Source organism: Pseudomassariella vexata (assembly GCF_002105095.1).
Source record: "Pseudomassariella vexata strain CBS 129021 chromosome Unknown BCR38scaffold_11, whole genome shotgun sequence".
NCBI lineage: Eukaryota > Fungi > Ascomycota > Sordariomycetes > Amphisphaeriales > Pseudomassariaceae > Pseudomassariella > Pseudomassariella vexata.
In genome coordinates this window covers 819674-1071041 of record NW_024467966.1, presented here as the reverse complement: position 1 = coordinate 1071041, position 251368 = coordinate 819674, and the positions used below count along the sequence as shown (strand labels likewise).

Genomic DNA, 251368 nt, shown 5'->3' with positions numbered 1-251368 from the left:
GGCAAATATGGCAGTCTGGGCTGAAGCTCGTGAGAGTGAGGGTAGGGATACATAGCACCAATGATTTATCCGTACCGTGAACTGGCCGGATCTCGCTGCTGTATGGTACTTTTTAGGGAGCCAGTCTTTTTCAGCCTTTTTGGGAGTCTGGTATTTAGGTGGCTTGAGTTCTGCGGTGTCCCAATGGAGCGCTTTGGGGAAAGGTATTTGAAGGGGGATGGAGATGGGGTGCTTGGAGGCTTGAGGGTGCTGCTTATGCCGTGGTGATGGATCCTCGGCAGGCCGGTTTTCTGGGTCGGGATGTGGTAGCTCGGGCCGACACGGGAGCCTGACTGTCGTGGAGGTTCTTGGGTTGTCAACACCTCTCCAGGTAGGCAGATCATGAGCTTATTACAACCCCCATAATACTTGGTCTTCATCCACTGCTGTTAAAGGCAATGACACCCTCGTCCAAGTAAGCCGGTACTTGACCTCTCACACAATTTATATGCGTTGATCAATCACTTAGAACGAGATATTTCATCCGCTAGCAATCTGCAAGCCCAGAGAGGTGAGATATGTGGATTAGCCACCCGTTCCCATTTTATTAGTAAGCTTACACACGCAGCAGTTATGACGGTGAACATTCCCTCGACACTTCAGCTCTTCGTAGTCCCTGACCACCTCGACCATGGTTCTTGTCCAACTCGCATTTTTGCTTTTCGGTAATATCTGCAATCGCATGGCACGACGTATGCAGCTTCTCAAAGGAGAAGCATCTCCGGTTGAGACCAGCGACCGTAAGTGGGACCCATGATCCGAAGGAGCCACGTATCCGAGGGCCGAGTCAAGTCGCATCGGTGCGAGCCGGTACTGCGAGAGCAAGTATTTGTGTCGTAAGATTGGACGAAAAAAATGCGAGCTCGTGCAGAGTCCAGATGATGGTTCCAGGGGTTGTTGACACCGGACGCTCAGGATACTTTCCGGCGCCTCCGCTGCTCCGCTCAAAGTGCAATCAAAGGTGAAAATCAGACTCCCCGGATTGTATCGATTGTCGTGATAGTTTGTGGCGGTGACTGCCCTGTACGGTCAAGATTTGCTACGTCGCTAGAGCTTGTTGTCTATTTTAAGCTTTATCAATCATCAGCTGTAACTAACATCGCAACGTGAGCTCTTCGCGTATGCGTATCATTGACATCGCGTATTGCGACGAATGAATACGCCAGATTCCACCACCGTTGCTCAAATATCATGATGCCAGACACTCGGTGTTCCGCTCCGGCCCACCTAACTATTGAATTCTATTACCTCGCCTGGCTTGTACATTTACTTCCTTGAGACTAAGCCGACTCGAGCCGTTGGAGACCTGTGGGCCTTATCACAAAAGGCAGCGAGTTGAGTTACGTGCCCAATATCTAAAAACCCATCGGGTATCGCGCCTGTCGTGGAGCTTCGTGGCAGGCTCGGCCCACATACAATGTGACAAAGCGTTGTGAGCGTCATCTTACCCGCATCAGATCAAGATCAGGCGTTTCTACGAAGGGCTCGTGCTCATTTCGTCTCTACGTACACAACACCCGATAATCAATTTCCTGACATTAGTTGGCGTTCTGTGACTCCCATGAAATAATATATGTTCGCATGGCCAGGATGCGTTGTTGCACCGCTTGCGGCTCCGGCTGTCACTACGGAGTATCACAACTTCACTAGGAATATAGCGCCATGTGGGTCGGTTGACTATATTCAAACTGCCCATGTTCAGTCTTGGAGGCCAGCAGCTATCCTTGTCTTGCGTCGAATGGCATTTCTCGTCAATTAGTAAGTAAGGGCTTCCTTCAAGAGTGCACGACAATAATCATGATGAGGGCATTTCGTAGACGCTCTACTTCATGGATTGAATGGTAAGTCCTTGATCTTTTTTAGACCAGACATTTTTGTACTTCATATCATTCGTCTAATCGTTCCACAAGTTACTTTTCCAGAGTAGACCAGCGTGCATGTCGCTAAAGACGGGTCCTGGCACGAGTCTCAGCACCCCATGCCAGGATAGTGCTGCATCTCGATTGCTTGCTAGACGAGGTGGCTAGCCCAGTGGCTTTCTTAGCTTAGGCTCTGGCTCCACGACACGACGTCACTTCCCTATGTTGTTGCTCAGATTAATGATAATAAAGTACGAATACACTTCACTCTATGCGAACAGCTCACATATGATGATGATGATGGTTGACGACATCGCCAATTTCGATGATTGTTTAAAATAGATATTTGGCGTTTAGTTGACAAGTACTTATTTAGTCGTAACGGTTGCCTCATTTTGCACGCCTCGTGACAGCCTCCAACAATACTCTAGCACTCTCAGGTTGCATGTACTTACTACCATAGTAGACGTTTAACTCGAATGAATGCACGCTTGCTTGCTGCAAACTATTCTTTCGCTAGCCCGCCGCGACCGCATTCCAACTCCGGTGACAGTTGCATATGACGGACGCCACTTTACCCGGCTGATTGGATAAGGAGAGTCGCATTAGCTTATTTTGCCGTGAGTCTGCAGCAGTCCAGCATGGCTTTTATGGGGTCCGAACGATGTCATGTTTTGTCCATGCCTGCTCGAGGGCGAGTCCCTTGGACCGCAGTCCGCGGATCATATCCCGAGTCATATCCCGGCCCCCTTCACTTAAACGGTTCCATGGGTAGTCTGTGTCAGAGATGGTTGAGGCAAAGTGTCACTCCATGCGTTGGCTGGTCTTCCTGGGTCCTAGTAACGTCCAGAGCGGCGTCTACAGCCTCAACATAGTCATGACGCCTTGGCCGGTGCAAGTAACACCAACTCATCTTCTCGGTGATGCAATTCGCCTTGTCCTAGCAAAGCAAAAGCATTGCCCTGGGTCAGCGCTCCGAGACATGCGGCGGGCCGGCTGCTCTCTCCCACGCCATCTGTAACATATTGCGCGCCCCGTCCTGTAATACTCGGCCGCCTTCCCCATCATCACGGGAGATTATTTTGTCGATCGGTATCAGGGATAGTTGGACGGGGCGATCAAGAGAGATCGAACCTTTTCGGGGTCTCTCTGGATGGAACGTGGGACATGGGCCGGGAGTAGGACTCCGAAATTATTCGAGTTCGAAGCCAGCCTGTCCTTCCCGGACCAGTCGTTGGTTCGGACCGTTTAAGCCTAAATGCACCTATCATTTGATGAGGGACTGTCGATAATTACTCCCTCACTGGTTGAACATATGCGCATCATTTGAAAGACTCGCAGGATCGGTTGACTTGTAGACGGGTTCGACTGGCATAACTTGGCGAGGCGGTGGTGGTTCGATCCGTCCACGTAATGTGCCGTCAACTTGACAGATAATTTCATCATCTGCATGTCTCACCTCGCAAGATTCGACTCTCTTCTCCATCGGTGCTCGACGGGAGGTGGCGGCCCTGGCACCGCCCCCGTCCCGAGAGGTGGATTTTCTGTGTATTGGCGAGCAAGTGCGGACGCTTAGGCGGCGCGGTCGACGACAAGGTAGAAAAGCTGATGCACTGGTACGGCCGAGCCTGCGTAATCGGTGTGCTTGCCAAGGCCCGCAGCCTTTTTTTATTTGGTCTGGCATAGTGATCTGTCAGTTTCTGCATGTCTTTGGTCCATCGTTAAAGGGGGACGGTTGACTACGCGATCAGAGTAGTACCAGCTGTTGGCTGCATGCATGTGCGCCGCGTTTGGTGTTCCATCTCTGGCACTTCGGGGGAAGCGGTGAAGTAACTACATTGAGACAAGAGGATACTGCCATCCGATCTCGGTTGTATAATCTTGCGGCATCGTCGAGGTCCCTGCTTCGATTTGCCTGGTTGTCAACGGATCGAGTGCCAACTGTAAAACTTGCGGGCGCTGCCTTTCAGGGCTAGTCAGGGGCTCAAAGTCTCATGTAGGAAGCCTAGCATAAGTACATCGAATGATGCTGTGTGACATGGAGGGGTGTAGTTACACAGAGCGTGCGATAGACAGCGAGATGGTTGTTATCGGGTACGTAAAAGACTAGACGATAGTGGCGTGATATAGCCTGGAATTATATTCGATTTGAACAAGTTCTCATTGTCAGCGAAATTTTCAGATTGACTGGCGCTGCAATGCGAAGTGACCTGATACAAAACATGCTGGTCTCAGCCACACTCAGCACCCTTTTACGTGTAGCATGCCCGCGTCATTACCACACATGACGGAGCTGATAACAACACGTAACGAGCAGTCTAGGGCATTGACCTACGCAACCCTTGGTGAATATCCGTGGGCAGATGTCAATCAGCAATGCTTGTCCAAGTGCCGCGGAAGGGGCCACTTATTGGTCCTCGATATTACTTCTTGCGGGTGCCGAAGCGAGAGTTCGTTAATAAGTGCCATGCATTTGGGGTACATCTCGATTACTGGGTTGCAATAAATAAGAAGTCTGGCGCCTGGGCCTGCAGTTCGGGTATTTCGTGATTGGTCTTGGAACATGGCAGACCGAAAGAAGTTTCCCTAACGCCTCTGCGACGTTCTAATTCTCAAAATTCAACAACACCAGATACATAGTACACACTAAACCCCCACGCACCTATAAGTCACTCCATTTTGTTGTTAAATCCATGAGATGAGAGTCTCAGGCCATTGCAGGGCGACAATCGCATTGAGGTTTGATGACACGTTTATTGTCTGCAATTCGGCTATCATCACCTTACTATGTAGTAGTCTACAGTTTTTAGCGCTCGGACACGCTGGGGCTGGACCAACCGCGCTAAAAATCAGATACAGCTAGTGATGATAGCATAGGGGTATCCTTGCAAGTCGTGGGCTAACTTGATTCGAAGACAACTTTAGCAGAATCGCCCATAGCCGTGCTTGTATGTAACATTGGTTACACGTCAGCTATGTCATGCTCCTGATAGTTGGGCACCATTCTTCGCTAACGATATCTTGACCCACTGGATTCTGAAGTAGCTTGATGGTCAAGTGGAACATGTTTCACCGCGGTTACCTATATATTTGCTAAATCTAGATCAATTTTCATCTCGATACGCGTCAAGGTTGTTTGCAATAATGCAGTATTGTCAGTGACGGAGACTACTGGCACTATGATCCCCTGAGGGCTTCATGTGTAACATCCAACAAAAATAAACAAAGATTCCTTAATGCAAGCCCACAGGACTGATGATGATATTAAGAGCAAAAGGAACTGCCTTTGAAATTGGCCGCCAAAGCATTTTCCTCGCCATCCAATCACGAAAAGACTTAAATCTCAAACGCCCCCAAACCGAATCAAAATCAAAAGAAGGAATGACCAAAAGCCCCGACGACTTAAACTGGCATCGCCGTTGAAAAAATGAATCCCCCCCCAAAAAAAAATAAAGAATTTGCGGGCAGATCCGCCCCGGTCGATCTCACGTGTCGAAATATCCGTGCATCAACGAGTTCCGGCTACCGGCTAAACCCAATCAGCTGGTGAGCATGGAGATCCCGTATCGGGGGTCTGGGCGGCTCAGAACGCTCTGTATCTCGGACAGGTCGAAGACGGCTCTGAAGATATCGAAGTCACTAGGGGTGGACTGGCTGCCACTTGCGCTGGAGCTGGACGACGATGAGCTGTGAGACTTGGACTTGCTCTTCGAGCTGGAACTGCCTCCCTTGCTCTTCTTCGCGATGTCATCGAGGATAAGTTTGGTCGTGCTTTGATACATATCCTCGAAAACGAAGGCGACGTAGTCAAACTTGCCACGCAAATCTGGATCATAGAGGAACACTTCACGCCATAGCTCAGCTAATTCGCGCGGCGGATTCCGGGTTCCGTTGCCGAGCCCGAAGTCCCCTATCACAACCTCGCGATACTTATAGTAGGCACAGATCGTGAGAGCCGCGCGGATCTTGCCTCTCACCATCTCTCGCTCGAGTGGAAAAGCAAACTTAGTCCCCATGTTGCTCAATTTGGGCCAGCGGGCGGCTGGAATAGAGACGACGGGTAGATCGCACCACTGGTCGAGGTCGAGCCTCTTATACTGATCGTGGGGGCCTCTGAATACGACCACGAACTCGGAGAACACCCCACCCTCGGAAGGAATAGGGTAGTTGCACTCCTCTAGCGATTCAGGTCCGGGAGTACTTAAGGTAGCAGAAAGGTTGCTTCGACGACAGAAACGCTCTTCATAGCCTATGGATATGTTAGATGCATAGTTGCACCTCAAGAGGATCATGCTTACCAACCACTCCGGTTTCCCAATCACCACCTGGGCGTTTGTCGTTGGCAGCGCAGATAAACGGTATACGTCGCTCTCTAAGTCGTTCCCACTCGATTGTGAAATCCACCGGGTCGTTGTTGTAGACCGCTGTTGTGATAGTTAATATGTGGATTCAAGCGATATCATAATTTGCCATGTTTAGTCTAACTTACAAAAGTGGGGCGGGGAAGGTGCCAAATCATGAGGAATATTGCTCAAGAGGTTCTGCTCAAGAGGATTGCGGAAAAGGTACGAGTGAGTAGGCCAGACGCTTGCGTAGTCATTCTTGATGAGGGGGATGTAGTTTCGTTTCGTTTCACTGGCAACCTCGGCGGCCTTGGGCTTGTGAGAAGGCATCGTGAGTAGAGGCAACCTGGGCAGATTGGGGAAGACCCGGTTGGGATAAGGCGTAGAATAGACGGGGAATGTGTTAATGCAAATGCGGGCCCGATGTGACTACTCTGCAGGTGCTTGGGAGATGAAAAGATGCATCTAGGCTGCCGGGCCATTGCCGTTACTTATAGCAAGGCGTATGATCTACTGGCGCAGCCAATGACGAAGCCAGGCATAGTCGACCAAGCGCAGGTTGGTATGCCGGTGCTTGACTGCAAGTGAGCAGAATAGAGCAGGGTAAGTGGGGGGTGGTGTGGTGTAACATTTATATATTGGTTGACCCGGTTGAATCCAATGGCTGTCTAACACATTGAGATGACAAGACCAGACAAATAGTTGAGGGACTGAGGCTCGTAAATAAGAATGAATATGAATTTGGTGTCTTTGTTATGAGGGTATTGCGTCAAAGTCGAGAGAATATTCAGACATCATCTCGTCCGTGTGCAACGTCTTGTTTCCCGGAATCCTGGAAAGCCCCAGAGCACTAAGATCAGGTGAGACTGCCAGGATATCGAGGTAGGACAGATCTATGTGTGACCCTGCAATCCAAGACATAGAAGACGAGGTGGAGGACAGCTCCGGAACAATGAAAATGTTTGTTGGACACTTACGAACTTCAAGGCAGGGCAAGTGGTATCCGGTACATACACCGCCGCGAAGATGCTTGCCATGTCTATCATGCCTCCATGGATCATGGCCAACAAGTGACTGATCAGAACGGTACAGCAACTTGTGAAGAGACTCACTCCCGAGGTCGGCAGACTGTCTCGAGAAAGAATGTGTGAGATTAGATGGGCCATCTACGGACGTAGGGCGCGTAGCCGTCGCGTCTAGGTTCCAGCAGGGCTATCTGCGCATCAGCCGCAACAATTGATCAGGGTCACTGCTCAAGGACCATGGCAGACAGGTAGGTAGGCATGAGACCTTGTGGCCGCAGGTGATGAGCGAGCATATTGATCGCGGGCAGACGCCCCATCCATTGCTTGAAAGGATTCAACGAATAGTAAATGGCCAAAAAGGGCACAGGCGAATTAAGTGAGCAGGCAGTTTTACGAAGTGCCAAAAATATTTGTGCTTGAATGAGCTATGTAGCTGCTCAATTGAAGAGCACCAACTACGGAGCGCTTGCCGACCGGTGAAAGTGTAGCCCAAGCTTCGGCAGTACATAGTACTCTGTACGGAGGACCACGGGCAGTCCATGTATTCTGGGGGACGGTTTAACTATTCCCCTTGGCTTTGCCAGGGTGGGTGGGGTTAGTTAATTGGTCCAAGCCCACCCTGAATGTTATGTCCAACGTCAAGCTTCGGATTTTACGGGCTATGCAATTTGGTGGTTTGGTACACTGCATATGTCTTCCCAGCTCTGTCGGGTTTCTCCATGTCGCCATAAATAAGATGCATTCATGACACCATCGCAGCTAGCTGCCTTCACATCACCATCAAACGCTACTTCTGCCATCGTGTCCACTCGGGGTGGAGGGCAGTCTGTCATGTTTGCCGCACCGCCACGGCCGTTGGCCCGCTTCGTCTTCCGGCGCGGCTCGTGGCAACCACCCTCGCCTCGAGCCTTGCTGTCTACTATCCCGACTTCCATTGCCGGCTTCCTTGAATGGCAGAATTCCGATGCTGCCGATGTGGTGCGGGTCAATGGCTTTGTTCGATCTGTTCGCGCCCAGAAAAAGCACCATTTTGTCTCATTGGGTGACGGTAGTTCTCTCAAATCTTTACAGGCCGTCGTGCCTGCTGACCAGGCTGAAGGGTGGGGCATTTGAGACTGACACAATTATCGTTATGTCTCCCATCGCTAATTCTGCGTAACATAGTCTGACCATCGGAGCAGCCGTCCGACTACACGGGTGTTGGGTCCCGTCCCAAGGCTCTGGGCAGAGCCATGAGCTGCAAGTCCTGCGCGCAGACGTCTTAGGACCCTCAGATGCGAAGGTATGTCATAAATTCTTGTCGCCACCATTGAGTTCTTCACACGGTCTTGTCAGCAGACTTATGCCACTTCAGACATTTCCATTACAGAAGAAATATCAAACACCCGAGTACTTGAGAACAATGCCTCACATGAGGGCTAGGATACCGCACAACTCTGCCCTGCTACGCTTTCGCTCAGAGACCATCTCCACCCTTACACAGTTCTTCAATGATCGCCAGTTCATTCAAACCCATACGCCCATACTTACATCATCCGACTGTGAGGGGGCAGGCGAGGTCTTCCACGTAACCGCCGGTGACGAAAGGCAGCAAGAGGCTGGTGATACTGCCAAAACCTTCTTTCGCCGTGCAGTTTATACGACTGTGTCAGCCCAACTTCACTTGGAAGCTTTAGCCCAGGGTCTTGGCAATGTGTGGACACTCTCTCCAACTTTCAGAGCCGAACAGAGCGATACCCCCCGGCATCTGAGCGAGTTCTACATGCTAGAAGCAGAAATGAGTTTTACCGACAACCTTTCGGCTGTCATGGATCTCGTGGAAGACATGTTGAGACACTTGGGCAACAAATTGGCTGAATCTAGAGTCGTCAGCGAGCTTTCCTTTCGCACGCCTGGAGGACTAGCAGACATGGCCCCGGTGGACCAAGTCGAACGTCGTTGGAGTGGCCTCACGCGGGAAGCATGGCCACGCATTACCTATTCCGAAGCGATCGACATACTGGACAATGCGGATGAGTCTTTCGCCCATAAACCGCAATGGGGCAAGGACTTACATACCGAGCATGAGCGCTACATCGCATCCAGGGTCAGCAATGGAGACACTCCTGTCTTCGTTACTAATTACCCTCGAGACATCAAAGCTTTCTATATGAAGCCCAATACCGAAGAAAGTCTCGGCAGGTCGACACCAGGCGAGACGGTAGAGTGCTTCGATCTTCTGGTTCCCGACTTTTGCGAGATTGCTGGCGGGTCCATGCGTGAGCATCGTCTCGGCCCTTTGCTCGCATCGATGAAACGGCATGGCCTGGAGACTTCGTTTGAAGAAGTTACCGCCGCGGATGGGTCTGCGCAATCACCCGGCAATAATCTGGATTGGTATCTGAATCTACGCCGTTGGGGCTGCCCTCCACACGGTGGCTTTGGCCTCGGCTTTGACCGACTCATCTGCTATCTCTCTGGGGTCCAGACGATCCGCGACACAACTGTTTTTCCCCGTTGGTACGGGCGGTGCGATGGCTAGGTTTACGCTAGCCATCCGAAATCATACCATGCTCGTTAACGCTTACTTCTCTTGGATGTGGGGTTGTCTTGTACGACGCTCACACAACCTTGACTCACCTGAGGCAGTCTTAGACGGTGTCTGCCGAAGGGAGTTTTTGGTGCTGCCTACGCGAATAATGCAGGCTGCCACGAGGACAAAGACAAGGTGTGGCTTGCTTTGACAGGTTCGAGATGCTGCAGCTTGTGCTTGCGAAACCACCTCGAAAAGGGGGCATGCGGCCCAGAAACAGGTTCAGTTCGTGGACCAAACAACTACATTGGGCGACGTCTAGCACTTCAGGAAGGTCAATCGTGTCCAAGTGAACCCAAAATGGACATGCGGGATGTGTTTGTCTTGACCACCACCGACGAGGGACAGCAGGTGACGAGCACCGCAGGTGGATTTGGCTATGTGTATGTACGATACGGGTTGTGCCATGTAGCATTAACTTTGTGCGATATTTACAATATGTTAATAGGCTCGAAGCCAATCGAATCCCCATTTCTCTTTGCTCATCACCGTATGACGCCCGTCGAGCGTCTGGTTTAGAGCCTCTCGTGTCTCGCAGTCCATCGGGCCGGCTCGAGGTCACGTTTGGAGTCCGTTGATCATCCCGTTGATGAAACGCGATGCTATGCCACCTATCACAGCCCGAAGTTAGGTGCCTTCTCGGCAAATGGTCCCATGGGTCTATCCAGATTCATGGTAGTCGGGGTTCAGGCACTGGTACCACTTCGGTGTTGCCAGAAAGCTGTTCACAGGTATGACCCGTCCAGAGCAGGCTTCCCGATACCAGGGAATGCCTCGCTTGAGGTTCGTATACGTCACGGCAACGCGCGAATTCGAAGGATTCGATGCGCTTTGTGCGATCTCAAGCCTGCCTGCTGGCTCCGGAAAATACACGCCACCGGCGACGCATGTACTTGGTCGGCTCAGCAGGCAATCGAACAGGATCAGGTAATTACCATAGAGCAGCAGTTTTTATGGTCACTGAAACATCTACGCAGGCTGCTGAAGTATCGATACTGTCCACTCCTGCTGGTTGAATTGGCGTGGGGGTCGACTGGAGATGCGCCCAGGGAGGTTCCCACGTTGCGCCTCATGCCAGAGACCACTGATGATTTAAGAGACTGTGCTTACAGCAAGTTATATGCAACTTGAGAGAAGATGGCCCCGGGATGTTCTGGCGCCTCCTGCTCATTCATCTATGAGACCAATCGGTCGATTGCGACAGGACATTCAACTGTCCTGCTCTAAGCCTGCAACATCATACAATTAACGAAAAGGGAAATGCTGATAGGGACGCGCTGAACTGTTATACAAATCAACTATGGTATCCTGATCAACCCATCGTAGCTCAAGCTGTTGAGCCGCCTCATGTGGCGTGAGCCAGCCGCCCCCTGTCTCAAGATTGCAGCCAGCCAGCATATAGACTATGCGAACAACGCTAGCCAAGGCCATTATTACACAAGCCCAGGGCATACCACCCAATCTCATTGTCTTATTACGATCGGTACATACGAGTATGGCAGGAAAAGCCTCGCCGCCGCGGAGAGATGCCCAATGGCTTACCGTCGAGTATGGCTGAAACTGAAAGGAGTGTAGACATTCGGTGGCTTCGCATTCATGTATTCCCCGTCAAACTCATACGCAGTCGGATCCGTCTGAAAGGAAATACCTCATTTCAAAAACTTCGTGTGCATTTATTAAACATCCTTGGTAAGACTGACCCTAGTTTCGCGATCCGCGGTCTTGATCAGGCACGAAACCTCTCCCGATCATCCCATCGACATTCTCCGAATCACCTCCGTATGTTCGGTGAACAAGCGGCATGCGTCTGTGATATTAATGTCAAGCACTACCATTTCACATTACTTGCATCGCAATATTGGAAGGTGTGTCCGTGTTGGTGTGCAAGTAGAACACTTGCTTGGCGTAGAGGCGCGACTCTTGGCTGCGATTGGTTTGCCAATCAACCTCGACACGAGAATGTACCAGGATCTTGCAACCTGCCATCTCGGCTTCTTTCGTCCCAACCTCGCATTAGAGTAGGAAAAACTGGTAGGGCCTTGTCGTTGCTCCTTGTACAGCGGGGCTGCTGCTTACTTTTTCGTTCCAACTTCCGAAGGTGTCATCATCATCATCATCATAATCATTGACGAACATGGCCTTAATTCAGAAACCCGACAGACAACACCAACATCAATGTTGAAAAGTCGAAGGTGCTTAAGGCAATAAACCCGCGAGTCGATAAGTATGGGGGTTGCTCTCTCGACATGTGGGCGTGGCATTACATTAATAACTCAGGTCGCGATTCGTCTCATGCATGGCGGTTTGTTGGAATAACCAGGGAAACATTTCAAGGTTGAAGCTCGCTTAGCCAGATCTAGGCAAACGTCGGCTACCGAAAAGCTTGGTTCGAAGTCCTTGTAGTTTGCTGGTTCGCAACTGAAAATTCATCATCGAAAGTTCCGAGAGGCCCGCGCAAACCATCAGCATCATCCATCCAGGCCGTTTATTTGTCACCGAAAGCTGGGACCAGGCAACCATTGCAGATTGCGTAGCGAGTTGCCAACTTAAGCAGACAAGAAACTTGCTCTCACTCCGTCAAGGCGAGTTTCTCGGTCGCATTTTTATGTCCACTTTCATGTCCACCAAGAATAGCACCCCCAATACTTCGTACCTCCACTCGGCGATACATAGCCGTTGCAAAGGGGGTTGACAACCCTGACAGTTCCAATAGACTTCATACCCAGGTGGTGTCGATCCCACCTTATTTTTCTGCTTCCCAAGGGAAATCCTCGAAAAAGCTTGGTATTCTATTTATCGAGAGGACGATTATTCACCCTAAAATCGTTTATGGAGACCAACGAAAGGCCGCGTCAGCTCTGACGATGATCCGCAGGCGTGTGTGGTCTGGTTAAGGTAGTGAGTGTATGGTGGGGCCGAAGGGGAAGGGGGAGGGGGCTCACTCCGCCTGGTTGCGCCAGTTTCCTCGGCTCTTTTATAGTTTTACGAATGGGACGGCGGATCAAAGTACAGGGGGCAGGAGGAGGACTACCCCTGCAATACAAAACAAAAAATGTCCACCCACGATGCCAAGCCCTCACCAAGCAGCCTGCCAAGGGCAGACCCGCAAGACGCAAGACGCAAGACGCAAACATCGTGCTGGACATGGATGCTGCAGCAAGGTGGCGCACCGTCGAGGCTTCTGATTTGATCACCCGTCATGCCCATGGAAAGGCTCGAATTAAGCTTAACCTTGTCCAATGTCACATTTGCTTCGCTTGGGAGGGGTTACCATAGTAGAAGTTTGGGGCAGAAGATCAACATCTCGAGGCACCAGAGTCCGCACCCAAGCGGGATTCAGGACACACGGCCTGCTTCGCTGTCACATTGCAATCGCCGTTTGTTCGCATCGCAACACCCAATCAAAGCAAACAGTCAATTGACGGTCGGCAATTGGAGGGAGCTCAATAGCCAGATGCTGGGCTGACTCAACTTAATGAACGTTCGATTATCGTGAGGCAACCTCCGCAGTGCAACCCGTAGTGGTCGCGTGGTCGCGGGTATGCTGCTTCAATACGCAAGGTATCTCCCGGGAAAGGATGAGGCAATGGGATGCAGTGACTTAATGAGGTGACTGTCCGGCAGGACTTGTTGGTCGCCATTGCATCGGTTAAATTGTAGGATCAGGTGCTGTGTAGCAAAAGCATCGAGATACCTCGATAAGATTGCAGAAACAGTATGAAGTATTGATTCCAATCGGCCCCGAGTATATTCTTGCCCATTGGCTAGTAAGATCTGCGGTGAGTTAGCGCATCTGCATTTCCTACACACTGATTATGATGAGGCTTGAGCATCACAGTAATCCCGCTTAGATTTACTCGTTGTCGACACGCCCTGTACTGCAACGTGCAATGTTCAAGGTATTCGGAGTCTATAAAAGGACCGGAAAGGCTTATCGACTGCAGATCAATGAATTTCTCGTAAAAAATGTAGCCATTCATGATCACACAGATGCGGGGATTTAGAACTGAGAAGAGCCGCGCCGTAGACTTGCGTCTGTCTGGCTGACAGTGAGCCTCGATATCCAAACCCCACCACTCCTACTCTACAGCACAGCGTATGAGTAGAGCAGCCGTAATGCAACGGTGCAAAATCCGACTACACTGCAGAGCTTGCAAAAAAAGAAGGGAAAAAAAGACCCCATTCGGACGCATGTGCACGGCAGGTAGTATTTGAACAAAATTCTTCACATGTGCACATGTTGCCAGACAGATGCATGGCATGTTATTTGAAATGTCCACAGCCCCTCGCAACTTGCCATTGGGGAACCCTACCGGGGATCGGCAACGCCACGGCCGACATCCCGATGTCACACGACTTCACCAACTTACCTCAGATTCTACTTCCGATCTACATATGCTCAGGGAAGCCGCGGCGGTTGAAGAAAATAGAAACATAAGCCAAGGAAGCGTCATATGCAGAGTAGCGGTGAAACTATCTCCTCGTACTGATCTGTTCAACTCTAGGGTAAGGACCAAGCCATTGTAGATGCCCGTTAAATGATCTTTAGCAAGCCACTTTGGCAAAGGGCGGCATTGCTACCAGACAAATAAACGCGCCTTGCAGCAAGAGGCGAGTTGAACGGGCAAGTTTGCTGCAAATCCTCACGTCCAAAGTTGCAACAAGCGATAAGGCTATACAGTCAGCGAACTTTATATCCTGGTATCCCGAAAGCAGGCGGAATAGAATTCCCGGTGGATATGAAGGGGGTGCGAACTAACCCAGTCCGGCGTATGGTTGTTATTTTCAGCCCCTAAGAATGTCATGGTCGTCGTGTTAGCCTCTGTACGACTGACCATTTTGGACTCTGTTTCCGAGATTCGTGAGACGCCCCCGAAAGAAGTAGATATTAGCGGCCTACACACCATGAAGGTAAGACCGGATGGCAAAATGGCGGCCAAGCAAGTGTGCTGCAGCTCGTCAATAACGTGACAGGTTGGGGGCCTAAAAATCCGAACGCCAACCCGAGGATCAGGTACTGCCTGAAGCAAAGGAACTACCCGTCTATCCGGCTAAAATACGGTGATTTCGTGGCGCATTTAAGCTCCAGGACGTTCTATGCAGTGCCCGCTAATTGCCTGTTGGTGCGACCTGGTCATTTGAGGAGTACGAGCACCGCAATTAACTCGATGGGGGCCAGCCAGGTAGGACAGGGTTTGTTTTGTGCTGTAGTGTGCGTAGGATGACTCGTTGGATTTTGAACATCGTCACAAACTTGCTGCCGAGCAGGCCCAAGGAAAACCACCTCTTGGCGCCGACTCGGCGAGTCGAGTGGCACAAGGCGTGCTGATACCCTTCCTTCGGTTTTCTCGTTTTCGCTATCAGGCTGACGCCCCACCTTCAGCACAGGGTTCCGCTGTGAAGTCGTAACTTGGTCCCATCCAAATGTACAAGGTGCGCTGGATGTCTCGGAAACCTAGATGTGCTTGGCGAGCGTCTCTCTATAGGTCACGGAGACGTTGAGAGACTGGGAGTTCCAGGCTGAAATCCCTAGATCGAGAACTAGCGCCATTTTAAGCTTCGTGTGAAGGTGGGTGTCGAGAATGCGCCCCATGCCATTGGGTTCCAATTCGGCGATCCGACGAACATGCTGTATGAGTATCAACACCAAGCCTTTTAGAGGAACAGATGGCCTAGGCCAAGCCGAATTGGCGTGATTAAAAGCATTTAGGAAGCAGCGTCGTGCCAGGTGACCCGGTGACCCCGCCACCACCAGCGACTTGACTGAAAGTGCACGTTCCGCGCGGCCAAGAAGTGTATTTTTTTCCCTATGAAAGACGTTGCACAAAAAGCAGTGGTTTACGAGATATCCGGGCCCGTAAGCAATATGCCCACCCAGGGGCGTGATCATCAGTCAGCGCCTGGAAATCATGATCCTCAGGACGACGATCAAAACAGTCAAATGACTGTGCTACATCGAAATATGCTCCTGACTCCCTTCATTGCCAAATCTTGATGGACGGCTTTTGACATCATGATGAGCAAACAACTCCACTTCGAGGTTTTGGAACAACACGAGGCTCCCCTCTCACCTCAGACTTTTGTCCACCAGGGGTGAGTGAAGGAAGGGTAATGGCTATTTTCAGATGCTCACGGCAGATTCCTAAAGGCAGGCTGACGGTCAGCAGACAGACGGGAATTCAAATCAGGATTGCCCAGCCGGGCAATCTCTTTAGGGTTCTCTTGATTGATTGGAGAAACCTCGCCATTGGTCGGCCTTCCATCACTCCAAGGTTGGATGGCTTGAGAGCCAAGCCCATCCCAACTTTTGTCGAAGCAGGCATGACATTTGAATTTGAATTCGGGGGCGACGTGGCCAATCCGTCTGATTCGAGACGGTCTGAATCCAACAGGCTAAGGCCGGTGGCTGAAAACGCTAAATCTATGCTTAAAATGATCCCTAGATCAGGAATGGAGCGAGAACCTCGTGGCGCCAAGACGCCAACCCTCGCCAATGGTCGCACGCCCAATCTACGTACCTCAAATTTGCCAAGGTAAGCGGCATCTGAACTTCGCGACTTTTCTCTCCAAGCATGTTTTCAATGCCGTATGAGGCGCCGGCATATTCAGAATAGGTAAAGGACGATCATGTATAATGAAAACAAGCTTGAATCTTGTGACGCGAAAACACTCCTTAGGTTCATATCCTAAAGCTCGCGTCAGCCTCAGAGGATGCCCGCTCATTTCCCTAATGATCCGATCTTCTGTCAAGTGCGGCTGCTAGCTCGAAGAATGAGAAGCTTCTTCTAAATCAGCATGCAAGCACGTAATCTTTCATTCAGCTGCCATGGAGCTGTAATTTTTGCGCCCCGTCTTAGCGTTTTTTGGGTTTGAAATATGCACGAAGCATTCAAGCCTTTTCATCTGACTTCGTCCGACGAAGACGGGCGTTTCGTCACCTGCAAAGCAGAGCTAAACTATATTCGTGAGGTGACCGCGAACGCTTTTACCAACGTTCGCTCCCGTAGTTCGTTTTATAGTTTAGCGACACATGTCGGCTGAGTCATTGGTTTGGCAGAACGGAATGAGTTAAGCTTGGAGGACTGATCAGTTGGCCGAAGTCTCAAGATCGGCCGGATTGGCCGCTTACACATGTAATGTACCCGAGCCAAGTTAGCAGCGAAGCCAACATCGTCCAATGCTATTTTCGGGCAGTCGACACAAGGAGCCTCGATGAAACTGGGGGGTTGGATACAACATCAGTAACAGCAGCTTTTTCTGGTGAGAAGCAAGCACAATACAGTAGGTCAGGGAGGCAGCCGGCATCCGACTTGCTGGGTCTTGGTTATGGCCGCATTCCAGGTCACACCACCAGACTTTCGCATCTTGAGACCGCTCGAGGGCATCGAGGGTTAAGCAATCCAACACTGTGGAACCAAGAGGAAGTAACGAGTTGACAAGTGAGACATGACAATTCTAAATGACAGGAGACGAGAAATAGGTTGTGCGACGATGGTAACTCGAAGCCGTGACACTCGGAGATGATGGCGGTCGAGCTCCAATGCGGGTAGTGGAGGGGGTCGAGAGATGTTGTGACCAAGTCGGCGTCGACCAAACGGGTAAGAACTCAACGAAAGTGGACGCGCGATGGCGACACGGGTCCCCAAAAGGAAAGGGAAGAGACGACTTGTCGTACAAACGGCTCTGGGGCATATCACGACATGCACCCATCAACACTGTCCACCAACCACCTGCCCATACCAATAGGACACACAACTAACTAACTACCTGTCCGCCATTCCGTGAGTTGGTTTTACACGCGCAACGTTTGAAAAGTGAAGTCAGTCCGACGTTGAGTTTGAGCATGCTTCCAGCTGACGTCTGACAACAGACATAGGTGGAATGGTGCTTCTCTCTGTCTGTGTCGCCAAACTTTGGCTTGTGGTATAACCATGCCGAAATGTGCAAGTGGCTAGTACTGACTGCGAACGCTGACAACGGGAAATGGCCAAGGCTACTTAATTATGAGACGGGTTCAGATGGCCTCGACGCTCGAGCTGGAACGCCCCAGCAAAGTCATCGATAGTTCATCGGGGAACGAGAGCCTCGCCGTTAAAGAAATGTTCAGAGTACAGATGTGGACTTTTGCTCGCCCTGGTCAGCTGCTCGCTACGACGTGGCGCGCGGTAGGCTGCGCCGATCTAAAAAAGAGGGTTGGCCGAATGCCTTGCACCACCCACTGTACTGGTACTGGCATTGGTACTCAGTACTTAGTACTTGGCATGCCTTGGCAGACGACGTGACTCGACTCCCTTTTCACGCACCAGACAGCGAATAGCGTTAGAGGGAAAACACATAATAGGGTTTGCTTGAGAGGGGGGGTGGCGTAGGTTTCTTACCCACCCATGGACCACAGATACACGGAACGGGTGTCAAAACATGATATGAATGAAAGCTTGAGACACGCGATCCATTTCAAAGCATCGAGAGACCACATTTGCCATTGCCTTGTATTATTGTTGTTCCAGAGTACTCCCTAGAAGATGATCAGCTCGAATCCTGGTTCCCTGCCAGATATAGGACAGGACAAGGCGAAATAACCCTCGCATTAATTGGCATTGAAGGATACAGTACATTCGTAGATGGCAGGGGTCAGACGGCGGGCCAAGGATTGCTCGACTTTCATATTTCGCGGGTCAGAGTGGGGTGAGTGTGACAGCTGGATAAGGCCTGGTCAGGCCTGGTGGTACAACCCCTGCCAACCTGCCCGCCGTCGCGAAATAAGCTTGAAAATATTGTGGAAAGTTTATATCCGTATCTTCCCATGGGCCATCATCATTCAATGTCCCGATCACTCACGTCAAACCAACCGTCTTGGAGGAACATCCGTATTTTCCGTTCCTCCTAGCCACGTATTGACAGATTGAAGTTTTGTCATGTAAAGGCTCCGCTTCGACCACCTCGCACCTGCCCTCTGAATTTTGATTTGGCTCATTCTCCACTCCATTACTACTTACGACTACCGCGCATTTGTCGTCAGTAATATATCTCTGCAACGAGGACGAGCAAGGACAACGATATCCGATCGATCACATCACACAGCACACGCTTGGAGCCGAGGCCGAACCAGGACCACACTCAACGCACAATTCTGCAAGCACATTCATTGATACGAGTCTGCCTGCGACTTCTACCGCAGTGCATCATCACTAGGCCGCCCGGGCAGTTCGTTCAGCCTCATCCTGCATAACCGACAAAACAAGCCCCTCGCGATCTATCAAGCGCAACTATCTGGCCTGCCCGCTCCTGCCTTAAACATTTGGTAAGACCAAGCTGGACTGGCGCCATTACGGGAACTATCCGTCAAACCCAAGATCTCATCCCGAATTTTAGCTCGGCGCAGTCAAGTCAGCTGCTGCGCCCACCACAATCAGGTCCGACGCAGTGAGAGGACTCCACGACGATCGGGACCAAATAAAAAAAAAGAAAAAAAAAAGAAAAAGCTTAAGCGTCGTGATTCAGATACAGTCCACACCCGCACCGTCCATCAACGGATCTCCTTAATCAGCCAAACAGAACCGACTTGGACGTTGCGGTGCTTCATTTCACGTTACTTTGGGCATTCGTCATTGCCCAATACAGCAGTGGAGTGGCCTCCATCTTCGCAACTGGGTCTTACTCAAAACTCCAGTGCCTCCCACATTCCGACATTGCCCCAGTATTCAGGTTGGCTTGACCCTGCCTTGTAAGGTAGTGGCTAAACACAAAACCATCTTTGCCACGGTATTTCACATATTACGACTCTCCAGACTCAGCCACGCCATCGACTATATTGCATCACGACGAGTATTCTCACAATCGCAACCCAACCCATCCACGGTTTGCCCGGCTGTTAGTGTCGTGCCACTGGTATGTTCTAAAAACAATTCTCCTCGTACTCGAGATCACCCATTGCGAGCCTGCTATCGGGTGTATACATGCTTGTTTTGTTTCCTGGCTTGCCCCATCTGGCCGCAACCCTATTACTGCTACCAATATCGCTGGTGTCAAGCATGATGACCATTATGAAATCGGCCAAGTAGGCAGGGCGAAAGTTGTTTTCGCGTGGAGTGATCCATCCGCTTTTGGCGGCAGGGAAGGGCTGTTTCGAGGGCCCCCTAACATCGCTGATTCCTCATCCCAAGTGCGATGTTGAGTCACCAGATCTCATCAAAGTCTCCTCTGGACCCAGCTCCCAGGATTGGCTGCAGCGGCTTCCTCGAGTGAGGACCCAAGTGACTATCGGCTCAGGCCCGCTTATTACCTTTCAAAGACGGCTGAGTGCCGGAAGCCCAGACATTGTTCTCTGCACAGTTGACGTGGCGGGCCTGCGCGTAACGGTCAGGATTTATATATGGTATCAAGCAGGCGGCTCCATTCGAAGCAGACTCGAAATTCATACCCTGCATGTCTCGCACGCCTGCTAAAACCTACCCTGAACCTGCCCCACACGATTGACACTCACTTCATGCGCACATCATATGAGGGTACTTGTCTTGGGATTTAAGCTTCTGTCAATTGAAGCAAAAACCTGTCTCCAATCGTTCATTTTGGCGGGCTAACACGAAGATTTGAAAGGGAACCCGCGAATCAGCATACATCTGTCGCGCAACGCCTCAACAGCGGGGACATTTAATCTAGACGGTGCTGTCTCGACTCGAGTTGCCTCAGGGTTAAGAAACGCCAAGCTTTCCTATCCTATCCATCGAGCTTGCGGGGCCATCGTTTTTGCCGCGCAAGCTTGTTCGGCCACCACCGTATCGGGTCTTACTATCGGGACTTAATATCAAGCGCCGGGCCTTTGGACGATCCACCTACTTTGAGTTCGAATGTGGACCTGACACGGCGGAAAGGGTTTGGATCGTAGAAGGAACATCGGTTGAAAAGGGTTAAGAGCGACCATATCACCGAGCTTATTTGTAGTGCATCGCCAGACACTCTTTTCGACCTTTCTACAACAATCTTCTCTCTCAACACTTCGTCCACACCATGGAAACCTACAACGGCTACGTGCGGACTCCCGCAGATGCTATCAAGTTATTCGAAGCTTGCAGACTAGGGCTACTGCCCCGAGTACAGAGGCGACTTTCGGAGAAAGAAAGACAGTCCATCAGATCCGGATCCGTCTTTGTATGGGATGAGCGGGAAGCCGGCATGCGCAGATGGACCGATGGGAAATCATGGAGTGCCAGCAGAGTTTCTGGTAGCTTCCTGACATACCGAGAGATGGAAGGCAAGCGAGGCAGTGGATTTGGAAACACACGTCGCAGCAACGGAAGGACGCCAGACAGCGGTCGCATGAGCGATGATGACCCGGACGGCGAGCCTGAGGGTTACAGATACAAGGCCGACGGGCTGATGAAGCAGTCGTTCAGCATCACAACATCACAAGGACAACATCTACACCTGATATCCTACTACTCGCGACCGCATCCAGGCTCCCCAGACTTGCCGCAACCAAGCAGCGATCCTCAGCTCCGACACATAATTCCAGCAAAGGGCATGTACCCAGAATCAAGTCTGCACGATGCCAACCCGCCCGCCCTCACACGAACCCCCATGCAGCCGTACACCACGCAAAGTCCGCCCGAACAACCAGCATATGGATACACGTGGGGCCCGCCGGCCTGGATGGGTCCATGGCCGCCGTCACCGAACGGCACTCCGCCGTGGGCGCAAGCGCAAGCCAGACATTCTCCGGATGCCCAATCACTGCACCAGGCCCGACCGCCATCGCGGCCGCTACCTCAGATTCGCGGTCCGACTCACCAAGGCGCACCACAACTTCCTCCGCCGCCTCCTACCTCTGCTCCAGGTGGTCCACCCCCGATCTATCCCAAGGCCATCCATATGTACGAACCAGACCGGATTCCTCACGAGCGACTACTTCCACATGAGCGACCATCTCTGCCGCAAGACAGGTCTTACCACACTCAACCCGTTGCTCAGGCTATGTCCCCATCTCCTCGCTTGCAACAGCTTCAGGTACAAGCCGCACAAGCAGCTGCGGCTGCCCATGCTGTTATGATCGATCCTCGCTTAAACGCTACAAGCGCTCGCAACCCGCAAGGTCCCCTGCCAGCAATGGCTCCTGCATCTAACGGATTGACGCCCCCTCGCACACATTCCGTGTCTCCTTCGCACAATGGAAGTCCCGATGGGATGAATGCAAGTCACAGAGCAAGCCTGTCGGCGCTGTTGCACCACCCTACGCCTTCGAACTCGGAGCCGAACAGCGCGAACCCGGCAAGCAGCAACAGCGCAAACAGCTCACCAAGGACGTTGACAGCAGGGGTTTCTGGTCCGCAGGCCGCCGACTCTATGTTCAGGGAAGACCAGAGAGCAATCAGCTCTTTGAACCGGAAATTCTGCATCTAGGAGAGCGAAGACGGTCGGTCTACTGAAGGTGTCGGCGAGCCTCGTCCTCAATCCCCATCATCGGGAGAGGCAAACCCCAGGAATCCTTTTCAGAAGGAGTGACTTCCATTCACCGCACAAAGATCCCCTCGCCAAGCTATTTTCTTGCCCATGGCCCAGCACCCTCAGCCGCGGGTCAATGCGGGTAAGGGATGGGGTTGCATTCCACTGGCGTTTCACTGCTAGCAATGGTTTAGGCAGTGCTTTTCCTACGGTCATCATTGTTCATAGCGCGCATTTACGTATGGTGGTCACTGTTGACCTCGGCATGGAGTTTCCGGTCGCTCAAGCAATGGGGTCTGCCTTGCGAGAGTTTGCTTACGGAAACATTTTGGGTTCCTGTACATACTAGATTACACAGCTACTACATATACAGCAGGTCGGTCTCCGTGGGAGCGAGAACGGATATTTGCGCCTGCGGGCGAATCCAGATAGCAAGTGGAAAGAGCATCATATTGCTTGAGCTCATTTTGATACCAATCATATTCATCCACGTTGCACCAGACTTAATCGCGCAACTCATGGGCGTTTCCCATCTGCCTCTTCCCCAGGTATTATGACAGCAATGCCGTTTCAAAACTCGGTTGAATCACGACAAACGTATATTGCTGGGTTACCTGAAACGCTACGATTTAGCTCGGTGCTTTGGTCGACCCGGTAATACCTGCTCTCGATCCACCATTAAGCTTTTCCTCTCTGCTTTTTCAGGATCCCCAATCTAGGGGGGAGAGAGCCCCGCAACGCCATTGAATGATTGATGGAATGTACCTTGGTACCCCCGTTCTGCCGCGCGTCAGGTACAAGGGGCCCCTACGACGTGACGATCCCTCACTGGGAAGGATGGAGACAGTGCTGGTCGGTTTTGTTACTTTTCATTCTCCAAGAACGGATCGGGGCGCAGTAACTCCCCTACCACCTCGCCCCCTCCCCTGTCCCCCCAGCTGCATTGGAGCGGCCATCGTGACATGCGGCCAGCATCGTACGAATTGTATGTGGTCTGCAGACGATTCTGGTGTCATGATGGTCCCATTGTCGGCGAAGCGCTTGTCTTTGGCCTTGGCCTCCCTTGCAGAAATAGGTTCCCGGAGGCTGGGGACTACTCTAAAGTAACAACACCCCTTGCTTTGCTTGGCGAAGAGACGATAATCAATCAGACGAAGATTTATTGGAGGAGGAAAGTGGCATGAGTCAGATTGATTAATTGGTAGTTTATTTACACTACACTTTAGGACTATTAATCGCCGAGGGATTGAACACAGAGAATACATTGAAAAAAATTTAGAAAAAAAACATTTAAAAAACGATACAAGGTATAAGTAGTGAACAGTGGAAACCCTCGCAGAGTGGCAACTGGCAGCCAGTCGGTCTACGACATGGCGGCGATCCCATCATCATGGTATGGCACATTTCCTAAAGTAGCACTCAGGACGCAACGGAACTCTTCCGTTTTAATTAAACTTGTGGGGGCCCATATTGCCAAGCAATGCCAAGCGATTCGCTTAGCTTTATTTCGGCCGTCATGGCCATGTTTGGGTGGGTGGGCATCTCTTTTCTTCTCTTGTACCGTCTGCAGTCTGTTTCATGGTGCCGGTGATTGGACGATGTTGCTTCGATGTTCGGCCTTCGGCACACGCAAGAGAGTCACTTTTTCCTGCTCGCTCCAATGGGGGAGGAGACCGTGGGCCGTCCTCGTATGGAACAAGCGGACAATGTGTCGTCGGAATGTTATGTATTAGACACATATGGGAGGGGAAGCCATAGCTAATCTATGCCAAGAAGTGACAAGACTTTCGGAAGTTGCGCGCGTGCTCCACTTTACAACACGCCTGGCAGCTTGAGGAAGAACAATAAAAAGGGGGCGCGGACTTTCCTGACCACGACTAAGAGCACAAAGACCAAGCAAGCGATGGGCGGACAGTTGCAGCTGAAGCCCTCGGTAGACGCCGGAGGAGGCTTTGTTCAATCTGCAACGGTGGAGGTCATCTCATCTAGAACGTATTGGAAGATGTGCTCAAAGGGGCCGAACGACATGGTGTGAATGCTTGTTTCACTAGCTTAAAGTTGTTACCGCGGTTTTTAAACGGAGACTTGCCACCGTATTCAGTGGAGCCAGCCGGCAGGCTTCGATGTGGGGAATCGTCAGACGATAACGAAGCCCGCCCGAGCTAAGAAGCATATTGGGGACGACAACCACGCTGGCTGGTCTTCCGAGCAGTGTTTCAACTTCCGAGTGCGGGATGGCCGGCGGTCCGACAAAACCGAGGCACCACCTCTTGAGCAGGTTTCAGGGCCCCTGGCTCGGCTACGAAGTCCATTGGACGATCTGCCTGTCAATCCCTCGTTCGGTGGTCCACCGAAGTTCCGAGGAACATACTAAATTGATCTTCCTGATGGAGCCACATTTTCGAGTCATTTCATGGTGATCGTATTGTATCCATGGAGGAATGACCGTACAGAGTACCGTGCCTGGTAAATGATGTTTCGTCCATAGTTAGCCGGTGGCTTCGATTTTGGCCCGTATTCATGAGAGCAACGCGGTCAATAATACATGCCCGATCATGTCCATATCAACAATACGGCCTGATCACATAGAGCATGTAGTGGCCGAGATTTGTGGTGCTTACTGAACCCGCACGGGCCTTCATGTGAATGGTACTCCGTATATCGAAGCTGACACCGGTCATATCCTGTTTTTCAGTCTCAAGGTAATTTCATGAGAAATCAATAGCGGAGCAAGCGGGTTACAATCAAACCGGACACAGGTGTGATAACCGTGTTTGTGTCAATTTACTGGACTGGAATGTCGGGTTAATCCACACTATGCGACCCTCGGCTGTGCTGTTAGTTTGGGCATTGTGTTGCGGAATCTCATTTCCTTTGCAGTCTTGGTTTTGGTATAAGCATATTCATGATACATATTAGAAACATCCTTACCTGGTGATCACCCGTGGCTACTAACCCTAGTAGTCAGGCGCCGGTAAAAGGGCAGATCATATTCGGTAGTTTTGATGACGTGAATGAGCATATTTACCAAATGCGTAGTGATATTCCACAGGTATGCCATCAGTCCACAATGGACAGTATTCACCTAGCGACCCTGTATCCACTGAGTTTGTTCAAATTTCTCCGCCAATCTTTTGCACAAGATGGCCTGTTCACCGTGCATTTCTGGTTACCGTAAACCCGGACACAGGTAGAAGCCAACGTCTAGTAATAATTAGGAAACTATAGACGTCGTCAACGGCGTCTTTATATTGGCTCGTGGACCCTTGGTGCAAATATCACTTGTAAATATCTTAAGGCTTGCTTGCCACTTTGGGGTTGTTGGATATGCCAAGGAAATTAAAGAAGAGACTAGCTAGAAGTTGACGTGCATAGGAATAGATCAACATCTAAGTGCTCGGCGTGGGCACGGGGTAAGAGGCATGATTCCCCGGATACCATATTCTGGGCCAACTAGTCGCGTGTGTCGTGTCCTGCGATAGACAGATCCAGCCAGGCAAGGGCTATTAGAACTTATAGGGCGCGTCTCGGGCACATTCTAAGTAAGTGTCTCTTTGGGCAGTGGGAGAAGAGAAGTGGGGGGATGGGCCATGTCGAGCTTGATAAGAAAGCAAATGCGTGTTATCAAACTTAAAATCGCCAATAAGATTAGACGTATACCAGGTGCATGGTTCCAGGAGACGACCAGATACTATTATTATTATTATTATTAAATACGCCGTAGGCTCGAAGCCCCCGGTACCTCTACCAGTACTCCCGTATGTCAAACCGTGCCCTAATGGCTGGACTAAATACATACGCTGCGTCGTCGGTTCGCCCTATTGGCGACTGCGTTGCGTTCACTACCATACTACGTTGGTTCTCAACCTACCAACTAAGTCCCCCCTGAGAAGATCGATACTATCTGGGCCTTGAAGCTGTCCGACCCGTCCCTAGCAGCCACCTTACAATAGTCCCACTAACTACTGGTTCTCCTGTTGCCGTTGCGAGGTCTCTGCGAGAGTATAGTGGCCGTGGTGCGATAGCGGCCCGTAATCGTTCCCTCGGTCCTTCCAACAGCCCGCAAAAGAGGATTACGTGCTCTGCCGTCTCAGGGGCATCGCCACAGCGTCATAGCGGCGAGTACACGCCAAAATCCCCTGTCTTGAATAAGAAGGCTGCTAGTCCTATTTTTTCTGTTCTGATCTGGCACAGCGTAGACGCCTCCAGTCGGTTCAGGCCGAAATACTTGCCCCCTTTCGGTATCTGCATCGAAGGGCCCTCCGGTTCCTCAGCGATAGCGCGTCGCTGGCGATCGTGATGCTCTGCTCCGGTGAGCCATCTCTTCCTCCAGTGGCCGAGGAGGGCAGCCGGGACCTCCTTTTCCTCACTCATCCACTCGGAGCTCCGGGCCTCCTTCTCCATAGTGTACCCTGCCGGTCGGAGTAGCTGCGACGCCTGCTTCCTCTTCGCCGGCCTATTCTGCCGGAGTATATGTGACGCTTTAGCGCTCGCGCTGCGAAGCAGATTTCTCTTCCCGCTAAGCCGTAGCCGTTCTTCAAACTTAGCAGCCCGGGCACTAAGATAGAGGTCTAGTGGCGGGGTTGCTGCTTCTGCTTCCAGGTGGCGAACCGGCGTCGCTTTGTGGGCGCCACAGACTACCCGGAGGCACTCGTTCTGTATCCCCATCAGGCTCTTAGCTGGCCCTGCCGGTTCCTCACTTATAGTATGCCACGCAGTCGCCCCGAAGGCGATCGCGCTACGGATAACCACCGTATATAACAGCCTCGCCCGTATAAGATCGCAGCCCCACGACATATTGACTAGCTTTTTCAGGGCTAGCTTTTGAGTTACCATTTTTGTTTTAACACGCTCAACATGGGCGTGCCACGTCAGTTTGCGGTCGAACCAGACTCCTAGGAACCTCGCTGAGACTACCGGCGACACTGTGGCGTCCCCAAGGCGAATACTTTGCGGCAAGGGCTCTCGGGCCCTAGTAAAGTGCATTAGCTCACTCTTGTCAGGGGCGAACTCCATCCCGTGCCTCACTGACAAGATACTAAATCAATATGTGTGTGTGGTAGAGTCAGGGATATTATACATTGGTACTTATGATAAGCGACACACTTGAATCATGTGTACCACAATCATAAGTCCTTTTGATTGGGCTCCAACCTGGCAACGTTGGTTATTGCTCCATACTGTTTTACCGTCGGTGCAAGGACAAGAACACCTAGGATATTCGCTTGATAAGGCAGGTGGGTGTTTGATAACTTACAGAGGTTTCCAGAGGTTCTAGGTTGAGTGATTACGATACCAATACGACGTCATAATGTCAGTCCAGGATACTACTTCCTAGATTCCAACGAGTCATCTTTTCACAGCAGACACCATGAATGCAAGTTGCCTCGAAAGCGCGTACGGTTGAGGATTTGAAGTTGTTGCAGAAAAGGTGTGAATTCATGTAGAAGAGTGCAGATTGAAGATGACTTGTATTCTCTGTTGAAGGAAAGTCCTCACATGCTCCTATTTATAGGTAAGCGAGAATTATAGCCCTAGAATAGACTTTCCTGTCTTGTTGGTAGCGATACCTTCGGTACCATGACCAGTGAAAGCTTATAGCTTTAGATTACGTAGTTTCCTTCTCATGCAACAGAAGTCGACGTCCGGATCGATGACCACTAATGACTCACAGCGGTAACCTCACAGCTAAATCGTGGACACTCTGTATTCATGTATCTTCTAAATTCGAACATCTGAGTAGGTCCCTTCACTAAATATTAGATCCTACTAGATTTTCTGGGAGTGTTGCCAGGCCGTTTAGGAGACGAAGTACTCCCTGCGAAACAGGCCAACCAGAAACATCAACCCAATATAAGAGTGAGATCGAGATTGCATTTATTCTCAATCCGACGTTTCCTAGTGCTAGAGCTGCCATATCTAATTCTAAGTAGGGGTCTCCCCATTAGAGTGATTAGACGTTGATTAGGTCTTGACCTGATAGAAGCTGCATTCCTTCTGGTTTGTCCCTGTTCTCGCACTTGGGAGTTTCGTCATGAAAGTTTCAGTATGCTAAGAGTTGTGACCTGCTGCTTGAGCTTGACCCAGTCTCCTACAGTCTACAGCCGACGATTTTGAAAACATTTTCTCGACATCGAGAAAGTAAAGATAAAAGCATACATAAAAATAAAATAAGGAGTCGATAGCATGTTAGCATGTCTAGAGTCACAGTGATGATTCGCCGGTATGGTTGTATCGTTCTCAAACCGGTATATCTGAAGTCATCACAGATACTCAAACGAGCAAAATGTGACACCCGTTGTAATTTGACACCATCTAATTACGTTTTCAAACTGAACGAAGCGCAACCTGGACTAAAAGGAGTTTTTAGTATTGAATCTTCCCGCCGCTAGACCTTTATCTCAGTGCCCGGGCAGCTAAGTTTGAAGAACGGCTAAGGCGTAGCGGGGAAAGGGAATCTGCTTCGTAGCGTGAGCACTAAACCGTCTTATATACTCCGGCAGGATGGGCCGGCGAGGAGGAAGCGGGCGTCGCAGCTACTCCGACCGGCGGGATACACTATGGAGAAGGAGGCCCGAGGCTCGGAGTGGATGGGCGAGGACAAGGAGGTCCCGGCACTGGAGGAAGAGGTGGCTCTCCGGAGTAGCGCAGCATGATCGCCAGCGCCGCGCTATCGCTGAGGCCCCGGAGGGCCCTTCGATACGGATACCGAAAAGGGACAACTATTTCGACCTGAACTGTCACGACCTGGGTTGCATCGCATGGGTATAGACCTCGATTAGGTGCTATCGACCAAGATTCTACTCTAAGGAGCGAAGGAAAGAAGATGACAACTTAGGTTTGAGGGAGCGCGACTAAGTCATCCACGCTTGGCGGGGCTCCTACAAGGGTTATGATTGGCTTCCCATCTCACACTGCCACGGCAGGTGTTCCAGCTGTAAGTCACCTGGTTGTAGTGAGTCTGCGAGGGTTGACCGTCACATGAACCAACTGGAGGCGTCTACCCTGTGCCAGATCAGGATCGGAAAAATAGGACTAACCGCCTTCTCATTCAAGACAGGGGCTTTTGGCGTGTACTTGCCGCTATGCCGCTGTGGCAACGCCCTGAGATGGGCAGAGAACGTAATCCTCTTTCGCGGATTGTTGGAAGGACCGAGGGAACGGCTACGGGCCGCTATCGCACTGCGGCCGCTATACTCTCGCACAGACCTCACAACAGCAACAGGAGAACCAGTAGTTAGTGGGACTATTGTAAGGTGGCTGCTAGGGACGTGTCGGACAGCTTCAGGGCCCAGATAGTATTGATCTTCTCAGGGGGACTTGATTGGTAGGTTGAGGCAGCGAACGCAACGCAGTCGCCAATAAGGCGAGCCGACCAAGCAGCGTATGTATTTAGTCAGCCATTAGGGCACGGTTTGACATACGAGAGTACTAGTAGAGTTACCGGGGGCCTCGAGCTTACGGCGTATAAAATAATAATAATAATAATAATATTATTATTAAGTTAATCCACAACACATTACTGGCATCCTATACATGTTAAGTCAACATAACGTACCCCACAAGCAAGTTGGCCACTTTTTCTTGGCACCGTACGAACAACCTTTTAATTAACATCTTTACACATACCAAGATGGGATCGAATTGGAAAGAAAGCGACATGATTCTAGCGTGTCAGGGTCTTCAATCGAAACCCGAATTAAGCATCCGACGCGCTGCCCAACTCTACAATATCCCTCGTACAACTCTAGCTAACCGAAAACGCGGACTACTATCTCGACGCGATACTTGTCACGACCTGGGTTGCATCGCATTGGTAGAGACCTCGATTAGGTGCTATCGACGAAGATTCTACTCTAAGGAGCGAAGGAAAGAAGATGACAACTTAGGTTTGAGGGAGCGCGACTAAGTCATCCACGCTTGGCGGGGCTCCTACAAGGGTTATGATTGGCTTCCCATCTGACACTGCCACGGCAGGTGTTCCAGCTGTAAGTCACCTGGTTGTAGTGAGTCTGCGAGGGTTGACCTTCACAATACTCGACAATCTAGTCAAGAAATTGAAGACCTAATACGGGCGCATATAACCCATATCTCGAAGGAGGATTTCTTTTCGGCATTCTATAGGGCGTATCGTACGACTATAACTAAGTCGAATATCCAGGCAGGTTTCAGGGGGACAGGACTTATTCCGTACGACCCGGAATATGTGATTTCACAGCTGGATATTAAGCTACATACGCCTACACCTCCTGGGAGCTCGTCTGGAGTGTATAAGATATAAAACGTACTTGTGAGAATGATAAAGATACGTACGAGGAAGAGGATTCCGATTAGTTTGAATTATTATTTTTTAGTTTAGTTAAGTTATTGAAGTTATTCATACGGTGCCAAGAAAAAGTGGCCAACTTGCTTGTGGGGTACGTTACTCTAACATCGTTATTGCTTCCAAGTATGGAGCAAATGGAACAACCAGATGTCCTCGGCTCCAGTACTGCTTCAGCCTCCGTAGCAATGATTTGCGTCTTAACGTGCCGGTTCAAGTTCAATATCTTGAACACGGTTAACTACAATTGACTCGACCTATTTTTAGTTCTTATTTAGTATCGCCAAGGTCTATTCTGCGTTTTTCCGCATACGCCAAAGGCCGACCTTAAATACTCCACTCTCGGGATCTAATTATCGCATTCTATTTTGCAATGAAAGCATTCAATAGCATCCGAAGCCAACGAACTTCTCCACACTGAACCAAAGACCACTAGATAGCCGCAACCTGGGAGACTTTCCTCCAGGTCACTGCCGAAGCACAGGTTGAATCAGGCCATGTAGTTCATTGAGGTTGCGCTAGACACGCTCAAGAGCATGCATCCACCCCCATGGCCACTTTTAATCATATAACTGCTAGCGTAAAGGACTAAAAGTCGCGATGCGAGCTACCTTGGGGCAGCATGGAATGTCAGCCCAGTGAACATGGTCGGAGGTGGTTGCTGTGCATCCGTCACCAAATGATAACAAGGCTCTCAACTATGGGCTTCGCGTGAGAGGCGGTAGTGGAATGACCAGGCGGGCGCCCGAAAGCATTGTTGAGACCCAGCCGGGTATCTCTTGGGAACGGAAGAGGCTTATAGCGAAAACCTAAGAAGACGCAAGCTCAAAATGCTGTCCGCCGCTTGGTACGTGCTTGATGCCCTAAAATCATGCAGATGTGCAATCAGCCATTGTCCCATTCGAGCATCCAGGGCTGGCTGGTCACTTAGTGATGAATGGGAGTGCGGCAAGGCGACCAGTCTGAGACCTAGAATTCCATTATGGAACAAGTCTGCCGGCTGCGTGGTCGCTGCTTAGAGAGAAGTAACCGTCGAAGTGGCACAACTACCTTCGCCCACCAAGAGAATTGCCTGTTCATCGATATCGAAGCTCGCGTTCTAGTTCTTGTCTGAATTCTGGGCCAACATGCACATCAGTGGTTGCAGCGCCCTCGCCAGTCTGGGCGCAATTTTGGGAATGAAACACGGTCAAGCCCTGAGTATGATGCCAAAACGTCGACTGTTGCTGATAAAGTGCAAAGTATCAAGAGAAACCAGTCACATGAGAGAAAGCAATAGAAAACAGAGAAACCTCGCATATGGGAGTGGTTGTGCTTTCATTTTGCGGACATGGGCATCGTGGATGCGTTGCTTGCCGTAGACCCTGCCTGGTCGCGTTGCGTGCTTGTCGCTTGAAACCGACTGCTGCCCAGCTCACAGATGCCTCTGAAAGCCGTCAAATGAGTGCAATATCGATCGAGCAGTGCCTCTCCCAATTGAGGCCATCCTAGTCCCTGCTTCAATGATTCGAAAGGTTCCCACCTTGGTAGGAAATGTGGGTGATGTCAGGTGCCGATTGTCGTGACCCCTCACCACTGGGCGAGATCCCGGAGTCGCGGTTACGACACAATTCCAGAAGACGTGCCATGCACTTTTCCAGAATCGAACACCGTCGAGACCTGAATAAGCACAAGGTTCTCGAGTACTGCGCTGTATGTCTCGAAGACACAATGCTTGAAGCCGGTCGTTCCCGCATTCCTCGATTGCAACAAGTGGCGCCTCCTGAGACGCGACGGCCTCGCCAGGGCGTAGCACTTGCCCTTCACGCGGTTGAGTCGTAGTTGCTGGTAAGAAACTTGGATAATTCCAAAAACACCGAGACGGTATCCCATAGCTCACTCGAGCCATCTTGGGAGTATTTTGGTAACCTCATTGTCGCGTGGAGCCAAAACTCGATCCGACGGGCAGAGTACGACGGACGCGACACATCGTCAAAACAAAGCGAGTCGATCATCTGGACTCCCAGGGCCGAGTTGCTGCTGCAAAAAATTGCAAAAAAATATCAGCATGATCCCGCGGAAGCCAGATGAGCTTTTAGGCAGAATGCATTTACAGGAAAATGAAATGGCAAGGTGCAAGACAGAAGTGGTCCAAATGTGCGGATAGCTTCATGTCGTGAATGGAAGCGAAAGTGGCAACAACGAAGAACGACCCATCGAGATATGTTCTAATTTGCGGGGCTTAGGGGGCAGTTGAGAAGACATGAAAAGAAGAAAAGAAATGGAAAGAATGGAAGAATTAGATCAATTAAGTCTCGTCATGGAGTGCATGGGTTGAGGCCACCATTTCAGACGCGACCGACAGTATTGATCGATCAAATGCTCGAAATCTGGCGATACCACGAATGTGACTCCAGATCGGCCTCGGGATTGATATTAGACTAGTACGACGCACGGGAGCACCCCTCCATTCCCAAAGGCAACATCAGGCAAACTAGTCCAAAATCCAATGACTCAACGCATCACACAATCCAATGGGTGTGGGAGGCAAGAGAGGAAGAAACGCGAGACAGCGAGGACGAAGATGGCGGCTGATCCGGGGGCGGATGGTAGAGTTGGGTGAGGGAGACCTCGAGGGAGGAGTAGACGGTGCTCGGAAGCTTGGGCGCATGATTTGAGTTGGAAGTTCGATAATACTAGAAGCAGAGCTCAACCAAGAGCTTTGGCCAATCAAAAAATCGCTGCTCATGACCAAGTCTGGCATTTTTCGAGAGATGTGAGAGGCCCGGATCACGGAGAATCAGCATGCGAGAGCATTTCACTGGCTCGAGATCAATGCAAGTGATGCACTAGGCCGGATGTGGGAAGAAAGTGGTGTTTCAAGTCGGAAAATGGGATTTTTGGAGCGCTGGGGGAATTGGAGCTTTTTTTTTGATGGAGGGGCAGATGGGCAAGAGTACCTGGGGCAAGCACGCGCCCGTCCAGGTTTACTGATTGTAATCCAGAACCCCCGCCAGTATATAAACACGACTCCCCATCTGCCGTCGCGACCCGACCGATAATGCTCCCCCTTCTTGTTTCTTTAACTCACCTCACAACCACCCACACCACTCGACAACTCAAACTCATCCACTCCAAGATCTTTGGCCATTGCTCGATCAATTGATCCACATCATTCAATACCCTTCACAGCCACCACAACAGTTATCTAACACCAAAACCAAACCGTCGCAATGGGTCCCAAGAAGGCTGATAGCGCCGCTGCCCCCAAGGCTAAGCCCACTCATGCTTCCTACCAGGTGTGTACATTCCCAAGAGCCGGCCGGCTCTTTTCAAGAGACATTGCATGCTAACGTGCTGTAGGACATGATCACTGATGCCATTGTTTCTGTAATTACCCCGATTCCTTTGTTTCCGGCGCATCGCGCCCTGGTTCTTTGGGTTGCGCAGACGCCGTTGGATTGTCATGCGCCCAACCCAACCCAACCCCAACCACTCTTCTCATTCGCATCAACTTGAGAGCACTTACTGACGCGTCACTCAAATGTACAGCTCAAGGACCGCAATGGATCTAGGTATGTCTAACCAAGCTGCACCCGCCACACGGACATTGTCGTCGCATGCTGGGGCTTCCATATGACCACGTGGCTAACCCATCTCACAGCCGTCAATCTTTGAAGAAGTACGTTAAGGCCAACAACAAGATCAACGTCCCCTCAGATGCCATGTTCGACTTTCTGTTCAACAAGGCCTTGAAGTCAGGTGTTGAGAAGGGTGTATTCGAGCAGCCCAAGGGTACGTCGCATCTCATCCAGCCTGGGAATGACATTCGATCCCCGAGGTTTCCAATGGTGCTCTGTTTACTGACGATCCATAGGTCCCTCCGGAGGTACCAAGCTCTCCAAAAAGTCCAAGCCTGCCGCCAAGCCTGCTGCAAAGAAGGAGGCTACTAGTGAAAAGAAGCCTGCTGCCAAGAAGGTCGTGGCCCCCAAGAAGGAGGCTGGTGAGAAGAAGGCACCCGCAAAGAAGACCGCTGCTGCTCCTAAGAAGGCTGTCGCACCAAAGAAGACTGCTGCTGCCCCCAAGAAAGCTGCTGCACCAAAGAAGGCTGCTGTCAAGAAGGACGCTCCGGCTGTTGTTGACAAGCCCACCACCCTGACCAAGACCAAGTCTGGCCGAGTCGCCAAGACGACCAAGGCGCCCGCTGCAAAGAAGGCAGCACCCAAGAAGGCAGCGCCAAAGAAGGCTGCCGCGCCAAAGGCCGAGGCATGAGCGTTCTCCTGATTTGGATGTTTGTTATCGATATATCTGGATTGGCGGGTCTACTGGCGTTCAAGGGCAGGATACAAAGAACGCGTATGTACTTTACTGCGCGAGGGTTCAGGGCACCATTTGATTTTTGGCAAGGCAGGGTTGGTGGGATTTGTTTGAGGGATCAATAACGCGCCCTAGGTGTTGGGACTGTCGAAGTGTCTCGTGGCACAATTGGGTCTGGTCACTATTGTGTGCACTGGACTGGGGTATTCGGTCGGATATTCTGCATATTCAGAGTCACGGTATCTACTACAGAGGCGTGGCAAGGAATTGTGACGATGTGATGAGAATACATTGTAATTATACCATCTGCATTTGCCATGGTGTGGTTTTGGGGCGGAGAGCTGCCTAGGACGATGAAAGTGAAATATTGGATGTTGCCAGTTATGGCAAATGACGCATGTCAATTACTTTGAAGTGACCAGGGTTGTTTACATTCATCCGAAATTGGCAATATCTGAACTCGCCAGTGTTACAGCCTGCTCGGTGCAGGTGTCAAATGTAGGCAGCACGTGAAGGGGGGCCGCCTTGCTGACTAGTTGGAGAAGCGTGACCTGTACTCTACGGTCACATCTAACTGACTGGCTGGTATGATGAAGTATTGAATGTATCCAGTTCTGTCGTGTTTAGATTGAGGGAGAGAGAAGAGAAGTTACTTCCTTTGTCAATATCTATGTCTCGGTGTGTTCGTGCCATCTGCCCGATGCCCCGATGTCCTGCACGCCGTCCCTGGCGGCTCACCCCTGACTGATACAGTGGATTCTATCGACATATACACCATGCCAGGTGAGCTGCACTTTTCCATGATACAAACTACAATGACTTCTGCCTTGTCTCTTCTGTACAGCGCTGCAATTGTCTAGCCTGCTAAAGGGATACATGATGGTGTCAAGCAAGCTGTGTGTCCCATACCTTATTCAAGCGCATTATGAGAATGTCAAAAGTGGAGAATATGCCGACCTTAAACGGCTCGGCCGTTATCACTTACATGGATTCCCTGTCTTGTATCAACTCAACCCTCACAGACTACATAATAGCAACCCCCAGTGTTCTACTCATAGCGGCTTGATAGCTGCTTGTGAGCTCTACGAAACCTAGGTAGATCGAACCGACACGCGCGCACTGCCACCTATATCACATATGCAATAGAGTATTGCTCTCTAGATTGAATCAAGTGCCTCATACAACCCCTGGCCATTGAAACTGCTTGAATAACTCTCCAGATCTTGAGCAAAGCAACGTGAAGGTAGATAGCGTCAGAGACAACATACAGCAGTGACATGGACCAGAAGTGTACAGGATAAGTCAAGATGACTGTTAGTTTCGTGGGCTTTCTAATTAGACGCAGTTTGTCTGTATCTTCCACTCGCCACATGCACGCACTTGCGTCAACCAACCACGAAATGCATCTAATTGGAAGGCTGCTGACCCCTGTTAACCATCGGCGAATATAAGCAGCTGGCCCGTGCGCTATCCATGCAGCTGACGTCCCTCGATAAGAAGTGCAGTTTTGGATGGTCGCAGGCTCAGGTCGAATACGCAGATTGTGCAGTCTACCGCGGCCTGGCAAATGCAAGCGATAAACTCAAACGGCAACCGTTATGAGGTAAGCTGCACACTTGGGTCGAGAGCTCTGGGTCCAAAGAGGACTAGATCAGATCACCAGACACCACGCCGGTTCTTCCGACTGGATTAGAGTGTGTAGGCACCATTGGGATTTTCGATCGAGGGGCTTGTCGGCCCTCACCAACAACCTCTTCTGGCAGTTTCATCCCATCCAACTACCTCGCACTGAATTCCGAATCGTATGATGGCCTGCATATAGTGGCATTGCGCATCCATCAAACAGCGTGCTCGGTCTCTCGAACCCCTCCCATCATGCCGTCGACCGACCCGTCTTTCGGGTCCAACAACCCTTTCCGCCGCAAGACAAGCAACCCCTCTCCGGCCTCCACAATATCGACAAGCTCCATAGCTGCTAACTCTAACGCCGATGGGGCCTTCAATGCGCCGCCCAGTACCTTCCGACCGCCACTCACTACATTCAAGACTGCTGCGTCGGAGGAAGATGGACGAGAGAAGGACACACCGCAACTGGCGCCCAAGAAGATTGTGAAGAAGGTGCGGGTGCAATCACCTCCTCCGTCCTCTCCGGATGATGTGGTTCCGGTCAGGAGCTATGTGGACGATGACGACGACGACGACAACGACGAGAGCAGCAGCGTTGATTCACGGCGCGACGACGACAGGGCGGACCCTTTTAGTGCAGGGGATGCAACGGACGAACCTCCGTTGCCTCGAGCCCCGCCGAATCCCTTCTCAAAGACGCTACAGGACATGGAACAGAAAACACAGGGTCCGGATGTTCATGCCGTCGTTGGTGCAGGTGGAAGGGGATCTCTGGACGTGGACTCATTCAGAAGGCTGTTATTGACAGGCTATTCGAACGTCCCAGCGCTCACGCCCACGATAGGATTAGCGGGCTCCATTCCGGCCCACGACGGAGCCAGCAACACCGATGCGAGCTCCGTGTCTCGCCAGTCCACATTTGATGCTATGCAAGACACGCCGAGGACTTCCCACGAGATATCCGATTTGGAAGAGCCCGAAGAGCGGCGGGGAATCCTGCCTTCCTCCCCATTAGCAACTGTGCAATCCGCGTCTGGTCGAAAAAAGCCTCCGCCTCCCAGCTCGCGTCATGGCAAGCTCATCAAGATGGACCTCGGAGCCAGCAACACCAGCAAATCTTCACCAGCAATTTCAGTGGACACCACATTACCTGCCAGCCTTTCACGCAAATCCTCCCAGAATCAGTCACCCCCGTCAAGCTCTGATGTCAATAAGCCTCTTCCGCTTCCGCCAACCCGTACTCTGAGCCAGGATGAGATTGATTCGCCCTTTGACCGAGAAGCAGCCGGCAAGCTCCCCGAGGCATTATCTCCCGTCACCAATCAGCCCTGGCCACTGTCGCCCCCCGTCGGCTCAACACGTCCTCGCTCAGATTCGCGCAGCAGCACACGTACCACCAATAGTGTTCGTAAGCCTGCAGCTCCTCCGCCGCGTCGTCACGGGCGGTCCGACAGCAGAGTGCCATCCATCACTGGCAACACAACTGAAGAGGACCCGCCGCGTAGTTCTCTCGAATCGAATCGTTCTCGCTCCGACAGCCTGCGCGTGAATTCCTCTTCCAACGCTGGATATCTGGCAGCACCACCAGCTCCACCACCCCCTCGACGGCCAAGCCACGCTCGCCAGAGCAGTTCCTACTCTAGCCTCCAAGCAGCCAGTTTCACACCTATCACCAAACCCGATGCGAGCGACGAAGCGGGGTCACCGGGACCAATGGATTTCGCTCCCATGGAGCACCAAAACTCAAGCACCATGGCTACAGTTACGACGACCAACGATGGCCTGGCAAAGCTATCGCCACCTCCTCCACCACCGGCACGGCATTCGAGCACGAGGCGGCCAGCCAGTCTGCGTAGCATGGAAGCAACCAGCAGGAAGGTCAGCCGCGAGAAGGAGGGCGGAATGGCACCGCCTCCCCCGCCGCCGCCGAGAGCGAGGGGAAGTAGCAGAGGCAGCATCGATGGTCCCGCAACCGGCGGAGTTGCGAGGAGACCCAGTGCCGAAGTTAAGAGGGTGGAGGAAGAGCACTCCGTGCCAGCAGGGGAAGCTGGTGGTACGGAATTACTCAAGGGCATAGAAGATCTGGAAGCCTTAAAGAGGGAGGTTGAAGCTCTTATGGGCAAGTCTACGAACCACGAAGGGTGAATTTCCGAGACGAGGAATACAACATCTCACAGGCGCTGGGCCGGATTAGATGGATAACTTGGCTGGACGACACGGGACAACGACTTTTGAAACCCCATCGAAGGAAACAGGAAGCGTTCTGATCCAAAACTAACTATGCATACAGGCGACGCATTGACTTGGACAGTTGTTTTGGTGCATTAGTTAGGCACCTTACGAGCTATGCGGTTATGACATGGCTGGAGGCTCGGGCTGACACGGCGTTACATGTACATGGTCTGATATGAATATAGGCAAGCTAGCTAGCACTCGGGCAGTATGGAAGGAAAGGGCGTGACTTTCTGTACAGTAATTGATAATGCTGCTAGATATTGGTTTTCCAGTATATTGATTGCAATACTTTGTCTAATCTTCGCCTGGGTGAAAGAAAAGTCGAAGCGCGTGTAGGTGACGGGATGTTCTGCGGTTGGACACTCTGAACCCACATGTGTTCTGACCCATTCCGTACCTTTTCGCCTTATGATGTGAGGTTCAACAAAATGCCTTCCTTCGTGCCTCTCCCCTTCACCTCTAGATGTTAAATGTCCACTTCCCATCGACCACTCATCTCCAGACTCTTTGTATTGACCTCGTACTATCTGCGTCCCGTCTTTTGCCGCTTGCCTACCACTCCTCGGTCTCTGTCTCTCAAACCCTATCTATCAGCTCCTGCCTACCAGCTTCTAGCTCGTCCTTTCTACCTTTTCCTTGCGTCTCTTGATTCCTGCCTCTAGGAGCCATATAGTCATGTCTATGCAACGAATAATGAATTTGGTAGCTTTTGTTATGTTTGTCGAGTCTGTAAAGCAGGGTAATCGATTTGTCTACCATCTGAAGATTAGCTTCGTTCATATCGCGGTGAGTGGTCACAGGCAAATATACCAAACGAAACGATGCTTAGACGATCCTTATTGCCGCTTGTTTGCATGTGTCCAGCCAGTCATTGCAGATGATTCTACCAAGGCCCACTTGCCGATATAGCGGCGTAGCAGATCCTATCTTCTCAAGGCACAATATGTCAATCTCGGTCATCCCAGTTGGATTCGTCGTGCCTAATCCACCGTTTTGATGTTCACTCGGTAGCCATGCTCTTATCCCTGCACAGTATATAGACGTATCAGGACCATCTACGATGTCTTCATCTGGGATCATGAAGCCCAGAACCTGTCGGTATTCGTCGCTAAGAAGTTCTGTGTGATTAGGTACAAAGGATTCTTGACTTCTTGGTATTATATTTCCATTCTGATCCAGTCTCTGTATGATTGCTGGAGGTCGTACAGCGGCACTGCCAAGCACAGTCGGTAGCCATTGCCGATTCGTCGAGTTGTGACAATTAATTTCATCTCGAACCTCAACGAACTTTCGGGTTCGACGCAGCACTCCTAAGGGAGAAGTGAACGAGACTTGGCCAGATAGACATGTACCGGCACATTCTGCCTTAGGACGGTTCGAGGTACATTGCTCTCTAATTTCGTAGCTGATATCCCGGATTATGCATGTAGCGAGCCCATAGCGAGGTGGCTTCAGCGAGAAAGCGACGCTCCCACGAAGAGATGCCCAGGTCCACGATGGGGCATGGAAATCGTCAAATCTTGACAGCGGAACTTTATTTGTATACCAAAGTAGGTTTAGACCAGCGCCATCGTCAAGAACTCCCGCATGGATGTTCGATGAGAGGCGGGTCTCAAGCTTGCAGCGAATGCCTTCGATGGCAGCCAAACGATCCTTAGGCTTTGAGAGGCTACATCGACTGTAATCTGAGAGCAAATCTTGCCAGAAAGAACCTAGACGCTCTGGATTGATCGAACGCCAAGATATCCGTACAGGGGCGGTCGGCTCCACCTGTTGCTCGTCACCCGTCGTTTCGAAACAACTCCAATAGAGCTTGGCTTTTGTGTAGTATATCATTCTCCGTGAAAGGGTTCTTTCTTGAAGAACCCAGCCTCGGTTGTGCCATGTAGTCTCAGGGATTGACTTCCAAAGGGATCGTATACGTGGGCGGACGGCAACCTTATATAAGTCGGGATTTTCTTTGCATAGATCGGAACTTCGCCGTTTAAGCCAGTAATACTTCCAAACAAACACTTGTCTCTCGTTTGGAAATAATCTTCGAGACAATTCTATGAGAGGTTCCTTGTGATATGGGAGACAGAACTCGACAGCCAACGGATCCGGGTTTCTGCTGAGAAAGAGGCCGTTATCAGTATCATCGTCATCCAATGAATCCACTGCAGCAATGGTACAGGTAGATGACTCGAATATGTCGCCCATTCTCCGCGATTCTTCATCCCAATCCAGAGGGTTATCCTGGACTATACATAGCGAATCTATCCACAGGTACTGAAACCCGAGTTGCCGAACAACCTCTATGGCGTCCTTAAATGTTGCCGGCGCTTCTTCCAGTGGAATTCTCCTCTGGAAACGTTCAATGTTGGCGCGCATTGTCTTGAGTCGCGGCTTTAGTCCCCATCTATGACTAAGAGTAATGTAATTGCTCTTCATCCCCAGTGTGGTTAGCAATCGAGGGTGTGTTCCTGCGGCTGTCGGAGAGCCGACGTCTATCACCCGAGTCGGAAGGATTGGTTTGTCGTTGACGGCTTCGTTAAAACCCTCTGAAAACAGGCGATGGCATCTGGGATGCCCCGATATGCATGCATTCAGCCAGTTCTTCAGAAGGGCGACATTATCAGGAGTGGCTCCCGGTTCAATGTCCCTAACAGGAATTAATTTCCTGGTATAGTAGATAGAAGCTAACGATAGGTTATTAGTCAGTAGCTATCAGGCGCAGAAAAATTGGGAAAATGTCGTACTCGAAGGAGCAGTAACCTGTACTGTTTCTCCCTGGTTAAAGTTCCCCTTTCGGACTTGGTAGCAATGCTCCGACTCTGCTCCATGCTGCGACCTGTCCCATACTATATCTGAGAGGGTCTGCATTCTTTCCATGATGGGAAAACCAAACGCGTATTTTTCGCGATGAACAGCTGGTAGGTAGGAGAGCTTTTCGGCTTCAGACTCGTACTTGGCGTCCAGACCGTAACTATGATCTTCAATATGGAGTTTTGCAACTGAGCAGACAATCAGTCTGCACATTCTGCATGTCTTCCCAGATATCACCGTTTGCCTAAATGGCATATGATGTGTGTATCCGTCGCGCAGCATAGCAAAAGTGAGCCCACGGCAGGAGGAGCATAGTGGCACAATCGTCTGACTCTGCGCCATTGTGATGTTTTCGTAAGTTTGGGGATTAGGGGCACAACAATGCTTCCAGCCTCGCAAGAAACCTTTCAGTTTGATGCCAGCGCGTTATAACCAACAGCTAGCACACCGGAACGTATAGATTGATTGATTGAAATTTAACGTCTCATCACGTGAGACGTGCCGGGCGCAGTGCCGGCATGGTCAATGCTAGTCGAATCTATGTTACAGGGGACTATCTTCATCTAACATTCCTGTTCAGTGCGATGGGCAGATCTCAGTAAAGAAATTGGTCTCCTCCGCCCATTGGCAAAACAAACGAGCTCCCTTGGCCGTGCCTAGGAGGGAATCTATACTATTCTTGGCCATATGCGCTTTTAGATGACCGGGCGTGGCCTTGCGGCCGCGCTTGCAAAAGTAGAAGTGGACTGGTGTCTTTGTCTTTCCACACCCGCAGTTGAGCAGTGCGTCGCGATGCTGGAGTCTCTCGTGATAGGTCACGAAATCCCCGTGGTGCGACCTCGCTGCGAGTAATCTGCCTAGGTGTTGCCGGGGCAGACCAAGTTCGGGGGTTCGCGGGTGGATAGCGATCCCTAGATCTCGATACTGTTGAGGGCAGGTAGTGGCCCATTGATCGTTGAAACTCTTCCAAGTGTAGGATCTCGCGATTCTCTTTATATGTGCGAATGAGGCCGGGTGTTGTGTCTTGGGTGGTTGTTGACGCAGAGCTTTGTCACGGTGCATGGTGTTGCAGGATCACGTGTTGAATGATCACGTGACCTGGGTGCATTAAAGCTATATTTCTGCGAAAGATGCATCGCGATCAACACTTACTTTTTCAATCTACTTCGATTTAACACCTTTTCTGCAACACATGGCAGCTTCTGCCATGTCCCCGACGTCCAATGTTGTCATGCACTTGTCTCCCAGCCGGAGGCCTAAATTAGTTAAGAAAATCGTCCGATTAGGATGGTCTTCTGGGGTCATCTGAACCACTTTTTCGGGAAATCCTCATAGATTCTTCGATATAGTCCATGTTTTCGGTTAATGTGTATATATTGCTTAAAGCTATCGCAAGGAAGTTCAAGCTCGAAGCGCGGTCTGGGTGATCTGATGGTGTCAACTCGATAGCTTCCTGTATGGACCATACAGTATGGTTCGGATTAAGTTGTCAAGATCTGTAACATCTCCCGACCAGTCAAATTTCTCTCTGAGTCCGCTAGCCAAGTTGTTCAAGAAGACTGCATAGCTCGGGTCATTCTTTGGGACGGTATCAATAACCTCTTGAGCAGCTTGGATAGACTGCTCAAGGTCGGATATGTCCTGTGATCTCAAGTATTTGCTGTAAAGCTGATTTTCAAGATTATCTAGCCATAAAGGCAGGTCAGGGCGATCCTGTGGAGCCATGTCGGCAGCTATCCTGATATTCTGAATAGCTTCGTCGAGATCAGCCATGTCCCCTGATATTGAGTATCTCTCGCCGAGCCTTTCGCCGAGGCTATTATGATGCCACGCTAGGTCCAGAGAGCCTTTAGGGAAGAGACGAACTAATTCACGCCTGATACGTATGGCTTCTTCAAGATCATGCATAAACCCTGTGCGTGCGTGTCGGGAGGCAAGCAGGTCGCCAAGATGGCCCAATAATCCAGCTGGATCACGGTGATGATCTGGAAGAACGCTCTTGGCTTCTTGTGCAAGTTGAATTGCTTCCTGCAGATCACCCATGGCTCCTAACTTGGCGAAGCGATTTTACAGTTTGGAACTAAAGGAATACAATCTCCCTACCGGATCTGAATGGCTGTGCGGTGTAGCACTGAGGACATTGAGACTCACTCGAATGGCCTCTTCAAGGTCTGCCAAGGATATTAAAGTACATGAAATTGTTCAAATGTGACCCCGCTGTGTCTTGTGTAGCTTCTTGAGCCAGTCGAGTGCTCTCCTGAAGATGCTCCACGTTCGTTCCCTGTGCGGCGGAAGCTATCCAGAAGCACAGTCCCGAGGTTACTCACCCTTGCAGGGCGCTCTTCATGGTCTTCGGGAGTTTTAGCAACAGCTTCCCGCCCAGTTCGAATGGACTCCTCCAGATCGCCCATTGCTCCGACCGAGTGATACCGATCACGCAGTTGAGCTCCGTGGTTATTCAAATATTTCGCCACATCTGGGTCATTTTCTGTGCTTGTGTCCACGCATTCTCTGAAGTCCTCGATACTGCGATCAAGGTCTTCTACGATTTGATTTGCGGCATACGTATGGCTTAGTGCCAGTGCGAGATTGTTCAGTCGCGCTGGCCTCTCAGTAGAGACTTTGGGGGTCAATTGAAGAGCTTCTTGTGCGAGTTGGACAGCCTTTTCTATGTCACTAATTATCCTCCCGTGAAGATATTTTTCACTCAAATGATAGCCCAGATTGCTTAGACATGTTGCCTTTGAATCAGAATCAGAGGTTGCGGCGAGGGTCTGCCGCCCCACTTCTATAGCCTCATCGAGAACAACTGTATTCGCCATCCTCTGATAGCTATAAGCTAGCTCGACTCCAAGATTGTTGAGCCATAGTACACGCTGCGTGTGGTCTTCTGGCAAGGCCGCAAGAGCAAGCTTAGCCTCCTGGATGAAATCGTTGGAGCCCGCCATTATCTACCTTATACCCTAGTCTTGTCAATACCAGCCATGGTCAGCCTGGGTCATCTGGGTTAAAATTCAATATTTGGACTCACTGCCGCTCTGCTGTCTCACCGGCATGTGCTGTCTCAGAAGATGAGCAAATAAAGTACAGTAATATTGGTAGAGAAATTGCGGAGGAATCATCGGTAAACACAGAAAGAATGGCAATAAATGTTCCGCTGATCTGATGCATATGTACCGACAATTTCGCAAGACTCAGCTTGTCAGTCAGCTCAGCCTCTTGAAATCGCCCTATTTTTTAAGCTTACATGCATCTAGCCGACCTCTCACTTGCCTCCAATGTCAGTAGAGCTTTTGCTCGACCAATCACGTTAACTGGCGCATCTTGCTCAATGTCGATCGGGCGGCGGTGGGCTTGTTGGATTGTGGGAAAATAGTCTTATATTGAAAGTGTTATGATCTCTGGAGAGTCCTGAACGAAGTGGACAGCGGCTATAAGGGCCTTATATAGACAGGAATGACTGATGCCTGTCCCACAGGCAGGACTTGTGTGGTTCTATAGGTGGTGATCATGTTGGCCTATAACGTACGGTGCGTGGCCATATGTCCTTTCAAGACTGGCAGTCTTAATGTAGTAGCCTTGAGGATCCAACAGGACTGACAGTATCATGTACGTTGTCGCCTGGTATACTTCAGAGCCTCGTTCTCTGTCACCCTCTTGCACATGGCCTATGATCAAGCCAATGGAAGTTCTGTTAAAAGTCTGCAATGTAATGGTGTCTTCGTTGTGGTGTGGATGAATTATTGGCCATTGTTCTAGCCGCCAAGGTAGCCGACTGAAGCTGAAGCAGGCTGTCATCAGCGTCTTACGTTTTCACGTGATTTTTTCTGGGCTTACCTTGTGATGGGCGCCTATCTACTATAGAGTGGTAGAAAAATTGTCGAATATATGATTAGCCAGATCAGCATGCTAGACATATCCATGAACTTCACACCTTTCATCATGAACGCACAAACCCCGCCGAGGCGGTTTGCCCTGCTCGTCGGAGTCGATCTGTATCAGAATAACGGATCGAGAAAATCAATAAAGCATAACGGCGTCTCTTTGAAAAGCTTTCGAGGCTATGTCAATGATGTCAGGCTCTTTGAAGAGTTTCTGCGCCATCATTTTCAACTTCATGAGAACCGCCGACCTACCTTTGAGAATATCAAGAGGGAGTTCCTAGACATCACCAGCCGTAACCGCCCTGGGCATATGTTCTTTTCCCACTTCTCGGGTCACGGTGCACTACTCCCAGGGGTCGGGGTATCACCTGCCGGGCGTGATGAGGATCCATCGCTGATGACCATGGATTACTGCTGCTGAAAACGTGCTGTACGCGGGTGGGAGTTGAACGGATGGCTGAAAGATCTCTACAAAAAGAACGTTCAGGTCATCGTTACCCTGGACAGCTGCTATTCGGCTGGCTCATGGAGAAACGATGGTGCTGTCCGAACTCCACAGTATTGGTCACCCGTTAATCTCCCAGGCGATGAAGACGACTACCAGGACGAGGTGGCCCAAGAGACGCGGAAATCGGAGCTTCCCATGTCATGGGATATCAACCAAAAGGTTTTACGTTGATGGCAGGCTGTGCAATCAACAAGACCGTCGCAGAGAAAAGTATAAATGACTAGGTGGTTGGCATATTCACGTCCACACTCGGCATACTTCAAGGGTCAGCGCCACGCACCTATTTCGACGTATAGGACCATCGGCGATTATACAGCGAAATAGGCTCCGTCACAGGAACCCGAGGTATTTGGCCAAGACAGATTGGCGTTCTTCCGAAACAAAGAGCTTTTCTCGACTTCCCCTATCTGGGTCAAGATCCAAGGGGATACCGCTACCCTCCCTATTGGAAAGATACACGGTGTCACGGCAGGAGCAGAGTTCGCGAATCATTCACATCCAAGTTAAATGGCCTCTTCGATATCATGTAGTGTTCCCAGCCTTAAATATCGATCGGCAAGTCGTACTCCCAGATTCTGTAGAAATATGGACTTATCACGACTGTCTTCGGGGACGGCATGGATGACTTCGCGTCCAATCTGGATGGCCTCATTAATGTCATGTATAGTTTCCAAACTCAAGAACCTATTATGGAGTGAATTCCAAGATTGATTAGAAATAGCGCGCTGGAAGAAGGTTCATCATTCGGTGACATGTTGAGTGCTTCGCGCGCGAGCTGAATTGCCTTCTCAAGATCAGACAATACTCCTAGTCTTAGATATTTCTTGTTAAAAAGGCTTCGAAGAAAACTGAGGTACTTGGGACGGTCGGGGTGGTCATTTGGCGTCATTCCGAGCCCTTGGTAAGCAATATGAACAGCATCTTCGATGTCAGATACAGTCCCGATCTTCGAGTATCGGGTGCTGAGCCCAAGCGCCAGATCAATCAGATACTTGGGGCGGTCATCGTCGTCCTCTGGCATAATGTCGAGCACCTCTCGCGCCAGTCGGATAGATCCTTCAAGGTCTGCTATTATCCCTTCCTCCGGGATTGAGAAGTGGTTTTGATGAGAAACTTGCGAGCGTCTTCATCGCAAATATTTATACTTCTTAGTCTCTGCCGCGCCTCCGTGCAGTAAATCTGAGAGGCGATGACTGTGAATGTAGAGCTGTCACCTGGTTCAAGGCAAGGCAACGAACTGTTGAACGAAAATAACGTCAGCCTTCGCTGACTACTAGACGTGGAAGCCGTTAGTTAATCAATGCAATAAGCCCGATAAGATCATGCGAAGTCAGTTCCTTTTACCCGAGGAATTTGTTAGTGCTGTTGGTCAGCTCACCTACGTTATGTTCGGTCAGCATCTGTCTTGTTAACAGTTATTTCCTGCCAGAACGGTGAGGGCCTTAATTCAGGTCTATGAAATCGCCGCATTTCTGTCTCGTCTTCGCTTCTTTCCTAGCAAGACGGTAGTCTCGACATCCAGGTCAGTGGTCACTTCCGGGGAAACCACCAGCGCCATCAGCCAGGTCAGTGATTTACCTGCCGTTCGTCCCGCCAGAGGCAGTGTCAGACCTTATAACTACCAAAAATACCTCATTCTACAATGAGTGGGTCCCTCGTCTTTTGACGGTCAATTTGGTCCAACAGGCAGCTATCCTCGACCGCATCAAGCACCTGCCCAGAGTAAGGCCATCAGTGTGGACTGGCTTCTGGATCTTCCTCACAATTTCTCCCTCAGTCAAGGACTCGGTTCTGGCCAGCACAATTTTATGCCATATCAACTTGTTACCGATGTTCGATGGCAAGATCTTTAGGTCTAAGTTGACCACGATGGGTAAGAGAAGGTTAGTGTTAGAGGATGAGACGCGTTTGGTTTCCAATGGGGGATTTGGGAATTTGCCCCTGGTGGATGGTAGACGCGGCGGACACCAGATGGGCACAACGGATCCCTGCTTATTGCTAGAGCTGTGCAAAACATCTAAACATGGCTTATGCGGGCTCTACATCGAAGCGAGCTAAGCTTTTTCTCACCTTGACGAGTGAATAGGCATGGCTTCCAAGCAAGTTGGGTCGTTACCGCGATGCGCCGAACCTCTAAAGCACACAGACAGGCCCCATAAGCCGTGGATATTACACCAACGGGTTCCTTGTCTGGCAGGATGACAACCTTGAAGTTCTTGTAAGCCGGGTTCGCGAAAGTCAGCCTCGCTTGTGTTCCCGTCTCAGCAGGCAAGGGGCATAGGAAATACGGGCTTTACCGTATTGATTCAGACACCAGGAGATGGCTGCTTACACTTGACGTGATTTCGATGATGCGGGTCAAGGTGGTTGTGCAATATGACCATCATCGTCATCACATGTTAGGAGCCAAGAATTCCAGAGCCTCTTCTAATGGCCGAAATCGGCATACTTAGTGATGGGCGCTAGCGGAGTGTCTAACCCCATTGAGCAGGGGCGATCTGCGACTTCGAGTCATGGTGGAAAATAGAATGCCTGCAAAAAGTTAGACTGCGACGGTCTATAGACCAAGTCAATCAAGTCAGTCAAGACGCTTTCCCGAAGCTAAATTCAACACTACTCCTACACGACCCACGGCGGATCGTTAATCAATCGGAAACATGGCAATTGGGAATGGAAAAGACGACTTATTTGGCGACTTGATTTCAGCTGTCAAGATTGTGAGAAAACCCGCTTATCACAGCGTCGATTGTTGTTATCAGCTACTAACAGCACGCGATAGGCGGTGCGAAACTCACGGCACCATGTCATCCAGTCCTGGTTCTGGATTCCGGTTGGAATCTTGGCGGTTCTGGCCGCCTGCTTTGGGGTCAACCAGATTTTGAGGGTTGCGAGAATCACTTTCCCAGCTTCTGTGGCCTGCCTGCTGGTTCTCTTGTTCACGTTGCTGCTTTCTGAGCGATTTCTCGGAGAGCATTGGACTCGCAAATTTGTGAATCTCATCGAGATACCGGTACGGTTCAATGAGTACGTATGAAGCGAGCAATGTGTATTAACTCGGGATTAGTGCGGATGGTCTCTGCGGTGGATCAATGTTTTCTTCAGTCCGTCTTTCGTCTTGCTGCCTCTGAGTCCGCCGATAGGAGCGGTCGAAGTGTTCAAAATCATCGCGGTATTCGGTAAGTGGTATCATCACTAAACAAACCTGTGAGAGATACTGATATTGCCAGTCGTCGGGTATCTTGTCGGGATGGCGGTCACTGCATACATGGTTAGAGGACTACAGGTCGCCCTAGGGACTTCCAAACGAGCCATGACGGAGCGTGCCGAGGAGTTGGGCGCAGAAAGTGACGATATCCCTATGTCTGTCACACCAAGAGGCGGCGAAACTCCTACCCCCCTCACAATATCAGCAGTCCCGTCGTCGACCAACATGCTTCTTCAGCCGCCACCGACATCTCGAGCCCCCTCGCAAGCTTCCTCGCAAGCCCGTAGCGAAGAATTGGCCCCGGAAGCAAGCTCTGAAGCAAACGGTGTCCTTGAACACGTGCCCTCCCTGTCATCCCAAGCACCAGAGCCGTCCTCACGATCAGCACTCTGGGCCGCCGAGCTCACGAGCCGCCTCCCTGCACTAATTTACCTCTCCATATTTCTCTTCGTAGGAATCCCCATATACTACGTCCTCGACTACGCTATGCCCATGCAACTTTCCTTCGCGGTACTAACCTACCTCGGCGCCCTCTCGATCCCCTCCAACTGGCGCCAATACCTTCACCCTGTGCTCGTATCGGCGCTCTTCACCGCCATCGGCCTCTGGATCCTCGCCCTCATCAAGGGGGGCACCCTCACCACCGCGCTCACTGAATACAAAACTGGTGCTAAGTACCTTGCCCTGTGGGAGGGGGACCACAACCTCCCGGGTGCGGGAGACATATTCAGCAGTGTTCTAGATGTTAGTATCGTCGCCCTCGCTTTGCCGATGTTCCAATATCGTCGCGAGCTGCGCCAACATTTCTTCGCTATTGTGGTGCCGAGCATTGTCATGTCAATTGGTTCCCTGTTTGCCTACCCATATATCTCGTGCATTATCGGGATTTCCGCCGAAAGGAGTCTGGCCTTCGCGTCAAGGAGTTTGACGCTGGCGTTGGCAATTCCGGCGACCGATAGTCTGGGCGGCGATCCGTATACGGTTGCGGCGGTGGCGATTACGAGTGGGATTTTTGGGGCGTTGTTTGGGCAGAAGATATTGGCCCTGTTTAGGATTCCAGAAGGTGAGTTTTGGTTTACTGACAGCGACTTGGTGAACATGAACTGATTTGTGTGTGGCAGATGATTATGTCACGAGAGGCGTTACACTGGGAGCCAACTCGTCAGCCATTGCTACCGCTATGCTGCTGCGATCGGATCCTCGCGCTGCTGCGTTGTCCAGTCTGTCGTTGAGCATATTTGGTACCATCACAGTGTTGTTTGCGGCTATTCCGATTATTGCGAACACGGTGAGGTTCACGGTGGGTTTACCGGCATTATAGATTCATTTGGGGTGCGGCTTGGGAGATCTTGGTTTTGAAATCCCAAAGCGATCTAAAAATATTACTCTTGCACATCAGTGAATTGCCTGAAGTAGATGGTCACACTCTCTGGAATATACTAGAGCTCAAAATGGAGCTGGCCCACGAATAATATTCAGAGTTGACATTTGCAAGCAGCTGGTGTTTAGGATAATTAATGAAGCTTGGGGATGCAAGTAAGCTATACACTTTAGTCGCTAAGGAAGCGACTTCGGCCTTAAGGGTTAGGGACGCGAGGACGTATTCTAGGTCAGAGCTAATATATACGGTATAGCTGTACGAGCCCTGGACCTTAATAGGGACGGCATTCCCGCCGGTAAGTTCCTTTACTCTAGCGTCGTATATAGTACGGATTGCTAATATCTTCTTAAGGAAAGCCTTAACCTGTAAATTGAAGGAGTACTCTGAGTATATCGTCGCTATAATACTATTACTAGAGCTTAAGAATACCTCGGGTGTGGAATAGATTTCAGTATGGAAACGGGGTCGGGCGGTAAGTAGGATATACCTACCACCCAGCACACTGTCAGGACGGCACTTGAATAGGCGTTTTCTACCTGATCAGGAGGCTCTTGTTTCGTTGATTGTAGCAGCGAAGCTCTTGCTCGTTTTGTAACTCTGGGTTCACAGGTTGGTCGGATGTGTCCTTTTGTAATACCAAGGGGGATGACCTTTGGGGTAGGACGCCTGTCTTCGGAAATCAAGCACAACAACCAGGACTCCGAGGAATAAGATTAAGGTATGATAGGCACTGGCTTGGTCTGATTAGACCATCCCCTCTTGTTCCATTTTCACTGCTGTCCGGCTTTGCCCCACTACAGTATTCGTAACTAAGATATGAAATAGCGTATATTATTCCGGCTACATGCTCAAGATTTTGCCGCCTCTTCACCCTAACTCTTTTACTATACTACTTAAGATAAACTACTCTAGGGAGGCCCTAGTCGTAGTAAGGGTCGTTCGACAAAGAGGTTAACACTTTGATGCGAGTGCATATGGGGTGTGAATTGTTGTATTGGTGTCAGGTGCAAATAAGCCACAGTGGCTTGGCCTGGACAGGGGTCGGAAATGTATAACTAGGCTGCTGTGACCCCTCTTCTTTTAGAGAGGGCAGCGATTAACTTGTCGTTATTGAGTCCCCTATACTACGCTATTGGTACCTACCTGGTGACTGGCAGCTTGTTTCGCTTGAGCACTCTCGTCCTTCACTTTGCACTTGAAATCCCGTGACAATTGGGAAAGGATGGCCAGTGTAACGAAACCTCTAATAGTCTAGCTGCGTAAACCACTAAAGAGTCTGTAAGGGTTTGTGCTAGTAAGTAAGTCCTGCTGCGGAGTCCTCAAGCAGTAATATCGGGGTCTGACGTATGAGTATAGTGCTTTGGGTAACTGAAGTATTCAAGTAGCGTCATCGAGAATAGAGTCGTTAAGGCAGTTGCCTCACCAATGGGTTAGATTGATGCTTAGATTGATCACTGAAGTAGATACTGTCTATCTATGAAATGCCTGAGAGCCCTGTCCCTTATATATCCATCTCTCCTTCACTGATCTCGTTGGATCACTTGGATCACGTCGCTCCTGGTGATCCCAAGTAGTTGGCAGAGTGATCCCTATCACGTGACCTTTTCCTTCAGTCGGTGAGCCTAGTTGTTCCTTTCCGTCCTTATGGGGCTTTGTTCCTGCGGGGTTCCGTCATGGCCTATTGTAGGGCCTGTCGGGTTGGTTTTGGCCAGGTTAGAACCAACGGTTCGTAACAGCCCTTAAGCCGCGTCGGGCGGTTATACAGGTAAACTTGTAGCCAAACGAGTACTAAACCTCCTGTCCCTCCCTAAGTCTGTGCTACAACCCCTGCCTGAACTACCGATAAGTGTGGTAATATGGCACTTAAATTCGTCCTCAGGGGTGGGATGCTGCTGATGTGCAGAAGATGCTCGACTATTTTTTGTCGCGATAAGTCGTAGTATCTGCTAATTGGGGTTTCTCGTCGAGCGTATACATCTCAACCATACGCTCAAGTGGACAAGACCGTAACGTGGTCTAGACACTCGCAAGAATCGCGGCGAGAGGGCTTGCTGCGCGCCTTCTATCGTGAGGGGACGGGTTCGCCGACGAGCGTTATCGGATAGGCGAGGTCCGATAAGGGGTCGGATTAACGGTTCGAATTCTGGACCGGCTGTCGAGTTATATTCCGCCGACGTAGTGCTTGACGGTCGACTGGCTAGGATGCTCGTAATCCTAAACTGCACCAATCTCCCTATTATCGCTAGGTAGGCGAAGTCAACAAGGTGGGCAGCGCGCCGTAAGGGTTGACTAAACCCCCTTGTGTGTCAGCTGCGGGATTCGAACCCGCGACTCGTCACCGACCCAAGTGGGCGAGGCTCAAATCGGGACTTATCTACCAGCGAAGTGACCAACTACACCAGCCGACAAGGAGGATATCTATAATTATGACGAGACTGGGTTTCTTATTGTAAGGAAAGAGCCGTTGTGGCGGGCCGGTCTCAGCTGACAAGCTGAGTCGGGAGGGATTCGCCCCGATCCGGTAAAACCCCGGAACCGCCCAGCTTAAGAGGAGAACTCGAGACGCTCGCACCTAGTTTAGATTCTTCAAGAATCAGTCTTGCAATATACGCACCCATACACTGGCCTACTTCTAGCTACCCTTTGCACTACCTGACTATTATATTGTGAGACGTGTGGTATCCTCGTTACACTTATGGGTCAAACCTCATCCGAGATAGTTGTAACGACCTCTGATCGACGTGGAAGACCTAGAGCAGTACAGCAAGGGAATAGGGAATGGGTTACAGTTATCCAGGGCGTCGGATCGGACGGCTATACTATCCCTCCGTATATCATCTTTGCTGGTAAAACTCACCTATCTTCGTGGTACGAAAATAGCCTACTACCAAAGGATTGGGTTATCGCGGTTACGAAAAATGGCTGGACTACAAATGAAAGAGGCGAGGACTGGATTCGACATTTCGATCAACATACAAAGCTTCGTACGAAAGGTGTTTATCGCCTCTTAATTCTCGACGGCCACGAGAGCCACCACTCGACCGCTTTCGAGCTCTACTGTAAAGAGAACTCTATTATCACACTCTGTATGCCTGCTCATTCGTCGCATAAGCTCCAACCTCTCGATATCGGCTGTTTTCGTGCACTGAAAAGAGCGTACGGTAAAGAAATTGAGGATCTTATGCGGGCACATATTACCCATATCTCGAAGGAGGACTTCCTCTCCGCGTTCTTAAAAGCGTTCCAGGCAACTTTTACGATATCAAATACCCAAGGAGGTTTCCTGTCACGACCTGGGTTGCATCGCATTGGTAGAGACCTCGATTAGGTGCTATCGACGAAGATTCTACTCTAAGGAGCGAAGGAAAGAAGATCACAACTTAGGTTTGAGGGAGCGCGACTAAGTCATCCACGCTTGGCGGGGCTCCTACAAGGGTTATGGTTGGCTTCCCATCTGACACTGCCATGGCAGGTGTTCCAGCTGCAAGTCACCTGGTTGTAGTGGGTCTGCGAGGGTTGACCTTCACATTTCCGAGGGGCAGGACTCGTACCGTACGATCCGGAATATGTGATTTCACAGTTAGATGTGAAGTTACATACTCCAACACCTCCGGGTACCTCGTCTGGCCTTCCTATTATCTGGGAGTCGAAGACCCCAAATAACCCAATTGAGGCACAATCCCAGACCGAATACGTGAAAAACCGAGTTATACGGCATCAAAATAGTTCTCCGACAGCTACACTTACTGCACTTGACCAGTTTGCGAAGGGTACGACGCAGGTTATGCACCGGCTTGCTCTTTTAGAGGGTGAGAACGCCGCGCTTCAAAAGGCAAATGAGACACTTAGCCGGCGGCGTTATACGAGAAAAAACGTTTACAGTATGGAGGATCACTTCGTATACAAGCTGGAGAAGATTTACAGTCTCAGAAGCTAGTTAACGGAGAGTTAGATAATAAATCGCGCTGGAGTCGTAGTCGTACGAGGAGGCCAGAGATACTTCAGCAACGCTGTAGGACGTGCGGAGAGCCCGGTCATAATATGCGTACTTGTCAGAATAGTAAAGAGATATCTGAAGAAGATAGTTCCGAGTAGTTTTAATTATTTTTTTACGTTATAGTTGAATTAACTTATGTCTTATTGTACGAGGTCTTAAGAAGTGTTCAATTGGACCGTGGGGTACGTTAACGTGAATGTATACGCCGAGCTGGCCATGACATCGAGCTGGCCACTTTCATGCGCCAACGCGACCGGCCAACTTAATGTTTGATTTTCTCAACAACCAATTATGGCAAAGTCATACAACGAAGCAGACTTAATGCTAGCCCTTCAAGCTCTCAAAAATGACCAAAACATTAGTCTCTGACAAGCGGCAAAAACGTACCAAGTCCCCCGAAGCACCCTCCAAACGCGTAAAAACGGCGGCTCGCCCTCGTACGGGCCGAGTGCGCTGAGCTTCGAGAGGCAAATAAGATGCTAAGCCGGCGCCGGAGGACTAAAAATGCAATTACGGGAAGGAGAATCACTTATTTTCCAAGAAGGACAGGACCTACGGGACTCTAGGGAGTTGGCGACGCAGATACAGCAAGAAGAGCGCCGAAATGGTGGTCACGCAAAGCGTGTTGAAACGCGCCCGAGGCGCTGTGGTATTTGCAACGGGACTGGGCATAATGCGCGAACTTGTAACATCGCATTGCCATCTTCTGGAGAGGAAGATTCAGAGTAGTTTCAATTGATTTACGGCTTTGTGGTTTTACTATCGTAAAATTTCTATGCAAGGTTAACGTATTTCACCCCCATTCCGACACCCTATAAAACAAAACACCACGAATAACACTGCAATTTCAAACAACCACCACAAATTCAATTCTGAACAACTATACAATCGCTTTCGACAGTAGATACATTAGATATTTCTGAACCCGAATCATCAACAAGAGCTTCATTAGATACCTCCCTCATCCGCCGTACGTCCTCAATCCTTGCGAATTTCGCGTTTGGACTTATTTGCACCTTCTTTTTTTTCCGTGGCTTCATAAGCTCCAATCGCTGTTTCAAGCCCTCAATTTGTAATTCTGCGCTTAATAATAGATAATCCTTCTCATCAAACCCTTTTTTCATCTTTCTAAATCGCTGCCGTTGTGTAGTCATGTTAGTTTGTTGGAGTCGATTGAACTCCCTAAACCGGCGCTCTATATCTACGCTCTTCTTTGGCGTTGACCATACAACATTGCCCTCTGAAGGAGTCTGGAGCGTTTTCTGGACTTGCTGGGTTGTAATAAGAATGTCTGGACCTTGGTGACGTGTGCGGTTGCTATTTTCAAGCAGAAGAGGGCTAGTAAGGGGCCTAGCGACATTTAGGGGCCATAGACTACTTGTACGCCAACCAGACTTGATATTTTGAGCCGTTAGGGTCCTCTGGCGTGCTCTGGCATAACAGCGCATAAAATTCCGCTTGCCAATAAGTGCTGAATCAGTTAATAGGGTTAAAAACCCGACCTTGCGATATGCCGTTTTCATAGCTGAGAACACCCCAACATCGAGGGGCTGAAGGACATGAGATGAGTGTGGGGGTAAAATAATAAGTATATGTTGTTTTGATAGCAAAGAGACATAAAAGTATCAGTTGTGTGACTACCGTGATCATCCAAAATAAGTAAACGAGTGTCTGAAGGGTCCTGCGGAAGCGTAAGGGGTATAAAAACGTCTTCAAGCCATTTGATAGCTATCGTATCGTCTGTCCAGCCCTTGGGGGATGCCTTGAAGCGCCAGTCCTTGAAGTCCTGAAGATTTTTATCAGGGAACCACTGCTCTTGGACGTCCTTGCCCTTGAAAATAACCAGGGGGGGTAAGGTATTGCCGAGGGCATCCACACATTCCAAAATTGACGTCCACGCCCTCGAACCAGGCTGTTTCTGGTGTATTGTGCGTAAGGTAGCGCTCCCGACAACTAGCCCAGAGCCCCCTTGACCCTCCATAAGGCCATGCTCATCCATATTATACCTGCATTGCGGCTTAATCGCTTGAATTGCAGGAATACGTAATTTTGAAGCAAACCAGGCTTGGATTACCTCGGTAGACGCGCCATTGATACGCTGAGAGTCGATACGGCGTTGATTTTTAGTTTTTAGTGCTGGGTGACGCTTTAGAAAGGCTTCCAGCCAATTCTTGCCGAGTGGTTGGTGGTCAACTTTGAGGGCTAGGACGCGCTGCGCGAGCTCCTTGATTTGCGCGTGCGTTGGGGCTAGTCCAAGGGCTTCCGGGACCAAAACCCAGTCCGCGACTTGATTCAGCGCCTTGAAGTCTGTCGATAAGTGTAGTCCTTGGTATACCCCAATCCAGGCCGGCGCGTCGCACAGATTTACCATTTGCGACGTCTAGAACGGCGGCAGCGAGGTCTTCTTCCGTATATGAAGGCATTAATAGCAGATCAGATCGAATACTTGGAATAAAGTCAATTGAAGCAAAAGTGGTTGAGAAATAAAAGGATAGTGTAAATAGCGGTGTGGTTATTGTTGGGGTTTACAGGGGTGTCGGAATGGGGATGAAATACGTTATGTAAGGGTGGCCAGCTCGGTGTACATTCACGTTAGAAGTACTGTCATTATCTGCCACAATTTTGGCTGCAGCAAGTCTGCAGTGCAGGATCACCAAGAAGCCTGGACGAGATACTATCTCAAGGGTACCTAGGCACCGCTACCCCTAAGATTTACGTATCATGGTACGTGGTCCAAGCATATCATGCTAGCAGCTAATAAAAACACCAGCACATAGACACTCTAGATATCAGGGGACTTAGCCCTTCAAATAGCTACTGCACTAAGGAGAGACTGTGCCGACTCACAGGATATGAATGTGCCAGTGGCGTGTAATAAATATATGGTCTGATTAAGGTGATGTGGTCACCATCTAAACCGAGTCGGTGTTGAATCTCAACGCCCGAGAAAATGCACAATAAATGTAGGCTATAAGGAAAATTCAAGACCAACAAGTTGAGTAATAACGGCTTAACCAGAACACAAGTAAAGAAAGTCCAACAGCTCATAATTACAGAGCAAAAGGACATGCATTCTAGATGCTCCAATCTTCTATGATGGCTTGAGTCGACAGAGTATTTGGATGCTCTGGCCCTAGGACTCCTTGCTGAGCCTGCGCACAGCCCTGTATTAACACTAAAGCATCTGCCTGTCGACCTTGAGCTTTCCAAGTTAAAGCGAGGTTGGCCATGCTCGTAAGTGTATCGAGATGGTCCGCCCCGAGCTTCGTCTTGCTCGTCTCCATCACCTGCACCTCCAGCTCCTCGGCCTCCTCCCACCGGCCCTGGTTCCAAAACGTCGACGCTAGGTTGGCCATGCTCGTAAGTGTAGAGGGATGGTCCGCCCCGAGCTTCGTCTTGCGAGTCTCCATCACCTGCACCCCCAGCTCCTCGGCCTCCTCCCACCGGCCCTGGTTCCAAAACGTCGACGCTAGGTTGGCCATGCTCGTAAGTGTAGAGGGATGGTCCGCCCCGAGCTTCGTCTTGCTCGTCTCCATCACCTGCACCCCCAGCTCCTCGGCCTCCTCCCACCGGCCCTGGTTCCAAAACGTCGACGCTAGGTTGGCCATGCTCGTAAGTGTAGAGGGATGGTCCGCCCCGAGCTTCGTCTTGCTCGTCTCCATCACCTGCACCTCCAGCTCCTCGGCCTCCTCCCACCGGCCCTGGTTCCTGTACGTCGACGCTAGGTTGGCCATGCTCGTAAGTGTAGAGGGATGGTCCGCCCCGAGCTTCGTCTTGCGAGTCTCCATCACCTGCACCCCCAGCTCCTCGGCCTCCTCCCACCGGCCCTGGTTCCAAAACGTCGACGCTAGGTTGGCCATGCTCGTAAGTGTAGAGGGATGGTCCGCCCCGAGCTTCGTCTTGCTCGTCTCCATCACCTGCACCCCCAGCTCCTCGGCCTCCTCCCACCGGCCCTGGTTCCAAAACGTCGACGCTAGGTTGGCCATGCTCGTAAGTGTAGAGGGATGGTCCGCCCCGAGCTTCGTCTTGCTCGTCTCCATTACCTGCACCTCCAGCTCCTCGGCCTCCTCCCACCGGCCTTCACTATAAAAAACCCTACTCAACGTGCTCCGTATAAAATCATGTTGCCTCTCCGAATCTACACCATCATTACCGCGAATTTCGGAAATATGTGGGAGATGCACTATCAAATGTCGACGGAACTCGGGCTGGCGTTCGTCCTCGCTAAGTTGTTGGCACGCTGCTAGTATAAACACTATATACCACCAACTCCATCCTCGACTTTGTTCGCTTTGTAGTGCCCGCCACTGAACCAGCCTGTGCATGATGACGCCACACCATTCACCGTGCACAAGCTGCAGCAGGCTATAGCGGAGCAGTACGTTGCAGCTCTGCCGGTATAGGAAACTGTCCCATTCACCGCTTTTAGATAAGAAAAGTTTTCGAAGCTCTGTAGGTATTCCGTCGATGAGCTCATCATCGACGAAAGCGCAGCCAAGAGCTGCTAGTCGAAACATCTCCTCCTGAACAATAGTGCCCTTGAAGTGTGCAAGAAACGTTAAAAGCAAATTAGGCTGTAGTCTTGGGTTCTCTCTCGTAATTCTTTGGAGTGTCGTGTCCCATACCGTCCACACTGTCTTCTCCGTTGGCAAAAGTCCCCGAAAACTATCCATTTGCAAGAGCTCGTCGCAATGCGTGTCGTAGTCTGCTAGATACTGCGTCAGAGCACCCTCACGATCAGGGTCGTTGCCAATATAGGCGCCTGCAAGGTCAATAGCAAGTGCTAGGTATCCAAGCTTTTGCGCAATCTTATCGCAGCTGTTTTGGATTTCTCCGGGTGCTGAGACTACATCCAGCTCGAGATGTTGGAGAAGAAGTCTCCTTCCTTCTAGCGGCGACATGATATCGACTTTAAGCTGCTCGCACCCCCCGGAAACTAGCTTTTGGCTCAAGGTGTTCTGACTAGTAATAATAATTTTTCCTCTTCCCCCCTTTGGCATTATCTTCTGAATTCCCCAGCGGAGGTCATCGGCATTATCAACGATACACAGCCATTCATCATCCGGCTCCATTCTGTCGCGGAGCCACCGGAGCACCGCCTGGACAGCCTCCGCATCAGCGAGAGCAGAGCCTTGCCTCTTATTCTGCTCTTCTGGGAGACCCAGCTCTGCAGCACATCTTTTGAAGCTCGATCGGACCGCCTCCTCATCTGTCGCATCAATCCACAGAATTGGGTTATAACGATCTCGATAATGTTCCGCGTACTTTAGCGCCAGCTGGGATTTGCCAGCACCACCTAGTCCGTGAATGGTAACCCCATACGGAACACTTGCTTTCTCATGTCGTATCTGCAGCTTTTCCTCAAGTTGTTTCCATAACTCGTCTCGCTGGGTAAACGTTGATACGGTCTCGAGCGGGACGGCGTAGTGGTGCTTTACCGACCGAGCTGAAGATGCCGTGATGTTGCGAAGCTTCGATAGGATCATCTTATAGCTTTCGTTTCTCGAACCAAACTTGTTAAGCCCAGAGTGGTCCACGGACAGGCCGATGTTTTCAACATGTGGTCCATCATACGTTGCAGATGACTCACGAACACACTAGATCTCCTGTTAGAATGCTTTCTTCAGCTTAGTAACCTACTTACGAATTGTTGCCATTGGATGAACCATAGTCGAAGAAGTTGCGTCGATCGTTGCTCAAAAAAGTTGAACACCCATAAATCATGTCGAACGATACTGACAAATGTCCTGTGCAAGTCTAGCAATAAAGTCGAATCGTACTCTATTTCGGCTAGGATTGAAGGGTTGGAACCGCGCGGCTGGAGAGCTCGCGCCGCCAGCCGTCCCCATACATTGAAGCTAGACCCACGATGCGGCGTACCTAAGAAGAGGATCGCTTTGATATGTTCGGTAACGTGGCTCGGGCCTCGACGTGCATAGCTTTGAACAAGTGCCTACCATGGTCAGATTTCGCGACTAGAGAAGAGCATTTGCCCACTTACCTGCTTGATCACTAGACCCCCATAACTGTATCCCACGAAAATCAGGTCCCGGCTTCGCTCCTGGAGGCCGGGCCGTCAGCAGCAATCCAAAGTCGTATACATTGTCATTACTCACCTGCTCAGACTCCCGGATCTGCTTGATGTGCTCAAGGAGAACATGGGCAAGATGCGAGAGCCGCGTGTGTATTGCATCCCTCTTCCAGTATGAATCATAGTTATAGAAGAACATGCGGATATCTCGGGTCGCTGTATGCAAATCGTTGGGAAGGAAGTCGCTAACCCAGGTCACATACCGCTCACTATCCGGCAGGGCTTCTTCGGGTGCATCAGACCTCGCTCGCCACGTCGTGTCGGGGTTAGATCCAAGGCCATGGACGAAAACGATACTAGGCGTGTCAGAAATGCTCCAATTAACTCGCGAGGAATCACGCCTACTCTATCCCTCCGGCACGGACAGGTGAACTATGCGGCCCTGCCGGGACGAGCCCAAATCTCGATTTTGGGGCTTGACGGGGGTCGACCCGGGTCGGAATCTTCTTCGTGAACTGGTCATAGAGGAACGCGATCACGAGGAGAGAGACGACGAGGTACGTGATCATGTCATAGAATAATGCCATTGAGAGGAAGAGGATGGAGAAAATCGCAGTTGCTTCTTTAGATCCGGAGGCCCCACTTCACTAGAGGGTCGATCCGGTCAATTGTTGTAAAGGACCAGGTGGGAACAGGGGAGCAGATACGCATTAAATGTACAGAAACAGTTTGTCGATAATCGTGCGATGCAGTTGCAGTACATTAAAGCAAAGTGTAGTACTGTCACTCATTGTTCTCGATGTCGAGGCTGTACCGGCTGCAGCCGACCTGTTGTAGCCTAAGGCAGCCACATACCCGGCCCGTCCGAGGTGTTGCCGCTTCGTGCCTTGTCGAACACCAATGGGCTCGAAATACAAGGCACCTGCTGCTCACACCCTTACGTTCGCCAACCTAGCTATCGTGCCTGATACACGATGGCTATTTCTACAGGCTCTCAGGCTCCGTTCCCGCAGTCATGTGCTCCGAACAAAGAACTTTTGAAGCCTTCTGATATCAGCATACCAACCCCTACACATCTACATGAGAACGATGCACATTATATAGCACATATACCTGGAGATCCCGCAGTTAATCTTCTACTCAACGAGGTCCGCGACTATTTGTCCAATCAACTAGGGTTAGCCATCGATCGTATCGCTGGCATTTTGACCCACTCTCGCTCGCTGACCAGCGAGCGGCCTTAAGGACGCTCGTCGAGCGTTGACGTATCGCTAGGTGGGTCGCTCGGCGAGAATGGTGATAGTTTTTGATGTTTTGGTATTACTACATAACCTCGTCGTCCAGCCCTGAGAGGCCAGCTGCTCTTACAACAAGCCGCCAATCATTGTTATCCACCAAATGGAGGGGAATTTGTGGTGTGTACACGCCATTCAGACTCCAAGACCGTATGCTCTGGGCCTGTGATACGATCCATCGGCTTAGGCGATTCCGCAACGGACTCAACATACGCCCTGCGCTGTTGAATTGACGCTCAGTCTCGGTTGACGGAGATATAGTAAGGTAATCTATAGCCATATAGCTAAGCCGAGGAAAACGTCGCTGACCAACATCCCTCCACCATCGTATTGGGTTATCCTTGTATACTGCGATGTCGCAGACTGGCTCGGCGAGGTATAGATCGAGCTCATCTTCGATTGGCGGCAGCGGTTGGGTAACTTGGGCCGGACGCTTCGCCCTAGACTTGTATATCTTCGTCCTTCTTGTCGCCTGGGTATTCTGTATGCTTTGCGTACCGGGGTCGGGTATCGTGGAGTTGTTACTACGTTGCCTAAAGAATAGACGTCTTTGAGCAAAGCTCATCGAGGCCACGCTCTGCTCAGTTGGACGCTCGCTGGTAATTACGTCCCTATGGCGCATCTCTAATTAGTCATTATCGCACAAGAGCACGCTAACTTACTTGGTACTATAGTTATTAACCCACTCCATCCTTAGCTTGCCCATTACGTCAGCCCTCCACGTATCTTGCTGCCGACAAGGTATCGACGACCAGGCGTCGTCGAGATGCTTCATCTTTCGGCAAGGATGGAAGATTACGGCAGCATAGTACGCGAGCCCCGTCATCTTGGTATAGAACTCGTCGAGCTTTTTCCAACCAAGACGCAAAAAAACCTGGAGTGTGCGGCGCGTTTTAAGGTCAAGTCCTGTAAAGAAATCGCGTATTAGTACTAGCTAAGGGAAAAGTTAAGCGCCATACCTTCAAAGATTGGGATATCTTCACCATTTAGCTGACCATTGTGAGACCTCTTTTCTATATAGACAACGCCCTCATTGGCAGAGCGCTCGAGATGGTCAAGCAAGATCTCGAATGAAGGGAAGTAATCCCACATGCCGCCGGCCTTGCCCTCCTCGTCATCGTTGACAACAGCGCGCGATTGCAGGCTTTTTGAGATAACTGCGAAGTCCCTTAATACGAGCTGAATAGCCCGGATCACGCGCCAATCATTGGTAGTAAGGCCATACTTGAGGATCTAATCAGGCTAACATTGTCATCGAAAAACAGGTCAACGTCATCCTGTAAATCGGTCGGAATTGGAGACTGCGAGGCATTGGCTTTATTGGCAATTAGTTAGGGGAGCTAGTTAGCGTGTACACAGCCACTGCCTGAAGCCACTGTGGCACTTGGCCATAAGACATTAATCTCGGCCTGATCAGAAGCATAGAAGACTGGCATTCCGGCCGGGAGGCGGGAGTAGATACTGTTGTTTTAAATCACTGAATGCTGGATCAAGTCGCGAAATGGCGCCACGCATAAACCCCACATCTCCGATCATGGTTCCATTCAAACTGATGGGCCTCAATTGTTCAACCCATAACGTCCCACACCCACATGTGGGACACCCAAAAATGCCTCATCAACACCGCTAGCCTCTAACTTCAACCTCTTTTTTCTTTACTAATATCGATTCAATCATTACGAAATTTTACGTACGTCTTCTTTACACTAATATGAGTCAATATACCGAAGATGATATTTATCGAGTTCTTCAAGCAATAGCTACCGGTCAAAGCCTCCGAAAAGCAGCATATGAGCATGGTGTCCCAAGGTCTACTCTTTCAGGGCGGATTCAGGGAGCCCAGTCAAGAGATATAGCCTTCGCTGACTACCAGAGGCTCTCTCCAGCCCAGGAATCCCATCTGGCTGAATGGGTTCGAATCCAGGCTGCCCTAGGCCTCCCACCAACCCATCAACAGCTCAAAGACTTCGCCGAGCGTATCCTACAGATCCACGGAGACACCGAATGTAACAGGGTAAGGCCGGAAATCAGGGAAATAGGTTACGGGGCTAGGAGAAAGTTTATTTTCTCTTCTTTAAGAGGCACAGAGGCAGAGTAGGACACGAGTCCTCCATCTTCACGCATCATCATCCTCATCTTCATATCATCATCTCCTTCTTATCTATATCTTCACCTTCGCTTTTCAGTCAGTTATTTAGTTATTTTAGTTATTCAGCTTATCTTTACGTTCGAGATCCTATTATCACGATACGAGTATCAGAGGCACATCCGACCAACTCGCGCACCAGACGTGTAAGAGCTTCACTCTTATAACCAGTACCACGATCTTCGTCTGATAAGACCAAAAGATGGGATCTGTTGGTACTGGAGCCGTCTGTTCAGTGTGTTAGGTGGTAGGTATATCCTATTGACCGCCTGACCCCGTTTCACTACCCCCACTTGTGATATACAAGGGGAAGTCTGTCCAGCAGCAGTGGTTTCCTCTAGACTTGACTCCATACGAAGCCTGGAGGTCTACAGCAACAGAGAATGGGTGGACGTCAGACTCTACAGCTATTGAGTGGCTACAAAAGATCTTTATTCCTTTGACTTAACCAGAGGACCCTGAAGAGACTAGGTTACTTATCCTAGATGGGCATAGTAGCCACGAAACGACAGAGTTTATGTACCTCTGCTTCATAAACAAGATACACTTGCTTTTCTTACCGCCACACATATCCCACGTTATCCAGCCTCTCGATCAGTCAGTCTTTGGGCCCCTCAAGGCAGCCTATAAGAAAGAGCTTGGTTACCTTAACCAATGGGATACTACTACTGTCGTAGGGAAGAGAAACTTTCTCCTCTGCTATAGAAAGGCACGTCTAGCAGCATTGACCATTAAGAACATTATCAGTGGGTGGAAATCTACTGGTCTCTGGCCTTCGAGCATAGCTAGACCCCTTATGAGCCCCCTGCTCCTTGAGAATACGTCAGCACCAATCAAACAGCCTAGTCAGACTTGCAAAGGGCACTCTAGTAGTCAGGACTGGGCGTTAGAGACATCAGCAGTAGCCTGGTCAACGCCTAAGAGGAGATATGAGCTCCAAGATCAACTCAGCTTATTCAGCAAGCTTGATAGTGATCCAAATACCCAGCGGCTACTCTTTCGGAAAGTTCAAAAGGGCTTTGATGAGAAGGACTAACAGTTAGCTGTCGCACAGCGAAAGATTGAGGCAATAGAGGCAGAGCTTGAGGCTAGTAGGGCTAGGAAGCGGAGGAAGGTCAAGATGAGCCCTAATTCGAAGTTTACTAATATCAAGGCTATTCGGAAGGCTCAAATCGAGGCTGGTGAAATTGAGGATAGTACAGATGAGTCTAGCGAGTATGAAAACCCTAATGACGGTGAAAGCTGTATTGTAGTCGCATCAGAATATACGAGGGTTTCTAGAAGGTAAACTAGAATTTCCCCATAGTAGATCTAATGCGGCGAATGGCGACTAGGAACCTGGGGATTTCTCCTCTTTCGACTCCAACGGGAGGGCACACCTCGGAGTAGGTAAAGTCCGCTATCAAAGTTTTCCCCGTGGGGAAACGGATAGTGCGCTGGGCTTGGCTTGATCCAGTGCCATGGTTCTGAGCCCATGATGGCGCTACATTTACTTGGCAAAGTGGAAGACATTAAAAGTGACAGAAATAAAAAGCCATGGCTCTTCCGGTGGCGCAAGTTAAAGTACTCAAGCCGTCGTAGGCCTCGGACACTCTTGCCCTTTGCCCTCACTCGGATCTTGTCTTCGAAGCTCTGTCAATCAACCCGATATCCGCAACCTTGAGTCACTATGGCGGTTGAGAAAACAATGCCTGCGGGCAAATACGAGGCCGAAATGATCGAGTCGTTGTCGATCAGAGAGAAGAATGATGTCGAGACCGTGCCTGTTGGTGACTACTCCGGTGCTGTCAAAAAGACAGATCCCTTGGAGATCAAGCTTGTGAGAAAACTCGAATACAGGATCATGCCCATGTTGTGGGCAATGTACTTTATGAACTACGTAAGCGTCTTCAGAAGCTCGACCTGGAAGCCCCCGAAAAAAAGAAACGCAATGTCTCGTACTTACACATCCTTTAGCTTGACCGGAATGCGATCGCCAATGCTCGTCTCAACGGCCTAGAAGATGACCTGCACCTAGAGGGCACGCAGTACAACACGTGCATCTCGATCTTCTTCGTCGGGTAAGTAACTGAATATTTATATCCCCGCCGTGGACAAAATCCCCGAGTACAAACAACAACTAACCCCCAGCTCCACCCAGATACCTCCTGATGCAAATTCCCTCTAATATGCTCATGTCCTCGGGTAAGATCCGCCCCTCATGGTATATGTGCACCTGCATGGCCGCCTGGGCCATCATATCGGCTTTAACGGCCTTGGTTCAGGATTACAAGCGCCTAGTGGTCGTCCGCTTCTTCCTCGGCATCGCCGAAGCGCCCTTTTACGCGGGCGCCCTTTACCTGCTGTCCGTCTTCTACACGCGCAAGGAGATCGCCACTCGGATATCCATTCTCTACTCGGGCAATATCTTTGCCACGGCCTTCGCGGGGCTCATTGCCGCTGCTACTTTCGAGACGCTTAATGGCGCGCACGGGATCAAGGGCTGGCGGTGGCTGTTCATCATCGAGGGAGTAGTGACGCTTGGAGTGGCGGCGATTGGGATAATTTTGCTTCCTGACACGCCTTTGACGACTTCTTGGTTGACGCCTGAGGAGAGGCAACTGGCGCATGATCGCATCCAGCGCGACACGGTCGGCGGCGAGGAGAGCAAGGGAAGCAGAGCCGGGCTCATGCAGGCGATCAAGGACCCGAGATTGTATCTACTCTGCTTTATGCAGAACATGCATCTCTCGGCCTGCTCATTCAACAACTTTTTCCCCACCGTTGTCGGCAGTCTGGGGTTCAGTTCCACCATCACGCTGGTACTCACCTGTCCTCCTTACCTCCTGTCTGGCTTCTTCGGATACTTGGTAGGTTGGACATCGGGCCGCTACAACGAACGGACTGGCACATCACCTTCTCTATGGGAGCTGCGCTCGTGGGATTCGTCATCTCGTGCGCGACGCTCAACTTCGGTGCAAGGTACTTAGCCTGTTTCCTGTTCGCGTCTGGAGCCTCCGCCGTCAACTCGGTCATCCTCGGCTGGGTATCCGCCACATTGGGCCAGACGCGTGACAAAAAGGCCGTCAGTCTGTCGATTGTCAATGTCGTCGCCAATGCATCTTACATCTACACGGCGTATTTGTACCCCAAAAACGATGGGCCACGTTATCTAATCGCCATGTCAAGCAACTGCGCTTTTGCATTCTTGACCATTGCGTCTGCGTGGGTTTTGAGGTTCTGGTTCATCAGGACGAATAACAAGTCGGCTTCTACGGATGGACTGCAGTATGCTTACTAAGCGGTTAGAAGTTGAGGATCCATGGGTAGCTAGAGAAACTTCATACTAGGCTCATGATATTGCCACTAGGAGGCGTTGGGTGGTGCGGAAACGGACCTGGGCAGTGCGATGATTACACACCAGTTAGCAGCGCCGGGATTTCCTACGTAGTACCTGAAGAATATATTGAAAATACTGTTTGAGCTATGATATTTGAAACAACTGAAATATGGTTCTATCTTCATCATTGATCTTAAATGTTCTCGTCGAATTATGTTCAACATAATCTTGGAGTAGAAAGACGCCGAAGAGGTAATTCTTTGGATATCATTTCACACCCCTCGCAGCTTTGGCAAGCCTGTCTCAACTTCAATTTTGGAGCTAACGTGGGGAAACAAGCTTTTGTAGTAAATTGGACGGTTTGATTCCTGTGAGAATCACACTTGTGCACACACTGGTTTCCATTGAAACGGGAGGCTGGCCTAGCCGATACTAAGCTCTGCGACTTGCAGTACATCGTCCACTGGCGCCATTGCGATCTAGATACCTTCCGACCACTTCGGAGATGACCCGAAAATCCCATAAAATCCAGCTCGAAAGTCTATGGGTTTCCATTGCCAAGCATCTAGAGTCTTGGGTAGTAATCGAATGCCAAGTATCTGGTGGGCACTCTAGAAGCACAATCATGGCGTTAGCAAATACTAAAAATCGCGGAAGGTTTCTGAATAGACTACATGTGTGTGTCGTGATTGAAGTAATTAAAAGGCCTTGATGAATGTCGATTACAAGTAAAAAATTATAAAACCCCTATCAGTTATCAGCACCGCTCTCCTCGCTTTCAGTCTAAACTCGTAACCCTATTCGTCTTCCGACCGCTTCAACAACAATTATACTCCCAATTAGCAGCCTCGTGTGTTCAAAACAGCCACTCGGGCCATTATGCTCACCAAACTATAATCCGTGCTCTATACCGCGTTCTGTCTGCCCGTGTACATGCCCCCGTACATCTTTGCCATCGAGCGATTCTTCAATGACCTATCTGACATGACCACAACCCTGCGAGCCAACGGCGGGGACCAATTATGGTTCGCAGCCGCTAGATAGGGAGCGCTGGATTGCTGACGCCAAGAACCAGTGCTGTCGGCTGCAGTTTAATAGTATGGAGAGCGTCTTGGTATCCAGGCAGGTGAGGCTGCTGCCCGGGTGTACTTGTCTTAATCATTAGATGAATTATGCGTTTATGTAGAGAGAGGAGGTAGAGGGTTAGTATTGGTATTGCTTGGGGATAGGAGTTGGTTGTTGAGGGGAACTGGGCTAATATACAGCTGACGGGTGAAGGTGTGTTTGAGTATGAACTTATTTGAGTAGCTAATAGTTTCATGCAAAGCCAAGGTTTGGTCGTAGAGTAGGATGGTGTGGAAAGCCGTAAAAGCTGCATATAATATCAATTCCTAGGTTGTAGCTTCACGAAGGGTTATTTGCGGGTCTTTTCTATCTCAATCAGCGACTAAGCTTGGTCCATAGCCTAACCATTTCACAAAATGATTCCAATAAGTTAAGAACGTTGAGTACTTCGAAGTACAAATAACACCTCACTGTCTCCACCGTCAAAGCAATACCCATATTCTACATGAAAAACGCGAATTATATTCATGAACCTGGCTCATGCCGATACTCATCCCCCTACTCTTATTTTGCCCCTATATCTCCTCTGCGCCAACAACCCTTCTACGTTCATCTAACACCACTCTCAACTGTGTCTTGCTCACCTTTTGAGAATCCGGGCGTGGAAATGCTTCTCTCCTCAACCTATCTAAATACAATTCATAAGCCGGCATGTAAACCTTCACAAAATCCACAACCTGCTCATCACTCATTCCCGTCTCCCTCGCCGAACTCAGCGCCTCTTCCTGCTGTATACGCCACTTGTACACATTCCCCAGAGCATCAGTGTCCAGATGCACCATATAATCAAAACACTCCGGACCCATGAACGTCTCATTGTAACGCCGCAGATTCTCGTTGATAACCCTCACGTGTTCCAGCGCATGCGTGCGGAGCATCCTCGTCCGCTTCTCTTCCTCGCTAATATTGTTCATTTTAACTTGCCTCGCAGCCTTCCACTTCTCTTCTAGTTTATCGTCATCTAGAGCTTGGAACCCAACGCACCAGCCCTCAAAAATAAGCACATCCACCGCCGGCTGCCCCACAACAACTTCCCACTCCGCTTCAGGCGCGCGGTCTCCCTCACCATTGAACAAACTCTTCTCGAACCTCGGCACCTTGAACTCTCTCCCTTCTAGCACCTCCCCAAAGAACTTCTCCGCAAGCAACTCGTCATGCGTCCCCGGCTGGTCGCGATTCCTGAATAATTCATTCCCCTCGTTGCCTTCGCGGATCTTGACGAGGTTCTCGTGGGTGTGATATAGATCATCTAGCGAGAGGACGACGACCTTGAGGTCGTGGGATGTGCGGAGTGTGTTAGCTAGGCTTTGTGCCCAGGTTGATTTGCCCGAGCCTTGCATGCCCGAGAGGCCGAGGATGAAGGGTTTTTGTGGCTTGTTATCTGTGGAAGGGTGCTGGCTGCGCTGGGATTGGAAATGTCTGAAGACGTGTTCCAGGACTGCATCGACTGATTCCTGTGGGATGGCCATAACGGGAGCTCTGTGTTTCGTAGATTCGCTGGACGAGTCAGAAGTGTTTTCTGTGACGACTTAAGGCCTAAAGATCCACCCCCCGACGCGCAAATTTGCACGAGGACATCGGTATCCGATCTCGACTAGGATATTCCCCAAAGTGTACGAGATTGACCGATCACGACGATCCCCACTGCGGATAAGCTTGGCGGACAATGCCTGTCCCGGAGGAGTATAAGTCACGCGGGGAAGTGGGTTCCGTGTCGGACAAAGTCAAGTTCGGATGGGATTCTGAGACGCCAATGCGGCACCCCCCCAGCGCGACGACGGTGGTTTATTGGATGCAAGACTTGCATCTCAGAAGCAGTCGGATTTGGAAGCTGTTTAGCCATATACTTAGCATTGATTATTGTCCTATGGTCCGCATCTGCTTATGTCAGATGTCTGATGCGATGACTCCATTTTTGGAGATCAAGTTGTTCGTCTTCGTCAACACCATGGCATCTACGCCAGTCCTTATACCGCTAGATTAGTAGTTGGGTGGGTAACCACCAGCGAATCCCTGGTGTTCACGTTTTTACTCATTCATTTTCACTTTTTGGCTGAATATATTTTCTTGCCTTGCTTTGGTTTGATGCCCTAGAGTCTTGTCTTAGGTGTTGCGCTTCATTCAGTCTTGGTGTCAGTGTGAAAAAGTTACCCTGAAACTGTCTATGCGCGGTGGTGGTGAGAATTGCAGTTATAGAGGGTGCCATTACGATGTGGGTCATAGTGACTCGTACCGTGATGAAAAGGGTTATCATGATGGGTGTCGTTTCAGTTTGGATGACTACTGATACAATTGTGATTAGTGCTTTTATGTTACGGACAACCAGGGGTATTGTGATAAAAGTAGCCTCATTTGGGTGAGGGTTTGCCCACCGGGAAAGCCGTGTCTAGGGGGAGGGGCATTCGTGACATTGGCCAATAGGATCAGAACGACTGTCAAGCAACATCGTCCCTAGCCGACGTTTGCGCTTGATGTCATTGTGATTTCGGCTATGGATTGTGTGAATAATAGGGATCGAATTTAGTCAGATAGCAGTGGATCCGAGGTGTCGAGAAACTGCTTGTGCCAGAGGGTGAAGCTTTGTATCAGATATACTGTTATGCATGTATAGATACGAACATAACTGTAACGTACCAACCTTACCACAGGCAAGAAAATCATTAGGATGGTTAGCAACAGTATATTAGATTACTAGTCGCGCTAGATTCAAGCTTAGTAGTAAGTGAAGGTCACCCATACGATGAACACATGGGTATGCATGTTACCTGCCTTCCTGTAGAGTTCCGTGACTGTATTCTGGTGAACGACCTCCCATGTGGCAGCAGCATGCTTGAAGACTCACGCATTGAGTAGCACGTGGTTTGCTTGAGCGCTTAGTACGACACTGGGATCAGTGTGACTTTATGGGAGCACAATAGTGGCATTACAGAAATGATCGTACCCTTGTCAACAAGTCTCGGGCATCATCAAACATGGATGTACATATAATAGAATGCTGGTTATATAGTACCGTCATATCTGAGCCTCTTAATTCAATTATCCAGATTCAAGTGACGTGGGCTTTGGTGAGCACCAGAAAGTAGATAACATAATAAACGACGCACCAAAGGCATACTAATATGGGATAGCTTTATATTCCAGTGTAGGCGTAAATTTATAACCCCATCTGAGTGCGTCGCTTATTTTGTTGTTCAGTTCACCGGATGATCAGTGGTTATACCTAGTATATTTGGCCGAGATTCATCTTCAAATTTATCTCCTGACCACTCTTCCATTGATTCTCGTACCAGAATTTCAAGCATATTACGTCACGCAGACACCATTTGCGTTGGCCGTATTGATGAAGATTGATTCACCTTATCGCCCGAATCCGGGAAAGAAGAAACCCATCAAACTACGACAATCACTTGTAGGCTGTGTCATTCCCAGTAAGAAGCACGCGACCATCATGGTCTAAAAAATACTGGTATCAAAATCACGAATACTGTGCAACATGCAAGTTTGGTTCCCAGTGTTACTTTTTCGCAACATGACGATCCCATCGCCAGAAAAGCAACGGATTATGCTTTACCTTGCATACGTAAGTCGCAACCAAGGTGGCACCATCCTCACTCGAACAATATCGCTCCTTCGGTCAGCTTGATCCGAACAAACCACTATTCAGCCTGGTATTTTCAACTTGAGATAGGGCAGAGGCTTTTATGCGTTCGGAGCAATAATAAGGTCTGCATTTAGTGAGTGAAACGCAAATGCCGCCGAGAAATCCGCGGCTCGAGCCGGCGTATGGATAAACATCCAAGGTGGCTCACTTGAATGAAGTCTCCCACATCTTGAACCATAGACATTTCTATCCTGGAAATTCACAAATTAAACAAATGCCGATGCAATCAGACGTGTCTGTAGCACGGTCATGCAAGTATGGCCTTGTTTAAGCGACCTTTGCTCACGGTGTGGCCTTTATGTTTCGACCACGAGACAACATCACTGTGACGATTGACTCACAACCCCCGCTTGTCTCTGTGATGCTTCGGCCTTAGATCTCCCTTTAAAGTCCAAGATGATTTGTGGCCAGCGCTGCACCCTCGAAAAAGAAATTTCCAATTCTGACGACTCCCACTTTTTCCTCATGATAAAATGTGGAAACAGATTCAAGCGCGTTTCGGCTTAATAGCATTCCTCTTCTCGGCTGTACAGGCGGTTACAGATTCGATCGGGAACAACCTACCAATATTTTCACCATTGCGGCCACCGGCAGTGCCTTTGGCGGTCAAGAGCCCCTACACGAGCGCATGGTCGTCGACTGGAGGCAGTCTGAATAGCGCCAGCCCTGTATTTTGGACCAGCACTCCTATCGGCTGGGAAGGGATCATAACTGTTGACGGCACCTCCTACGAGTATCTCGGCAATGGGTTCCAGGCTCTCCCCAAGCTGCCAAAGTACCGCCTTGCATTGCCTCAAACTGTCACCTACGACTCGCAATACTCCAACTTCACCTTCATAGCTGGCCCAATAACCATCTGTGCCAGCTTCTTCTCACCCGTCATCCCCCAAGATACCTGCCGAAGCTCGATGCCCCTGAGTTATCTGACCACCACAGTCAACTCGAACGACAACCAGACCCACGATGTTCAGTTCTACTCTAACATCAACGCTGCGTGGCTTGGGGCTGGAGGGAATGGCGAGTTCACGTGGGATCTTTTAAAAAACGGGGCGCCAATGAACAGAACGGAGATTATTGACCAAAAAGACAACGCTTCTCTCTACAGCTGGATCTACGAGCCCTCCACGCAGGTCAAACTCGGCGAATCAACGGACTTTCCCCAGTGGGGAAACTTCACCTACACCACCAAGAGCATGGGAGCCAGCAACTTCTCATGTGAAAGCGGCTACTCCCTGGATCTCCACTACAAGTCTCTGGACGGAAAAGGCCTTAAGAATAATAATGACATTGCGTATCGGGGTTCGGGCACGCGCGAGGCCATCTTTGCTTTCACGCATGACTTTTACAATGTGTCAGAGGCCCAAGTTCGGTACACCATAGGCTCAATCCAGGATCCCGTCATGAAATATATGTACCGCGGCGGAACCGCTAATCTACGTCCTTGGTGGTCAAAGTGCTATGGCGACATCTTTGCCATGATCGCCTATCATTGGGATGACTACGACGCTGTCCGAGCAGCAGCGTGCGATTTTGAGACGCAGCTCAGGCAGGATACATATAGATTCTTCGAGAATAATACAGTCATCCAACATGGGCTGAATTCATCCTCATTTTATTCCAATGGGCCGGCGACTGGTGTCCCTGGACCAGGTTCGTCAGAGGGACCGTTCCTCTTTGACCCCAATAACGCATATGGCTTTCTGGATCCAAGTAATTTCAGTGGTGTCCCCATTCCAGGGGTTTCTGAGTCGGACTCTTATTACGCAATTTTGGCGCTGAGCGCTCGACAGGTTATGGCTTCGCATGTCTTTGCGGTGCCGCCACCGCCAGTAAGTTACGCGAGCACATACCAGGGGCCTGATGAACCACTGGTGTTCCAAAAGGAGATTTCGAGTGATGGTAATATCAATACAGTGGATGTCTTGGTATGTGTAGGGTCGCGGTCATAGCCTGTCACTAGCACTAATTTGGGTTCAGTATCCAACAACGCCGTTCTTCCTGTATGCCAACCCTGAGCTACTCAAGTACACATTGCAGCCCCTGTATGAGTTCCAAGAGGCAGGATTCTACCCACATGGTTACTCGATGCACGACCTTGGCTCGGCATTTCCAAATGCAACTGGACATATTGCGGTACGTATTATGATGCTCATTAAAAGAAGAAAGCCAGAAACGGAAGTACTGACTATCTGTGCAGGGAGACGATGAATACATGCCAGTGGAGGAAAGCGGCAATTTCATTCTCATGAGCTATGCGTACTACAAATTCAGCAACAACGTCGCCTGGCTGCAGAGCCACTACACCTTGCTGAAGAAATTCGCCCAATACCTTATCGAATTCTCGCTAGTGCCCGCCGCACAACTTAGTACGGATGATTTCTCCGGAAGGCTAACCAACCAGACGAACCTGGCCATAAAAGGTATCGTGGCACTACAAGCCATGAATGCCATTGCCCGCGTTGCCGAAAACGCCGACGATGCTGCTTACTTCTCCAGTACTGCACAATCTTACTACAGTCAGTGGGAAACTATGGCTGTTGACCCCTCAAGCCGCCACACTATCCTCGCCTACCAGTGGCGATCCAGCTGGGGTCTGCTCTACAACATTTACTTCGACAAGCTGCTCAACCTGGGCATTGTCAACCAGTCCATCTACACCATGCAATCAGACTGGTACGCGTCCGTCTCGCAGGTTTTTGGCGTGCCCCTTGATAGCCGACATCATTACACAAAGTCGGACTGGCAGATTTGGGCTGCGGCCACGTGCAACACAAGCACGAGGGCGTTGATGGTGAATGCGGTAGCGTACTGGCTAAACCATACGTCGAGCGGGCTGCCATTCACGGATCTGTATGAGGTTATTGATATGGGTGGCTCGCCGGAGGTGCCGGATCACATTAGTTTCAAAGCTAGGCCGGTTGTGGGAGGGCATTATGCGTTGCTTGCTTTGGGGAGGAGTGGGCAGGGGTCTAGTGCGCAGGCCGGGGATACAACGGGGTCCCTTTTCCCCAAGAATGGGACTGGGGCATTGAATTCTAAGACAAAGATAACCGGTTTTGAGCGCAGGATGGTTTAACTGAAGATGTTATCGGAACGGGGGTTTGGTTGCTTTACTCTCCGGTTGGAACGGATGGATTCAAGCTTATATGAGTAGTTTTGATCACAAGCTGTTGGTCTGAGCATGGTATGATTTGGATTCAGGATTACGAATGTCGAGTTAAGGCCGAGGCTGAGGGAAAAGGGGATTAATAATTAACAGTGCAATGAAATGCAATGGCGTAGAAATGATGTACAGGAAAGTGCGGTATTCCAGCGTGTTAGACCCGGTGCAACCAAGTTAAATCACCAGTGAGCCTGTTGCGCCGTTCATTTGTTCACTTCTTGAGCTTTATAGCCTGTCGAATTACTTGGGCTGCCTGCAGGCTTCATGATGTGGCCGTAGAGGGACTTGCCCAATATATCTATACCTCTTTGGCCTTTAAATTTCGGAAAAGCTCTGATCTTGGACATAAATGGACTTTTGCATCTAGTTTCAACAATGGTGCTATACAAGCTCACTCTACGTCATAATAATGATTGACTGACTCCCTTTATGGGCTGGCACCATGAGATCACGCGATCACTGTACACTTAAGTCCCCAAAGTACAACGGAGACGAAAGGCTCAGACATACATGAGTTCGATAGAAATAACGACATACATTGGTTCTACGCAAATTAAATTAGCGATATCTAATTACATCGACTTCTTCCATGAGATGTGATTCAATAGACTGGTGAATATTCCGAGGACACAAGATTCGATGTTTTCCTGTCGTCATGTTCTGCAAGTCCAGGGGTACAAACCTGACTTTAGCAAGCCCGGAGATAAGCGAGATCCTACAGAATCGTGACCTCGGGCCCGATGTTGCTTACTCCTAGATGTTCGGCTTTTCAACATCACGCATCCCGGCTTGGCTATTGTCACCTTTTGCATTATTTCCTCGAGGTCGCCTCAATATATCGAAAGCCCGTTCGGGCATACCACGTTTCTGAAATGTCCGAACTTTCTACGCGGGGAATACCCGTTCGCCGTCGACGGCGCCGGCCAGTGTGTCTACCGTCAACGCTTTCGGTTGCTTGCAAGTCACCAATCACTAACGAGTAGAAACAGAATCCTGCGAAAACTGTCGTCAGAGAAAGATGAGGTGCGACCGTCAACTTCCTTGTAAGCCCTGCAAACGGTCGCGGAATGCTCTGGAATGCAGGTACAGCGGCGGCAGCCAGCCATTGCCATCAGCTTCGGTGCGGAGCCCACAGTCAAATCTTCACTCTATTTCCGAGGCTCATGACGACTTCCGGGGTGCGTCAATGGATAGCATTTCGTTGCTGCAGTCGGAAATTACAGAAGATAATCAAGCGGCCCAAGAACATGCCACAGAACCAGAAGGCGACCAGAACGAGCTACTATTAGATTCACATAATCCTTCGCCAGCCACTCTAGCATATTTATCAAAACGGGTTGCTTCTCTTGAGCAGACATTATCACGCATGCCAAATGGGAAAGGGGTTCCACCTTCCAGTGGCACCTGCATACTTACCCCACGCGCATACTTGCGCGTTGAATCAGAAAAGACTAAGTTGTTTGGCAGAAGCCACTGGACACATGCATTTGAACAGGTAAGCTGGCTCCCAGTATAACTCTGAAAACTTACTAAATCGACTTAGCTCAGCGTTCTCTCCAAAATCAAAACCAAGGCCAACCTCAACATGAACGGAGTACACGAAGACACCGCAGCCTTGATCAAAGAAGCCAGTAGTCTTCGAAGCTCAATTGTGAAAGAGCACCTAATCACCGTACAGGATCCGATTCCAAACATGGCCGGTAGCATACCCGCGAAAGATGTTTGTGACAGTGTACTGGGCCACTACTTCCGCACCTTTGAGCCCATGTTTCGAATCCTCCATCGGCCTTCGTTCATGGCGGAGTACAACAAATTCTGGCGTCGGCAAGATTCTGCGACATACTCATTCTTGCTAAAGTTGGCTATGGTCTTGGCTATTGGCGGCATTTTCCATCAAGACAAGGTACTATCAGATCGTCTCCGCAAACTAGCCAAAAGCTGGGTCCTAGCCGTGCAGTGGTGGCTGCTTGGACCTACCGAGAAAGCTGCAATGAGTCTAGAAGGTGTGCAGGTCTTCTGTTTGTGCCTCCTAGCTCGCCAAACAAACGCTCTGGTTGGTGCTGCATCAATAGCCACGGAGTCACTGATGAAGCTGGCTTTTACGTTGGGATTACACATTGATCCCAGTAACTTCCCGTCTTTGTCGCCCTTTCATCGAGAAATATGACGGCGTCTGTGGCTTACTGTACTCGAGATAACCGTCTTGATGTGCTTGGATTCAACATTGCCGCTCCTAATCTCTGAAGAAGATTTTGACTGTGGTCTTCCCTCGAACTTGAACGATGATGACCTCGAGGTCGATGCTACAACCCCACCCACTGCGCGGCCCCAAGGAGAAATTACGGATTCATCCATCCAGCTTCTTCTTCAGAGATCATTGATATCTCGTTTACGTGTCGTGCGAAAGCTGAATGGTATCAAACGTCTGCAATCCTACGAAGATACGATTCGGATCGGGAATGATTTCAAGTCGTACTGTCGCGAGGTTGCTGCGTTCTTTCAAGCACAATCATCACATGCTCCTTTGAACGCCGCATTCCACCGGAAATTCCTAGACGCCTACTTGCGCCGATACATGCTCTTCATCGACCGCCCATTTTCACTACGCGCGCGAAAAGATCCCCGATTCTTCCTGGCCCGAAAAACCTGTCTCGAAAGCTGTCGAATCATTGCCTCGTATGCAAAACCCCTCAACTTACAATTTGAGACCCCTGATGATTTCTCACGCCTTTCGATGTGGGGAAGCGGCCTGTTCAAAGGACCTCTAAGCCAGGATATTATAGTGACACTGGGTTTGGAAATATATTCTCAGATAGAAGATGAGAAGCTATCGATACCTACGGCCGATCATAACGATGTGGCGTCCGACCCGCTACTCGAGCTGTCCAAAGCCAGCCGAAGACCACTCATCGACATTCTCACGCACATTCTCGAGCAACTGCGCCAAACCATAGCGCTAGGACGCCCGAGTCTCAAGCGCTACATCATGCTTTCGGCAATACTGACGCAGATACAAGCCGTGGAAAAAGGAAACCCTGAAGCACAATCTGAGGCCTGGGCAGCGGGGATGAAGGCCACAAAAGAGTGCTGTAAGATTCTGCGCGAGTCTGGTGCATGTGGAGTTGAAATTAACCCTATGACACGCTTGATTGACGAGTTCAGTCCTGACGAGTTCAGTCCTGACGAAAGCGTTCCTGACTGGTCGGATGCTCTCGGAAGTCTGGGATTTGATTTTGATTTCTTGGTAGGTTAACAGCTGAGATAAGGGTGAGTTGCGCGGCTAATGTTATTGCAATTTGTAGGGTCCTCTCATGTACTCCGATCTCCCTAACATTCCGGAACCTCCAGTTTTAGGTGAGGGATGGGATGGAAGCTTCTGATTTGAAAAGCGATATGCGTTGGAAATGAATATAAAGGGTGCGCAATTGTAGTTCAATATTGAAGGATCTCTACTCTCATGATCTATAGAGCGAGCGAAAAGACCAAATTGGTTCAGGCGAACTATCAACCAGTGGTCAATTCTAATAAGTGCTGTATCAGACCATCGAAGGCCTAATTGGTTTTCCTTAAATATTTGGTGAATCTGAAAGGAAGTTATCATACCGATAACCCCATTGAACCTATGAAATCTGCTATCGGTCTCCATCATCTTCATATCAGCTATAACTGAAATTGCTACTGTATTCTTCTGTCTCAACATCTATACTGGTGAGTGATAGAGGGTGGATGTTAAAATCTCAACCATACTAGATTGTATGGGAATCCGCGCTTGGTCGTGAAACAAGTTGGACCTGAGCCATTCCGTAGATCGGAAGTTCTTAACCGCCGGCTCAAAGGAAGCATTTTCAAGACCAGATGCAGCCCTGGGGCAGTCGACCTCCATTTTGGTTGCATTCGAGATTGCTGCCGAATACAACAGCAGAATGCTTATTATGCTGGACTGAGTTAACGTAGACGATAGACGCAGTCGACAGCGCGTAAATGCGACATTAGATGAAATATCATCAACAGACCGTTCTACATAACCATCCAATGAATGATCAGAAAGTAAACGGCGCCCTCGGTTAGAATAATCTTGCTATAATTAATCTACTACCTTGGAATATTGAGCTGACCCATACTATTCCATCTATTTGGAAGAGCCGTTTATTCTGTTACCCACTTGATCCCATTCCAATTACAGAAATATCAGGTCCTTTCGACACAACAGAAGGTAATATACCTTGGCATAACGTACCCCACAAGCAAGTTGGCCACTTTTTCTTGGTACCGTATGAATAACGTAGTCCACGGTCCAATTGCACACTTCGGCAGATTTTCGTACGCTACCACTTTGACCTGCGGTTTTTCACCACACAACTATGGTTGGTTCTTGGAATGAAAGTGATATGATTCTAGCATTACATGCGCTTCAATCTGATCCAAAATTAAGTGTACGTCGCGCTGGTCAGATCTATAACGTACCTTTTAGAACCCTTGCGTATCGACGCGACGGTAAAACCACTCGAGCGATTACGCGATCGCCAACGCAAAAGTTGACTCCTTCCGAAGAAGAGGCAATCGTACGACATATAACCGACCTAGATTCGCGAGCATTTCCTCCCCGATTGAGTGGTGTTGAAGATATGGCCAACCGATTACTTCGAAGTCGCGACGCGGGACGCGTCGGCGTCAACTGGGCCTCGAGCTTCGTAAGACGACAACCAGACCTCCGGACGCGTTTAAATCGAAGGATCGACTATCAGAGAGTCCTATACGAAGATCCCGACGCGTATCGCGCGTGGTTTGACCTGGTACGGAATACAATTGCGAAATACGCGATCCAGGAGGAGGATATCTACAACTTCGACGAGACCGGTTTTGTGATGGGCCAAATCAAGTCCGAAATGGTCGTGACGACTTCTGATCGGCGCGGAAGGCCTAGAGCAGCCCAGAAAGTAAATCGGGAATGGGTTACAGTTATTCAAGGCGTTGGATCGTCCGGTTATGCCCTCCCTCCGTACATCATTTTCGCCGGCAAAACCCACCTCTCGTCATGGTACGAAAACAGCCCATTACCGCCTGATTGGGTTATCGCAGTTACTAAAAATAGCTGGACTACGAACGAGAGAGGCGAAGATTAGATAAAACACTTCGATCATCACACCAAGTCTCGTACGAAAGGTACTCATCGCCTATTGATCCTCGACGGTCACGAAAGCCATCACTCGACCGATTTCGAGGTATATTGCAAAGCTAACAATATCGTCACGCTTTGTATGCCTCCTCATTCGTCGCATAAGCTCCAGCCTCTTGATGTTGGTTGTTTTCGCGGGTTAAAAAGAGCGTACGGAAAAGAAATCGAAGATCTCATGCGAGCACATATAAGTCATATCTCGAAAGAAGACTTTTTACCGGCGTTTTTAAACGCGTACAACGCAACTTTCACGGTTTCAAATATCCAAGGAGGTCTCCGAGGGGTAGGAATAGTTCCGTACGATGCAGATTATGTCATATCACAGCTCGATGTGAAATTACATACGCCAACACCTCCGGGTAGCTCGGCTGGTCTCCCCGTCCCTTGGGAATCAAAGACTCCGAACAACCCAACCGAAGCCCAATCACAAACCGATTATGTGAAAAATAGGATTGTACGACATCAAAATAGCTCACCAACGTCAATTTTTGCTGGAATAGATCAGATTGCGTGAGGTACAACGAAGGTTATGCATCGGCTTGCCCTTTTAGAAGGCGAGGTCGAATCACATCGAAAGGCAAATGAGACCTTAAGTCGACGTCGCCGTGCGAAGAAAAAACAGCTACAGAGTGGAGGGTCACTTCGTATACAAGCTGGACAGGACCTACAGTCTCAACGAGAGGTTGATGGGCAGTTACATGACGAATTTCGTCAAATTGGTGGTCGTAGGAGGCGGCGAATTGCGCGTGTACGGCGCTGTAGAATCTGCGGCGAGCCCGGACATAATGCGCGCACTTGTGGAAATGATGTAGAGGCGTCTGAAGATAACGATTCTGAGTAGTTTCAATTGATGATAGGCGTTGTGGTTGAATTAACTTATACATTGTCGTATAAGGTCTGCCAAAGTGTGCAATTGGACCGTGGACTACGTTAACTTCAATAACTTAACTAACGTGAATGTACACCGAGCTGGCCATGACACCGAGCTGGCCACCCTTACATAACCTCGCATAGAAATTTTACGATAGTAAACCCACAAAGCCGTAAATCAATTGAAACTACTCTGAATCTTCCTCTCCAGAAGATGGCAATGCGATGTTACAAGTTCGCGCATTATGCCCAGTCCCGTTGCAAATACCACAGCGCCTCGGGCGCGTTTCAACACGCTTTGCGCGACCGCCATTTCGGCGCTCTTCTTGCTGTATCTGCGTCGCCAACTCCCTAGAGTCCCGTAGGTCCTGTCCTTCTTGGAAAATAAGTGATTCTCCTTCCCGTAATTGCATTTTTTTAGTCCTCCGGCGCCGGCTTAGCATCTTATTTGCCTCTCGAAGCTCAGCGCACTCGGCCCGTACGAGGGCGAGCCGCCGTTTTTACGCGTTTGGAGGGTGCTTCGGGGGACTTGGTACGTTTTTGCCGCTTGTCGGAGACTAATGTTTTGGTCATTTTTGAGAGCTTGAAGGGCTAGCATTAAGTCTGCTTCGTTGTATGACTTTGCCATAATTGGTTGTTGAGAAAATCAAACATTAAGTTGGCCGGTCGCGTTGGCGCATGAAAGTGGCCAGCTCGGTGTCATGGCCAGCTCGGTGTCATGGCCAGCTCGGTGTCATGGCCAGCTCGGTGTACATTCACGTTAACACAGACTAAGAATTACAACGATGTAATGAGACTTGCTGCTCAAGATTATCTATCCATAAACGCGAACAATACGTTCCTCTGGGTAGCTCTAGTCTATCAAGAGCTGGCGAAACCTGGAGTTACACGACGGGGCGCATACTTGCAACATCTAACCTCCGTACTAGTAGTGGCAAGTACCCTCACAATGCGGTACAGGCTGACGTCGAATTCACAGTGGCCTTGTTGGCAGTGGCCAAATATAGCCATTGCAACACGAACAATGTTGCGACTGACTATGCACCAACATCGTCATGTGTTACATTAATTGACCGATGGGGGCTGAATCAGCGCTGCAATGACACCTGTATCGACTCCATTGGTTTCCGCCCCCCCCCCCCAATCCACGAAGCGAGACCAAAAAAATAGAGAGCTGCTTCGAATATAGCCAATCAACAATCCCGTGTGGCGTATTGGACTATTTTAATCAAGAATATACGATGTTTGCTTCAGCTGACTACTATTTGAGTAAAAGGGGTGCTATTTCGTAAAGGCATATCAACCGTGTCGGCCGATGTGAATGCGAGTAGGATGATATTTCAAATTAACCCCCAGTTTCCTAGGCCCAGTTGATTGGGATGGCCCCCAAAATCCAGCGCGGACGGTATTGAATGACCACCAATACGCTGTATGGTATACATCCCTGACTTCTAGACGTAGCATTAGACCATTCCATTTTCTCTATCAACAATATTCCTTCATTGTTCCACCGTTGAGTCCACTAAAGTATGACATGCATAACCAAAATTTCCTTGTTTCATCAGCTTATATTTGGGGGTAGGGTTCAGCTCCTTTGCCATCCCTTTATGTAAGAGCTGCGGCAGATCAGGAATCCCGTTTTGTTCGTGAGGAACCTTGTTAGAAGACAACTCGGTCCCAAGCCAGTCTTTGGGCAGCACATTACTGCGCAATTGTAAAATGGATTCATATAAATATCGATATCACCCCTGCGGTTTCCATGTTCATGCGTACGAATCCGAACTCATCCTGTTTCTAGGTACAATCGCACCGCAAAATGGTCCGAATACAAGGCATCGAGGGTATGCAGTACCCTCGAGATGGCAGCAAGTCCGAGCAGCTCGATTACGCCTTATTTAACCGGCAATATGCCACCTCGACCTATCGGGAAGACCACGATATGTATCCAGACCTTATCATCCAGCCAAAGGGAGATGAGGACGTCGTCAAGGCCGTCAATTGGGCCAGATCCAACAAAATTGCCATTTCCGTGAAGAGCGGTGGCCATCAGTACAGCGGTGCCTCGTCGACGAGCGGCAGAAATATCCAGCTCGATCTGTCAAATACATACAAACATCTGATGCGCATCGACCCTGTCGACCCAGTTGACCAGGATAAAACTCTCATATATGTTGGCGTTAGCATCCATCTCAAGGATTTTAGCGCCTATCTCATACACAACAGCCTCTTCATTCCCCATGGACAATGCGCTTACGTCTGTATCGGTGGTCACGTCCAGACGGGAGGATATGGCCAAGTTGGGCGAAGCTTTGGACTTCTGGGCGATCATGTTAGGACTATTCGCATGGTCTGTCATGATGGTATCATTCGAGATATCACGAAGCGAAATGACACTGAGCTGTTCAACGCCATTCTAGGAGGAAGCCCTGGCAACTTCGGCATCATAACTCATTACATCATCGAAGTATATAAGGCTGCTCACTATGTTGGGACCGTGGAGGGTCCACGCGGTATCAAGGGACCGTACGGTCTCAAAGGGATTTGGATGTACTCTCCGAAGATACTCAAAAAGCTCTTGACGGCCGTCGCGGAGATGGCTGACGACCCAGAGTTTCCACGCGGTTTCGACCTGAACATCAATGTGCTGAGCACCGATTTCCCCAACGCATATCTCTTCCCAGAGGGGAAAGATGCGGGCGCGGTGCAACGTGTGCAGAACAATATCAAATACTTCCTGGCCAATCAGTTCCTCAAGAGACTCAATTACAGCTTTCCGGCTGCCGTTGTGCTCTACGCACAGTGGTGCCCAACCGAGAAGGGCGATGAGTATGACGAGAATGTAGACAAGTGGTTTCAGAGATTCCGCGACCTCAGCGGCTTCTTCGCGAACGGTGCACTCCAGATCAACGTCTTCGACATGGACATGTCTCAAATGATGGGCCAGTGGATGTTCCACAAGGAGCGCGAGTTCGAGCTCCCCTACGTTAAACGGACGTACCTGACCAACTCGAGGACCCTAGTCCGCGATAACTGGGCCGATAACTTGGTTAAGCGCATCGACAAAATCTATAATCCCGCGCAACACCTGAAGAATGACTCCGGCGACAATGACTACGAGCGCTACCTTAGCTGCAAGCTCTCAGTGCAGATCCAGTGCTTCGGCGGCAATCGATCACGCTTCTACACTAACAGGGGTAGTGGGACTTCATACAGCTGGCGTGACACGACCGTCATGCAGCTGATGGACTGTTTCCACCAGCCGGACGCGGACTCCAAGGCGTATGCCGAGCGGTGGCAGGCCGAGAACGACTCCATCATGGTCGGGCCTCAGAGCTGCTTCAGCAAGCAGGACAGACGCGGGCACGGGGGTTCGTACGGGGATTGGAACATGGCGAACGAAAAGGTCTGGAGGTGCTATTACGAGGACAAGGAGAAGTACGAACGGCTGGGTAGGATAAGAGCCAAAGCCGATCCGAACGGCACTTTCACTCCTAACCCTTTCGCCGTTCCAGTGATTTTTACACCAAACTGAATTTTTGGATGGAGTGATGCCTTCTGTAACAGTATATAGAGTGTTTTGAAGGTCAATATGCAGGTTTTGATACCCATTCTGTACTTAGGCCTAAACTAGATCAGCGCTGTCAGCTCTCAGTGTCTCGATAGTTATATCAGATATCTCTCTAGACCTACTAGGCAATGCATGATCTGCGAGTCTATGTCATAAGTTTCATCCTCTAATTCAGCTGCATCAAAGAAAAATAGAGGATAAGGACCATAGGTAGTTGTCAATAATTTCAAGAAAGTGGATGATCAGATGCGCGTCTGCATTTGACGATGTTTCATTATACTATTTCGACGACCGAATAACACGTCACATTAACAAAGTATTGGAAGACCTCACACGATTAATTGATCGCCATTCTTGATTCTGTTTGTTTGATGTTAAATGACCATCGGTCGATGGCTCCGGTACTTTCATATGGATAAAGTCACGACGTGGGATCACCAGCCGGTTAATCACTACGACCCGCCGTGTTGTTACCGCGCCAAGCTTGAAGTTCTTCGCTCCTCGACTCGATGACTCATGGGAGAGCGCTCATTCAATCGCTATACACATCCACGGGTCAAAGCTATCGCGCGCATTGACGGCTGTATTGCTCACATCCTCCTCTGTTCACAATCCGAGCGGAGATTAGTGATGATTGTTGGCATGGGTAGCTCCAGCAGGTATCATGTCATGATCAGGGATCAACCTCAACCTGGGCATTTCGCTTTGCTCCTTCCTCTTACGGTTTATGGATACATCTCACCATCAGGTTGATCGGAGAATTCGGAGATGCGCTGGGCAAGCCCTTCCCTCTGACCGTCTTCTGTGGCACATGACCTGTATCGACGATAACCACACCGCGTGGTAAGCAACTCTTAGAGTTCCTCACTACCCCGTCCCATAACTTTATATGCTTGAAGAAGCACCTCACATACCACACTTATTTGTCCACAATTCGTGATACTAACCTCTGACTCCCTCACAAGGTGCACCGACGATCTCGCGTACTGTACTGCTGGCGGCATCCTCCTCCCTGGCTTCGAGAACCGCTGCGATGGTGTGCTGGTGTGATGCGTACTACGACTGCGTCGCTTGGAATTGCGACTGGTGCAGAAAGAAGACCGAGTTCACTAACAAGTGGACCATGATCGCTTCGACTGCTGCCGCGGGGCCCACCAATTCGATTGCTTCGACCGAGACGACCCAGACGGCCGATCCTACTCCTTCGCAATAGAAGCCGCTAATGGACAGACAGTTAGGCATAATTCGCTATAGAAAATGAGCATTCTGTCTAGGAACAATTGGATTTCTGGGAGGTGCGCGTCTAGAGGTAGATAGACTTCTAGTGAGAGTCTGACGAATAGTGACTGACCCATCATTCTGTGTTCACGTTGTGGCCATTTTGCGTTCGTGCTCTCGACATCACCAATCGTTCTTTCTCGAAATGATCGCTTGCTACGCCATCCCCAGTGATGCCTAAAGAAACTGCACCGTATTCTGTTTTGTCGGGATGTCAGGCGCAACGACGCTTACCTGAGGGCGCGGGCCATGACCAATACCTGAATAGGGCAAGACCTAGCCAGATTCATGATACGAAGAAAAAGAGAAATAATTCAGGTACCATGTTGGCTTGACACATGTGTCAGATTTGGGTTAAGTGGAAACCCGTGGCTCTCGATTCGTTTTCGATGGCACTGCCCTCGTGATGATGCTAGCTTACTAGTTATAGGTCGCTGCGGTGAAGTGGTTTCGATGTTCATTATGAATCATACCTTGTCAGTGAGTTGACGAGCATCTCATTGGTCAATTTCCAGTGGCTATGCAGCGGGCTGCAGTGTCATGTTACCCTTGGCCCTAAAAGGCTTAGTCCGGTGATTCGACTGTAGGCCCTTGTATCGACCTGGTCAACTATATAAAACAGCTAGAAATCCAATTCAGTCCATATCACCCAATCGGCAGTAGAGACATCAACACCTGGGCACAATCACAAGCCTTGAGCTGAACTTAGTCTAGAACCGCGACCACTTCCATTTCATTGGTATGCTAGGAACGACGACAGCAACGACTTCCACCACAACTGACGCACTATCGACTTTGCCAATGAGTCTATCATCAAGTCTGGAAACCAACTCTACACCGACATCCTTCAAGGAGTCAGTCGATACTCCTGACGCGGCCATGCAACCATTCAGGCCTGGGCAATGCCTATTCTGTCCGAATCCCTCACCAAGCTTCACTGACAGCGTCATACACATGCGAAAATCACACGGCCTCTTCGTTCCATATCAGCAACATCTAGTAGTCGACCTCGAGACTCTTTTCAAATATCTGCATCTCGTTATTTTTGGATACCGAGAATGTATACAATGCGGAACAGGGAGAGCTACTGTACAAGCTGTACAACAGCATATGACCGGCAAGGGTCACTGTAAATTTGATATGTCAGAACAGGACTCGGAATTTGCCGCGTTTTACGACTTTTCCGAGCCGGAAGACGATCCGGAGAGTGATATTGAGGGCGACGGCGACGGCGATGAGGGGAACCAGGAGGAGATGGCGACAAGCTCAAGTCGAAAGCCAGTGCTGGCTGACGAGGACTCGATTCGTTTACCGTCGGGCAAAATCATATCGAGGCAGTTATCGGTACAAGCGGGACCGTCACTCCCTCGGTTGCGCTGTCGAACTCGGACCTTGGCATCGCAACTAGGATACTCCCTGGTAAAACCCGACGAGGAGAAAGGGTGTAGCAAAGAGGAGCTCGACTCGGACATACGCGACACACTGTTATTATCGAGGAGGGAGAAGCGAGAAAGGGCGACGGTGACATACCAGTTGGTAAATATGCGCGCGAACGACCGAAGCCACTTGATGCACCTATCTGCGTCTCAGCAGCGCTCGTTACTGGCGACGCAACACAAGCACGCACAAAAGGTGCAAAAAGAAGAGAGACGGAAGCAGAGCAAAATCGATCGAAAAGGGAACAAGAATTTATATGCATATTGGCACACCGAAACGCCTGTCTACCAGTGTGGCTAGATACACTGAGGGGCTGCTCTCGATCTACTCGACGAGTGACTAGGGACTAGGGTTGAAATAGAATCGCACAGTCGGATAGAATTGCCGTGCTGAGTCTTTCAATAGAGAAAAGTAACTACACTACTTTCGTATCCTTTGGTATGAGCTGGGGATCTCAATCATATGTTGCTGTCTGCAAACACTGCACCCCTGTAGGCTTTCGCAGAGTTATCGTCGGCGGAATGCTGCTCACGTAGCAAAATTAAGCACGTTCCCAACCGGACTCGATCCACTTTACGAGCGATTGATAGAACAGACCAGGGAATCAGATGATGCGGCTCTCTGTGAGCGGATTCTCGCTATCGTATCGGTCGTATATAGACCTATATTGACGTGGGGTTAGGGTTTTTGGATGCTCGTTTTCGTTTTTTTCGATATTCAGACGAATTATATAAGCGCGTTCTTGAAGGGTATTTAAGACCTTATGTACGTAGTCACTCTCTTGAGAAAAAGATAGAAAATCAAGCGGCCTTTTCCACAGTAATCTGAACCAACTTCTCTTTACTTGGACAGGCATTCAATGTCTGACGTACCTGTTGAGGTACTTTTTGTTCTCCTATAGATCTGATTGTGCCTGTTGAGCCATTGTTCCCATCTTTCGCCTGTTGAGGTTCCTTTTCTTCCCCAGTTGTTAGTACCTGTTGAGGTACTTGTCGTTCCGATCAGGGCAAAGAGCTCTTGATCTTGTTATTTCTTTCCACCTCCCGGATAGTAAGGTCTTGTTGAGGATCTTGTTGTCCGTTGCCATCATCATCGCACCTTGAACCTGCGGGTGGTTTCACTGCCCGTCGTCAATATCCTTGCAGGTACTAGTTTCTCTTGACGGATCACTACAAGATTTAGATGGCCCCCAGAGTTAGAAGAAGTTATACCAAGCTGTGGCTGTATCTTAACTCCACGAGATAACATATTCTAATTTGTGCATCAGTCTGCAAAGGACTTGTTACTCAAGAAGCCAGTCGATCAATTTCTCCCATCTGGGATAAAGGAAAAACACCACCGCACTATCTTCTCGGGATCGCCCCAGATCATGTCCAGTACACTCTCCATTGGGATTCATACGAGTTACGACATCCCGGGTATCATATCGAACAGATCCAGACACCTACACCTGATCCATTAGCTATGCTTGCGTTTACTGGGCTGATGATCTCCGGGACACAGAGGGAATATACGGCGAGAGCAATGCTAAGCTCTCTAGGTTTCTTCGTGAGAAGTTTCGCTACTGGGTTGAAGATCTTAGTCTACTGATAAATTTGCCGGAAGGTGTAGTGTCGATAACAAAGCTTGAGGCTTTTGTTCGAGTAACGTTAGGTATTTTATCATACCCTGCACTTTAGGTTTTTAGGATATCCTAATATTTCTTAGCAAAAACAAAATGATTCCGCGCTCGTTAACCTAATTTACGATACATACCGATTTACTCTTTAGAATAGATGGGTCATCGAGAACGCTCCTCTCTAGGCGTATGTATCAGCAGCCATTTTCAGCCCTGTCAATAGCTTAACTCAGCAACATTTCAGACAAGAAGAGCCAGATTGGATTGTAGTAAAGCCACATCTAGAAGTAGATTGGAATGCGTGCCTGCAGACGCTCGAGGCCATAGCGATGAGGTTGAGTCGGTGGGTTTCTCGCCCGACAGCCGCCAGCTCATTACAAATCGCGGAAGCATTTCCCTGGAGCCCACAATACACCCGAGAATTCTAGTTAACAGTCGTCCAAAATCGCCTGATAGCGACTACAAATATGGTATACACGGAGGGATCACGGATATAAAAGCGAGACGGAAGTTACCCTTCTGTCTAGGTCTCAATAGCCTAGGCGATTCTATAAGGGCATAGGCGCCTACTACTTTTCCACATAGAGAAGCTAGTCTACTTCACTGCCTTCATAAGCCGTAGGCGTCTATGAGGTAGTATAAGAAACAAGATTAAAAAATACTATCACTCTCGCGTCACAGTGTGATGCTGCCGAATCTACGCGAGAGTAATTCCAAGACTGTCCGTAATACCAAGAAGTTCAAACAAACCGGAGAGTGGTCTGGCCCGAATAATCGTCCATGAAGCAACCATACTGCGCTGTAATAACACCATTCGTCTTCGGGATAAGGCGATCCAAGGACAGAATATCAAGGGTAATGGGCTTACGAAGAACCTGAATGGCATACGTCTGATGATGCCCGTTGACTAACACGGCGCATGCTCTCAGCCATAACCAGCGCTTATTGAAACCTTCACTTGGAAACATTGATATGTCGCTATCCTTACATGCTACATGTGCCAAATACAACCCCATAGGACAAGGAAAGTAATATCTGCTCGCAACCCATCAAGCAAATCTAGATATCCACCTCCTCCTCATCCAAGAACCCCAAACCACTATCATACCTACGCTTCTTTTTCCCCGTTCCTGTTCTCGCCAAAGCACCCGCCATATAGGTTCCCGACTGCGGCGTGCCCTCGACACTCCCACTCCCACTCCGCCGCTTTGTTACCGGTCCCTTCGTCGGCGACGCCCCCAAAATCCCCTCACTCATCCTCACCACCCTCTCGAGCTCCGCCTTCACAGCATCAACCGCACTCTTCGCCTTCTCCCTTTCCTCCTCCAACTTCCCATTCTCAACCCTTAACAGCCGAATCGTTTCATGCGCCATTCGCAACGAAGCATTGATCCCATCAATCTCCCCCCTCAACTCCAAGACCCTCGCATCGCGCAGCGCCAGCGCGTTGCCGTGCGCTTTGTTCAACGTGGTCACTTCGACCGTCTTCCGCGCCTGCAGATCCGCGAGCTGGATCCGCAGTTCTGCCATTTGGGTCAGGACGGAGGAGAGTCTGCTTTCTAACTCGGTGATGGAGTCATCCCTCGTGCTCACCTGCTGCCTCCCCTCGGCGATCTCGGCTTCTAGTTGCGCGACCGTCTGCCCTGTCTCGTCGTCTACCCGCTGCACCCACCCTTCGAGTTCGGCGATATCCCGTTGATACCCCTCTACCGCGCCCTTGAGGCGCTCGATGCCGACTTCCAATTCCTCAATCTTTGCGTCCTTCTCCTTAAGCTGAACGGCATTTTCCTTCAACTCCCGGCCCATCCCATCCATAGCCTCGACCCTCGCCCCGAGCTGCTGCCGCAACGACAGCTCCAGGGCGTGGTACTCGTCGATAGAGCTCTCGTCCTCTTTGGTCTTCTTCGCGAGATCGCGCAGCCGGGTCAAAACGAGATCCAGCACCTCAGCACCGTGGGAGGAAAGGGGCAGGGCGATTTCGCCTGGGGTGAGATACTCGAGTTCGAGCCTCGCAGAGCGGAAGGACGAGGAGAGCGAGGAGATGATTTCGCTGGCGTCGGTTCCCCGGAAGCCGAGGGTGCTGAGGGAGGAATTGAGGTGCAGGAGGGCGGCGGTCCGGTCGGAGAGATTGCGGAGCACGAGGTCGAGGTGAGTTTCTACGTCGGGAGTTTCCTCGGAGTCTGCTGGTGTGTTGGCGGCGGATAGTTTGGCGGCGATGCGGGATTTGAGATTCTCATGGTTTTCAAGCGTGTCGGTGAGCTTGGTTAGCTCCAATCGGAGTGATCCCAGCTCTGCTTCTAATGCCTCCTTCTCTGGGTCTGTGAGGCTTGCTTGCACGCCGATATGTGAAGAAGATGATGGTACCGAAGTTGGTGTTTGTGGCGACTTGCGACTGCGATGTTGAGAACTCGGCGTCCCAGGGAGCGGTGGACTGGTCAACGGCGGCGTGGGAAATGATCGCCTTGCTCGCCGAGAAGGCGTGCTGCAACCGGCGAACTCGGCCATGGTGACATCCCCAAAGCCTTCATCATCGTCCATGTAACTGTCCGAGAAGGGATCCCTAGCTGCCATGGTCCAGTCAAAGTACTGCGTTTGGTCCGCTGCCGCCACAGCCGCATCATCACCAGTGGGAGAACTGTTACTCAGCCCCCTCTGCAGCCTCTCAACCTGCCTCTCTAAATCCCGGATCCGCTCCGTGTCCTGCGCCATGGTTGACTCGTGCAGCCTCTCGATCTCGTCGTCCTTCTTAGCTAGCTCGGCCCGCAGGCGCTGTAGCTCTGCCTTGTGGTCTTGTGCCCTGCGCCGCTTGTCCTGCGCAATGGTGTTCATCTCCTCACTCAAGCCATTGCGCCTGATGCGCCGCTTGACGCGATCGTCGAGAATTTGGCGTAGGGAGAATATGCGGACTTCGTTGCTGCTCCTTTGGGTGTTATGTTGGCCGTTGCCAGCAAGTTCGTCTTCGGAGTAGTGGTGGGCTTGCGACTCAACGGGCGTCGAGTATCTTCTGCGCTTCGGGGAAGGGGTCGCTTTGACGGAGGATCGGCGGACCATGGGAGTCAAGCCGGTGGTTGATGATGGTGTTAGGGGGTCATGATGCTCGACTTCTGGACCTGGGTCGGAGAAGCGCACTCTCTTTTTCGATCTCGATTTTGGTGTCTTTGCGACAGTTATTGAAAGTTCTTGCTCGCATGCGAGCGAGTCTGATAGAAGGGCGGCGCCACCATTGCTCCGTCTGGAGCTCCGTCGCAACGCAATGGGGGGGGTTTTTTGGTCCTCCATGGTTGTGTTTTCCGTCGTAGAAAGACTGCGTCAAACAGAATAACGATTGACTTGGCGAAGCTTGAGTTGCATCCCAGTCACACGGATAAGTACCTATCTATAAGTCACCAAGTCGCGTCCCAGTGTAAACAAATCGGAGCGTGTCCGTCGTGCAGCGGCCCGTCTTTATTATAGCGGGGGTTGCTATTTACAAACTGCCCATCGCAGAATAGCGTCCAGGTGCCCCGCGACACTGCAGCCAATCGTTCCCACTTTGCAGGGGTGCCATGCAACCACTAAGAGCTATTATCCCTACCTTAACTTCTTCGGGTCGATTGGCTAATTATAAGAAGAGTCACGGCTAGGGATGACTTCATGGCATCGCAGAGTGTGGCACTCCAGTCATGGTAAACTGAACTTTAACTGATTAAGTGTTCTTCAAGGACACCTTTGAGCGCCTGTGTTGCAGTCAAGGCCGAGCTACACGAAAGGGTACGTACTCAAGTTACCCCTCTTCAAGCTGTTTACTTCAGCCGCCCGTTCGGAACTCATCGACCAAAACAGTTCAATTCCGGACTGTTAACCATTGCGTATCCGTCATGTTCTCTACTCAGACTCGTTCATTGATGAAAAAAATGAATGTAGTCATGCTGCACAATTTCGACGAGTAAAGCCTGGATCTTGTGTTGTGCCGTGTCGCGTTGCGCCGGGCCTACCACGATGAACCACTGCCGCCCAGCACAATGTGAGTATCTCAATTTACAGCGCGATAGGGAACCATCACAACTGCGAGGTGGTACAAGTGGAAGAAGATCTAAGGTAGCCACATAATTTCGAAGGGAGCTGAGTTATACGTATGCAGAAGTTTGATTCAATCCGTGAGGCCGGGCTTACATGCTACATCGTACTTGAGTGAGGGAAAGTGTTCGGTAGCAATGCTATCCACATCCAAAATGTCTAAGATAGCCAGAATATTCACATCGTATTCATCATCCACAGGAGTCGCATGTTCATCAGTCCACATCTCACCTACAAACTCGCCCTCGCGCTCTCATCCTCCTTCTCACCCAGAACCTCCCTCGCCATGGCAATACCAGCCGCCCTTCCCGAGAAAATACAGCCTCCCAAGAACGTGCCCTCTAGAGACGAGTACCCATGGACCCCTCCACCCCCAAAACCGGCCGCCTCGCCGGCCGCGTATAATCCAGCATACCTCTCGCCATCGGGCTTCACAACCCTTGAATCAAGATCCGTCTCGATTCCCCCCAGCGTCTTCCTCGTAAGCAAATTCATCCTCACAGCAATCATAGGCCCATGCTTCGGATCCATCAAATTATGATTCTTGGCCACGCGACCCCACTTGTCAGGCGTGTAGTTCCTCGCATTATGAATGAGCATGACTTGGGCATCTTTAGCGTACGAATTGCGCAATTGCAAATTCAGATCGTCGATCTGCTTCCGTATCTCGTCGTATCTGATCTCTGGTCCGTGAACGGTGGCAGCCAGCTCATTCATTCCCACGACAAGGTCCTCGAGGGTGTCGCGGACGACAAAGTCGCGGCCGTGCTTCATAAAGTTCTGCACGGGGACGGTGCCGTTAGGGCTGAATAGGCGCTTCAGCAGACCAATGTAGCTTTTCCCCGTGATATCGGGGTTCTGCTCCGAACCCGAGAGGGCAAATTCGCGGGCGATGATAGAACGGTCTAACACGAACCTACCAACTCTCAGAGTCAGCAACTGTTACTTGATCGTAACTTAAGAGGGTAAGATTGTGAGGTGAGACTGCTTTTTACAGATTGCATGACTCCTGATACACGACAAGGGAAACACAGACTTCGAAAACTACTCACCAGGTGTAGTCGTAGCCGGTTGAACATATGTGTTTCAGGGTTCCGAGGGTATCGGCTCCGGGGAAGCAGGGCGCTGGGAGTCGCTTGCCAGTGGCGTCGAGCCAGAGGGATGATGGACCGGGCAGAACACGGATACCGTGGTTGGGCCAAATGGCATTCCAATTGGCGAGACCTTCGGTGTAGTGCCACATGCGATCGGCATTGACGACATTGGCGCCTGAATTCTGCGCAATCTCAATCATGCGGCCGTCAACATGCGCTGGAACACCGACGACGAAGTTCTCAGGCACTTTGGGCCCCAGTCGGTCAAGCGGCCAAGCCTTCTTGACCTTCTCGACGTCTCCGCCGATACCGCCAGAGGATATCAGAACGGACGTGCCGTAGATGGTGAAAGCTTCCACCTCGGTCCTCGATGACTTGACTCCCCTCGCCACTCCATCACTAGATTCCAACACCTTGCCGCTGACCCCAATCGCCCTACCACTCGCATCCTTGATAATCTCATCAACCCGATGCCGAAACCTAAACTCTACTATTCCCTCCTCAGCCGCCTTCTTCACCGGCTCAGCAAAAACTCTCACCACCTCGGGCCCGGTACCCCAAGTCAAATGAAAGCGGGGCACTGAGTTCCCATGTCCCCCAGCTCGGCCATCCCCGCGTTCTGCCCAGCCCACCTGCAAAAACGACATGCCCCGATCCTTCACATACTTCTCCATCCCATCCGTAGCGAAATTGACAAACGCCTCAGCCCACTGCCGCGGCCAATGGTCATCGCGGTCGCGGTCGAAGCGCGCTGAGTTCATCCAGTCAGACATAGCTTGCTCGCGCGAGTCCATGATGCCGAACTTGCGCTGGTCGGCTGAGTTGACGCAGAAGATGCCGCCTAGTGACCAGAAGGCTTGCCCGCCGAGGTTGTCTGCATTTTCTTGGTCCAGGATAATGGTTCGAATATTGCGGCGGGATAGTTCAAATGCGGCGACGAGGCCGGCTAGGCCGCCGCCGACGATGAGGACGGGGTCCGAGGCGTTCTTGACCTCGGATTTTGGCGGGGGGTTTTTGCGAAACATTGCTCCGGTGTGGTGGTTCTAAGATGCGGAAGTGACAAAAAGATGGGCGACTCGAAAGAAACCGAATGTAATTTATACTCCAGGCTCAATGATGTTGATGGTTTAAGGTCTAGATTGTCCGGTCGAATCTGAGTTGCGTCCATGTAGGTGTGAATACAATGGCTCGGGCCAGAGTAAGTATTGTCGCACTCGCTTACTTAGCCTCGGCTTGACGTGCATCATCTCACGGTGCGCTGTGGCTTCTTGAGTTACCAAACACTGAAATCTCCAAAATGCGCGATTCATGACCACGAGAGGCGTGTTATGGCACCGGTTTGGACGGAATTTTTGGCTGTAACACTCGACGCAAGCATAATTGATGATGCGATACATGTTGCATTCCTTTGGGATGAAAGACCCTTGGAGCCGAGAGGCTGATCTTTGCGACTGTTGACCCCGAGTCCGAAGGTCTTGGGGGATTTATTGGGGTAGTCAACGCCGCGCGCCACCAATCTCGAGTTGTCCTGTTCGAGTGATTGAGTATGATATATAATAGCCCTCAAGCTTCCATGCATTCCAGCGCATAATCTACAGAACGTATTTCCACCTGACAAAGTCGCTGGGTCAATATTGGGTGAGAGAACAAGCCGTAACTCGTCTAAAAAATGGATTCGTCACTATCATGCGTCTAACTACCCCCTGCTGCAGAACCAGCTGCTATATAGTCGTCATAACCAAGACACCCAGATATGCACCCGCTATGCTAAAACAGAATGGGTATCCCATCACACACAAGCACTACTCCTACCACATGCCCACCACCAAAGCAGCCAAACCCGCCACACCCACAGCCCACATTGAGACCGCATTACTAACCGCCGCACTGTCGTTCCCTTCTCCTTTCATCCCCTTCTCGAAACCGTTATCCTTCCCCCCAAGGTACAAAGCCCCCAACTCCGTCAACCCGCCATCGTCATCAAACAAGGAAACGTTGTCTCCCGTCCAATCATTCGCCTTATCCGCCCTAAAAGCTCCGAACCACGCATACCCCTCCACATCATCCAGGCCATCCAGATACGTAATACTCTGGTTCAACATGGAAATCGTATCATCCTCGTCCTTTTTGGGAATCGCCATTTCCGTGATCCACAGCTTCAGCCCCGTCGTCGTCGAAGATGGATTATAAAAGTCACTGATTTGATCTAACCACCACGACAACCCCGCGAAGTCACCGTACCAATGCACAGCGACAAAGTCCGCCGGACACCCATTCTCACTGTCAATGTCCCAGCAACTCTCATTGAAGCTAGTCAGCCAATCAAGCCCCTGACTCGACCCCGTCACGACAGGGTGGCTGATATTCCAAGTCCGTCCATCTCCACTGCGCAGAGGCACGACATTATCAATATAGCTTTGTGCCGCATCCTTAGGTGAAATTGAGCTCCCGCCCGACCCCGTAGTGCCGTCGGGTTCATTGAAGGTGAGGAGGTGAGTAGACGAAACTGGGAGGCTATCCAGGTTCGTAGCCAGGTCGTCGCTGGAGGCGTCGTCGAGGCCATGGATGAGCGGCACGAAGGAGATGGAGTCGTTGAAGTATTGCGAGGTGTAGAGGGACCAGGTGAAGTACCAGGATATGGGCGAGTTGGCCGAAAGGAGGAGGTTGTCATCGGATGTTTGGGTGCCGCCTGTGTCGCCGAGGCCGCGTTTAGATTGCGAGGCTGCGAAGGTGGAGAAGAGGGAGATGGTCAGCCATATTTTGCGGGTTGAGAGGAGTTGTCGTCTCATTGTGAAGGCGCATTAGTTGTGTAAGTGGTTATGGGAACTATAGGTGATGCAGATCGAGATGTAGAGGAAGAACCCTTGCTGGTCTACTAATTCAAAAATGATTGGTACCCGATTGGGGCTACCAGACTCCAGTACTTATATGGTTACAGCAGAGGGGTTGGGGCAAACTTTTCAGGTAGAGAACAAGCAAGTATTTCAACCTAGGAGAATGGAATGACGCTATTTAGATCAGTTTTCTTTCCCAGCATGGATACTGCACCGTGAACCAGGGAAGCTAACGGATGACGTCATTGTCGTAGGGTATGGATATCTTGGCAGCAGCAGGCACCCAATTAGGGTAATACCCCGCTGTCGATGGCTAGCTTGGCAACGAAGATTTTCATGGTTGTGAGTTGGCGGACAGGTTGAAGACACAGTTGTCTAACTTGGCTTTCTAAGATTCAAAGTTGTACAGTCAGGTCAGCCGAAACTCCACCAGAGAAACTCACGAATAGACACTCTAGGAATATTGAGTCCAGACAAAGATTAGCATTTGAGACTTCTGCTCAGCGTAGTATGTCGTAGTTTCAGTCTCTTCTAAGCGATGAGAAACTAACATCCGAACGATTCTGTATTATAGTGTGAAGTGTCTCATTGTGTTTTGGCCACTGGGTATTCCATCGTTCATGTGTATCAACTGCTAGGGAGTACAGCGAGGCCCTGGCTTGGAATAATAACGAACGTAAAAACCTAATTGCTATAAGAGGATTTGATCAAAATTATATCGCTATCGTTCTGGGGGATTGTTGAAGTGTCGGAGATGCGCATCCTCTTCCTTGACCCGAGACCGTGTCTTTCTTCCATATAACACCATTAGTATCCATACAAGTTGACTTGCTCCGAAGTCGAAACTCGGATCTTCCTGTTCTCCAGCACAAGAATTACTCTCAAAATCCAGGCACAGACAATGGTGCACAGAGCGAAGCCAGCCGAAGAACCGAATCCGATACCGTATCGCGGAGAGTCGTAACTAGGCCACATATAAGCGCCGTAAATATACCCTATCTGACCAAAGACGTTGGTCATAGCTAGAACAACCTAAATATTTCACACAAACTCGAATTAGCAACAACCCTGGATTTCCCACAACGCCCAGAGCTTCGGGAAATTGCATCTAAACCCACCGCTTTCTTCTCCTTGGTCTGACCCAGTGTTGAGCTCGCCCAACCGATAATGACCGAGTTGACGGAATATGACCCCACGGGGAAAATGAAACAGGCCAAGTAACGAGCAGCGGTGTTTAAGGTGCTGGCGGCCACGACGAAGCCCACGATGGCCACTGTGAGTCCCACCGTGATATGCCATGTGCGCTCGTGGTGGCGGCCTGAGCTCCAGCCGCAGAGGATACCGGATGCACCGGCGAAGATGAAGGGTGGGCAGGTCATAACGAGGGTGATGGTTGTGTTGAAGCCGAGGGTTTTGACGACGCTGTCGAGAGATTATTTGTCAGTTGTTAACCAAGTTTTCAAGCTTAATGGTGGGTGCTGGAGATGATCGAAATTGGGGATAAAAAGCCATGTAAACTTGGGCCCTCACGTAGGAAAGAACGAATTGAACGAGCAAGCACTTAAATGGAAGCTCTGCATCAAGCAAAACAACCACGTCCGCTTATCCTTGCAAGCTTCCTTCAGACCAACCCAGGTGCTGCTCTGCTCTCCCGAGTTTCCAACCTCATTGCTCTCCATTCGGGCGTGAGCGAGCTCCCGCTCCGCTGGCTTGAGTCAGCGCGTCGTCGCGGGCGTGTCGGGCAGCAGCCAGAATCCAAAAAGAGCTACTGCCGCTGTGGCTGCTCCTTCGATGATGAAGAGCCACCTCCAGCCGGCTATTCCGCGTAGCCCTCTCATTCCGGCGAAGACACCCGCCGCAATGAGGCTGGTGAAGCCGGTGGCGAGGATTTGGGCGCAGTAGAGGACGGCGATGCGGACAGCTACTTCTGTACAGGGGTTAGTACCGGCATCGAAGCTTTTGTTTTCAGGCATAAAACTTTCCTTTACGTGTGTAGAATATGGACAACATGTAAGTAGCACCGGGGTAGAAGGGCGCTTCGGTAATGCCGAGGAAGAATCTCGCAGTAACCAGGCCGGTATAGTTCTGGACCAGAGCAGTGCAGGCCGAGACAACGGCCCAGATGAGCATCCAGCCGCTCATGTAGACGCCCGGTCGGATGCGGGTGATGAGCATGTTGCTGGGAATTTGCATCAAGACATAGCCGACGAAAAGACTACAACCCAATTATCAGTAAGTGCTTCAGGGGCGTTTGACTCTACCTTATCAGCGCTTACATGCTGACGGTCGTATTGAACTCCCACCCCGTCATGCCCAGATCCTCCTCCAGATTATCGAGTCGTGCCTGGGCAATAGAATTGCGGTCGACGTAGTTCAGGAAGTACATGGTGAAGAGAATCGGCTGTACTTGAGTTAGTTGCACGTTCTTTTGAGCCAGAGCGGGGTGGACTGTTGAAGATGGAGGAACAGGGACTGACCATGATGCGCAAATCCAACTTGCGAACCAGCGCGATCTCTACGGGATCCGTCTTGGTCGTGGCGCCAGTGTAGTCGATATTTGCCTCCATCGCAGCTGGTTTCGCGTCCATCATGGTCGTAGGTTTACCTTCATCTGGCCCTGAATGAGGGTCGGGTTCGGCTCTATTTCTCCAACGTCTCGAGCTGTGCTCCGTTGTCGTCTTGGTGATAACAGCCTAAATGGCAATGATTAGTATACGGTATATAGGACTGCCGGCAAACGGGACCTACCGCCGAGTTGCAAAGCACTTGAAAGAACCGTCTCTGCCTCGCTACACTGTAGAAAATCCAGCAGAAAAAGATGATAATTGCGAACGGGAAGAACCCGACGAAATCCAGCCATCAGCTCATGTTATAAGACATGACACCTTGGCATAGGAACAACACTCCTGGTTGAGACTGGCTTCCCCGCATTGTGCAACCCCCAACTGGCTCAACACTGCTTTCTGTGAGGCTTGTTATCTCAGCCAAGGTTAAGCCAAGATATAGCCAAGAGGTCATTTTGGGACCAACTTGTGAAAACTGAGAGACATCGGAACAGAAGTGCATCCGAGATGGCGTGATATCTGTCAGGTGCAAATAAGCCACAGTGGCTTGGCCTGGACAGGGGTCGGAGATGTATAACTAGGCTGCTGTGACCCCTCTTCTTTTAGAGAGGGCAGCGATTAACTTGTCGTTATTGAGTCCCCTATACTACGCTATTGGTACCTACCTGGTGACTGGCAGCTTGTTTCGCTTGAGCACTCTCGTCCTTCACTTTGCACTTGAAATCCCGTGACAATATCAATGAGGGGAAGAAGAGAGTGCTCGTAGTTCAACTGCCGCGCCGTGAACAAGTACCAGAAGCCCCATCAAACGAGATCTCATGAGTGAATATGAACCATAGCTGACTTGTTTCAATTTATCTTCAGCTAATGCAAAGTAATATGAGCCGACGCAAGAATAGTAACCTCTATATATGCTTATCAATTGCCCGCCACGTATTCGCTGTCTTGCTGACATACCCCATGACATTACAGTGAGACATCCTGCCGAGAGTGCTAATGCTCATATTTCCGAGAAACATATCTCTTGGAAAGTTCTCAGTGGATTACGGTAGTACAGGCTAGCCTCCCAAGCTCGACAAGCGTAGTTCCAATATGGAACACTAGCTCTTCACGAATCACAAACTATGTGGAAACCGCTACTAAGGGATACCAAAATTGATCCAGGTTCATGGATAGTGACGGAAACTACGGATAGTAGGAATGATCTAGACTTCAGTCTAGCATGATGGAATATCACTGTGCTCAAGTCAAAGAAATCCACAGGGACCCTTTCTATAGATGGGCTAGCCTATCAAGAGCTAGCTAGTTGTGTACACAGCCACTGCCTGGAAGCCACGGTGGCGCTAGGCCATAGGACCCTGGCTTTAGCTTGAACAGAAGCACAGCAGAACCTTTCCAAGAATCAGACACTTTTTGATGAGAGAAGAGAGTTGAGCCATCTTTTGGTCAACTGATCTACTCGATGGACAAAGACATGATCTGAAGTAGTATTCTGACTGGAGTCGGGACTGGGAATCCGGACGGGGTTAGGGTTATACAACATATAAGTGGAGATGGGGATCCAGTTGATAGCTACAGTGACTAGCGTCCTCTGAGCTTGCTATACTCCGCATCGAGAGTGCCACCGGCGAACGGCATGTAATCGTCAACCATTATTTCGGACCAAAGTATCCGTGACTCAAAGCCATGGATCGGCTGGCCCTGCATACTTGTTCAGCTCAGAACTGTGCAGGTCCACTACTTCTTAATCAACACAAACGTATGATTCCTTCAATAACCAGGTTCGAATGCATCATTGGATTGGGAATGGACACAACCATAGACCAACTTTCGGCGATGCGAACGTTATGGAACTCCTTGTCAAGACCCTCTACTAAGCATAGACCTTCAAAGTCCTGCATTCGAGTTACCTAGCCTTATGATTAACATCTGAAACATCGGAACGAATTAACAAGGCTATTATTATCCTATACTCTCAAAATTCTTGCGCTCTACAATCACTAGCAAAACCTAACCCTTGTTGGCTTCCGAGTATCGGGGGCTGTACTTAGTATTGGTATTAAGGAGCATGGGGAACAACTGCCCAATCGGGCTCCAGAGGGTCGCTAGATGCACGAGGTTAGTTCGTGCCTAGGTGCCTTGTAGCGTTAACCCAACTAACACTAAGCTAAGCTTCAGTGTACAATGCCTGTCCCGTGTCAAAAGTCGAAACCCCAGCCCGATTGTGCTGCTCAAAGCCAGATACTCCCGTAGTGAGAAGACCAAACCGGGCACTCGCGGAGGCACCGCAGTGCATCGTCATAGTTAGCGTGAGTTGACAGTCGCTCGTGTCGTGTATGAACATACGACAGTGGGGCGGCTGCGAAAGGGGTGGAAATTCTGGATACGCTAGGATCGGGCCTTAAACTTGGTCTCCATACTGGGAAGGATTTTATCGCCAGGTGCCTATGTCGGAATGGCTGACGGCCGCAACGTCTTGGTTGGTGCTTTATCAAGCAACCCGACGTATGGCCTGAATGAGCCACGACCACGGTCTTGTCACGAAAAATCGGCCGATAGGACCAAGACGGCCCGACCGATCTGACCGACTATCAGGAGAGAGCGGCGCTCTATCATTCGATCGTAATTGCAATGCGCAACGGTTGGTGCACCTCGCACACCCTGCGCAGCTTGTTGCGCTGTACCTTATCAGAAAAGAAAAATATGTACATATATATATAGTTGACGCACATGTGCATGATCCAAAGCACGCTAGAAGCCGATCCTTCCCCTAATTCATCATTGATTGGCCAGCCACCCAATTCAGCCACACACCACCGACGGCGTCTCGTTTTCATGGCAGAAATGCTCAGTGACCTAGAACCAGGCGACGACTCGATGGGCGGATCGATTGACCACAAAATGACACAAGTCGACACACGAGACGGCGAGTCCAATTGCCGGTCCGGTCGGCTCTTCGATCGGCTGGAACATTTCACCTGGGCCAATTTCACATTTCCGATGGCGACGGGTGGCATCGCGCTCTTGTTATCGGAACAAACCCAAGCGTACCGGTTCGAGGGCCTGCAGACCATCGGGAAAGTATTCTACTGCTTCGACCTCTTCGTATTCAGCGTCGTCACCTTCTGCATCCTGTACCGCTTCTTCGCGTTCAAGGGCACGTTTCAAAAGTCGATAGCCCATCCGACGGAAGGACTGTTTCTCGGGACGAGCGCACTCTCGCTTGCGTCCATCATTTCGTGCATTGCACGCTATGGTGAGTCCAGCCCAGGCTGTCGCCTGTCGAAGCTTGGCCCCAAGCACTCACACAATATAGGTATACCAGCATGTGGCCCCTGGCTCGTAGTCGTCTACCGGATCCTCTTCTGGGTCTACTTCGCCGTCACCTTCTTCATCGCGGTGGGGCAGTATACCCTGCTCTTCACCTCCCCCCTCCTGAACATCGAAGACATGACGCCTGCCTGGGACCTGCCCATCTTCCCCTTCATGCTGTGCGGCACCATCGCCGCCGTAGGCGCCGGAGCCCAACCCCCCGGCCAAGCCATGGCCATGATCGTCGCGGGAATCCTCGCGCAAGGGCTCGGCATGCTTGTTTCCATGGGCATGTATGCCATCTTCGTGTGGAGGATGATCCAGTACGGCTACCCATTGCCAAATTCACGACCAGGCATGTTCATTGCCGTCGGCCCGCCGTCTTTCACCTCGGTCGCTCTCATTGGGCTGGCGGATGATTTTCCAAACTACTACAACCACTTCGGCTCCGACGAACTCACGATCCAGATCCTCCGCGTCATGGCCACGATGACAAGCCTCTTCATCTGGTCGCTGAGTCTGTGGTTCTTCTGCATCGCCCTGGCCGCCACTCTGGCCGTGCGGCAGGAGCTCACGTTTCACCTCAACTGGTGGGCCTTTGTGTTTCCCAACGTCGGCTTCACCATCACAGTCCTGTCCGTGGGCAAGAGCTTGGAGAGTGCGGGGATCAAGTGGACGGGCACCGTCATGTCCATCATACTCGTTGCCACGTGGATTTTCGTGTTCTGTAGCCACATCAGGGCGGTGGTGAGGCGGGAGATTCTGTACGAGGGTAAAGACGAGGACTTTCATTTGGTCCAGAGCAAGCAGAAGACGGGCAGGATGGGGAGGGTTGATAGCAGGGCCACGCAGCCCGTGCCTAAGCTGGATTAAAGAGCGAGTCTAGTCGGATGAATGCACTCCTTTGTTATGTTTGCGGGATTGTCTACTGTGGAGGCCTTGAAATTTTTGCCTTGCTTGACACCATTCATCGATATCTGTGCCTTTTAATCCTCCTAATCCCCATCTTTGTAAGCCTGGTAGCTTGCCACTAGACGCTGGACAATGCTTTATGTGGATGGCTAGCTAGCAACATGAGACCCCTGAATGAGCCGAGGGAGCTGCGCTGCCCACGTCTGTAAAAAGGGTATCAACAGCCAAGATGGCAGAGCTTGTTGTACACAACCATGGCATTTCGGCGAGGCTTTGCAGTGAATTGTTCGAGACCGTGTCGCCTGAAAGCGATCCTTGTGCGACGATCTTGACAATTGCCGAGTGTACGCGTACAACCCAGGGAAAGCACAAGTGCACTCTGATCGAGTAGTGTCTCGAATACAACGGTGATTGACGTTCCTGGCCGTCTCGAGAAGTAAATGGCAGTGGCACGGGTGCTACAGCCGAAGGCTGTTCTGTCGCTCAAAACTACCCCAAAATACACCAAACCAGATCGAGTCGGGAAGGATGTTTGGATGTTTTGCCGAAGAACTATACCTGGGTGTGTTTAGTGACCATCCAGAGTGGCTTCATTATAGATCGTGCTAGACCCTAAATATCTTGCACAATTGTACGGTTAAAGTTGGGATAACGATACACCGAGCGGTAGAAGGTCCTTCGGATACGTCTCTAAACCGAGCGGTTTGCTCCAAATCTTGGTGCAGCGAAGGATTATTGCCTCTGATACATAACACAGCCTCTGCTTTAATTGGGGATTGCACTTCATTGAGGGATGAACTTGGGCTTAATAGATATTGATGCTTTCCATTTTCGAAATAACGTCAGATGGGTGGCTTGGCTGTGTATCCTAACTATGACCGCTCTACATAATAGAAGAAATTTAAACCTGAACTTTTCATTCAACCGCACATGAACACCTTTGAACCTAGACATCAATCACTTTTAGACCCCAGACATCCCCAAGTCTGCCGTTCAGTCAGCAGACTTGCCGCACGAAAAGAAGCCTGGCCTGTCGCCGATCAGGAGCAGCAAAGAGATGGCCAAAAGAAGCGGCGTGCCAAGTGGAATAGTATGGGATAGCGTGATCATCCCAGTGTCATAGACAAGCATACGGACTGGTGTAAACTGGTAATTCCACCATATGCTGTGTTCACTAGTTAGAGTGATCTTCTCCAAAAGTGCCAACCATCGAAAATTGCAAGGAATCATCCTCGTAGACAGGCATTTCATCATCGGTGCCGCTGGTTCCCAGTGGATTCGGATGAAACCCTTCAGCAAGCATAAAATTGTCTATCTGGCTGTCCAATCGCATCGGGTCCATGCACTCAACAGAATTAGGTTGAGAGATAATCATTCTTGGTACGACAATACCCGAGTTCACAGCCTCAGCAGAGGAACTGACTTCTGAAGAGTGGCCGGAGCCGGACATGTGGATAAACGAGCCCTCGGACTCATTTGTGCCGTACGAGGAGGGTATGCTCGCGACCGGCCCGGGCGGTAGGTGTTGCCGTTGCCACCCTAAGATGGGATTGAGGTTATCGGTCGGCGCTAGCAGCCGAATTTGTGCTGGTGGTGAAGACGGCCTCCGCATTTTGGTTGACTTCCGACTCTTATCGAACGACGTGTCAATAAAACTCCTAGCTTGTTCGAAAGCTTGACTGTGGAACTCCGATAGGTCCGACCCCATGACGGTTGTAAGCCCTTGTCGGAGGACGTGAAAATCGTTCTGAAAGTCGACATGAGCCTCAATGGCCTCAACTGGGGGCTCGAATACCGAGCTTCTAACCTCATCTCCGTTGCCGAATAAGGTGGCCCAGAGCTTATCCCAGTCCTGCACCCTCTTATCGTTGCGAGCAGCCAATATGTTGTCGATTTCTGCTGTAATCCCATCTTCCGGGTCCGTATTAACATTATCTGGGGCTCTTGGCTCGCACATTTGGTTGGCTGGCAGATTAAGATGTGTCCCAAGTTCGTTACCCGTTGCAAAGTCTTTGTGGCAGCGGTAACACCGGTAACCCCGGTTGAGCACCCTATTCCCATGGAAATTTCTAATATGACGCCTGATTTGGTCAGTCGCGGTCTAGTGCTAATAGTCTGCCGGGTAGAGAAAGGTACTCACTTCAAACTCGTCATGCCCTCAAAACTATCGAGAGCACAGGTACGATAACGCTTGTCCCTAACATTGAACCTCCACGGGTTTCTCTTGCGGAATGGGCAGCTGTACCGCTGGCTCTGATTTCCAGATCCCCCTTTTCGTGTGTTACATCTCTTTCTGGGGCACCCTTCATCCTCATCCTCATCCTCATCCTCATTCATATGACCTTCGCCTGATTCCCTGGATCTGGCTCCTGAACTCCTCTTTCTGGGATTCCCAGCACCACTTTTTGCCGGTGTTTCTGAAGCTGTCTGGCAGTGCGAAGTGTTAGAACACTCTCCTTGACTGTGATGAGTGGCGTTAACGACCGCACCGGAGAGTAAATTGTATGCAAAACAACTTTCCCTTTTCATCAAACGGCTGATCTCCGTGACACACAGGTACATCCTTTCCCAGAGCTCTGCACGTTGATTAACATCATTGAGCGTCTTTCCATATAGATGCCTAAGGATCAGATCACAAGCCTCATCGGTTTGTGTCACTAGATCCCCATCCATCTCGGTATCCGGATCCGAAATTTCATCAGCAGACGTCGAGCCTGGCGAGTCTGGCGTGTTCGGAGATGGGGGGTCTGGTCTGGAGTCTGCATCTTGGCGGTGGCTTCTGGAATGATTGGATGGCGCAGAGTGAGAACTGCGATCAGAGCTTTGGTCTCTCGGAGCCCTCGATCTGTTTCCATTCTCTGCATGGACTTCACGAGGGGTAGAGCCCTTAACGTGCTGGCGATCTGTCCCAGCTTCAAATATTAGATCTTGCAGAGCACCCACCGCCTCGGAAGACGGAGACTTTGGTGTTGTTTGACGTTGCAACCTTTCTCGACCCTCGTTCATTTGGTGGTGGTCTGGTGTCAACCAGAGGGGTTCCCTGGACTTGGAAGCACCCAAGCATATGGTGCTTAGGACAACCTGTGGCGCAGTATCTTCCCACACTTGGACTTCCATCTTCAGACAGGAGGGCCTTTCATCAAGAAAGATATGGACTTTCGCACATCTTATCATGGCTTGAGACCGTTGCTTATGGATATCCTGGGATGTATGGTCGGTACTGATACGTAGATCGGAGACCAAAGTACTGCTGATGAGTGAATGAGGCAGGTCTGGAATAACATAGGCCTGCACCTGACTATGGGGAGCATCGAGGGTGGTGCCAACTGTAATGGTGATCTGTTTAATCCCCATCTTCAGGAACTTTGGAATGAAAAAGGGTTCTGGTGGCCCATGTCGATTATGTTGTGGCTCTTGAGGTGTCTCGTATGAAGTCTCGTATGAAGCCTCGGGCGTGCAAGTAATCCTGATATGTATAAGCAAGGGAAAGGTCTCCAACCTCCTAATGGACAACTCACGGCAAGATACATCTCTCGGCCGGATCAGCGCTTTCGCCCTTGGCCCGGCCTCGAGATAGGGATGGGAGAGCTCGAGACGGCTCTGAGATGGATTCTGGCTTCGTAGGCGATCCAGATGGTCCCAAAAGCCCCCTGACGAAACTACGACGCCTCGTCCGCGTCTGCTCAAGGGATACACTATGATATGTTGTAGAAAACTGGGCCATGAGGAGTGCCTTCAACTTTTCCGACATCTCGACCCGGGACAGAGCTGAGAGAGGTTTGGGGCTTTCCATGGGAGAGGTCGGGTTCACGGCCTCGGTGATCTCCCGGGACACTGGCCAGACTGAAGTTTTAACCAGTTTTGAAATTGCCCCTGCCTGCTGTGACCGAGGTTGAGACCCCCGTCTCCAAAATCCGCGCCTATTCGGGCTAGGATCGAGGTATGGTTGTGGCGAGCCTCGTGGTGTACGGGACTCGACGCCATCGTCCTCAGAGCATCTAGACCCCGGAACGATGGGGCTTTGGCTGGGATTCGACTTGCCTCCTTCATACATTGGTGTCGGATTCTCAGAGACGACGGTTGAACAAGACTACTGGGAGTCACGACGCGAGTCCTTTTGAGAGAACCAACCGGATGAGTTCGAGCTGGCAGTTGTGCTTGACCTCGATGGCGCGGGTATGAAGCGTAGCCAATCATACAGCATGGGCGAGGCGTTGTCGATAGGTGTTCCTGGTCCTATGGGTCCAGCTGCTGGATAGCCTGTGAACTTGAAAGGCGCATCTTCTCGGTCCATTGGAGGTATTGCAAGGGCTAATTTTGGACGGTCAAAGTGAAAGCACTGCGAATTTCAAATATGGGATCCGAGGATACCTTGCGACGAGATGTCATGGAGGGGAAAGAGTCGCCCTGAGCCTTGTGGGCATCTCACACCCAAAGGCTATCTTTGTACAGGTTCTCCTGCGGTACATGCAAACAGAGCGGCATGATAACAAGCCTAGTGGAGGTGTGTGCTGGCAGTGCAGAGCAGGGTCACCACTCGATGAATTTCGGTAGGCAACGATGCCTCAATGTGCATGCAGAAGCTGCAGCGAGTTATTGGCGGCTGTTCAGCTGCAAGCGCAGCTTGTAGACTCAATTAAATGCACAGCCGCTTCAGTGCCTCGTTGCCTCGTTGCCTCGTTGCATTGCTGCTTTTCTTGACATGGTCGCTTGCATATTCAGTGATGACCGGAGTAAACGGCGCAACATGGGTGGAATAATGTAGGGTAGTATGAGATAGCTCGAAATTCCAGTGCAGGAGGCCAGGCAAAACTCGATTATTCCACCTGGGTGCATCGTTCGCTTTTGCTTGTTAGAAACTCGCATCTGCATGTATGCAGGTTGATGTGGAACGCGGCGGACGCGATGAACGCATGTTACACCGAAGGAGGGCTAGGTTGACAAGGCGACTTTCCATCATCTGGGAACCCCGCTCGGTCGGCAAACTGAGCTTAGCTGAGATAAGCAGAGCAAAGCTGGGCAATTTGGACTCTTCAGGCATAACTCGCGTCAGCTCATCTGGAGAATAAAGCAAAGTCGTGTCCGTCCTCAGCAAGTGGACGTTGTGTGCGTTAAGTCAGTTGTGAGAGGCGACGACGGACAAGATGGTTCGAAATGCGATGTGCTTTCAATTGGCCAATCCCGCCGGCGATACTTCGGTAAGGAGACGTTCGGGTTCAATCGTTCAATTTGTATGTTGGACATCATGTTGACGTATGTTTCCCTTGTTTCTAAGAGAGCGTTTCCAGTTTACCTACGTCAGATGCTATTGTGGACTCTACGGTCTGGACCCTAGGACGTTCTCAATCTAGGAAGAAGCGTCCCAGTTTGGAGATCTCTGATTGGTTCATACCCCAATGACCGAGCTACTCTAAACTGAAGCCAGCCTTCCCAACGTATATCTCGACAAATCTGAAATCAAAACAACAAATATCTAATACAAAACATCGTGACTTGAAATGAATAATTTCGCAGCTTTGAATATGCGTATAAATAAACCTGAGATTTCGGGAATGCAGCTCCTGGCACCTTTCCCAAACATCATCACAATTAACCCACCTAAGTCCAAAGCACTGCTTCCGAGTCCAGACCCCCGTCCCATATCAATCCTGTCAACCATCAAGAAAGCGAGAACGGCATTTCCAACTCGAATTCTGAACTTGGTATATCATCAATATGAGTCACTCAAACTCGGCGAACACTTGGTCTTCGGACATTCACAAGTACGTTGATATCCAGTGAAGCCCTTTTCTCCCCCCTTTCCCTCCCCTTCTTAAGAGCTAATACGTCGCAGGAGCTGTCACTCAAGCTCAACCCTGCTACCATATATCCATGACACAAAGTCCTTGGTCAACGAAAGACTTTACAAACAGGATGCACCCTTCATCTCCAAACGATGCAACGATATGCAACACACGTTAGACCACCTGGGACGTCGTGCCATGGGCACTCAACCATCCAGCACGCGGCACAATTCTTAATTATCTTCAACGCGAAGTCTGGGTTGAATGAAAAGATACGAGCTGATAGAGGTTTACTTGTAAATAGGGGGAACCGGAATGCAACGGTTTCTTGCTAGCTGCGGGGGTTTTCATGAAATGTTGTTTCATATGCGAGGGATGGACATACCACATGGGGTTACTTGGGTACACAATATTTACGTAGAGAGAAGAAGTAATATATCACCGAGCTCTGCTGGTTTGAGCCTAGTAGATCAAAACTCTGATTAGTACTCATGGCCATGTTCAATCAACCACGATAATTGTGTAGCAAAGGCCCAAGCGTACCCTACTCAGCGGCGGGATATATAGTCAAGAATGTCTTATCGTTAACATCAACCGAGTCGCTTACAGCATACGTGAAGATACAATCTTATAAATTATTTGGCTCAACAAGAAGAAATAACGCGCTAAATATGTTTTCTCCATGTCTCCGACAAATACGAAGTTGAAAGCTTCGACGTACGTTGATCAAATGAGCTGTTTACAACTGCTTGTGAGAATCCTAAAGACGGGGCACATTCTTCGTGGGGCAAATATCGAAACTTGTCAATAATGTGGCAGTTTGGCTTTGTCGATCTCGCTTGCCTTGAATACGTGGTCATCTCCTCACTCGATTCCCATGGACTCGTCTACTGGGTCGCACTTCTAGTCAGGCCATTGGAACTCGCCCGTATTGGCTACGTTACCATATCTGTCTTCTGCGTGGCTTGAACTGGACTGGACCGCTGGTGGGTTGTTTCATCGTAAATCACATAATCGGCCTCCCCGACTTCTCTTCGCGCTGTTGCCAGTCTCCTGCTCTCAGTATGCTTTCGCTGTGCCAGAACTATAACTATCACTACGTGCTGCCCGAGCGGCTTTTCAGAAAAGCGGAAATTGCCCTCATCAGGTTCGCAGAATATGAAACGGGTTTCTGGAAGGGTGGGCGCTTCAACGGGAGGCTCCATGGCCCTTCAATTGGCAACCAGATGGCTTTATGTAGCTCCACCTTCATTGAGTTTCGATAGTGGTTGCGGAATCTGGCGCTTTCTACAGGCACTATGCCTTTGGATACGTAATGCATCAAGTTGATAGCTTGCGATGGAAGGGGTTAAGAATATAAGTAAGTACACGACGGGAAATGCTGACTGTCTAACTGGGCCAAGAAAACCAACCTTGGGCTTAAAAGTATTTTACACTAATGGAAACTTCGACCAAACCGTGTACCAAAGTCACTACTTTCAGGGCTTTTGAGCTACACCCAACATTACGCACCTGGACTGCCGCATCCTGATCTTTCACCCGTGTCTGGAGCCTTCGCAAAGGACCCACCCAAGTAAATCTTATCCAGTGTCCAAGAAAAGGCCGGTTCAAATAGTCATGTCAGTTCTACCTTTCCCTTATGACTGGGCTAAACTAGTCCTTACAGTCGCATGAGAAACGAGATGCACAAGGGTAGCAAACAAGAGCCATAGATGTTTTAATGAGGCCACATGCATTACGAAAAGGGGTGACATCACATATATTGGGCTCATGATTCGTCTTCAATGCAAATCGTACACCTAAATCACCCAATCAGTCGTTCCTGAACGCCCCAACACCGTTCCTCAGTTGTTGACCAACCCATATATCCATGCAACTTCGTTCCATCATAAGCAAAGTGCATACCGCAAAATGTTTAATCCAGTTGCACGCAGTCCAACTTCACTCATTCAAGCAGAAGCTTGCACAACCTTGAACCCTTCCCCGATGACCTTGATGATGTCCTCGTTCTTGTGTTGCAGCAGGCCCAATGCATATGCGACATCGTTCCATTGCCTCTCCGTTTCACATCTCTGCAACCTGGCTGCCAGCTTCTCCGCCAATTGCTTGGCATGCTTGTCCTTCTCGATAAAGCCCGTGAGGAAGCGAACGACACGCTTGAAGGCCTCCTCTTCCAGGTTGCCAGCGGATAGCAGAGAGAACATGTCCACAAAGTGATTGTAGACGGCGTTGTCCTTGGTGCTGAGCTCGGTAAAGAACATACGCGCCATGTCCGCGATCCTCTTGTCGCTGTCTTCGAGGCACTTGGCCATTTCGCCAAGCTGACCCTTGACCTTGACTTGTCCGGCCAAAATGAGGAATGTCAGAGTCATCAAACAGGTCCTCTTGACGGACAAGTCAGGGTCTGCAAGCCGCCTGTACAAAAAGTCGGTATTCTCGTCGATCAAGTGGTTGAAGCACACGGCCATATCACCCAGTGCAATGACAACGTTTGAGCGGACAGTCGGGTCGGGTGACCGTTCCATGATGGTGATCAGGAGCGGTAGGTGCTCCTCACAGTACTCAGAGCTGACACACATTAGCTTCGCCAGTGCAAGTGTAGCGGCTGCCTGGAGGCCCTTGTCTTTGTAGACATCGCTCCTTGCACAAATTTCAGCAACCATGGGTCCGAAATTTGCCAACATGGACTGCGGACCGAACAATAGTTCGCGCTCACGGATATGGGCCATAGCTTCAGTGAAGTCATCTTCGGTCGTGCCTCCGATCAAATCCAACTCATCGCCTTCATCTTCTGGCACGGGTGCTGCTGTCTTGCTTCTAGACTTTCGGCCTCTGCCTGACAAGGTTGAAGTTTCTTCCGCGGGTAAAGAAGAGGCCATCTTCTCTTTTTCTTGCTTCCGACGTTTGAAGTCGAGCTCACACAATTCCAAGTGGACAATCTGCTTGATGGCTATGTGGCCAACAATAAATACGAGCTGTGATAGGGCGATCGCAGCCTTCTGCTTGGGCTCTGCTGACGGTTCAGGCGTTGGGCGGCTCGCTGTCTGTGTGGGTTCATTGAGCGCCGTGGTCAGACCTTGCGAGTCTGGAGTGGCAGCTGTCACCGTCGCATCCATATCACGAGAGTCTGGTCGCGATGCAGAACGTTGCCTCTGCTGTGCAGTAAAGACAGCTTTCGTCTTATGCTTGATGATTTCTCCACATAGAGCGTCTGGATGCTTCGCAATGGCGTAAATGGCGTTGATTGCCTGCTCGGCCACGCCAAACCACTCTTTGCTGTCGCTCGGGACCTCGGTGATGGCGGCCAGCTTGGCCAGGATGGCGTGCTCGTTTGGTAACCGGCTGAACTTGACCGGCGAGTCCTTACCTTGACGGCCAGTAGGGTTTAACCGCCGTAGAGCAATGCAAGTGTACTTAGCGAGCTGGAGATCAGATCGTCCATGGGAACCGAGCCCAACGCGGAGCATTGTTTCCATCTCACCCACGACAATCTCGGGTGCCGCCGTTGCAAGCATGCCAAGCACGATGATGGCACCACGGCGCTGCGACCTAGAAATCTCCCGCTTCTGGAAGCCATACACATCCCAGAGCTTGGCAACAACTTGTTCGGAAATCATATTGCCTTTCATCATGGTCGCTAGCAGTTGTTCCAAGCTTGTCAGCTCAGCGGGAGTAGTGCCAGATGTTAGACTGATCATGTTTCGGGCGATGTAGATGGAGGCATCATTCGAAGTGAAGCTGTCTGGTGCCTCGAAGAAGAGTCGTTTGTAGCAGTCAATCAGGTGCGTTTGTACACCCTTGCCCTCGTCGCTGTTGCCCTTGGTCCAGATGAGACGGAGCATACGTCGAATTCCAACCATATTGTCCTCGATGTTGTATGCATTGCCGATCTCCAAGAAGTCCATGGCCTCAATGACCTCGGACTTGTTCTTGGAACCAAGGAGCTGGAAAACTGTTGTCGTTCCTTCGTGGAGCACCTCAATGAACTTGAGAGCATCTGTGTAATACCTCCTAGTTAACGTGAGCTTCTCGATCGCCTCGGAAGTTGCGGCATCTTCTTGCGCCTTGCGCACGATAGTCTGCTTCTCCTCTTCAGTCATTTCCTTGGGCTCCCTAGGCTTTTGGGGTGATTCGATCTGGGTTGGTTCGTCCATGAGATCGGGATTTACTGTCGTATCTGCCTTTCCGTCACCGAGGCCCGGCTCTCCAGCAGGAGGTTGGAGCGCATCCAGTTCGGCTTCGACCTTATCGAGACGCTCTTGCCAATCCTTGCGTGCTAGCTGAGCGCCATGAAGAACGGTGAACGGGTGAGTTTTGATGAGACAACCGAGAAGCTTGATGGCATTTCTTCGAACGTGACTGCTCTTGTCTTCGAGTGAACGAGCGGCAAGCTCAGCAGCCTTTTGACGTCGTTTTGGGAACTTCTGGTCGAGGTCGCATAGTTTGACATATACTTGGATGGCTCGACATCTGCAATAGGGGTTGATATCCAAAAATCGCTCCTCGAGCACATCAAAGAAGGCGTTGAGCTGCGATTTGTGGTTCTCGCCACGCTCGTCTTGGTTGGAGAGATGTGCGACCATGTTGCCACATACTTCAATCAGCGCGCATCGGAGGGTGTATGACTGAAGAGCGTTAGCTGTGGACATTAGCAGGATAACAGGGGAATGAAATACTTCACTGTCGAGTTGCTTAGCCAGCATCGTCATCTGCTTGATCACTAGTCTAGGCGCCAGTTCAGAGAGCTTGACGATGAATGAGGAAACAGACTTTGGCCCCCTGGTGTCGTTGGTGCTGAACTCCTTATTGCTCAACTCTCGAAGACTCTCGTCTGCGAGTTGAGCATAGTCGTATTGCTCAGCCAGAATGTGCAGAAACTCTGCCATGGGCTCAGATAGATGCTCGAAGTACGTTAGGTTCTGGACGATGGAAATTTGCGCAGCTACAAAATGTCAGTTTAATCAGTTCAGCCACTGTATGGAGTGCTCAAGGTTGTTGGTTGGCCTACCATACGCATGTCCGTGGTGCTTCACAGCAATGCAAAGCACCTTGAAAGCGTGCATCCTAATAGCCGTATTCTTGACTCTTTGCTCACTCTCAAGGATCATGTAGACAGGACGCGTCAAGAGCCCAATGAAAGTGTCACGCTCGCTCGTCGTCAGGAAGATCTTGCCCAACTTTACCTTCATCACCTTGGACATGATGTCCAGTGCTGACTGAAGTTGTGCCGCGCTGTCCCAGCTACCGTCCTTGTCCTTACTTGCTGCGGCTTTCGACTTGGAGCCCTTACCCCTGGCGCGTGATACTGCCGCAGTTGATGATTTTTCAGCGGCTTTCGTCTCGACACAGGCGATGGTCCACTGCAAGAGGAAGCCGTAAAGCTCAAGGAGGGTTTTGTGGTGCGCAATCATCTCTTGCTCGTCTGGGTTTTCGAGGTCGTGGTTTATAGCGTCCGCCTCGGCTGCCAAACCACTCATGATCAAGTCGAAGATCTTGCTGAGAGCATGCGTTGGCAGGAACTGGGTGTATCTGGATTTGACGAAGAGCTCAGAAATTGATTCAAGTTGCATGCGGGACGTACTAGCAGTGGATCTTTCAGGTGTAGGATATACGCAGGGGGGCTTGTCTCTTTATGGGGGAACAAGGGAAGTAGGTGCGCACTTTAGTAAGAACTGCAGCGAGTCAAAGTATGCACTACGCGTTATGAAGTCTGGATTCTCCGCTACTGCGTCCACGATGGAGTTGAGGACCGGGTTGACCACGGCGATGGTCAGCGACTCCGGGTCGGCCTCGCAGTCGAGGAGAGTGTTATCTGCCTCGGGTGTTGAAATACTCGAAGGGTCGCTCATGTAATGCTTGAGCGCATCGTTGATGTCGAAGTTGATAGTCTCCATGGTCGCAACTTTTGCGCCAGGTGCGCTTCGGAGACAAGTAGAACAACAATCAGAGGAAGGGCCAAATCAATCTTTTCGGCTCCCAACCTGAAAAGAGCGGGATATCGTCGTCGCGACAGAGAGTATCTCGTCAAGAATCGTTGGAAAAGATAGTTTTGCCGAATGCGACTGACTTCCTTGCTGATGTTGTGATACGATGGGCCGAGAACGGTTCTTTCCCAATGTGGCTCTAGCAACCGTTTGTTTTTTGTTTGGTTCCTGCCCAAAAACGCGAGTCCCCCACTGAAAAAACATACGCGTCGCGGGGCAATTCTCCACGGATTTTCCGGCGCAAAAGACGTCTAAATGCTGAGAAGGAATGCCTCCCATTCGTCGTTTGGGGCCGCGCAGTCAAATTCAGGCAATATCCTAATATCCTTGCCGATAGCGGATTACTGGCGTCGGAGCTGCTTCGATTGACTTTGCTGCCCTTACAGTTTTCCTGCATCCAGCGTTCCAAAGCTCCAAAGCTCGAGGTAGAGTCGCAACTTCGCGTTTGGTGTTGATGCAAAGGTTATCTTGACGGCTCGAAGTTAGAACTTGCAGGAAATCCAGGTCGGGTCCTGAAATTGACAGACAATGGCTACCACTTCGCGACGGCGGGTGCCGAAAGAGCCGTTCCACATCCACGAGGACGAGCCTGCCAATGGGTCAGATATGGACGAATTGACCGAGAGCCACACTCAAGTGCGAGCAGATGCTGGTGCGGACAATGGCCAGCAGTTCGACCATGACGATGACCAGGAGGACGATGAGGATGCAGAGCAGGAATGCGACTCGGAATCTTCAGACGAGACTGAGCCCATCGACCTGACGGTGCAGGAAGATATGGAGAAGCTCAACCAGACGTTCCCAGCCTTCAAGGACAATTATCGGCTGATTAAGCGGATTGGAGAGGGTGCATTCAGCCCAAAACACAGCATGCTTATTGCTCTTGTTTGCTGACACTGCTTCATAGGTACATTCTCTACAGTCTACAAAGCCGAAGACATTCGATACGACCGGTATAACAACAGCTGGGACATCGATGTTAAGGAGAACCAGTGGACACCACCTCCTCCTCTGAAATATGCCTCGCACTCCCGTTCCAACTCACGATCACGTCCTCCACGAACAAAGAAGTTTGTGGCCATCAAGAAAATCTACGTCACCTCCTCGCCCTCTCGCATCCATAACGAACTCGAGCTCCTCCACGATCTCCGCGATTCGCCCTCCGTCTGCCCGCTTATCACCGCCTTCCGCCAGTCCGATCAAGTCCTGGCTATGCTGCCTTACTTTCGCCATCAGGACTTCAGGAAATACTACCCGCACATGACGATCGCCGATGTCAAACTGTACTTTCGCAGCCTCTTTACAGCATTGGCGGCTGTGCATGAGCGGGGTATATTACATCGCGACATCAAGCCCACCAATTTCTTATACGATCCGCCCAAGCAGCGCGGTGTCCTTGTTGACTTTGGACTGGCTGAGAGAGAGGGTTCGGACCATAAGCCTTGTTTATGCCATCTCGACCAGGAAACACGGAAACAACGCGTGCGTGCCTCTTACGCCCTCAATGCCGCACACGCTGGCCCACAGGTTGGATATCCAAAAAACGACACTCGGCCTTCACGGCGAGCGAACCGAGCCGGTACCCGTGGATTCCGTGCACCAGAAGTACTATTCAAGTGCACTGAGCAAACTACCAAAATCGACATCTGGTCAGCAGGGGTGATCCTACTCACAATTCTCTGCAAGCGATTCCCCTTTTTCAACAGCGCTGATGATGTGGAGGCCATGATTGAGATTGCCACCATCTTTGGAACGAAACGCATGCGTCAGGCAGGCCAACTGCACGGGTGCGTCTTTGAAACCAACATTCCCAGCATTGGCGCTCAGGGCTTCACTCTTGAGAAGATCATGCTATGGAGCACATGTCGGACTGATTCGAAGACGGGCTTGACGCAGGAGGAGAAAGAGGCGGTGCTGTTTCTGGGCCGCTGTATGGAGTTGGACCCGAGTAGACGCATTTCAGCGGCTGAGGCCCTGGATCATGAATTTTTAAGGCTTAATGGTGAGGACGTCGTAGAAGAAGAGGGCAGTGAAGAAGATGTTGCTATGGTTTAGAGGTGACAAGTTCGGACTGGGTTAAATTGTATCTGACAACTGTATGATATCATGCCTTTGCTTTGCGCGGCGTTCAGGCATTCAGGGAGCGATATGTATATAGGAGCCAGGCTTGGTTACCACGTCTGGGCTAGACCTCGACTTATGGCCAGACCATATGCACTTGTGGGAATAGAACATAACGCAGCCTCCGAAAGACTAAATGTGCCAATGGCATCTGATTCTATTAGAATCAAGTTTCTCTTCCTTTGTTTTGCAACTCACCTATGCCACACGCGCTCAGGATAAGTTGTACTGATGATAGCATATTACCAGAATCTGGCATTGGGCGATTCGCGTCAGCCCGCGTTGAAGCTGATCAACTTGTTAGTAGACTTGAAGCCTAGAATTACCAACGCTTGTCACAACCCACAATGCTTCAGGGGATGCTACAAACCAGCACACGTATACAACAATGAGACCACACCACCAACGGGAATTTCATTGGCTGAACATAGAATTGCTTACAACAAAATGGAATTGTTTCATGAAAAGCCTCTTACTCGTGTCGCCCTTCCTGTACATATATTCCCACCTACCAACATGCCCTATGCACTCCCTGTAGGCATAACGTCGTCAAAGTGAGCGTGACTAAACAAAGGATAAATGATCCAAACCTGAGACTCACGCAAAACACTCTCAACAACCACAACGGCGAACCAAGCACCACCAGGACGACCCGTTGAACCTTTAAAATGGGAGCATGTCACCCCGAAGCTTGAGAGGAGCCTGCGCCCCCTCTTGACTGGAAAGGCACCGTTGAACTAGGATATTTTCTCTATTACTAGGAATCGTCTTCCACTAGCTCGGCTACGCTCTTCAGGGCGGTGGTGAATCTTACAGCTTCGAGGTTCTTTGCGCAATGATGTCGCGGTTCGTTTGTTTCTGGAGCGCTTGCCCGGGACATTTTTAAAAAGAAACGAAGTCTAATGAGGACAGCTTGGAGACAGTGTGTAGATTAATTCACGGATAGGTTGTCTAGTGGATAGCAGGTGGGGATGGATGGGTATAATTAGCTGCGTTCGAGGATTAGGATAGCAGTAAGAAGAATATGACAGAGTTCGAGGAAATCGTCAAATCTCAGGTAACCTTTTGATGATGTGCATGTAGTTCTAGGGCTGTCCAAGTGTACTTTCGGGAACAAGAATTAAAAGTAAATGATACAGGTAGTACTTATAAGAGTTGTGAGCGTTTCCAACACAAGAAAGTTAGTAGAGAAACCAGCGCTTCTCAATTGTCATGATATAAACCAAGCAAACAATGAGTCTACAGACTCGTGGTCTCTTCCTGCGGTACATGCTTCTGGCTCTCACCGTAAGCCGTCACAGAAATAACAAGCTTGACAGTGCTGCCGGGACTAGTGACGTGCTCGAGGGCATTTCAGCGATCCGTCAAGATCTTACGGCTGTGGTTACCATATATATTGGATCGGCCTTGCACAAGTTATTTGAGCAGAGAATTCAGCGTCAGGATCGAGCAGGCGAGTAGGGCGAGGCCGTGCTCCATGATGGACTAAGTGACTAGTCGGAACCAGAGCGCGTTGACGTCGGCATCCACGGTGACGATCTGCCATTCGACGACAACGGTGAGTTTCATGACGGTGGCGATGTTAGCGCTGTATGAAATAAGTCAGTGTTTATTCAATGACAAGTGGTTAGTAAACAGTGGTAAGCTTATAACAAGCCGACACTAAATCAATATACGAATGAGAAACCAGTCTATCGGCTGATCTGGATGTTTCAGAGGATAGCGATAGGTAATAAAGCGTGGAAGAAGTCGAAGATAATACACATAGACTAATGTGAGTAGTCATTGGCCGCAAATGTGTATACGCAGTAAACTTCCACACCTAAGCCCTATATGATTGTAATAGCGACGATCAAATGGATCAGATGGTCATGGATTCAATGATAAAGCCTCTAATTACGCGATTGTCGTTATTCGGAAGAGTACCAAGGTAACGCTGATCTTGACCACGGCGGATGTGAGGAAGCATACAAAGGAGAAACCAAAGTCGAACTTGAGAATGTGTGCTGCCAGCAGGAACTCTTCAGCTGCACTCGGGAGATCACAATAGAGATTAGGAACCATCTTGCCTTTCTGCCATCACAGCGTCATATTATGGCTGAACATCGCACGCCACGTCTCCATACCACATAGTAGAAATCCCCAGCTCCGCAAAGATGATCAACCCAAACTGGTGGCCGTTAGTTTGTTTTGAAAATTCCCAAGGCAATGTATTTAGACTCTTCCCTTACGAACGTGACAAGATTTTACAAGCTTTCCAATGTCATCGTATCCAAGGGACTTTGTGACCTGGATGCGCAGGTAAATCCCGAGTCCAGCTGTAAGACAATTGAGCACCAGGAGGGATATGATAAGGGCGATGAAGGTCTCTCAGAGATCCATATTTACTGGACTATGACGGTGGCGTCGAGCTGTCATTCAGCCGTCTCCGCAGTGGACGCATTCGCATATCCACTGCGCCCTGATACTGGATGAGGGTGTAGGTATTCGGCAGGTATGGAGCGCTCTCAGCTTCCTGCTCCACGTTCCACAGAGCACACTAGAACTTCGCCTCAGGCGATTATTCGACGCTAAAATCCGCAGTTCAGATGTTGATACTGTAATACGTTTCTTTTCTAAAGTTGATTATGCAACTTCAAGCTGGAGGCGCGAGCTTATGTGTTTCCCATAACAACACCATGTCCATTTTGTTGTAACGGCTTTTTACAAAGCAAGCATGGTCGAGACGTCTCGTAACCCGTGATCCCCAATGTCAACGTATCACGACACAAGCCTAACGTACTTTATGAGCCAAAGATGTGGTTGACGCAACTCAAACAAGTAAAAATGCTATGAAAACTTTTGGCCCTCTAACACCGGTACCCAGACCCGTAAAAGACGAGCCGTCACCTCACGCGAACAAAGCTAGGCAATATCCAAGGTCACAGCCATGGCCATGGAAAATGACGATGAACAAAGCTGCGGCTTATCGCGTGAGTATACTTGCTTCGACATTGACTCTAACCAACTTTGCGCATGGTCAGAGACTTTAATTCCAGCCTCCAACCTTCGGCGGATGTATCATATTACTTGCCTTCACCCACGACAACACCAACATTATGGGTCATTTAAGTAAATATGGCAGTGACGCCTCACGCGGTCAAGAAAAATTGCGCTAAGCGGACGCTTCAAACACCCCAGGTACACTGATGCTACCAACTAGACCAAGCGATTGAGATACCTCGCCCCCGAATCATATTAAATAAGGTATTCGCCAAGGAATGCGTCCAGACCGCTACCTGCAACAATATACACCGCAGAGCCATGGCACATGTATTTGCGTTACCTTGGCGACAAGTCCATTGCCACCTCGCAAGTCGACTCAACCTTTCCGTGATTGACATCTGCCAACAAGGCGAGAACAAACATGATTTAGGATACTACTTCAGATTAGTCATAAAAAATATATATAACAACAACATACAACACCAGGGATTCGCTGATGGTCACCCACCCAACTACTAATCTGGCGGTTTGCAGCTTGTCTATGGGAGAGCGGACGGGATCCCGAATCCTCTGCAGCCTATGGTCGTATGTGGTAGAACGTGGTGTTAGTGAAGCTTATGTAGAACGAGGGATTGGATAACATGACCAACACCCCAGCTAATTAGGCGACCATCAGAGTGGATCCCGTACCTTAACACATGTATAACTAGAGCCTCCCTTGAGCTCGGATAGCAACACCTAGAACAAGGGCGATAGACATCCAAGTACTATAGTGGGGTAAGGCCGGACACCAGGGAAAATAGGTGACGGAGCGGGGAGGATCTTTTGCTTTCTTCAGGGGACTTGTGGCTGCAGTTTTCCTTTCCCACCATCCCCCCTTTTTAATCACCTCTTTCGTCTCTCCTATTCTACACAACCAACAGTCATCGGTTATCGTGCTCTTTTCCAGTGTGTGCAATTCAAAGCTTCAGCTCATGATTCACTTATATATTCAGTCATAGTTTTCAAGAATTCATCTATCTCTTCCACTTAGCCCTGACAACTACGAAGAATTGTGAATTGCTCTGATCAGAGCAACTCAACACCAGTAGCAGCTTCGCTTCAACTCCTGGAGTCAAGAGTCCTATCCTGAGAATCACCCCTTCGCTGAATACAAGAGGGCACATCCGCCCAACTTGCGCCCCAGGCTTGTAGTGTAACGGGGTAAGGCCGGACATCAGGGAAATAGGTTACGGGGCTAGGAGAAAGTTTATTTTCTCTTCTGTAAGAGCCACAGAGGCATAGTAGGACACGAGTCCCCCATCTTCACGCATCATCATCCTCATCTTCATATCATCATCTCCTTCTTATCTATATCTTCACCTTCGCTTTTCAGTCAGTTATTTAGTTATTTTAGTTATTTAGTTATTTTAGTTATTTAGTTATTTTAGTTATTCAGCTTATCTTTACGTTCGAGATCCTATTATCACGATACGAGTATCAGAGGCACATCCGACCAACTCGCGCACCAGACGTATAAGAGCTTCTCTCTTATAACAAGTAACACGATCTTCGTCTGATAAGACCAACAGATGGGATCTGTTGGTACTGGAGCCGTCTGTTCAGTGTGTTAGGTGGTAGGTATTGTCAGAGAACAGAATGCCATAGGCACCCGTGGGTGTCAGGACACTGAACGCAGGACACCGGTGGGCCGCCGGAGGGGTGTTTCGGACAAAAGACTCCCGAGTCATGATTACAATCTATGTGAAGCTTTGAGATGACGAGAGTCAAGATCCTTGGCATCGCCGACCCTGCTGTTATGCCGGGTCCAAGCGGCGGCCTAGCTATCTATATAAAATAATATTAAATACGCCGTAGGTGTTAACCCTCGGTACCTCTACAAGTACTCCCTTAAGGGGCTATAGATGATATAGCGGGCCCTTAAGCCGCGTCGGGCGGTTATACAGGTAAACTTGTAGCCAAACGACTACTAAACCTCCTGTCCCTCCCTAAGTCTGTGCTACAACCCCTGCCTGAACTACCGATAAGTGTGGTAATGTGGCACTTAAATTCGTCCTCAGGGGTGGGATGCTGCTGATGTGCAGAAGATGCTCGACTATTTTTTTTGTCGCGACAAGTCGTAGTATCTGCTAATTGGGGTTCTCGTCGAGCGTATACATCTCAACCATACGCTCAAGTGGATAGACCGTAACGTGGTCTAGACGCTCGCAAGAATCGCGGCGAGAGGGCGTGCTGCGCGCCTTCTATCGTGAGGGGACGGGTTCGCCGACGAGCGTTATCGGATAGGCAAGGTCCGATAAGGGGCCGGATTAACGATTCGAATTCTGGACCGGCTGTCGAGTTATATTCCGCCGACGTAGTGCTTGACGGTCGACTGGCTAGGATGCTCGTAATCCTAAACTGCACCAATCTCCCTATTATCGCTAGGTAGGCGAAGTCAACAAGGTGGGCAGCGCGCCATAAGGGTTGACTAAACCCCCTTGTGTGTCAGCTGCAGGATTCGAACCCGCGACTCGTCACCGACCCAAGTGGGCGAGGCTGAAATCGGGACTTATCTACCAGCGAAGTGACCAACTACACCAGCCGACTCTATCTATATAAGGACCATCTCGAAGTAGGATAGGGAAGGAGTTGTCAGAGCCACAAGTGTCATCCGAGGCGGGCCGGCTTCCACCAGGTAGGAAGCCGTTTGTGGCGGCTAGAGAGCCGTTGAAGCCGTTTGCAGCGGATAGGGAATCGCTTGGTTGCAGATAAGGAGCCGCTGTCCAAGATATTGGCCGAAGTCGGAGGAACACAGACATACGGAAGCAAACATCCAGAATCCAAGAGAGAACCTCGGCTGGCTATAAGTAAGGAGTCGAGACGAAGGAAGATAGAGAGGGCAGAGATCAATGCATCACCGTGGGCACCCCTACCTGAGACCGCCAGTGACCACCCGGTATTACGTAGGAGGGACGCCCGTTACTCCCCATCACTCTGTACTATTGCCTTCGGCCTAGCCGTACCCTGACAGGTATATCCTACTGACCGCCTGACCCCGTTTCAGTAGGAGTTTCGCTCCAGCGCCCATAGCCATGATCTTCGTCTGATCAGACCAACAAATAGGATCTGTTGGTACTGGAGCCGCTTTGCCAGTGTGTTAGGCAATGGGTATATCCTACTGACCTCCTGACCCCGTTTCAGTACGTCTAAAATCAATTATACCACAAAACATAACGTTAGGACTAAGGATAAGGCCTCTAGCGAGACCGAACATAGCTACTACGTATATGCATAATATCTAGCATACGGTCAAGGGCAAAAGTATAGCAAAAACATACAACACCAGGTATTCGCTGGTGGTCACCCACCCAACTACTAATCTAGCGGTTTGCAGTTTATCTATGGGAGAGCGGACGGGATCCCGAGTTCTTTGCAACCTATGGTCGTATGTGTTAAAACATGGTGTTAGTGAAGCTTATGTAGAACTAGGTATAAGGACTCTAGCGAGACCAAAAATAGCTACGGATATTCATAATATCTAGCATACGGTCAAGGGCAAAAAGTATAGCAAAAAACATACAACACCAGGTATTCGCTGGTGGTCACCCACCCAACTACTAATCTAGCGGTTTGCAGTTTATCTATGGGAGAGCGGACGGGATCCCGAGTTCTCTGCAGCCTATGGTCGTATGTACTAACTTTTCATGTTAGTCTAACTTAAGTGGAACTAGACCCTACCTTACTTACACTTGAATAGAATCACGTAGAACAAAGGCGATAGATATCTAAGCACGGCTGAAATCAATTATATTAAAAATGTTGGAATTAGGGATAAGGCCTCTAGCGAGACCGAACATAGCTACGTATATTCATAATATCTAGCATACGGTCAAGGGCAAAAGTATATCAAAAACATACAACACCAGGGATTCGCTGGTGGTCACCCACCCAACTACTAATCTGGCGGTTTGCAGTTTATCTATGGGAGAGCGGACGGGATCCCGAGTTCTCTGTAGCCTATGGTCGTATGTACGGAAACTTCTTGTTACACGAACGTATTATGTATAAATCTTCACTATATTAAACTAGAAAATCATGAAAATATTATAAAACCCTTTCCTTTATATATTCTTACCCCGGTTAGGTTAAGAAGATACGTTACGTCTTCCCTTCGTAAATGATAAAAGGCTTACGCTTTAATTTGCGCACTATATAGGTATAACCTTTGGCGGTGTTCGGTTATCTTTATAGTGACCGAATTGCTAGTCGCTATCCTTTTACCTCCAACCTTTTAATTACTTCAAGCGCTTAAAAATATTGTAACGGGGCAAGGCTGGATATCCGTGAAATGTAATAACAGTGGAGGGTCTTCCTTTTCATCACAATTTCTTTTCATATAGCTGCTGGCACCAACATACAAGAAGAACATAGAGCAAGAAGCAACACAGCTTGACACCTTATCTTCCATTCAGTCTTTTCAGTCGTTTCGTTCAGTCTATTCTTCATATTCATATAGCACTTTTGATCTCAAAATCAATTTCTCTCGCCCTTGCCTTGACTTTGACGTCCACAAAAATTCTGGCTTGGTCTGATCAGACCAAGCTAGTTGTTGGACCTTCAAGGCTACTCCGTCAAGACTGTCAAGTCAAAAGGAGAAAAGTAAAGCCGCAAACCGTACGAAGTATGGGTCAATATGACCTCTACCCATTGAACCACACAAGTCCTGTCTGTGGGGCAGGCATCAGTCATTTCTGACTATATAAGGCCCTTATGGCCGCCCTTTGCTTCTCTCTGGACTCTCCAGAGATCATGACACTTTCAATACAAGATCATTTGCCCACAATCCAATACTAGTGCCTATGACACTTCGTTTTATTTGCTGAGTCCTGGTTATTACATATAACTTTCGGGGAAAGACGCCTTACCCCGAAAGCCATCCCCCTTGCTGTTAAGAAGACACATCTGACTAATCTGCGAACCTAGATTTACAAGGCGAACAGGAGCTTCGCTTCTGAAATCATTGCAACGAGAACCGTCTGATCAGATGGAAAGCGTCTATACTGGTCCGGCAGTGTGCTAGATGGTAGATACATCCTATTGACTGCCCGACCCCATTTATTACCTGACTATACTCTATTACTGTCTTATCTAGCTAGTCGACCTAGTAGAACTTATTTAATCTCTTATTCTTCGAGAGGCTAGTTAGGTGCTTGCCGTTGATGATGATCTAGAGGTGTCATAACTTCCCGTTGTACAACACGAAGATGCCCAAGGGACTATTACGCTCGATGACTTCATCTTGTTAAAAGCCGCCAAGATGCTGTGCAATCACCCAGCTACGAGGCCATACCTCGGGTCGTGATAATAGGGACATGTTCGACCTTCGCCACTTTGTCATCGTCATCACCCGCCACGAGTACAAACTGCAATTGTTCCAGTTCTAATCCAATCACATCACTACTGGCACCAAGAATCCACTTCCGACCGTCGCCAGGAGCTGCACATTCACTGCCGTGCAACAGCCTTCCCGCATCTCCACCAGTGCATCTCGCGATGGCAGTCCCCAATCTACAGCGAGACATAAAACCTCTACTACTACATAAAGTTTCAGGAAAATCGGCGGCTTCTTAGGGGAACCAGTCAGGAGGGTCCAGGGCATTCATTCCGACATTTATGGGTCTTGTGCCGCCTCAAAGACAAAGCCAAACCCCGTCAAGCGGCACGGCTATTCAGTCCAGCTCATCTTCTCGGCCCGGCTAGGCGGCAACACGGTGCGCAACCTGGCCTTCTGAGCTAAAAGATTCATTTCTAGGCGTTGCTTGAGCACGGCCTAACCGTAGAGAGTAGCGTTCATAAGATTTACGACCTTAATGATGCATTTTTCGACGCTAAACAAGTTCAAGGTGGCAGTGGTTGTGGGATTCTTACATGAATCCGTGGCAAAGACGGGAATTACTAGACGACGCGTCTTGCCTGGTCTATAAGCAGGCGGTATTGAGCAAGATAAAGTGATTAATATGTATCATCAGAGATGTCGAGCATTAGTAGGAGAACAATATCGCACCTAATAAGCCGTCATAACTTGGGTGTATAAAATTGAAGCTGTCGATTTTGGAATGGGAGGATAGTGGGCCACGTGCTAGGAGCCATGACTTGGTGGACAGAACCGAAATTTAGTACAGGTATTGGCAACTCCCAGGCTCACATTTTCATCAAGGATGTTAAAGATGGCACGGCAAACAATGGGAAGATTCAAGATTCGCCTGTTTGCTTAGCCAGTGTCTATTAATGTCAATGCATTGAGTATCCCTCGGACGCCATCGAACCGAACAGTGTCGCGCACATACATACATGCAGATGTTGCAAGATCAATATGTCATCTGCAGAGAGCCTTTTGTCGTCCCCCAAGACCACATCCTCGCCAGAAAGACTGAATCTCCATCCATACTGATCATGAAAAACAGCATGCTAACACTTGAAGGCCCAAAACGTACGGGGTAGGGGCTACTCCACAGTCTAATCAGCCGCGATGCAGTTAGTAAGGTATGTTTGCCTTCAAGGTCTCACGTCCATGATCGTACAAGGAATTCCGATGGCTCATGTTTCACTGCATAAATGTTGAGAAAGATTATGTAGCAAGTGGAATAACTGGAGCTCCTGAGAAGCAAATAATGGAATAGCCAAGTTATGTGTGTTTACTGGAATATTGTGCTACCCCACACTATGCCACGCTTTGTCGATCTTCAATTTGTTTACAAGGGATGTGAAATCTTCAGTGTCCATTGCCAATGCCGGACTGAAAAGTCGGAGAAGCGGATTCCCCAGCACTCGGTTATGTTGTCACCGAGTCGATGCGGGGATTCTGGGATCCCGAACCGCCACAAACTCTGCATTGCGAACTACATTCACTTTATGGCAAGTAGACTTATCATCGTCCCATTAGACTAGCGGGACTTTGCATACACTATGTTGTAACGGCTGAAATCTCTGCCCACTATTACCAGCTGCTACCCCTAGCGGCGACCATCAACCACAAACACAATCATGTCCTCCCCCGACCCAATCCTCCCGGTCGCCATCATCGGCGCCGGTCCCGTTGGCCTTGTCTGCTCGGCGCTCCTCTCCCTTCGTGGAATCAACCATGTCGTTTTTGAAAAGTACCCGGGCACATCAATCCACCCCAAAGCCGTGGGCCTGAACCAGCGCACTATCGAAATTTTCCGGCACATCGGCATAGAAGCCGAGCTGATCAAACACCGCGCTCCGGCTAATTCCTTCAGCCACACGGCATGGTACACCAACTTTGGTCCGCAGCGAACTGAGATATGCACGCGGACGGCGTGGGGTTTAGGAGGGCGCACGGATGAGTACCTCAGGGCTAGTCCGTGCCAGTATAGTATCCTAGCGCAGATTCGGCTCGAGCCTATTTTGAGTCGAAGGGTGGGGGAGCTGAGTCCGGATGCGGTGAGATATGGTAGGACTGTGGTGAAAGTGGTCGAGGAGGTGGATCACGTGGTACTTCACATTCAGAGCCGGGACAGTAAGATCAAGGAGCAGGTTCGGGCAAAGTACGTGCTTGGAGCGGATGGAGGCCGTGGATTGAGTGAAAGCCTAGGGATCGAGTGGGAAGGAAAGTCGGATCTGGTGGACATGGTAACGGCACACTTCAAGGCCGAACTGGCGCCGGTGCACCCTGACTTGAGGGCCTTGATCGTATTTCTGGTGAATCCCAAGATGAAGGGTAGTCGGGGTGGGGGGTTTCTATACCATCTTGGACCATACTATCCCAGCAGCGACACCAAAACAGACGAATGGGTCTTTGCCACTCCACGACTTTCCGAGGACCCATTGGATTGGGAGAAGGATGCCATGATTGCGAGGATAAGGGCCAGTCTGGAGCTACCGGATCTGGACGTCGAACTCCAGAGCGTCAGTAAGTGGACGGTCAACGCCAAAGTCGCTAAGCGATATAGAACCAAAGGCGATCGTGTCTTTCTGGTTGGCGACGCTTGTCATCGGATACCCCCCTGGGGCGCGCTCGGCATGAACACGGGCATACAGGATGCCAACAATCTGATCTGGAAGCTCGACCAAGTCCTGCGGTCCAAGAACGCACAGGAAGCCGACGCCCTCCTCGATACATACGAAAGGGAACGTAAGCCCATCGCCGTGCGAGTCGCCACCCAATGTCTCCTGAATATGGAAAGCCACGGCAACATCATGGACGCCGCGCTGGGCATCACGCACCAGACGACTACAAAGCAGAACCTTGAGGCAGTCGCTGCGTTTCGCGATCCCGAACATCCCGAATATTGGACCAAAAGAGAGGCCGTGCAGAGGGCGTGCGACACACTCGACTACGAGTTCCACGCTCCGGGGCTCGAGATCGGATGGTTCTATCCGAGCGCCGCCTCAGATGGCGACGGCGACGCAACATGCCACGACGGGCAGCTGAATGAGGATGGGACCTTCGACTTGCTAAAGTACCATGCCTCGACCATACCGGGCCACAATCTGCCTCATGCTTGGCTGAAGAGAGGCGATAGTGTCGTTTCGACTGTTGATTTAACTCATCTGAGGAAGCTGACTTTGCTGGCAAGGGATTCAACTGGCTGGGTCGATCTTGAAAACGAGAAGATACACGTTGAAGTTATCGGAGCCAGCGAAGACGCTTGGGAAGATCGTGATGGCCGATGGGCGGCACAATGTGGAGTGGGACGCACGGGGGCTGTCATGGTTCGTCCCGATGGCATTGTTGCTTGGAGGGCACATGCGTGGGATGCAAGTTTCGTTGCTGTCGTGCCCGACGTAGTGACAGATCTCTTGAAGGGCCGAGTGAACAAGCGCCACATCTCACCAACAAAGGGGTGATTTGCGGCCTCCTCATATGACACATATGTCAAAGACAAGTAGGATGAATGGATGGTTTGCCGCCGAGCTTCGGCGTTGTTTGCGGCCATTAATGTATATATATTAAGGCCACGAGGGCGACCAACACGTAGTCGAGCAAATCTATACTGCAAATCAACTGGAGAAAATCCACGAACTTTTCTCCAAAAGAAAACAATTCGTACAAGTCGTATCTACGCGGGCACATGGCCAACTAAAAAGGACCTACCTGGCCATACTGGTTCATGCACGGTCTTTCGCCAGACATGACGATATACCTAGTCAAAGTCAGCTTTGTATTGCTCGCATTTGGGATCCAAAGTCTGAGCGGCATCGGATCAGGGATAGAAAGGCCAGACTCACGACTCTCGTCCGTCGTTTTCCAGATCAAAACCGCCTTGACATGCCCAAATACGCTCCATGTCTTCTCGATGCTTGTTCTTTGGCTTACCTTGAGCGATCCTCAGCTTCTCAAAGTAGACATATGCCGCATAGAAAACAGTGCTGGTACAGCCGGCTTTCGGGCCTTTCTTGCCCCGGAACGAGGTCAGCGTTGAGCTTTGAATGCTTTTGACCTTTGGTGTGTTAAGTTGGCTGAAAAGATCTCGGCAGAATTGCGCCTGCGTCAAACCGGGCGTCTTCAAGTGGGCGTTGATCTTCCTCCGAATTTCGTCGCAGGTGTCAAAGACAGGGACCGAATCTGTCTCCTCGCACTTCAGGTGAATATTGCTGATATCCGGCGTGGCAGAGAGCTTCTTAGCTGCTAAGCCAGGAGTTATGTTCGAGCTTGACTCTGCGGCAGCGGCAGCGGCTTCAGTCTTCTGTCGCTTCTTGACATCCGGGAGCTTCAAGCCTGCGACCTCCCGCTGTTTGAACCACTCCCACGCGTTGGTGTACACGCCGCTGTTGGCGCCTTCCATCCGCCCGTGCTTCTTGAGGAAGTTGTTGACGGGAGCATTCCCACATCCGATAGCTTTACAGAACTCTCCCTTGTTCATAATGTTGCTATCGAGAACTTTATTGATCCGCGTGCGGACTTGGTCGCAACTGAGATCCATGGGCATGTCCTCGACGATGATATCATCCAGGCTCTGCTTGTACGCGGCGATGTCATCCTCGAGACTGGACTCCGACTTGCGCTTCCTGCTGGCAGACCCTGTGGGGGCTCTGGGTAGAGGAGCGCGCGGCTTGGCCGTTTGTGGGCTGCTGCCACTGGTGGACAACACGTGTTCGAGTCGGTCGAAAAGTGCATGATCTTCTCTTTCGACTGGTGGACGTGCACGCGCCTGTTGCGCGAGCACGGTGGCTGCCTCGAAATCCTCTCTGCTTACTGATGGGAATGCCATTCTGATCATTGCGAAGGCCGCGTCCGAAACGCAGTCATTGTCTTGTGACACATCTTTCAGCCGGTTGGACGGAGACACCGGTGAGCGATTCAAACGATCGCCAGCATCTTCGAGCGCCCTTCTTGGTGGCTGTTGCTCAGAAAGTCAGTAATGTACCTGTACCTAAGTACTTGAAGGGTCGGCTGTTATTACCTCGAGATTAGGTTGCGACATGGCGATATGAGATTGGAATTCGTTTCCTGATTGGTGGAGGGATTGCGCGAGGGCCAATATTAGGTTGCAGGCTCGAGAGCGGGTGAAATTGTCCACCACGGCGTCTTTCGGGCAGCAACACTCCCAGCTAGGTGATGATTGCTACATCAAATATTCTTCAAGTCAGTTTTTACTGTGACATCATCCGAGTCGTCGACTTCAGAGAAAAAATGGAACAAGTTTGTTTTGGAAAACGCGATAGTGCCCACTCTGTGTGGTGGGCAATGTGCGCCACGTGCGGACCTTGCTGGGAGGACCTTGAGCTTCCTGCCCTTCTGACGGCACTACCCTAGACCGCATCCCTTTCCATACATCGATCAGTATGCATACACCTTGAGCAAAACTAAACTGCAGCATCACATAGGACTTACTAATCCTCGATTAAAGCACTACCCTCTCTCCACACATACACATATCCTAGAAGAACCTATGCATCCCATGCGGCATTCCAGATGAAGGCTCCCGTAAGATGCCCGCTGTCACGCCGCGCCAGGGGTTGCAATCCTTGCCACTACGCCACCGTACCAGGTGTCTTCACCAAATCAATCTGTTCAGACCAGTGTGGGTCAATCACGTGACAACCGTCACATTGGCGTAGTGGCAAGGATTGCAACCCCTGGCGCGGCGTGACATAATACCAAAGTCAAATACGGGTGCGCTGACTCGTGTACCCCTCTGCGGAGGACGACGGTTCGAGTCCCGCACTTGGAAAAGTCGACTGAGGCTTTTCAGGGATCTACTTATCCAGAATTACCCCTAGCTGGAGGCAAGGTCTCTAGAGCAGAGTCTCGCGGACGAGACTTGTCAGAACGGGGGGTAATGTGACGGTTGTCACGTGATTGACCCACACTGGTCTGAACAGATTGATTTGGTGAAGACACCTGATACGGTGGCGTAGTGGCAAGGATTGCAACCCCTGGCGCGGCGTGACACCCGCGGTAGCTCAGAACTTGCAGCTCATAAGGTTACCTCTGCTCAGGCTTTGCTGTGTCGGACGATTGCGAAGTACGCCTTCCACTGCCACCTCTGGCCCGGATTCGCCAGTTGGACAGCGTAATCTCTTTCAATAGTTGCCGCCAACTTCAAGAGCTCGATTCTCGCCATATGTTGACCTAGGCAGGAGTTATATCCGAGACTCCACTGTGTGCAAAGTGGATATGTTAGCTGCTGGGAAACGAAATCATGTGAATATTCCGGGGGGATAATGTCAACGTACCGGGATCCAATACTTCTCCCGCGCACGCTGCCAACTGTCCGGAGTTTGTATCATATGGTGAACGAAAGACTGTATGGCCTAGGACACCGTATCCGATCCTGCGCTGAAGTTCGTCGCAGTTACGGCTTGGATGTCTCGGACACTGATGCCATCTGGATGCTCGAGGTAGTTATTCAGCTAATGCTCCACCACATCGTAGCGCACCTCAGGACTATCATGACGCTCCTGGAGTGTCCTCCAAGCCATATTCACCAGATGCCCCACGGGGAAGATGTTGAGCCACGTAACATTAGGGTTGGTCAAGAAAATGTGGAAGAGCCAGCGATAGAAGCCGCCCCAAGCAACCAGCATGTTGAGACTTATACTGGAGATGAAATCCCCAGAGGCACTCCTTTGATGAAGCCGAAGGGCCGGCTGAACATGACCTCGCAGCGAGATCGAATATGTGAAGAATTGGTCAAGATCCATTGGCTTGCCATCTTGGCCGTAGCGATACATCCAATCGGCAAGCATCTCGGTTCCTTCTTCACTGCTTTCTCGGAATGGATGATGTTCTTGGCCAGGTACCTCGATGCCAGTCACTTGGAGCGTTCGTTCTTGACCTCGGGGTCTAGCGTGGACATTGGCGATTGGAATTACCAGTCCGGAAAGGCGAGAAGGTTGTACAAAGGTGCTTGCAGTAGGTTGGTTATGGTTTCAGGGGATTTAGATGCCTATCGACGGGCGAAGAGCAATGAACCGCACCTTGGGCAGAGGATTGATCAAGATCTTTTAACTACTGCACGGTGACCAATGCTCACTTCATCATGCGAAATGCGAACGAAGTGGCCTGATAGTACTCAGTCTTTGAAACAGCAACGGTTTCATAATAGTTAAATTTACCATGCTCTTTGCGGAGTGCTAGAATAGTATCATCTGGTTGCCACGAATGATTGCCCATACCTGCCAGAGGCGGGCAAGGCAGCGGCGAAGGGCCCAGGAATATCACTAATCGGCGACAAGTATCGGCACCAAAAGAATATAGAAAATATCGCAACTGTTGTGTGATGTGTGTGTGTATCGAAGACAGCCACCTAGTCAGTCGAAGTGGTTGGCCTAGACATGCAGGCAGGCACACGGGCCACCGCCCTGACAGCAACCAATACTTGAGCGTCAATGACAGACCAGGTTAGGAATCCATCCAGCAAAGACATGTTGGTATTCGGGTTGTAATATCAACTTCGCTCAACTCATTCGAAAACTTAGGTTCAATAAGACCAAGCCCCCTTTTCTATATATGCTACTTATTTCACCCTCTGAGATGCGGCCTTCCCAAAGCTAAGCCCCAGCCCGTACTCAAGATGCATAATCGCTGCACTAGTATATCATCTCACAAGGAGTAAGTTGTTAGGGCACACATAAAGATAGTTGTAGTGTGTTGTGAATAGCAAATCCAGGCTAGTGCTGGTGGACTGGAACCAATTTGTGGTGGCTATGAACAGACCATCCTGACAAAAGTATGAATAAGATACGACATAACGTCACCGCATATCCGATGCCTTGCATCTGTCGTATCACTATTTGATTGGTTGATTGGCGCTATAGGCCTTGTCCAGTTCATGCCAACGGACCATGTTGGCTTGAACCGATCGGCCACGAGCAACTTTGCATCGGAACGACAAAACAATATTCCTCGGGCAAACATAGCGGCCAATTTAGGCTCCGTCCTAAATTACAGCAAGAGTAAGGCGTATGTAAGTAAAACAGTGATTCGGTGAATCAGACGGAAGTAGCGGGGGTGGGCTTGGTAGTATTGTTACTACTGGGAAACTACTTGTAGAAAGGAAAAAACCGCTTGTACTAGCTCCCTTCGGGATCACACATTTACGAGCGCATGGAGGGTATAGCCCTGGAATAACCTCTAAAGTCTGATAGTGCCGGTACGTTCGGTACTACAAGCTTCCAATGGGTTACAGCGCCTGTGGAACACATTTTCTTATAGTGACTTAGGGACAGGGTTTCAGGTCTTGCTTTTCGGTTTTCGGATGACTTGTACAATAAGTGAGTCTTTCGAGGATATTTAACGACCTGGATTGTCTACGTAGCTATTTTATGAAGCAAGTAGAGCAGAGAGGACAAGTAGAAACGAATGTTCATTCCCTCCGCCCGTTGAGGTTCCAGCTGTCAATAAACTTTTAAGGATTTATTCTATTCGTCGTGCCTACTAAGGCCATTATTCGTACCTGTTGAGATACTTTTGTTATCCAAGTCAATATATTCAAGCATATTAAATTAAGGCTTTGTTCTATTGTTCACCTACTGAGGTGATTCTATTCCAAAACCTATCAAGGCCCTATTCTGTTCAAGCCTGTTGAGTCTCACCCGATTATCCGTACCTATTGAGGTACTTTTACTAATCTGATAAAGCGACAAGGCTTTTGATTTATCTTTTATTACCCTCCTGGAAAATTCCTCGATGGCTTGACCGCGCAGCAGGACCGAATCGTGCTGATGATGGCAACATAGCCCAGGAATTCGGCCATACCTTTATCCCAGGCCGCATCGACAAGAAAGCATACCTGGGCAGAATTAGTCGAGGGCCGGTCCAGCAGATGTTCGTGGGCATTATTCCCCAGGAAAGAAAGTTCCGAGGTACAAAGATTCGGGAGAGAAATTTTGGTACAGAGAGGAGGAGCAGATGCTGAAGGCTAGACTGAAGGAAAAGTTGGAGTTGAAGAAGGAGAAGGTGAAACCGAAGACGTCCCCGGAGTATCAAACCTGCACAATGGGCCCGAGAACCACAACAGTTATTAGGGTTTGTTGAAGTGACGCGCTGGAGGGCCTGTGTGACCATATTAAATTTCGAAATTTCGAAATTTCACAGGTGGACCCTTTCCTCTTGAGACGAACTCCTCAAGATAAACGTGGGTCCGCTGAGAACCTGTGCTAGTTTCTCGTGGCTTGCGTCTCGGCGTGGATCTTACCCCCTTTCAAGCCTCCTATTACTTCCTGCTGTTTGCAACTTCCAATATACGTTCCTGTGGCAGATATAGACCTGTCTAATCTACCTCATCTAAGGCTTTTCTCATTCGCCCAATGGTCATCCAAGCCCCTAAGCGTGATCAGGTACTAACAGAACTTGAGGACAGAAGCAACCACATCCTGTACATGCTTGGATAACAAAATCTGCTCGCGGAACTTGGTCAGGTATCTCGCCAGCGTGATGACTTTGCGTTTCTACCGCCCATTCATTTCGATCTGCGCCAGCTTGGAGACGTTGCGTTTCAGATCGTGGGCATGTGGATAAAATTCCGCTATATCTCTATTTTCCCCTCCTCGAGGTATGGATAGCAGAACGGGAGATGTATGCGGACTTCAACGCCTCGTCGAACGTGCCGACGTGGTTTGTGACCAGTATCAGAATGCCATCGTGGTACTCGAATACGCGAATGAAAACTGTTCAGGTGTAATATACAAGTCCAACTTTTTGCCATAGGTCCTGAGTCTTCCAAAAACCTTCCGTCTCTAAATTAATTCATGGAGTCCGGGCTAGTTTGGCACCGACGGACATACTTGTCAACAATACCGAACACAATAATCTCAAGTCGTACGGAGATCGATGTCGGTATGCTCTCTACTGGTTATCTTCCCCGTATGTCATCTGGTTTTAGTTGGCCCTGGAACATTCTAGGCACATCATGAAAGCAGCTGATGCGATCGTTGTTGTAGTTGACGACGTGATAGTAGCCAATGCTAGTGAATTGACCGGCTTCAAATTCGTCGGAAGCATCATTGTTTCCAGCTTCATAATCATCTTCTTCACGGACAACTCCATCACTAATACCATTCCCGTTATATTTGACCTCAATCTGACCCCAAACTCAAAGGCGTCTAGCCTTTTTCCAAATATGAGGGTTTCAAGTTCAAGTTTCTGCATGGTGTCCGTAAGATAGATCACTACTTGTGTGGAACGGTAATATTAAAATATGAAGAAAATTATAGTCTGCAGATTCGCGAACACTTCGCAACTTGGGAAACTACACTTAAGCCTTGCACTACACATCTCATGGTAGTCGGAGTTATTACATAGAGGCGTCCAGATTCCACGGCCTGGTGTATGTCTGAAGACAGCCATGGGTAGTACAGTCAAAGCTCTTGCAATGAAGACTACAGAAGATTTTGCTAAAGCTAACATATAGCTTCAGTCATTTTTGAAGCGATAATATCCTTGAGACAGCCCACCTGCCAGATCATTTCACAACACCCGATTCAAACTGACAAATTCGACCACCCGGCTTTCGAGAACTTTTATAATAAGCGACGTATGCTATGTTTTATCCAAAGTAGAGGAAACATGCGTATCTATACTCTAAAAAGGCGAGCAGGGCGAAGAGCGTGGCCAAAGTGTTGTCTCGGTTGCAGATCGCTTCCTCAAAGATGATTCTGCAAGTAACTTTGAGTCACATAGATCAAGGGGGTATGATGGAATTCTAGATGGATTGCAAGAGTCCAATATTTGTAGAGTTTCGGATAGCACCGGAAGTTCTCATATGGATGTACTCAATACGCAGCGCACATGGATCACTCGACCCTCAGGTTGGCAGACACGAACCCCCTAAAAGTGTAGTATAGGCAGGAGCTCTCTGTGCACGGACATCGGAAGCTAAAGGTAAGTAAGTACTTACATCCCTGGCCGGTCAACTGCCGGTCAGGCACAGACCAAGCGCTATCGGCAAAAAACCGGCTCCGTGCCGTTGACAACTGGATTTCTGGAAACACCAACAATGGGCATCCTAATGCGACAAGTCTTCAAATTCTTCGATGTCTGCCGACGCTGTTTCCCCTTTGCGTGACCTTTAAACATTCGTTATAAATCCTTGCGGTACCCGTTTTTCAGCTCTCAAAATATCGCATCCCGTTTGCCGCGCGTTGTCGCACAATGGCAGAACAAGACGCGAAGGCACCAGGCGACGCGCTCGAAGTTCGCGAGTCCATCGAAGCCAAAGCCGATTCCAGTGACGCCAAAGATAGCACCCAACAAACGGTCGGCAAAGGCGATGCTGATAACGACTCCGAGACCTACGCCGACGCCGACGCTGACGCCGATGCAGATGCTGACGGAGAACCAGATGAAGAGCCGGTGAACAGCTTGTCAAGTGACATGCTTGTGGTGATAGAGAATACAGCGAACTATCTATCAAGCTACAAGGAGCCAGATGGTTACTATATTGCGCAGAACTTCCAGCGCATTCCTAACCGAAGATTGATTCCCGAATATTATCAGGTTATCCAGGAAGCCGTCGCGTTCAGCACCATCCGAGTATGTTCTGCTGCTGTGATCGCATGGCAAGGCATCTTTAGTTGCTGACTTCAAATTGTAGACCAAAAAGCTTCGCAAGCAGTACTCGACGTTTGCCGAGTTCGTCAAGGATGTCGCCCTCATTTGCCATAACGCGCAGGTCTATAATCGACCATCGTCCAGCATCTTCCAAGACGCTACTCGATTGCGCGAGGTGTTCAAGGAAGAACTTCAGAAGCTAATTGATGAGGGTACCATCACTGCCGAGGAAGCCGTTCTACCCGACCTCGGCGAGATCCCAGAGACCGAGGATTCCCCACCTGAAGATGAAGAGGAAGAGGAAGACGAGGATGAGGATGACGAAGAGGATGATTCCGACGATGACGGCGGTGGTCGTCGGCGTGGAAGACGTGGACGACAATCAACAACTGGTCGCAAAATGGCGGGTGCCAAGGATGAGGACCACAAGGCTAAGATTCGAGGACGCCCTCCCAAAGTCTTCACCCCGCTTGAGGCGCGAATCCACGCGCTTCTTAAGGGTCTTCGCAAGTTCCGCCACACGACCGGCGAACTTCTGATAGTGCCATTCGAACGGCTCCCAGATAAACAGTCTACATCGGACTACTATGCTACTATCAAGAACCCTGTCGCCCTGGATCTCATCAAGAGAAAGGCGAAGAGGAAGAAGTATTCGAGCGTCGACCAGGTGATGAAGGATATCGACTTGATGTTTGAGAATGCCAAGCAATATAACGAGGAAGACAGCCAATTGTACAAGGATGCCGTGGAGCTGCAGCACCACGCTCACCAGTTGGCCGAGCAGGAGAAGGCGAAACCGGATAACGAGTTTGCCGATGAGGACGGCAGGCGACCGGTGCCCGAGATCATTCATCAGGGAGAAATTTGGAGAATTGGTAAGTCGTTGATGCTGCGCACAGCCATATGAGGCACTTGCTAAACAGTGACCCTTCAGGTGACTGGGTGCATATCACGAACCCCAATGACCTGAGAAAGCCGATTGTTGCCCAGATTTACCGGACCTGGGAGGATCGTGCTGGTCACAAGTGGGTAAATGCCTGTTGGTACTACCGACCTGAGCAGACAGTCCATCGATTCGAGAAGCACTTCTTCGAGAACGAGGTGGTCAAGACTGGTCAATACCGAGACCATCGCATCGATGAGGTTGTTGACAGGTGTTTTGTAATGTTCATTACGCGCTACAACAAAGGCAGACCTCGCGACTTCCCTAAGGACAAAGAGGTCTACGTTTGCGAAGCGCGCTACAACGAGGAGAAGCACAAATTGAACAAAATCAAGACATGGGCTAGTTGCGTGCCTGATGAAGTTCGGGAGAAGGACTATGAAATGGATCTCTTCGACGTACCGCGCCGTCTGAAGAAGTTCCCCAGTCCGATCAAGCACCTACTCCAGGACGATGCAAAGCCGACGGATCCTATGCCCAAGCCGACCTGGGGAGCCAAGAATGCGCCACCCCTTATCGGAGCTGTGCATTGCCGCGAGCGAGAAGTAAATGTAAGTTGGTTGTCATTTCCTACTCCCTGCCTGTGCTGCATCGCAGTTGTTGGTTTGCTTCTGCCATCCTGTCCTGTCTTCGCGATTTCCCTCTCGCAGCTCGATAACGCTATCTACCACCTGTCCTTATCGATTACGACCTGTTTCAGTGCCCCATCCTACGGTCGCAATTGCATCTTTTTCTGTCAGCTTCGTCAAATGCTTAAATTTCTCCTCTTTTCTAGGATTCGCCGCCGCCTGAGCTTACTCCCACCCCACCGCCGCCGGCTCCCGAGGCAGCTCGTCGTCCATCATTCATGATGCAGGCCAGACCCATGGACGGCCAAGGTGACATAGCCATGGGCAACGCTCCTCATTTCCAGCCAGTTGCAGCACCCCCGACGCCAACGGCCACTAATGCTACGTTCGCGCCACCCTACGTTCCGCGACCTAGTCCCACTCCCGTCGTCGCCCAGCAATTTGGCGGCCACCCAGGCATGCACGGCACTCATGCAACACCGCCGATGCCCCACACCCCACACTTCCAGCCGCATCAGCCTCCAGCGTATAACGGCTACCCGGCTCAGTACAATCCTTCACCCGTCCCTATACCCCATCACCCACCACACCATGTTCCACATCAGGCTCCCATAGTGCCTTACGACAACACCCAGCGTCTTGTGCCTTCCCCAGCCCGCACGTCGGTTGCGGCCGCGCCCAGCCCCGGCCTGCATGCGCAAACCAATACTTACAACCCACCGAAGCCTTCACAGGTCTACAGACTGGATGACGCCATAAACGAGACGATCCCCTTAGACGTTCGTCAGCAATTCCAACGAGATGAGCAGGATCGAGTCCTCTTCTTTACTCAGCCCCCCTTGAACCGTGCCCACCCTGGTCTTTCCACTGAGAGCGCTGGCCTCGGACATAGCACTCGCTATCTGGCCGACCGTGCGAGGGATATTAAAGACCGCCGCGCCAAGCGAAAGGCGCAAGATGATCTCCGCAAGGAAGCGGAGCGCAAGAAGATGGTGCTTAGTGATGAAGAGAGGAAGAAGATGGAGAAGGAGCAGATGGTCGACGTCGCCGCGGATGTACTCGGCAAATGGCTCGCCATGATGAATTGCGAGACCGCGAAACTCATGGAAGTTTATGATGGCTGGAGTACCAATGATGAGGAGATTGATAAATACGGTTCTTGAGAAGGCCAAGTGTGCATTTGGCGTTCAGGGAAGAAACCAGGTGTCAAGGGTGTCAAGGATTTAAGATACCAAGCGATTGCAATGTCTTCAGCCCGGGTAGGGTTTATTGGCCAGGAAAATGGCATTTGGCTTGACAGTACGTATAATAGATCGCGTTACCTTGGCTGTATGTACAACAGAAATCTTGGTACTGAGGCAGCCAAATAGTCAAGAGGTAGCGGATGCACACTCGCGGTAGGGCATCCCACGACAGATGGACACAATGAAACAATACTTGCAAAATCGGCAGAGATGTGTCAATGGAATAAGCTTTTCTATTGTGATTTGAAATAGGCTGCATATGTTGCCCTTCTTAGTTGCCGAAGTTTCAGGTCAAAATCTACATGTTGCGAATCTGACCCATGGTGAATCAAAGTGACCAAAGTCTGTTCCAAAGGTCCTCCAGGCATTCCAGCCATATTAATGGCGATGGGGATGAGAAGGCGAGATCTTGAGGTATACGAGAATATAACCACGCTTACTAAATAAATCTAAGAAAGGTTTCCCTAGAGTGAATGCAGTCCGATCTTGGAGCCTTCGGTCTTTGGTAGTCCACCTTGTATCAGATTCGCCTGTGCTGAGGTGGCTTTGTTCAAAATGATTGTTGAAGATATGTTCTGAGAGGATGGAGGAAAGTGTAAATACCAGAAGAACTAAGCCACTTTGTTGCTCAAAATGAATGATAAAGTAGATGCTTTAAAGTCTATTGGATGCGTCGAGCATGCTGGAGCTCGGCTGGTTTGAGTACCTGCATGCAGATATCGATAAGGCTCGTCAACGGAATAAGAGAAAACCCGATAATTCACCGCCTGCCAAGAGCGTTAATGGAGCATACAGCGGGCCGTTGCTTGCAGTAGCAATTCCCCCCTGCAGTGGCAGTTTCCCCGCCACCGTCAAAGTCGCCGAGTTCCTTTCAATTTCCCTATGATTCACCAGGGTCTCCCATCTTGATCAAGCTATCTTATTATACTCGCACATACACGCACACCTGGAGATGACCAGCTTGAGCTCTACACCTTCCATAACCTTCGTTGAATCTTTTTGACTTTCGTACAGCTTCTTTATCAATCACAGCGTGTCTAAACTAATCTCGTCTTGATCGCCAGCGTCCAGCATCCAGCACTTGATGATGCACCTCCTTCATCGCCACCTCTTGGAGCCCGAAGCATATCGATGACGATCTTTTTCTTAGCCCAGGTTTAGACGTGCGGGTTTATGGTATGTTGTGATTCAATAGCTCTTCCCTTTTCTACTCTTGTGCCTTATGATACTCAAGTCCAACACGGCCGGCAGTTCTTTGTAAAAAGAGTGATGGTTGGTTCCCCGACTGCCATCCTCGACGGTACTCGCTCAAGCGGGTCATACGCGGATAACGGTGATCCTTAACTGACTTACATTTACTTGCGTAGCATTTTTTCTTGGGAATCCTTTAATTTCTTCGGCCATCACACAACTCTCACAATCTTGGGCTTCCCATAAGTCAACTGTACAACAGATCAAAATGCCCTTGGAAGCCTCCAATCTACTGTCAATTTCTCGATTGGAGCTCCAACCTGCCAGCTACTACCCTACACAATCTACCCAGGTTGGATATATGCTTGACAACATGGATAGCATGGAAATCCGAGGTCTTGCTGGCTCGAGGCTTTGTCAGCTTGCGCTACCACAACGTCCGGGGCCTAATGGCTCTCGAGTTGTGAGGAAGCGTCCATCTTCACCTCGGCTAGGCGATTTCACCGATGTCAAAGTCAAGCTGTTCGGATACCAGAAAACTTCGGAGAAGCAAGAGCTAAGTGATAGGTCTTCGGATACTTGGTTCCCCGATACGACGAACGATTCCCTCAGCATTTCCTCGAGCCCGATTGCCTCACTCACCTTGTCCAGTGCGGATTCGAGAAGCACTCGTAACCTCACACCGGAATCCTCACCGCCGACACCTTGCAGAGGCCCGAGCCTCGGAGACAATTTGAGGAACATTGGCAAGGCCCTTCCAGTTTACGATGATGTTCCGGCCACGACACAGCTAGCCTACGATGAAGTCAAGAGCCAGCTTATATCCTTCCTTGGGGAAGACCATGTCATGACCATCCCAACCCGTGGAAAACTTGAGAGCAAAACAGTACCAGCCCCCGATGAAGTCCAAGCGATGACCCTCCCAGCTTTCAGCAAATTCAAGAGTAGGACGGTACCGGCTCATGATGGAGTTCTCCCAGTGTACAATAAAGTCCACAGCAAGATCACACCTGTCTGCGAGGAAGTTGAGTTCACGAACCCCAGATCTTATCCAGAAGCTAAGGTCAACACTGTACCGGCCTACCACGGAGCTGGCAGTCGCCAACACGAGGAAGTTGCGTATGATCTTTTGAAACAAGCCATTCAAGGAGGCTTACAAAGCGCCACCTCCCAATTCTACCAGAACTCCCCTTACCCTTCTCCCCCGCTCAAGAAGACGTCGGACCATCCAACCAGTACATGGTCGAATATTTATCAAAACCCTCTCCTTGTAGAGCCGTCCTCTATACCGCTGGTCACGCCGATCACACCACCTTTGGTATTGAAACAACAGAAGCTCTGCCAATTGAACAAGAAACTGAAATCTTTGCCCTCGACTGGACCCAAAGATGTTCATATCTTTGTCGATATGTCAAATATCTTCATCAGCTTCCAGAACCTGGCTAAAGCTAAGCGAGGAATGAGACCCTCTGCGCGTGCTCCGTTCTTGCCCCTCTCCTTCGAGCATCTATCTCACATTTTGGAGCGCGGCCGGCACTCTGTAACGCGGAAGCTGGCTGGATCTGTGAAATACTCGTGGCACAAGTCGAGTCCGCCCATCTACATCCAGGAAGCTCAGGTACTCAATTACGACGTCAACCTCTTCGTCCGAGTGCCTCAAGCAACCGAGGCGTCAAAGACAAAGACATGGAAGACAAATGTTCCAGTCGCTCAACACCATTGGATCACCACTAGTGATGATGAGTCCGCTGAGAGCCATGAACGCGATGAGAACTACCGATTAGCAGAGCAAGGCGTCGATGAGCATCTCCACTTCGGAATGACAAAGGTTGTTCTTCGCAACCAGACGCCGGGCGTAATAGTCCTCGCAACTGGAGATGCTAGACCGGCCGAGTTTTCCGAGGGTTTCGCCATTCACGCTCTTGAGGCTTTGCAACGAGGTTGGCAAGTAGAGCTCGTGTCTTGGAGACAGAGCATGTCGGCTGAATGGAAGAAGACACCATTCTCCGATATTTATGCATATCAGTTCCGCATCATTGAGCTCGACCCGTTCTTCGACGAACTGCACGCCGACTGGGATTGAAAATGACCTATTGGAATTCTCCCGCATTCGATGTACTTCATCGGATATGGACCGCATGCCGGCAGCTGACGGTTTCCTTCGTCTTAATGTTGCTGCCAGGTCTATTTGATTTTTCCCGTCCCCATTTTCTGGTATAAATCTACATGTCAGCCGACGGTATCTTCTTTCATGCTGTTGCTGCTAAGTCTCATTGGTTTTCATTCGACTCGACACCCCACCACACACACGGCTTCGTCCGATTTCACCATGCAGAGCATGCACGACTTGAGACGAACATTCCTTCACCTCTTCGCTGTCATGTCACATGACTTGACATCAACCTCATTGGCAACGTTTACGATTTCTTTACTCTGCATATGGCACAATTCTGTTCGATTGCACTTTTCTCTTAGTGGACACGAGCATCTGACGATTATGATACGGTGGCGTATCAACACGCATCCGAAGCCACGAGGCGGCTAGGCTTAGATGGCAAAGGGGGTTGGGCATCATTACGAATGCATGGTTTGCATCTTTCCTTGGCACTGATCAATATGTCTCATGGCGGAAGGGTACAAGGTGTTGGTGGACGATTCTTACGAATGAAGATACCCCGAGTGATATTTGCTTTTGCATTAGAAGGCGTTTGAGAGAGGTTTTATCAGATGGATCACAAGGGCTAGTATAGGCAATTTTGATCACAAGATCTGGTTTACAACCCGTCAGTAGCTGATGACGATATGTTTCGAGAGATCAGACATACCCGTAGGAAATATACATTGGAAGATTGCTAGGAGTAAGCTGTGTTTACTGTTTTGTGTAGTTACACTTTTTGGTGTCTGCTGGGACTTCCGAAGGGAGTCACTATGGTGCACCTTTGGATCATATGTGATATAGACCGTGAATCATAAGGTTTGACAGTGGACTGCAGCGTAGTCTATCATAATCAAAACATTGACTACATACTTTGCGTCACTTTTTCATTTTCACTGATAGGTTCTCTTCGCTTGCTGTGCTCCCAAGAAGAAGGTCAACTATACAGCCCAATGAGGGGTGGAATAAAATAAGCCTATACTCCCAAGGAGTGAAACGGGGTCAGGCGGTCAGTAGGATATACCCACGACCTAACACCCTGATAAAAAGGCTCCAACACTGACAAATTTTGTCTGATCAGACGAAGCCCGCAGTGCTGGTTGTAGAAGCGAAGCTCCTATAGTTCTTGTACGCAAGTTGGTCGGATGTGCCTCTGCAATTAGCGACGGGACAATTCTCAGAATAGGACGCCTGCCTCTGGGAGTTAAATCGAAGCTGTCACTAGCACTGAATGGTCTGATTAGGACAAGACGAAGCCTCCTGTAGTCGTCCAGGCTAAGGTGAGGGCAAAATAATGGATTCTTGAAAGCTACGTCTGAATGCATGTATATGTGAAATGAGCAAACTCAAGATTGACTGACTAACTGGAAACTAAGGTTGAGAAGAAGATGAAAATGATGAAGGGAAGATGATTTGGTCCCGAGGAAAGAAGATCTGTCTCTACTCCTCTTAAAGTGAAGAAAAGGGCGTTCTCCCTGCCCCTGTACCCATTTTCCCTGATGTCCGGCCTGGCCCCACTACAAGAATAAACTGTACCATTTTGTGATTTCAGCTAGTCGCGTCGTTACCATTCACTCCGCTTCGACCAAGCACTTGTGAAGTCACTAATTCGTAGTCCAACACTTTCTCATGGTCGGCACTTGATTGGGCTCCTTAAATTAGTCAAGCTTCTTCCATAGACCAATGCTCACGTCTTCAGTCATTAAGACGTGCACGAAGCAATTCACAGAGACCGTCACCGTCAGAAACCCAAAACAGTACTGTCTGATCCCTATGCTGCCATATACATTGTCCACGAAACCGCCTCAGAAGCAAGTCAGCAGGGTGATAAAGAACTCGGCACTTTCTGTTGCTAATTCTAAGGGTGGAGGTGTGGTGCGATATGTCTATATATTTGAGTTGCGCTGCGTCCTCTGCTAATTATCTGCATATGAAAATGGGAGCATTTAGGGCGTGTAGCAACGATAACAATGCAATGCAGTCGCGTAAGTGATATGGAAAAGGAACAAAAGTAAAACTGTGGTGGAGTGGCTGCAACAAAAAAACCAAATTACTAGAGCAGAGACAAAGAGGGTGACTGTTATTTACAGTAGAACTAGTAGTCCATTGTGGGTGGGAGACAAGCTGGATGAATGTCACGTCCCCTGTTTTTTACCATCACAAGGCCGAAGGGTCGACCTTTGGCCACAGTAATGTCCAGAACGTTGTGGATGGCAAGACAAGGAAGAAGAGGTTCAGGAAATACATTCTGTGGAGCGCGAGAAACATTATCGGGAATATGATCATGGGGGTGAGATGCAAATCCAGTATGGAACAGACTAAAGAAGACGGACAGAATGTTCTTTTTCTCTTATCAGAAGGCAACGGGTTAACCATGGAAAAGAACGAATAGTGTACGTCGGATGAATTGTGCGGCGTTAGGGGCCAAAATTTTCTGAACCAATTTAGGATGGCATTGATTGATAGAAGGCTAGCCTTCCATGATATCCCTCTCAATAGAATGCCTAGTGCACCACCGCCAACAAAAACCCATCAAACGCTGCCCCCGCCATCCCCCTATGCGAAGAAACCGTCGGCACAAGCGTCGCTGTCACCCTCTCATCCCTCCCCACCTTTGTCATTAGCGACTCCGTCCCAGCATCCGTCGTCTCGCTCTCCAACAACTGCCTAACCACGTTATCCACATAAATACCCCCCTTCGCCCGCGTCAGTCGAACAGCCCAATCAAAGTACTCCCCCTGCCTCTCCCAATCCGCATCAATAAACACCATATCGAACTTCCTTCCCTCCTGCTCCAATTTGGGGAGCACATCCAGCGCGGCACCGAGAATCATCTCGGCGTCATGACCAGCAGCGGAGATGTTCTCGAGTGCCACGGCCTGGTGACGAGGGTTGATCTCGATGCTCGTTACTTTGGCCCCGGTTTCAGCGAAGCAGAGGGTGGAGTAGCCACCTAAAGTGCCGATTTCGAGCACGGACTTTGCGCCCAGTAGACGGCATTGGACGGATAGGTATTGTCCTTGGAGTGGGGAGATGGCAATTGGAGGTAGACCATGCTTTTGGGAGTTGGAAAGGGCATGGGCCAGGTGCGGATTAGGGCGGAGAAGGGTGGATTGGGCGAGGGAGTCGATGGTGGAGGCTTGGCTGAGTTTGTCGGTGGAAGAGTAAGACATCTTGAATGTTAGGTAGGTATAGAAAATGTGTCTGGAATTTGGCTTACAGAGGGTCGTCTGGGTGTGTAGGGAATGTGCGATGCCACTGCGGAATATTCGGTGCATACTTTGAATATATAGAAGAGTAACAGTTGGTGTTCATTTATGTATGCAACCTTAAAAGCTCCTCGACCGGGAGGCACAAAAGTCAAGGAGTTTCTGACACTGTTGTTTGAATCGGACCATAATAGGCAGCTACTGCAGTATCAACGAATAAAGATGTTTGGTCGGGATTGCGCAATATCGACGGATGGCTTACACGGTAAGTATCTTGCATTAGCTCCGACTATAAGCTCCGGGCCCTACCCTTAAAACCGCAAGAGCGCGATCTACGATACACCTTCGGAGCTCCGGTCTAAATGGAGTTGGCTATATTGGGGCCGGAAATCGGGATGACATCTCTCCGGCTTACATCAAATGACCTGTTTCGCTGCACAGTATTCGCGAGCATCGGACTGCGAATCGAAGATCAGCGATCGAATCTGATAACGGAATGGTAGATCATTATGACTGGAACTGATAATATGCGGGATTACCATCTCCTGACCGTGGGAGGGGGTTGTTACTCTTTGTACATTTGATTTCCTTGGTCTGAGAGATAGCGGATCATTTGGGTTGCGTCGAGAAGCTCATTTTGATGAGAGACAAGTTGAAGGAAACAAGATGTGTGGGTCATGTTACTACTAGTACTGTGGTTTCTACTCACTCGGCTAGAGCATACCCCTAGAAGAAACTCATTCGTCTTCTACGTCTTCTTATGTTCACCGCCTTGGTTTCTATGTAGGTGATGAGTGTTCAATTTTGGATTTGGTTAAGTTCGATTTGATACAGTTATCAAGAGTAATGCTTGCCCTTTAAGATGCACAAATCAAAGTCCTTTTGGCCGTCATGATAGAATACGTTTTATTTAATTCCCTTCATTACCTGCAGTAATTGTAGATATTTGCCACGCTGATGGTTTTACCTCCACATCCTCTTCCGAGTCGACCATGCGGCCTTAACAAGTGACGTAGGGCTTCATGACAATTCTATCTCATCTGCCTATCAGACGATTCAAACTCCTTATCAGCGCTTCAGTGTCTTTTGCAAGCGCAGCGATCTCGTAACGACTCTTCGTCTATGACGCACAGAACCTGGCGGGGGCCAGCACTTTTTCTATAGCACACCCTCCATCGAGTTGCATCTCGCTGCACGTTCCTTCGATGGGCCGTCCGAGGAACGTGCTGCGCCAAATTTCAGGCATGCCAGACTCTCGGAGGGATGCTGTGGAAGCGACATTGTCTTCGAAGACTTGAATTGGACCAATTGGCACAGAGCACATTTTTCAAATAGTACGGCCGGTTACTGCTATTGGACTAATTGTGCAAATTGTATTTCATTAAATGTGTGTTGACCTCTGAAGACTTCCAAAGGAGTGAACTGTGGCCATAAGGGCCTTATATAGATATGTCCGCATCTTCCTTCGTCCACCGTCCTCTTCTGCCGTATTGCCAAGACTCGTCGAAAGCAGTCTCTTTGAAATTCTCCTGTCGTACTTGTTCCTTCGTCCGTACCCTCTGCTTCCATATGTCAGTCCCTGTCCCTTTCCCTCCTTGCGTATATCGATAATCATAATCCAGACGCACGGTGCGCTCGAATCCCAGCAAGTTGTATGATTTCCCTGCAAGGTCAAAACCAATTACTGATCCTATGCCACAGCCATGGTAAAACCCAGTAGCTTAACCAATTTAATCATTCTATTATTCAAGTTAACAATTAGAAGAGCAAATGCATTCTAGCCAGCTACGTCATGCACACCCTTTTGCGTCACTTTCTTGTTTCCCAAAGTGCCACCTGTGACGAACCCAAGCTTGTTATGTACCATTTGTTGAGTCATACGGTATAGCAGTATAACATACCTCAAGAGATTCATCCGACGCCGCCACGCAAATCACGGAAAGAATTTATTCTTAGGCCGCGGAAGGCCAAGATGCTCACGCAAAGTCGCCCCTTCATACTCTTGCCGGAACAGCCCGCGACGCTGCAACTCAGGCACCAAACGCTCCGTCACGTCATGCAACCCCTGAGGCAGAAATGGGAAAACGACAGTAAATCCATCCGCCGCTCCCTGATCCAGCCAAGTTGTCATCTCATCTGCAATAGTCTCAGGCGTGCCCACAAAGGCCAGCCCAGAATATCCACCATACCGCTGGGCAAGCTGCCGCACAGTCAGGCCTTCCTGCTCAGCCAGCTTGATGACGCCCGCCCGGCCAGTCTTGCTAGCGTTCGTCTCTGGAATCTGCGGCAGCGGTCCATCGGGGTCAAACCCAGACGCATCATGCCCCAGCGCAACCGACAATGACGCAATAGCACTGTCATAGTGGACCAAACTATCGAGCGTAGTACGCTTGGCCTTGGCCTCCTCGACAGTATCACCAATAACAAAGAACGCAGCGGGCAATATCTTAAGATGTTCCCGCTTCCTTCCCACCTCCCCCATCCGCCGCTGAATATCCCCATACAACGCCCTCCCCGCCTCCAAGTCCTTCGGCGAACAAAAAACCACCTCAGCCGTCTCTGCCGCCAACTGGCGTCCCGGCTCGCTCTGCCCAGCCTGCACAATAACGGGCCACCCCTGTACGGGCCTCGCAATATTCAACGGCCCCCTAACCTTTAGCTCAGGTCCCTTGTGGTCCAGGACATGCATCTTCTCCGGATCGAAGTAAATGCCGCTTTTCTGGTCCAGGATAAACGCATCATCGGCAAAGCTATCCCACAGCCCTGTAACGACGTCGTAGAACTCCCGGGCCCGCTTGTACCGCTCTCCATGCTCAGCATGTTCATCCTGGCCGAAATTCCGCGCGGAGTCCGGGTTCGCCGTGGTGACAATGTTCCACGCCGCGCGGCCGGCACTGAGATGGTCTAGCGAGGCGAAGCGGCGCGCGATGTGGTAGGGTTCATCATACGTAGTTGAAGCCGTGGCCGCGAGGCCGATCCTGTCCGTTACTGCAGAAAGGGCCGAAAGCAGGGTGAACGGCTCGAAGGAGGTGACGGTGTGGCTGCGTTTGAGCGCCTCGACGGGCATGTTCAGCACCGCGAGGTGGTCTGCCATGAAGAAGGCGTCGAATTTGGCTGCTTCGAGCTTCTGGATGAAGGATTTGAGGTGAGTGAGGTTGAAATTGGCGTCGGCGTAGGAGCCTGGGTAGCGCCAGGCGCCGGTGTGCAGGCTTACGGGGCGCATGAAGGCCGTGAGGTGCAATTGCTTGGATTCAGTCATCTTTATTTTGGTATTTCCTGGCGTAGGTGAAATAATCTGAATATCTGGTATAAGCTGGTTGTCAGGTTTCATGATGGGGTATCGCCGTTATTAGTTGGTCCCGATGAGCTGACAAAACACCCCGAAGGTACGGATAGGTGGTCAAGTATTAGTAATCCAAGAGATATTGTCATTGCGGGCCAAAGTGTCGCAACTTTATTGCCCTCTGAGAGGTTGACGGGAAGTGCAGTCAGAAGTGAGGGGTAACTCCTTGTGATTTCATGATCAACGCCGGTGGATTCTAGAGAACTCCAATTGTAAGTCGATACGAGAACGAAAAGTTTCTACGGAAGTTTCATGTTTTATCGAGTGGGTATACAGCCAGTGCACGTAGAGGGGACTTACCGACTGAGGTACCTAACATGAACGCTCGTGGATGGCCTGAAAATAAGCAACGCTGTCCCTAGTCCCATTCCCAGTGATACTCAGACGATTATCGTTCATATTCCACCATTCCACCAAGAGATACGTATAAGTCGGCTTTCATTAGCGAATTTTTCGGGTATGTTTTATCTGAGAATCCGCAACTGAGAAGGTTGCCGTTAGATTTTGCAGACTTCCGTTAACAAGTGCATCGGGACGAAACAGTGAGCTTTTGGTGCACTCAGATACTCTTGAGAGGCATGAAATTTGATGAAAAGTGCTGGTTTCTTGTGACTTGTCATAGTTTTTATGTGTTCTACATTATACTCTTAATGAATTCTTCATATAAAGATCAACTTATCGTTACTCGTGTACTAAGATGTTGTTGAAAGTATGTACTTGGTTCTCCCCTATATTCCAGTATGCCAACCTGGTTGGTTTTCGTTGTTCCTATGGAACCACCTGCTTGCCCTTTCCCGCATGTATTTCCTCAGTAGGTATTTTTCGCCCCGGGGCCCACGCATCAGTATCCATGTCTCTTGTTTCCCACGGATGTGGCTTCCGCGCATATACGACATACCTACCACCCAAATATCAGCAGTATTCTCAGCGCAAATTCCCCCTCATCTCTGCCCCCAAGGAAATATCATACTTACCATGGAAAATACGTATGGTTCCGCCTATCACCAATCTCTCTCTTGGCCTGCGCTATAAGCTCCTCCGTTGCTTCGGGGGTCAGCCCCGCAAGCCCAGTGAGCTTCCGAAGCGAGTCGATGACTTTCAACATGTTCTGCTCACCAAACCGGCCCATCTGCTTGAAACCAGGGTCTGGGGGCCAGGGGTTGATGGGCATGGGCACAAGCCGCTCGACCACGTCCACGAAGCCCGTTTCGAAGAGGTAGTCCTTGTAAAGGCGCGTCCTGGGCATGTCTCGGCCGATAGCGGCAGCACCTTTCGCAAAGAGCTCATTCCAGCGCTCAAAGGCGGGAGCTGAGGCAAAGGTAATTAGATTAGCGAATTTATTTGATGCCTGTTTCCTCATTCCCAAGGGTATGTCAACTTGCCCTTTGATGTGTGATCTGAGTAGCCAAATTGACCGCCGGGGTCCATAAACTCAATGTACCCCCCTGCGTTCATGTGGTCGAACGACTTCTTAATGACCGTCGTGATGTCGTCGAAACAGGTAAGGACGGCTCGGAGGTGAATGTAGTCAAACTTGTATGGGAATAACCACTCTGCCATTTCCGAGTTTTCCCGCTCGAACGAACAATTCGTTACCCACGGGCTAGGCTGTATCCTACTCAAGTCTGTGCCAACAACCTTTGACTTTGGGTTCTGGTCGGCGTATTCGAGTGCCCAGATGCCTGTCCCCGTGGCGATGTCCAAGACATATTCTGGCGATTGTACTGGAGCTAGACCCAGCCTTCCTTCAAGGAGCATGGTGCATATGGCATGCTGAAGATCTATCAGTCTCGATTAGCATGCACGTCCGGTTTGTACATTAGTTGGGCGGCAAAAGGGTTTACCTAAACGATCTTGCTCCACCTAGTGGGTGCTAAGCACGCTGGTTCAACATTTCAGCATAATATATAAGGACTTACGCCGTCATTGGGCATAAGTTATGCTTGCATTGATTAGTATAAACATGCTCTATAGGTACATATGACGACCATAACGTACTGCCTTGTTGGTATCCGTGATACACTGGCACGATGAAAGATTAGTAATTAAAGATGCCAATGGCAATTCGTGAAATTACGTCATGTAGTAGAATAGGGTAGCATACATCTCCCATCCGGTCTCAAGACGGCATCTGGCTCTACGACGGAGCATCCCCTGTAAGTGGTTGAGTGGAGGTGCAGGTGGGCTGTGTAGGGACGGTTTACTAACGTCGGCTGCCCATCTATGTGTACAAGAGGTCCGTCATCCACTTCAAGCGTAAAGCCGCCCACGGAAGGGATAGATGACCCTGGCGGTCCGCTTGCTGGAGTTGGTAGAAGAAATTGCAGTGCTGGGACAGGCTGCGGAAGCGTACCTGCATACGTCTCTTTGAAGTTTGGCAGTCCTGAGTAGGACATTAAATTGTCGCTATTGGTGGGTGTTTCTCCTTCTAGTGACCGGCTGCTGTATCCCTCTATGTCTTGGTGGCGCGTCTCGGTGAGAAACCCTGCGTCTCTCGATATGTCCTGAGATATGGTACCGCTTTCCCTTCCTTCTTTGCGGCTCTGGGCCTTTTTGTGGTCCATTTCTGTTTGGGATTCATAGTCTGGGGGCATCTTCGCGAACGCTGTGGCTTGGTCATACCGAATAAGAAGGCTGCGACGAGGGAGACATCTTATATCCGGAAGCACAAGGTTTCTACCTTTCAATTTAATTTTCAGGCATCATTGGCCAAGGAGCCTTTTAAGCCGCTCACGTGGCTTGGTGTTACTTGTCAGCGGGAAAGAGCTCGTCGCCCTTGCACTGTTACAAGCGGCTGTTAACTTGCATATGGACCCAAAAACGAGCCAGTCATCATATTTTCGGAGCTGGCGTGTCTTTATCGGCACTTATCAGACCAATCACCTTGTCGTATACTTTGTTAGAAATTGCTAAAGATCCGCCTGTGTAGGATTCGTCTGCTATATGGTGTCATTTACCCGGAACATGCATGGTGGAAAGAATGCAACATGATTCATTTATTCTAACTTCTATCAGGTTATGTATAACGTGATGTAAAATAGGTACATATCACCTAGGAACATGTGGTATCTACACAGCAACCCTCGGTTCGACTGGTATAGGCTAGGTAATAGCCCCGATAGTACGTTTATTTGCGGTTACTACAACCAAAATATTGCCTACCTAACCCTCTACTGTAAACTATGTAGTAGAGAAAGAGGCATCCTTCAGACAGATCTTAAAGGCGTATCACTGTCTCTGTACAATCTCTGTAATAGTATACTAGGTAGAAAAGGGCTACTTAACTACCTAGCTAGTACAAAAATCGCTACGATGATTTGGTAGTTATGCCAATGATAGCCAGACTGTGAAGGAAAGATTTTTTCAAGTATTTACGGATATAAAAGCGGGACGGAAGTTACCCTTCTTCCTGGGCTTTAATAACCTAGGAGAGTTTATAGGTGCATAATCCCCTATTACTCTTTTATACACTGTAGCTAGGCTACTTCACTGCCTTCATAAGCCGCAGGCTTCTATAAGGCAGTATAATAAACCAGATTTAAAAACCTCTCAGTTTTCCTAACGAAGTGAGTCCAGGTGTACCTTTCATATTTCACCTTCACGCTCGAAATTTCAAATAATTAGTATATATTACGCCTCCATCGAAAACTACCCTGTGTTCAAAAAGTATCTATATTTATTTATGCGTCACCCGAAACCCTTTCTGTCGTGCCTTTCCGCTATCGCGTCAGTTCTCATTCAAATGGCTTCTGTCCGTAGACAGCGTACTTGTCCATTAATTATAAACCTCAAACGTTCGATGAGACGTTGTTAAATCGCTTACAATGGTGTGCGGCAGTGAGTATTCTCATCCAGGACCTCGCTCTGGACTTCTTTAACAAGTTTATTAATTCGTTTTCAAGCTTGACAAGTTAACAACTCTTCAATAAATGCATCGAGTACACTCTTCTCACACTCTCCTCATATTGCATGTGTCGAACTTATAACGAGTAGTGCAGTTGAGTAGTAACAAATTCGACACTCGAGCTACCCATTATGAACATTTTCGGATTGCTTGGCTATATATTCTGCAATTTCTCATGCTTCTGCTGCTGGAGATACAAATCCTTTCCAACTGTTCTTCAATCGGATAGCCCTGGATAAGTCTCCTTCTCAACTCGCTATGGCTTACACCTTTTCAGTTCGTCTGACGAGAATCAAATGACTCAAAGTCTACTAAAATCACGGTCAACTAGTCTCGACCCCACTTAACCTAATTTTCAGTTCAGTAACTTGATATGAAGGATCCCCCTAGAAAAGCTCTTGAGCGCGTTTTAATCGCAAGCCACGAAAAAGGCCATAGGTAAGATTTATATGAAGGCCAAAAAAGAGATGTTTTTTTTTTCTTTCTTTATGATGGTTACTTCTGGTTTGAAGCGGGGTTTTGTAGCCCTACGCTTGGCCGTACCTTCCCATCTAGGTATTCTCCAACTACTCGCCCTACTATGGGCGCCTAGCGTGCTAGAGGTGTTAGTATTAAGGGTGCAGCCGGCCGATTTAAATAATCTTCTTCAGCAGTTAACATTAACACTAAGTGCGGATTATTCGCCTCCCACTACTGTGGCGGCCGCGCTAAGGTCTTGACCGTACAGCAGCCTCGATACACTACCAGAATCGTAAGATAAACCCCTAGAATCAGCTAGGTATCCCTATTGAAGACGGGACGAAGCAGGCTATTTCATATACCGTAATACTATCAAGGCCGCCTCAAGTTATAGAACCTACACTATCAGAAGTCCCTACGCCGAATTTATTTAACCTTAAGGGTCGTAGGGGTTAGAATTAGCGTTTGTAAGCTAATTTCCCTTAAAATAATATAGTATTTGTAGCGAAGTATATTGACGACGGGCAATGTATACCTGCAGGTTTAAGGTGAAGAAAATGGAGACGAATAACAAGATCATTAGCAAGATCAGTTATCCGGGAGTGTAACAGAAAGAAAGATCGAGAACCTTGTCGCCCTGACCAGACCAACGAAACAAGACCTGAAGTAGGTTATTTGTAGCGCCGACTCGACTATTGTCGAAATCTCGCAAGCTTAAATCAAGTACTGTCGAGGCACACAGAGGGATATAGAATTGTGATGTATTTGTGGGATCGCACTGGTACTAGTATTCCAGCTACATACGAAGGTAAAGAAGGGAAGTACAGGTGGGGGGGTCCAATGTTAGGCAACCTTGATGGGCTTTGCCAAGACCATCAAGGTTACCACGTGACTTAGCCCTTCGGGACTAAGTCCAACCTTCGTGCTCCATAGGACTAGATAGAATGTCATGCTTTTACAACCTCACAAATCTTTGACCACCTTTGCGTGTAACATCCAAGTCGCAGACAGGCACTTAAGTATCTTGCCCGTATCCCACGTGACTGTAGGCCACTGATACGAAAAGGTAGGGGGACCCACTGGTTAGATGAATCCCATTCAATTAGATACTATAACGTTGCGCACTGCTGCATTATAGCATCCTCCCCCCTAGGTGCACGCATCAGCCACTAATCCCACACGCCCTCTTGGCCTAGGTTAACTGCCAGACCTCCTTGCTTATGAAGCTATTCCCATCCTCGTCATCGCTCTCTAGCTAACTATCCCTTTTATTCCTCAATAGAACTTCTCTCCAAGTATTTCTCTGAGTCCCGGGGGTGCTACCGTGCGATACGTCTTAGCTTCGCCGTCGTCATCGTCGTTAGAGCCGGTCTTCCTGTCCTTGCAGTCCCTCGCGATATGCCCCCTCTTACTACAAGTGTAGCAGCGTACCTTACTTATATCTCTGCCGTCGCTACGACTTTAACTACTTATTAGCCTCTTATTCTTCTGATCCTGACTATCGCAGAATTTAGCAGTAAAGTCGGCGTAGACCTGGTCGATAGAGAGAGTATTCTGCCGTAACGTTGACTTCATACGATTAGCCCAGTCGGTAGCGTTCTCTCTAACGCTATTAACGAATATTATGATCCGTTGTGCCACATTCGTCGGCATCTTGACTTCTTCGTTCCGTCTGACTAGGCGCCTGAACTCTACAATATGGTCTAGAACAGAAGACTTATTCGTACCACTCCAGGTTAGGTACTGTAGTTGGCTCTAAAGCTCTATCTTCTGATCTGTTCCTTAGCTCTGGCAGGCATTTTGTAACATGGCTAGTATCGCTGAGCCCTTGGTTAAGCCGGCTATGACGGCTATCGGCTCCTCCTTTGATACGTGACCCCATGGGGGGTTATCCTGTAGCTATAGATAAGATAGATAAGAGCTATAAAAGAGCTCTGCCAGGCCAGAATAGCTGACCTGGCCATCCTTTCCCAATACAACAATTCACACCCCATATGCACTCGCATCATCCTTGATGTTGGCTATGACCGCGGCGGCTATTTTCGCTTCGTCGATTGTCGTGAAGTACCCCGTATCGCTATCCTCGTATCCGATCGCCGAGAGGAACACATGTAGGCTTGTCTTCCACGACTCCTAATTGTCGTCACCGGCCAGCTTGTTCTCATCTGCCAGCTTGAAGGTGAAGTGGCCCCAGTCTAGATACGTCTCGATGATCTTCTTGATGATAGCTTTCTTGTCTTCGGCGCCGGCGCCCTCTGGCTTTTGGTCGCTTATCTTCGTCTTAATACACAGCCCTGGCATACAGCCTCCTCGGGGACACATAGTCCGATGGTTGACACACAGTCGATTGAGTTGGCACACAGCCTTCTCGGGGAGACACAGTCCAATGGTTGACACACAGTCGATCAGGTTGGTACACAGCCTTGGCACACAGCCGATTGGACACACAGTCCTCTAATCCTTGTTGCGTTACCTGGGGTAGGTACATAGCCTGTCTCCTGCAACGGCTTGATTAGACACACAGTCCGCCGTGCGATTACCGAATTAATCGAAGGAAACGGTCGAATAATCATCGTGACGGCGACCTCGATGAGCCTTCAGGAATGCCAGCACTCCCGACCGAGAGATGCTACCATGTGGGATCGCACTGGTACTAGTATTCCAGCTACATACGAAGGTGAAGAAGGGAAGTACAGATGGGGGGGTCCAAGCCGCACAAAGGTACTTAAGTATCTTGCCCGTATCCCACGTGACTGTAGGCCACCAATCCCACAGTATTGAGGAAAGCTAAGCTAGAGCTGGTGGGTTGGAATCAAGTAGTAGTGGTGGCCACACACGGACCATCTCTGGCAAGTACAAGTCGAGACACATTTTTGGTATGAGTTTCACCGTCTCTTAAGGGTGAGGAGGCATCCTCTCTCTTAAGCCTCATATAGGCATAGGCAAAGATGCTAATATGGGGGTTTAACCGTGTCATTAGGTTCATGATAGTCATTCTAAAAACAATTTTTAATAAGCATTTGAGGTTGGTCGAAGAGCAGAACTATCACCCCTGAGTAACAAAGCTGCTGGAGAAAATGTATCGGTGTGACCTTAGGCGATGAGAAAGAGTGGACTTAATTGGGTCATATTGTTGAGAAATTACTCATCAGAAGAGCAACCCTTGTGACATCTCTCACATTTAAACCCAAGCAGCGCAGATTCCCAAGCAGAACTGGGACCGGTTTCGTGTAATGGCACGTAATGGCACGGCCAGAAGAGAAATCACACCTGTATCAGGTTAGATCTTGCCGGATGGCTTGTGCTTTCTATTTTCCCCAGGTATAGTTGGACAGTCTCTATTTGTATCAGGTTATTATCTCGGAATACGTAAGCAAAGTACAGCAGAGCGGTTGGAGGGAAAAGAGGTACTCGACGAATGGCGAAATTGCTCCGTCCTTATTAGCCACTCTTCTTTTGTTCTTCGGTTGTAGTACCTCGTTGATCATCACGAGTTTTGACAGCCCGAGTGCAGGGCTACAGTGCAGCAGACTGCAGCTGCCTGCAGCGCCTTTGTAACACTGTGTTGTCACGTTTCGCACCATGATTGACCAGTCTCCATTTGTTTCTGCAAGCCACCGTTCTAACCATGTGTCTGAATAAGACAACGACCCTGACTGGCCACTCGCCTTTTGTTTCGGCTCTGCCTAGCCCCAACAGGATAGACCAGTTGCAGATCTATCTACAAGGCAGAAAAGATATGGAAGTGCCAAGACCAGGCGTTCCTGTGCTTACCATTTGGTCGCCTGGCTTTTGCCTAAATTTTCAAGCTCAGAAAACCCCAAAAAGCAATATTTAAACGTGTCCGCACGCTGTTTTATCTCTGGGTCCAGATTTTCACGTCACTCTTCTCAAATTTCATAACTCGAAACGGCATGCTCTCATTTTGGCTGCGAACTTGATACTACCAAGGACAATGGAGCCGGGCTCAGTGGCATCTTCGCAAGCTGAAGGCTCAGTGCAAAAGTTCCTGCATATCCCATATGAAAAACGATGGGATTCCCTCAAACCAGCTATAATAGGGATCTATATGGAGGAGAAAGACAAGATTGCCCATCTTGTACAGCGGATGAAAAACGAGTACAGCTTCGAAGCTCAGTCAGTTGCACTGTTTTCAAATATCTCGTTCAATTCAAGAGTTGACAATAACTTTGACCTGTAGAGCCCGTCAATATCGGTACCACTTCCATAAGTGGGGTATCAAGAAGAGAACGACCACCGAGGAGAAAAAGGCCATCACCACAGTCCTTGGAAACGTCGCAAGGCAGAGTGTGTCAGCACATCTAATGTTGTCATTAATCAAGGCGGCTTTGAAAAGGCAGTGGACAAGAAACAGCTCAAACGGCACAACAACGATAGTATTCGACATGATCTCCTATCTTTGACATGGAAAACAGGACTGTGAGTCACCACCAATGCCCTGGCATCATGTTGAAATGGTCCCTCCCTGAACTGCAACGCAGGTTTCTTCAACGGGATCTCCCCTACGAGGCTTTGGTTCGCAACATGGGTGGCTTTTCTGCTGCTAGCCCTACAACTCCAGCCTACCTCACCGTGAATAGTCCCGAAGCTACCTATTCGTCATCGCCAACTCAACAGGGATTATCGCCAACGATACTGTTGGTACAACGGAAGGTGTTGGCAGATAGGGCAAAGCTCTTCCTGGAGGGCAAGGAGAAGGACCTGATGGCACAGATGGGAAATATGGAGAGGAAGTATTGCTCTCTTTCCAGCTATCATCATGACTCGGTTCTGACAAATGAAACCCGGTTAGGACTGTAGCAACCTGGTTGCATGACTTTTGGACGTACTCATTCATGACCACCAAGTACTGGGGAAAGGGGCCAAGATCTAGACTGCGTCTTTGATCAACTTCAAGTCCTTTGCGGGACAATCTATTTCAACAACTCCCAACCTGCAAATTGACGAAGAACAGCAGGGGGCAGCACAGACCCCCGTTCAGTTAAATTCAACGCTCAATAGCCCTACACAGCTGTGTAGATGGGCAATTCACTGTGAAGAGACGATAAGCTATGAAAGAATAGATTCACCTCCACCAAAATCGCAGGATGAAGCTGAGGAACAATTCAACATAGAAGACGACTCCACCTGGAATGAATGGCCTGCCCAAGAAGCTGCTCCTGGTCTCGCGACCACACTCGCCCAAGGCCTTCAGAGTACTACGTTTTCTTCGATACAAAGCGAGGATCTTGAGTGACGCCTTCACTGAGCAAGGCCGAATCCCTGGAGAAGAGGTCGACCCATGTGGAAGGTAGGACGCGGACTCGCCATGTGTCCGCTTCCTGTATGCCTCTGGGAATCCGAAAATTCCACCCGCATGGAAGCATCCATTCTGCCATACATCTGTGCAAGTGGTTTGCCATTGCATATCGGCGATGTTTTAGGTGGGATGGCCGTCCATGCTTTGGTTCTGGCGACTTACCATTTGGCCAATTCTGGAATACTGGGAGAAACCCTTTTTGGCATGGTCGCATGCCTAGTCTGTCTCCTGACGTTCCGTGCCGATCCCTGCACTAAGGTGGAGGTTTCTATTCAAGAATTTCTGGGGCATAACCAACCTGATCAGTGCCAACACTCGCCCATGGACGCGGCCGAGCTCGGATCAAGCATTCCAATTGAAATAATCAATTCATGGACGCCTGGGGCACAATTGGGCTGGAAAGCATTCATGGCCGTCTTGCAATCCAACATAACCCAGCGTTCGTTGGGCAAGGTTGACAACGACCGCACAGCGGATGCTAGAATTTCGAACACCGACCATGAAGATTCGGACCACGAGAATGACCGCATGCAGGGCTGTGATAGTGTTATTCACTACGATGAGCAACCTTATGGCCCAAGATCATTTATTGCGACAGCAAAAGTTTGGGCATGATTTGGGCAGCGATTCAAGCCGAGCTGTTGACCTATCGTCGAGTACACGAGGAAGATTCGTGGCTATCGCCTAGATTTGATCTACGAAATGTCGTGAATGGGTTGAGTAGAGGTGACGATCAGTGTCTGAATAATCTTATTGAAGATGACGATGAGGATAGATTGCGAGAGTTTTCTCGATGCGGGACTTTCACGGAGGCGAGGAACCCATTTTGTGCTCTGAGAGAAGATGCTTGTGCTTCATATTACTCCAATCTTGACGACTGGAAGCGCACGACATTCATCCGGGAGATTGCCTGAGAATAATATGCATAGTAGATGCAGAGTTCATGTGAATTATTTGATTTCCCTGCTGAATGAGAAGCATAAGTTAGTCATCCAGGCGCCACAATGTTCTCTCGTGTTAATCCACCATGAAATCCCACATTCTGGCCCCAACCTTGGTATCATTTCCCATTGAGCCAATCTCACTGTCACCATTGAACAGAGCATAGGAATTGTGATGCTGAGACACTCAGATATTCATGATGGCAGAGCTGCGGGGTCTCTGATGCTAGGTGCGGCATGACGGAAAAGTTTATGGAGGCGTAGGTGATAACCAAGTTTGCTTCGATGATACTTCGAAAGTGAAAACAACCAGAATACCAATTTTCTAGGTTCTGAACATATTGGGCTTCATTATCAAAGTGGTCGGCAAAGATAAACATTATCACATCGGTGACGATATTTGCAATGGTAGTGGCCAAGTACAATGCCATCACGCTAACGCAGGAACCTTCTAATTGAGGGAGTGACATGTCCAAACTCTTGCTGACAGGATTGCATGACCCCAGACGATTCCAACCGTCAACCAGGAGCATGTTCTGAGCCAGCCCCTGGGAGCCAGCTGAGATCAAACGACAAGGAGGGATAATTTGGCAAAATTGCCAGAAAGGACTTGTCAGGCAGGGTACAGAATGTGAGTTGTATCAAGTGCGGTTCTGAGTACAAGATCTGCAATGGTCTGATGACCGAAGTAGTCAATGTGTTATCAAATATGGTAGATTTAATCTCAACTTTCATGATCCAATCTCGAATACAAATAGAAATGTTCGTATGGCAAGGGGCGAGCTAGCTCCATGTACTATTCACTTACAGGGTAACATGTTCGTTGCAAGCGTTCATGTTACTACTACCTTACATGTGCGAAAATCTTTGGGCAGAGACCTTGTCTCAACGGTATTCAAAGCAAGATCAGCCTCAAACTAGATCTTTGTTTACAAAGGAAATTTGAAGAAAATCTGCAATTTATATAATTACAACAGGACGTGCTCCACGGGGTGTTAGATAATATACCATGAACTTTTTCGCGTTGCAATATTGTGTGATGTCACTCTTCAGCGATATTCTAATCGATTCATGTATCAATTCACCGTTACAACAAAGCACAAGTACACACCGGTAGACCAATTATGACTCCAAACATTGGCATTGCCTTGGTAAGCCAGGCGGTTATCTCGTTTACGGTGCAACTTCAAATGAATAGCTTTATCAACTCTGAATGTCATCATCGGACTTGAGGACAAGGACCACAGGGCCAGCACAGCATACCGATCAATCAAATCAAATATAGCGGTGGGGTTTCTCTGTTTGACATGAAATACACGGCGAATTTGACTATTTGATCAAATACTTGGTTAACTTAAATAGAGTAAAACAAAGGCTATTGCTAAGAATAATTTCGTTCCTGACTGTATAATCTGTAGTGGTGACCCTATATAAGGTACACGTAACGCCTAGCTGCTCTTGTCTCACTAGACACTACTAAATCAATTTGTATTACCGGGAGCGTGTGATAAATCTCTAGTCTTACATTAGTATAACCATGATAAAAAGTGCAGTCCAGTCAATTCGATGGATCATACCACGGACGTGATAATACAGGAGCTTTTGGACACGGACAAAGCAAAGTCGGTTCTGAATGATTCATTGATCAACGTCCGGAAACTTTCGCGAACAAGAATACACTATGAACATTTTCACAAAAAATAGAAGTCTTCCCTTTCAATCTCGCAAAACCTGAACTCATGATGTTGGCTGCAACCATTTACAGCTAGCTGGCATGAAGGTCCTTTCCATCGCCCCCCTTACTTATCAGCAGGCGAATAGAGACCTCCCATACCCCAGAACTGCTCGGCGTTGAACGTAGCCATCTCAGGCTTCTTCCACAGGTCGTTGAACGCCGTGAAGAGGATCAAGTCCGCTGGCTTGTCCGAGAAGGCGCTCTTGATCGACGAGAGAGCCGTAGCCTGGTGGTCCATCCCAGGCACCGCAAGACCGTTCGATTTTCCATGCCACGGCCAACCCGTCTCGGTCACCATGATGCGCTTGTTGGAGTCCGACAAGTTGTTGCGGAGACGGCTGATGGTTGAAGTGATAAATGCGCCTGCCTGGTCCGGGCTCGTATGAGGGTCGAAGAACGGATGGACGTTGACGGTGCAGACGTCCGAGTTATTGCATAGCTCGGGGTTGGCAATTGCTGCGACGAATGTGTCGACAGTTGCGACAGGGCCTTGGTATCCAGCGGCTCTCAGGCCAGAGCGAGCATGGCCAACGGCTGCGAGTATTTGTGAAACAGTGGCAGCACCGTTGTTGACCAGTTCATTGCCCACGCTGACCATTTCAACCATGCTCCAGTCACCCTGGATGCCCTTAGCCATGGTCGAAACGGCCTGGTCTATAGAGCTAATGTCGAAGATGCCCAGCATGAGCTTGTTGCCATATTTCTTGGCCGCAGCATAAGCAGTGGCAACCTGGTCGCAGTCCACACCGTAAATCCGAACCAGGCCGTAGTCCTTAGCGAAGAGCGCGAAGTCAGCCTCCACTTCAGTTGCCGTCTTGCAGCCACCGATGCCTTTGTACGGAGAGTACGTCACGCCATACAACTTGCTGTTCTGAGAAACGGCCGGGTCAGGTTCAGCAGACTGGGTCGGCGTGGTATTAGAGACAGCCGACGCAGGAGCAGATATAGAAGTCGGCTTCTCTGGAACAGACCCGGCCGATGGGGCGGGAGCCGGAGCAATTGCAGTGGTCGGCTGCTCGGCACCGGACTCCACTGTAGGAGGAACCGGGCTGGCCAAGGTCGCGACCGGGGAGGGAGGGTTAGGGGCCTCAGACGACACCTCTGCTGGAGCCGTGGAGGCCGGAACAATCACAATAGTCTCGGTCTCAGTGCTAACCAGGTTGCCATATTGGTCGACGTAGACGACGACCTCAGGGACCTCGGTTGGCTTGGTGAAGGTCGTGTCCGTCACAGTCAGCTTGGCTCGCTTCGGGAGGAAAGCTCGGCGATGAGGGTGTTGGTGGACTTGATGACGTCGCCCTGTGTTTCGGTTAGAGACAAGTCCTTCTAGTGCAGATTCACCATTGTAGCTTTGCTTTGACTTACGAGGCTGGGCAGTCGATAGCTGCAACAGGGATGCGATCGCAAGAGAAACTGTGAAGAGGCTCATGGTTCGTGGATATTCAATACAGCCTTTAATCTTTGACCAGGATCAGAACTTTGTGTGCGCGTGACAAGTCACGGGTATATTTCCGTATCAATACTATTTTTGAATGAAAGATTCGGGCCCCAGCTGCAGGACAAGGGGTCAGCAGGGTCAGCGACACAAAGTCTAGTAAAGCGAGTGACTGGAAGCAAAACAAAAACGTGTGTATGGATGCGGCAAACGCAACCAAGGACGGTCCGTCAGACAATGTCCATCAGCTAGAGGCGCAGAAGCGACAGGAGAGGTAATAAAGGAGACGAAGAAGTTCGGATGCTGGTGCAGATGAGGATATTAAACGTAGAGGATGAGAACAACGGTCAGTGGCACGTCAACAGCACGAAGAACGAGAAGTTGAGTACAAAGGGCCCATTCTTGGTGGCAGTTGCCTCAGCAGCAGAGGCCACGCCTCACGTGGAATGCGCGTTCCTCTGACAGTCTCAAATCCATCTCAGGGTGCTGAAGTCAAGGAATGATGGCTGTCAAGGGAGAAAACATCATGGAAGTGAGACATGGGTGGCGCAATTGTGGCTACGCACATCAAGACTTGGAAGGCACGATGATTAAAATGGCACTTACCTTTCTGTCCTCTCTGGAGATCCAAATGGGAGAGTTACCCAAAGGTGCTTCGTTGGTGATGCTGAATGATTGTGATGACAGGTGTACCCGACGACTGCTGTGCAAAATTGCCCGAAAAGGAGTAGACTACGTGAAATTGCGTGAATCGGTTTAGAAGAGATGTTGATCTGGGTGATGAGAAGGATGGTGATGCACAGAAGGTCGAAGCGGGAATCAGCGTAGAATTGTTTTTGGAAGCTGTGGTTCAATTGTGGTGAAATGTCGAGTTGGGATGGACGAACTAGGCCACCCGGTCTGCTTCGTTGTTGAGAGCTTCAGTTATCTTCACAATTAGTCGGTTACGAGTAATGGAGGATGTGGTCGACGGGGCAAATATGTTCGTGGCTCAGCTCCATGGTCTCCCTCCGTTGCTGGCCTCGGAAATCCATAGTCCTCGTTCGGAAGGTGCGATCCAGCGTGGCTGCCGAAACATTTCAAGGGAGTAAATCCCCATATTTAGTCCACCCTCTTGATCACAACCAGTAGTCCGAATCGTCTTGCATTCAATGCTATCTATTGATTAATTATTATCATGGTATGGACCCGTCTTGTGTCCCGTTCCTAAATCCTCATGAATAACCCATATCTACTCATGTCATCTTAGAGCTTGAGACCGCATAGACAGCTATTGGTCGGTGGCTCTTAACAGGGGTACACTCGGGCATTGTCTAAGCAACCGATGCTTGCCTGTTTGGCTTTCTTGTCATGACCTTGGTGATGGCATGTCGAATGACAACTCCAGCCTTTTCAATCTCCTTTTTGGACAGACCTGAGGTAATACAGACCTTCAACGCTGGCTGGATATTCGACGTTTCATCACGAGGAGCACCAATGCTCTGGATTGTCGGGAGACTCTTTAATCGAGTGACAAGGACACCGTTGTTAAGTGTCTACACTTTCATCAATTACTGACCAAATTGGGAGAAAATAGGATATATGGGCTTACCTCTTCGACACATTCTTGTAGGATACGTTCCTGGTCTTCATAGGTCAGCTCCCTCACTCGTACAACATCGGGCTTGAGAACCAAAAGCATGACTGGGTTCTCAGGTGAGCTGGTGCAGACGACCCAGTCACTGCGGGGATCCAGTTGTGCCCGCATTGTCTTGATGTTCTCGCGGCATTGCGTCAAGATCTCGGGGTTCGACTGAAGGACATTCAAGGTTTCGCTTGCGGTAACTGCCAGCATAGCTGGTAAGGCTGCTGAGAACGTGTAGGAAGCTGCGGAAATGCGCTGGTGCTCTACAACATCTCGTGTACCGCAGCAAAAGCCTCCTCCTGCGCAGAGTGGTCCTGCAAGAGAGCCGACGATCATGTCTATTTGTGACGAATCAACATTCTGGGCCTCGGTGAGTCCTCGTCCTGTACGGCCAAGCACGCCAAACGACCACGTCTCATCCAAAACGATGCGGAACTTGTATTTCTCCTTTAGTTCGACCTAGGAGGGCTCGTTAGGCTCGTGTCACGTCACATAGTGCTTTACAGGCATTGCTTACAAGCTTGGGGAGATCGACGCTGTCACCAACCATCTCGAAGAGTCCTTCCGTGACAATGAACCTTCGCGTCAGCTTCTTCTTTGCCTGCTCTTTGACGACCTTCTGCATGACACGCTCGAGATCTTCCATATCATTGTGATTGAACCATTTGATGTTGCTTCGGGAGATTTCCAGTCCCTTGCGAATGGAGTAGTTGACCATCTTATCAGCAATGATGATGTCTCCACGCTTGCAGAAAGCCGGGATGACACTGGAAATCGTGGAGAAGGCCTGCGCGTAGACGATGCATCCTTGGGTGCCCAGGTATGCAGCGATGTCTGCCTCGGTCTTCATGTGGACATCTTGGGTACCGTAGAATTGCGGAGGACCACAAGGTCCAACACCGTAGGTGCGCAACGTCTGAATGGCCTTCTCCTTGATCTGTTCATTCGCGTTGAAATTGTAGAAGTTGTACGAGGCGAGATTCGTGACCGTTTTGCCATTGGAGAGTTTCGATTTCGGGCCCGTCGGTCTGCAAGCCATTGTCAGTTCCCCCGTTACCAGGATTGTTGAGAGATGCAGCGGTCCTTACCCAACAATCACTGGCAGCTTATCCGCCTCTGCCTCTTCGAAGGGGGTCTGGCGGGGCACCAATGGCTCGGGTTCCCAGTCCTGGACCAGCTCATCGATCTCCTCTTCTCTGAGTTTAACGTAGTTGGGGCCGTGGGTGGGATACGAGGGCGAAAGTAGATACCGGATGAAAAATATCACCAAAAAGACCTCGAGAATGGATCGTACAGGGTCGTTCTGGTAGCTGGTCTGGATGTATCGGCTTAGGATTGCACTGCCGGGCACTTTATGGAAGACATGGGAGACTTCGTCAAAGGACGCCAGTAGTCGGCCTTGCGCTTCTTGGAAATCCATTGCCAGGGCGTTCGTCTTATGTGAAGGGCGGATTTTGGTTTGGCGTCAGCATTTGAAGCCGTCTTTTAGTACTTTGGCGCAATACTGCCAGCTTTTCCTCAACAAGCCCCTGCGGCACGGTCAGTTCGCTTGGTGGTCATCAATTTGGCAAGCGCGCTCCTGTCAGGGGTACCTTGGCTCAGTTGTTAAAGTGGAGCTTGGATTAAATACATTGCCTTCTCCAGGTGGCCGAAGTTCCCCGGTGCAACTTCGGGACTTGGAGAGGCGGCCTCAATCACGTCCATCCTTTGTGTAATTATCAATTTCCAATCCGCTACTTCAGGTTGAAGAAAAGGCATCACACACCCGCGGATTAAATTCCTAATCGAATTTCTACTTTACCTGGGGCAGTAAATAGCCACTGCAAGTATGGTTCTGCATCCAATTCGCGAACTTCGGAGCGCAACCACATCCTCAGGACTAACAGTACGGAAAGTATCACTGCAAGTATGCAGTCTGTCCATCGTAGGTGAGCTTGATAGTGCCTTCCTATGAGGCCTGTCCCGGTCATGCTCTTGATCCTGTAAGCACGAAAAAAAGATGGAAACACCCGCTCATATGAATTGCTCATTATCATCCCCGTCAAGCCTGGATCGCGAGACTGACTTGCAAGCTGTAACTCAATCCAATTTGCATCAGCAGTCTAGGCCTACTCTAGCTTTCCTATCAAGCCAGGCTATTATTGAAAGAATGTGCCTACATCACCCGTACACACCTCAACCACCTCGTGCCCTTGATCATCTTCACAGCCTCCGCATCCCTTGTGTTCTTATGCATGATGCGGCTCAGCCCTTCAAGGTCGGATCGCAACTACTGTTTTCATCCCGCTCAGCCACTCTGAAGTTGCATCACTTTATAGTAGATGTTACTTCGACGCCGGCGGTGTTCTGTAGCGGCGTTATGGACTACCTGCGGGCGATTTTAGGCTGGCATCATTGGTGCAGATAATTACCCTAGCTTTGGCCAGCACCCCTGCGATCATTAATCTGACAATGGATGGTTGGATCGTTCTGTGCCTCTTGTTGGCATCATTCAAGCGAATGGAAGGCCGGGTTCTCCAGGCCGACTGTAAACATGCTATCTCAATATCTACCTTATGACGGGAAGGGCGTCAACTTCAGGGCCAAGTTTGAACTGAAGCTAGCTTCTTACTATTCTCCGTTTTCCTTTGCAAAGAATTATTGATAGACGATAGTGATTCTCTCCTTCACGAGCCAGCGTACAGAAACTACTATGATGGCCTCAATAGCACATATGTTCACATCAATCAGCTTGCTGCTTCATGCTGTCCCACAGGTGCAAGCACAAAGCTCAACAATCACGGCCTGGCTTCCTCCATACTCAGCAAGGGATTGGGGTAATCTGTATGGTAGCGTAATCTCGAGTGTAAGTATGTAGCCGATGGCAAACTCCAATAGTCTTGACTCAAACTTGTAGGATGCCTCCGAGACGACGTACACTCTCTTCTGTGCGCCCGAGACGGCAACCGACTTTGGATGTTATATCGGGGACGCTGCCCCCTTGACATTCGTTGAAGGGCCCAGCACGTTGCGACAGGATGCCTCTGTCACCTCTTCATTGTGCGTCTATCTCTCTTCTACCACCATCATCTCAATGCAGGTATCCTGCTGAGATCAAGGCTGACCGACCGAACCAGCGAATTCACAAACCATTGCACCCTCACAGGCACCACAGAAGCAACCTGCTCCTTCTCCTCGTCCATTGCCCCAAACGTTACCGTGGGGTCCTTCATCGGCCCCCAATCCACCTCCGCGGTACGCACCTTCACGGGGACGGAGCTGTACTGGGGCAAGTTGACGTTGGCTGCCCCGCCTAGTACTACGGTTCTTAGCGGCTCGGAGACCAGTACTTTCTTTCCTAATTCTACCGCGGCGCAAACGAGCAGTCCGACGCCCGCGGGGATCAGCGGGACGAGTTCAGGTTCTGGTTCTGATGGGACGACGTCGACAGTGACTTCTGAGGGCGCAACAGACGGTGGGCCGAATGAGACTGGTAGCGCTTCGGCGAGGACTACGCGGGAGAGTGCAGCTGGTAGGGTGGTTTTCTCATGGAATGGAGTTTTTGTTGGAGCCCTGGTAGGTGTTGTTGCTAGTGCATTGTGAGACGAGGGTCTTGCGTCATACAAATGTGTAGATGGTGGGCTACGGCCAGCCAGGGGTTGATACAAGTCCTCGCATGTATGAAATGAATGATCGTGTCTAGTATGCATGTAAATCCAAGGAACACGAAGCACACGGAGTTCAACTTCTTGACACCATCAAGACTCCCACGATGTAGCACAATGCTTCGTCACTGATTACTCTCGAGGACCAGTCCTCTTTGGGACGAGGCGGGGTGCATCTGTCTCACGGGTCGACTTCATCGGCAATAGCATGCCAGAATGAACCATGAACCAACCCCCTCGAGCAAGCAGAGTCCCGACGTGTCGCAAAAGCACTTCCTTTGTAACCTCGGCTAAAGTCTCCTTCCTTTCTCGTTCTACGATGTGTCTCACTGTTCCCAGCACACTGAGAACAAAAAAACCATAAGCTCCCTGAACTACATCTCCACAAAGCAGTATTTCCCCTTCAACCACCAGACTTCCCACCTGCCGCAGCCTCCAAAATCCTCGGCAACAACCACTCCTCCACCCACTCCCAAATGACCGCACTATCCTGCGTCATCCACGCCGCCCCGGCAAACCACGTCCCCCTCTGCTCTTGTAACCCATACATTCTCTCATAAAACCCGTCCCTGACCGCCTCGTTCCCAACCATCAGATTAAACGGCGAGTGATCCGAGAAAGCCACAAACTCCGCCTCCGTCAGAGGTAGGGATGGATTCCTACTTTTAATCCGTGCAATATGATCGATAATATTCGCCTTCACTTCTTCCTCGGACATGGGCTGTGCCGAGGCGTAGAACACTTTGGTATATCCTGGGAGGGGGGCGGGTTCGAAGCTGTACGCTAACGGATCGAGAGGCACACCGTACGGCTGCATGGGGTTGAAGTTTTGGTAGCGCTGCGTCAGGCCCGTGTTGTTCAGGACGGCGGTGTAGTACCCACTGCCGGAAAACTGGTTGAACAGAAGGAGTTCTTCGGCGCTGAGGTCGTAGCCCTGCATTGTCTGCGGTGTCGGGGGGATGGCGGAGACGAGTTGCTTGGCGAGTATCAACTTGACTCCCTTGGGCGTTTGAACAGCGATCTTGATGGCATTGTTAGAATCGGAGGAAGAGTAGGAGGAGGAGCGGTCCATGGCCAGGATGGTGGTATTGTAGAGTACGTCACATCCCAGTTGTTGAGCGGCAGCATCGTAGAGCCTTGCCGTGTTGTCGTCGGGCGTCATAACGAATCCAGTCTGGAAGGCTTGAACGAGCTGTGGGCTCAGGGCTTTAAACACGTAGAGAGTAGGCAGTTCCAGGAGCGGAGTGAATCCTGGGAGTAGGATCATAACGGTCTCCACGAAGCTGCCTAGTTCGTACTTATCGATGAATTGCCCAAAGGGGAGGAGTAGGTCTGGGGGTACCGGGTAGGTCACGTTGAACCCGTCTCGCAAGCCCGGAAAATCGGACAAATGACGCGCATACCTTACAAAGGCTGAGCTGATCTCAGTGCTGTTGGGACGAGTGTAGTTCTGCACCGCCTCTCCAGTCGAGAAATCTACAACCCTGGCCGATCTTTGAGAGATGTTCTGCGCCACCAAGGGAACGTTGAACCGGCGAAAGTAGTCCCTCACAATAGGTGAATCTTCGAACACCTGGACACCCATATTGAACTTAGATCCAGTGTTCGGGTCACTGTAGACTTCAGCATGTCCTCCAAGCCTGTCCTTCTTTTCGATGACGATAACACTTTGATCGTTATCGCGCAGTCGAAAAGCCGTGTAGACACCGCTTGCTCCTCCGCCTATGACTGCCACATCCCGACTGATGATATCGTCCGAACTATGCTTTCTAAGGTTCAGTAGGGACGATAATCCCATCACCTCGGGTAGAGAAGCAGAAGATAAAGCGAAAATTTTGGCAAACAACATGATGTGTGTTTATTACTAAGAGATGTTGTCAGGAGCGCTGTCCCCACAGCTATCGGGGCATTGGTACTTTTTAAGTAAAGCAGTTCAAAATACTCAGATAAATTACGAATAAGCGAATATACCGTGAGGCCTATCCCCTTTAATACTGGATCGAGGCATGAAAAAGTGACAACCCACGTTTGCCGTGCCTTATGGGAAGACTGGTTTACCGTGACGCCGTATGTACAGAAGCCTATTTCGACAGCGAAGTGGCCTGTATTAACAAAGACTCAGCCAACCCGTACTTCTTCCCCTAACATTCCTTTACAATATACATGTCCTACTCCCTCCGTAAAAGGCAAGGTCGGGCTATTCAGGCCAGATCATGAGCTTGATGCTGCGATTCGGAAGCAGGCCGTCATGTAGTGCGCCAACATCAACACTACCTGACTTAGCTTACTACTACTCCTGTCAAATGGAGGACAAGACGGAAACAGAACATAATATCTGATGATAGAGCCAATCAAGTCATCCTGATTAGATGCCACCGCTTCTAGTTCAAGAAAATAGAGATATTGTCTTGTGTTACACCCGGTGGAAAACGACCAGTTGGATATATGCCATCTTCAGCCCCCTATGCAAGCAATGACGCCCCCCGTCACTAGAGAAGCATAGCCGGAAGCCATGCGCGCGAGACTCGGAACGAAAATCCAAAGCCGTTACACATCAAAACTGGTCTGCGCAACTGGCCATGCAATGTATCGATCGAGTCATCCAAAGCACAACAGTCAGTTCAGTTTTCGGGGTTGGTAATCCCTCGTAGCGAGAGACCGCTAACCGACAACATGCGTGTTGGTGGGCCGTTAAAACGTCCACAAACAGGGCATACTTAGAACATCCTTATGACTTTATCAATATGTTTTCTATTGATTTCCTTCACTAGAACGCATTCCCCTTGTCAGGGCCAAAATGCAATATCACCCATCGCTGGGACGGGGGGGATGCAATTATGCGTGCGATTATAGAACACCATTCGTTACCATGTGACAATGAAAACCCTCGAGAAAAATGGATGCCTGACTCTAAAACGAAGAAAAAACCGTATACCATGCCAACACCTGCGATACAGAGCAATCTCGCCCAGGTGGACCATCATCACATCGCCAGGCCTTTTTCGCTCAAACTGACTGTGGCCACCACCTACTTTGAGAACTCGTTATAAATACAGTCCACTCTAATTTACACAAATCGGAACTTCGAGTCTGTTGTCGCCGTCGCAGTGGCCTTAGTGCCAACGCCCGAGTAATCTGCAGCACCGGTACCCGTCGACGTGTCGTTCCGAGTGTTGTCGTTGTCCTGTCCGGTCGGTTGGAGCAAATTCATCGGGATCGAACTTGTCAGGCTGCTCGGGACCTTGCTACCAGCAACAATCGGGCCCACGATCAGGCCGACGAAGACGACGAGCATTACAAAGTAGAGCACCGCGTAGCGGAAGACTCTTCTTCTTCGCAGCTTGGATTGCTTCATAGAGTAGATAGGCGGGCGGATTTGGCGACTGCGAAATGTTAGTCAAGCGCATATACATATCCATTAGGGGGTGAAACATACCTGGGACGAAGCCAGAAGAGCATCATCGAATGCAGTTTGTCGACTTGTGGTATAAGGATGATGGGCAGCATCATGAACAAGATGATGTGACCGAGGACAAAATCAGCCGCGAACATGCTCAACTCTGTGATCTTGCAGAGCAATTCACGCGCAGGCTGGGAGACAGAGTGCCAACCCATAGAGTACCACTTGCCGGTCCAGAACGCGATGTTGGACTGGTCCGTCTTGAATTCACGTGTCAATGCCAGAGAGATGATGATCTTGAAGACCCATCTTTGCACTGCCACAACCGCAATCATACCGATCATGGTCTTGGTGAAATCGAAACCCTCGAGGAAGAACATGACCTCAAAGAAAACGAGGAGCATGACCACTGCAGTACCATGGGCAATCGCGGCCAGCACACTACCAAATTTCTTGCAGCACATGCTAAGAACTGGGCCCATGCAGCATGCCATACTAAACATGGCAGCAAGCACACCAGCGTTAATAGCGACGGGGGCAAGTGCCACGATACCGAGACGGATCAATGAGCCTGTTGCAACCGCATCATCGTCGTTATCCTTCACACCCGTCTGAGCGTTGATGAACAGGTAAGGGATGACGGTAACGGCGACGAAAATGAGTGGTGATATCATCTCAGCGAAGAACAAGTTGGTGATCGCAGCTCGGGGAACGTCGGCCGACATTTTGCTGGACGGGTCTCCGAGAGCCTTCCTCTTGTAGCCAGTGATACGGGTACGAGAGAGACGACAGAAGGAGATCCACGAGGACGAATGGGAACGGGAGTTGCCGCGCGACAACCAACGGAGGAAGTCGCGGTAATCGATGAAAAAGTCGTTCCATGCGAACTGGTGGGGGTTGAACAAGAATGGCGAGATGATCAGCGCAAGCAGAGTGATGTAGAAATACGCCAGCGCGGCTTGCCAAATGGTTAGAGTGGCGAATATCAACATCATGAAGCATCGCGCGCCAAAGTAGATGGAGGGGCCGGCGAAACGAGAGTACAAGACACCGAATGGAATGCGGGCTGTGGCGAAACCTCGACCGGTACCAATGTAGCGGGCACCACCGAAGGAGAGATCCTGTTCAACCGAGTTGGCATAAATCTGACACATGAATACTTCGAAGAAGGGCGAGAAGGAGCACATCTGCTTGCCCAGACGGGTGGCTGAACGAAGGACTCCACGCTCCATGAGCTCCTGGACGACGAGGGGCACGAAGGAGATGAATGTAACGAAGAAAATGGACAGAACGCTGCGGTACACCCAGTCCATTAGAGCATCGGTGTTCTGGCACCCGGTAGGGACCAGAGGATCGGTGATGGGCACGTTTCGGTTATAGTCGCAGGCGATAGTCTGGTTGCGCAGAACACCCAAGTTGATCATGACAACCATGAAGAGCTGAATCGACAGCATAATAAACATGTTGTTGATGTGGAAACCAGGATGGGCGTAGTAGAAGGACAGGAAGCGATCGAGGGGCAATTGGGTTCCAAGATAGTAGTATTCGCGAGACAGCATCTGCTCACCCATACCAGTTCCGATCTTGGTGGTGAAGTTGAGAACGGAACCGAAACCCAAATCACGACCCTTTCCGCACTGGTAGTACTCGCAATGCTTGATACGTCCACCACGGAGGAGAGCGTTCATACCGGCGTAAATATCTTCGTTTAAGTGAAGACCCTTCTGCGCCTTGGAAACACCTCCACGAGTACACATGAAGATACCGTTGAGGAAATCAGGATGACCATAATGCAGCTTGCCTCCGATCTGGGCTAGAGTTCTGGCAAACAGAGTACCAAATGTCTGTTCCTTGCCGGCAGCAACGTCACCGAGCATACCAATGTTCTCGGAGAAAATGTATTCACGGGCACCGAGAATGGCGACAGGCGCAGGTGTGTTGCTCTTGACCCCAGGAGTGTACGGTGAGACATTGTCGGTCTTCATCTCCTCGAACTCGGCGAGAACAGAGCGGATCTTCAAGCATTCCTCAAGGTAGTTGTCCTGGTTGGCGTCGATGAGCTGGATGTACTCTCCCCGGTAGAAGATGATGGCGTGATTCTGGTTGTCCGACTTGCCGTCTCCGAGAACGGGATTTCCAGACAGTTGAATGCGGAACTTGGGGCGGCGCATGCCATTTTCCATGAGCTCACAGTGGCCATCGATCAAAGCAGAGTACAAACGGGGCTCCTCGCCTTCGGTCACAGGAGGCTCCTCGTCCAAGTACGCAATCTGCAAGTCAGGGTAAGCTCTCAGGAGGAATTCGGCGTTCTCCATTTCCTCCTTCTTGAACTTGGCAAATCGCTGCATAGACACACAGAGCTTGAACTTGCGACGGGCCATCCTCTCAAGTTCGCGCTCAAGTTTGTCCGAGTTTCCACCAAACATCTGGACAACCTCGGGGTTCTCGACGCGGTAGAGCAGCTTGATGGCGCGGCTGTAGTTCATGAATCCAGAAATAGTGCGGTACAGGGTCTGGGAGCGCAGAGAAGCCCAGATACGGGTTCTCAAGGTGTATTCAGGGGCCGAAGACTTGAAACCGATACAGTAAAAAGGCAGATCGTCGATCTTGCTCTTGGCGGTGTCCTTCTCGTTCTTCTCATCTTCCCCGTTGAATTGAGAAGTCTCGTCGGCCAGAATCTTGGTGTCTTTGACGAAGCAATCCCACTCGTGAGGATGAAGCTGCTTGAGATACTCGAGCATAGTAACACGGGAGTAGGGCTCGTCCTCGCGAATAATTTCTCGAAGAGACAGCAGGATCTTCTCGCTGTAGTGGGGGATCATGACGGTGAAAGTAGGCATGTTGTCAACCGGCAGAGGCTCAGGAATGGGTGTAGACAGCGACTGGGCGAAGAAGGAAATGCGACGCTCGGCCTCGCTGTGAGTGGGGAAAAATTCCGTCTTGAATGAGTGATCCTCCTGGGAGACAAAGAAGGTCGGAGCGCGCAGAGTTCGCTTGCCCTCCTGCTCGGAAGGAACCTGGTGGTACAAGAGCTTCTGGACGTGGTCGATGGCCAACAGATGCTCGCGGTACATGGAGATGACAATAGCGTTCCAGATTTGCGAGATCAAAACCTTCGGCTTGTACTTGATCTCCATGTCCGTAGTAGCCAGGACCTTGGAGTAGATTCGCTTGGGCAGACGAGAGAAGATGTTTCTCCATGGCGTCCAGATCGAGGAACCGAGGTAGAAAGATCTAGCCACGGAGCAGATCGTGTTGAGCACAACGTACCACAGATAAGTGTCGAGGAAGAAGAAGATCAAATCGGTGAACGTCATCAGAATGAGCAGGATCGTCGGGTGATACTTGCAAAGGATGTTACCGAACATAGCATCACCGAGACATGAAGAGACATCCATGATGGAGAGATACCTGATAGGATCTCGGAATGACAGTGTCAGGTACACGTAAGACTCTCCAAACTTGGCACCAAAGACAACAGCCCACAAGCCAAATGACATGGCCATGTCATTTCCGTGAAGGCGAGGCCAACTAGCCGTGAAGGTTTGACTGGCCACGTAGCGGCGAGAATTCTTCTTGGTAAGATAGCTGCCGAAGAGGCCACCCAAGGGCATGATGGAGAAGAACAGGAAGGTAACCAAGGCGATGAAAAATTGGACAATACCCAGAATCAACGAGATCTTGGATTCCTGCTGTTCAGGAAAGAGGAAGACGTAAACGCCCGGTCCCACGTTGATGATGAAGATGACCAGGAGGAAGATCAGACGCTTAGTGAGATGCTGAGCTCCTGCCCATCGACGGGGTACGTACGCCCATTCTGACAGAGTCGCGATGATTTGGATCAGAGATGCGATACCTCCTCCGAAACCAGCAATGGCCCATTGGGCAGAGGCTGGAGGCTGATTGTCGACTTCCTGCTCGTACTTCGACCCAAGCAAGAGGGAAGGAACGTTGTGAGACGTGTAGAACCAGAACATAGTCAAGTGAATTACCCAAATACGATTGAAGTTAACAATCATATGGAACCACGACCGTGTCTCCTTGTAGGTCTTGAAGAAACATTTCTTCCAGTTGACCTCCTTCAGCTTGAGGTAGCGCTCCGCGGGTGGGACGTCGACTAGCTTGCTCTTATCTTCCAAGACGATACGCTCAATACCCTCCGGGTACCAGAAAAGCTGGTTGCAATCATCGTAGCCGATGATCTGGTTGTGGTCCCTTTCGCGTCGGACGTAGACGCCTTCGGAAATCTCGTATCCCTGGTCGCGACAATACTGGTAGATGGGGGTGATGACGGTATTCAGGAAGTTGCCCTCCTCAACAGGCTCAACTCTGCTCTGGCATGCAGGCGAGTTGAGGTAATCGTCGGCACACTTGAAGATGAAGCACAAGCACTCAGGCAGGAAACGGACCTGATTCGCCTCGCCCCAACAGAGCAGAAACAGGGCGATCTGGCGGACCCGGTCGTGTTGGGACATGCGGTTCATGCGCGTCTTCCATCGGTACTCGGCCGCCTCGAGACTGTCGTCGCCCTCGAGATCCTCCAGAACTTCGTTCTCATCGGCGTTCTTATCCTTCTTGGCCTTCTTCTTGGCCTTGCGGCGGCCCTTGCCTTTCATGTTGGCAAACCCAACAGCATCGTCCAGGTCGAGATGGGCAGCGAAGTACCACTTGCGATAGTTGGCATTGTCTCCACCGATGTAGTCAGCGTGCAGCGAGAGTAGGGCTTGGTTCGGGGTCATTCGCGAGGCTCGCGAGTCGAGCAAGATCATCAGATGGTCGTACATGTTGCGCATGCTGTCACGCTGGAATCCAAACTTGGCCACGAGGTCAACAAAAATGTCCTCGACCTCTTCCTTCGAAAGCGGAATCTGGGCATCGCTGGTCCAGGCAGGGTAGGGTTCACGCGAACGTTGACCGGCAGGTAGAACATTGCCGTAGTCCATACCATAGTTCGGAGTCGAAGCGCCAGACGAACGGTTGCCGCCGTACGAAATTTGGGAGGAGGGCGGACGGAACCCTCGGGCCTGGCCCTCAGCGTAGCTGTTGTATCTCTCGTCGCCGCGGCCGTAGTAATCCATATCGGCAGCGCGGGCCATGTCGGACCTCATGGTGAAGTCGCTGAAGGTCTCGGAGTCGTCCTCGGAACGACCATTGGGTCCGTACCCTGCGCCCTGCTGGTAGCCAGCTTGATCGTAGTACTGACCGTCGGCATGACCCTCGGGGTGGCCGTCATTGTAGTATTCGTCCTGGTACTGCTCGTTTGCGTTGTTGTCGTAGTAGCCACCATCTTGGTGGTACGGGTTCTGGGGATCCGCGTTGTAGTAGCCACTGTGAAGACAAAATTAGATTAGTTGCTACAGAGGGGTGGTTGAGACCAGGCACTCACGATTCATCGTAGAAACCGTCATTGGCGTTACCTGGCTGCTGGCCATGCGCATCGTAACCGTTGTTGTCGTAATACTGTTGGTTGTGCTCATCCTCGTAGTACGAATCAGTGTTTTGACCCTGGGGATGGCCGTAACCATCACCGTAGTCGTGGCCACCGCCTGCTGGGTAGCCCGACATCTTGGGGGATGAATGGGGCTAGGTCTCGGGTGCGGCGTGGTTCTGGAGAGATAGAGTCAGAAAAATGCATCAGGAATCGTGTCGCTGCTCCGCGATATTGTATGAGGGCAATTGTGGCAGGTGCAATGAAGAAGGAGGATCAGGAGAGGTTGGGCCAGGTGTTTCGTGTGCAGTGTTTTGGTGCCTTGCTACGTGCAGTAGTTGGCTGTACCAACGCGGGAGGTTTGTCACTTACATTTCAGACTCATGGGAATTGAGTTCAAATGCAATTGCTCAAACGTGTCGCAAAAAAGAAGCAGCAAGTGAGTTTGCAGTGATTAAGATTATTAACGGACCGTTCCCGTAAAACGACGAGAAACAATGTGAGTTGTGGCCGGCCACAGCAAGAGCGATTGTTGTGACGTTGACGTGATTCTGAGGAAATCGCTGTCGTGACTGATTGGGGGTGGATTGGATGGAAAAGGAGGCGGTTGGCTGGCGTGAGTAGATTGGTACGCGGCGTGTTTTAGATGCTTTTCGTTGACCTAGCAGCGCTGCAACGGGTCGGTCGGCGTCTCAGTCACTAGCGCGTTGGCGTTCAGTTCCTGTGCCAATCCTTTTTTCCTTCCAATTCGAGCAGGCTTGGGTGTGTATGAGCGATTGACTGGAATCGTCGTCAAGCCCGGATTGATGAACAAGGCGAGTTGGTTCAAGGTGTCTCTTCCTAGATATTCTTTTGTGTTGCGTGGACGCAGAAAACGAGAGTGCGTTGCGGCGCAGGCAATCACAAAATCGGGTTTGGGAACAAAAAGGGGTAACGAAAGACTGGAAGTCGGAGCTTGCCCCTCAATTCCTTCGCTCGTCGAACTGCTTTCCTTAACAGCCTTGCCGCCAAATATCGAGCAGACCAAAAGAATTCAAGGGAAGCGAGTGTGAAACTGTTTACGAGGGGGATGAAGGGGGGAAAAAGGGAATGAATCAGGAAGAGAATGACACTGGCAGATCGAGATGGATAAGTGGCTACGAATGTGAGAGGCGATAGTCCCTGTAATTGTTCAACATTCAAGTTCCCTGCCCTGGAAAGCTGCGTCGCTCACCCGTGCCTGAGAGAACTAAGGAAAGGGGTGGTGGAGCTGCCGAAAAGGGTCAAATTGGGTTCGTTCAGGCGCAGGATTCGCAGGGGTTACAAGGTGGTTGGATGTTCGCTTCTGCCATCCGGATTTCAGGAGGCCGAAAGTACTGCTTAACTGCAAATCTCCATGGTGACAAGAAGGGTACTTTGTCATCCCAAGTGTCCGTAGCTGAGTATTGCGCATGTACCCGCGGCACCACTGATGGAGAAATTTCTGGAGCTTGAAGCAGCTGTCACCTCGAGCATTAAGGATAATACTTGATACTCCAGGAAGAGCTGCTAGCAAGCTCCGAGCTAAATGCTTAACTGATATGGAATATTTGTTCTCATCAAGCCACCATTGTATGTTCATTCAGAATGGAGTTTTGTGGTCTATCAACAATTTGATTACCTTAGCCTGCGAAATCAACAGTGCCTAAACAGACCAAACAAGCCAGTGAAAGAGGCAATTTGGATTACGAGTTTGTGCATTGCTTCGCCACCATGGACTCGTTATCATGTACTCGGTTAACATGACTAGCGTCGGTTTGTACGCACTTAAGTACCGCTCAAGTACCGCAGCTGCATCAGTACCGCAGCTGCATCAGTACCTGCAATACTGCCAATGAAATCTCAAAAGCTGGTTTTCGCGGCCTCCTAACGGAGTCGGTGCCCACGGCCATTCGCTGTAAAAATCAGGTTTTCGCCTTCAACGACCGCAGCCTGCTTCATCAACCAGTGAATCGAACCCCTCCAGCCTTCGTCAGCTACTAGCCACTTATGGGGATGCATTGTCAAATCATCATCGATGCAGTTTAGCAGTGCCTCGACATTCGCCTTTTCCATATTAATAAAGACAACAGGATCGCCGTCAATTCTCTGTAACCAACGAGCAAGGAGTAAAAGTCGTCGTTAGTATTCTATGCAGGAAAGCGGATCTTCCTGTAGTTCGTACCGTATCGTCTTGTGCCACCCCACTATGTATGTACTGGTCAGAAGTCTACCCCAATGCAGCGATGGCTTCTAAGAAAACGATATGGAAGGCAAAAAAGGCCACAGTGGGAAAGCAGCATGAGATGGACGCGCTACACGCGAACTGTACACAACGCCTGCTACGAAACCACGCCTCAAAGTACATGCATCTATCGACGCCCCGAGGAGAGATGATCGACAACTTCGATACCCAACCGCCAATTGCACAGTTCTAATTTGCCACTCCAGCCTGACGTTCGTTCCCAATCGATGGATCACTGGTGGAAGTTCCCGGGGTGGGTTGGTCACCGGCCGCCCGCATCCTTTCATTGTCGAGGAATCCTCCCGCCATCTGCCAACTGGCAAGCAGGAAAGTCCACTGTCCGTATCTCTCACAACCAAGCTTGTACACTTCTTCGTCAGTGGAGTCTAGAGAATTTCTGTGCGACTACACCCTGGTCACTTTTCGTACATCTGCAGGACTAAAAAAAAACGTCTAGACCAGACGGGTCGCGAAGATAGATACCGTATATGTTTAGTAGCACCGAACGCAGTGAGGAGACACACTTTGACCAGTCAAAGGCCGGCAAATGTTAGAAAACCGGACCGTTGTATGCAGGTACCGGCCGAGCGAGTGGTCTTTTTGTTCTTACATGGACCACCAGAGAGCACGCATTCATGGTTCCACCTCCTTTCATAACTCCAATGACGAAGCTGCTAATTTTGGATCAATATATCTTGCTTCTTGCATAGGAAAAACGGAGCAGTGTTCTACCTACTTGTTGGCTTCTACCTATCGGCTCTCCTCGACAAGCCGCATGTCAATATGCCTGAATCATGCGGGTTTATGATCTTGGAAACTTTCACATAAGGTCACGTCGAATACCTACAAGATACTGTACTCACTTGGGACTTGGCTAGCTGCGATTCATAGCTGACATCGTCAGCTTGGCAGATCTACTATTCACTGTTACTGCCGGGAATACACCCCCTGCTACCACTAGCGAAACTCGTGCCGACGATCTGAAGTTACCGGAAGTAACTGTAGTATTGCCTGATTTCGAACTGGATGATTTGCAGAGCTGAGAGTTCGAGTCCTGCTCGTGGGTGCGTGGACCCCGCAGCTGACAGTCTGTGTGTCCATCTGTCTCCATCCAATCTTCGGACAAGCTTCCCGTTCCCGAATGAGTTCAGGGCTGTTCAGGGGCGCGCCGACACGCGAGCGATACATCGGCTTCTGGAGAAAATCGCGGTCATGGACAACATCACGCCAGTTGGCAAAAGAGAAACGCGAGCGTCAAAACTTTACACCGCTCACTCTTTGTCACACAGTTGGCTGATCTCGAAATGATTCCAGGGTCAAGCCAAACTGTCAACGTTTCCAAGTGGGCTGCGCCTCAGACATCGTTTGCAGGCTTTTGAGGCGCCGGGGAGTTTTGCGGTGGAGTCATGGGACAGTGTCTAATGCATTCTTACTAGGGGTTTGTAACAACGCCCGGTACTTCGTAGACATGGGAACAAATGCAACGAATGGTATTGCTACACCATCGTCATCTTGCTTAGTCGCAATATTTCATATCATGCCAATTGCCGGTCTGCTTGTTATCCTTCTCAACTGGCCGTTCCTTATTAGGTCCTGTCAATGATGAAGATCAGACGGAACAACTTGCTACCACAAGTAGTATTTCTCGCCCGAATTCTAGTACATAGCTGCTTGTTTTTTTGCGGATCCCGATCTCCGACGAGAAAAGGATGCACGTGATGCTTTAATTTAGTCTCATCTCATATAATGTTGACATTGTCAAACTCTAAGCGGATCAAGGTGTAGCTGGAGATAATACACGCGGAGATGTAGGTGATGTCAATGCAAGCGATCAATCTTCATTGGCGGCTTTTCTCTGCAGCCTTCTCTGAGAACGGCTCTTTCCCATGCCTGTTCGATCCCCTAGTTATACTAAACCTACAAAATCATGGCTAGTCATAACATCCGTAGCCATCATACAGCTGAGAGATTTTTCCGTATTTCTAAGTACAGCATTACGAGTCGACCGTTAGGGCTAGGTGGACCATTTCCGCGACCGGTGTCCAAGAAGGACTCACAAAAGTCCCACAAGCGTCAGGTTCACTACACCATGTCGAAAAGCCTCGCCAAGGCGCCAAACCGATGTCCCTGGTTGCTACTTCTGACTGCTCACAAGTCGGCCCAAAACGTGATCGAGGAGAGCCTGATAGCAGCGGTAGCAGCGACAGGGACTAGCAGGCTTCGAGGACGAACAACACTCTGCAACAGACGACGGCGAGCCCGTTCTCACCTAGGACAGGGCCCTTGGACAGGAGGATGATAATCGAGCAGCTCATGATTCAATAGTCCACTACATGAGAATTCCAATAAACCTTGGAACGAGAGCTAAGCTTCAAGGCCTAAACATCGGTCGATTACTTTCCTGGTCACCTGCCATAGCTCAGAACTCGGCACTTCTCTCAATACGTAATACCCGTAGAGTTGGCCAGCTGATTCTTTTCTTTCCTAGTACACAATTGCATATATCACGTGTGGCAGCGTGGGGACGCCACCATCAATCACAAACTACAACAGACTGACCGGCGTGTCAGAAAGCAGATGGTGCCTCATCGTGCCAACAGGCCTTAGACCGGAGACTGTTTCCTAGAAATTGAAGAGACTGTTGAGGACCGTAGTATGCACCTGTACGGAGAATATCGAACCTCAGAATGCATTGAGCAGACCGGCGGGGGCAGACACAGCATCCGAAATTCCAAAGTTCCCAAGGGAATCTCCACGAAGTAGATTATAGTTTTAAGGACATATGACAAGCCGTGTAGCTGAGAATCGTCCCTCTAAATAGTGTAGGTGAGAGCATGGCAACTTCCATATTTTTTAGGAAAAGGGGCAGCAATGAGCACCATAGTGACAGGAAGAAATCTGCCTGGCTAAGCTTCAATGCCCACACGGCGGCTCAAGTTGGCACCTCCAGGGCCCCTTTATTCGTCCTCGTATATTTGAGAGAAAGCAATATCAGGGGGGCGCTGAGTAGTGGTGTTATGATAGAACACGCTATCAGTGAGTATGTATTCTTCTTATTGGCCTATACGGGATGTACACCGGCCAGACCCGTGTTGGGAGAAGGATGGGGTGTGTCGGAAGGTTTATTGAAGAGCCTCTATAAACTACAAGGCGGCGGCCTGCTGGAAGAAGTTCATCCCCTGGCGGACGTATCGCATGCGACACGACGTGAGGTCAAATATGGAAAATTGATTGCAATCGGCGTCGCCCAGCGGAAGTTTCGAGCAAAGGGGATGTGTTCGAGTGCGTCTGGTCCATCTCACTCGGCCTATGAAAGTTAGAACACACCTACATCGATGTCTCAAGAGATGGCGGTATTTCCAACATTGAACTTATCATTGCGGTGTCTTGTTAAACCACATGGTAGGACATTGCATATTGGGCCACAATGGATAGAAGGTAATTGATCCAGCCATATAGACAAGCATGTATTGTAGGTTTAGTTTATAAAAGCGCATTGTGTAAAGAGAGCTAGACACTCTACTATGCATAACAACCAATTGATAGTTTTATTTGTTTCCCGGCGCATACCTCCGCTGGACAGCGTTATGCAGATATCTCCCCAAGGAGTTCAAACAGCTCCTTTTATTCTTTGATTCCGTCTTCTTCGAATGCAGACTATGCCCACAAGCAACTCAACAACCCTAGCCTCAGCAGCACAAGCCATGACCTGCCTCCCGTATGGAGGAATACGCTTATACTCAGTACAGACTATATATGTCTTCGAAATCTTCTCATCAGTGACCGCATGATTTTCCCCCGTGACCAGGCTAGCTTGGCTCTGGTTCAATAAACCAGCGACATGCTTCTTTCTTTCCTCCTCCATCAAGGTCGTCGTAGAAGATCATATCGAAATGCGGATTCAACATCCGCATCTCACCCGACACGTGGAAGTACAATCTCCAAAACATGATTCCAGAATCCTGTTACCTCCTGTCTGTGCCAATCAGACCATCGATAGCCCTCCAGCATATGCAAACTCATCCCCCGCTGCGGAGCAGCCGCAGCAGCAAAGTACAGTATCGACTTCACACCTCCCTTAAGGCCTTGGCGGCGCGCTCGTCTACCACCTGTCCTTTCAAATTTGTTGTTGCGGGGATGCCTGCGTAGCTATGAGCGACCATCACGGCTTCCGTCCCAGTGTCAAATCGTGGGACAAGCACCCCGTCGGTGGGTTTCACGTCATCGCGGTAGGACTTACCGGTAATAAAGTCGTTTAAACGGGCCGTAGCATTAGGAGGTGCGAGTACTGTGTAGCCATAGACTCTAAGGGGGTCAATAAGGTTGCGGTAGTGAATGGGCTAGTGCTATACCCCGCGGATGAGGACTATTACAGACTTTAGAAGATGCTTGGAAGTGCTCACCGAGAGGGAGACAGAGAAAGAGAGTCTCAGACTTTGGGGCATTCATTTATACTTGCTTGTGCCTATTCGAGTCTCGCCTGGTGTCTACCCTTCGAACTGTGGTCTTTCACCTCCCTGTGAGAGTGCACATGCTGACAAGAGCTAATATACAATTCACCCATCGTACTTAATGCTCTCATATCACTTGAAGTAGTACTATTTTGCAGACATGCTGCCTTTAATTGGCACAGCACTTACCCGAGAAGAATGAGGACAGCTGATATTAGCAGATCTACCATCTGCACTTTAGCAGCTGCCTCCAACGATACGAAGCATGACCCTCAAGTACTACGGACAGCCTGAAGGCATGATGCAAAAGGGAAATATCGAGCCATTTTATACTTTGGCAGGCTCATCAACTCATGTTTGACAGCATTCGGCCTGATGATGCAGTTCTGCGACGCAGGCCTGGCGACATCGATTCAGTAGCAGGCTTCCCAGACCAAACAGCGCAGCCACATGATGTTCGCATTAAGATCGAATGAATAGGACACACATGGTAAAACGAACCCCGGAAACTGTCCAGTTGCTCTCTCCGCCAGCCGAGCCTTGGATGCTAACAGTGTGTGACTGCCGAGTCTCTTGGCTAACGGGCATGACTCCGAAGATGGGTGTCAATGACCACGTTGTATGCAACCTAGAGAATGCAAGTTTATCTGCTTGCCACCGTAATGGTACACTGTGGCATGCATGTTGAAAGCCGATTCATGAAGAGCCATGGATAGTCCTTGAAGACGAAAAAAGTGAGATTTATTGGAGGACGCAGAAGTCTACCTGAATAGTTGCATAATCGTTTGATGCAGGTACCGGACCATCCTACCTCCCCTGGTCCCTGCACTTTGCGCCGATGCGTTGTCCATAGCAACCGCATGCGCAACTCAACATTGCGAATCTCGAATTGACGCCACCAACCGCCACCAACCAAGGCATCACATGTCGCCACCGCAATCATGGCAAGACTCACGTACGACTCTAACTGCGAAGACGAAGAGCTACCGGCTCTCGAGGTGATTGCCAGGCGTGCAAAGGAAAGAAGAACAGCAACAGCGTCGAAGGAACCACCACGCGGGGCAGACAACGAGAATGCGTCGAAACAGGATAAAACATCGCAGGGAGACATCGGGAATGCAACTACTCCAGCTTCGCGTTCAAAGGGCACACCGCTACGGCGACGGAAATTAGGGAACCCACAGGCTTTGGACGGCTCTCTTTTTCAAAAATGGGCCGACGACGGATCGAGAAAGGTATCGAAGGAGACGGCGATTGAAGGAGCCTCCAAGACGAGGGTATCTCGTATGCGCATCCGAGAGACGAGAGAGAAGTCCTCGGATATTGCCCAAGTTTCCTTGGCGGCAGATTCAATGAATAACTCTTTCGAAGATGGCATTGTACCTGGGAGGAGGCACCAGTCCCAAGCCACGGCACAGGAGTCGAGGAGTGCCCAAAGCAAACCCCTGGAAAAGGCAATAAAAAGGTCGACATCTATGAAGGCAAAAGACGAGGCAGCAGACCCGAAGAGGATTGTGGAAGTGGCCCCCATCATTGCCGATAAGCCAGAGTCGAGCAGTGAGGAATCGTCCGAATCCGAATCCGAATTCGTCACGGCTTTGTCTCTGGCTACAGATTCAGATAGTTCTTTCTCCGACCTAGATGCGACACCCCCGGCGGAACGTCTGAGGAGTACTAGTGCACCGCGACTCAAAACGGTGAGGCTACTACCACCAGCCAAACAGCCAACAAAGAAGGAGGCATGCTCTACGACGCCGACAAACGAACCAATTCATCGAACTGGCAAACCGGGCAATCCAGACAAGGGGCTAGTCACACCCCAGACCCCGCCTCGTAAGACTACTAAGAATGAGAGCAAGAACTGCAAAGGGGCCAATCTCGAGGACGCGTTTGACAAACTTCGGATCTACGCCAGAGAGATGGACGAGAGCGATGATGAGAAGCCCGACACCAAGCCGGATCTGTGTCCAATAACCCCAAAGAAGACCTTGGTCCTCTCACCTGAAAAGGCGCCTAGGATTCCCATGTCGCCCTGGAAACCCGAACATAAGGAATTTTGGGACCCAGAGGTTCAGAACAAGTGGATCGACCAACACTCGCCAGCTAAGCCGAGCAGGACCAAGCCAGTGGCAGGAACTAAGGACATCAAGGTCAACCTGAAGGAAAAGTACGGCACGAGTCCCAAGAAGCGCGACGCGAAGAAGACCTTTGATCAGACCAAGGACGCGCTCGCACAACGCTTCCTCCACGAACTCGACGAGCGCATCACCGCGGGCAAGCTCACGAAACTCACGGCCTCCACCGGCGGCATACGCACGCAATGGTCGACGAGTCTTCAATCCACAGCCGGCCGCGCACACTGGAAGTGCAAAGAAGTGGTGACCATGACGCAGCTCCCCGACGGCTCCGTCAGTTCCGTCCAGGAACGCCAGCACCACGCCTTCATCGAGCTCGCCTCTAAGGTCCTGACCACCGAGGACAACCTCCTCAACACGGTGGCGCACGAGTTCTGCCACCTCGCGACATTCATGCTCGACGGCAAGCCAAAATTCGCCCACGGCGCCGAGTTCAAGGCCTGGGGCAAGAAGTGCATGGATGTGTTTGGAGACAGGGGGGTCGTTGTCACGACTAAACACAGCTACGAGATCGACTATAAGTACATCTGGCGGTGCGTCGAGTGCACGACCGAGGTGCATCGACACTCCAAAAGTGTTGATCCCGTCAAGCAGCGTTGTGGAAGGTGTCGGGGCTCGTTGGAGCAGGTTAAGCCTGTGCCGAGAGGAGGGGGCCAGGGGAAGAAGAGCGCGTATCAGGAGTTTGTGTCGAAGGAGATGAAGGTGCTGAAGGCGGAGGGGCAGAAGTTGAGCTTTAAGGATATGATGACTACGGTCGCGAGTCGATGGAAAACGCGGCAGCAGGAAGGAAAGGGGCCAAGCCCGGAGTTGGAGACCAAGGAGGTTGAAAAGAAGTTTGAGAAGCTCACGGTGGTGGATATCGTGTCTGACTAGTAGGTCTTTGGGAACTTTGGAGTATTTCTCGTCGTCCTTGCTTACGTACAGCATGCATGTCCCAGATGGGATTATCTGGGGTGGAGTTTTGGTTCTTGCATTTTACAGCATTAGACTTGTAGCCTGTACATGCATGGTAGGTAGTAATGCCCTATAGCCGAATCAACAACAATTTTTCGTCACTTTTACATGGTCCCATCTTCCTCGATATAGCTTACCATATGTTGAAGACGTATCGGCCTACATCTGTTCCCGGGAGACAGACATTCATTTAATACTGTTCCATGAAACAAAAACCAGACGAGAATATTATATCACTAGGGGAAGGAAGTAAACAAACACACCTGGGGAATTGCAAGGGAACAGGGAGAGATTTTAAAAAAAAAAGAATCCGCAAATAAGTAAGTAATATGTGTGGAGTAAGTAGCCAGTATGTAGAAAAGGGTAAGCGATTAAAATCTGTCAGCAATATTTAGTATCTAGTACTGCACTCGCTTGGAGATATACAGGTGTCCGAAATGTACCTGAAACAGCGCTGGAGGCGGGGTAAACTCTACCTATGTATATACTACGGTATCAGGCCAAAGTTTTCACCCCCTTGACAAGTACTAGTGGACCACTGTCAAGGTAACGCTATACTGATTCTTGCCTAGCCTACTCATGGTAACGAAAAGGTACTTCCACCTCTGATTCCAACTTGCTGTTAACGCGTCCTAATTATCGCGTATTCAGCAACTACAATGGGGACTAAACACCTTACAGAAGCGGATCGCCAACGAATTCGAACCCTATATTTCGACGGTGGTAAATTGAAAGCCGAAATTCACACTACTACAACGTTTTCTCTTAATCATATTCAGACAGCTATGAAGGTCCCTTCAAGCCAGGTAGCGAAGAGTTGGCGCGTGCCTAGGTGGGGCACAGTACAAACACGCAATAGAAAACTTACCCATGATACCATAGTAGTTCTTCAGATTGTCCAGACAAGCAGCATGTAGAGAATTGAACCTCACTTCCAACCCGAAATTCTACAAAATCTAATAAAAACGCCAAAAGACAAAACGCACGATTCAAAAATAATGAACATTAAAAATTCGTCGCGGACAAGATTCGAACTTGCGAGGCCGAAGCCATAAGATGGCTGAATAATCTTTGATTTATTCAAGTCTTACCCATTAACCACTCTGGCACCGCGACATGTTTGAAGAAACCAGTCGTGTTCTTATACTGTGTTGAGATTTATTGTCCATAAAGCTCCCTATATTAGGGGTTGCTTTTTCCAAGAAAGCAGTACTTCAGCGCCACATGCGCTACGTTTCACCCGTAGTAGGTACATACTTACTTACGGTCTACGGACTACAACGGTGCCTCACTATATGCTGTTGAAATTTTCAATCTTTGTCAAGACTGATCATCTGAATCTATACAGACGCGGATGCTCTGAGTGAAGTGAATTGTTGCTGCTTTTATCATAGTACTACTGTTCAATGATGGAATTGTTTCGCACATCTGCCCCGCCTACTTAGAATCTTTTACACTGTGGGAACGAACTTCAAAAGTCTGTAGTTACCTGATTTATCAACTATTTGCGACTAACGCAGAAATATATATTTGATAGATATATCCCATACCGTATGTAGTCTTTGCGAGATATTCGGGGAAGAGCTATGATCTTAGATGATGAAGGGTTGGTTCGATGGAATGTTACTCGTTTTCTGTACATATTTTGTAATATACTATACTCGTTCCGCTGGGGAAATTCGCATTGAAAGCGACAAGTGAAAACGACCAGCGGCACATTTCAAATCAACAATTGTAACGTATGTTGGAGGTATTGAACCCTTCTACTTATATCGAACCAACAACTCCCGGAGAGTCAAGTTATATGCAATCCTTCATCAATGCACAGTAAGTTGAATTTCTTATTCGAACTTTCTTTGCATTACGTCCTGAGTAGAAATTGTTCGTGTCTCATTACAGTTTCCATCCACCTTCGCTCGGTACCACACCTATGTTCAGTTCATTAGCCCCTACTGCCCTCGACTTCGCCATATCGTCCTACTCGCAACGCGTACTCAACCAATCCAATCAAGTTTTAAGGGTATCATAGCCGCAAATAATAACGATAGTCCAGAACGCAGAAAAAGTAAGGGAGGGGTATCGTGAACCCAAATGCGCCGGGGAATCCATCATGAAAGCTATTGTGGACGTTGTCCGCCTGTGTCCATGCTTCGTTTGATAGACTCAAAAACCAAGATGCACCGTCGCTCAATTCAAACACTCGTGGCTCCATTCCACGAACCCTGCAATGGGTGACCCATCTCCTTGCGCACCGCCCAGCCCTTGAGGGCTAGCACCAGAACAATCCAGGCCATGAGTAGGCCTACGAAGCCCATGGTGACGGTGTAGAAGAACATGGCGTCCAGGTTATAGTGAATCATGCCATTGATAGTATCACTGCTCTGTAGCTGAGTTAGATACTTATATCTCTTAATTTGGAGTGGTTTGAAAGCTTACGCTGGCCATGAAGATCATGCCGCCCGCAATGAGACCAAACGCCGTAAGCAGTTCAGTCGGCGGCCGAGAAGGCATCACGGAACGAGGCGGCTTCACATACAACAGCACGTAAGTTAAGCCGCGGGCGAAAGAAGCACCCGTGAGCAAGTTGCCCCATTGCTTGTGCACCATGCTTGAGATCATGGACTGTTGCGTGTGGGAGCTCATCATGATGCCCAGCAGCAGAATCACCACAGCTGGGATCGGATTGATGGAAAATTCGTACTGTCTCGGAGCTTGTAGGGCCGCGCGCTCTTCGTCACTGTACGCATGATCCGCCTGCGACAATATCGCTTCCGTAACGGTGGTGTTGAGGAGATCGCGGATATTGGTGGACTCTATGAGCATCGCTAGCAGACCGCCTCCGATGAACAGTACTGTAATCGAGATGTGCTCCAGATCCTGAGGGCTGTACTCCTTGCTCGAGTTGCCGAGATGCTCCAGGAAAATATTGGTCGATCCGTAGGTGAAGATGAGAGCACCTTCGACGAATTCAGCAGTCGGTCTCCATTTCTGGGAGCTAGGCTTCGGTCTGACGTTCCACGCCCAGCCGAGCTCTCCAAAGCTGCCAGACCATCTACCCAAAGTCAAGATACCGTACCAAAAGAAGATGCTGCCTTTTATCCAATGAGCGAGACCGCTGAATATGCCATGCCCCTCCTATCATATTGTGTTAGAGACGGTTTACGTGCGATTGTCCTCGGTTTCACTTACGAAGAAGCGCCCGTACGTAACGATACCAGTCACCAATGCAATGTAACCAAGCACGAGCATTGTTCTATCCATGAAATTGTACCCAAAAAGCAGAAGCTTCCAGGCTCGCATGGAAATCTTGCCAGCCACCTTAGCAAGTAGCGAGTCTGCCTTGGGCGGGTTCAACTCGACCGCTTTGAACTCGAGATCTTCATCTACATCGTAGTCCATTCTCCGGTCTCGCAACTCCATCGGCGAGTCCTGACCGGAAGTCGAATGCGAATGGCTGCTACGCAAAGAATCAGTATTGGGCTCGGTGCCTTGGCCGCTATCGTTGGAATGTCGATAGGTTTGCGTGTACATCGTATCGTGCTCCGCCATGTTCTCCGTCGAAACGGGTATGAAAGCCTGCGACTCTTCCTTGCCGTGTAGCTGCGGCGCATCACGACCCATGACTCCTGCCACGCGGCCGATAAGACTGATGAGAACTTGCGTCGAGACCATCCATGTTGCTATCCAGCCAATTTTGTGATGTGCGTTGTTGGGGTATAAATCGGGCGTGTTTGCGTTGTAATTGATGCCCAGCAAGACGCCCACAGCATTGGTGGCGAGGAACAGGAATTGGGTCGGAAGTGTATATCGTGATCGGGCAATCGAGAACATAAGGCCTAGGTAGGGGAAAAGGGTCAGTCTCCTAAATAGGTGTCGGTCGTCGTGAAGTTGCGCCTCTCACCTATTGGTAACACGAGGACCCAGGAAATCACCATGAGTATAATATGCGCATACATTACACCCGCATGCGCCGCGTATGAGAAATACGTCTGCGGATACGAATCCGGATCTGGTTTTGCTTCGTCGCCAGCACTTATGTCCATGTCCATATCCATGCCTCCATCGTCGCCATGCGCCAAGACCGTGGGAAGCGTGCCTACAACTGCGACGGCAGCGAGCGCCGTCAGCACTGTTCTCGTTGTCGACCTCATGGTTCAGCGAGGTCGAAGTGTCTACGTTGAAGTTTGGACGTTTGCGCAGCCGGGTATTCAACAAGTCATATCTTGTCGAACCGAATACCAAGTGAAGAGATCTCTGGCCGTTTTGCGCCGATGCTACGAACTTTTCCAGATCGAAATGAAATTGAAAGTTGCGCTTGCAGGATAAGCAAACAGTTCGACGAGTTTGTAGGAACAAGAGACAGAGATCTTCAGGGAGAGAGTGATATAAAGGTAGAGACAGGACGAAGCTCGTCTAGTCGCCGAGAAGCCAAGCGGAGGGGAAGCAACTCACGATGCATCTTGGGTGGGAAGGGAAGGTACTTAAGGTACTTGGCAGGATATAAGTTAGGAAAATGGAGCCTTGGGAGCGGCCGCGGCGCCGGCGAGGTTGGAAAGGCCGAAGGGGTGTAGTAAGTCAGACTGCCCGTGCGCATTTCCATCTACTGATCGATCGCAAATCAGTTCGCTGACGTTCGATGGTACTCGTTACAAACAATACCCACGCAGAATGGATCCGAAGCTTCCGACATCCACTATGACACAGAAATCGTCGAAAATCTAAACCGGCGGTAAGTGTGTATGATGGTGGAGAGCTGTCCCCAGGTGCAAGCTGGCTATTCCCATGTCGTTTGGAAACCGCATCATTTCTGACTTGACCCGCATACCACCACCCAGCCCTGCATGCGAGGACGCCAATCGCCTGCAACTTCGGCTTACGCTACTGGCCAATGGCGATGCATACACTTATGTACACATGTGCAAGTGTGGTGCGAGTACCGAAAGATCCGTGCTCCCCCACCTCGCGCCTGTAACAGAGCAAGAGCTTTATACAAGTGCATTTTTCTGTCAGATATCTCCGATTGTTGCCAAGGTCAGTCAGTTGTGGAACTGCGACTTACACTCCACTCCAAACCTCACACGACTGGCATCCATTTCATGCTTCGAATTCCTAAATAGCCAAACCATGCGTTTCGATTCCAGTTCTTACTCAACCCAGCTGCACTATGTTAGTCTGAGACCTCGGATCCGTGTTGGTCACAGAACTCCAGACCAAGGCTCAGGCTCATCTTGGCGCAGTTGCAAAGCCCTCCCGAGCCTCAGGTAACAGCGAATTCGAATTACCAATCTGGAAGAAACCCATCCTCCGGTAATATCGGACAGTGTAGTATGGATCGCGCGGCAGCATGGGTTGATTACTGTACACCTCATGCAGGCCGCGGGCGGTAGCGTGGTGTGATTGCCGAGCATGCCGTAGGACCAGCAAAACCTCTACAATTGTACATCAACAACACCGCGGAAATCGGCACATTCGAGAAAACGTGGCTTCTCTTTGTCGCAGACGTTTCCTTCAGGGGGGCTACGGTGGAGCTTCTTCTTTTTCTTCTTCTTCTTCTTCTTTTTCAGTACATATTAGACGATCGTGAAGGTCTAGAAACATTTCCAGTACCAAGGAAATATCATACGTTGCGAAGTGGACATGGGGGAGGGGTCTTTGGAGGGGTCTGGTTGCATATTCATGTTTCCACACGATGCTGATTCACAACCTTACGCCACCACTTCTCCAGATGACTCTACTCGTACCATCTTCCCCACCATCATACCGAAGCAAGGTGGTCGCTAAAATGGTTGTCAGATTTTCTACCCAACTCGTCGATCGACTGGTCGCAAACTTAGCTATACATAGAGGAAAGCCCGGCTCCCCGTACTATATATGATAGTAGAACGGGATTTGGAGGAGCCTCACATGTCACCATATTTGGAGTTGTAGTGGTAAACGAGCTGACCAACACCACCACCATTCACGGAGCTCATAATTCATGATATGATTTGTTACCTTTGCCGTTGCCATGGCTATTGTCCGAAACCCCCGAATTATAAGTAAAAGACATGACCAACACTCGAATAAACCAGCGACCAACCCGATCTTCTGTAACGTCTATTGGACTGAACTATTTGTTCGCTCCCGAACTGCCCGCGATAAAACTCGGAGGACGAAGTTGGATCCCAACGAGCGGCTCCGGTGCCAAATCGGACCCCGACGTTCCACCCTACTGCAGCATGCACCACTTAAATAACAGTCTTAGGCCACAATCACAGCATGCATCGCGATCTGCGACTTAAACCGTAAGCACACGCAATCTAAGCACACAGTGCCCCCACTGTCGCATTCTTATTCCCAGCATCAGCATCAGCATCATGAACAACGCTGGCGCGAAATCTTAGCGCCTAGGCTCGTCATTCCCGTTTCGCAGAAGCCGAGCAACGCCCGGTCACTTTAAAAAAAAGATTCGCCACTTCGTGGCGAAAGGTCCTTGTGTGCGCGATCCGGGGCGTTGGGCTGACTTCATGTCAACTCTATTCGCCTGCTGGAGGATGAAGTTGCAGGCGTTGAGTACAAGGCCGCCCACAAGTCAGATTTTGACAACATATTGTGCTCTTCCGTAGTGTCCATCCCATGCGTCAGTATGCTGCGGGCACGTACCAATGGCAGTTCGGGGGGCAAGCTACAAGTTGGTCCGACGAAATCGAATTGCTGGGTATAGTATGAGGTTGTATCGAGCTGCAACATCGGAATCCTTCTGACAGCCCAATCGTCTTGTACGCTGCAAGCCAAGTCAAGGCAGTGTCGACGCGTAACACAGCGTACAGTACGTAGCACTACTTATGGTAAGACCTATGCGAACTGCTGAGCAATTACATGTCTCTAATGCCGTCACATCCTGCAGTTATTCCCCCGAATCGTACAATTCCAAGTTGACAGAATACCCCGCCAAACCTAGGTTTCACCTGGTGCCTATTGATATCCAAGCCTCGTAGCCGTGTTCATGTGAAGGAAAAAGAACAACCAGCCCACTGGATCCATCCTCATCCAAAGATCAGGTTCGGAGAAAGCGGTTGTTGTGTTGCGTGGGCATATTAAGTCCGGCTGACCCGAACGGAGTCAATGTACATAGTATAGCCCGAAACGTTGTGTACAGAACAAACAAATGCTGCCGTGCTGACATGTTTAAAGCTCCTTCGTCATCATACAGGTCACATATGCCACTCGGACCAGGCAGCTGCCTACAAAGATAAGTAAGCATATCTTCGCGGAAACCATAGTGTATAATCGTCTCTTCATGTCCTCTCGTTCAGCCCGAGCCTCACAAACTTGACCGATCCTCCAGGCTCCAGCGGTCGTCTTTCCCTGGGAGTAGAACAACCTTTTTCTCAGCTTGTAACTTGCGTAGAATTTGCACCACCCCGCCCATAGCAGGAATGAATAGACTTTCGGGATAGTCCTTGTAAATGAATTTGACCAAATCCATAGCAGTCCATCCCTTGACTTGTCGCGAACCTTCAGCAGCCTTCCAAGATGTCAGAGTCTGCAAGACCTGGTCCTCCCTCTCCCTTCGGTGTGATATATACTCCCGGATCGTTGTCTTCGCATTGCGGATAACGGGACCATGGCCCGGATATGCCCGGCCCTTAACATCATCCAACTTCTCCATCTTCTCGAGACTTCGCAGATATGTTCCCAAATCTTCGAACACTGCCGTGCCGTAACCCAAGACGTTGTCACCCGTGAACAAAGCGTTCTCGTCGCGTAGGACAAATGCCATGTGGTCCGTCGTATGGCCTGGTGTGTAAACGGCTGTCAAAGTCGCCCCCTCAACCTCGAACGTCTGTCCATCTTTGATGTCCAACCAGCCCTCGTGGGGATCACACTTGTAGATCGCCGTATCCGGGGAATGCTCCAATAAATCACCAGCTCCCTGAATGTGGTCGTGATGCCAATGTGTCAGCAGTGCGCTCTTGATCGTGGCCTGCTCGTCTGCTAGAGTCTTTTTCAATGCCGCAATCCATGAAGGCTTGCCTTCGCCAGTGTCAATGAGGAGTCTCGTCGATCCAGTGCCTAGGAGATAGGTATTCGTCCCTTGAAGTGTGAACTTGCCCGAGTTTCCACCAAGGATGCGAATGCAAGTTGGGCTGAGGCGTTCGACCTCCGGTAGGGAAATGAGTTGCGCTGCCATTTTCTTGATGGTCACAGATGTAGCTCGAAGAGCTTTCATGCCCACTTGAGCCGCTGGTCACTGAGAATCGGGGGTACCGAATGCGTATGCCCCACGGGGTTCTTACAGTAAGTCAATAGAGTCAGCGATAATTGTAACAAATACACAACTCAGGTGTTAGTCGAGGAGTGGATGCTGAGACCGATATCAAGTATTGGCAGGAAGTAATGAAGATCGGAGTCACAAGTAATAAAGCGTTGGTTCAATATGCATTATAGGCAGGCAGTAAGCTGCAGACTGAGCAGCGGAACGCCGGATAACGTTTGGTGCTTACCCCAATAAAGTACTCGAGAAAAAAGACACGGCTGTGACGATACCGAGGTTGTAAATCGGTCGTCATAGAGCATTTGTATCACAAATCAAACGCATTTGCAGATTGCCAGAGATTGGGGTTGGTCGGTGGTCGGTCAGTTTAAGCTCCTTGTCAAAGCTAGGATGAACCCCTGAAGCTCAGCCGCTAGTGTCCGGATAAGGCGTTAATCACGTTAATCAGGTGCTGATAACAGAATTTCCAGCGCCTTGCAGCAGTGATGAACGAACAGGTCGACTGAGCCGAGTTGCTGTTGGATTGGAAGAGCCATCTTCACCCAACTTACAACGGCATTGGAAATAGAGTATTTACTGTAAGTGATTGACAGAACATCTAAATTTTCAAGTCATTATGTATATCCTGGGCACGATTGCTGACGATACCCTGCCCTCAGAGCTTCGATCGCACCCCAATCTCACGAGACACCCCCCCCCCCCCCCAAACGTAGCCGCGCCTTGCTCTCCAACGCGGCTTCCCCTCGACCGGCGTTGATGACCAGCCCCTTCCCCTTGCGATTGAAACAGTTTCTTGCCTCATTGCGAAATTGTTTCTAAACCATCGCTTCAATAAGAGATTGCTGCGCTGCCATTCGCAGTTCCGCCAAGTTGCATTGTCCTCCACAACTGTGCTAGCCCTACCGATTGTACCTTATCAAGATCCTGAACAATCGGCCACTTCCCGCGCCAACGAGCTATTGCGAGGCAGCTATTCCGATTTCAAACCTTCCCCTGCACACTTATACCTGCATGCCACTTTGACAACATGGCTGCTAGACCGGCAACACCAGCATCGCCCAAGAATGTGCGAATAAAGCCTCCCCAGCCTGGGACGCCTCTGTTTGGCTGTGGTCAGTAAATCATTCCGTGCCCTGCCGGCCGAGCTAACGTGTGCAATAGAACATGTACAGCTTCTGCTTTCGAATAGTCCAGAAGTAATGAATAGTTCCATCTCATACTATAAGATGCTACTGAGAGTCATCTTCGACAATTCGCCCCTCGTGCCTCAAACGTCGAAGAGCCCGGAGAATGTGGTGACCACGTCACTTACGTCCAACTACCTCTGTTTACAATGCTCTACGATTGTTCCCGAGGAAGACCGCACAAAACACGGGCAAAAGAAAAGCCACCGATTCTACGTGGATTCCAGGAGCGGTGCTCTCTTCTGTCAGTTCTGCGAGGACTTCGTATGGGATCCAACTCTCGAGGAATTGAGAGTAAGAAAAATAGGCACAGGATCCTTCACCAGTAAGTTGATTTTCTTTCACATATACTGGAGCAGCTAGTGCATTGGAAGCTGGGATTATTCGCGCAACTTTACATGCAAGTGGACATTTAGTGACGGGAACAGGCCGCAAACGAAAGCATGAAGAAATGTTCTCGGATCCCGTCAAGGAGGATCCGCGCTACATTTCTACGAACACGAATGTGGCATCCTGCAGAGCAGATGGGCTCCGGGGTATTTACAATGCTGGTGCCACGTGCTACCAAAATGTGGTGCTTCAAAGTTTCCTCCACAACCCTCTACTCAGAAACTTCTACCTCAGCGATGGTCACCAGAGCGGGGATTGCCAAATATCGCATTGTCTGAGTTGCGCCATGGACGACATGTTCCAAGACTTCTACGCCCAGGAATCGACAAATGGTTACACGGCGGCAAATATCCTCTCTGGCTTCTGGATCAGCGAAAAGAAGGCGTTCGAGAACCTTGTTACTACCAAGGAGCAAGACGCCCATGAATTCTTTCAGTTCCTGGCTGAGGAATTGCACGAGAGAAATGGTGATGGCAGGAGACCAGAAACGGGAAGCGAGCACACTTGCAACTGTATCATCCACCAAACATTCTACGGAAAGCTCCAGCGTCAGACGACATGCCAAAATTGTGGTGGCGTTACGAACGCAGTTGAATCCTTCCTTGATCTGAGCTTAGGGCTAGAGAACTTGACTCAAAAGAGGGGAAAGAAGGCGTTGAGAAGCACCTTGACTCTTCAAGAATGTCTCGACGAAGAGTACATCAAGTCAGACAAGTGCGAGTACCGCTGTCGGAACTGCGAGACAACACAGCAGGCGCGTAGAGATCACAGTATAAAGCTGTTGCCAAACGTGTTGTCCATACAACTCAAGGTAATACTAGTGATACCTTTTACTGCCCAATGTTGAAGAGTGAATACTGACCGTTAACCTATAGAGATTTGAGTTCAAGCAAAGCAGCAAAAACTCGGGTTCATCCAAGATCGAAACCCCAGTCCGCTTTCCCTTGCAGCTTAACATGCTGCCCTACACAACACGTGGAAGATCGCCAGACGCCCGTGAGAACCAGGAGCTAAACCGGTCGTGCACATATGACCTCTTGAGTGTCGTGGTCCACGTTGGCGAGATCGACACAGGTATGCCCTGCCACCCATCCTTCGGAAGCTGGCAAGTTGATATTGACATTTCTCAGGCCATTACCTTTCCTACTGCCGAGTAGGCGAGCAATGGTTTGTATTTAATGACCACAAAGTTGAGCTAGCCAACAAATCGGTAGTTCTGAGCGCAAACGCCTATCTCCTCTTCTACATCATCCGCTCCCTAACCTGAACGAAGAGTTAGGTTGCTGGTGAAAAGGATGCGAGGGCCACAGAACTCGCATTGATTGACTGCATGGGAAGTATATCTCTGTAAGGTGCATTGCTTCCGTCGGCTTAGGATAGAGAATAGTAGTATCTGTGGCAACGCCAAAAGAGTCGAACCCAAAGTGTTATATGTGACATCACCGTATGCCTTGCATCTAATCATGAGAAGTTTGAACCTGTATAGTTTGTGATATGAGGATTGTGGTTACTCCTGTGAAGGGCTATGTCAGTCCGGGAAAACTTCAACTGAGATGCCCGATTTTCTGAGCCAGAGCCAAAAATGTCTTTGGCCACATGGTTCTTTTCAGTTGCCCACATCAGGATCAATGTGACACATGCACAACGACCCGGGACTCCGGCTTTTATAAGAGCGTATGGTAACGCAGAATGAAAGGAAACAGATATATGACGATGGACAATGACTACAGAGTACCATACTGAGTCTTTCCCATGCTCAACCTAGCACTTTGATGGAATAATCAGCATGCTCGCAAGTTCATTCATTTCCTTGGTGGTCGAAGTAGGATGAATGCAGATTGATGGGAGCTATTCCACAGTTTCCCAGGGTGTTCCATGCTTGACCGGGTATAATGAGGCCACCCATTATGCAGGAGGGTATAACTCCCCGGTTTTCTACAAAACTCCCAATGAAAATGCTTGGGATCATGATTGAAGCAACAGGAGCGGATATACCGAAATAGACGACAGTATGACATTGTAGATGCCGTTTCTATGCTTAAAACAAACACTTGTCAAAGGGTGAAGAAGTAGCAAAGAGTTTTGTCATTTGCTGCTTCCTTTCCAACCTTGGCCACTTCCGTCGTATCCAGTCGATGGCAACAGACAAGCCTTTCGCAGCAGCTTTGAAGTACTTCATGGCTCTACGTTAGGTGGTATATGCTGGCAAAGAGTTTACCTCGGGTATACTTGGGCCCTTGCACTTTGACACCAACTATGTATTCACTGTACGCTTAAACAGTCAAGCAGGCTCACATCTGTCATCGATCCAACTCATCAGATATGACCATCTACAGGGAGTAATTCCAGCACCCATTTCCTCATAAGGGGTGACGTCATCCCTTTGCCCCCTTTCGTTCGCTCACTCATTTACTTTCCATACCCACGCCCTGCGCATCCTTCCTCTCCCCCGACAGAACAGGCTTCCCCCACTTCCACGCCTCGCCCTCAAAATTAGCATAGCAGTAAAACTCGTTGCTCAACCCCCGCGCGTGTGTTGGCTCGTACGTCGTCGTCTGCAGCCCGAACGACTTATACACCTTGGTCACAATGGGCTCCATACGCTCGCCTGTGCAAACGATGAGTCGCGGGGAGGGCTCGGGGGTGGTGTGGGGTTTGGCGAGCCAGCGGATGGTCAGGGCTGCTGTTGGAGTTGTTAGTTCGTTTGGTGAGTTGGGTATAGGTATGATGGTAGATGTGAAAAGAGGTGCATAGGTATATATACCTTTGGTCTGTGTGTCCTCATTCAGGAACGGTGGGTCGCAGATCATGCGGTCTGCGCAGCCTTTCAGTTCAGCTAGGGAGGATGTGAGTCAGTCATGTTATGTCACTACGATGCATGGCCTAGATATATAGATAGGGGAAGACTCACGAGGTAGCTTGAACGGCTCGTTCAGATCATAAAAGATGAACTCAGACCCAAAGACGTTGAAGCGGTTATCGTGCTCCAGGAGATACAGTTTTGGCTTGGGGGCATCGGGTCCTGCTTGGTTCTGAGAAAAAGAGTTCAGCCAGTAGGTTTCCTGATAGTATTCTCATTGAACAGATACAAGTCATGCTTTTCTCAGTTAAACGTTGAGATGAAAGTATAGTAGGCAGAAGGCAGAAGAAGCAGGAAGCAGAATAACTTGGAACGTAACTCACTACCAAATTCCTCAACTGAACAAACACACTCGGCGCCGACACAACCACAAGCGTCATGTCCGGCGTCGCGCCATTAAGCAGCTGCTTCGCAAGGAGAGATGCGGTCTCTTCCGAGTACTGCATTCGAAACATTTACAATTAGCAAACTTCGCTCACTCCATACGTCGTCAAGGTGATGTAATGCAGCGCAACCGAAGGCACGGCCAAATGGGGACTCATACCCAAAACTGACTCTCCTGCCAGTCTTCCGAGAAGGACTCAATTGTGAGCGGCTTGCCTGACTTTGCATTCTCCTCTGCCTCGGCGTTAAGCTTCTCAAACTTGGCCGTGTGGGCGTCGCGTTCAGCGTAGAATTGCTTCAGCGCATCGAGAGCATGGCCCGAAAGAGTTCTGGTTTGGGCATATTAGAAAAATACTGGGGACAACACAGGTTGGCCTTACATGGGTTCGTCGTCACTGTCTGACATTTTGAGAGTCGATGATGTCGGGTGAATTTGATTTTTTACGTTGCCAGCTTGAAAACAATTTTTTGGAGTCACAAGTTCGGCCACAAAGTTCATCGGCAGAAACTCTTGAGATGCCGCCGAAAGGTCGAAAACTTCCCAACCAATACAACGGCCCCGGAATCAATCATGTACACTTTTCGAACTGGAAATTGAGGCAAGGAGGCAAGGAAACTCTGAGTCTAGTGTATATGTACAGTGCAATCGAGTTTTTCTCATTTACCCGTAGTAGACGCGCTTGCGAAAGGTGCTTCTTCATAGTTCATCCAGCACATGGATATACTTCTTGTCTTCCAGCTTCTCCTTTTCTGTTGCGGGCGGTAAATCATAGAATGACGAGCTACGGAATCCTTGCTGTGATAGTATTAGTTTCGACACCCCATGAAATTGCACGGTGTATGCTTACCAAGTAGTGGTATGTATAATCGCTAATCTCTCCAAGGTTTTCCATTCCCAGGTCCTTGAACGTCTTTGCCGTCTCATCAATCTGCTGGTCGACGAATTCCTTGTCGATTTCCTCTGCGGACATGATTGGCCACCAAAGAACGCGGTTCAGGATTGCCGCAATGGGCTTCAACACAGCCTTCGGCAGGTTGATGTGCCTGCGCTTCTTGAAGATTTCGCGGTCTACCATCTCAGCGATCTCTTCTGTCGAGTAATTCTTAGGGCCATAGAGCTCGTATGTCTGTCCAGCCGTAGTGTCGTCGTACAGCATGATTTCAAGAGCCCGACCAACGTCGATAGACTATGTACGTCAGTGTCTCGTCCCCTATTTACCAGCATTCCCACTGTAGACTCACATGCACTGGCCAATATCGCTCTTGCATGTTGTTGGATGTGAACAGGTTGGTAACACCAGCCAGTCTCAGGAGAAGCCTGTCCTCGAATCCGAACAGAGGTGCTGGTCTGACTATGGTGGTCTCCGGGAAGATGCTGCGGGCAACCTGTTCTCCAAGACCCTTTGTGCGGAAGAACTCAACGGACGAGTTGGGGTCGGCATTATACGACGAGACGTGGATGTAGCGATCGACATCGTACTTCGCAACAGCTTCGCATATTCGCTCCGTTCCCTCGACATGCACATCCTCGAGGCTGTAGTTCTTGGTTGGGTATTCACGGCCGACCAAATTGTAGACCACATCGGAATGTCGAACGCTGGCTTCGATGGATTCGGTGTTGTATAGGTCGTATTCGAGAAAGTGTACACGGCCCAGGTCACCCGTAACTTTGAGATGGCGCTTGGCCATCTCCTCTCGGTATGGGATTACAACCTGACATCCTTGACGAGCTGCACCAATATAGTCAGTTCCATTCTTCGTCCCCTGGGTGATAATCACTCGTACCTAATCGGTTGACAATGTATCGTCCAAGCTGCCCCGTTGCGCCAAATACCGTAGCAGTGTGGCCTGCAAGTGAAGCGGATTAGAGCAGCATTCAAATGCGCATCATCGACACGTACCTCCAAGTGATGATCTGTAAAAGAGAAGTAGTTAGCACTGAGCCGATTGGCGACACCAAGTCCCTTGAAAGCCATACCGTCCACCCTGAGTTCGTAGAATTGGCTTCCCGGTGCGAGTGATGGTGATGTCGGAGATGGGACGTCGTTGAACAAAGTTGAGCGCAATCCGTCGGCTGGACCGCACAGCGGTTGGGAAGGAGGCCATTCTTGCGGAATTGGGGTGTTGCAAAGACGACGGCAGCCTTTCCAATTCCCAATTGAGCTGGCGATGTTTAAGCCTGGTCGTAGCGGATGAGCTCACTTGCAACTGCGTCCCGGTTGCCACTTTCTCAGGACTGGCAAGCAGCTGTTCCAATCGCCGTCAGGTGATTTCTAAACTTCAAAGGAAGCTCTAGCCACAGCGCTTGCAGGGGGTGAACGCCTTCGCCCAGGCACTATAGTGATTTGAGCCACAATTAGCTGGGCTCCACCTGAATCAGGCTGGCAGCGAGCCGCGTGCTACTGGCTCTCAGCTGCAACCTCGCAAGGGCGTTTGGAGCTCTCCAAGAGTACCATAATCATCCGAGACGACACAACGGCCTCTACACACCAACGATTCGACGAATACCTCCCGCACATTCCATCCTGACGTATCCATACATTAATAGAATCCCAGTCTCATCAGTCATCTCTCCAGATAGACCATGAACGTCGACACAATCGCCGACTTCCTGGCCGAGCAGCAGGACGCAACTCCGGAAGAGCTTCAGTCTATCGTCATCCAGTTCGAGAACCTTTGGGAGCGGAAGTTATGGCACCAACTCACTGATGCACTGGTCCAATTCTTTGAGCACCCAGCGAGCGAACCTCAACGTCTACAGTTCTACAAGATTTTCATCCTCAAGTTTGCCGACAAGATCAACCAGCTCAAGCTCGTCGACTTGGGTCTTAAGGCTGCCGTAGCATGTCGAGGTACGGACTGAACGATTCACCATTCACTGGTCCCGCATCGCCTGAAAACTAGCTGACCTCTTGTACATAGACAGTGAAGAGCGCCTGACATTCCTGCAAGACCTCGCTAAGAAGGTTGACAACGAGAACTCGCAAGACGCCTTTGTCTACGCCACTGTCGCCGTCGCCTCGATAAATATCGAATGCCAAGACCTGGATGGAGCGCGCAAAGATCTCGACAACGCCGAGAAGATTCTCGAAGGGTTTGACAGCGTCGAGACCAAGGTCCACGCCGCCTTCTACCAAACCAATGCCGGCTACTTCCAAGTCAAGCAGGAATTCGCTTCTTATTACCGCAATGCGCTCCTATACCTAGCTTGCATAGACATCCGGGTCTTGACCCTCGACGAACAAAAGGCACGAGCCTACGAACTAGGCATGGCGGCACTGGTTAGCGACAGCATCTACAACTTCGGCGAGCTGCTGCAACATCCAATTCTAGCCGCATTGACTGGCGAGGTGGCCTGGTTGCGCGAGCTACTTCTGGCTTTCAACCGCGGCGACCTGGGCGCCTACGACGTCCTGTCAGGCCACATTGCGTCAAACGCCCTACTTAAGGAGCACAGCACCGAAATTCGGCAGAAGACCTATCTGGCCGCGCTGACCGAGGCCGTTTTCCGCCGGCCACCGCACCAGCGCGCCATGAGCTTCGGTCAAATCAGTGCTGACACTAAGGTGAAGACGGACGAGATCGAGCACCTGGTCATGAAGGCACTCAGCTTGGGATTGGTCCGCGGTACCATTGATGAGGTGGGTGAGCTCGTGAATTTCACGTGGGTGCAGCCGCGTGTTCTGGACATGACCCAGATTGCAAGCATGGGAGCACGGCTGGGAGAGTGGGGCGAGAACGTGAATAAGTTGGGCAACTGGATTGAGGCCACAGGGCAGGATATTTGGGCGCCGTAAGCGATGGTTGTGGTGTACGTAGGTGTGTGTATGTGGCTAAGGATATGACTTGCCTTGCCTCGAGTAATAATTCGAGGATCAAGGATAGCCGGACTCAGGCTAGATCTGGAAGCGCAAAACGGATCTGATCTGGCTGGGCTTGCTGGGTCTGTATGATAGATACCATAGACGTACGTCCTGCAGCAATGGGATGAACAAAATTAAGACCAGAACGTCGAGTCAAGCTAACGAGATCCCGAAGGTGCAAAGAAAGGGGCACTATAGTGTGGTCCAAATGGAGTGGAGAGTTTGCTTAATATTATCGATCCCCTCGTCGTTGACTTACTTACGACTATGATTATGACTGCTACAGCACAAAGTTTGTCGTGGTCACTAGGACGACGTTATGTCATTGCGGGAGAAACGGGACTCGGCCCAGCTATTGAAGATCATAGCAACTTAACTCCCCTCCTTGTTCTTCTTAAAGACTATATTAATTGATCTTGGATTCATACAGATTGCCAATCTGATCCAGGGGACTGCGTCAAACTGGACTGGACTATGACTCAGTAGAGCGGAAGTAGAAGAAACAATGCATGATGCAAACCGACCGAGATAGACTCTTTAAACACTCCTGAGTAAGGTAGCTTGAGTTTCCTACTTCATCCTCATCAGATCAGATACTGAAACCAGGGTATTAGTTTATAAGCATGCGTCAATTAAGTTGCATTTCTTGGGACGCAAAACAGAACGGTTGTGATTTGATACTTGTCACGCTTTTGTATTGGTATTCAGCATACACGGCGTATCTGAGCAAGACTGGCTGTGAATATTTGAAGTAGGGCACCTTAGATAGTGCACTGCAACAAGTGGTATCTAAACCTATCTTATAAATCAACCTTTTCTCTTTCCGCTCAAATGCAAATATACTGTTTTGCAATGTCACCTGAACTCAACCTTACGCCGATTTCGCCTTCCCAGACACCCCCGTCCTACCCAGCAAAACCACCATCCCAACGACCCAAGCCGGCCACCACACACACCACACGACCAACGGTGTATACATTCCCCAAACCCCCCACCCAAACGCAGCCTCCTCGAGCACTGCCCTCAATCCAACTTCACCGGCCACCGCCCCCGCTACCACGACAATGGGTGGACTAAACAAAGACAACAAAGCCGCACAACCGTATTTCAGTATCGGATGGCGCAAGGGGCGGACAAAGGTAAGCGGAGAAGCGAGCAGGCCGACAAGTAGGGCAAGGGAGAAGTTGAGTGTGGCGAGGGAGGAGAGGAACATGCCTAGGAGCAGGAGGGAGAAGGAGGAGAAGAGCTGGTAGTGTTGCGGGGTGGGGGGTGAGGATAAGGAGGAGAGGAAGGAGGCGAGGCCGTGGGGCAGGAGGAGGGTGAGAGCGGCGAAGAGGGAGAAGAGGGGGGTGAGGAGCTTTTGAATCTTTGTCAGTTTTCTTCGTTGTATGGTATAGGAGAGAGGGCAGCAATATAACTTACACCGGATGGCGCGTAGTTGAACACGAACAGCGGGAGGAAGCCTAGGAACTGGCACGCTGTCACGAGGCCGAGCGGTAGGAAGAGATCGCGCTCTACTGTTGATACCGCCGGGTCTGGATGTTCCTTGCCTTCTGCGTCCTTCTCCGTCGGGCTGTTCTCAGTCTTGGGCTCAGTCTTGGGCTCAGTCTCCGTCGCATACCCGCTCTTCACCCACAGACTAATAGCCATAATCGTAAAATTGGCCGCGATTAACATAGCGCTAGGCAGATAGGTGCCGATGCTGACAAAGCGTTCCTTGTGCATGAGCAAGTAAAAGAAGAAACTCTGATGCAGGTGTTCCAACAGATTATTCAGACTCCGGAAGGTGCCCTCGATCAACCTCCCCAGCCCCATCTCATCGTGCCACCCTTGCCCGATGGGTTGAATCGTAATCGCATCGACATGGTACGGGATGAAAGAGCTATGCGGCCCAGCAGCATGGCCCAGCCCCTGGTTCATCATACCCCTGAGCATTGTCTTGAGCCGGTCATTGTACTTGTCCGAATGACGCCACATCTCCTGGATAGTGGCCCCCATGCCCATCTGTCCGCTCGCGATGTTGACAACGGAGTTAATTAGGTCAAGGTTGGGCAGCTGGCCATTGACGCCATCATAGACAATATGGACATCACCAAAACGGCCCTCGAAGGGATAGTCGATAGCGACAGCGCCCTGCAGCGCGCCCGATTTCAGCGGCAAGGAGCTCACGGTGGCTGCGTCGTGGGCGTCGTGGTAGGCGTCGACCCAGGCCTGGGTACCGGCGCGGCTGTCGGGAGGGACGACGAGGATTATATCCTTGGACCAAAGGGACCAGCGCTTGAAGTAGCGGGTCAAGGCCAAGGCAAGGGCGAGCGCACTGCGGTTGAATTCCCCCTTGACGTTCTTCCAGGCGGCGACCAGCACAATGGCCTCGGTGGCATCGCCGCGGGGCGCCTGCAGTATGGCGTAGATGTTCTCGCCCGAGAGCGTGTTGCCAGACGAGTGGTACGTGTAGTTCTGGCGGCCGACTTTCAGGCCCATGCCCCCGAACATGTCCTCGAGCTTGTCGTTAATCTCGGTGTTGGAGCGGTTGGCCAGGGCCGTGACTTCGTGTCGGTATGCCCGGAATACGTTCTGGTCACTGCCGCCAAAGTACGTGTGCACCTGGCCCGGGAGCAGTGCGTTCTCCGAGATGTAGGTTCGGCGCGAGTAGCCATCGGCGGGCAGCATCAAGAGCCAGCCCAGGCCGATAAGGATGCAGAGGAGCGAGATGTACGGCGGGAGCTTGAGGAGTCGCGCATCGCGCCTGGCGAAGAGCACCGAAGCTGCAAGACACAAATTAGCTAGAGTAACGGCTGCTTTCCTGCCTTGCACAACTTACAGAGGAGAGGCGCCATGTTTACGCAGCACGCACTTTGACAATGGCTACCTCGACAACTTCGAACTCGGCATCGAGAACGATGATTGTGGCCATTGGCGCTGTGGCCCGCTAAGCGTTCAGGGGTCCGACAGGAGAGCTAGGGGAGCTCTAGCTAATTAACCGTTAGTTGCATATTCACATATGGGAAACTTCACATTAAATCTCACTCGATTCAGGTCTATGTTATGCGCTCAACTCAGGGCACGCTATCATAAGTGCGATTTCAGCTAGTAATAATCTTAGGTCCAACTTCATAACACCCGCATGACATGTAGATTTTATCAAGTTCATGAAATCCAACATGTTTGCCTAGGTTGAACAATTGAACGTAAAATAAACTTGAATTATATACGTTCTAACGCTTCATGCAAAGCTTCGCTATATTGACTTCGCTCAATCAAAGAAGCAAGTTGAGCTGAAGTCGAGCCAGCCATAATCATAGCCCTACCTCAACCCTTTCCGTGAAAAACCACGATGTATGCCCATAAACGCCAACCAGTGGTAATGAGACCTACCGAAGACCAAAAACTCCAGTTAGAGTGCCTGCCACCGGTCCAAAGCGTCCAGACATGTTTTATATGATATACACAACGAAGTTCGAAGACAATCAATACATCAACAAGGAGATGCCGCGAGACCGACGGTTTCCTCTCTAGGGTCCCAATCTCTGCGTACTGCCCACCAGGCCCGGAAGACTTGCGCTAGCGCTACTCGTGGGCAGAACCCCGAACCTTCCGTACGTCTTCTGATCTACGCTGACGTAGTGAGGCAGCCGACCCAGTAGGTTGAGCTTCGCTTCAACCCAACGGAGGGCTTTCTCGGGAGGGGAAAGGAACTTGAGATAGCCCAGTCCGACTGTATTGTACCTATTAGCTGCCTGGCCATTCGTGCCTGTTGGACGGAGAGTTGGTCGCTTACATATATACCCAACCGCGACGCCACACAAATGGCCGAGGAAGCTGGTGCTAGGGACCAAGGCCGCGACGACAAGAGTCAGAACCAGAGGTGTAGTCCACGTTGGCACATGATGCGTTCCAATAACCAGGTGCGGGTTGCTCTTGTAGGTTCGGATCGCCTCCATGCCCAGTAGCAGGAACACCCACATGCTGCAGTTCCATGTCAATATTTCCTCGTGGTGATGATCAGACAAGCGAGGTGACGTACCTAGCCCCCATGACCGCCGTGTTCCCTCTCAGCACTGCCCTCTCTACGAATATGTACAAGAGCGCCGGTATCGTACTCAGCGCTGTGCGCCGTTAGCCCCCTACTTCGAACCCTCTCCTCTCTTGCAATCCCAGGGAAACTCACGTCCAATAAACATGGCCAGGCTCGTCAATGTGCCGTATTCGCTCTCAAACCTCTCCATAAGGGGTGTCAACGCCAGCACGTTCATAAGTGCATGTATGAAGTTGATATGTATGAGCGGGAACGTGTTCATCCGGTATGCTGTCATGAGCCATTCTATTAGCCTTCCTATGTCTGATTCTCCCTGTCTTTCTTCCAGGACCGCGCTTCCCAAAGTCCGCGGGTAGGCGCAAAACGAACTCACCACTAAACAAGCTGACCTGATCCGGTATCAAGGCACCCCATTGCCGCACATCCCACACCGACTGTATACTGGCGAGCCATAGCAGCGTGATCACGACGACGATTGCGCGCGTGAACAGCGGCAGCCGGAACACGTAAGAGCGCGCCCGCAGTGCGCTGAAGGAATGTACGTTGGGCATCATGTCTTTGGTTCGTTCTAATAAACCAGAGCCCTTTTGACGGCTCAATGGCTCGTTGCTTGACTTTGGGTTGATGAAATGCACGGTGGTTTGGGTCGTTCTTCGTTGAGCGAGATTCGGACGGAGCGGCCGAGAATGTCGGGTCTACTTTGGAAGTAAATAATGCGTAGTACGAATAGTAGCAACTTCCTTGCTCGAGTCAGCTTTCACCAACAGAAGCAATTATGTGCTACGGAAGAATCGCCATCGACCAAGGAAGCAAACTATCAGCACTACGTTGTGTAAATACTATTTGGGCGCCGGGCAAGAATGTCTTCGTGTCGTTTATTCTGAAGTTTCGATGCCAACCCCCTGTTGACTGAAGATGACACTTTTGCTGATCGCGTTCAGTTGGACTGGAGCTAGCCAAGCTTATTTGACCTCCCCGCCTGCATATGTAATTACTGCGGTTTTGCGGGGTCCAGAGCTCGAGCAAGTGCAACCGGAACCCGACTTCTCGAGCTTCGGTTTGTCGCTGAATGGCAATAAGGTAAGGCTAGGTAGGAATTGCCAGATAGCAGTACGGGCTTCGTGAGCTCCCAACGGGCAGGTGATAACTAACAGAGTCTCTCATTTGGTTGACCCTACTGGTATTTCTATGGAATAATATGATATGATCTGTTTGTTCCATCGGGAGTGCAAAACGACAGAGATACGGCGCAATTAAAACAAGAAAGCCATTAGCCAGAATAACTGTTGCCAGACTCTGGAAATCATACAGTACTATGACTGAACATGCCCAATTCGATTTACCTGTCGGTATATATCCACTTATCAAGCGTAAATGGCGGCTTGACCCACTGAGCTTTCGGAGTTATGAGGGTAATTACAGTAATAGAAGGCGAATGTTCTATTTGGCTGTCAACTAGAAGAAACGCAACAAGGAATACCTCGACGACAGCATAGTAGAATGTATAGAATGCGCCGTCCTCTACCACTTACATATGGTCTTAAAGCCTTAATTGCTACTTAGTCATATATAGTACGGATAGGGAAAATATTCCAAAGTTGTAGGTTAAAAGAAGTGGGTAGTGGATCAGCGCAAACCTGGAAGTGGCAGTATTACAATATAGGTGAAAATATAACCCTTAGTTTTCAACAAGCGGGGATAGCTCAGTTGGGAGAGCGTCAGACTGAAGTCCACTTCAGGAATCTGAAATCTGAAGGTCATGTGTTCAATCCACATTCACCGCATTATATTTCTTTTGCCTCATCCTTCCCCCATATCTTGATGAGGCGTAAGTCTTTTTGCGTCTCGATTAACTACTTCTTTTGATCTTTCTATTACCTCGAAGCTACACACCATTGATACTGATGTTATTATTCGTACATACATATCAACTTCATGTCGGCTGGTGTAGTTGGTCACTTCGCTGGTAGATAAGTCCCGATTTGAGCCTCACCCACTTGGGTCGGTGACGAGTCGCGGGTTCGAATCCCGCAGCTGACACACAAGGGGGTTTAGTCAACCCTTATGGCGCGCTGCCCACCTTGTTGACTTCGCCTACCTAGCGATAATAGGGAGATTGGTGCAGTTTAGGATTACGAGCATCCTAGCCAGTCGACCGTCAAGCACTACGTCGGCGGAATATAACTCGACAGCCGGTCCAGAATTCGAATCGTTAATCCGGCCCCTTATCGGACCTCGCCTATCCGATAACGCTCGTCGGCGAACCCGTCCCCTCACGATAGAAGGCGCGCAGCACGCCCTCTCGCCGCGATTCTTGCGAGCGTCTAGACCACGTTACGGTCTATCCACTTGAGCGTATGGTTGAGATGTATACGCTCGACGAGAACCCCAATTAGCAGATACTACGACTTGTCGCGACAAAAAAAATAGTCGAGCATCTTCTGCACATCAGCAGCATCCCACCCCTGAGGACGAATTTAAGTGCCACATTACCACACTTATCGGTAGTTCAGGCAGGGGTTGTAGCACAGACTTAGGGAGGGACAGGAGGTTTAGTAGTCGTTTGGCTACAAGTTTACCTGTATAACCGCCCGACGCGGCTTAAGGGCCCGCTATATCATCTATAGCCCCTTAAGGGAGTACTTGTAGAGGTACCGAGGGTTAACACCTACGGCGTATTTAATATTATTATTATTATTCGTAAGTTTTTTTTCCCATAAAAATTTCGACTTTTGGTCGTACGTTTTATAAGTTGTCTCGCCATGCACTTTCTCCAATTCCCTTTAGATAGTACAGGAGTAGTGTGCTGTTAAATATCATACAAGTGAGGAAGAATCTCAGGTGGTCACCCAGATAGCATAACAAGGGCAGATCGGTGAGTCAAGGCATACTGTTTGTTGAATGCTTCCTATCCTCACTTGGCTTCTTTAAATCCAGAAATTGCGCAGCCAGGAGTCTTCAAAACACAAATCTTCATTAAGCAAGAGATACTATTACAGCTTCGTACACATCACGCCTTGAAAAACGTCGCGCAGTTGGCGCAACACATACAAAATCTCTCACGACTTAAGTTGTCCCATAGATTTGGTTGCAGAGCAGTAATCATAGGCTACTCCATCACAGCAACAGCCGAACTATTTTACAATATTTCATTTTGTACATAACTAGAAAAGGTAAGAAACTTCATGCGCGGGTTATCAATGCCATCCAGAAAGCAGAACACCCGTACCGAAGCCCATGTATAAAACCGAAAGAAGTCTAGGAAACCTCCCCAACAATGCATGAAGGAATCTCCTATTACTCCCTTTGATACTCCACAAACCCATTGTAGCACTATCCACATCCATCCCTTATGACGACTTGGCGTGCGCCTTGGCCATGGTATTCAATGCGCTTCCGTTCTTGAACCACTCGATTTGCGGCTCATTGAATGTTTGATTCAACTTCACGTTAAAAGGTTCACTTCCATCGGCAGGGTGCACAACCATTGTAATGGGCTTGCCAACAGCCAGCTCAGTGCAGAGAATGTCGACCTAAAAGTACAGTTAGTCAAGTTTCTTCATTAGAAACCAGCTGCTCAGAAGTGCTCACCTTGTCATCACCTGTGATCTTGTCGTAGTCGGCAGGGTCGGCGAACGTGAGAGGCAGCATACCCTGCTTCTTCAAGTTGGTCTCATGGATACGAGCGAAGGATCGGGTGATGATGGCAATGCCGCCCAAGTGACGGGGCTCGAGGGCAGCGTGTTCTCGGGAAGAACCCTCGCCGTAGTTCCAATCGCCAATAACAACCCACTTGATGCCCTTGGACTTGTAGTCACGAGCGGTAGCCGGCACAGCGTCCCACTCCCCATTGGTAAAGTTCCTGACCTTGTTTACTTCGCCGTTGGTGTCGTTGACGGCACCGATCAGCATATTGTTCGAGATGTTGTCCAGGTGACCACGATACTTTAGCCAAGGCCCAGCCATTGAGATGTGATCAGTCGTGGTCTTGCCCTGGGTCTTGATGAGAATGGGCATGTCCATGGCATCTTTGCCATCCCAAGCCTTGAAGGGAGAGAGGGTCTGCAAACGGTCTGAGGTGGGGGAAACCTGGACCTGAACGGTGGTGCGATCTGCGGGGGGAGCTTGGTAGGTGTCCTGGCCGGGGTCGTATCCTCGAGAGGGAAGACCATCACCACTAGGCGGCTGGAGCATGAATTCGTTGCCATCCTTGTCCTTCAGCTTGTCGGTCAAGGGGTTGAAGTGCAGGGAGCCGGCAATACTGAGGGCAACGACCAAATCAGGTGAAGTAACAAAAGAGTGGGTAGCAGGGTTGCCGTCATTGCGTCCAACGAAATTACGGTTGTAGGACGAAATGATTGAGTTGGCCTCGCCCTTCTTCATATCCCTACGATCCCACTGACCAATGCAAGGACCGCAAGCGTTAGCGAGAACCATACCACCAAACTCCTCCAAGGTCTGCATCTGACCATCACGGGCAATGGTGGCACGAATTTGCTCAGAACCAGGCGTCACGGTGAAGGCGGCCTTGGACTTGATTCCGTGGTTAAGGGCGTCACGAGCGATGGAGGCAGCACGGGACATGTCCTCGTACGACGAGTTTGTGCACGATCCGATCAAGCCAACCTTAAGCTCTTCCGGCCAGTTGTTGGCCTTGACAGCTTCGCTGAACTTGGAGATCGGGGTGGCCAAATCGGGGGTGAAGGGGCCGTTGATGTGAGGCTCAAGTTCGGACAGGTTGATCTCGATGAGCTGGTCGTACTCGGCGCCCTCGTCCTCACGAAGCTCCTTGGCGTAAACTCGGGAGAAGTCACCGATATCCTTGCGCTTGGTGGCTACGAGGTAGTCGTACATTCGGTCGTTGAAGGGGAAGACAGAGGTGGTGGCACCAATCTCAGCCTGTTTGTACTTGATTAGCTTAACACTCGCCGCGCATAAATCTGGAAAACGTACTCCCATGTTACAGATGGTCCCCATGCCAGTGGCTGAGATACCATTCACACCAGGGCCGTGATACTCAACGATGGCACCAGTTCCACCCTTGACAGTGAGAATACCGGCAACTTTGAGAATGATGTCTGTTGCACCAAGTCAGCTCCATTTGCGATGTTTACTGGCACCGCCAGGGAATTTCGAACCACGTACCCTTAGGTGAAGTCCAGCCAGACATTTCACCAGTGAGCTTGACACCAATCACCTTGGGTGCCTTCAGTTCCCATGGAAGGTTGGCCATAACGTCGACAGCATCAGCACCACCGACACCGATGGCACACATGCCCAAACCGCCGGCGTTGGGAGTGTGCGAGTCAGTTCCGATCAGCAAGCCACCGGGAAAAGCGTAGTTCTCGAGGAGGATCTGGTGGATGATTCCAGAGCCAGGCTTCCAGAAACCAATGTTATATTTGGCGCAGGCAGAAGACAAAAAGTCGTATACTTCCTTATTGATGCTAACAGCCCGCTCAAGATCCTTAACACCACCGATTTGTGCCTCAATCAAGTGATCGCAGTGAACAGTCGCAGGGTTGGCCACGGAAGGCATACCGGCAGACATGAACTGCAGGATGGCCATCTGAGCAGTGGCATCCTGGCAAGCAACACGATCCGGTCGCAGTCTGAGATAAGACTTGCCACGCTCAATCTCCTGGCCATGGGGGTCGTCGAGATGAGAGTAGACGATCTTCTCAGCATAGGTGAGTGGGCGATTGAGTCGGCTTCGGACGATGGCCAGGTTCTCGGACATCTTCTTGTAGTTGATGAAGTTGCCTTCTTCCAGATTGTTTTGTTTGACCTGGCAGATGAGGGAAATATTAGCATCCATCCCTGAGCTCTTGTGAGCCACGTTGCCATTGCTAATTCCAGCTCACCTTTCTATCCAAGGGCAAATCGGTCACGGTCGCCATGGTGCGTCGAAGGGGCATGTTAGCCATCACCCGCGAGCGAGTGAGGACCTGCCTCTGGACCTGTCGCGTTGCCAGCATGGTGACGATGTTGGTCCCGAAGACTGTGAGGGGTCAACCGGCCGCAACGTCAAATCAATGTAATTGAGTTGGCTATATGGCAGCTGCCTTGGGGAGTGGAGAGTTTGAGAGAAGACGAACTGTCTCTGAAGAAGAGGCAGGAAGAAGAAGATGGTTCCCCGAAGAGAAAATGTTGAGATCAAGCAGGAGAAAAGAACAGAAGTTTCGATTTGCCGCATGCGAACAGAAAAGAATACGGCTGTGGCAGGCAGGTCGGAAAACGGCGCTAGCGATGGGAAGCTGCCATCCCAGCACTTGATTAGGTCCTTTTCGGCACCGCGACTCGGGCCAGCGGCGAATCACAGCCATTGTATTTCAGACATCCCCAGGCCCAAAGTCGTCATCCTGCGTGAGATCAACGCAGGACAATCGACTCGTTTACTCTACAGTAAGCATTTCATCATTTTTACGATGCGACTTTCCAATAGCTATTCCAGAGCATCCCATCTCCCATCTGAATATTGCCCGATTTCTACCTTTGACGGTGCATTGGATGAATAAACCAGCTATAGTACCATAATAGGTTAGACTGGTTGTCAACTTGGCTAAGCTCCGAACATTTCGGCTCGGATAAGGAATTTGTATGCAGGTCAAATTGAAGCTAAAGTTGTGACATATCGTGAGACTGACTGGACACAGTGTTCGTGTTCGCGAACGACTCCCTGTGTATGCCAGCCCTATCCTTGCAGGTTGTTTGATAGACTCTCTTAGGGAAGTCAACTAAAGACACTGGAGGCAATTGTGTTACATGGTCTTTTTAGCAACAGTATACTACTCAGCAACCAATTACATGTTGCAGGTGATGCATACTGCTGTTGCACGTGCTTGCTCCCTCTGAACCGTTTTCACACTATCGAACTGGTCAAGCGGAAAATTGTATAAACAGGGCACGCAAGTGACGCAAGTGGAATAACAAAGCTGTCTCTTATCTACTACATTGGAATACCGTGCTATTCCCACATTATACCCCCCTTGGTGCGCGCCCTTTGTTCTGTCCTCCGCTTATTGGTCTAGATTGATACAAGTGTCTTGTGTTTCGGCCTGCGAATACCTCGGTATATAATGTACATGCACATGCAAGGGTCTAGAAAGCTCCACCGTAGTCCAAGTCTCCAGCTCACAAAGTATTCTGTGTCTAGCAACATTGCGGTGGATACGCACAACTAGAAATTTTACTTTAATCATGGTGATAGAATTTTGATTCATACATAATGAGCAACTGGCCTTACCGAGTAGAATATACTGCAGGAGAGAAAAACTCCCGATGTCAAGGCTTCCATTTCACCACGATGTGTTGCCCCGTAAGTTACGCAGTAGCTGCTAAAGTTTAGTACCCGCCTCCACGTGAACCCTGCCCAAATGGATGAGCGGGAAATTCTTGCTGACCTGGAGATCAGGTTGTGGATCTCGTAACATCCAATCATAGCCATTCAATCACACCAACACCGGCTAGGAAGTGCCTTTGCTGGTAAGAATGTAGTCAGCCTCCGCGTCACTGACGAAGCGAGCGGTCCGAGGCCCCGTTGAAGCTGTGGCATTTGCTGGATGGGGGATCCTGCCTACCGATGCTTTCCAAGTTGTTGTATGCAATCATGTACAATAGTATAACCTACAATATGGTCTCTATGCTATCGACTTGACCGACGCTCGATAGAATATACGTTTTGCAACTGTGGACTTCTTGAGTTAGAAATCGGTTCTTGACTTACAGCTGCCACAGCTCCAAATGCAGCTGCCGGTATCGATAAGCTTTGCCCCGCCAAATGCCCACCTAAATTTTCAGATTGTCCACCGCTCGAGCACTCCGATACGATGCAAAAGCAGGATTGGGATATCTAACGAACGGTCACTGAAACCCAAGTCCTAGGTTCAACTCGAGTGACACACGTTCGTTTTCCCGTTCCATAGATCCATTATCCTGATAATCTTCATCTCGAGACACAATGGGAGTCCCCAAGCGCACCAAGACCAAGACCCGCAACAAGATTCGCGACCTCGACCAGGTCAAGGCCGATCTGCTTTCGCCGAAACACCTTGCCCAGCATAAGAAGTCGAAAGCTACTGAAGATCTGCCCGGACTGGGAAAATGGTACTGCACAGAATGCGCCAAGTGGTTTGACACCGAGACAAGCTTGGTCTTGCATCGAAGATGCAAACCTCACAAGAGAAGGCGAGTGAAGATAATAAATGGCCCGAACCCAGCTTTATTGAGTATGCGGACTAATAGATCTTCTGATGCAGAGTGAAGCAGCTGAAGGAGCAGCCATACACGCAGAAGGAAGCCGAAGCAGCCATTGGCCTGCGAACTGACAACGAAGGTCCGTCCGTCACTGGCAACAACATTCTTGTCGATAACGAAGTTATCATGACAACTTGAGATCCATTATATCGTCACTGGGTCCCATAATCGTACCAGTTATATGTGACATACTGCAAGCACTCACTCAAAACATCCCATGAGCTTTGTATGGCATGCCTGCCGGTGGAGGTTAAACAAGCTGCTCGTCAGGGCGCTTTGGCTCCAAGATCACACCGTCGCCTAATAGATAGCTCCGACAACAATGTCGTGGTGTTCATCTGATGCCACGAGCTCTTGGTCTTGCCAGAGTACTGCCTCGGCTTCTGCCTGTGCCCGGTCTACCTCGTTGTGTACCACCTCTTGAGGGACCAGCGATACGAGACGGCCGCGGCTCGGGGTTTTCAAACTTCTTGGGAGTGGCCTTAGATGATGCTGGAGGGTTTTCTACGAACGATACATCTGTAGTCCTGAGGCAAGGAGAGTTAGTTGAGACAGGAGACTTCAGGAAGTAGGGCTTACATGAAAGTCGTCTCGTTATCCGGTTCGCCGCGTTCCGCACTGCGTGATCTGACTGAATCAAGGAGCACGTATCAGCAACTGGTAATCACACTGCCCAGAAAGTTGGATCGACTCTTCCAACTAACCTATGGGCTCCGCTTGGTATTCTTGGTTCTTCGCTCTACGATGTGACTCTGCGATTGGACCCTAGATTCGCGTTAGTTAAGCGCCCAACCTTCAATTATACAAGTTGTACCCTACCTCGGGGAAGTCCACACAAAAAGCGTTCATGTTGAGACCATACAGAAAACTAGCGAAGCTCTCGCTGAAGCGCGCCAAACTCTCATGCATCAACTGGAAGTGCATCATGTTCGCTTCAAGGTCGGCCACAGCATCAGATAGCTCGGCAAAAGCAGGTTCGAAAGTGTCGAGCGGAAACGGCTCGCCGCCATAAACGGAACGCTGAGCGCTTTCGCGGAAAGACGACCTCGACGACGGTCTCAAGGGTGTTGTTGGTGTTTTGGGGCGCGATCGCGAACGCGATGCAGGCCGCTTCACGCTCTCCTGTCTATCTTGCGCCGACATTGTGAGATCAAATTATGCCGATGCCACAATCTGTAGCTCAAGCCCTAGGGCTTATGACACTTGGAGACACTTGGGTGATATTGATGTCGCGTGGTTGACAAGGCGGTTCCGAAGAACTCGACGCTTTGGCTTCAATGTACGACCCGAATTTGGTCTGATGGGTTGCTCAATTCGGACACCCCGCCTTGGGACGAGGGGTATGGCGCAAGGGCAGCTACACTTCAGCTTGATTAGCCCACGCTTTTCATGACGATATCGCTGGGCTGCACTTTGCTTCGCCCGCCTCGGCAGATATTTCATTAAACACAGCCGGTCTTTCTGAAGTAATCAAGGGCGGTTGCTCGACCCTGTTCAGCATACGCGTCACATGCTTTTCAGAACGTCCCAAGACCTTGCGACTTTACTTTTTGATTCTTGTATAGAAATAGACGCTCTTTGCGACATTGTCAGCACGCTAAAAATTGTCACCGGGCTGAATGAAGTACAACAAGAAGTCGTCTACTTTTAACTTGGACACGAACAGATGAGCGGACTCGATCAACTCGCACCAAAGCCATTCGACTCTCGAACCAGCCCGACCTGGGAAATTCGGAACGTACACTCGTCGCGCTCGTCTTAGGCCATCATCTGTCATTACAAAGCGCCAGATACTCCTAGGATCGGTTGCGCCTCGACGTGTACAACGTCTCTCCGACGAACCCATGAAAGCGAGATTCTGTCTCAACCTACGGGCTACATCTCTGAGACTATTCTCTCCAGAAAATATTTATAATTGTCAGACCGCTATTCGTAGACAATTTTTTGCCGCATCTTCGATCCCCTCTTTTGCTTCGCGTCGCATAACTCCTAGCGACTTATCATCTCAGCCGCTCCAACCCGCCAGGCACATAATCCGGAGCCGCGCATCATCACCCCTGCAGCGCGTGCATACATATAACCAGTTGGCGCAGTCATCGTACCCAAGGGAAAGCCAACAGAGACGCAAGTCCATCGAAAGTCAGATCAGCCCCGCGTTTTATTTCCTGCCTCTTTTTGCCGCAGGCGCATACCTCATATACGCTACCATACTCCCTGCAACATCCGATACATCCGAAAGCAAGGACAACGTCAGTGAGACCGTCTCCGACGACTTCGACTTCGAGATGATGGACTTACCAGGAAGATTGGGGAATTTGACCCCAGAGCAGGAAGAGAAGATGTTTCAGCTCTGGAAGCTCTTACTACAAGTGAGCGGGGTGATGGACGACGAGAGCACGGCCGAGGCCAGCGATGCGCCTGTACCCCTCGAGGCTCGCGGAACGAGTTCGACGACGGAATCTGGCAAACCCAAGAAAAAGCGCCTTGGAATTTTTAAGAAAAAGGACAAGAAAGATAAGAAGGACAACCCTCAGCCTGCCGCGAGTGAGAAAACCGCCGCACTGGATGGCGTTAAAGATGACGATCCGGACGACAAGTATGGACAGAACAAGCAATTCCGCGATACGCTAGCAAACCGCTCTCCCGAGAGTATCAGAGAGTCAATATGGACTATGGTGAAAATGGATCACCCAGACCAATTGGTGTTGCGGTTCTTGCGGGCCAGAAAGTGGGATGTGCAAAAGGCGCTCGTCATGCTTATTTCAACCATGAAGTGGAGGCAAGATGTCAAGGTCGATGAGGATATCATGGCCAGAGGCGAGGAGTGGGCGCTACTGGAAGAGCGCAATGCCACCGATGAAAACAGCAAGAAGTTTGCGCGGGATTTCCTGGCACAGATGCGTCTGGGCAAAAGTTTCTGCCGTGGTGTTGACAAGGCGGGCAGACCTATCAGCGTAATCAGGGTGCGCTTACACAAGCAAGGTGAACAGTCCAATGAGAGTCTCGAGAGGTACACGATATATCTCATCGAGACTGCTCGTATGATGCTCGTCCAACCAGTCGACACGGCCTGTGTCATATTCGACATGACGGGGTTTTCCATGGCCAACATGGATTACACGCCCTTGAAGTTCATGATTCAATGCTTCGAGGCAAACTATCCTGAAAGCCTGGGCGTGGTACTGGTCCATAAGGCACCGTGGATTTTCCAAGGTAAGTAAATATTCTCCAACACTGCCGATTGACTCGCGTATACTAACCAATTAGGTATCTGGAAGGTCATCCGCGGGTGGCTCGATCCCGTAGTAGCAAGCAAAGTCAACTTCACAAACAACTTCAAAGAAATGGCCGAATTCGTCCCCGCGGCCAAGGTGTCTAAGGACTTGGAGGGCGAGGACGAATGGACTTACGAGTACGTCGAGCCCATCATCGGCGAGAACGAAAAAATGAAGGACACCACAACAAGGGACAAACTTCTCGAGGCACGCGACGCTCTCTACGAGGAGTACGAGCAAAAGACATTAGAGTGGATTCAAGAGAAGGACACGGCGAAGCGTGCAGCGATCAAGTCCGAGCGCAACTCCATCGCGCAGAAACTGCGCGAGGGCTACTGGGTGCTCGACCCCTACGTCCGGGCGAGGTCGTACTATGACCGCGTTGGCGTCTTGAAACCGGGTGGAGCGGTCAACCACTACGCTTCGGAGAAGCCGTCCGTGAACGGTACTGCCGCAGCAGCATCATCTACTCCGGCGGTTGCGGAGCCGAATGCTACAACTACCACAACTGCTGATGATGTTGACTAGAAGCTCAACATCAGAGGATTTCGGGAGATATGGAGAAGAGGCACCTGTTAGATGACTAAAACGGCGCAAGCAGACCCTGGGACTGGGGGCTGTTGGGTTACGAGACCCATGCTTGGTAGTATTTGAGTGAATGACAGTAAAGAAATCCCGGCACAGGTCACACATGTGCCAGGTGAGGCCACGCCTAAATAGAACTACGCTCGTATGCCAGTTTCCTAGAATTTAGGAGCTGCTTTAGATTCAATGTTTCTTTCGTTCTTTTGCGACGTTGAGTTTAGAGTCGAACCACGTATCTACGTATTCGGTTCGGTATCGCTATACCACTTATACAGTAGATATATGGTAACTCTGCGGGACTCACAGCTGGGCCGGCATCTTCACCTTGATCTCTTCGAAAAGCTTCTTCAATCCTTCCATATCAGAATTCTGCTGGGGCCATCCCACACCTAGACCCTCCTTCTCATTGGGCTTAGGGATCTAGACATGTATTAGTGACGGCTCATCCACGTTCATGAGCTGTAAGGGTTATATCCCCTTCTAAACTTACCATATGGAAGTGAACCTGAAATAGCACGTCAATAACATTATTCATAATGCATGGAGACATAGAGTAGGTTGACTCCCTACGGCTGGTAGGGCAGAGAGGGTTTCAGTAGCAAAGCACGACTTACATGATCAACTACCTGATGCGCAATCCGGCCATTGTTCTGCAGAACATTATAGTCCTCGGCCCCCGTGGCATTGACCAGCTTCTTGACGACAGGCAGGATCTCGCCCAGGTGGTCATCAGGGATATCCCCCAGCTTCGCGCCGTGGAACTTGGGAATCACGAGCTGGCGACGGATGATTAGCAGCTTTGAGCTGTAACTACGAGGTGTGGAAGGAACTGGAGCTCACGGCATGACCTCTGCTCAAGGGCTGGATATCCAGGAACGCGAGGGTCTTGTCGCTTTCAAAGAGCTTGAAGCAGGGAATCTCGCCTGTTGATGATGAATTATGTGAGTTTGATGGACTTTGACTCATAAGGAGGAAGGATCCCGGCTTGTTGCTAGGTACGGAGGACCTTGAGGTCCAACCTTCCTTGAGACTGCGGGGCGGGACTTACCCTTGATGATCTTGCAGAAGATGCAGGTGGCGGTGCTGGCCATTTTCGCTAGATTTCAGAAGCGAAGAACGTATTGGGTTGTCTTGATTATATGTGAGGTCTTCAGAGTTGAAATTATGCTGTTTATCTCTTTTGAACCAGGTCCTGTCGCTTGAAGTTCGGCATGAGTTGATTGAGGGCTTCAGAAATTGGTACGTCAGACAGGGGCATCGGATGCTCGGAGCACCTAACCGCATTGACCACCTTTTTGCATGCACCCCCATTTTGCAGGGAATTTCTACGCCTCAACAACACGACATCTCTCAATTTACCTCGCAATTGCTCCCTATCTACGTACAAAATGGCTAATCCAGTGGAGAATAGTCTGGACTATTTTGAGCAGCGAATCGAACGCGCTAAAGAGCTTGTTCGTCAGGGCTCTTCCCAGACCGTAGCAGCTCATCGGTACGTTATCAAGGGGACTACACTGTCCTACCGTATTCGTCACGGTAATTCGCATCGCGACGCCGCCTCCAGGCAACAAAAGTTGACTCCAGAGCAAGAGGAGGTTATCGTGAACTAGATCCTACACGAAGAAGTGTGTGGACGGGCTCCTAGCAAGCGTTATGTGGCCGACTTCGCTGCCGAAATCCTCCTTGCTCAAGGGGATAACAATACACTCGGCCAACACTGGGTGGATCACTTCGTTAGCCGCCATCCACAGATACGTACCAAAATTGGGCGCGTCGCAGATGCTAGCCGAGTTAGAGCGTCCGATTCGAACAAGATCCGAGACTTCTACACCCTCCTCGAACGCTTACGTACGAAGTATCGTATCAAACCCGACAACGAGTATAATATGGATGAGACAGGTGTCCAAGAGGGGGGATCTGGGCATGGTACGGTTATTGGGACGTCTAATTCACGCCGGGTACGCGTATCAAAGTCGGACGCTTCGTCGTGGTGCTCCTGGTTAGAGTACATTTCGCATACCCAACGGGGTACACCTGTCTGCGTATTTTCCGGCGAGAGAGTCCAAGCACAGTGGTTCCCAGACCAAAATATCGCTGAGTGGGAATACACCGCGACGAGTAAGGGCTGGAGTAATAAAGTTATCGCAAATAGGTGGTTAGATCAGGTTTTTCTCCCCGAGACGAAGCCTAAACGCTATAACTTTACAGGGTGGAATATTTTATAACAACATGGGATAACTCGATACTACAGTGTGATGACAAAACGTGAATGCTCGATGCGCTGTTTATCATGTTTTGTTTTCGTTACTGACCTCGAACTTTCCCTCTCCAATGGCATCTCATCTCGCAATTACAGAGACCTGCCTGGACATATATTGCGCCAGAATTGTAAGAGAGCAGACTTTATTTTGCACTTCAAGAGCTTGATTAGAGAGCTCCCACTTTAGCGTACCATATCTCAAGCACCGGCAATTACCTTCCGATGGATGTTGGCTGCCCTACAGTCGCCCTCGATGGTGGACCCTTGACCAGGATCTCCAGAATTCGGCTTCTTATTGGTTCATAACTGTCTTGGCTCCTAGATCATTCTGGTACGGTATATGTACCCCATTTGGAGCTGGAATGTTCGGGATTGGGATCCGTTAACAAACTCATCTCTTGCCTTTTACCAGAAATGACTGTGGCGTGACCCAAACAAATCCCTTCCCATAATCTTTGGACCATATTGTCTGCCGCTTGCAGAACTTATAGCTTTTGCTTCTTGGATTTACAACGATGCAAAATCGATTATATGGGCACGTTTTCATTTTGCAATTTTTAGAAATTGCATGCTTGCTACATAAATTCTCGAATATGCGCTAATGGTTTATTTATTTCCATATATTTTTGCATGTTTTGTGAGGTTGGATGCAGGAGTTTTCAGTTCGTTGCTGAAGGGTGACATGGTAGTTGGAACCCTGCCCCCGGGGGTGTTGGTCGACCCTTTCGTCATGGTGTACCCCACCACGCCTCGTAGCTATGAGGGAACCTAACAAGGCACCAGGACTAACACTTGCGACACCAACCTACCCAAAACCTCTCCAGCATTTGGAAATAATTTGACTTCAATTACTTTATTGCCTGCTACACGTCTTTGACCCGAAATTTTGTCTCGAGATACCCCAAACTTTTCCGCAGAATGACCTCGTACAAAAGCACCCCTCTATTTGGCGGGGCTCTCATCTGCGATCTTCCAGCCAACTTCGCAGACGTCAGGTAAACTACCTAACTTTATTTGCCTACCCATCCATCCCATTCTTTCTCCAGTCGCAGAAATGCTGACTTTTTTTATTCGCGGTCTTCAGCACCTTGCGCCAAGTACCCGATAACCAAGAAGTTTGGATCGACAAGGATGGCTTCACAAGCATCATCTTCGACATTACCGAGCGCGTCGGCGGCAAGGGCAGCAGCCCCGAGCTCGATGGTCGCGCCATGACGACACACCTGGAGGAGATGGTGGGAGACGATGCCGACCGCGTCAAGGTCTGGAACACGACGCCGACGCAGTTCTCACGCTTAGAGTACGTTGCGCCTCGCTATGTCGATGTGCTGGACTATATGTTGGCTAATACGATCCCATGGAAACAGTGAGGAAATACCCGCATACACACTCATCGCAACGCAAGCGCCGAAACCGAGTGCGGAAAAAGAGCGGACGGTGCCCGACTTCACGGCCATCATCATGACGCTGGTGCGGCTCGAGCGCGAAAGCACTGATATGCTCATCACCATCAACGTACCGCATATCAAGGGCGAGTACAACGAGGAGGAAGTCGATTTGGAGTTGGGAAGACAGGGTAAATTGATTGGGGACGCGGTAGATTATGCGGCCAAGATCTGGGAGACCTTTAAGGTCAAAGATTGGGGCCTGTTCGTGGAGGTGTAGAAGGGCGGAAGAGCATGAGACATTACGGTCCTTCGCGCTACCCCCAGGAACCGCGGTGGGAAGTCAATGCATGGCCTTGCCGGTGCTATTCTAGGTGAATGGTCTGGGTTACAGGGGTTGACAGCATCATTTCGTGCTTTCACGGTTATGCTCGTTTCTCGCGCAAAGAGAGGAAGCTGGTTCGTGAGACATATTTACGTGGCGTTCTTTTTGGATTGAATATGACGAGTATGAATGAATGAATGAATCTCAGGCTTTCGCTACGTTGCCACTGGCCCGATTACACAGTACCTCGGTTGTAGTTTCCGGATAGTCTACTTCTGTCCGTCCGATTCGTAACACAGCAGGAGATCACACCCAGAGGCATCTAGCAGCATGGCTATCGCACCAGAGCCAGACAGTCAGTAAGGAATATGTGTAAGGAGGCCGATGCAAATGCGGGCTTGGTGGCCGGTCAAGAAGGCTGACAAGTACGAAAGTCCGAGGTATTCCAGGCGAACATCCGCTCCTGATTACATGCTAGCCGAAGGTGTCCGCTCTTAGTGTGGAGAAAATGGTTTGTAAAGTACAACGAGCTGGCACAATCGATTGCATTGGGGCTTGGCTTGGTGTCTAGTAGATGTACCATATACATTCAATAGTTTATCAGGGAACTGCTTAGATCTAATCTCATATTTACTCACAGCCTTAAACAAACCGGGAAATTCAAGGAGCAAAAGTAAACGGTGGGTGTGAAGCATCGAGCAATCCAGACAGAACCTGTTTTCACTTATGTCTCCCGGTTTTTTTTGTCGGAGAGTCTTGTTGTAAGCAACTCGCTCGGGCTAGAGGAATCCAAGGGAATTTTCAAGGCGAAAACCCTGCGTATTTCACGATCTGAATAACCTACACTGACAGCGGCGTTGTTGGGATGGAGATGTATTAGATATTTCAAGTTAGAGAAGCAAGGAGTCACGATGCTCCTAGCAACAATCCGCTACCAAAATTCCTTTCCCTCTCGGCCTTGACTAATGAATGGTGGCGTCTATATGAGAATTTGACGGTGACATAGGATAAGTCAAGACGTATTTGGTAAAAACTTGATATTGAAGCGTAGGTATTGTATACTGCGGGCAATACAGGATGTCTAGGTGGTGGTGATAATGATGACGTGACTAACCCACAAAAGTTTGCAGCTAGTACACCCACCCAGCACAGAACCGTGGGGCACGCAACACATACTGAGGGATAGGAATTCGACAGGCTCCATTGGGCTGCGCTGGAGGCTACCGGCGTACTTCGTAAAATTGGTTTCCATCATCGTATCTCAGAAGATTTGAGATTCATGCTCACTGCCATGCGGGCGGGATGCCGTGAGCCTGCCCCACTGTACACAAGAAATAACTCTAGGCTCACTTTTTATCGATTCCTCTGGAATTCAGTACCATGGTCGAGATGTAAAAGTGCGAAGGTTTACTGGTCATTTGCCTGCCCCAAAGGTGCCCGCGACATAGGGGGTATTTGACTTTTGTATTCTCACATCGCGTGTGGATATTTCATGAGATAACATATTGAAGGACCCCTGGCTTGCGGTGTATGCCAAGAGACATCACTGCCTACGTCTACTTCCAGAGGATTTTCGTCTACTGGAAAGGAAAGCTGGTGATGCTAGGATAATCGAGGGAACAGCATGTGCCATATGTGGCTTCATCGGTCAAATACGGCAGTTGCAAGTTGATGCTCCATCATCGATTTGGGAGGCTTCTGAATAGTGTAGTTGTGTCTTGTCTTCGGCTTCCACCTATCTTCCCAGCAACGCCGTTCATTGCTCAGCCCAGCCATCGGTGATACGAGCTGTCAAAGAACTCGACTTGAGACCGCTTCGAAACCGCCATCATTATTCCTTCCCCTCCTCATCCACCACGTGTATAGGCGGCACGTAGGTGTAGGTGTATCGAGCCACGGCTGATGCTATACTTTTCGAAGTTGCGGGCTAGATCTGACAAAATCCCGACCGGCCTGTGACTAGGGATTCTTTCGCCTTGATCTTCATGAAATTGTTGACATTCCTGCGTTGCGTCCGATTCTTGACAGATAACGAAGAATCATCAGCAATCCAAGCTTTCCTGGTGCATAATGCCATCCATAAAGTCCTCCAATAGTCTGCCCCTTGCCATTCGTTCGTCAACTCGAATCGCATCTCCTCGTGCTAGTAACAGTTGTGGTTACCATTTCACTTCTCATCACTGCTGCTGCCGCTACTGCTGGTTTCTTCCAATGCCCCTGCCTTTGACGCTGCCGCTTTTTGGGCGTCCAAGATCCTCTGCTGGTCGGCTTTGGAGAAAAGCGCAGTGCCCTGCTGCAGGCCCTTGATAAGCATCGGCAGTGCGTCACCCTTGAAGTCGTCTGCGTTTCGAACCTTGTCGAGGTCCTCGGCAAACTCCTTAGTCGCCTGCTGCAGGTAAAAGGACGTGAAGTCTGCAGACGCGGTTTCCTTTCCAGGCATCCTTACGGCCGGGGATTTAAGATATTAGGGTTGTGCTGTAGTTTGAGCGCCTGACACTTTCGCCGAGTTGATGATGCAAGTCGTTCACTTGTTGGATGAGAACAAAGATTGGTGCAAATGTGCCGTCTCAGATATGCTGTTCCGTTACAATGTGCAAGGATTCTATTCTTGAGGGCACACTTTATGAATGAAGCATCCTCTGATAAACCAGAAGATGGATCATTGTCGAGCGGAGTTGAGTCGTGAACTAAAATTTCGACCACCCCACAATCCCGTCATTCTGGAACCCTTACCCAGAGACAAGCTAGGTGTCGGAAATATGTCCTCACTTTCAACCGTTAAAATGCAACCAAAAAATTAGGCCCCTATATCCTCTGGATTATTTCTAGGCATACTTCTTTTAGATACAAGATGTTTGGTCGGAATTAAGATGGCAACAATCAATTCTATGCCGTGGAGCAGATTGAAAGGCCAACTTGTATGTGCTTGTACTCCTATGGCAATTATACGTATCGGAAATCCATGCTGTAGACTATGAGTACAGTTTCACGGGACCTCTGCAATTCCTGAGATGAGCACAAGTATTATACCTTGTAAGTTTATTAGAAAACCGGATCACCTTCGACACTATTGCCACGAGTTTCAATGAGCATGCCAATGCCAACCCAACCCAAGCTCCAGTTGTTCTATTCACTGAACTCCAAGGTACTCTAGAGATGGTGGTCCTATACTAATCATAACGAGGACTTACACTCAGCTTCGACATATCGCAGGTGTGTGACGATCTGGTAACTTCTCAGAGACTATACATCCCTGTATGGCGTTGGTTTCGTTTGGTTGCGCCACCTCCCTTTCATCTCTGCACCAATAGTAGCTTGGACTCCCTAGCAGAAAAATACAGGACCGGATCTTTCAGTGGAACAATCCTTCAGCTTGTTGGTAGTTGGTGATTCGCCGCCAAGAGGTTGGCAATTCGCTATGCAAGGTACAGAAGATCACCATTTTCAAATTTCCCAGGAACCAACAACGGCAAACCATCCCTGTGCCTTGCATGCCAACCAACATTGAGCCAGACGCTTGGTACCAACACCAATAAGTAATTAAGTAGATAAAGATCTAGCGCAGCCACCTCAAGTATATCACATCAGGACCAAAACCAGAATTGTCAGTTCCTCGAGCGACTACTCTCTGATCAAGTTCCCTCTGTGAAATATGAAGTTCATCGTTTTGGTTGCCGCCGCCTTGGTTACAAGTTGCGTGAGCGTATCTTCCTCCTGTTCCCAAGCCAACGTAAGCTCTCTCCAATATCAAGTTCCCAATCAACTCCGGTGCATGGTGCTGATGAACACAATATCAATAGGCTACTGTCTGTTCTCTCGAGTACGGAGGCGTCGTGCACCCTTCTACATGCATCGGACAAAAGTCCACATGGCTTTACGACTACGCAACATGCTACGACCTGCCATCGGAATGGACCGAGGGAAATGGGACATTGACACCGGCGACGGCGGATGCTGTATGCTACGCTCAAATGTAAGTCCGCACATAACTATTAGGTCAGCCACGCAACTTGAAGACTCTAACTGTTGTGTCACTTAAACCAGGGCGCCTTGTAGTGCCGTTAGCGAAGATACCAGTGGAGAGAAGTGTGAAGACACTCCAGATTGTAGTGGATCCATCATGTTGACGATGTCGAACCCCATCGGTTGGAATCTTGGAAGCTACGGACTTCGACCGTATGTCAAGTCTTTTGCCTGCTACCCGAGAGGGAATCCAGCTGGAAAGCCGCTGGTACCTACGGCTACTAGCAGTCTCACGGCTGCTGGACCAACTTCGGTGAACAGTGTCTAAGGGTTAAACAAGCACCCGTTTTCAGTATCCTTCAATTCGTGATGTACCATAGTTGGAAATAAACCCTGGAGTTGTGTAAAAAAGCACTGTCATCCACGTGTGGCGACTCTCGAGATGGCTGCTTCGAACAAAATATGCAATCTGGGTTCTGAGTGTTAAAATCACGATATGGCCGCGCCACCCAACCCATTCTCGGTAAAATAAATTTTAGCTCAAGGCGGAGACTTGGGACTTCAATCAGTCGATCCTCCTGAGGAGGGTTCCAAATAAGGTGAAGGTAGGCACACCTTGGTCGTCACAGTCAGTTAGGAAGGTGCACTCTGGCACCCCATTACTGGCACCTCGTACTTCGAATCTGTGAAAAGGTTCCTTTAAGTTTGCCCATATCCAATACATCCAACTTCTGTCTCATGACAGACTCTAACCTTCAATATATCAAGAGAAACATGCTCTTCTTATAGCTACTTTTTGCAGGGGGGTTGTGCAACAAGCTTCATCGCTGCTGTGGTTCCGACTGGTATACTTCAGGGAAGTCAAGCTCCGCATCATCAGCATATTATTCAATCATTTTTGGGATTCAAAATCCTTAAGCACAAATTCAATTGTTTTCAGCGTCTCTTTAACGATATCCAATGATAGGTGAGTACCTTCAGACCTCGCAACCATGGTATCCAGGGGCTGCCTACCCCTATTTGGAGACGATCCGCGTTGACTAACTTATAATCTTCCCAGAGGTCGATTATCCAGAAAAATTCCCAACTCCTACATTAATCAACATTTTTAAGGATTCCGAGGGTATGTGCGTGTCATAAGCTACCATCACAATGGGCCTCCATACCAGCGAAACATTACAGGATGGATTCGACTTCGCAGTGCCGGGTTTACAAAATGTAGACGCGGCATACTGGGTAAAATCATTGATGGAACGTGGCGTCGTGGACCCGTTCGTTGAAAGCGCCTCGAATAATCTTGACTGCAGTCTTGAACTCGTGATCAAGACCAATATCACTTCCTTGCTGACCTGCGCGCTGACCTGCAAGGCGATGTGGACAACCCCGGAGATGAATCAGCAGTTCATCAAGAAAGTGACGGCACTTTGGAGAGCTACTCGTTGGGTCCACTCGGACGAAAAAGCCACTTCTTGCACACTTAGACAGCTTCTTCAGGCTCGAGCTAAATGCCGTTGGGATGCTATGCGTAAGGGTTGGGCCAAGTCGGGGGTAAACACGTGGCCCGCATGGGCTGCAGATCATTTGCTCGATCACGAGAAGAGTTTATGCTTGAAACAGCTGGATAGGGCACTGGCAGCAGAGGAGCAGACGACAAATATCTCTCTGGGGCACAAAGCAGGCCGAGAACCAAGAGGCAAGAAGCCACATCGGGACAATGGTTGTGGAAGGCCAATGTCTTCAGAAACGAGGAATTTCAGAAGGGCGCTGGTGTTGTTGGAAAATAGAGACCGGAAGGAGCGTTGGGCGCAGTCAGATCACCATGTGTGGAAGAAGGAAGTAGTTACGAAAATTGCTGGATCGCCCATACACCATCAGACGCGTACCCGGTGTTTCGAGCACATGGAGAAGCTCGGAGGATTCTATGCTAGAGTTCTGCAATGGGAGAAAAGTGGAGGACCAGTCCCAGAACCACAAGCCCTGGGTTCATCTCACCGTTGAGGTTCGAGGAGAGAATATCTTCGAGAGAGAACCATGGAGCGCTTCAATTAGAAGGAATAATTACTGCATGATTAGCAACATTAGCGCAAGGTTTCAATATTCATGGTTTCGCTACACACAGTTAGGATATGTCAGAACGCCGATGAGCGATAATTCCTTCGAAGCTACCATATTCGAAGCAGGTGATGGAACTTAGATCAAATGAGCTGTTGCATGTTGGGGATGACAAGCTAGAAGGCTATCCGATGCTACTAAGCTTGCTCGAGAGACACGTATAGTTTATTACTGGCTTCAAAGGCACTTAAGGTAGTTAAAAACAGTCCATCCTGTTTCATAGAAACCTACAAAATAGTCGCTGCAATCAAGTACAACGTCAAGTGACCAAGTGGTGCCTCCTTTCCCAGTAAAAACATCAGATCATACCGATAGAAAATCAAGAAGAATAATCCTGGCCCACGGACTACCCAGGCCTACCCCAGAAACTCACCGTGGCAACTACATGAGCTCTGATACCTTCTTGACCACCAGCCTGACCGACTTACCGTTTACTGTAGCAGCCCCCACCCTTTCTCTCTTCCCTTTCCTTTCTTCATTCGGAACTCGCAATGGCCGCGATGATTCTCGGGATGGGTTTTTGGATTATACTTTAGCAATATCTTCGAGCGCTTCCGGCAACAGCTTCGTATAAATTTTGAAACCTTTCCCTCGCCCTTAAGGCGCAACTTGAATGCTTTTCATCTAGTACTGGACCTTATTACTGGACTCAAAAATGAACGGGGCTTGGATTTGGGCTTTCTGGCGCTTCTGGGGTCCTGATAGGGTATGATCATTAGGAAGGAACGTTTGATTGCAGTGATGGGCTGATGGTAAGACGCTGAAGCTGTTAAACCCCTTTTCGTCGATTGCTACAGTCTGATGATGTTATCCTTTTTGGTATTCGACGTATCTACCTCTGTAACTTCGATACACGGCTATAATTCTGCATGTGTATCATCTGGTACCCCAGATATATTATCCACCCCCTTGTACAATCGGGCACTGTTGCTCTTGTTGGCTTCCCTTTCGCGCTACCTCCAGGACCATGATGATGATCATCTACACTACAGCTAGCAGGTGGCCAGGATATCCCTCCATGATCTACCCTTGAGGAAATGGCAACAAAGTGGTAAGATGGCGAGAAGACTTCCGTTCTGTACCTGGCATCAGCATTTTCTTCTACACTACTGTTGGCACCTAGATGCCACTTCCTACTCGAGAAGATATTTTCAACTGGCCAAGGCCATACTTTGAGAAAAACCGAATCATGCTTTCATGGCTGTTTGCTTGGACGATGTCATCGTTTCCCATTTGAGACGTATCATGCTAAGATGAGCCTACGACGGGGGCCGGCTCAGAAACAGCGGCATGAATCCCCATACCAGCTCTTTTGGAGATATTGAGCCGCATTTGGACTTTCAGTGAAGCAATATGCCCTCTGGATCTTTCATGAGCTCCCAGGGCTTTCTCTTGTCCATTTTTGCCTCTCTTTTGGCGACACTGATCGAAGATGAATTTATTCTTAGGACTTCGAGTCTTGCAAACACATGTGAATCCACCTGCCTGGGTCCCTTCTATTATCTGTCGGTTTGACACTCTTTAGCCTCCGTATTGCATCCCCAACTACACACTACCTGCCACGGTGCACGTACTAACTGCTGAATTGTATACTCCCCTCCTATTTCCAATACTACTCACCCATAGCAAGCGCACGAGTCATGTGATCTTCAGTACGTATACCCGTTGTCCAGATATAACTACTCCTCATTCCTGAGGCAGCACCAGTCCTGCCTGTCAATGTATATCACCGCCTCGCCTTGGGAAATCAGCCCGACCGCCTTGGTGTCGGCTTGAAGGTGCGTGCTCTCGCCGTCTTCAGTTGTTGATCTCCTTTTCTTCCTATGCGCTTTTTTTTGTTTATTGCTCTGAGAGGGCGACTAGAGAGTTCTAGTAGCGATCCTAGTCGCGATTTGTCTTTGCCCTTGGATCGTGCAATTTGCGAAACCCTTCATGTCCCCTGACATTACACAATTATTTTTATATGGTGCTTGACTTGAAGCCGGGCCCTAGGAAAGAAGTGTTCTTCTGTTATGTATTTCTTGATGTATCATTACCATTGTGTTGAGCTATGGGATGCTATCATGTGCGATGGCGGACGTGTCATGGACAAGGCAAGACGCGTTTGACTGTGATGAGCCCATACCTCCTGGGATCAAGAGCTACTATACCGTATTCCAACTTTTGACTTGCCTTGGAATCCATGAGAAGTATCTGCCACAATGCAGACGAAGAAAAATGACACGTTGTCATCTCGGAGTGACAAAGGGGGCTTCCATGGAAGGAACTGGCAGAACCTATCTTTTCATCGTGATGGGCATGCTTTGGTAAACTTCAAGCCTTTGTGGACACTTGATTCCAATGGGAAGTGCATTTATCTCGTCCAGAATGTAGGGAAATCCTCACTTGCATTACGACGTCCTGCCATGAAACACATCTTGAAATGGATCCATCCATTATCCCCGAGAAAAGTAGTTGATCGCACCCGGAGTGGTGTGCTCCTTTTGCCACATTCGCCTTTATCTGTTTTATCTATAATTCCGCCCAGGAGACAAGACAGGAGGAAACAGAACTGTAGGCGAATAGGATAAAATCCGAAAAGAATAATCTTTATCTCCCTTCCCCCCCACAGGCGATTGACAAAACAAACAGCTCACAGTGAGCGAAACAAACAGGTTATGTCGGTCTACTACACTGGTACATCGGGGCATCCCATAATATTCCACCCTTGGCACGCTGTTTATTCCGTCAATCCCTGGCCCCATGCCACATGCCCTGTCCTGAAGTCTCGAAGATGTCGCAATTTTCAAAGACGGGGCGAAACAAGAGATGCTGAGACATGGCAGGAAATGAAGTTGCCGTTGCTGAAAAACCTGACGTTATGTCCGGCATTGAGTATTTCCAGCAGTAGACAGGGGAATCTAGGTCTTTGATATGCTACACCTTTGGCCTACCCTCGTAATCTCTATGATTACTTAACAAGACGAACAATTATCGAAGGCTCTAAGTTTGGCCATCGTAAATGTTCATGGAAATCGTATTACTATTCTACGCCATTCCCACCAAAAAAAGTACGCCGAAGTCTTTCTCATATCATCATTGCCTCACATCCATCGTGAGGAGGTCGTCAAAGTCCCAAGTTTCCTCTTGCCTTGGGGTGGCCCACCTGCGTCCTGGTAAAAAGTCTCCACTGTTTTATTTGTTGAGTCTGCAGGCAGCGAACCTCGAATTTGACACCGAACTCGTCTTCTTTAACTTATACGTGCCATTACCATAACTCCAACTTCATGATCGGCGCAGGTCGAAACTAGAGCGAGAAGCGTCCAAAGACGGGCGAATGGAACTACTAGAGCTTCTTCGTCTGCGGGCGCGCTGTTCACTGGGATCCGTAGGGTGGAGGCCCGAAGTCTTCGCAAACAGGTTGAGAATGTCCGTCAATGTCACCACACCGGTCAACCGACCCGAAAGTTGTGCTCCTGAAAATGATGATGCCGGAACTGAAGGAAAGTGAGTTTGCGTAGTGAGTGACGATTGTGAACTCGAAGTTGAGTTGCCAATAAACACTTGCGGTCCTAAGAGAGGGGTGGCCGGCGCAGAGGGAGAGGGAGAGGCCGACTCAACGACCCACATCCGGTGTGACTTGGTAGCGACCAGTTTGGCAACGGTGTGGGCGAGAGTCGAGTACGGGTTCACGTAGAATACGGGGAAGGAATCCTTGCCCTTGTCTATGCCGCGTTCGTTCAAGATGACCGACACGAAGTGCATACACGTGTTCTGCAGCAGTGGCAAGCTCGTTGCATTTGTGAGAAGTCTGACATCTACCGTCGAGATGTTGCCAACTACGTTGGAGTTGTTGTCGAGTACGGCCACGCTGGTGAGACCCTCATTGCTCATCAGGCTCAAAGCGTCGGCGAGCGGGCTATCCGCGCTGTGGTGGAGTCAGCTTGGCAATGATGAAGTGACCATAATCGATAGTACTTACCTGACAGCAACAATTTGGCGAGATCCTACACCCAGATCGCGCAGAAGCCGGGGGTAGAGTTCGTCGATGACACGAAAGTTGATACCCTCGTTCCAGAAGAATTCAACGAGTTTCAGTTGGCTTAGAATGCCAATAACCTCCCCAGCGGAGTTGGTAATAAGCACGCGATGAATCCCACTGCCAAAAACCTCGATTGCCTTGGGCAACTCCTCGCTTATGGGTAAACACACTAGTGACTCCTTTCGACAGAGTGGTTGTATATCTCGAACTGGTATCTTCTCCCCGGTCTGTGCCTTATTCGACAGCTCGTCGTACAGTGCGACCAGCTCGTCGCTCGGATGAGCTAGGCCAACCACAACCAATAAATACGCATTCAAATCGTTATGGTCGAATGTGGAAATGGCGGTGGTTGACGTCGCATTCTCACGAATGAGAACCACATTACTGAGGGTATTTTTGAGTAGCACCTGCGCTCTTCGTTAGCATCAAGTCCTAGGGCGAACAGCTGCAAGGATAGCCACGAACCATAGTAGCCTCCTCCACGCTGGTATCCCTGTCCACCCATTTTACATCGTCCTTGGACACGAGCTCGCCCATAGAAACATCGCGCCAGTCCCGGCCAGCGAAGCGAGGGTTCTGAGATCTCGACGATGGCGGATGGTTCAGCAGATCCTGAATCGCAGCTTGGGTCAAGGAGGGGTGGCGTGCCCGTGGAGAAGGTGGTACGCCTCGCAGATTTTCGGCAAAGCTCTGGCGATGGGTTGAGATGTGGCCATGACTGCCAATCTTGTGGATGCTCGAGGAGGAGCTTGATCGGTGAGGGGTTGGGTGAGCGGGCGTGGGCGGGGATATACTCGTTTCTTTGACTGAATCGATTGTGGGGGGCGCGTTTGAAGAATCCATGGCTAGTGATGACGGGACGTCACGACTATGGAGTCGTTGGCGCGCGCCAGGATATAATCACGGACTGTGGTTGATCGAACGAAAGGCAGAAAGATTGGTGAAGCTGACGTGAAGAAGAGAGGTAATTTCAAAGTGTTGTGCGAGGAAGTTGGATCGTGGCGTGCAGGCTTCCACAACGTGGAGCTTCTGGAGTTTCGACTTGTGCTTGAACTAGCTTTCGATTATTGATTGGATTTCCCAGATGGATACTATTATCCAACAAAGGCGCTTCCCATATGCGTTATAAAAGTCAAAATTGGTCCTACTCCGGGTTTGAACAAGCCGCTTGCTCGCCGGCTCGATTGCGCTCACTTGCGATCGTCTGTGTCTTCTCCAGGCGCAGTCCAAGCGGCGGTTTTGAGCTTCGGAAGCTGTTCTCGCCTAGTGATGTATGGTGGTTGGGGATCAAATCGACAAGACGAGCATAATATTACTACGTGAGTGAATTTAGGAACTGAGCCGAGCTTGCAATTAATGAGACTATGTTGCATCAGGAGATACGAAAAGTGCCCGATATGGAGTCGCAGATGAGTCGCAAACAGGTGCTCTGGTGGTGACGAGGTGTGGCCCTCTCTAGCTGTATTTCCCCTCACAACCCACCCTTACAATCGCCGCATTGACGTCGCTTGATCGTGCCGTCATCACCGGGGTCTTGCACAGCCACAGCTAAAGTGGGCGTCTGATTCCTAGAGTAATGCATTGTCTGCCTCTGTATAGTCAATGTTAGAAATCTTTGATGGCTATATAATAAATCTCTGCAAAATAGTAGCATTGAAATAGAGTAGAAGTAAGAAGATAACCGCTGGGATCGTCGAAGACATTGCACTGCACCCTGACGACGATCTACTCAACTTGCAGATGCTTGTCTACATACATGCAAGTCCAACTTAAACTGCACGCTTTCGTGGTTGGCTACTTGGAGCCGCAACTATGCATATTTGAATCCAAGGGTGCATTTTAGACTTATGTCATATTATTCTTACTCATGCCAATTGTTTATATCGGCGTTAGGCATCAACGACTGAGACGACTGTAATCTATGCAAGTTAGGGCAAGTTAGCGATGATCCGACAGATGAAGGAAGTGTATTAAGAGACAGAACAGCGAGCGAAACGCTTAAACTTTACAAAAATTGAGTCGTTACCAGGAAGATGGGCGATGCTTTTATCCATGGATTGGGGGAACTGTAGACTGTTTTCAAGAGTCATGGGAAGAGGCAGCAGCTACCCGACATCATTTACATATCGCCAACCGATGGCCCAATTAGGTATTTACTTAAGCAAGTACTTAAGCAGATGATTTGCATGTTTCGACCCCTCCATATTCATATAAGCACTTGAAACCTTGTAGCGAAGAATTAGCACTCAGCCAATCAGTAATACCGCCCGATCAAATACATCAGTTCTTTCACTCCCATGGACACACAATCACAACACAACAAGCGCTTCATCCTGCAGCTCCTCCTATAGCCTTTGTGTTGTGGTGATTGTCAAACTTCTCCTTTCCCAGGAGCATTGGGATTCTGCAAGCGCTTGACTTGAGAGGCTCTGTGTGCTTTTCGTAACCAAACTCAAAAAACCACCCCGCAATTCCAGCAACCTTTTTTTCTGAACGCGCCAGACGAAATTATTCTGGCAGGCCGACGCCATCGCGGTCAACGCCTGAATTTCCTCCTAAATTCTTCATCGCACGACTGATATTTGCCAACATGTCGGTCCTACCCGCCGAAGTCCACGCGAAGCTGACGCAGCTGCTGCAAGCTCTACAGTCGCCCGACAACAGCGTTCGATCCCAGGCCGAGGACCATCTGCAGACCAGCTGGACCGCAACACAGCCTGAGGTGCTGTTGATGGGCCTGGCTGAGCAGATGAATGGCTCGGAAGAAGCTTCTGTATGCGAACTGCATTTTTTACGATCTCTTAAGCAGTCATCTTCGTGCCTGTTGCATCGCGTAGACTAATGTCCTCTGTACAGATACGTTCATTCGCCGCCGTTATTTTCAGGCGGATAGCCTCCAAGACATGCAAGAACGACAAGAACGACACAGTCGAGATATTCATCTCTTTGAGCCCAGATCAAGCCTCCGCTATCCGACAAAAACTGTTAGAGGCTTTGGCAAATGAGTCAAGCCAGCCCGTCAGGAATAAGATCAGCGATGCGGTCGCCGATGTAGGGAGACAATACTCAGAAAACAGTCGGTTCAACCCAAAATAACCGTCGAGAGACGGTATCCCAGATACGATCGCAACACTATCTGACAGATTCGCAGATGATACTTGGCCAGAACTGTTGGGCGTTTTGTTCAACTTAAGTATGGCGCCTGACGCCGGCAAGCGCGAAACCGCCTACCGCGTTTTTGCGACTACCCCCGGCATCATCGAGAAGCAGCATGAGGGTGCCGTTCTTGAGGCCTTCCAACGCGGATTCAAGGATGACGCCGTTGGGGTATGTTGGTCCGCAACGCAACACCACTCAAACCGTGAACTAACCACGGGACACTTCTAGGTACGACTAGCTGCGATGGAGGCTTTCGCTGCGTTCTTCCGTGGGTTGGGCAAGAAACAACAGCCCAAGTACTTCGGACTGCTCCCCGATGTGCTCAATATCCTCCCGCCCATCAAAGATTCACACGACTCAGACGATCTAAGCAAGGCTCTGCTGGCACTAATTGACCTCGCCGAGACGTGCCCCAAGATGTTCAAGCCGCTCTTCCACAACTTGGTTATGTTCAGCGTTGGTGTTATCCAAGATAAGGAGCTCACTGACATCTGCCGACAAAACGCTCTTGAATTGATGGCAACTTTTGCTGACTACGCCCCGTCCATGTGCCGGAAGGACCAATCGTATACCAACGACATGATAACCCAATGTCTGAGCTTGATGACGGACTTGGGCGAAGACGACGAAGACGCGGCTGAATGGCTATCTGCTGAAGATGTGAGTCGTGGCCACAAACTTTCGCGGACAAGAGCGTACTGACAAGGCATGTAGTTTGAATCCGAGGAGAGTGATCTGAACCACGTCGCCGGTGAGCAGTGCATGGACCGATTGGCCAACAAACTTGGAGGCGAGACGATATTGGCGCCAACGTTCAACTGGCTTCCCAGAATGATGACATCCATGGCCTGGCGCGATCGTCATGCCGCTTTGATGGCCATCTCGGCCATCTCGGAAGGGTGTCGTGAACTGATGGTCAGAGAGTTGAGACAGGTGCTTGACCTTGTCGTACCAGCCCTCAAAGACCCTCACCCACGAGTACGCTGGGCGGGCTGCCAGGCGCTTGGTCAAATGAGCACCGATTTCGCCCCAACCATGCAAAAGGAGTACTACGACGTCATTCTCAAGGCCATCATCCCAGTCCTCGATTCGGAGGAAGGCCGCGTGAAGGCGCACGCTGCAGCCGCTCTGGTCAACTTCTGCGAGGAAGCCGAGAAGAGCATCCTCGAGCCATACCTGGATGAGCTGCTCGCTCATCTTTTCCAGTTACTCCAGAATGACAAGCGCTTTGTCCAGGAGCAGGCTCTCTCAACTATTGCCACCATTGCCGACGCCGCCGAGGCCGCTTTCTCCAAGTATTATGACACTTTGATGCCCCTTCTGGTCAATGTTCTGCGACGAGAAAACGAGAAAGAGTTTCGTCTGCTCCGCGCCAAGGCCATGGAATGCGCCACACTGATTGCTCTTGCTGTCGGCAAGGAACGTCTCGGTAACGATGCTATGACTCTGGTAGAACTTTTGGCCACCATCCAGGGCAGCATCACAGATACGGATGACCCCCAAGCCCAGTATCTCATGCACTGCTGGGGCCGTATGTGCAGAGTGATGGGCAGCGACTTCCTGCCATTCCTGCCGAACGTCATGCCTCCCTTGGTCGAGTTGGCCAGTGCCAAAGCGGACATTCAACTCCTGGACGATGACGAGCAGGTCGAGCAAATTCAACAAGAAGAGGGTTGGGAACTTGTTCCTCTGAAGGGCAAAATGATCGGCATTCGAACCAGCACGATGGACGACAAGCACATGGCCATCGAACTGCTTGTCGTATATGCCCAGACCCTCGAGGCTTCCTTCGCCCCTTACGTCCGTGATACCATGGAGAAGATTGCACTACCGGGTCTTGCGTTTTTCTTCCACGACCCTGTCCGTTTTATCTCTGCGAAGTTGGTTCCTCAGCTGCTTAGTTCATACAAGAAGGCGTTTGGCCCTCAATCCAACCAACTACGCGAGCTCTGGGCGGGTACTGTCGATAAGCTACTTGAAGTTCTCACGGCCGAGCCAGCCATAGATGCGCTTGCTGAGATGTACCAATGTTTCTACGAATCCGCCGAGGTTATTGGCAAGGAGTGTCTGACACCGCAGCATATGGACAAGTTCATTGACGGTGTTCACTCCGCTATTGAGGATTACAAAGACCGTGTTGCCCAGCGTGAGGAGGACAAGGAGGGCGTCACAGCGGAGGATGCTGAAGACGAGGCAGAGGATCTCCTCATGGCCATCGAGGACGATCAGACTTTGCTCTCGGACATGAACAAGGCGTTCCACGCCATCTTCAAGAACCACGGTGCCGCATTTCTGCGGCCTTGGGAACGCCTCATGCCCACCTACGAGAGCTTCCTCATTTCGGAAGACCCAACTCAGCGCCAGTGGGGCCTATGCATCATGGACGACGTTCTCGAATACTGTGGGCCGGAGAGCATTCACTATGCCAACTACATTCAGAAGCCCCTGATCGACGGGTGCAAGGACCCATCTGCAGCGATCCGCCAAGCAGCTGCATATGGAATCGGTGTTGCAGCCCATCGCGGAGGTACTGCGTGGTCACAATTCCTCGGCGGTTCAATACCCTACTTGTTTCAGGTCACTCAGATCCCTGACGCACGTGGCGAAGATGCTGTCTACGCAACCGAGAATGCGTGTGCCGCTATTGCCAAAATTCTCCATTACAACAATGCCAGTGTGCAAGACCCGCAGAACGTTGTTGCACAATGGATCAACACGTTACCTGTCACCAACGATGAGGAAGCAGCCCCATTTGCGTATGGTTATCTCGCAACTTTGATCAATCAGTGAGTCTCTGACCCATTAGCGAAGCATTCATCTTCACACTAACACAACATCTTCCAGACAAATTCCCGCCGTCATGGGTCAGGCAGACAAGATCTTCATCTTTGTCGCACAAGCTCTCGAGACTGAGATGCTTGGCAGTGGTGAGGTGGCGCAGAAGGTTGTTCAGGCTACAAAGGCGTTATTACAAACAACTGGCGTCAATGCGCCGACACTCCTGCAACAGTTCCCACCTGAGTCTCAACAGGTTATCATGAGATACTTTGCATAGACTGGGGTCGGAAAAGTTTACTTCCGCGACCATATCATGTCCTGACAGTAAGCACTTAAAAAGCTAAGCATTGAGGCTGCACTGGGACGAACAGGGATGGCATCTGTCGTAAGGTTGTTCCGCCAGTCCGGGTAGACAATCTGAAGAAACGATGGTCATGTTAGGTTGATGGGAACAGCCTAGTGCTTGCTAATAGCTCATCTGGACTACCCTCGTGCCAGAGAAATCTCACAGGATACGCACTATAGAGGACGAAAGTAATTACGAGAAGAAATGAGGCTGAAGGATTTTTTGATGATACCTTTGACACCTCCCACCACGATGACCACACCCTGCCCCCGACACGACACAATATAAATACCTTCACATTCTTTCGGATTCTGTGGTTGGAGCCGGCGAAGTACGGGAGACAAACACAGGATCAGCAGACGGAAAATGGTGCACCGCAGTGTTGGGACGTGGCTCGACGATCATCACTTTGGGGGGGGGGGGCAGTGGTTGAGCATGGTTGACGCCGAAGTGATGGGAACACAGTACTTGTGTAGGTAGACAGACGCATGAGACAGCCCACAGGAGGCTGAGCGGTGGCTCTATCGTCACGCCATATAGACTTTTTTTTTGCCAACACCTACCAGGATTTCGAGGGCGCTTTGTGACTGTAAATGTCGTGACCATCGTTCTGGGGCAGGCAGTTGTGGATACATAGCTGTGTGGGACGGACATGATCTGCAGGCGACGCTCCGTACCGCATTAGACGTTGACATTGACACCGCACCTAATTTGCGATCAATATTGGTGTATTTTCTACTAAATTGTCGCCACTTACAGAGGTGAGGAACATGCACAAAGTCCACACGGGAAAGTTAATAGTGGCACGTGTTTATTATGTCTTCCTGTGTTCCTTGTGCTGGATAGATATTTACGATACGTAAGAGTTTGTTGAAGATACCCAGGCAATGGGGTGTGGAGCACGAAAAACAGCCCTTCTGCAAATTCTTCCAACTAATATTCTAGATGAATATGGAGCTAAACATTGTCTCGGGTGTAAAGGTCGTCTGTCAGGCTGTCTGTTAGGCATAGATTTTCCCAGACAATCTGGTGAAAGGGCATGCACCTTCATACGCACCCAATACAGACCCTATGCCTTGAAGCTACGGTTACCCACGGAATCATACTTTTTCCTTTGCATTAGAGTTACACTTGCGAGGTTGTGGTAATTCAGTCCGCCTTAAAATACTAAGCTGCTCATGTTGAAGCCGGTTTACAGACAAGCACACCGCACCGTGTGAGGTAGACAATAGCCTACAAATGTAAGTAATTAAAGGCCAAGGATTCAACTCTCTTTTTAGAGTATGTTTTTGAGTTTTCTTTCATAGTAATAGATACTATGAAATGTTTTCTCGTGAGTTAGATTCCTCGTCTAGATCCTCCCCTTCCTTGTATTCAACCGACTGTCCAGCTGTCAGTCAGCCCTGCTCACAACCTGAATTTGAATTGTAGTGAACCTTTCGCGGCATCGACGGTTGCTGAAGGATTAACTTGGAGCTCGAGTGCAAATGATCAAAATAAATGCTATGCTCCGAATCACGTGGGGTTTGGCCCTTAGTGCAGCAGGTATAGGTGCTCCGGGTGATTCTGTGTTAGTTTCATCAATCCAGTCGCTGGATATTGGACACTCGGGGCCATGTGGTGTTCTAACCGCATTGACCACCTTTTTGCATGCACCCCCATTTTGCAGGGAATTTCTACGCCTCAACAACACGACATCTCTCAATTTACCTCGCAATTGCTCCCTATCTACGTACAAAATGGCTAATCCAGTGGAGAATAGTCTGGACTATTTTGAGCAGCGAATCGAACGCGCTAAGGAGCTTGTCCGTCAGGGCTCTTCCCAGGCTGTAGCAGCTCATCGGTACGGTATCAAGGGGACTACACTGTCCTACCGTATTCGTCACGGTAATTCGCATCGCGACGCCGCCTCTAGGCAACGAAAGTTGACTCCAGAGCAAGAGGAGGTTATCGTGAACTGGATCCTACACGAAGAAGTGTGTGGACGGGCTCCTAGCAAGCGTTATGTGGCCGACTTCGCTGCCGAAATCCTCCTTGCTCAAGGGGATGACAATACACTCGGCCAACACTGGGTGGATCACTTCGTTAGCTGCCATCCACAGATACGTACCAAAATTGGGCGCGTCGTAGATGCTAGCCGAGTTAGAGCGTCCGATTCGACCAAGATCCGAGACTTTCTGGCTGGCGGAAGACTGGTATATGGCCCCTAGGCTCCGAAGGACTAGTCGACGTATCTTGTGATCCTCCGGAGCCTCATACACCAGATCCTCCACCTCATATATCACCACCTTTAGTTGCTTTTACTCCTCAGAAAGCGCAGCAACTATCTAGCCAACTACAGTCGATAGAGAAAGCCGAGGGCGGGGTATCTCGTAAGATTCGTACCCTAGTAGGCAAGGCGGGCAAGGCCCTTACACTCCAGGCCGCCGAGAATGCCAAATTACGTATCGAAAACGAGCAACTATATAAAGAACTCGATAAATACGCTCCAGATATACGCCAGCCCGTCGAGCCAGACCCGAATAAAGTATTCGTTAACTTATCAGCGATCCGAACAGCCCAGGACGAGCGAAATAAGCGAATACGGCCTATTTTACCGGATAAGCAGTTAGAAATTGATACTTTTCTCGAAGGAAGGGTCCCTCCTAAAAAGAGGGCTCGAAAGAATATATCTAAGTCTTCGGACACTTAAATTAAGTATGTTCAGTATATAAATAATATGGACGAAAGACTCTTGCATTGCCTGTTGCAGATCAATCGGAATTGAATCCTCCACATGCGCATTTCGGTACTTAGTCTATCATAGCATAGTAACGTCATCAATATGATTTGCATACAAATCCCAGATGAACGTGGGTTATCGATTCTCGCTTATCCTCTGGAGACTAATTTCGAGGTTCAACGTTGATACTGGCCATGCGGAGCAGAGAAATGAGAAGCCCCGTTGGCCCAGGGGTGGGAACACCAAAGTGGTCTTTAAACGGAGTACTGCGTGTCAGATCCGTCAGGACTTCTTGCCAATCAATAAGTCGGGTGACGACTCAGTTATACCTGAAATGCCTTGGTTAGGCGCCACCCATAAAGGGCTCAGATGAATATCAAACTCTCGCGGGAGCTTTTCCACATGCCCGGAAGCCCTCATGTTGTAAACCCAAGCTAGACCATTTTAGACATGCCGGATCCCGTTGTGGCATATGTTGGACACCAAATGCGAATCCGAATAGTACGTGGCATTTTCTTTGTCTGTTCGACGTGGACCCTCTATGCGATGGACTATTGAACATACACTGTTGAGGGTTCCAATTTGTATCGACACAACGGGCTTTAACCTCGCGGCATGAAGTGCGATGACGGAATCCCGCTCTTGGAAGTCTGGAAGCGTGGGGGGAGCGGTATCACAACTTTGCTGTACTGTCAACACCACGACCAATTGTAAGCTCGGTCGAAAGGACACCATTAGTACAGTACGCCAAGCGCTATCGTACGGATCCTTATTCAAGACAGGTGCAGGAGTCATGGTCCTAATCAAAGCCAAGGAATCTCGGGACTTGGATGAATTACGTGATGAAGTACGAAGTAGTCAATAAATCGTGCCTAAAGATTGAAATACATGACGATAGATGCACAACAGGCGCCTCTGCAGAATTGGCGAAACATGATAACTAATCCCAGGGCTGCCCAATTGCAATTGGCAGCGGGTTTTGACCGGGGAGACAGCACGCCTGGAAGCGACGGAAGTCTGTCCTTGTCGTTGGTTGGAGGGCAAGAAAGCGCGATCCGAATGGACAACGACACATGCGATTTCCCACAATTCCATGCGACACGTTTCCCCACGGTCGACTTGGGGGCCGGGCTACTGTGTGTAGTGATGCGAGTGTAACCTTGCATCCTCGATGCTGGTTCTGTGGATTGCGACAAGTTTCTTCTCTCCTCGAACTTCCCAGCCTTTGCGACAGCAAGGACAACTGTAACAGAGTAGACTGCGCCGATGACGTAAAGGCAAATCTGACAGGAGGTACCTGCTTGCGCTGCTGTTTCCTTTGGGTCTGGGATGAGCTCCTCATAGGCTTTTTATGGCTAATTGAAACCAATGCTAAATAGAGCCTCCCGCCTGTTATAGAATACGCAGAGTCTCCACTGAGGCCACTAACAGCAGAACTCCAATGCTCCTAGCCAAATGTGTAATTAACGAGGTTTAACTCGAGGAACGTGCGATTGCGGGTGGTCGCTAATCAGTCTGGTCATGATCGTCAACGACTCCCTGCTAACCGGTATCATCTTTTCAACTTCAAACGACGACGTGGTGACCGGTTGCACGTTGACTTGCACAATAGATCCAATCGCCCTGTCGGTTGCGTCTGTCCCAGCCTAGGTCGTCCTCGACCCCAGCTGGTGCCTGTCATCTAGCATATTGTCCACTCTGGTAGTCGAATGCTGCCCAGTCGGCATTATATTCTGAGGGGCAAGTCACCACGTTGGATGCGACTCTCCGTGCTATGACAGCCGCCCCTGGGCCGATTCATACGACGAACCTGACTTCTGCGAATCTGTCCCACCGCGCGTTGGCGTGTTCAGAGAAGGCTGAGACACACTGATAAAAATTCCCCAGTGCTCGCTGCCTTTGCGCCACAACGCTACCTATAATACTAGCATCACCGGTGCTTTCGCCGCATCCGCCAAGCCAGACGATACGCTTCTTGCCTTTCCAAACTGAGCGGTCTTTGCGACTTTGCCGACCCCTGCGAGAGATCTCCATGCGACGAGCTGCCCGACGACCCGCTGTACCTTGCAGTCCCACGCCGACATCTTGCGCCGAACCCGAACTCCTCGATACCTGTTTCTCCCGATCCTCGAGGCTGTGCCCCGCCAGTAAGCCGTGAGTAACACTTCGTACCACATCTTGGTCGAGTGGACGATTCTTGAACTTATCTCGGTCGAGTCATCAGCATACATCGGTTGAAGAAAGAGGAACTCTCGGCACCGCACGGAAACAATCAATTCTACACAAAACCAATGTTACCGAGATGGACAACTTCTTCGGCACACAGCTCTCGCAGGAAGAGCTGCAGCGCCGCCATGCTCAACAACGGGCACAGAGACGATCCACCAACTCCGGGATGAACCAGCCTCAACAGCAACAGCAGATGTCCATGAACCGGGATACCTCCATGGTTGGTACCGAAACTCTGGACGACATCATCAGGAATAACCACCAGGAACTCCAAAGGCGGCGGAGTCTACCTCAACAGGCTGCCTACGGCGGGCAAATGTCACACATGGAAAACGACCGCCGGTTGTCCATGATGGACTTCGGGAGCGGTGGGAATGGCCTGGATGCCTTCAGAGACTATCAATTTGGAGGCGTCATGACCAACTCCCCGACGGATGGCATGGGCGGCGGGTATCCCAACATGAACAGCATGAACAATTTGACGATACCCGGAACTTCCGCCAGCTTTTCTCCTCAGGGCATGCTTTCAGCCGACTTCTCAGCCTTATCTCCCGAGATGATGGGCAGCATGATTGCCTTTTCCAACATGAACATGGGCCAGATGGGCAGTGACCCTTCAACAATGAGCATGTTTCAATCAGGCATGCCTACCGGATTTTCCCAGAATTCAACAGACTCCATGTCCGCCGATTTCGCCATGGAGATGGCCAATAACGGCAGCCAAATGGGTAGCACGCCCATGAGCACCGCTCCCAGTGATTCCGGAACAGCTACCGCCATGGATGTGGGCGACACAGATATGATAAGTACTACTCAGCGCTTCGTATCGGCAAACCAGTCCAATCCGCCCCAGTCAAATCTCAATCTAGATACGGCCATGTCCAACTACCAACCGAGCATATCTCCGCAGCCGCAAGCTCAAATGCCTCCGCAGAACAACCTGAGGGCGGTGTGCGCATACCCATCGCCTTTAGCTACCACTGGGATTATGTCGGACAACACCAGTCTGACTCAACCACGATCGAATACAGGTTCCGTTGTTGGGCCTTCACCACCTCCAAAGGATAGCAAGACGATCTATTCCAAAAGTGGATTTGATATGCTCAGGGCTCTATGGCAAGTGGCAACCCGGAAGAATCCCCAAGTGAATCTAGGAGCCGTGGATATGTCATGCGCTTTTGTTGTTTGCGATGTTTCCATGAACGATTGCCCTATCATCTATGTCTCCGACAACTTCCAGAATTTGACGGGCTACAGCCGACACGATATTGTGGGACAGAATTGTCGCTTTCTTCAAGCACCAGACGGAAAAGTTGAGGCTGGCACGAAACGAGAATTCGTCGACAATGGGGCGGTTTTCAATCTCAAGCAGAAGATTGCAGAAGGAAAAGAAGTCCAGCAAAGCCTCATCAACTACCGAAAAGGAGGCAAACCCTTCTTGAACCTTCTAACTATGATACCAATCCCTTGGGATAACCCGCCCGAAATTAAATACTTCATCGGGTTCCAAATCGACCTAGTTGAGTGCCCGGATGCGATAGGGTCGGCCCAAGGTCCAGGCACCATAAAGGTCGATTACAAGCACAGCGATATTGGCCAATACATATGGACGCCGCCATCTTCAACTCAGACGGAACCTGAGAATGGCCAGACGCTCGGTGTTGACGACGTGTCTACACTCCTGCAGCAGTTCACACCCAAAGGCGCCGTCTCCGACTGGCACCGGCAGTCTTGGGATAAGATGCTACTGGAGAATGCAGATGATGTTGTCCACGTTCTTTCACTGAAGGGCCTATTCCTCTATCTGTCACCGTCTTGCAAACGTGTGCTTGAGTACGATGGCGCCGAACTCGTTGGAAACTCTATATCGACCATCTGCCATCCATCCGATATTGTCCCCGTGACGCGCGAGCTGAAAGATACAACAACTGGTAGTCCAGTCAACATCGTGTTCCGTATCAGACGGAAACATAGTGGATACACCTGGTTCGAGAGTCATGGGTCGCTTTTTGTTGAGGCAGGCAAGGGTCGTAAGTGCATCATTCTCGTCGGTCGCAAGCGTCCAGTGTTTGCGCTCAGTCGGAGAGATCTCGAAGCCAGTGGGGGGGTCGGAGACAGCGAATTGTGGACCAAACTCTCTACATCTGGCATGTTCCTCTTCGTCTCCTCCAACGTACGGTCGCTGCTGGATCTACAGCCAGACGGTCTAGTGGGGACGAGTATACAAGAGTTGATGCGGAAAGAATCACGCCCTGAATTCGGCCGATCCATCGAGAAAGTCAGACGCGGGAAGATTGTTTCTTGTAAGCACGAGGTTCAGAACCGGCGAGGCCAGGTCTTGCAGGCCCATACCACCTTATACCCTGGAGACGCCTCAGAGGGCCAGAAGCCAACATTCATCCTTGCGCAAACGAAACTATTGAAAGCCTCTTCTCGATCAATCGCTCCCGCGGCATCTCCCATATCTGCCAAACATGGGTCCATGGCTAGTACACCCGATCCCAAAGCAATTGCAAGCATCAACATGATCCGTAAACAAGAGCCTGCTGATTCCGGCATCGTATCAGCTGCGGCTGGGGGTGGTCTCAGCGTGGGGAACCAAGACCGTGCTCTCGCTTCTGACGACAACATATTTGACGAACTCAAGACGACGAGGTGTACGAGTTGGCAATATGAGTTGCGGCAAATGGAAAAAGTGAATCGAGTTTTAGCCGAAGAGCTACATGGTTTGCTTTCAAATAAGAAGAAACGCAAGCGCAGAAAGGGCGTCGGCAACGTTGTTCGCGATTGCGCCAACTGCCACACTCGGAACACCCCCGAGTGGCGGAGAGGTCCAAGTGGTAATAGGGATCTTTGTAACAGCTGCGGCCTTAGGTGGGCCAAGCAGGTCAGTATTTTCTCTTACTTTGCAGTGAACTCGCTTGCTGACTATAAGTACAGACGGGCCGAGTCTCTCCACGAAACTCTTCCCGAGGGGGCAATGGCGATGGGACAAGTAAGAAATCCACCTCGCCTGTGCATTCCTCACCGCTGCAAAGGGAGATGCCCAATGGAAAGATCAGCCAACACGCCTCCGAGGCCGACTCCATGTCCTCTGCCAACAGATCTCAGACTTCCAGCGTAGCTCCCACGACCAGCGCGGGAACGACGCCCACTGGCTCCAAAGGCTATTCGAATAACCCACCGCTGAGCCAGCCGTTGTTGGAGGGTGGTGCAGAAAGTGGACAGATGACTGCCATCCAAGAGGAGAGGGTAGAGAACATGTAGCTCTCTTGCTTAACACTTATAGCGATTTTTTTTGGAAGTTTATTTATTTCTTTTTGGAATTTTTCCCCATTTGAATTTGGCGAGTTATAACTGGGCACAGAGATACCAAATGGCTTTCCCACCTTATCTATGCTTTCGCTCCTTGAGCAAAATTTCACAATATACCAAATTTCCATAGACAGGCGCGCGGAACACGAGAATCTGAGTTCAAAAAGGGCTGCGGTATAGCTAGCGAGTAGAGGTAAGCTTCGCGTATTCCTGGAACATGGGGGATCTACGCCCAATAGCTGGACACGATCTTCATTTGAGGATTCCTCTACTCTTAGAAGAACTACGTTTTGCTGCGGGCTTCCCATGAGCAAAGGGCGACGCAAATATGGTGTTGCTTGTTCATCACCCAGTTTGGTCCAGCGAGTGGGAGAGACATTTGATGGATAGAAGGAAGCATTGCGGGCTGCAATTTCCTTTTACACCTGCCGAGCGAGCTGTTTAGGGCCTGGCTGTGAATTGGGGACGGAGGTGCGACTGGCTGAAGGTCTATTTGATACATATTCGAAACGACGTAAACGAAATAAGATACCTACATTCTGGCTACGACAGTTTCCACTATGCTATTGCGTCCTGGTGCCTCACGCGCGCGCATGCGTGTGTGACGAGCAAAATATTCTGGGATTTCATGCTTCGTGGTGGTGAACGGCTACTGTTGTGGAGGGCGAGGACTCGCTGAACGTTTGGCTGCCGCAGGATTACGAAGACAGCGAACGACATTGCTAGACTAGAGGGTTCTTTGGACATCTGCTTACATGCTGAGGTGCGAAGACAGCGAGCGACATTCTTAGTCAGGAATGCCTGCTTTGCGATATTTGCTTGCATTTTGTGGTGTATCCATGACCCCTTCTACGGCGGTTTCTGTCCACATGTGCTACATGCATAGATTGTGGTGCGTTGGACTTGGACGTACCAATGATCCTTGTGAACGTTCAGGCACGCGCTATTGGCTGTCTACTGTTCGACTGTTCGACTGTATGCTTTCCTTTAGTATACGCTTACATGCTGCAATTCCGTCGGTAGGATTGTTGCCGCGATGGCTTGCATGTCGTCCCATGGTGGTCTGCAGTGTTGGTCGCGGGGCGCTGAACATGCTGGCCCAAGGCTGGCTGTAGAGTGACGACATGCTGCTATTCTTAGTCCTCGAAAAATGGTCGTGTGAGTTTCATCACCATCATATGGTGCAATACGCATTGGGCAAGAATGTTGATCAGATGATCATAATCGGTCGAGTACTCTCCGTCAAGAGCTTCCCGTCAGTGAAGGATGATTCGATACTTTTGCTGCTGGTGCTGTTGTTGGATACTTCAGACTTCGTGCCAATTATTTCATTGAAACGGAGTCGCCTTGAAGAGATAAGTTTAGACGACGGATACTGCACAATTGGCGACGATCTTGGGGTTTCGCAATGGAAGCTGATTTCTCAGGTTGATGGTGAAAGGACTTTCCCGGAGCTGCTGTTGGGAA

At 49.9% G+C, this 251368-nt stretch overlaps 68 protein-coding genes and 4 non-coding genes across 72 annotated transcripts; 34 read left to right on the top strand and 38 right to left on the bottom strand.

The window, feature by feature from the left end:
* Positions 1-5437: 5437 nt before the first annotated feature.
* Positions 5438-6571, bottom strand: BCR38DRAFT_411891 (uncharacterized protein; the record flags this gene model as incomplete). The annotated part of the gene is made up of 3 exons (XM_040858620.1): positions 5438-6147; positions 6197-6322; positions 6388-6571. 3 exons carry the CDS (start codon positions 6569-6571, stop codon positions 5438-5440), a joined length of 1020 nt encoding a protein of 339 aa, XP_040713001.1.
* A 1526-nt stretch (positions 6572-8097) lies between these two features.
* BCR38DRAFT_349197 (asparaginyl-tRNA synthetase-like protein) lies at positions 8098-9787 on the top strand (the record flags this gene model as incomplete). The annotated part of the gene is made up of 3 exons (XM_040856471.1): positions 8098-8366; positions 8431-8548; positions 8621-9787. 3 exons carry the CDS (start codon positions 8098-8100, stop codon positions 9785-9787), a joined length of 1554 nt encoding a protein of 517 aa, XP_040713000.1.
* Positions 9788-11138: 1351 nt separating this feature from the next.
* On the top strand, positions 11139-12311 carry BCR38DRAFT_46346 (uncharacterized protein). Its single transcript, XM_040862641.1, has one exon. The coding sequence runs from the start codon at positions 11365-11367 to the stop codon at positions 11965-11967; it is 603 nt and encodes a 200-aa protein (XP_040712999.1). The 5' UTR covers positions 11139-11364; the 3' UTR covers positions 11968-12311.
* A 3540-nt stretch (positions 12312-15851) lies between these two features.
* Positions 15852-16375, top strand: BCR38DRAFT_487830 (uncharacterized protein; the record flags this gene model as incomplete). Its single annotated transcript, XM_040864201.1, has 2 exons — positions 15852-15931; positions 16006-16375. 2 exons carry the CDS (start codon positions 15852-15854, stop codon positions 16373-16375), a joined length of 450 nt encoding a protein of 149 aa, XP_040712998.1.
* Positions 16376-20845: 4470 nt separating this feature from the next.
* On the top strand, positions 20846-21526 carry BCR38DRAFT_301134 (camp independent regulatory protein; the record flags this gene model as incomplete). Its single annotated transcript, XM_040854557.1, has 1 exon — positions 20846-21526. A coding segment is annotated over one exon (681 nt), but the record flags the coding sequence as incomplete, so codon positions are not given.
* Positions 21527-31539: 10013 nt separating this feature from the next.
* On the bottom strand, positions 31540-33316 carry BCR38DRAFT_442441 (uncharacterized protein). The gene has a single exon (XM_040860818.1). It carries the CDS (start codon positions 32485-32487, stop codon positions 32014-32016), a length of 474 nt encoding a protein of 157 aa, XP_040712996.1. The 5' UTR covers positions 32488-33316; the 3' UTR covers positions 31540-32013.
* Positions 33317-33811: 495 nt separating this feature from the next.
* On the top strand, positions 33812-34850 carry BCR38DRAFT_487827 (uncharacterized protein; the record flags this gene model as incomplete). The annotated part of the gene is made up of 5 exons (XM_040864200.1): positions 33812-33877; positions 33942-33968; positions 34131-34153; positions 34243-34373; positions 34456-34850. 5 exons carry the CDS (start codon positions 33812-33814, stop codon positions 34848-34850), a joined length of 642 nt encoding a protein of 213 aa, XP_040712995.1.
* A 1536-nt stretch (positions 34851-36386) lies between these two features.
* Positions 36387-39042, top strand: BCR38DRAFT_442438 (uncharacterized protein). Its single transcript, XM_040860817.1, has one exon. The coding sequence runs from the start codon at positions 36771-36773 to the stop codon at positions 38664-38666; it is 1896 nt and encodes a 631-aa protein (XP_040712994.1). The 5' UTR covers positions 36387-36770; the 3' UTR covers positions 38667-39042.
* Positions 39043-39382: 340 nt separating this feature from the next.
* On the bottom strand, positions 39383-41972 carry BCR38DRAFT_46186 (heterokaryon incompatibility protein-domain-containing protein). The gene is made up of 3 exons (XM_040862571.1): positions 41495-41972; positions 39567-41434; positions 39383-39508 (listed from the first exon to the last, which is right to left on the bottom strand). The coding sequence occupies exons 1-2, from the start codon at positions 41901-41903 to the stop codon at positions 39582-39584; spliced, it is 2262 nt and encodes a 753-aa protein (XP_040712993.1). The 5' UTR covers positions 41904-41972; the 3' UTR covers positions 39383-39508; positions 39567-39581.
* Positions 41973-42720: 748 nt separating this feature from the next.
* Positions 42721-44509, bottom strand: BCR38DRAFT_476650 (uncharacterized protein; the record flags this gene model as incomplete). The annotated part of the gene is made up of 2 exons (XM_040863048.1): positions 42721-43613; positions 43889-44509. 2 exons carry the CDS (start codon positions 44507-44509, stop codon positions 42999-43001), a joined length of 1236 nt encoding a protein of 411 aa, XP_040712992.1. The 3' UTR covers positions 42721-42998.
* A 958-nt stretch (positions 44510-45467) lies between these two features.
* Positions 45468-45866, top strand: BCR38DRAFT_411882 (uncharacterized protein; the record flags this gene model as incomplete). The annotated part of the gene is made up of 1 exon (XM_040858619.1): positions 45468-45866. The coding sequence occupies one exon, from the start codon at positions 45468-45470 to the stop codon at positions 45864-45866; it is 399 nt and encodes a 132-aa protein (XP_040712991.1).
* Positions 45867-46629: 763 nt separating this feature from the next.
* On the bottom strand, positions 46630-46974 carry BCR38DRAFT_411881 (uncharacterized protein; the record flags this gene model as incomplete). The annotated part of the gene is made up of 1 exon (XM_040858618.1): positions 46630-46974. One exon carries the CDS (start codon positions 46972-46974, stop codon positions 46630-46632), a length of 345 nt encoding a protein of 114 aa, XP_040712990.1.
* A 1636-nt stretch (positions 46975-48610) lies between these two features.
* On the top strand, positions 48611-50479 carry BCR38DRAFT_487824 (LrgB-like family-domain-containing protein; the record flags this gene model as incomplete). The annotated part of the gene is made up of 5 exons (XM_040864199.1): positions 48611-48670; positions 48733-48963; positions 49018-49129; positions 49181-50221; positions 50280-50479. The coding sequence occupies 5 exons, from the start codon at positions 48611-48613 to the stop codon at positions 50477-50479; spliced, it is 1644 nt and encodes a 547-aa protein (XP_040712989.1).
* A 2364-nt stretch (positions 50480-52843) lies between these two features.
* BCR38DRAFT_t256 lies at positions 52844-52946 on the bottom strand. Its single transcript has one exon. It is a non-coding gene; the product is annotated as a tRNA-Thr (tRNA).
* Positions 52947-57306: 4360 nt separating this feature from the next.
* On the bottom strand, positions 57307-57608 carry BCR38DRAFT_442421 (uncharacterized protein; the record flags this gene model as incomplete). Its single annotated transcript, XM_040860816.1, has 1 exon — positions 57307-57608. One exon carries the CDS (start codon positions 57603-57605, stop codon positions 57351-57353), a length of 255 nt encoding a protein of 84 aa, XP_040712988.1. The 3' UTR covers positions 57307-57350.
* Positions 57422-57862, bottom strand: BCR38DRAFT_442418 (uncharacterized protein). Its single transcript, XM_040860815.1, has one exon. The coding sequence runs from the start codon at positions 57818-57820 to the stop codon at positions 57611-57613; it is 210 nt and encodes a 69-aa protein (XP_040712987.1). The 5' UTR covers positions 57821-57862; the 3' UTR covers positions 57422-57610.
* A 7815-nt stretch (positions 57863-65677) lies between these two features.
* BCR38DRAFT_526322 (major facilitator superfamily domain-containing protein) lies at positions 65678-67461 on the top strand (the record flags this gene model as incomplete). The annotated part of the gene is made up of 4 exons (XM_040865349.1): positions 65678-65887; positions 65965-66068; positions 66149-66942; positions 67002-67461. The coding sequence occupies 4 exons, from the start codon at positions 65678-65680 to the stop codon at positions 67286-67288; spliced, it is 1395 nt and encodes a 464-aa protein (XP_040712986.1). The 3' UTR covers positions 67289-67461.
* A 1506-nt stretch (positions 67462-68967) lies between these two features.
* BCR38DRAFT_349832 (P-loop containing nucleoside triphosphate hydrolase protein) lies at positions 68968-69921 on the bottom strand (the record flags this gene model as incomplete). The annotated part of the gene is made up of 1 exon (XM_040856519.1): positions 68968-69921. The coding sequence occupies one exon, from the start codon at positions 69919-69921 to the stop codon at positions 68968-68970; it is 954 nt and encodes a 317-aa protein (XP_040712985.1).
* Positions 69922-72586: 2665 nt separating this feature from the next.
* On the top strand, positions 72587-75264 carry BCR38DRAFT_496493 (glutaminase GtaA; the record flags this gene model as incomplete). Its single annotated transcript, XM_040864752.1, has 4 exons — positions 72587-73750; positions 73967-74038; positions 74091-74246; positions 74311-75264. The coding sequence occupies 4 exons, from the start codon at positions 72587-72589 to the stop codon at positions 75187-75189; spliced, it is 2271 nt and encodes a 756-aa protein (XP_040712984.1). The 3' UTR covers positions 75190-75264.
* A 754-nt stretch (positions 75265-76018) lies between these two features.
* Positions 76019-78773, top strand: BCR38DRAFT_476646 (uncharacterized protein). The gene is made up of 5 exons (XM_040863047.1): positions 76019-76202; positions 76266-76771; positions 76820-77329; positions 77471-78520; positions 78579-78773. Exons 2-5 carry the CDS (start codon positions 76295-76297, stop codon positions 78654-78656), a joined length of 2115 nt encoding a protein of 704 aa, XP_040712983.1. The 5' UTR covers positions 76019-76202; positions 76266-76294; the 3' UTR covers positions 78657-78773.
* A 4021-nt stretch (positions 78774-82794) lies between these two features.
* Positions 82795-84974, top strand: BCR38DRAFT_397458 (FAD binding domain-containing protein). Its single transcript, XM_040857667.1, has 2 exons — positions 82795-82849; positions 82905-84974. Exon 2 carries the CDS (start codon positions 83139-83141, stop codon positions 84852-84854), a length of 1716 nt encoding a protein of 571 aa, XP_040712982.1. The 5' UTR covers positions 82795-82849; positions 82905-83138; the 3' UTR covers positions 84855-84974.
* Positions 84975-86819: 1845 nt separating this feature from the next.
* On the top strand, positions 86820-88203 carry BCR38DRAFT_442393 (C2H2 type zinc-finger-domain-containing protein). The gene has a single exon (XM_040860814.1). The coding sequence runs from the start codon at positions 86910-86912 to the stop codon at positions 87903-87905; it is 996 nt and encodes a 331-aa protein (XP_040712981.1). The 5' UTR covers positions 86820-86909; the 3' UTR covers positions 87906-88203.
* A 1971-nt stretch (positions 88204-90174) lies between these two features.
* Positions 90175-92617, bottom strand: BCR38DRAFT_442392 (uncharacterized protein). Its single transcript, XM_040860813.1, has one exon. The coding sequence runs from the start codon at positions 92500-92502 to the stop codon at positions 90283-90285; it is 2220 nt and encodes a 739-aa protein (XP_040712980.1). The 5' UTR covers positions 92503-92617; the 3' UTR covers positions 90175-90282.
* A 714-nt stretch (positions 92618-93331) lies between these two features.
* On the bottom strand, positions 93332-95554 carry BCR38DRAFT_467771 (FAD binding domain-containing protein). Its single transcript, XM_040862759.1, has 2 exons — positions 94332-95554; positions 93332-94195 (listed from the first exon to the last, which is right to left on the bottom strand). The coding sequence occupies exons 1-2, from the start codon at positions 95396-95398 to the stop codon at positions 93511-93513; spliced, it is 1752 nt and encodes a 583-aa protein (XP_040712979.1). The 5' UTR covers positions 95399-95554; the 3' UTR covers positions 93332-93510.
* A 460-nt stretch (positions 95555-96014) lies between these two features.
* On the bottom strand, positions 96015-97367 carry BCR38DRAFT_442389 (glycosyl hydrolase catalytic core-domain-containing protein). The gene has a single exon (XM_040860812.1). The coding sequence runs from the start codon at positions 97160-97162 to the stop codon at positions 96182-96184; it is 981 nt and encodes a 326-aa protein (XP_040712978.1). The 5' UTR covers positions 97163-97367; the 3' UTR covers positions 96015-96181.
* A 219-nt stretch (positions 97368-97586) lies between these two features.
* BCR38DRAFT_467768 (major facilitator superfamily domain-containing protein) lies at positions 97587-100247 on the bottom strand. The gene is made up of 8 exons (XM_040862758.1): positions 99956-100247; positions 99685-99900; positions 99484-99608; positions 99190-99422; positions 98977-99134; positions 98738-98916; positions 98326-98629; positions 97587-98239 (listed from the first exon to the last, which is right to left on the bottom strand). The coding sequence occupies exons 2-8, from the start codon at positions 99796-99798 to the stop codon at positions 98015-98017; spliced, it is 1338 nt and encodes a 445-aa protein (XP_040712977.1). The 5' UTR covers positions 99799-99900; positions 99956-100247; the 3' UTR covers positions 97587-98014.
* Positions 100248-100374: 127 nt separating this feature from the next.
* On the bottom strand, positions 100375-100731 carry BCR38DRAFT_442382 (uncharacterized protein). The gene has a single exon (XM_040860811.1). It carries the CDS (start codon positions 100724-100726, stop codon positions 100508-100510), a length of 219 nt encoding a protein of 72 aa, XP_040712976.1. The 5' UTR covers positions 100727-100731; the 3' UTR covers positions 100375-100507.
* A 2040-nt stretch (positions 100732-102771) lies between these two features.
* Positions 102772-103956, top strand: BCR38DRAFT_349191 (voltage-dependent anion channel; the record flags this gene model as incomplete). Its single annotated transcript, XM_040856470.1, has 2 exons — positions 102772-103027; positions 103088-103956. 2 exons carry the CDS (start codon positions 102772-102774, stop codon positions 103954-103956), a joined length of 1125 nt encoding a protein of 374 aa, XP_040712975.1.
* Positions 103957-105169: 1213 nt separating this feature from the next.
* BCR38DRAFT_411867 (uncharacterized protein) lies at positions 105170-108049 on the bottom strand (the record flags this gene model as incomplete). The annotated part of the gene is made up of 3 exons (XM_040858617.1): positions 105170-106076; positions 106136-107461; positions 107514-108049. 3 exons carry the CDS (start codon positions 108047-108049, stop codon positions 105170-105172), a joined length of 2769 nt encoding a protein of 922 aa, XP_040712974.1.
* Positions 108050-111344: 3295 nt separating this feature from the next.
* BCR38DRAFT_442376 (condensin component) lies at positions 111345-115877 on the bottom strand. The gene is made up of 4 exons (XM_040860810.1): positions 115440-115877; positions 114787-115307; positions 114455-114720; positions 111345-114403 (listed from the first exon to the last, which is right to left on the bottom strand). The coding sequence occupies exons 1-4, from the start codon at positions 115670-115672 to the stop codon at positions 111728-111730; spliced, it is 3696 nt and encodes a 1231-aa protein (XP_040712973.1). The 5' UTR covers positions 115673-115877; the 3' UTR covers positions 111345-111727.
* Position 115878: 1 nt separating this feature from the next.
* On the top strand, positions 115879-118026 carry BCR38DRAFT_442375 (kinase-like domain-containing protein). Its single transcript, XM_040860809.1, has 2 exons — positions 115879-116609; positions 116670-118026. The coding sequence occupies exons 1-2, from the start codon at positions 116291-116293 to the stop codon at positions 117815-117817; spliced, it is 1467 nt and encodes a 488-aa protein (XP_040712972.1). The 5' UTR covers positions 115879-116290; the 3' UTR covers positions 117818-118026.
* Positions 118027-119368: 1342 nt separating this feature from the next.
* BCR38DRAFT_487808 (uncharacterized protein) lies at positions 119369-119947 on the bottom strand (the record flags this gene model as incomplete). The annotated part of the gene is made up of 2 exons (XM_040864198.1): positions 119369-119471; positions 119784-119947. The coding sequence occupies 2 exons, from the start codon at positions 119945-119947 to the stop codon at positions 119369-119371; spliced, it is 267 nt and encodes an 88-aa protein (XP_040712971.1).
* Positions 119948-127894: 7947 nt separating this feature from the next.
* Positions 127895-129721, top strand: BCR38DRAFT_459738 (FAD binding domain-containing protein; the record flags this gene model as incomplete). Its single annotated transcript, XM_040862328.1, has 2 exons — positions 127895-128952; positions 129058-129721. The coding sequence occupies 2 exons, from the start codon at positions 127895-127897 to the stop codon at positions 129719-129721; spliced, it is 1722 nt and encodes a 573-aa protein (XP_040712970.1).
* A 232-nt stretch (positions 129722-129953) lies between these two features.
* Positions 129954-131085, bottom strand: BCR38DRAFT_349871 (uncharacterized protein; the record flags this gene model as incomplete). Its single annotated transcript, XM_040856525.1, has 2 exons — positions 129954-130017; positions 130103-131085. 2 exons carry the CDS (start codon positions 131083-131085, stop codon positions 129954-129956), a joined length of 1047 nt encoding a protein of 348 aa, XP_040712969.1.
* A 1183-nt stretch (positions 131086-132268) lies between these two features.
* BCR38DRAFT_476634 (uncharacterized protein) lies at positions 132269-133746 on the bottom strand (the record flags this gene model as incomplete). The annotated part of the gene is made up of 5 exons (XM_040863046.1): positions 132269-132449; positions 132554-132656; positions 132758-133163; positions 133354-133540; positions 133671-133746. 5 exons carry the CDS (start codon positions 133744-133746, stop codon positions 132313-132315), a joined length of 909 nt encoding a protein of 302 aa, XP_040712968.1. The 3' UTR covers positions 132269-132312.
* A 3572-nt stretch (positions 133747-137318) lies between these two features.
* Positions 137319-140834, top strand: BCR38DRAFT_442362 (uncharacterized protein). Its single transcript, XM_040860808.1, has 4 exons — positions 137319-137852; positions 137914-138745; positions 138805-139364; positions 139589-140834. The coding sequence occupies exons 1-4, from the start codon at positions 137472-137474 to the stop codon at positions 140543-140545; spliced, it is 2730 nt and encodes a 909-aa protein (XP_040712967.1). The 5' UTR covers positions 137319-137471; the 3' UTR covers positions 140546-140834.
* A 976-nt stretch (positions 140835-141810) lies between these two features.
* BCR38DRAFT_45907 (uncharacterized protein) lies at positions 141811-143984 on the top strand. Its single transcript, XM_040862240.1, has 2 exons — positions 141811-141898; positions 141994-143984. The coding sequence occupies exon 2, from the start codon at positions 142086-142088 to the stop codon at positions 143898-143900; it is 1815 nt and encodes a 604-aa protein (XP_040712966.1). The 5' UTR covers positions 141811-141898; positions 141994-142085; the 3' UTR covers positions 143901-143984.
* Positions 143985-146300: 2316 nt separating this feature from the next.
* BCR38DRAFT_442356 (O-methyltransferase) lies at positions 146301-147227 on the bottom strand. Its single transcript, XM_040860807.1, has 2 exons — positions 147193-147227; positions 146301-147145 (listed from the first exon to the last, which is right to left on the bottom strand). The coding sequence occupies exon 2, from the start codon at positions 147143-147145 to the stop codon at positions 146477-146479; it is 669 nt and encodes a 222-aa protein (XP_040712965.1). The 5' UTR covers positions 147193-147227; the 3' UTR covers positions 146301-146476.
* Positions 147228-149114: 1887 nt separating this feature from the next.
* BCR38DRAFT_349446 (alkanesulfonate monooxygenase) lies at positions 149115-150440 on the bottom strand (the record flags this gene model as incomplete). The annotated part of the gene is made up of 1 exon (XM_040856492.1): positions 149115-150440. One exon carries the CDS (start codon positions 150438-150440, stop codon positions 149115-149117), a length of 1326 nt encoding a protein of 441 aa, XP_040712964.1.
* Positions 150441-151208: 768 nt separating this feature from the next.
* Positions 151209-152309, bottom strand: BCR38DRAFT_496444 (S-adenosyl-L-methionine-dependent methyltransferase). Its single transcript, XM_040864751.1, has 3 exons — positions 151940-152309; positions 151499-151832; positions 151209-151422 (listed from the first exon to the last, which is right to left on the bottom strand). Exons 1-3 carry the CDS (start codon positions 152280-152282, stop codon positions 151293-151295), a joined length of 807 nt encoding a protein of 268 aa, XP_040712963.1. The 5' UTR covers positions 152283-152309; the 3' UTR covers positions 151209-151292.
* A 4725-nt stretch (positions 152310-157034) lies between these two features.
* Positions 157035-157557, top strand: BCR38DRAFT_442350 (uncharacterized protein). The gene has a single exon (XM_040860806.1). It carries the CDS (start codon positions 157097-157099, stop codon positions 157343-157345), a length of 249 nt encoding a protein of 82 aa, XP_040712962.1. The 5' UTR covers positions 157035-157096; the 3' UTR covers positions 157346-157557.
* A 1643-nt stretch (positions 157558-159200) lies between these two features.
* On the top strand, positions 159201-159992 carry BCR38DRAFT_45855 (uncharacterized protein). Its single transcript, XM_040862179.1, has 2 exons — positions 159201-159641; positions 159701-159992. Exons 1-2 carry the CDS (start codon positions 159313-159315, stop codon positions 159792-159794), a joined length of 423 nt encoding a protein of 140 aa, XP_040712961.1. The 5' UTR covers positions 159201-159312; the 3' UTR covers positions 159795-159992.
* BCR38DRAFT_45851 (uncharacterized protein) lies at positions 159993-161209 on the top strand. Its single transcript, XM_040862174.1, has one exon. The coding sequence runs from the start codon at positions 160190-160192 to the stop codon at positions 160820-160822; it is 633 nt and encodes a 210-aa protein (XP_040712960.1). The 5' UTR covers positions 159993-160189; the 3' UTR covers positions 160823-161209.
* Positions 161210-162661: 1452 nt separating this feature from the next.
* BCR38DRAFT_476628 (glycoside hydrolase superfamily) lies at positions 162662-164316 on the bottom strand. The gene is made up of 2 exons (XM_040863045.1): positions 164249-164316; positions 162662-164182 (listed from the first exon to the last, which is right to left on the bottom strand). Exons 1-2 carry the CDS (start codon positions 164310-164312, stop codon positions 162948-162950), a joined length of 1299 nt encoding a protein of 432 aa, XP_040712959.1. The 5' UTR covers positions 164313-164316; the 3' UTR covers positions 162662-162947.
* Positions 164317-165236: 920 nt separating this feature from the next.
* BCR38DRAFT_442344 (aminotransferase class I and II) lies at positions 165237-167521 on the bottom strand. The gene is made up of 4 exons (XM_040860805.1): positions 167031-167521; positions 166460-166970; positions 165910-166401; positions 165237-165853 (listed from the first exon to the last, which is right to left on the bottom strand). The coding sequence occupies exons 1-4, from the start codon at positions 167360-167362 to the stop codon at positions 165632-165634; spliced, it is 1557 nt and encodes a 518-aa protein (XP_040712958.1). The 5' UTR covers positions 167363-167521; the 3' UTR covers positions 165237-165631.
* A 1191-nt stretch (positions 167522-168712) lies between these two features.
* On the top strand, positions 168713-169347 carry BCR38DRAFT_298186 (uncharacterized protein; the record flags this gene model as incomplete). Its single annotated transcript, XM_040854521.1, has 3 exons — positions 168713-168787; positions 168839-168981; positions 169059-169347. Coding segments are annotated over 3 exons (507 nt in total), but the record flags the coding sequence as incomplete, so codon positions are not given.
* A 642-nt stretch (positions 169348-169989) lies between these two features.
* On the bottom strand, positions 169990-171433 carry BCR38DRAFT_397414 (putative FAD dependent oxidoreductase; the record flags this gene model as incomplete). The annotated part of the gene is made up of 1 exon (XM_040857666.1): positions 169990-171433. The coding sequence occupies exon 1, from the start codon at positions 171382-171384 to the stop codon at positions 169990-169992; it is 1395 nt and encodes a 464-aa protein (XP_040712956.1). The 5' UTR covers positions 171385-171433.
* A 1220-nt stretch (positions 171434-172653) lies between these two features.
* BCR38DRAFT_487795 (1,3-beta-glucan synthase component-domain-containing protein) lies at positions 172654-178551 on the bottom strand (the record flags this gene model as incomplete). Its single annotated transcript, XM_040864197.1, has 3 exons — positions 172654-172969; positions 173023-178314; positions 178373-178551. 3 exons carry the CDS (start codon positions 178549-178551, stop codon positions 172654-172656), a joined length of 5787 nt encoding a protein of 1928 aa, XP_040712955.1.
* An 8475-nt stretch (positions 178552-187026) lies between these two features.
* Positions 187027-188115, top strand: BCR38DRAFT_349207 (SprT-like family-domain-containing protein; the record flags this gene model as incomplete). The annotated part of the gene is made up of 1 exon (XM_040856473.1): positions 187027-188115. One exon carries the CDS (start codon positions 187027-187029, stop codon positions 188113-188115), a length of 1089 nt encoding a protein of 362 aa, XP_040712954.1.
* Positions 188116-189210: 1095 nt separating this feature from the next.
* Positions 189211-189312, bottom strand: BCR38DRAFT_t255. The gene has a single exon. It is a non-coding gene; the product is annotated as a tRNA-Ser (tRNA).
* Positions 189313-190388: 1076 nt separating this feature from the next.
* BCR38DRAFT_348666 (uncharacterized protein) lies at positions 190389-192347 on the bottom strand (the record flags this gene model as incomplete). The annotated part of the gene is made up of 4 exons (XM_040856444.1): positions 190389-190577; positions 190633-191331; positions 191386-192032; positions 192098-192347. 4 exons carry the CDS (start codon positions 192345-192347, stop codon positions 190389-190391), a joined length of 1785 nt encoding a protein of 594 aa, XP_040712953.1.
* On the bottom strand, positions 192279-192887 carry BCR38DRAFT_45653 (uncharacterized protein). Its single transcript, XM_040861924.1, has 2 exons — positions 192649-192887; positions 192279-192510 (listed from the first exon to the last, which is right to left on the bottom strand). The coding sequence occupies exons 1-2, from the start codon at positions 192794-192796 to the stop codon at positions 192413-192415; spliced, it is 246 nt and encodes an 81-aa protein (XP_040712952.1). The 5' UTR covers positions 192797-192887; the 3' UTR covers positions 192279-192412.
* Positions 192888-195499: 2612 nt separating this feature from the next.
* Positions 195500-196369, bottom strand: BCR38DRAFT_411848 (metallo-beta-lactamase domain-containing protein; the record flags this gene model as incomplete). The annotated part of the gene is made up of 1 exon (XM_040858616.1): positions 195500-196369. One exon carries the CDS (start codon positions 196367-196369, stop codon positions 195500-195502), a length of 870 nt encoding a protein of 289 aa, XP_040712951.1.
* A 1111-nt stretch (positions 196370-197480) lies between these two features.
* On the top strand, positions 197481-199294 carry BCR38DRAFT_459729 (uncharacterized protein; the record flags this gene model as incomplete). The annotated part of the gene is made up of 5 exons (XM_040862327.1): positions 197481-197565; positions 197615-197962; positions 198066-198838; positions 198903-199101; positions 199158-199294. 5 exons carry the CDS (start codon positions 197481-197483, stop codon positions 199292-199294), a joined length of 1542 nt encoding a protein of 513 aa, XP_040712950.1.
* Positions 199295-200197: 903 nt separating this feature from the next.
* On the bottom strand, positions 200198-201717 carry BCR38DRAFT_442324 (N(6)-adenine-specific DNA methyltransferase). The gene is made up of 6 exons (XM_040860804.1): positions 201652-201717; positions 201432-201600; positions 201211-201327; positions 200939-201059; positions 200792-200863; positions 200198-200710 (listed from the first exon to the last, which is right to left on the bottom strand). The coding sequence occupies exons 1-6, from the start codon at positions 201675-201677 to the stop codon at positions 200433-200435; spliced, it is 783 nt and encodes a 260-aa protein (XP_040712949.1). The 5' UTR covers positions 201678-201717; the 3' UTR covers positions 200198-200432.
* On the bottom strand, positions 201718-203497 carry BCR38DRAFT_442320 (uncharacterized protein). The gene is made up of 6 exons (XM_040860803.1): positions 203250-203497; positions 203173-203186; positions 203057-203119; positions 202514-203001; positions 202120-202458; positions 201718-202067 (listed from the first exon to the last, which is right to left on the bottom strand). The coding sequence occupies exons 1-6, from the start codon at positions 203375-203377 to the stop codon at positions 201969-201971; spliced, it is 1131 nt and encodes a 376-aa protein (XP_040712948.1). The 5' UTR covers positions 203378-203497; the 3' UTR covers positions 201718-201968.
* Positions 203498-203698: 201 nt separating this feature from the next.
* On the top strand, positions 203699-205372 carry BCR38DRAFT_374323 (uncharacterized protein). The gene is made up of 2 exons (XM_040857321.1): positions 203699-204123; positions 204194-205372. Exons 1-2 carry the CDS (start codon positions 203856-203858, stop codon positions 205066-205068), a joined length of 1143 nt encoding a protein of 380 aa, XP_040712947.1. The 5' UTR covers positions 203699-203855; the 3' UTR covers positions 205069-205372.
* A 445-nt stretch (positions 205373-205817) lies between these two features.
* BCR38DRAFT_467752 (Gaa1-like protein) lies at positions 205818-210090 on the bottom strand. The gene is made up of 7 exons (XM_040862757.1): positions 209544-210090; positions 209303-209440; positions 209159-209240; positions 208913-209100; positions 208670-208849; positions 206557-207899; positions 205818-206491 (listed from the first exon to the last, which is right to left on the bottom strand). The coding sequence occupies exons 1-7, from the start codon at positions 209722-209724 to the stop codon at positions 206006-206008; spliced, it is 2598 nt and encodes an 865-aa protein (XP_040712946.1). The 5' UTR covers positions 209725-210090; the 3' UTR covers positions 205818-206005.
* Positions 210091-210862: 772 nt separating this feature from the next.
* Positions 210863-210954, top strand: BCR38DRAFT_t265. Its single transcript has one exon. It is a non-coding gene; the product is annotated as a tRNA-Phe (tRNA).
* Positions 210955-211107: 153 nt separating this feature from the next.
* Positions 211108-211210, top strand: BCR38DRAFT_t266. Its single transcript has one exon. It is a non-coding gene; the product is annotated as a tRNA-Thr (tRNA).
* Positions 211211-212520: 1310 nt separating this feature from the next.
* Positions 212521-215148, bottom strand: BCR38DRAFT_349108 (aconitase family-domain-containing protein; the record flags this gene model as incomplete). Its single annotated transcript, XM_040856463.1, has 5 exons — positions 212521-212703; positions 212762-214069; positions 214124-214248; positions 214316-214958; positions 215035-215148. The coding sequence occupies 5 exons, from the start codon at positions 215146-215148 to the stop codon at positions 212521-212523; spliced, it is 2373 nt and encodes a 790-aa protein (XP_040712945.1).
* A 1982-nt stretch (positions 215149-217130) lies between these two features.
* BCR38DRAFT_459723 (zinc finger-containing protein) lies at positions 217131-217564 on the top strand (the record flags this gene model as incomplete). The annotated part of the gene is made up of 2 exons (XM_040862326.1): positions 217131-217357; positions 217429-217564. The coding sequence occupies 2 exons, from the start codon at positions 217131-217133 to the stop codon at positions 217562-217564; spliced, it is 363 nt and encodes a 120-aa protein (XP_040712944.1).
* A 32-nt stretch (positions 217565-217596) lies between these two features.
* On the bottom strand, positions 217597-218770 carry BCR38DRAFT_45300 (DASH complex subunit Dam1-domain-containing protein). Its single transcript, XM_040861560.1, has 4 exons — positions 218246-218770; positions 218131-218191; positions 218006-218057; positions 217597-217953 (listed from the first exon to the last, which is right to left on the bottom strand). Exons 1-4 carry the CDS (start codon positions 218567-218569, stop codon positions 217761-217763), a joined length of 630 nt encoding a protein of 209 aa, XP_040712943.1. The 5' UTR covers positions 218570-218770; the 3' UTR covers positions 217597-217760.
* Positions 218771-219714: 944 nt separating this feature from the next.
* Positions 219715-221229, top strand: BCR38DRAFT_348628 (CRAL/TRIO domain-containing protein; the record flags this gene model as incomplete). The annotated part of the gene is made up of 2 exons (XM_040856442.1): positions 219715-220639; positions 220694-221229. 2 exons carry the CDS (start codon positions 219715-219717, stop codon positions 221227-221229), a joined length of 1461 nt encoding a protein of 486 aa, XP_040712942.1.
* Positions 221230-221407: 178 nt separating this feature from the next.
* Positions 221408-222517, bottom strand: BCR38DRAFT_45275 (HIT domain-containing protein). The gene is made up of 5 exons (XM_040861544.1): positions 222335-222517; positions 222127-222209; positions 221901-222062; positions 221777-221791; positions 221408-221706 (listed from the first exon to the last, which is right to left on the bottom strand). Exons 1-5 carry the CDS (start codon positions 222375-222377, stop codon positions 221587-221589), a joined length of 423 nt encoding a protein of 140 aa, XP_040712941.1. The 5' UTR covers positions 222378-222517; the 3' UTR covers positions 221408-221586.
* Positions 222518-224329: 1812 nt separating this feature from the next.
* BCR38DRAFT_442293 (uncharacterized protein) lies at positions 224330-225467 on the top strand. The gene is made up of 3 exons (XM_040860802.1): positions 224330-224541; positions 224631-224846; positions 224914-225467. The coding sequence occupies exons 1-3, from the start codon at positions 224465-224467 to the stop codon at positions 225209-225211; spliced, it is 591 nt and encodes a 196-aa protein (XP_040712940.1). The 5' UTR covers positions 224330-224464; the 3' UTR covers positions 225212-225467.
* Positions 225468-227498: 2031 nt separating this feature from the next.
* Positions 227499-227687, bottom strand: BCR38DRAFT_293499 (ribosome-assembly protein 3-domain-containing protein; the record flags this gene model as incomplete). The annotated part of the gene is made up of 1 exon (XM_040854477.1): positions 227499-227687. A coding segment is annotated over one exon (189 nt), but the record flags the coding sequence as incomplete, so codon positions are not given.
* A 1221-nt stretch (positions 227688-228908) lies between these two features.
* On the top strand, positions 228909-229547 carry BCR38DRAFT_411835 (uncharacterized protein; the record flags this gene model as incomplete). The annotated part of the gene is made up of 3 exons (XM_040858615.1): positions 228909-228986; positions 229057-229229; positions 229301-229547. The coding sequence occupies 3 exons, from the start codon at positions 228909-228911 to the stop codon at positions 229545-229547; spliced, it is 498 nt and encodes a 165-aa protein (XP_040712938.1).
* An 824-nt stretch (positions 229548-230371) lies between these two features.
* BCR38DRAFT_411834 (uncharacterized protein) lies at positions 230372-231217 on the top strand (the record flags this gene model as incomplete). Its single annotated transcript, XM_040858614.1, has 1 exon — positions 230372-231217. The coding sequence occupies one exon, from the start codon at positions 230372-230374 to the stop codon at positions 231215-231217; it is 846 nt and encodes a 281-aa protein (XP_040712937.1).
* A 3202-nt stretch (positions 231218-234419) lies between these two features.
* BCR38DRAFT_45207 (uncharacterized protein) lies at positions 234420-236332 on the bottom strand. The gene is made up of 3 exons (XM_040861503.1): positions 235818-236332; positions 235293-235759; positions 234420-235238 (listed from the first exon to the last, which is right to left on the bottom strand). The coding sequence occupies exons 1-3, from the start codon at positions 236193-236195 to the stop codon at positions 234596-234598; spliced, it is 1488 nt and encodes a 495-aa protein (XP_040712936.1). The 5' UTR covers positions 236196-236332; the 3' UTR covers positions 234420-234595.
* A 1610-nt stretch (positions 236333-237942) lies between these two features.
* BCR38DRAFT_348982 (armadillo-type protein) lies at positions 237943-241566 on the top strand (the record flags this gene model as incomplete). Its single annotated transcript, XM_040856458.1, has 6 exons — positions 237943-238125; positions 238209-238428; positions 238504-238679; positions 238740-239171; positions 239226-241297; positions 241356-241566. 6 exons carry the CDS (start codon positions 237943-237945, stop codon positions 241564-241566), a joined length of 3294 nt encoding a protein of 1097 aa, XP_040712935.1.
* A 5093-nt stretch (positions 241567-246659) lies between these two features.
* Positions 246660-249853, top strand: BCR38DRAFT_487774 (PAS domain-containing protein; the record flags this gene model as incomplete). The annotated part of the gene is made up of 2 exons (XM_040864195.1): positions 246660-249473; positions 249527-249853. The coding sequence occupies 2 exons, from the start codon at positions 246660-246662 to the stop codon at positions 249851-249853; spliced, it is 3141 nt and encodes a 1046-aa protein (XP_040712934.1).
* Positions 249854-251368: the final 1515 nt, after the last annotated feature.

Excerpts from the sequence above, each read along its gene's own strand:
- BCR38DRAFT_46346 (XM_040862641.1), top strand. The coding sequence starts at position 11,365 with ATGCCCAATGGCTTACCGTCGAGTATGGCTGAAACTGAAAGGAGTGTA.
- BCR38DRAFT_442441 (XM_040860818.1), bottom strand. The coding sequence starts at position 32,487 with ATGGCTCGAGTGAGCTATGGGATACCGTCTCGGTGTTTTTGGAATTAT.
- BCR38DRAFT_442438 (XM_040860817.1), top strand. The coding sequence starts at position 36,771 with ATGCCGTCGACCGACCCGTCTTTCGGGTCCAACAACCCTTTCCGCCGC.
- BCR38DRAFT_46186 (XM_040862571.1), bottom strand. The coding sequence starts at position 41,903 with ATGGCGCAGAGTCAGACGATTGTGCCACTATGCTCCTCCTGCCGTGGG. Across the intron at positions 41,435-41,494 it reads ACAGGTTACTGCTCCTTCGA|CTTCTATCTACTATACCAGG; the intron begins GTACGACATTTT and ends ACCTATCGTTAG.
- BCR38DRAFT_442418 (XM_040860815.1), bottom strand. The coding sequence starts at position 57,820 with ATGGAGACGAGCAAGACGAAGCTCGGGGCGGACCATCTCGATACACTT.
- BCR38DRAFT_476646 (XM_040863047.1), top strand. The coding sequence starts at position 76,295 with ATGAGGTGCGACCGTCAACTTCCTTGTAAGCCCTGCAAACGGTCGCGG. Across the intron at positions 76,772-76,819 it reads GGACACATGCATTTGAACAG|CTCAGCGTTCTCTCCAAAAT; the intron begins GTAAGCTGGCTC and ends AAATCGACTTAG. Across the intron at positions 77,330-77,470 it reads CTCGCCAAACAAACGCTCTG|ATAACCGTCTTGATGTGCTT; the intron begins GTTGGTGCTGCA and ends ACTGTACTCGAG.
- BCR38DRAFT_397458 (XM_040857667.1), top strand. The coding sequence starts at position 83,139 with ATGGTCCGAATACAAGGCATCGAGGGTATGCAGTACCCTCGAGATGGC.
- BCR38DRAFT_442393 (XM_040860814.1), top strand. The coding sequence starts at position 86,910 with ATGCTAGGAACGACGACAGCAACGACTTCCACCACAACTGACGCACTA.
- BCR38DRAFT_442392 (XM_040860813.1), bottom strand. The coding sequence starts at position 92,502 with ATGGAGGACCAAAAAACCCCCCCCATTGCGTTGCGACGGAGCTCCAGA.
- BCR38DRAFT_467771 (XM_040862759.1), bottom strand. The coding sequence starts at position 95,398 with ATGTTTCGCAAAAACCCCCCGCCAAAATCCGAGGTCAAGAACGCCTCG. Across the intron at positions 94,196-94,331 it reads ACCGGCTACGACTACACCTG|GTTCGTGTTAGACCGTTCTA; the intron begins GTGAGTAGTTTT and ends GAGAGTTGGTAG.
- BCR38DRAFT_442389 (XM_040860812.1), bottom strand. The coding sequence starts at position 97,162 with ATGAGACGACAACTCCTCTCAACCCGCAAAATATGGCTGACCATCTCC.
- BCR38DRAFT_467768 (XM_040862758.1), bottom strand. The coding sequence starts at position 99,798 with ATGATGGACGCGAAACCAGCTGCGATGGAGGCAAATATCGACTACACT. Across the intron at positions 99,135-99,189 it reads CATATTCTACACACGTAAAG|AAGTAGCTGTCCGCATCGCC; the intron begins GAAAGTTTTATG and ends ACCCCTGTACAG. Across the intron at positions 98,240-98,325 it reads AGACCAAGGAGAAGAAAGCG|GTTGTTCTAGCTATGACCAA; the intron begins GTGGGTTTAGAT and ends TGAAATATTTAG.
- BCR38DRAFT_442382 (XM_040860811.1), bottom strand. The coding sequence starts at position 100,726 with ATGTCAGCAAGACAGCGAATACGTGGCGGGCAATTGATAAGCATATAT.
- BCR38DRAFT_442376 (XM_040860810.1), bottom strand. The coding sequence starts at position 115,672 with ATGGAGACTATCAACTTCGACATCAACGATGCGCTCAAGCATTACATG. Across the intron at positions 114,721-114,786 it reads GCACCACGGACATGCGTATG|CTGCGCAAATTTCCATCGTC; the intron begins GTAGGCCAACCA and ends GACATTTTGTAG. Across the intron at positions 114,404-114,454 it reads CTAAGCAACTCGACAGTGAA|TCATACACCCTCCGATGCGC; the intron begins GTATTTCATTCC and ends AACGCTCTTCAG.
- BCR38DRAFT_442375 (XM_040860809.1), top strand. The coding sequence starts at position 116,291 with ATGGCTACCACTTCGCGACGGCGGGTGCCGAAAGAGCCGTTCCACATC. Across the intron at positions 116,610-116,669 it reads GATTAAGCGGATTGGAGAGG|GTACATTCTCTACAGTCTAC; the intron begins GTGCATTCAGCC and ends ACTGCTTCATAG.
- BCR38DRAFT_442362 (XM_040860808.1), top strand. The coding sequence starts at position 137,472 with ATGGCAGAACAAGACGCGAAGGCACCAGGCGACGCGCTCGAAGTTCGC. Across the intron at positions 137,853-137,913 it reads TCGCGTTCAGCACCATCCGA|ACCAAAAAGCTTCGCAAGCA; the intron begins GTATGTTCTGCT and ends TTCAAATTGTAG. Across the intron at positions 139,365-139,588 it reads GCCGCGAGCGAGAAGTAAAT|GATTCGCCGCCGCCTGAGCT; the intron begins GTAAGTTGGTTG and ends CCTCTTTTCTAG.
- BCR38DRAFT_45907 (XM_040862240.1), top strand. The coding sequence starts at position 142,086 with ATGCCCTTGGAAGCCTCCAATCTACTGTCAATTTCTCGATTGGAGCTC.
- BCR38DRAFT_442356 (XM_040860807.1), bottom strand. The coding sequence starts at position 147,145 with ATGTCTTACTCTTCCACCGACAAACTCAGCCAAGCCTCCACCATCGAC.
- BCR38DRAFT_496444 (XM_040864751.1), bottom strand. The coding sequence starts at position 152,282 with ATGCTCCTTGAAGGAAGGCTGGGTCTAGCTCCAGTACAATCGCCAGAA. Across the intron at positions 151,833-151,939 it reads TGAGTTTATGGACCCCGGCG|CTCCCGCCTTTGAGCGCTGG; the intron begins GTCAATTTGGCT and ends CCTTTGCCTCAG. Across the intron at positions 151,423-151,498 it reads AACCATACGTATTTTCCATG|GTATGTCGTATATGCGCGGA; the intron begins GTAAGTATGATA and ends TTTGGGTGGTAG.
- BCR38DRAFT_442350 (XM_040860806.1), top strand. The coding sequence starts at position 157,097 with ATGATCTTCTTGATGATAGCTTTCTTGTCTTCGGCGCCGGCGCCCTCT.
- BCR38DRAFT_45855 (XM_040862179.1), top strand. The coding sequence starts at position 159,313 with ATGGAAAACAGGACTGTGAGTCACCACCAATGCCCTGGCATCATGTTG. Across the intron at positions 159,642-159,700 it reads ATGGGAAATATGGAGAGGAA|GACTGTAGCAACCTGGTTGC; the intron begins GTATTGCTCTCT and ends AAACCCGGTTAG.
- BCR38DRAFT_45851 (XM_040862174.1), top strand. The coding sequence starts at position 160,190 with ATGTGGAAGGTAGGACGCGGACTCGCCATGTGTCCGCTTCCTGTATGC.
- BCR38DRAFT_476628 (XM_040863045.1), bottom strand. The coding sequence starts at position 164,312 with ATGAGCCTCTTCACAGTTTCTCTTGCGATCGCATCCCTGTTGCAGCTA. Across the intron at positions 164,183-164,248 it reads GCTATCGACTGCCCAGCCTC|GGCGACGTCATCAAGTCCAC; the intron begins GTAAGTCAAAGC and ends ACCGAAACACAG.
- BCR38DRAFT_442344 (XM_040860805.1), bottom strand. The coding sequence starts at position 167,362 with ATGGATTTCCAAGAAGCGCAAGGCCGACTACTGGCGTCCTTTGACGAA. Across the intron at positions 166,971-167,030 it reads AAGCTGCCAGTGATTGTTGG|ACCGACGGGCCCGAAATCGA; the intron begins GTAAGGACCGCT and ends AATGGCTTGCAG. Across the intron at positions 166,402-166,459 it reads GCGTCGATCTCCCCAAGCTT|GTCGAACTAAAGGAGAAATA; the intron begins GTAAGCAATGCC and ends GAGCCCTCCTAG.
- BCR38DRAFT_45653 (XM_040861924.1), bottom strand. The coding sequence starts at position 192,796 with ATGGAAATGCGCACGGGCAGTCTGACTTACTACACCCCTTCGGCCTTT. Across the intron at positions 192,511-192,648 it reads CTTCCCACCCAAGATGCATC|CGCAACTTTCAATTTCATTT; the intron begins GTGAGTTGCTTC and ends TTATCCTGCAAG.
- BCR38DRAFT_442324 (XM_040860804.1), bottom strand. The coding sequence starts at position 201,677 with ATGTCAGACAGTGACGACGAACCCAT. Across the intron at positions 201,601-201,651 it reads GACAGTGACGACGAACCCAT|AACTCTTTCGGGCCATGCTC; the intron begins GTAAGGCCAACC and ends TGCCCAAACCAG. Across the intron at positions 201,328-201,431 it reads GGCAGGAGAGTCAGTTTTGG|TACTCGGAAGAGACCGCATC; the intron begins GTATGAGTCCCC and ends TTTCGAATGCAG.
- BCR38DRAFT_442320 (XM_040860803.1), bottom strand. The coding sequence starts at position 203,377 with ATGGCCTCCTTCCCAACCGCTGTGCGGTCCAGCCGACGGATTGCGCTC. Across the intron at positions 203,002-203,056 it reads ATACATTGTCAACCGATTAG|CTCGTCAAGGATGTCAGGTT; the intron begins GTACGAGTGATT and ends ATATTGGTGCAG. Across the intron at positions 202,459-202,513 it reads AGCGATATTGGCCAGTGCAT|TCTATCGACGTTGGTCGGGC; the intron begins GTGAGTCTACAG and ends TGACGTACATAG.
- BCR38DRAFT_374323 (XM_040857321.1), top strand. The coding sequence starts at position 203,856 with ATGAACGTCGACACAATCGCCGACTTCCTGGCCGAGCAGCAGGACGCA. Across the intron at positions 204,124-204,193 it reads GGCTGCCGTAGCATGTCGAG|ACAGTGAAGAGCGCCTGACA; the intron begins GTACGGACTGAA and ends TCTTGTACATAG.
- BCR38DRAFT_467752 (XM_040862757.1), bottom strand. The coding sequence starts at position 209,724 with ATGATGCCCAACGTACATTCCTTCAGCGCACTGCGGGCGCGCTCTTAC. Across the intron at positions 209,101-209,158 it reads ACGGCGGTCATGGGGGCTAG|CATGTGGGTGTTCCTGCTAC; the intron begins GTACGTCACCTC and ends ATGGAACTGCAG. Across the intron at positions 208,850-208,912 it reads CGTCGCGGTTGGGTATATAT|TCGGACTGGGCTATCTCAAG; the intron begins GTAAGCGACCAA and ends GGTACAATACAG.
- BCR38DRAFT_45300 (XM_040861560.1), bottom strand. The coding sequence starts at position 218,569 with ATGTCGGCGCAAGATAGACAGGAGAGCGTGAAGCGGCCTGCATCGCGT. Across the intron at positions 218,192-218,245 it reads TTTGTGTGGACTTCCCCGAG|GGTCCAATCGCAGAGTCACA; the intron begins GTAGGGTACAAC and ends ACGCGAATCTAG. Across the intron at positions 218,058-218,130 it reads ATACCAAGCGGAGCCCATAG|TCAGATCACGCAGTGCGGAA; the intron begins GTTAGTTGGAAG and ends TCCTTGATTCAG.
- BCR38DRAFT_45275 (XM_040861544.1), bottom strand. The coding sequence starts at position 222,377 with ATGGCCAGCACCGCCACCTGCATCTTCTGCAAGATCATCAAGG. Across the intron at positions 222,210-222,334 it reads CTTCTGCAAGATCATCAAGG|GCGAGATTCCCTGCTTCAAG; the intron begins GTAAGTCCCGCC and ends CATCATCAACAG. Across the intron at positions 222,063-222,126 it reads CCTTGAGCAGAGGTCATGCC|CTCGTGATTCCCAAGTTCCA; the intron begins GTGAGCTCCAGT and ends ATCCGTCGCCAG.
- BCR38DRAFT_442293 (XM_040860802.1), top strand. The coding sequence starts at position 224,465 with ATGACCTCGTACAAAAGCACCCCTCTATTTGGCGGGGCTCTCATCTGC. Across the intron at positions 224,542-224,630 it reads GCCAACTTCGCAGACGTCAG|CACCTTGCGCCAAGTACCCG; the intron begins GTAAACTACCTA and ends CGCGGTCTTCAG. Across the intron at positions 224,847-224,913 it reads ACGCAGTTCTCACGCTTAGA|TGAGGAAATACCCGCATACA; the intron begins GTACGTTGCGCC and ends CCATGGAAACAG.
- BCR38DRAFT_45207 (XM_040861503.1), bottom strand. The coding sequence starts at position 236,195 with ATGGATTCTTCAAACGCGCCCCCCACAATCGATTCAGTCAAAGAAACG. Across the intron at positions 235,760-235,817 it reads GCGTGGAGGAGGCTACTATG|GTGCTACTCAAAAATACCCT; the intron begins GTTCGTGGCTAT and ends CGAAGAGCGCAG. Across the intron at positions 235,239-235,292 it reads CGCCAAATTGTTGCTGTCAG|CGCGGATAGCCCGCTCGCCG; the intron begins GTAAGTACTATC and ends ACTCCACCACAG.